The sequence below is a fragment of the Meriones unguiculatus genome, chromosome 7, assembly GCF_030254825.1.
Source record: "Meriones unguiculatus strain TT.TT164.6M chromosome 7, Bangor_MerUng_6.1, whole genome shotgun sequence".
Classification (NCBI taxonomy): domain Eukaryota; kingdom Metazoa; phylum Chordata; class Mammalia; order Rodentia; family Muridae; genus Meriones; species Meriones unguiculatus.
Genome location: NC_083355.1, coordinates 5895643 through 6173678, shown reverse-complemented (window position 1 = coordinate 6173678; position 278036 = coordinate 5895643). Strand labels below are relative to the sequence as shown.

At 50.4% G+C, this 278036-nt stretch overlaps 11 protein-coding genes and 1 long non-coding RNA gene across 27 annotated transcripts; 5 read left to right on the top strand and 7 right to left on the bottom strand.

Annotated features, from left to right (window-relative positions):
- Window positions 1-1101: 1101 nt before the first annotated feature.
- Window positions 1102-25693, bottom strand: Acox1 (acyl-CoA oxidase 1). Of its 3 annotated transcripts, none has more exons than XM_021635975.2 (14): window positions 25559-25693; window positions 25180-25339; window positions 18451-18611; window positions 9656-9763; window positions 8408-8527; window positions 7930-8045; window positions 7011-7180; window positions 6173-6335; window positions 5603-5793; window positions 3761-3940; window positions 3538-3643; window positions 3148-3291; window positions 2792-2998; window positions 1102-2115 (listed from the first exon to the last, which is right to left on the bottom strand). In XM_021635975.2, the coding sequence occupies exons 1-14, from the start codon at window positions 25665-25667 to the stop codon at window positions 2065-2067; spliced, it is 1986 nt and encodes a 661-aa protein (XP_021491650.1). In that variant the 5' UTR covers window positions 25668-25693; the 3' UTR covers window positions 1102-2064. The 3 variants fall into 3 exon arrangements, with proteins under 3 accessions (XP_021491650.1, XP_021491656.1, XP_060242349.1); XM_021635981.2 differs by lacking the exon at window positions 18451-18611 and adding an exon at window positions 11791-11951; XM_060386366.1 differs by lacking the exon at window positions 25559-25693 and adding an exon at window positions 11791-11951 and having other exon boundaries at window positions 25180-25319.
- Window positions 25694-25794: 101 nt separating this feature from the next.
- Ten1 (TEN1 subunit of CST complex) lies at window positions 25795-41424 on the top strand. The gene is made up of 4 exons (XM_021635992.2): window positions 25795-25932; window positions 31586-31729; window positions 32846-33003; window positions 40939-41424. Exons 2-4 carry the CDS (start codon window positions 31641-31643, stop codon window positions 41118-41120), a joined length of 429 nt encoding a protein of 142 aa, XP_021491667.1. The 5' UTR covers window positions 25795-25932; window positions 31586-31640; the 3' UTR covers window positions 41121-41424.
- A 29-nt stretch (window positions 41425-41453) lies between these two features.
- On the top strand, window positions 41454-46487 carry Cdk3 (cyclin dependent kinase 3). 3 transcript variants are annotated; one of them, XM_060386370.1, is made up of 8 exons: window positions 41454-41548; window positions 42083-42208; window positions 42513-42590; window positions 42665-42785; window positions 42875-43045; window positions 43136-43237; window positions 44189-44392; window positions 45842-46487. In XM_060386370.1, exons 2-8 carry the CDS (start codon window positions 42093-42095, stop codon window positions 45962-45964), a joined length of 915 nt encoding a protein of 304 aa, XP_060242353.1. In that variant the 5' UTR covers window positions 41454-41548; window positions 42083-42092; the 3' UTR covers window positions 45965-46487. The 3 variants fall into 3 exon arrangements, with proteins under 3 accessions (XP_060242353.1, XP_060242352.1, XP_060242351.1); XM_060386369.1 differs by having other exon boundaries at window positions 42078-42208; XM_060386368.1 differs by lacking the exon at window positions 41454-41548 and having other exon boundaries at window positions 41560-42208.
- Window positions 46488-46731: 244 nt separating this feature from the next.
- Window positions 46732-63804, bottom strand: Evpl (envoplakin). Of its 2 annotated transcripts, none has more exons than XM_021636011.2 (22): window positions 63542-63804; window positions 60502-60601; window positions 59969-60123; window positions 59755-59881; window positions 58971-59096; window positions 58762-58800; window positions 58467-58628; window positions 58277-58384; window positions 58065-58160; window positions 56604-56729; window positions 56139-56285; window positions 55714-55868; window positions 55504-55601; window positions 55150-55313; window positions 53871-54049; window positions 53657-53795; window positions 53359-53552; window positions 52937-53087; window positions 51452-51535; window positions 51232-51342; window positions 51031-51123; window positions 46732-50378 (listed from the first exon to the last, which is right to left on the bottom strand). In XM_021636011.2, the coding sequence occupies exons 1-22, from the start codon at window positions 63637-63639 to the stop codon at window positions 46932-46934; spliced, it is 6099 nt and encodes a 2032-aa protein (XP_021491686.2). In that variant the 5' UTR covers window positions 63640-63804; the 3' UTR covers window positions 46732-46931. The 2 variants fall into 2 exon arrangements, with proteins under 2 accessions (XP_021491686.2, XP_021491680.2); XM_021636005.2 differs by having other exon boundaries at window positions 55150-55316; window positions 63542-63803.
- Window positions 63805-69677: 5873 nt separating this feature from the next.
- On the bottom strand, window positions 69678-99516 carry Srp68 (signal recognition particle 68). The gene is made up of 16 exons (XM_021636024.2): window positions 99227-99516; window positions 97226-97292; window positions 93733-93846; window positions 91190-91385; window positions 88669-88751; window positions 88327-88436; window positions 87563-87645; window positions 86501-86641; window positions 78890-78988; window positions 77576-77640; window positions 75093-75249; window positions 74097-74191; window positions 72651-72780; window positions 71415-71490; window positions 70992-71044; window positions 69678-70444 (listed from the first exon to the last, which is right to left on the bottom strand). The coding sequence occupies exons 1-16, from the start codon at window positions 99408-99410 to the stop codon at window positions 70217-70219; spliced, it is 1881 nt and encodes a 626-aa protein (XP_021491699.1). The 5' UTR covers window positions 99411-99516; the 3' UTR covers window positions 69678-70216.
- Window positions 99517-99551: 35 nt separating this feature from the next.
- Window positions 99552-102622, top strand: LOC132655093 (uncharacterized). The gene is made up of 2 exons (XR_009592724.1): window positions 99552-99765; window positions 102232-102622. It is a non-coding gene; the product is annotated as an uncharacterized LOC132655093 (long non-coding RNA).
- Window positions 102623-106830: 4208 nt separating this feature from the next.
- Galr2 (galanin receptor 2) lies at window positions 106831-109533 on the top strand. The gene is made up of 2 exons (XM_021636202.2): window positions 106831-107195; window positions 108400-109533. Exons 1-2 carry the CDS (start codon window positions 106831-106833, stop codon window positions 109133-109135), a joined length of 1101 nt encoding a protein of 366 aa, XP_021491877.1. The 3' UTR covers window positions 109136-109533.
- Window positions 109534-114298: 4765 nt separating this feature from the next.
- On the bottom strand, window positions 114299-131677 carry Exoc7 (exocyst complex component 7). Of its 8 annotated transcripts, XM_021636036.2 has the most exons (21): window positions 131542-131677; window positions 131325-131390; window positions 129970-130154; window positions 129699-129804; window positions 125438-125660; window positions 124443-124610; window positions 121757-121849; window positions 120889-120957; window positions 119655-119800; window positions 119266-119418; window positions 118903-119001; window positions 118612-118674; window positions 118232-118298; window positions 117477-117515; window positions 116730-116795; window positions 116388-116508; window positions 116070-116165; window positions 115179-115242; window positions 114938-114979; window positions 114696-114829; window positions 114299-114471 (listed from the first exon to the last, which is right to left on the bottom strand). In XM_021636036.2, exons 1-21 carry the CDS (start codon window positions 131599-131601, stop codon window positions 114369-114371), a joined length of 2163 nt encoding a protein of 720 aa, XP_021491711.1. In that variant the 5' UTR covers window positions 131602-131677; the 3' UTR covers window positions 114299-114368. The 8 variants fall into 8 exon arrangements, with proteins under 8 accessions (XP_021491711.1, XP_021491719.1, XP_021491729.1 ...); XM_021636044.2 differs by lacking the exon at window positions 117477-117515; XM_021636054.2 differs by lacking the exon at window positions 120889-120957.
- A 19209-nt stretch (window positions 131678-150886) lies between these two features.
- On the bottom strand, window positions 150887-156469 carry Foxj1 (forkhead box J1). The gene is made up of 3 exons (XM_021662181.2): window positions 155464-156469; window positions 154304-154969; window positions 150887-152698 (listed from the first exon to the last, which is right to left on the bottom strand). The coding sequence occupies exons 2-3, from the start codon at window positions 154799-154801 to the stop codon at window positions 151931-151933; spliced, it is 1266 nt and encodes a 421-aa protein (XP_021517856.1). The 5' UTR covers window positions 154802-154969; window positions 155464-156469; the 3' UTR covers window positions 150887-151930.
- Window positions 156470-156604: 135 nt separating this feature from the next.
- On the bottom strand, window positions 156605-222927 carry Rnf157 (ring finger protein 157). 3 transcript variants are annotated; one of them, XM_021662180.2, is made up of 20 exons: window positions 222796-222927; window positions 205422-205540; window positions 182608-182696; window positions 180926-181072; window positions 180469-180586; window positions 179518-179584; window positions 179200-179243; window positions 178853-178900; window positions 175649-175720; window positions 174809-174968; window positions 174521-174633; window positions 170439-170677; window positions 169735-169843; window positions 168210-168321; window positions 167697-167866; window positions 167401-167466; window positions 166402-166450; window positions 164709-164819; window positions 160605-160645; window positions 158909-159046 (listed from the first exon to the last, which is right to left on the bottom strand). In XM_021662180.2, exons 1-19 carry the CDS (start codon window positions 222881-222883, stop codon window positions 160605-160607), a joined length of 1962 nt encoding a protein of 653 aa, XP_021517855.1. In that variant the 5' UTR covers window positions 222884-222927; the 3' UTR covers window positions 158909-159046. The 3 variants fall into 3 exon arrangements, with proteins under 3 accessions (XP_021517854.2, XP_021517855.1, XP_060242344.1); XM_021662179.2 differs by lacking the exon at window positions 160605-160645 and having other exon boundaries at window positions 156605-159046; XM_060386361.1 differs by lacking the exon at window positions 164709-164819.
- Window positions 222928-243661: 20734 nt separating this feature from the next.
- Window positions 243662-248266, top strand: Ubald2 (UBA like domain containing 2). Of its 2 annotated transcripts, XM_021662183.2 has the most exons (3): window positions 243677-243996; window positions 244128-244190; window positions 247180-248266. In XM_021662183.2, the coding sequence occupies exons 1-3, from the start codon at window positions 243877-243879 to the stop codon at window positions 247489-247491; spliced, it is 495 nt and encodes a 164-aa protein (XP_021517858.1). In that variant the 5' UTR covers window positions 243677-243876; the 3' UTR covers window positions 247492-248266. The 2 variants fall into 2 exon arrangements, with proteins under 2 accessions (XP_060242343.1, XP_021517858.1); XM_060386360.1 differs by lacking the exon at window positions 244128-244190 and having other exon boundaries at window positions 243662-243996.
- Window positions 248267-250549: 2283 nt separating this feature from the next.
- Qrich2 (glutamine rich 2) lies at window positions 250550-277441 on the bottom strand. Its single transcript, XM_060386199.1, has 23 exons — window positions 277194-277441; window positions 276806-277133; window positions 276551-276643; window positions 273857-273916; window positions 273211-273459; window positions 267005-269459; window positions 266195-266527; window positions 263681-265954; window positions 263101-263186; window positions 262642-262739; window positions 262199-262313; window positions 257795-258049; window positions 256626-256748; window positions 256458-256532; window positions 256126-256290; window positions 255855-255976; window positions 255185-255250; window positions 254853-254954; window positions 254252-254452; window positions 253811-253946; window positions 253096-253183; window positions 252284-252421; window positions 250550-250737 (listed from the first exon to the last, which is right to left on the bottom strand). The coding sequence occupies exons 1-23, from the start codon at window positions 277439-277441 to the stop codon at window positions 250550-250552; spliced, it is 7998 nt and encodes a 2665-aa protein (XP_060242182.1).
- Between the last annotated feature and the right edge of the window lie 595 nt (window positions 277442-278036).

The window sequence follows — 278036 nt, the reverse complement described above, 5'->3', positions numbered from 1 at the left end:
ACCTGTCTCAAGTTTGTGTAAATATGCTACCATTTGCCAATAAAACAACCAGCCAATGCTGAGCAATGGAGAGAATAGGGTGCGATATCCTGGTCTGGAGGGGAGGAGAAAAGAAGCAAGTGGAGGAGGATCGGAGAAGAGAGATCTGAGAGGAGAAGACCTGGAAACATCAGGAGAAATGAACCAGACATTGGCTACAATGTCCTCAAAATTTATTATGCCATTCTTTTAAATGACATAGATAAAATTGGTTTACAGTTTAGTTTTACCCTGCACATCTCATATTTATAATTTTAAGACTGTATAATGATATGAGTAAAAGCAAGTATAATGTGGGAAATCTGAATGGGAGGAAGGTATGCAGGCTTGGAGTAAGTTTAGGATAGAGTAACTATTGCCCAGCATTGTGTTCTAGGTTAATTAAATCCTAGTCTCTGTGTGGTGATTTGGGAATACAGCTGGTTTAAGAATAACCGCTGTTTCACTAAAACATAAATCAATAATAAATATTAATAATCATCAACACCATTCTAAAAGAAGTTTCCATAATGCAAATGCCACAGAGTCAATAGGTTACAATGTTCTCTCCACTGTGATTTTTAAGAACAAAGAGTTCCTATTAGCCAGGCATGGTGGCACACACCTGTAATTCCAGCACTCGGGAGGCTGAAGAGTTCAAGGCTACTCTGGGCTGTCTCAAGACACACACACACACACAAAAAAAAAAAAAAAAAACACACACACACAAAAAAAAAAATATGCACGCACACACACACACAAAAAAAAAAAAACACACAAAAAAATATGCACACACACACATACCACAAAAAGCCCATATTCTACCTTTAAGCACAGAGTGATTGTACAGACTGGACTGCAACTGAAAAGGCCATTTCACCACCCAGGTAAGGCTGCTGGCAACCTACCACAAAGCAGGTACTCAGAAGAAACTACTGGCAGCTTCCACTCATCCTTCAGCCAGCTTTAATGATTACATCTTGTGAAGTATAAATCACAGCACTTGGCTTGTGGCAAAGGGCTTTTCTGTTATTTCTAGGTATAAAAGGTGACCTGGGTGATTTATTTCTTTATACCAAATACTTGGTGAACACCGTGCATTTTAATGGGTTATGACAAGGAGACAGAACCATTCAAATCCAGACTGTTCGAGAACATTTACTTAATAAACTCACCAAAATACAGCGATATCATAGCTGAGGGCTCTCCCTGTACTTAATCTGTGAGGAAGAATAGTAATTGCCTTTAGTATCTCTTTCAGAAGACAAGCAAGACAGGGAAGAAGGTCAGCCACCATGATTGAAGTCCAGGCAACGGCCGAAAGCCTGAAGTAAAGATAGCTAAACTTAACCATGTCAGGAAGTGGGGATACAAAGATAAAAAGTGCCATGGTGCTACTACCAGGAAAGCGACAGCCTGGAACCAATGACTGCTCCCATCGTGAAGCTATGCTTCCTTGTGGTGGGTGTGGCAGGAGCCCTCTTGTTGGCTATGTCAGTGTGACAGTTAACAGGGGTGACACATCCACAGAGCAGGCAGCACAGAGTATGTGCTGGCCACACCCCCCACGAGGTTTCTATTAGTTTCTGGGCCCCAAACTCCTGATCTAGTGGTGGATCAGAAAGTGGTAGGCAAGAAAGCCTGGAAAGTTCTACCTTACATAACACCTTTGCTTTAAAAAACATTTATCCAGTGATTAGCAGTAAAACTGTGAAAATAACCAAGTATTTAGTAGTTAAACTCTGTTAATTACTCAAAGTCATGGCCTACTGAGATTAGCAGCAGTACAAATGGATTTCAGACAACAGCCCTGAAGCTTTCTGAGTTCCTAAGGAGTCTCTCTGTGTTACTGCACTTAAAACATACTTATTTCTCATTTAATCTCTAAGGTCTGCTCAATTCTCTTTACTTATAGAGAGGAAGAAGGTTGCCCTGTCATTTGCAATATAGCTACACAAATCTGATGAAGACGTCACAAGGATTAGTCAATCAAGGGGGAGAGATTTTCTGTTGCTCTCTGAAGCTTAGACTTGTCCTCAGGAAACTTCAAAGCTTGGACTGCAGAGGCTTCAAGTGCTTGTAGTAAGACTCGTGGACCTGCAGGTAACGTAGAGACTGTGAGTAAGGGTTTTCTATGTAAATTAGCATCTTCTCTTTAAAACAAAACAAAAACAACTTTCGAGAAATTATGTCAGCCTTATACAGACACAAATTCAAGTATTTTTGTTTTTTGTTTTTCTGAGACAGGGTTGCTCTGTGTAGTCCTGGTTATCCTAGAACTCAAGAGAACCACATACCTCTGCCTCTGCCTAAGTGATGGGGATTCAAGGCATGCGCCACCAAGCCCAGCTTGTCTTGTTTTCTGAGCCAGGTCTCTCTATGTAGCCCTGACTGGCCTTAAACACCCAGATACTAGAATTAAAGGTATAGATCACTATGTCTGCCTTCATTTTAAAAATAGTAAAGTCGGACAGTGGTGGTGCATAGCTTTAATCCCAGTACTTGGGAAACAGAGGCAGATCTCTGTGAGTTTGAGGTCAGCGTGGTCTACAAAGTTCCAGGATGGCCACGACCACACAGAGAAACCCTATTCCGAATGTGTGTGTGTGTGTGTGTGTGTGTACATGTATCTGTATATTATTATGCTCCTTTGGGTGCCCTTGGAAGTTCAGAAAGGGTGTTGGCTCCCCTGTAGCTGGAGTTACAGATAGTCCCTTGCCTAGCACCTGCCAGGGCACCCCTGGGACCTGTGCCTAGCACTGCACAAAATTACCTCTGTTTTGTTGAGTGGGGATTTCTTGGCCCATTCAAACAAGTTTTCATACACATTCCCATCATAGCGGCCAAGAACAGAGCCGAGCGCCATGTCCTTAAAGTCAAAGGCATCCACCAAGGCAACAGCATTGGGGCGGATAAGTGTGAGCAACTCCAGTATACGACTGTTCACTTGTGACATCTGAGGCCCTGCGATGATGTTTCCCTAAGAGAAAACAAAATGAATGAACAAAAACATGTACAGACTAGACATTTACACACAGAGAGCTATAAAACAGACAACTGTTTAAAACACACACACACACACACACACACACACACACACACACAGAGTTCTGCTTCAAAAATACTGACCTCAAGAAAATCTCCTCCTTTCTGGCTGATCCCATAGAGAGAATATAAGAGACACAGATTCCTCAAGACAGCTTGGACGGCTTTGTCTTGAATCTTGGCGAGTTTATCTGAAAAGAGCTTAACTGCCACATAGTGGCAATGTGCCTAGAGGAAAAGGAAACAGGAGTGTGGGGCCCTTGAAAAGGAAGGTGTGGTGGCTTTATGCCTCCAATTCCAACACTTGGATTGCTGAAGCAGGAGGACTGCCATGACCTGGAGGTCAGTTTTAGCTAGCTGCTAAGTTCCAGACCAGTCTAGGTTAGTGAGAGCCTGTCTCAAAGAGAGCCACCACAGTGACCGGTACTAAGGAAGGGGCCGCCAAGCAGGGTGAGGGGGAAAGCCACCACTGACCTCACTTGCCCGAACAAGGTCAACAGAAGTTAAGTTCCATGCTACTTCCTTGCTCTTCCTGTGACTCATATGAGTCTGAAGGTTTTTTGCAGCAATTTCTACTAATCTGTTAAGCAAGACGGGAGAGTAGAGAGCTGAGGAGATCATCATGGGTCTCACCCCTCTACTTGGCCCCAGCCCGGAAGGCCCCACAGCAAGCCTCTTACCCAGGAAGGGAACTCACCTGGCTGCACGAAGTTTGTAGGCTTCAGTCAGGCTGTCCACGCTGTTGATGTCCACCACAGTTGGCCAGACTGCCACCTGCTGTGGCTGGATGCGCTGACTGGGCAGGTCATTCAGGTAGGACACTGTGCCACCCACCAACTTCCCCGCCTGCACCTGGTCATAGATTTTCATCAAGAACCTAGAAATCACCAGAGCACTTGCTTTTAGTAACTCTACCAAATGACTTCACATCTTGTGACAAGCATTCAGTACTCACTAAGCTGACCATGTGCTGGCTAAAATATGTCAATTTGAGAGAGGCTAGAATCACCTGAGAGGAGAGATGTTGCAGGGTATGTGATCACACTGTGAACCCTGGGAGTGTGTTTACTGGAAAAACCTGTTTTTAGTTGTGGTGTGGCTCAACCCTAGCACACACCTTTAATCCAAGAGCTTTCTGCTTGAATAAAATAAACCATAGGTCAAGACGCAGAGAAAGCAACCAGTTGATAGGGAGTGAACATAGGAATAAAAACAAGAGTAAGAGGAAGTCAGGAGGATGGATAGATACAACAGGAAATAGATCACAGCAATATTAACCCTAACTAGAAGAGAAGCTGGTACCACAATAATGGGGTATTGCTGTGAAAGACCTGGTCATGTTGTTCTGGGGAAGACTATGGAAGGAAGAGCCACTGAATGCTGAGAACTCGATGAGCTGTTCTGTAGGATCTTGGAAGATGAGAATGTTGGGAGCAGTGCAGACGATGCTGCACTGGCTTGTGGAGTTTCAGAGGGATGCAAAGACTCTACCCGGTGTTTTATGTGAAGAATCTGTGGTGTTTGGTCAGCTGGAGTTTGACTGACAAGAGACCAGAACCACTTATCGACAACAGGGACACTGGATGCTGGTCAGCTGGGGCTGGAGAGTCAGCTGTGATTAAGAAGAGGCCAGTGTCATTGAGGTGAGGTGTTCTGGGAAGGTCTTCAGGGTCAGCACACAGAAGGTATGGTCCAGAGGTGGCCAAGGCTGTACTTTGTGCTGGCAATTTAACTTGGTCATGTAAGAGCCACCAGGTGGGGCTGCTTCTGAAGGAATGAAGGGCTCATGGAGAGCAGCTGAGGTAGGGCACTGTGTGACGTGGCTGGAGTCCCTGAAAAGGACCCAGGAGAGGCAATAGTGAAGTGCATCCCAGGTGCAGCAAGAGACCCCAGCAGTTTGGAGATGCCAGTACCACGGCAAGGCCACCAAGAAGAGCAGCGTGAGTGGAGGCAGCCAGAGCCTAGAGGACAAGCTGCGAATGCTGCGGAGGGCAGAGCTGAAGGGACCCAGGCTCTGGAGGGTCCAGAAGATGTGACTGAGCCTGAGATACTGGACATTAAATTATTTATCTGCTGGGAGTTTGGATTTGCTATGTTCAGACTGTGACTATGACCTGGTTCTTCCTTCTTCAAGTAAGAAAGTATTTAGCTTATTTTTGATTTTATATGAGCCCACCGTTGAAAGATTTTGAATTTTTAAAAGAGATTTTGGATTTTTACAGAGAATGAACTTTAAAATTGTTTGAACTGGTAAAGACTGTGGGACTTTCAAATTGTAGTATGTTTTATATTTACGGTGTTTACTAATCTCAGATCTTGGGGATGAATCAGAAAAAGGGCAGGCTGTGTCTTTAAAAAAACCCTTTTCCGCCTGAGTTGCTTTGGTCATGGTGTTCCATCACAACAACAGTGACCCCGACTTAGACAAACCACAAGCTAAGTGAGTCAGGACGGAAGCAGAACCACGCCTTCCCTCTATGATGGAGAAAGCTAGGCAGCTACTGTCTGTGACAGGAGAAACCAGGGACATGACTCTCACCGTGCTGTCTGTAGCATCATGACAGTGTTCTCTCCCTCGAAGGTGCAGGCTGGGGTAAAAGTGACGTAAATATTTGGAATTCCGCTGCAGTGAGAATAGCCATGCCCACCACATGCCATTCGACACTCCTCAATACCAGCATTGGCTGTCCAGGTAGTAAAAGCCTTCAGCCCAGCGGTGAGGGCATGCAGCTAGGGAGCAAGCACAGGCCGTGAGAACCCTGGCTTAAACCCACCTTCTAATAGGGAAAAAACCACCCTCTTCTAAGTGTGCTGGTCAGTGCCAGAACATGCTGCGTGCATGCCAGCAGAGGAGGCAGTCACCTGACTAGTGTGAACTAGTCATGTTCTCACACTCTCTCTGGACTGTTGCACTTGCCCCATCACCTCTCTCTCTTTAAATTCTATTCATAAAAATTATATCTTGACATCTGGCCCGCTTTTAATGAAAAAAGTCCCAAGATTATAATTCCTTTCAAGAAATTTCAGCACGAAGCTTCTGGATGTCTGCCAACAGGCAAACACGAAACCCAAAGGTATCTGTGGAGGAGTGAGAAAAGCTGGTCCGTACCTCAGGCAGCTCACTCAGGTCCCCTTGGCCAATGCTCTCATTAATTCGAAGGTAGGTCTCCTTCATGTACCTTCCTACAAAATGGAAGGCATAGGCAGTGGCCAGGAGTGGGAAGAGTTTATACTGCTGGGTTTGAAAATCCAAAATTTGTGGTTCTGGGTCACTAAATAATAGAAAGAAAGAAAGAAAGAAAAAAACAAAACAAAACAAGGTAAGTAAATGTTTACTTGTATCATCCCAGGTTTCAGTCCGCGCACTCGGATGTAGCAACTGAATTCATCCTTACATAGGTCCTCCCGTAAAGACAGTGGCTGTCACTACTGCCATTTTACAAACGGGGAAACTGAGAGGTTAGGGAATCTGTCTGAGGTCACACAGCTCAAAATGGCAGTTCTTTGGCTTCATCCATAAGGTTATATTCCCTCTCTCCCTTCCTTTTTCCTTTCCCACCCCCTTCCTTTCTTTTTCAAAACAGGGCCTCTCTACATAGCCCTGGCTGTCTTAGAATTCACTGCGTTGACCAGGTTAGCCTCATTCACAGAGATCCGCCTATCTCTGCCTCCCTAGTACGGGAACTGCAGGTGTGTGCTGCCATGCTGGCTTTTTAAGTTTTGAAGGCAGAAGCAGCCTGTCTACTGTTACTTCCTCTCTCTAATGCATGCTAGGTAGCCGCTATACTCTTGGAAGGCCTCGCATGTGTGAGGCCCAGGATTAACACCAAGCACCATGGGGCTGGGGCAGGGGAGAAAGGTGGCTAAGCGGTTATTCTGCTCTTTCCTCTGAAGCACAGGGTTGGAGAAAGACTTCAGCACTGAGCCATCTCATACCCCAGCCTCACCCTGGCTTGATCTCCGACTGGCGCCTCACGGCGCTGTACCGGATGGCAATGGTGCACGCCTTGGACAGACATCTAGCTGCATCCCCCACGAGGAAGGACCTGACGAACACCATGGTCCCGTACGTCAGCTTGTTACTCAGGGGCTTCACATACGTGCCATCAGGCTTCACCTGGAAAAACAAGCATGCCCACAGTGTCTTTCTGTGAGGCCAAGGAACCTCGTACTGATTCTTCAAATGTGTTTCCTGGAACTGCAGGGAAGCTGGCACCGTCAGGACCTGGCAATGCACCTGAAATACTAAATTTCGCTCCTCACTCTGACCTTTTGAACCAGAGATTATGGGAGCGAAGGCTTGATTTTTAGATATGGGTTTGCTATGAAACTCAGGCTGACTCTGAATTCACTTCCACCTGCCTCTCAAGTGCACACCCTCCCTGGCTTACAATCTGGGTTCTAACTGGCCTTACAGTAGAGTCTAAGTTATTTAAAGACCCGAGAACCAAGTAGGTGATATTCTTTTTCTTTTTTTTTTTTTTTTTTTTTTAAGATTTATTTATTATTTATTCAGTGTTCTGCCTGCATGTGTGCCTCAGGACAGCAGAGGGCATCGGATCTTACTACAGATGGTTGTGAGCCACCATGTGGTTGCTGGGAATTGAACTCAGGACCTTTGGAAGAGCAGACAGTGCTCTTAACCTCTGAGCCGTCTCTCCAGCCCATAGGTGATATTCTTGACACCCTCCCCAACTGCTCCGAAGTCTCTGTAGAATAAAATAAGTTCAGAAGTAAAAGCAACCAACATTTAGAGCCTGTGCCAGGAGGATCAGTCTGAACCTTAGCTTAGTCTGGGGTACATAGCGAAAACCTGCTTCAACAACAGCAACCGAACAGCAAATAAAATTAAACAAACAAACAAACCTGGGCATATTTCATCAGCATGTTCTCTCGAGGAATACGGTAATTGTCCATCTTCAGGTAGCCATTATCCATCTCTTCATAACCAAATTTGGGGCCGATATCCCCAACAGTAATACCTACCACCGACAACAGGAAACACATGACATATTTATGATCTTGATTCCTTGCCTCCTTGCATTCTGTTTCATTGTGCCTTACACTCTTCGTAGCTTACTTCCTTTAATTATTTTATGTGTGTGGATATTTTCCAGGCACCTATGCCCACATACCACATGCACGCCTGGTGCCCCGGGAGGTCAGAAGAGGGTGTTGGATCCTCTGGAACCTGTGTTACAGCTGGTTGTGAGCCACCATGAAGGTGCTGGAACTAAACCTTGCTCCTCTGGAAGATCAGCCAGTGCTCTTCACTGCTGAGCCATCTCTCTAGCCCCTTGCAGTTTTAATTTTTATACGTTGACACCAGAAGAACAGTTCTTACCTGGCAAAGGTTTGTGGGTCCCAATTTCACGGATAGGGACAACAAAGGCATGTAGCCCGTAGCACTCCCCTTTTGTGATGAGCTGGGCGAGAACTATTGCATGATTGGAGGTCTTCCCAACTGCAACATCAAGAACGAGGAGAAGGAAGTGTGTCGTCTTGCTCTTTATTTTACCTTTTTTGTTTTTTTTTTTTAAGGTAGGGTCTCATGGATTCCGATCCTCCTAGCTCTATGTCCCGAGTGCTGTGATTACAAGCATGTACCATCATTCTCGGCTGTGTTCTTATATTTTTATTTTTACTGCTCTCTGGTGTAATACAGGCTTTTGATCTGGGACCTGTCCTCACTCTTTAACCCACTTCCTGTCTTGGGAATGCCTTTCTTCTCTTTAATAAACTGCCTCTACTTCTATCACACAAAAAAGATCTAGTCAGGTGTATAGCTCATTCTAGGAATGAGGCAGGTAGACCTCTGTGAGCTCCAGGCCAGTCAGGGCTACGCTGAGAAATCCTCTCCCAAAAAAACCTTAAAAAAAAAAAAAAAAAAGACCAATGTGAGACACTTAAGAGTCTGAGATCAGGCTGGGTTACGCAGCAAGACCTTGTTTCCCAAAACAAAAGTGAACAAAAAGAGAGAATGTAAATAATAAACTACATCAGCTACTGACTACACCAAGATATACATTCCATGGCCATAACTCAGGATGAAAGACACTAAACCCAAACTTCATATCACGGCTATGTACAATAAAAAATCTGAGAGTAACTCAAATTTTTGACAGAAATAACAAATAGGCAAGTTTATTTTTTGATCCAGGATCTCAACTATGTAGCCCTGACTGGCCTAGAACGTACTCTGTAGGCCAGGCTGGCTTTGAACACATAGAGACCTGCCTGCCTCTGACTCTGGGATTAAAGGAGTGCACCAACATGCCTGGCTAAGAATTTTACTTTAATGTTGACCATGGGAGGTAATTCCTGGGGATATTCAGATGAAAAATCAAGCGAAGTGTTAGAAGACGGCCATTACGGCCATGCTTTTTCAGAGGATAAAGAGATGCAGCATGTACCACAAGAGAATGTAAAGCATCTTATAATAGTTTAAGACTATTTGTTTTCTATACTTCACAGTTATATTCTCATATGAGGGCTACATTCCACATACAATCTCCTAAGTTCTCAAAATGTTCAACAACAACAACAACAAAACATTCAAACATGTTTAAAGAAAAAAAAAAAATCAACTTACGCCCCCCAGGCCACCACTTAATGGAAGTCACAGTAGGGCTGTTGAGAATGAACTCTTGGGTTTTGGGGTCGTATGTTGCTGTGGTTTCCAAGCCTCGAAGGTGAGTTCCTAAGGAAAGAGATCACACAGGCTCAGGTACAGCACAGAAGGGAAAGACCAAGAACACAGACCCAATCAGGCCTCAGAGGCAGCTAAGTCTCAGCAACGAGTCTGCAGATGAGCAGGGTGATGGGCGCAGCGCGCAGGTACTGTTCCAACAGACAGTCTGGCATGAGGCCCCAAGCGGAAGTGTCATGAGCATTCCGCTTCTAACTGTAGCTCAGCAGACGGGAGACTAATGCAAAGACAATGTAAAGAAAGGCAGCTGTGCTCCTCTGTATAACACAGATGTCTACTTCCCTTTAAACCCAGTTCTACATTTTTGAAAAATTGTATTTACACTGGGCAGTGGTGGCAGATGCCTTTAATCCCAGGAGTCAGAGGCAGACAGATCTCTGTGAGTTCACTGCCAGCCTGGTCTACTTGAAAAACAAAAATAAACAAACATGCAAACAAATAAACAAAAAGTACAGTTATTCTGTGTGCATAGATGCCATGTGTTGGTATACATGAACCATAGCACTCAATCTGTGGGAGACAGCTTTCTCCTGCCAAGTGGGTTCTGGGAACTGAACCTGGGTCATCAGGCTTGGCATCAAGTACCTATGCCACTGGGCCACCTTGCCAACCTGGGTCCCATTTCTAAGTTGTAGCGTGACAACTTCAACTCCAGTGAGCTACTTCCGTGTGTCCTGGGACGGGGAGGCACCCTGTGGCAGGAACAGCCTTCAGGCAGGCCGTCCGCACATTCAGAACTTACTTTAGAATGATCAATAAGACGGAAACTAAGAACTTGAAAACCTTCATTTATTATGAAAAAGGTGACTTCCTCTAATTTTTCTGTAGGTCCAACAACGCCTAGGTTTCCTCTGTGGCACTCTAGGGCCGGGCTCCACCTCCACTGCTCCTGAGACTGAGAAGGCTTGTGTTCCAGCCTCGTGTACAGCCGGAGAAGGACAGAAGCTTCCACTCCGATCCTGGTTGTATACATCCCAATTCTTTTTAGTTATTTATTACAATTTGTTTACCTTGTATCCGGCTGCAGTGCTCCATCTCCGCCTAGTCCCACCCACCCTCACATCCCAATTCTTTGAAAAGAATTACAAAAAAATGTGGGTGGCACCCGAGCAGTAGTACTACCCAACAAAAGCTGAGGACCTTTTGAGCAACTACTTTGAGAATGTCAGGCTTCACTAAACATTTTGAAACATCTAGACATTTCCAAATCGCGCCCACAGAAATGGAGTCTGTGAGCCATGGTCTTCAAAGCACAAGTCAAGAAACCAGGCGCTCAGTACACTCTGCTGCCAGGGAAGCCTTTGGGGCCGTATTAGACAGAGCGGTAAAGACATCCTCACATATGCAGCCAAACTCAGCGGGACGGCATGCTGCATCCTGTGAGGAGCCTAGAGGGTGCTATACAGCATCCAGGGGGCTGGGAGGGTAGGGCATACACTTTTTGTGACTCCTCAGGACAGGGAGAAAAGCAGGCAGATGCGAATGAGTGGCAAACAGATGCCAATTAAGAAAACACGAGAAAAACTAGCAGCTCTAGCCCCACCTAGGTTCAGGAGCGCAGGTGAGGCGCAGCACATATAGTTTGATGTCAGTGGCCGGGAACCATGGCTTAACTTTTCTAGCCTCTGGTCAAACCTTCAGAACGTTTCTGAATGCATTCCATCAAGGTACAGGCAACTTCAAGGCCTTGTGATTACGGGAATATAATAATCTCCCCGTAAGAAGCCAAAGGGCACTCCAACCATCAGTGTGTCCTTCCGAGGAAGCCTGAAAACACCGTTTGGGAAGTGTGCCTGGGCAGTCCTTCCTGATCCTCTGAGGAGAGTCAAGAACCACCAGCAAGCACTGTGATAAAAATCACTCAATGTCCAATGGCCAAGCCTACGCTCAGAGCCGGACTCCACAGAGGCCAAGAAACAGAGCGGAGCGTCTTGCTGTGCTGAGCTCATGGTGGGTGCTCTGTACAGGTCTGGATGGCAGGGCCCACCCACCCAAGAGGTAGACTAAATACACTGTACCATGACCCATCTCTGTCTGGGCATAAGTGCCCGTGATCTCCAAATTCCAGGCTGGCATGAAGAAGCGCTCCTGCTGCTCTGCGGTGGCCTGGTGAAGCAAGGTGGGCAGGAACATGCCCAAGTGAAGGTCCAAAGGCTCAGGACGCCCTCGGTGTACAAAGCTTCGAAGAAATACCAAGGATGGGCATTTGAGGGAAGCATCATCGGGTGTGTGAGAATCAATAAAGTGGACAGATAGAGCAGGGAAGAAGAAGAAGAAAAAAAAAAGAACTGTGAGTATGAATCAACCACATGCATTTCATCACGGACGGGAGCACTGCCCTTTTCTGCATTACTTTATGCCTCTCAACAATGCTCATCTTTCTTCATTTGGCAGAGCGTGCAGCAGGTATGGGTGATGGAGACCCAGATCCATGTAGCACAAAAAAATATGAGCAAGGCAGGACTTCAGCCTGGCAATTAAGTGAAAGGAAATGACAATTTTGAAAAGGGGCTGGAAGGGCAACAAGGGCGTCCTCAGGTGGTACAGAACAGGAGGACACGGCAGTTCTCTCAGCGAGAAAACCAACCTCGGCTAAGGTTTCCTGCATGCAATTTCAGTGAAGTGTCTACACTGGGACTTACAGACGCACAGTCTGTAACTGATTTCATTCAAGTTCATCATATCAAATCTTTGGCTAGGATGCAAATGAACACAAAAACTGACAGTGCTCTACGTCCAAACAATTTCAGTAATCAAAGACAGGCAATTTCTAGTGAGACCATTACAATCGCAGATCACAGGCTTGTGCATAACAGGTTGCGTTATAGTATTATGCTACTTAATTATTTTAGACATGAGCCTAAACCACACCTGGCAGCCCTCTCAGCTTGTTCCAGCGAAGCTGGGGAGGAGACAGCAGGCCGAATGCTTAGCAAGAGCTTCCCAGGACTTCTGCAAGGCAAGTGGCTGTGCTTTCCGCTAACCACTCACAAGAGACACGGTGAATTCCCACTTCACAGAGAAGAGGACGGGTGGCATGTGCCACATTTGCATCAAAATGATGGTGGCACACCAGGACAAGGATTTTGCAACCTAGTCTGTCTCTGGTTGGCCAGCTTAATGTTCAAGTCCAACGCGGGCTAAGAATGTCTGAAATCTAGAGCTGTCCTTAAAAACATCAAAACTGGAAATCTCAAAAGGCCAGCCCCTGGCGGAGCGGGTGAAAGGTCAGTGGGGCTCTTGGTGCTACTTCCGAAACAGCCTATGAATTTGTAATCATTTTAAAACTAGACAAAATTGAAACCAATTAGTGGAGCTGGTTGTGATGGTGCACATCTGTAACCCTGGCACATAGAGGCTGAGGCAGGATTCAAGTTCGAGGTTGGCTTGAGCCACATGGAGGGATCCTACCTTAAAAAGCCAAAACAAACCAACCAAATCAATCTAAATTGCATTCTTGAGATACCTTTTTCATTCATGAGCTCTCCAAGCTTTTAAAACGCCAGTGTTGGAAATATCAGTACAGCTCAGTGGTAAAACTATTTGCCTTGGGTTTGTTCTGTCACAGACAAATTAACCACTGTTAATCCCACACACCCAAACTGGAATTCACACAGGAGGCCCTGGGTTTAAACGGGAGTTGGGGGAGCAGCAGGCTGGGGGTGACACTCAGGGCAGAGTTCAGGCCTAGCGTGCCTCGGCCCTGGTTTAATGCCAGCACTCCTTTCCCAAAAGGCTAGTACCGAGTAGGAAAAAGAAATGCTTGCCAGGTCCCCAGAGTAGCAACCCTGACCCAGCCCTGCACCCGCGCCGGGAGCAGCCGCCTTCTGCTTTCAGGAAAGCTGCTCTGTGTTGCTAATCAGAGGCTGCTGGTGAAGGAGGAGCCTGGAAGCTGGGCCCCTTCAGACTGGAAGGTTTGTGTCTGTGTGGGGGTGCTACAGAAAGAACAACTGTTATCAAACACACAGGAAGGCAGGGCAAGCGCTATAGTCAAACACTGTTTCTTGTAGCTAATGTAAGTACTAGTCACGTGGATAAAATTGAGGAAAGCGAGAAAGTGACAGTTTCTCTACTTGTAGTTGATCATGCCAGGTATACATACTGTGAGGTAATTTATCATAAAACAAGGTGTTAAAGTTAGTTCTTTTAAAGCTGTTATGGGGCAAGGTCCCCTCAGGGTCTTCCTCACAGAGCTGGAAAGGCTGGCAGCTTAAGCAGGGGACGTGATTTGACTGGGCTGCTGTGTGGCTGGAAGTACAGCTTAGTTGTCCATACAATGGTCACAGACGAGTGATGCACACCTATGGTCCCCAACAGAGGCCGGGAGATCCCCACAAATGTGGGCTAGCCCGGGATGCCCATAGCCCTGGCTCCTACCAACACCCTCCCCACAAAGAAGATCTCACTAACAGGAAAAAACTAGCTAGTTTCTGCCTAAGAGGATCATGAATGAAATATTTCCCAAGGAAAAAAGTTCTGCTGGGACATTAGCTCAAATTCCTGCAATGTTTTTTGAAACTTGACAAACTGAGATGAGAATTCTTTTCTCTCTCTCTCTCCAGTTTTTTGAAACAGGGTTTCTCTGTGTAACAGATGTAGACCAGGCTGGCCTCAAACTCCTGAGTGCTGAAATGAAAGGTGTGTGCCACCATGCCGGGTGGAAGCAGAATTCTCAAGTTAGTAGCTGGTGCTGGCACCCCCAAGTAGGCAAATGCTGAAGGTAAGAGAGGATGGTGGCACGTTTGAGGCTAGCCTGGGTTATACCTTTGTGAGGTACATTTGGGCTTGCCTATAATCCCCACACTGCAGAGGCAGAGATGCGAGGACTGATGAGAATTCCAGACCAACCTGGTCTACAAAAGTTGCAAACTAGTTAGACCCCTGTCTCAAAACAAAACAAAAAGCAAAGGAGCGGCTGAAGAGATGCAGAGAGTGCTTTTTGCTTTCCCAAAAGACCTAAGTCCAGGTCTCAGTACCCATGCAGAGCAGCTCATAATTCCTGCTCTGCTTTTCTGACCTCTGAGGGCACATGTACACACAGGTGGTAATCACACACAAAATAAAAATGAATCTAGTAGGTCTGCTTTGTTTTGTCTTGTTTTTGAGAAAGGGTCTCATTGTATAGCCTTGATCAGCCTGGAACTTACTATGGAGACCAGGGTGGTCTCCAACGCAGAGAGATCTGCCTGCTTCTGATTTTCAAGTGCAGATGTGCACCACCATACCTGGCCACAAATAAACCCAAAACAACAACAAAAATAAAACCACCACAAAAAGAAAAAAAGGAAACAAAACTACCAAACACATAACCCTATTGTTTAGGGGCTTAGTACTAGAGGTTGAGCCCAGGGCCCTGCACATCCCAGGCAAGCCCCCAACCTGAGCTCCAGCCCCAGCCTCCAAAAAGACACACACCTCTAGAGTATAGTTAAGATTCCAGAAATAAATTCATACCATTACAAAACTCTAAAGGAAGCCAGAAAGAATCAACAGGGAACAAGCCTCTAGCTGAGAACATACAAATGTAGGAAGCTGACTAGAGTCACTCTCTCAGTCAGTGTTAGAGACGAGCTAAACAAAACCACCACTCTAAGGACATGTGGAGTATGTAGAATAAAATGTTTAACACACAAGCCAGGAACAGAAAAACTATTAGATGGACACAATATTGTGAGAAGGTTGATGTGCAGATTCTATTTTAAACAATATTCAAAGGAGAAAAAAATCCCTTCAGCTTACAGAAGAAAATGCAAACAGCAAACAAGAATGTGTAGCTGCATCCAGGCTAGCAACAGAAAACCACAGCTTGAACTCTCAGGTGGGTAACACAGTGAAGCCAAGTGACCACCTGGACAAGGCTGTAGAGACAATCATATTCTGAAGTCACTAAAGGTGGGGCATGGGTAACTATAATCCCAGCACTGGGAAGGTTGAGGCAGGAGGATTACAAGTTCAAGGCAAGTAAATATGAACTATCTATAACAAAACTTGCATTTTAAAAAGCTGTTAAAGATACTAGAAGCTGGTTCTTTACCTCAGAGTCTCAGACTATGCAGTAAAAACTATGAAATGGCTGGGCATGATAACATGTGTATAGCCCTGATGTCTGGGATGTGAGGCAGGAGGACCAAGAGTTCAAGTCTGTCCTTGGTTGCACACTGAGCTCCAGTATGCACTGGTCTGAAAAAGCTACATGAGTCTCAAAACACGGTGATGCATGCCTTTAATCCCAATCCTAGCATTCGGGAGGCAGAGAAAGGGAGAGCTAACCCTGAGTTTAAGGCTAACCTGGACTACAGAGCGAGTTCCAGGACAGTCAGGGCTACACAAGAAACCCTATCTCAAAAAAAAAAAAAAAAAAAAAAGGTGAATGGTATAAACCTCAATAATATGTATGTTTATTATAGAGTTATTCCCCCTTCTCCACTGCAGTGCTGGGAGGTGAACTGAGCACCTCTTGTGCTAGGCAAACATCGTTCTGATTATAGCATCAAGGAGGGACTTACAGATTCCACTCTGTAGAACACTTGTCTAACAGGCAAAAGACTTCCTTCCCATCCCAGCACCAAAGGAGAAAGACAGACAGACTGACAGACTAAAGTTGAAAAAAGTACAATAGCCCAAACCCAAGAAACAAATCTCATGGTACCCACAGGGTCCAGTCAGCTGGGAAGAAGCAGGACCAGCACAGGGGGCCAGCAATGAAGTGGCAATGCAGGATGACTCATGAAACCAACTGCTATCTTTCAAGTTCTGAAAGAAGAAAAGGACCCTTCTTCAGTGAGAGAAATCTGCCAGTGCTGTCTCCCAGGTTAGGGCCTGGATTATAGAAGCTCAACCTTCCTAGACAAAGTGGTAATGTGAAACAAGCAAAAGACACAGTACATATCAAGTGGCAAGATCTTCAATTTGTCACCTGTTTTGTGACCCAAAGAAATGTGAGGCTGATTTCCACACTGTTCCTACAACACTAGAGCCCTGTAGAGGGCCCTTCCTCAGCCTTGCTTGAGGATCACAGACCCACAGAACAGGTCTGTCTAGATTTCCTGGTATGTCTGAAGGGGAGGGAAGACACTGCAGTGAGAAAAGTTAGAGCTGGCAGGGCTCTGCAGAAAGCTGCCTTTTTCTTGATGGGGAAGGATGGTTTTAACCTGTCCTCTGTCAGGTAATACTGTCATTTTGCGGATTAACCAGCAGACCTGACCTGATACTGCAGGACAGTACCAGGGTGGGGCGGGGCAGGGAAGATGACCAAAATGTATGAACAAAACACCAAGAAGCAAAACTTATCCTCTACCACGTGCCCTTACAGTGCTCTACAGAGATCCCAACTGGACTGACTCAGATACAAGAAGATATCCCAAATTAGAAGCCTGCAAACTTGCCCAGAGAAATCAGGATGAGTCCAGCTTCTGATCTCAAGACAAAAAAGTTCAAGTCTTCATTCTGTCCTCTCTCTGAGCTTTAAGGCAGAAACATTAGGCCAACAAGAGAGGACTAAAAGGCATACACTTAGATAAAGGTCTCCTGTGAAGGATGTAGGTCGATACATCCAGAAAGGAAGACATAACAGCTTTTTCTCCTCAGGAAATGTTTCCCTGGGCTTGTCACTTCAGAGTTGGCACACCAAGGAAAGCCCTGGGTGTCTGCAAAACAGTTCACACTCACAACCTACAGTCCCCTGGAGACTATGCCGTAGATTTGTTCAGTCCACTCCACCCTGCTAGATGAGAGGGTCTCACTTCGCAGCCCAGGTTCATTTTAAACTTGCAATCTTCTGCATTCCGCCTCCTAAGTGCTGGGTTGTAAGACTGCTCTACCATGCCCAACTTCCATCTCTTTCACACACCTTCCATCTTAGTGGGCAGTGAAACATGAGGCCAAGGATCTAAAATTTAAAACATCCATACCTGCTGGGCAGATGGTGCAAACTCACCATCGAAGCCTGTGGGAGGCAAAGGGAGGACAACTGTACATTCACCCAGCCCAGGCTAACAAGACCAACCTTGTCGCAAACAACAAAAGCTAAAACGCACACTTACCATGGGCGTTGTCTCCAAAAACAATCCTATTCCACAAAGCTGACACCAACTTGCTGAATACACGCAAACAATCAGGAAGGATTTAACCAAAAACTACTGGTAGTGACAGATCCACAAACATCTGTGGGGACAAATGTATGACAAGCAGCCGGGGAGAACCACAGGCCTCATTTCTCAAGCTTTGGAGCAGTGAGCAGGGAACGAGAGAGCAGGGGCTGTCCTGCCTTCACCGTGTTATTACAACGCGGCCTTCTCACTTCAGCTCTAGACACTGCTGAGGCATTAACACTCCAGGAACTTCAACAGAGTCCTTCTGAATCATAGCCAACATTGCTGCATGCTTTGATACCTTCAAATGCCATCTCTCCAAGCTGCTCAGCGACTGTTAACAGTGGGTATGCGTGACAAGGACAAAGGCTTAAGAAGTAGCACACTGAAGAGTGCCCATCAGAGCCCTGGACCCATCTTATGGGGAAATAAACTCAGAAAAGAGGAAAAGGGTTTTGATGCAACAGTTTAAAAACAAAATCCCAAACACATGTCAGCAGGGAGGAGGGAGAAATAAAACCAATGGCAGGAGTCACTTTTCTTGACCTCATAAAGTGGTCTCCCCAGGACCCTCAGATGTGGACTAACCGTGGCCCATCTCCGTCTGGGCGTAGGTGCCAATTATCTGGAGTTCTTGGGACGGGCGCATCCATTTCTCTTGCTGAGCAGTGGTGCCCTGATTCAGCAAGGTAGGAATAAACATGGAGTAATTGAGGCCCACAGGTTCCACAAAATTGACCAAATGTAGTCTACAGGAGAGAAAAGAAAAGCGTCTCAGCCTCACGCTACAAACTGTCCACCATTCTCTTATTAGTTTGTTATTAGTGTGTGTGTGCATGGCATGGGGGAAGAAGGCATGGGTGCCACACGTATGGAGACCAGAGGACAACTGTGTGGAATAATTCTTTCACCTTTAGGTTCCAGAAATCAAACTCTACTTGTCAAGCCTGGGGGCAAGCACCCTGAACCTCACATTCTTGAAAAAGATCTTGACCCTCAGGATGAAGAATGGAAAACTGAAGACCCCTTTTATTAAATGAAATGAAAAACTTACCACTTTACTACCTAAAGAGCCAGGAGCAGGCTCTTCTGCAGCATCTCTTTCCCCTCATCACCTCAGGGCCAGAGTCCTTTGGGTTTTGTCTGGTGTTAGGGATGGACCTGGCCCCTCAGGCAGGCTGTCTAGTTCTCTAGTTCTATCACCTCACCAATGCACCCTGCAGTCTTTAGACTTCTTGTTTTGTTTTTATAAAAGAAGCCCTGTATAAACCCTACACCTGATCTAAAACAGCGGACCCTGTGGTTACCTCTGTGACTGGCTGGGTGTTTTAGACTCGATGTGAGTACTTTTGTGTTACTTTCAGGTTTAACTTGCTTTTAAAGATCAAAAGGAACTTCACACAACATTCTTTACAGAGTTGTTTAAAACTGAGGATAATCTATTTTAAAAATTTTTGTGGAGACATAACCCTGGCTGACCTAAGAGTGAACACGTGGCTCACTGTAGTCTCACACTCCTTCCAATCCTCATCCATTAGGCCCAAGTGCTGGGATTACAGGCGTTTGCCACGGTGCCTGGTGTCAAGGAGGAGGACAGCCTCTGCCTGGAATGACCTAGGCACATACCCTCATGTACTTCAGGCTGTGGTCTTCATGGGTCTCCAGGGCATCTAATGTGAGCAGTTTAAAGATCACCCCCAGCGGCTAAGCGAGCATTGCTTCAGATTAAGGGAACTGCACATGACACTGAAATCCAGCTCTCAACCACCTTTTCAGAAAACAGAATGCAGGAATCACAGAGAACACAGACTGAGCGCTGCAGTCGGGGCTGCGCCTCCTGTGGGTTTCCTAAGGGCTGTTTTCCATTCTGGCCCAGTGTGCACCAAAAGAACTTGAAATACTACTGATGAGTCACCTGAGTGACTTTGATGATTTTCCAGGGTGACTACAACAGGTGTCACCCAGGAGACCTTGGGCTTCACAAGGAGCAGAGCATGAACTCCAGTAGGAAGAGGAGACTGTTACTCTATGGCGGGGCTACCACCTCAAGAGCAGCAGCAGCAGCAGCAGCAGCAAACACCACAACTGCCTCCTGTTCCATTTCCCAAGTAAACACCACACAAAGCAGCTCAGACTCCTCTGCTTTTTAATCACAGCCACTTTGAGCCAGTCTCCTCAGGGATGGTCTGAGAGACTGACACTGGTAATCAACGCAAATGAGCTGACGTGATTTCAGAGTCCACCAGAGGGGCCGACTTTGGCCAGTCCTGGGGAATGCTAACAGAAGCTGCTCAGCGAACATCGGTTGAAACCCCGTCAATGGTTTTAGCTGTGTGCTTAGAGCAGAAAGGTCGCTTTTCAGCTGCAGTTGATGCCTTGTCTAGCATGCAGAAGGCACAATGTTCACTGCCCAGAAAAATAAATCCCTATTGGGGACGCTAGGAAAAAAAAAAAACGCCCAAATGTCTGTGAGATAACTGACCAGCCAGCAAAAGTACATAGATGAGCCAGACAGTGGTAGCACAAGCCTTTAATCTCAGCACTTGGAAGGCAGAGGCGGGCAGATTGCTATGAGTTCGAGGCCAGGCTAGTCTACAGAGTGAGTTCCAGGACAGCCAGAGCTACACAGACAAACCCTGTCTTGAAAAACAAAAAACAAAACAAGAGAATATGTAGATGATAAAAAGCCCGAAATAATGAAATGCCTTTTGTCTCTGATTTCTGTAACATAATATTCATCAATTGTCATTTTAAACTGGGTGGAAGCTGGAGCGGCATCTGCCGGTAACTTCAGAAAAGCAGGAGGCTGAGGCAGGAGGACCTTCAGTTTAAAGGCAGTCTGGGCTATAAGGCAAAAACCAGATATGAAATTGGAGAGAGAGGAATGTGAATGGAAGAGGAAGTTAAGCACCAAAAGCCTGATGAGGGTCAAATGCATAAGTCATCTTCCAGGGCAAGACTGGCACAACTTCCCAACAGGCGTTCTGAGCCTCACTAAAACTGGCAGTAATTACACACTTCCTTCCCATTTCCTTGAGGACGTATGTATGGAAAGGGGAAACGGGACAGTCTGAGAAATAAGATGTTACTGAGGAGCCAAAAATGGCGAATGTATGATGTAGCCACACTTCCATGAGGGAACTGAAAAGGCCGAGCAAGTTAGTAAAATACTTTGAAAACTGAAAAATGTAGTTATAAGGATGGTAACACGAAAGCCGTTCTAGGAAATGCGAGGAGCTGGGTATGTTGGCAGTATCTTATGAGCCTAGAATTCAGAAGGCAGAGGCAGACAAGACATCGGAGAGTTCAAAGACGGCTTAGTCTACATAGTGAGTTCCAGGCTAGCCAGGTGTACAACAGTGAGGTCCTGGCTCAAAGGAGGAGGAAGCAAATGGGACACAAATGCTCCTGTAATCCCTGTGTTCAGGGAGGCAGAAACAAGTGGATCTCTGTGAGTTTGAGGCCAGCCTGGTGTACAAAATGAGTCTAGGACGACCAAGGCTACACAGAGAAAACCCTGTCTCAAAAAACCAAAAAATTAAAAATTTTGTTGTTTCTTCCTTCCCCAGATCACTTGAAATTCTGCTGAAGAACAAAATTTGTAGCAGCGAGTGGTGGTGAAAATCCATTTAGAGCTGGGGCTAGGGGTGGGGAAGGGGACAGGGAATGAATGCCTGGGTTACACAGGGAGACACTGTCCCTACCAAAACAAAACAAAGAACAAAATCTGAGACCTTGTATTTGAATGATGTTTAGTCCCTCTTGCAGATGCTTGTCAAGGAATCAGATTTAATGAATATGGGGGGTGGGGATAGAGTCCAGGACCTCAAACACACTAAGCACTCTATCAACTTGAGCTGTACCAGACATAAGAGAGCCTGTCTTAGTAGTAGTAGGCCAGGCTCAGTGATGTACGCCTGTAATCCAGCAGTCAGGAGGCAGAGGCAGGCAGATCACTGAGTCAGAAGGCAGCCTGGTCTACAGAATGAGTTCCAGGACAGCCAGGGCTACACAGAGAAACCAGCTCTTGGGAAAAAGAAAGAAAAACAGTAATAAATACATAACAAAGAGACCAGTAAATGCTGTAAACCCAGAAATACCACCCCCTTCATCAATTTAGCACTTCTCCCTCATTTAGCATATCACACAACTAATGGTAAGGTGTTTTGTTGTTTTTTTTTTTTTCTAAATTTTTATTACTAGGTTAAACAGACTTGCAACACAGTCTACATAAATACAAACTAAACCATCTACAGCAAGTAATAAGAAAAGTAGACAAGGTCTGGCATGGAGGAGCAGGCCTTTAATCCCAGCAGTTGGGAGGCAGAAGCAGGCAGATCTCTGTGAGTTCAACGCCAACCTGGTCTATAGGACAGCCAAGGCTACCCAGAGAAACCCTGTCTCCAAAAACCAAAAAGAAAAAGAAAAAAAGCAAGCAAGCAAGCAAGCAAGAAAGAAAGAAACAAAGAAAGAGTAAAGAAAAAAAAAAAACCAAAAAAACAGAAACTGGGCAAAAGAAATAATGTTTTTCCTGGCAGCACATAATATTCTGATGCTGAGTTACAGCCAGAGTTCAAGAGACAGATGGGACTATATGCTCACAGACGGTCTCAACAGAAGGACTACCAAAACTAACTTCCAGGCTCCTCCTCCAACCTAAACTGATCTCCCTTACATCCCAGAAACACTGAACAGTGTCAAAGGGCACTAAAACTTATCAATACTCTTTCACGTGAAAAGGAGGCACAGCCCATGGGAAGGACTTTGGTCTCTGTGACCTCACTTGAGTCTGGTTGCATATTGTGTAGTAACACGGGTTACGAAACATGCTGCATCATCCACTCTACGGAACAAAACTGTAACCCTTCTCTGTGGTGTACTGAGAAGGTCTACAAAAATCTTAGCAATTTTTAAGTTTCTAAACCCAACTCAGTCCATTCTGTGTTACTTTCCTAGGATTTACTCTACTTCAAAATCCCACCTATTACAACCTTTAGGAACAGAAATGAGTATTTGAAAGCTGGTGAGTATTCTGATTTGGGCTGCCAAAACTACACAAGAGAAAATTTAAGTGTAGCTCAGACAAGGCAAATGACATTGATCTTCCTCCATCTCCCATGTGCTAGGATTACAGGTACATGTCACCATGCACTACACAAGGATTTCTGATTAGCAAGATTGAGTGGAGTCCTGAGGAAGGCCTAAGGGGCAAAGCAAACCATTTCATCATCCTAGTAATGATTAAATCAAGTCACAAGCAGACTTCGGATGTATTGCATCCATAGTTCAGAGGAAGGAGGAATAACTATGACCACATAAGGGTAGGGCTTGTAATCATTTATATTAGTTCTTGGAAACATACTCTTAGTAATAATATTCAGTCTTTTTAGGCCAAGCCGGGTGGCTCACACCTGTAACCCTAGCTTAGAAGGCTGAGGCAGGGGGAGCACAGTGAGTCTCAGACCAACCCATCTCAAAGAGCAAAACCTCAAAAGAAAACAAAAACAAACTCTCCTGTAGCTATTAAAGTGCTACGGATTTAATCCAGGGCCTGGAGCACACCCAGCAAAAGCGGGCTATACTTCTGGTCTGAATATTCATTTCAGTTTTTAAAAAATTATTTATTTATATATATGAGTGCTCTGTCTGCAAGTATACCTGCATGCCAGGAGGAGGCATCAGGTCTAATTATAGACATTGGTTGGCCACCAAGTGGGTGTTTGAGAATCAAACTCAGGACCTCTGTACTCTTAACCATCTCTCCAGCCCCCTTTACTTCATCTTTCTTTATTCATTTGGTAATGCTGGGGATTGAACCCAGTTATGTAACTGTTCATGCTAGGCAAAGACTTGAACCTAGGACTGTGCATGCTAGGCAAAGGCTCTACCACTGAGGTTTATCTCCAGCCTCCCAATTTCACCTTTATTAATGAAAACACCAAAAGAGTCCCTCTATAATATAAAAACCCAGAAGTGATGCTCCGAATTAAAGGAGAAGCTGCAGACACAAAATCTGCTAGAATGACTATTAAGGCTGGGGGCGGTGGAATCTTTATATGTAATTTTTAAAAGGTTTTCTTTTTAATGATTTATTTATCCTATATACATTGGTGTTTTGCCTGCATGCATGTCTGTGTGGTGGTGTCAGTTCCCCTGAAGCTGGAGTTAAAGACAGTTGTAAGCTGCCCTGTGGGTGCTGGCAATTGAATCCCAGGTTCCCTGGAAGATCAGACAGAGCTCTTAACCACTGAGCTATCTCTAAAGCTCCTTTAGATATAACTGAAAAGCAAAGTACAACAGAATGAGTGTCTGGGAAAAAGCTACTTTCCCCAACAACAGGACTAAGGCAGGTTTTATGCACAGGACAAATACTAATAAACGCTGTCCTTACATTCAACAATGCTGGATTCTTAGAATGTAGCTCTTAGAACACGAGATTCGCTCTAAGGGCTGACATGTTCTTCACCTACTCTCACATTTCCTATTATTTAATAATCAAAATACACTTTATATAAAAAGAAAATCTGCTATTGTTCCAAAATATTCAAATGTCTGGTCTTGCAACTTCAAAGTTTCTCAGAAAATCAGGAGGCCTCTTCCCTTTTTTTGTCTTCAGTGCTGGGACTCAAACCCAGGGCCTTGTGTATAGTAGGCAACCTGTGCCCCACTGAACTGCACTCCTGGCATCAGGAAGCTTTCTCACAAAGTTCAAGTCCACTTTGCACTTAAATAACTCTATTTGGGGTGTTTGGAACAAAAGGATTTCTAGTTTGCTTTTCTCCTTCCAGACAGGGTTTCTCTGTGTACCCGTCTGTCCTGGAACTAACTGGCTCTGCCCTCAAAATAAGAGATCAGCCTGCCTCGGCTTCCCAGTGCTGGGATTAAAGGCATGTGCCACCATCGCCCAACTCCAAAAATTTTTATAAATTACACTTTAAATTTAGTTTTATTATGTGTGTGGGTACACAACAGACACCATTAGCAAACAGAGGTCAGAGGACAATATGGGGGATGACTCTCTTTCCACAATGTGGGTCCTAGGAATTGAATTCAGATTATTACCAAAAGCCTTTACCCACCTCACCAGCCCTTAAATTTTTAAAAAATTGAGATACAAATTTGGGCATAACCATTCATCATTAGCATTTTATAAATAAGTCACATTATCCCACTAAAAGGTTTAGATGCAAAAGTAATATTTTTCACACATAAAACTGAACCATGCAATGTTCAATTTAAGCCTTCAAATGCCATGCAAAGATCTCAAAGACTGCAGCCGTAGTCTGGGCTTGCACTACTGTGTTAACATACACCTACTTTTTAAACCACATGATTTCTTCAGGGTCCGAGATGCCAAATTCCCTCATCTTCTTCACCATGCTGGCACTCTTCCTAACAGCCACCTCATAACGCTGGCTGCGAGTGAGGAAGTTATAGTCCTCATGCTGGAAGTCTGGGTCGTTCAGAATCAAGTTCTCTGCAAGGGAGTTAAATGTCATCAAGAGAAACAGGCAGTCACCCTCCCTAATCCCTGTAGATGAGAACGGAGGGCGATACCCTCCCAATCCTGCCACCGGACGCCCACCGAAGTCAGGGGTCCCGGCTCCCCCTAAGCTCCAGAGACCCCAAGTCCTCATTCACGGGGGTTCTTTCGCCTCATCTGGGAGAAGAGAGAGGCCCGGCCCTCCGGCCTCACCGATTTCTCGGCGGCGCCGGGTGTTCTCCGGGCTGCCATCCAAGATGTGCGTGATCAACTCGGGGTTGAAGGTGGCGGCGGCCCGCTCCTTGCGCAGGTCGGGGTTCATGACGGCGGCCAGGGTTGGCAGAGGACGCGGCGACACAAGTGACAGACAGCAGAACGACGCCCGTGTCCGCGGCCCCAGCGCCGACCCGGTCCTAAGAGCTGAGCCGCGACAGCCCTCGGCCCCGCCCCGCCCACTCCGGCCCGCCCCGTCGCCACTCCGCGTGACCGGCCGCGATCCCGGACGCCGGGACCGCCCGCCGGACGGACGAATCCGCTGCTGCGGGCCAGGGGAGGTCCCTAAGCGGCGCCTCGCCAAGGAGACCAAGGTAGAAGGTCAAGAAACCGCGGGGGCGCCAGAAGGGGAGTGGGGCGCTCGCGGGACGTCACTTTTCCAGGTTCACGTGATCTCCCCGGGCGGAAAGAAGCCCAGGAGACGCGCGCAACGGATTGGCCAGGGCCGTGAGGGGCGGGATTGCGCCTGCGCCGTGGGACTCCGCTACGGTGGGGGGAGGCGGGGGGGGCGATGGGTCCTCTCGCTTCCCGGAAACCACTAGGGGGAATGAGTGTTGAGGGTCTGGGGGTTGAGGGAAGTAGAGGAAAGCCATTGGTTTTGCTGGAACCCACCCAAATCGGAGCAAAAGGGGACCGGGACAAAGGTCACGTTCATTGCCATCGGCTAAAAATATTGCCGACTTGACTGACCTCAGAGGCATGGGATGCGAGGGCCTGGTCTGGCGAAGTTTCCCCGTTTATGCAGTGGACATGGATTTAGAGCGAGAGGGAACAGTTCCAGTTTCTCTACATTTTATGATCGAAGGCTTTTCCCTCCTAAACCGGCAGGTCCTAGAACATTTGCGATAACAGACTTTGGTCTGCGTTATCATTGTCGTGGTGGAAAACAGACGTACACGAGCGGAAGAAGCTCTAGCGTAGCATTTGCGAGGAGTTCCCTAGCCTCTCGGGCAACCCGCTGTCGCCAGTTGGTTTTTTAGTGCTTATTCCTTACAAAGTGCAAGGTGGCGGGCTGGAGATGTGGCCCAGCAGAGCGTGTGTTTAGCGTGCTCTCAGGCCAAGGTTTGATCCCGAAGTACAGCAAACTGGGCACGGTGGCACAGGCCTGCAACGCTAAGTGCAGGTCTGAAGATCTAGAAGTCCAAGGTCATTCTCGGCTGTGCTGTATAGAGAGTTTCAGGGCAGCCTGCCTGGGCTGTGTAATGCCTTGTTTCTAAGAGTCTTTAAGTGCTAAGTAAAATGCACTCGTTCTTCGTTTGACTTAACGGTCTTTTGACTTCATACCACAAAGGAGACCTACACTTTTTCATTACCTCTTAACCGGCCCTTCTAACAACATAGGTGAGACTTTCACATAAACAGTACAGAGGCTGGGTAAAATGAATGAAGGCTTTATCTTGAGTACAAAAATTAAGGGAGCCCACAAAATTCAGCGTTTTAATGTACTGTTTTTTTCTGGGTGCAGGAGATGGACCTCTGAGCTCTCACCATTCCCAGCCTCACAATATTTATAAATTCAAAAGAGAAAATAAGCAAAATACTGAAAAGTGAAATAAGGACTATATCATTGTTGCTGACCGTACCTTTGGCTCGGGTTCCAATAAGCCTGAGCAAGACTGTTTCCAAGGACACTCCCCAGGGCACTGACACATTGTTTAGTTTGGTTATTGGGAAATGTATTCCTCTTATCAAAAGCTTATATCCCAAATACAATTAACACAAGCTATTGATGAGATCAAACCCAGGTTATTGCTTGATGGGGTAAAGGGGAAAACACCACACAAGCAGACTCTTGGCAGGGAAAGGGAAAGGTCTGGTCAGACCTTCTGACAATTGCAAATTTGACCTGGCCTGTTGGCATAGGTCTGGGATCTCAGCCACTCAGGAGGCTGAGGCAGGAAGATCACAAATTCAAGACCAACCTGGATTGCAGAGAACTGATAATTGGTTTAAGGCAGCTCTTTCAACTATCGGTCTTAATTAGAATTATATAAGAATCACAGTACAGGTTTGGTGTGGCGGTGACACCTTTAATCCCACCACTCAGGAAGTAGAGGCAGGTAGATCTCTGAGTTCCAAGCTATCCTGGTCTACACAGTGCATTCCAAGCCAATCAAAGTTATATAGTGAAGCCCTGTCTCAAAAGAACAAGAGCAACAAAGAATTCGTTTACATTTACAAAACTGTAAATGGCAAGATGAGATTCAGAAAGCCTCTAAGAACTGATTGGCAGTTAATGTTGACACCATTAACCTGGGTGGATGGTCTAGAAAGAGCTACAGATGCTGATGAAGGCAGAATTCTGGCGGATTAACATTCATGTGGCTAGTGAGGTATGGCTTTAGCTCAGGGCCCAGCAAGTGTGGGCCCCGATTTTCATGTGGGTTTTGATTTTCATTCTCTTCATGCATCTCTTCATCCATTCATACTTAATATTGCCCTCAGAACTGGTAGGTGCAAAGGACACTGTCCTCAGAATCCCTGCCCTCATAGGGATGATAATTTGGTAAGAAAAATAGACTAAAAAGAGAAAACAGATCACACTATTTGAAATCTGATTATTCAGTCAGCTGCAATGAGTGAAATAAATCAGTGTGGAGGTGCACAGTGAGCAGGGCAATAGAGGATGCTATGTTAGAGGTAGAGGGGGAAGACCCTGCTGTCAGAGAGAGAATTAAAACATCTGAAATAGAAGGGACCTGGAAGAGAAGAAACAGTCATGGAATGGCTGGGGAGAAAAACTGTTCACATTTGGGTTGGCGAGATGGCTCAGTGGATAAAGGCACCTCTCTCCTGAAGATGCAAGCCCACAGGCCTGAGATCAGTTCCCAGAACCCACATAAAGGGTTTAAAAGAAGAGACCCAACTCCATGAGGTTGTCTTCTGACCTCCACTTGTGTGCTATAACATGCATTTGCATATACCGAGATAATAAATGCAATCATTTATCTTTTTGAAAAGATAGATAAATCATTTATCTTTTTGTCAGACGGCAGAGGCAGGGAGATCTCTGTAAGTTTAAGGGCCAGCCTGGTCTGCTACATCATTTTGTGAGTTGCAGGCCAGCTAGAGCTACATGGTTGATTCTTTTGTTTGTTTCAAGACAGGGTGTCTCTATGTAGCCCAGGCTTTCCTGGAACTCACTCTGTAGACCAGGCTGGCCTCAAACTCAAGAGATTCACCTGCCTCTGCTTCCCAAGTGCTGGGATTAAGGCGTACGCCACCACCGCCTGCCTGCTACATGGTTTTTGTCTAAAACTAACATACTAAAACCTGTTTGAATATCAGGATAAGCCTAGGTACAGGTCCTGAGTTGATTGTGAGCAGAGGAAGGGGGAAGGGAAATAGAGGCTAAAGCTAGGCCCCTTCATACCCCGTGTGGCACCAAGGGCCAAGCTAAGACTGAGTTCTGTTGGTTATAGAGAGAGGTCACCTTTTGTACCGTGCATAGGTAGTCCTGTAGTCTGACCAGCAGTTATGTGTTTTTCTTTTTGACCCAATCACAGTAAGAGAGTAAAGAAGCAGTTCACCTTTCACCCATATTCTCTAGTTAACATTTTATTATAGTTGCTTTATCTGTCATCTGCAGGTCAGCCTTATTTATTCAATCTCTGTTTTGGAGCTGTTTGAGGAAACTTTGTGGAAATCCTCCTTTATTTACAAATATGTAAGGTTTTCCTGAAAATAAGGACATTTACAGAATGATTATGGTTGAGATAACTTAATGTTCATGCAACACCCCTGTCTAATCTACATTCCTTTCTATGGCTTTACTGGTGCCCAGTTCTGTCCTTTACCAGATGTTTTATTCATCTGGAATCTAATCTAGCATCATAGGTGATATTATGTTACCTGTCAGGGGCTGTTGCAAAAGCCGCAGAGTGACTTAAATAAAGGACATTTACAGGCTCATTTCAGAAAGCAGGAAATCCCAAGTCAGAATATCCACAGAGTGTCATATAATAATGTATACTGTAAACACAGCAGTTGGGAGGCTGAGCTAGGAGGAGAAGGAGAGTTAGAAGCCAGCCGGATAAAAGAAACTGTTCAAGGACTGCAGAGATGGCTCAGCGGTTAAGAGCACTTGCTGCTCTTGCAGAGGACCTGAGTTCAGTTCCCACCTCCCATATCAGTTGGCTCACAGCTGCCTGACACTCTGGTCCCAGAAGACTGACACCCTCTTCTACCCTCCATAGGCATGCACTCCTGTGCATACATATACATAAAGAAAAATAAAATCTTTTTTTTTTTAAGTAAAGTTAAGGGGTAGAGAGAGAGCTCAGTGGTTAAGAACCCTTACTGTTCTTGAAGAGGGCCCAGATTCCCAGCACCCAATGTAGAGCCTCATAGACAGCCCTAACTCCAGTTCCAAGGGATCTGATGCCTTCTGACTGCCATAGGCACCAGGCATAAAAGTGCTACACAGATGTACATGCAAGTAAAACACCAATAACTTTAAAACGGAGTTCTGGGGCTGGAGAGATGGCTCAGTGGTTAAGAGCATTGTCTGCTCTTTCAAAGGATCCAGGTTCAATTCCCAGCACCCACATGGCAGCTCATAACTTCCATGGCAATTCCATGGGATCTGTAATGGCAATTCCAAGGGAGCTGACACCTTCACACTAATGCACATAAAATAAAATTAAATAAATTATTTTAAAAAAATCTTAAAAAAAAAGGAGTTCTGGGATGGATTACTGTTAATGTAACTTTTATTTACCTGTTTTAAATGTCATCTTGGAGGCTTACTGCCCCCATCTGCTAACCTAGACCTAGTCCTCGCCTGTGCACAATCTAATATAGACCTAGAATGTTTCAGCCTCTGAGACTCACTGCTGAATAAGCTCACCCTTTCTTGGTCTTTCTGAACTCTGGCTGTCTGGTTCAACTCAGCTGCTCAGTTGGGCTCAAACTTCCCTCCAAGCTGACTGATTCAATCTGGCTTCTCTCAGCTTCTGACTTTTGCTCTGCTTGGCCTCAAACTAACTCTAGCAGTCTGTTCTAATCTGGCTCCTTCTCATATCCTGTCTTCACCTGTGTCTAGCAGCCGTGTTCTGCATTAAAATTCCCTACAGATGACATCAGTTTCTGCAGTTCTGGGGACCCAAAGCATGCTGGACAGCGCTATACCAGCTGAGCTCCGTCCCCAGCTGCCAGCTGCAGGCAGGATACCCTGGGACCAAAGCCTGTAGCCAGTGTTTAATGAGAGCAAGTCGGCTCCTTTATTTCTGTTTTATCTATAGCCATTCTCAAATGGCTGGGGCTGGAGAGATGGCTCCGCAGTTAAGAGCTCTGGCTGCTCTTCCAGAGGACCTGGGTTGGATTTCCAGCACCCACATTGTGACTCACAAATGTCTGTAACTTGAGTCCCAGGGGATCCTTCACCCGTTCTGGAATTCTTCGGGCCTTTGCTCAAACTTGGTGCACAAATATACATGCAGGTAAAATGCACATACACATATAATTAAATTAAATTTAAAAAAGTCAGATGGCAGATGTGAGTGGTACTAGAGCCCCTCCGGTCCACAAAGATGGAACACATATATGCATCTTTTTGTTTTGTTTTGTTTTCTGAGACAGGATTTCTCTGTGTAGTCCTGGTTGACCTGGACTCAATTTGTAGACCAGACTGGCCTTGAACTCAAAGGTCACCTGCTTCTGCCTTCTGAGTGCTGGGATTCAAGGCGTCGTGTGCCACCATCACCCTGCTAACATGTGCCTCTTCACAGACCTTTGCTTTGTGACATTGACGGAGAGTGGAGATCACAGTGGGAACAGTACTCCTCCTTGTAGCTTTTATTTATGTATAATGTATATGTGTGTCAGCGTGTGGTGAAGGGTTGTATATTAGCATGTGAGCTCATAACCTATAAAAAGAAACCTTTCACTTTCATAGTCCTTCCTGCTGGGGCTACTCCTCCAGGTGTGGCTGGTCTCTCATGTCTTGTGGTTGGCTTGGTTTACTAGGAATCTTCAAAAAAAAAAAAAATCCATCCCAACTATTTGGTTCCTGGTGCCAAGGATGCTGCCTAAGCCTGGGATCTATTACTTTCCCTGGGAAGTCAGTGATGGCCAAGTCCCTGAAGGAGGCACACTACGAACGTTCGGCAGGTAAGGTTCATCTCCTCACGTGGCAGGGGATGGCTAAATAGCTCCCCCCAAAAAACACTCAAATAAAATGTTTTTTTAATAGAATTTTGTCTGATATATATATATATATATATGAAAAGGGGGGATGTGACAAGGCCTTACTGTGTAGCCCTAGCTGGCCTGGAATGAGCCACGTAGTCCAGGCTGACTTCAAACTCAAAAAGATCCTTCTGCCTCTGCTTTTTGAGTGCTGGGATTAAAAGTATGCACTACAGGCCTGGCTGTGTGTGTGTTTTAATACAAATAACCCAGAAAGAGTAAAGAAAGTAAAATCACATATCATCGTCCAGACAACCGCTGATAACTTTTATGACCTTTCTGTACTTTCTCATGTGTATATGGTGAGTGATCATCTGGCTAGATGTGGGTACCCACGTACATACATATATCCTGTGTTAGTTGTATATTGTTATGTCACAAATCACCTGAGAGTAAAGTGGCACCAGGCATGGTGACACACATCTGTAATCCTAGCTTGGGTGGCTGGTGTAGGAGGATCTCAGGTTCAAGGGCTGCTTGGGCAGCTTGGCAATGTATTGTCTCAAAAGAGAAAAAAATAAGCTGGGCATGGTGGATCATGCCTTTAATTCCAGCACTTGGAAAGCAAAGGCAGGTGAGTTCAAGGCCAGCTTGCTCTACATATTGAGTTCCAAACCATCCAGGGATTCATAGTGAGGCTGTCTCTAAAATAATTTACGAAGTGCAAAGCAAGAGTAAGAGCTTAAGAGGCAGAGCTGGACATGGTGGTGAACACCTGTAATTCCAGCACTCGGGGAGGCAGAGGCAGGAAGATCTCTGTGAGTTCCAGGCCACCCTGGTCTACAAAGTGAGTCCAGGACAGCCAAGTCTACACAGAGAAAACCTATCTCAAAAGACAAGAGCAAAACCAACAAACTTAAGAACTTGAAAGGCAGTCACCTCTCCATCTGGAGGACAGTGGGAACAATTGTTCTCATCTATTGCCTGTGTTTTATTTCTCGGGTCAGATTGAGGCTGATCATGGCCTCCTCAAACCTTTCTTGAGTGGTGGTGGGCTTGTCTGTGATTAGAACTGATTGCACTTCCTGTGTCCTCCAGGTTGTGCCTCTATGACATGACACGCTCCCTCGTGACCCTGACAGCACCGTACAAAAATGACCAGTGTCAGCTGCTTGTCTGTACCAAGCTGGTGGAGCCTTTTGAGGCGCATGTGGACTTCCTGTACATGGTTCTTGGGGAGCTGGAGCATGAAGACGGTAAGTTGTGGTCCCTGAAGCCTGCTTCGCTTGGGCTCCTGAGCTGGGGTGTGTTTTCTGTAAATCGAGGGTGGACTGGACATGGGGCATGTGCATTTAATCTCAGCACTCGAAAGGTAGAAGCAGGTAGATCTCTGTGAGTTCAAGGCCAGCCAGGTCTACAGAGCAGGTTTCAGGACAACCAGGGATACACAGAGAGACCTTGTCTAAAACAGAAATGAAACAAAAGAACCAGAGAGATGTGGGGCTGGGGAAAAGGCTCAGTGTTTAAAGTTCTTGTCATACAAAAGTCAGGACCTGAGTTTGGATTCCCAGAACACCCTGAAATGCAATAGTTATCTGATTCCAGTGTCCCTACAAAGAGATAGGAAGCAGAGACAAGAGCCCAGACTGCTGTACACAGTGGTGAGCAAGAGACCTCCCCTCTGGGTGGAAGGCAAGGCTGGACTCCAAGGTTAGCCTCTGTCGTCCACACATGGCATGCACAAGCCCACACACAAAGAATAAAAAAAAGAAGCAGGCCATGTCAGAAACAACCCTCACTCCCCTAAAAAAAAAAAAAAAAAAAAAAAAAAGAAGCAGGAATGGATTGTTCCTGTCCTGTGACCTCGTGGCATTACCATTGCTTATAGATCAAGTGGAGGACTCTTGTCAAACAGGTTTGACTAGACTGGAAGGGACCAGCCCTGTGATGCCAAATCAGAAGGAGGGACCGTGAAGAGGTGTCACCCTGGGGAAGTGATGAAAGAGAAGTCACAGTTTTCTGAGGGTCTCTGTGTGAGGTAGTTTGCTTAGGCATTTCCTAGTATGCCCACCACCCTGTAATCTAAATCTCATGGCTACTTCATGGAAACCAAGGCTCAAAAGAACATGGGTCTGTAAGAACAGGCCAGGAAGTTAAGTTAAGAGAAATAAAATGCAAGGGGAGGAATAAAAACGGTCTGCCATAAAGCACTGAAGGCAAGACTGACCTGTGACCAAGGTGACAGATGCCTGGCATGCATCAGTCCTGGGTTCCATCCACCCTTTAATAATAAAATAAAAATAAAAATAAAAATTAAAAAAAAAAAAGCCCAAATCATACGGGCTATGAGAGGGACCAGTGACTTTTCTCTCCTCCTGGGGCTTATATGGCAGTGTGTATAAGTGTGGGGGGGGTTATTCTTCTCTTTCTTTCAGCATTTGCTTCCCTAACCCTTTATCACATAAAGTATGTTCACTGTAGAGAATGTAAAGAGTAAAAAGAAGCAGGGCAGGGGCCTGGGGATGCAGCTCGGTAGTAGAGCACTTGCCTGGCACGGGCAAGGCCCTGTGAGTCTCCAACAGTGCCGAGATGGAGGGAGAGAAAAAGGGAAGAAACAGGAAGCAGTCCTCTTTCATCCTACCTAGAGGCAATTACTGTTACCAACTTCCTTTCCAGTTTTGCTTCTTAGAGAAAATGCCTCATTCTGTTGTCCTGTCCGGTTCACCCTGATCAACTGATCCTCTGGCCTCAGGCTTCTGGGTAATCGGCACCACAGGTGCCTGACGCCGGACCTGGCTCCAGCAGTCTGTCCATTCTCTCAGCAAGCAGCAAGAAGTCTTATTTAAATGGACAGGACAGAGGGCTGGAGAGATGGCTGGCTCATCAGTTGAGAGCACTTGTTGCTCTTGCACAGGAAGAACCCCAGTTCAGTTCCCAGCACCCACATGAGGCCTGACACCCATCCATAACGCCAGGCTCAGCGCATCCGACACCCTCCTCTGGCCTCCACGGGTAATGCATACACATAAAATAATAAAGTAAGTAAGTCTTTAAAAAATAATTCAAAAGAGACAGTCCAGGATCCGCTGCCAGGGAGCAGTAGACACCTTGAGCTTGAGTGTTCAGAGGCCTCCAGGTAGATAACCCTGGGTGACCATTCAGCCACAGTAATGACACCAAGACCTTTAACATTCCAAAGCTCAAGCCTTAGCCAGGCAGTCTTTCCTCTATGTCTCCCGGCAAAAAGCCTTCCCCTTTCTGCCTCCCTAGTGCTGGGACCAAAGGCGTGTGCCACTGTGCCCAGCTTTTGTTTTAACAATTTTTAATAATGTTTTAAAAATACGTATTCTTTTTATTTTATTTACATTGGTGTTCTGCCTGAGTGTAGGCCTGTATGAGGGTGCCAGATCCTCTGGAACTGGAATTACAGACAGTTATGAGCTGCCATGTGGTGCTGGGAATTGAACCTGGGTCCTTTGGAAGAAGAGCCTGTGCTCTTAACCACTGAGCCATCTCTCCAGCCCCCAGCTTTTGTTTTTAAGTTTAAAAAAATTAAAATTGTTATTTATTTATTTAATGTGTGTATGTGTTCAAATTAGCTGTATAGCTAAGGCTGGCCTTAAACTTGTGATTAGAGCTGGAGAGATGGCTCAGCAGTTAAGAGCATTTGTTGTTCTTACGGATGACCATGGCTGCTATGATACATATTTCTAGTACCCACATGGCAGCTCACAACTGTCCCTAACTCCAGTTTCAAAGGATGTGACATGCTTGTCTGGTCTTACATGTGGTGAACAGACATACGTGTAAACACATGTAGATAAATATCTTCTAAAAATATCCTAAAAACGTGTGGTCCTCCTGAGTGCTGGGATGACATGCATGTGCCACCAGGCCCAGCTGTGACATGCCTCCCCCTCCCCATTTTCTTGCTTTGGGACAGAATCTCTCACTATATAGCCCAGGCCAGCCTGGAATTTGTGATCCTCCTGCCTCTAACTCCTGAGCACTAAGAGTTCACATATGTGTACCCTCAGCCGGCTAAAATTTTAGACTTCTCTTAGCATTTTAAAAATGAATTAAGCAAGCCGGACGTACACACCTTTAATTCTAGCACTTAGAGAGGCAGAGGCAGGCAGATCACTGTGAGTTCAAGGCTAGCCTGGTCTACAGAGTGAGTCCAGGACAGCCAAGTCTACACAGAGAAACCCTGTCTCAAAAACAAACAAAGGCCATGATAGGTTGTAATTCTGGATGAATGACATTAATTAAATTAATTAATTAAATAGGGAAATTAATTAAATAGTAATGATTTTAATTATATTGGATTTAATAAAAGTCCCTTTTACTTAAATTTAAGATTTGAAGGTCAGAGTTCCTGCCCTCATAATTGATTTGGGGGAGATATGAGAGGCAGTACAAAGGGCCTTTTATCTTTAAAAACAAAAGCAAAAAACCTTATGTATCATGTATCCACACACTCTTTTGTTTGCCTTGGCATACATAATGTGCTTGCATGGTGTTCTTTAAGGCCAGCCTCCTGTTTGATTTTTTTTTTCCTTGACCTTTTTCTGCATTTTCTGAGTACTTCATACATGCCACTCTGATCTGGAGTGAAGAATTAAAGACAGAGCAATAGGTGGAGTCCTGTGTTGCCTGAGCGCGGCCATACCTTTCCTGACCTCTCACCTGGGCAGAGGATACACTGTGTGGCTGCTGTCAGCCTTCCTGGGCTTGGTCTTGCATCCTGTTGGGATACAAAGGTCCGTGGAGCATGGGTTGTGCCCCATGTCTAGGTTGAGAGGTTTGAGGACAAAGGAGAGTCGTTAGAGGAACCTTTCTAACAGTTTTGCATCTAGAGCCAGCCGGGAGACTGGTGTGAGACTACGCCAGCTATGTGATCAACAACTCGGACCTGACACCTCCTGGCACCATCCAAGGCCCCATGGGTTCCTGTCTGGACATGGGGTGTTACCTTCCTGCAGTCTGAGAGCTCCCTATTTTGTCATTACCAAATAATCAATAATCACACTTTGTATAAGCCTCACTGGCTATAACAACTGGCACTTTACAAATCTCATTTTGTCTATTGTAAGCTGCATGGCGGTGGCTCACGCCTTTAAACCCAGTGCTTGCCAGGCAGAGGCAGGTAGATTTCTGCGAGTTTGAGGCCAGCCTGGTCTACAGAGTGAGTTCCAGGACAGCTAGAGCTATACAGAGAAACCCTGTCTAGAAAATTAAAAACAAACAAAAAATGTAAAAAAATGTTGACACAGGGTGATTGTAAGTACAAATTATGGGGCACAAGTTGACATTTCAGTCCATGGTAGGTGGTGAACATCTCTGTAGATGTGGGTGTGATGCTCGAAAAATTCTCTCCGCTAGCCATTTTGAAATATGCAGCTAGTTGGCAACATGTAGGCCTGTTGGTACAGGGCTGTCATCCTAGCTACGGGAATTTCAAGGCCAGCCTGGGTATCTTGGCAAGGCCATGCCTCAACAAGTCAAGAGCAAAAAAAAAGAAAAAGAAAGCTGGGGGACCCAGGTCACAGTTGAGTGGTAGTAACACAAAGGTAAAGCAATTTTCCCCGGAGAGATGGCAGCGAGGAGGAAGGCCTTACATGTTACATGTCCAATAAACAAACGCCTGAATGATTTCACAGGGAAGAATTTCTAGGCAGATAAGGGAAACTACTCAATGAGATAAGACTTTGAAGTCATTGTATTCTGTGGACCAGGGAGGATGGAGGCAAAGGCTGATCCCTACAATCCCAGAAAAGGTGGCTGAGAGTCACTTTGGGTCCGCTGAGGGGACAGAGAAGCTGAGAGAACAATGCAGGGTCCCAAGGTCCTGACAGGGCTGAAGAAGGCTGCAGTGGGAGTGAAAGGGCAAGAAGATGCTGAGAACAGAGTTTTACAGCAGGGTGGAAGATTCTAGAACAACCAGTCCAAGGTGCAAGATGGGTGTGGGAGGCAGAACTGGAGCAGAGGTGAACAGTGGTTTCAGCGGTTATCAGTGGCAAAGGGACAGGCGTGTAATGTAAAACCTGAGCAGCTGGTGAACTCTGGACCTACCTCCTGCTCAGTGGGGTGTGGGGGTCACCCGGTGGGGGTGGGGGGAACCTGTTGGTCTGGATATAGTCCGTCCCAGAGAAAAGTTGGAGTATTAGATGGACAGTGGAAGAGAGGGCCAGTATACCAGAGGGCATAACAGGAAGGACACAGGACACAGGAGTGTGGGCAGGGATGAGAACAGGGTGACCCTGCAAGGGCAACCTCTGATGTAGTCAAGTAAAAGGAGAGCAGGGCAAGTGTTCTGCATACAGCAGGTGACACCTGTGTGTGTGCTGGTGCTTGAACGTGGGCCCCGGTGTCCTCGGCAAGTGGTCATGTTTTCACTACTGTCAGATGGTCTCTCGTGTACAGTCGACTGCCCTCAAACTGCCTATGCATTGGAGGATGAACTTGAACTCCTGACCCTCTACCTCCTGGATGCTGGGATTACAGATGTGTGCTACCATGCCCATCTTACGTGCTGCTGGAGGGAACGCAAACCTGAGTGGGTGCTGGGCAAGTGCTGGGCAAGAGCTGCATCCCCAACCTTTTCCTGTCTTTTAACGATTTAAGTGTGTGTGTCTTTCTGTCTGTCTGTATCTGTCTGTCTGTGCAGATGTATAGAGGTACCCACAGAAGCTAGAGGCCTCAAATCCCCCTGGAGCTGGAGTCAAATGGTTGTGAGCAACTGGACGTGGGTGTTGAGAGCTGAACTCAGGTCCTCTGCTCTTAACCACTAACCCATCCCCCAGCCCCTCGTTTTTGTTTTTAAGGTAAGTTTTGTGGCAGGGCCAAAGGTCAAACCCAGGGCCTTGCTCCCAATAGACAATGGGATTTTTTTCTCTCTGCCACACCCTTCCAAGAACTAGAATTCTAGGCAAGCTCCTTCCTGCCCAGTTTGCCTCACACCTTCTCCCCCTGTTAAAGCTGAGGTCACAGCTGTCTTCAAATGATCCACACCCGTCTTCACGCCTTCCCTCCAGAACCGGCTGAAGCACCTGGACTGCCAGCTGCCATCTGGTTGTACCAGCGAGAAGCCATCTATTCTGTAGACACTTACTCTGTTAAAAAGATAAAGCCAACTAAGATTGTCGAACTTAGAAATAAAAGTAGTGGAGCTGGATAACTGGTTCAAAGTTGAGAGTGCTCACCGTGCTTCCTGAGGATCCAAGGCTGCTTCCCAGCACCCACACAGAGAGCTCACAGCCACCTGTCACTCAACTGCAGGGGAGCCAATATTCTCTTGGGGCCTTCATAGGTGCCCGCAACTGACCTTTGCTACTTTGTGGGTCCTTTTTTCCCCCACCCTTTATTCCCCTGGTTTCAACCCCTATCTCTAGATAGGAGAAAGATAGAAGAGAAAGAGAAAGATCTTTCAATCTAATTTCTTTCTTCTTGTTGCCTGTTTGAGCACAACTACTAACAAACCGAAACCAACCTCCCACTCCTTCCAGCGGGGCTTTAGCATTTATAAACCCTCTGAAAAGCTCCCAGAATTCCAGACATCACACAACTGCAGAAACTATCTGCAGCTGGCAAAACCACGCCTCTGCTAGAGCACGAGGCAAATCTTAGTCAGCTGCTGGGAAATAACCCCATGTCCCCACAGCTGGGATTAAAACAAAAACATACTCTTACATTTCTGTGTTTTTTAAAGAAATCCAAATTCCAGAACTCACACCAGGCACCTGCATTCATGTGTGCATACCCATGTACAGAGACACACATATGTGCCTAATCTTCTAAAAGAATGTAAGCAAACATTTTGAAATTTAAGCAAATTTCTAAGAAAATATTCACACCAGCAGTTTGGAAACATTTAACATAGCATCATGTTTTGAGTTCCGTATCTTCTGCTTCTCATTCAGGAACTCCCCCCCCTTCCTGCCCCCAGCACTGGCATTCACAATCAAATCGGGGCTTCCTTCATGCTTAGCAAGGGCTCTCAACAAACTCACCACGCTCTCTATTTTTGTTTCAGTTCATGTTGTTTTGGGCCAGGGTGTCTCTATTGATGTCATTCTGGCTGTCCTGTAACTTGCTATGTAGACAAGACTGGCCTTGAACTCACGAGATACTCCAGCCTGGGACTCCTGAGTGCACCATCATGCCTGGCTTCCCCTCCCCCCATTTTTCTGGTTGTGTCTTTGCTTGGTTTTTGTGGTGGTGGTTGTTTCTAATTGTTTATTATTGTGTGTATATGTGTCTGAGTACAGGTTTCCACAGGGGCTAGACCCGGAGTTACAGACGGTTATGACCACCTGACATGGGGGCTAGGAGTCAAACTCAGATCCTCCAGAAGAGCAAGCGCTCTTAGCCTCTGAGCCATCTCTCCAGCCCCCAGCCCTCTCTTTTGATGTTGTGACCACCTGATTCTGTTCTTGCAGCTCTTATAAACCGTTTAGAGCCAAGTGTCCCCAGACTTCTCAGGGTAGTATAAATGTTTGATTAACGTGTATACATAACCCTGTCCAGAGGCCCAAGTGGTGATAATCAGCATCCAACACCCATCAGACACAGAGAGGGCTACACGCTGAGGCCTCTGAAGCAACTTCATCTCTGCAACTTGGCTCCAAGAAACTGAGGCTCAAATAAGGCCATTTTTCATGGGTGACTTGAAGTTCCTGGGAAGCAGTGAGAACTCAAGGGGAAAGCTTTTCTTTTCTCTTTTTTTCCTTTCTTTTTTCTTTCTTTATTGTTTTTGTTTTTCGAGACACGGTTTCTCTGTGTAGCCCTGGCTGTCCTAGACTTGCTTTGTAGACCAGGCTGACCTCAAACTCACAGGGATCCACCTGCCCTGCCTCCCAGAGTGCTGGGATTACAGGCGTGTGTCACCATGCCCGGCTCTTCACTCCAGTTTTCAATGGCACTGATCCCAGAGTGCCAAGGAGGGCTTTCCCTGAGGACAGAGAGTATTTCCTCAGCCCTGGGCTTTTGGAAGACAAAGGCATACTAGCAGAGGTGCAATATGGAGGTCAGCTTCCTGCTCCCTGCAAGAAACAGGCCCAGGTCCTGAGCCTCCTGGAGACAGATTGCCTGCTTTCTTAGTGCCTCAGGAGTGAACACCCAGAAGCATCTGTGGAGAGTCAAAGATGCTCTAAGGAGTCACTGCTAATGCCTCAGTGTCTGTCTTTCAGATGGAGGTTCTGTGATAAAGGCCCGTCTGCTCACCTGTGTGGAGGGCATGGATCTGTCCTTGTTGGAAAAAGCCATCTTGGAACAGAGGCTCCACTTGCAAAAGAGGCAGCAACCAAGAGACTTTACAAGCCCCTCCACCTGCTCCTCATCACCTCCAGACGGGAGAGGCTCCTCCCAGTGACAGCCTTCATCTAGAACCAGAGAGCAGGGGGCAGGGAGACCCTTCCCCAAACTCTGGACTGACCTGTTAATGAAAGCGTACCCCAAGCTGGCCATGGTGTCCCCTGCCAGCAATCACAGTGCTAAGGAGGTAGAGTCAGGAGAATCTAGAGTTTAAAGTCAATCTGAGATATTAGAACCTTCCTCTCTCTCAGAAAAAAAAAATGTATCTGCTATCCCACCCCAGAGCCCTGGAGCTGTGGCTTGTGAGGGACATGAAGAGTTCCTGAATGTCCTCCTGAATATGAATAAAGAGTATGAGCCTATAGTGTGTGTACTGATGCAGAGCCGGCTGCAGCCAGCAGGGGGCGCCGCAAGCAGACAACTTGCCTGACAGAGAAGCTGCAGCCTGCTGGGAGCTTCTGGTGAATTCTGGGCTAGGAGGCTGAGGTAGGGGACCAGGGTCAGTACTGGGGGGCCCAGGACTCAGAGTGGTTCCTCTTGCTGAGGTTCTGACCTCAGTGAAGGCTAAAAATCACCAAATGGGTAAAGCTGAGTCCCTGGCTCCTCATGTGTGACCAGGGCAGGATTGTGGCTTCAGGAGCCTCCTAACCTCTGCCTCATGCTGTCACCCTCCCCTGTACAGTGCTTCTAGGTAGATTCTTGTGGCCCCAGGGTACGGGTTTGCCTGGACTGAGGCATGGGCTGAGGTAGAAGTTTGGGCCCTCCTGTATTCCGTAGCCAGGCAATGGAGAAGAAGCCTGGCTTCTTTTGGGTTGGGGTGAGCTGGGCAAGAAGCAGCCCCCAGCCTTGAGCCATCTTCCCAAGCAATATGGGTAGCAGGCAGTGCATGGGGAGAGCTGGGCCGGGGAGAGCCGGGCCTGGGAGAGCTGGGCTGTGCAGGGTGCTGCGTGCAGCCTGGAGTCCGGCAGAGGGGGTTCTTCCTGTGGGTTTAACTGCAGGTGCAGTCTGTTTCCAGCACAGCTCTACAGACATGGATGCGTTCCAGAAGATCGAGAAGATCGGAGAGGGCACCTATGGCGTGGTCTATAAGGCCAAGAACAAAGTGACTGGGCAGCTTGTGGCCCTCAAGAAGATCAGGCTGGACCTGTGAGTGTTGGGACTCTCCCCAATACCCCGTCTGTCCCCCCAGGAGAATTCCCAAACCTGTCATTGTCTCAGGGGCTTACACCCAAGCTCTAGGGTAGCCACAAAGATGCAGCCCCTCCTCCCTGCCGTCTGAATGACTTTTGTCCTGTCTGGGTCCAGCTCTGTGGAGCTTGGTGGGTGTAAAAGTCCCGCTCTTGGACAGGCCTTCTGTGGAGAAACGGGGAACCCAGCAGTGAAACACACAGGCACATACCCGGGCCAGAAGTGACTCCTCGGCCCGTTGCCCTTTTGTCTTTTCCTGCAGGGAGACTGAGGGGGTTCCCAGCACTGCCATCAGGGAGATCTCCTTGCTGAAAGAACTGAAGCACCCCAATATTGTCAAGTGAGCTGGGAAAGAAAGTGTTGGGGGGTTGGGATCCTAAGTGCTATGTCCTGAGACTGAGCCCTCCCTGCCAGACTGCTGGAGGTGATCCACAGAGAGAAGAAGCTGTACCTGGTGTTCGAGTTCCTCTCCCGGGACCTGAAGAAGCACATGGAGTCCACCCCCACCCCAGAGCTCCCTCTGCCCGTAGTCAAGGTGCCCAGGGGAGATGGGGAGGGCAAGCCACACCCACACGTGGCCGCCGCCCTCCGCATCACAGCTCTTTCTCTCGGTGGTCCCCACAGAGCTACCTCTCCCAGCTACTTCAAGGGGTGAATTTCTGCCACTCCCACCGGGTCATCCACCGGGACCTGAAGCCTCAGAATCTGCTCATCAATGAGTTTGGAGCCATCAAGCTGGCTGACTTTGGACTGGCCCGGGCCTTCGGGGTCCCCCTGCGCACCTACACCCACGAGGTAGTGCAGGGCAGGGGATGAGAGGGACAGCCAGATGGTGCCCCCAGTGGACTCAGCCGCCACAGATGGTGCCGCCTCTCGTCCCTGCAGGTGGTGACACTGTGGTACCGTGCCCCTGAGATCCTCTTGGGCAGCAAGTTTTATTCAACAGCCGTGGACATCTGGAGCGTCGGCTGCATCTTTGCCGAGATGGTAGGGAGGGACAGACGGGCTGTGTGTGGGTGTGTGGGTGTGTGGGTGTGTGGGGGTGGGTAGGTGGGTGAGTGTCAGTGGTAGAGTGATCACCTGAGCTGGGGAAGGCCACGGCTTCAGTTCCCAAGGCCTAGACAGAAAACAAAACAAAACCTCTTGAGCTGGTTTCCGGAGGGATGGCTTAGAGGGTAAAAGTACTTGCTGCCCAGCCTGACAGCCTGAGATTGATCCCTGGAACCCTCATGGTGGAAGGTGAGAACCAAAGTTGTCCTTTGACGGCCACACATGCTCTGTGACACATGTGTTCTGTGTGTGTGTGTGTGTTTGTCTGTCCCTCTCACATACATACAACATAAATCAATAAATGTAAAACAAAAAATAAATTTAAACCAACAAATTTGATCTGGGCATTGTAGCACATGTGTGTCGTTCTAGCACTCGGAAAACAAGGGCTAAGAATGCAGCTCAGTGCTTGAGCAGTTGCCTAACATTAAAAAAAAAACAAAAAACAAAACAAAATACAGGAGTTAAGGGGGAAATGGGTACACTGACAGGAGATTTCCTGTAGTTCAAGGCTAGCCTGGGCTACACAGAACCAGGGCAGCTAGGAGCCCGCTGTGCTTAATACTCCTAGTAAGGTGTGTTGAAGGGGGAGGGTGTGGCTGGGGAAGTGAGTCTTGTTTTGGAAAAGATCAGAATTTTAACATAGCCCTGGTAAAGATGCCTTTTTCATTTATTTTGAGACAAGGCTTCACTGTGTAATGTAGACCAGGCTGGCCTCAAACTCATAGAGATCCACCTGCCTCTCCCTCCCTAGCCCTGGGACTAAAGGTGTGTAGACACCACACCCATCTTGTGAAAAAACCGTCCCTTCCCCATCTTGCCACTTTCCCATGGGGTTCTGTGCCATCACAAGTGTCTTACAGGACACACACTTCTCCCCCGCTCCAGGTGACTGGCAAAGCCCTGTTTCCGGGAGACTCAGAGATCGACCAGCTCTTCCGGATCTTTCGCACGCTGGGGACCCCCAGTGAAGCCACATGGCCCGGAGTCTCCCAGCTGCCTGACTATAAGAGCACCTTCCCGAAATGGAACAGGAAGGGGCTGGACAAGATTGTACCTAGCCTGGGACCGGAAGGCAAGGACCTGCTCCTGGTAGGTCCCAGTGGGCAAGGAACGCACCCCAGCAGCAACTGCTGCCTCAGAGCGTCCCCTGTTTCAGCCTGTTACATAACTCGACTAGACTGGGCCTCTCTGGCCTTTGTACACACTTGGCTGGTCCTTGCATGTGTTCGGTAGGAGCCTCCCCCATAAACCCAATGTTCGTCTTCCCTTTTGTAACTTCTCTGAAGAAGTTAGCTTTGTCTGTGCACAGTGGCTTGCTGTCCTTTTCCTAGCTGTCTGTGTCTGACTCTCCCTTGTGGGCTTTGTGCACCACCTAGCCGGGGCTCTTCCCTGGGCAGAGGCCACCCTCCTCCAGTCTCACTGTCCTCCATAGTATCTCTCTCAGAGCTTAGTCTTTGCAGAGGACTGGCTGTGCAGAAGCGCCTGGACTCCTGCTGCCTTATGATACCTCAGCTGCCCCCTGGGCAGCAAACAGAGTCAACCCTGTTTGCCCACAAGCCTGCAGTCTCCGTGTCTGTCTTTACCCTGGGCCAGGGAAGGAAGGACAGGGTCTCCATCCCACGGCCAGCTTACCAGAAGCCTGTTGTCTACCAACCTAGTGCCAGCAGGATGGCATGCACTTCTGCCAAGAGCCCTGCCCTTCACGTGCTATCCGTGGCATCCTGCCTGGGTTATGCACTGAGGGCAGGGAGCAGGACACACCTGGCCTCTGGCTGTATTAGCGCCTCCTTCCCTTGCTCGCGGTCTGTCCTGCTCTACCCCAAACGTACACTCTTTGGACGGGGTTAGGGACTGCTGCCTAACATGAACCATACCTGTTCTCAACCAGGAGTAGGTGGGACCCGGAGGAGTCATAGGCCTGGAATCAAAACTAATGGTTTAACCTCAGTTCTGGGGGTGTCCAGACCTGGCCTAAAGGCTGGGACACATGGGCTAAGAAGATGGTTCAGTTGGTAAAGTGCTTGCTATGCAAACATAAGGACCTCACTTCCCATCTCCAAAACCACGCAAAGCTGGGGTGGGCCGGGATGAGGGCTTGGCTGGCTCCCTGGGGGAAGCTCTTGAGCGCCTAAAGCAGGACACAGTAGCAGGAACCTATAACCCCACTGTTCCTGGTGCAAGCTGGGGGCCTGGGACGGGAACCCCTGGCGCTCATGAGCCAGCTAGCCTGGCTTATGCAGGCAAACCAAGAGCAGCCATCTCTCCTGCACTGGGGCTGGAGAGATGGCTGCTCTTGCAGAGTTCAGTTCCCAGCACCCACACCAGGCATCACATGGACACCCAGCTCCAGTTCCAGGAGCCCTGATGTCTCTGGCCTCCGTAACCCACGTGCATAGACACACAGACGGCTAAAGGGCACTGGCTTCACGAAATTCTAGGGTGGGGTCGCCTCTCAGAAATGCGGCTCTCCCTGTTGAAGGGAATTTCTCTCCCTACCCTGGTTTCACCTGGCTCCAATCTCTTGCCTTTTCTCCCCAGAAACTCCTGCAGTATGACCCCAGTCAGCGCATCTCGGCCAAGACCGCCCTGGCTCATCCTTACTTCTCTACTGAGCACTCCCCAGCTCCCTGCCATTGCATGGTGGAGCATTGCCACCACTGAGAGCATTTATGTGGGGCCCACCCCTCACCCCCTGTCCAGCTGTCCCCCCCTCCCCATTTAAGAAAATGCATCTGAGAATACAGCTCTGAGAGATCTTACAGCAGCCACCAGAGGGCTGGGCTCACCTTTGTCTTGCCGGCAGGTTGGAGAGTTCTTGTGTTGTTGGATTTAACAGTGCACTTGCAAAAGGCCTGCAGGTGCTCCAGGCTTGGGGGTGGGTCGTGGTGCCATGCATACCTCCCCTGGCACCGGGACCGCTCTTGTCAGGCTAAGAGACCCCAGCCCTCCTCCCTCACTGCCTGGCTGCAGAGCCAGGCCCCAAGGAGAGGGTGCCCTCTGCTGGTCTTGATTTAGGTTTAAGTGCTGGAAGAGTTGAGTTCCAGGTGGGAGGACATAGTTAAACAGGAGGTGGGGGAGGGTGGTTCTCAGATCCTGGGAGTGGGCAGGGCACCTGAGGGTGTTCTAAGTTGTCACATCATCGAAGATAATGTCTGTGTGACAAATGGGAAATAAATGCAACTTGTTCCTGAGTTTTCTGCAGTCATTCTGCCTATAGGGGACACGGCCTGCCAACAAAGGGGAGGTTAACAGAGGGTTGGAGACAGTTCTGACAGGGGCTGAGGGTTGGGGGAGGGGTCTTCCATGGTCTTGTTTCCTGACCACCTGTTTGTCGGGCAGGTGAGTTGGGCATGTCCACTTTGGGGAAAAATTCCCAAGCCATGGTGCTTCTGGCCTCAACATCCCAGACACACGGAGAACACACAGCACCAAGATAATTCATTTATTAGAAGCGTGGGGTGGGGGGAGGGAGGAACAATGGAGCGCCTCAAGCTTGGGGACAGAGCCCAACACCACAAACGATTGAGTAGTAAGGGATGGATGGACAGAGGGAGGACCCACGGCCTGGAATTACGCCGCTCCAGGGCGAGGCGTGCAGGCCTCCTCCCGGCCCCTCGGCCGTGCCCCGTCAACGCACGCAGGAGCGCGGCAGGGTCGGGGAGGCCGCGCGGTAGCAGCGGTAGCCTTCCAGCGCGGCTGGCAGGAGCAGCAGGCCGCTCAGGGGGTCCCTGCGGCAGCGCGCCATGGCCTCCTTGTAGCTCAGCCGCTCCTTGGTGATGGGGTCTGTCAGATCCCTCTCGTAGCCGGACTCATCTTGCAGGAGCCGGCCCAGGTCTGCGCTGATCATGCCGCAGAGCACGGCCTGAGGGACCGGGGTGCGCCCCGTCCTCTTGGGGTCGATGAGGCCGCCGGTCAGGTGCTGTGCCAGCAGGTGGGGAAGCACGCTCTCCTGGGGCATCCAGCCCTTCTGGACGGCCTCGCCCACCGACAGCCTCTTCTTGCTGACCGGGTCCTCGATGCCGGTGAAGGCCTTCTGGGCATTGAGCAGCCGCTGCGTGGAGGTGTCCTCCACGAGCCCCCGCTCCAGCGCCTTGTGCACGGAGTACCGCTCCCGGCTGAGGAGGTCCACAATGCCCCCGGTGGCCGCCTGGGCCTCCAACAGCTTCTGCCCAGTGATGGGGTCCAGCATACTCTTGGCCACAGCCGCCTTGACGCTGCACTTGCTGCCGGTGCTTGTGTCGTAAACCCCGGCGATGGGGAAGCAGTCGTCGGTGGGCCCAAAGGAGAAGGCCGGGGGGCAGAACCCGCCACTCTGGGGGCCTGGGGAGCAGTGTGGGGACTTGGAGATGATGGACCCGATGGAGAGTGAGGCACTGGGCTTGGTCTCCCCGGCAACGAGCAGCGCAAACTCGGAGATGGGGAGCCGGCCGTCCTTGTACCTGTGGTACTCCTCCTTGGAGATGCGGAGGCAGCGGAGGGCGGCCTCTATGGAGTACTGCTTCCCGCTCTTGCGGTCCAGGAGCACCGACTCCTCCCCGCAGGGGCCCGAGGTGGTGATCTCCTCCCAGTCACACTCGAGTGCTTGCAGCTTGAGGTACTGGTCCCTCTCAATGACCCCCCTCTTGTAGGCCTCGTAGGGAGACATGTCGTTCCCAGTCTCCGGCTCCAGGATGCAGATCTTGGTGGAAAGGTTGGTCTCCCGAGTCTGGGTTTCCTGGCTGAGCTCCTCCCGGCTCACCCTGGTGTGCAGGTCCCTGAGGGTCCTCTCCTTCTCGTAGATCTTGTCCTTCTCGTGGAGAATGGCCGCCTCCAGCTGCGAGACGGCCTGGCCGCGCTGGGCTGCCTTCTGGCGCTCGTCCTCTGTCTTCCGGCTGAGCAGCCTGCCCTCCTCCTGGAGCTGCTGGGCTCTCTGCTGCTTCTGCCGCTCCAGCCCTCGGAGCTCTTGCTGCACCCGGCTGACGTCCTGGCTTGCCTGGTCCCGGGCCTTCTGGAGCTCAGCTTCCTCACGGGCCCAGGACCTCCTCAGAGCCTCAGCCCGGTCAATCCGCTCCCACAAGCTCCGGACCTCCTCCTCCCGGGCCTGGCGGGCCGCCCGCTCCCGACTCAGGGTCTCCCACGCTCGGGCCCTCTCGCCCTCCAGGACGGGGTCCTTCTCCACCCTGATCACCTCCTTGTAGATGGTCTTCTCCTGCGACTTGGCCTCCTGAAGGAGGTCGAGCTGGACCTGCAGGCCCTGGCACTCCTGGTGCAGCTCCATCACCCGGCCCTTCTCCTGGTCCAGCTCTCGCCTCAGGGCTTCCGTAGACCTCTCCAGGTCCGGATCCTTCTCCAACTTGACCACTTCCTCCAAGATGATCTTCTCCTGCAGGGCAGGGGGCCGCTTCTCCAGCTCCTGGATCTTCAGAGTCAGCTGCCGGAGCTCCCTCTCGGCAGCCAGCTTCCTGCTGCGGTCCTCCTCGAAGCTGAGCGTGGCCTCCTGCTCCTCCACGCCGGCGCTCAGCTGCCGCACCTCCAGCTCCAGCTGCCGCCGCCGCCCCACCTCCTCGTCCAAGCTCCGGCTCAGCCGGCTGTGCTCCTCACGCAGCTTTGGGTCCTTCTGGGTGACCACGACCTCCTGCACCACAATCTGCTCCTCGGGACGCCTCCTCTCCAGCAGCAGGTACCTGTTCCGCAGCTCAAAGACAGCGTCCTCGGCCGCTCTCCTCCTCTGGACAGCCTCCCGCACCTCCTGCCGGAGCCGCTCCGCCTCCTTCTCCAGCACCGGATCCTTTTCGTGCCTCACCACTTCCTTGCTCACCGTCTTGGTCTCCACCTTGGCCCTTTCCCGCCTCCACTCATCACGTTCCCCCTGCAGCCGGATGAGCTGCTCCTGACAGCGCCCGCTGGTGTTGACCAGCTCGTTGAGCTGAGCCTTGAGCCGGTCGGTCTCCCGGAGCACCTCGGGGCTCTGCTCGTGCCTCACCACCTCCTGGGTCACTTCCTTGTACTCCACCACCGGCTTCTGGGCCCGCAGGACCTCCAGCTCGGCCAGCAGCTTCTCCACCTCCTGTTCCACGCCGCCCCTCCGGCTGCCCATCTCCCGCAGCTGGGCCTGGAGCCGAGCAATCTCGCGCTCCGTCTCGGGGTGCACCTGGAAGACCTCGTGCACGCTCTCCTGCAGCTGCACCTTGGGCTTCTGCTTCTCCACCACCCTGTACTTGTCCTGAAGGTCCTGCAGTTCCCTGGCCAAGGTGACGTTCCTGTTCTTCTCCTCCTCCAGGAGGCTTCTCAGCCGGGAGGCTTCCTTGAGTAGGCCAGGGTCCTGCTCCACCCTCCTCACCTCCTTCACAATGACCTTGGGCTCCACGGAGCTGATCATCCGCTCCAGGTCTTTGATGCGAGCCTGTATCTTGGCGGCTGCCTCCTTTGCCCCCTTCCTCCGTGCAGCGTCTTCCTCGATCTGTAGGCGAAGAGTCTGGGCCGCCTTCACCATTTCCAGATCCTTCTCCACCTTGACCACCTCCTTCACCACAACCTTCTCCTTCACGTTCACCTCCTTCCGCTCCAGGGCCAGCAGTTCTTCCTTTAGTTTCTCCAGCCGGCCGGCGAGGCCACTGTTCTCCCCGTGCAGCCGCTGCAGCTCATTGCGCAGCTGGGTGGCCTGGCTCTCCAGGCCAGGGTCCCTCTCAATCTGGGTGACCTCTTTGGTCAGCAGGTGAGGCTGCACGGTTTTCCTCTTGCCCTCCAGGTGGCTGACCTTCTGGGCCACCATCTCTAGCTCGGCCTGTAGGCGGGCACGCCTCTTGCCCTCCTCCTCCACCTGGGACGACACCTGACGCACGCCTCGTTCCAGCTGGGGGTCCCGGTAGAACTGCACCACTTCCCTCTCCTCCAGCCTCGCCACGGGCTCCTGGGTCCTCAGCTGCAGCAGCTGCCGCCTCTGCTCCTCCAGCTCCCGCTGCACCTCAGCCACCCGCTTCCTCTCTTCCCCTAGCTGCGTCTTCAGGACCTCAGACTCCTCCGGCCCTATGTGGGCCGGCCTCCCAGATCCCTGGGTTGTGCTGTGGATGGCTTGGATGTCTTCGTTAAGCTCCTTCTGCAGTGACAGGAGAGAGAGAGAGACAGTCCTGGGGTGAGCAAAGACTGGAGCCCTGTTTTTCTACACTCCCACCCCCACCCCTGCAGAGGAGGTCGGAGATCCCTCCCTGCTTTCTGAGACCTCCTGGTAGATCCTGGGCAGTGAGGCTGAAGACTCGGGGTGCTTGGACACCGGGCTTTGAGAAGCTCAGTTAGATGCTGTTAGAGTACAGGGCAGGCTCCAAGCCAAGCCTGTAGTAGATAGTGCACACAAGATCCTTCCAAGTGCCCCGCCCCACCACTCTCGGGCCCAGCCTTCTCCAGTAGATGCTGAAATGTGGCTCAGGAAAAGCTGGCAAGCTACAGGAGCCATAGAGAGCTCCTGGCTTCTGCTCTACCTAGAGACCTAGGTGGCCTATTGCCAGCGTGACTGGGTCCTAAGGCTGATGACTATGGGGCATTTCTTGGCTCTCTGGGACTAAAGGACATGTCCCCATCAGAGGCAATTCGAGTGCCTGCCTGGAATAGTCACAAGCCTGTATGAACTTCTGGAGAAAGCTTCATGAGCAGGCCTATCCAGGGGCTGAGGCTGCTGAGAAGGAAGGATGACATCCCGGCCAGCCCCAGGCTGGGTTGGCTGTTGACCGCAGGGTGGCTACTGCCCTCTGTACCTTCTCCAGCATCTTTTTAGCAAACTCCAGCTGGCGCAGCTGCTGCTGCTCGGCTGCAGTGACCTCCGTGTAGGCCTTGGCAAGGTTCTTCTCCTGGGGGCAAAGCGAGGACAGGGACAGCAGAGTCAGCCCCTGGATAGGCCTGCTTAGAAGAACCCAGGAGCCGTAGAGCTGCAGCTGGAAGCCCCTCAGCCGCCTCACCTGAGCCTGGATGCTCTCCAGCAGGGAAACCACTCGGAGTCTCTTAGGGGCTGACACTGCCAGGGTGGGCTCCAGGGAGCAGCGGTAGGTATCCACCTGCAGCTCATAATCCTGAACAGGGAGAAAAGTCACTCACAGGGAGTGGGCGTGGACGGCTGGGCCTGGAGGAGGCAGGGAGGCTGGTGGGACGGGAGGGGGAAGCCGAGGTAAAGGAACCCACCTGGAGCGCTCCCTGCAGGTCCTGGGTGAGGCGGGACACTGTGGCCTGGTCCTGCCCATGGCCCAGGATTTCTTGCATCAGCCTCTGCCAAGGAGGAAGCAAGAGTCACAGGGGCCGGGAAAGCCCCTCTCCTTCAGCTGGTGGCCCTGGGGTTACCATCAGCCAGCACGCACAGGCAAAGGGGGCTCAGAGATGCCTGCTTTCTTTGACATCCTTCTCTTCGACCTTCCTGTCTGATGGCCCTAGAATTGTCTTGGCCCAGGGGCTCTTGCACTGTAGCTTTAGCGCCATTAGGCCCCAACTGCCCACTGAGACTCTGCAACTCTGGGGTTCCACCTGAGAAGGAGCATTTTGAACAAGCTTCCAGGGGCCAGGCTCGGAAAGCAGAGCTCATCCAGTCAGTCTGAACCCCGGGCATGCCCTTGATTCATCTAGAATCGGAATCAGGAAGAATGAATAAGGAAAAGGAGGAGGCGCAGAAGAAAAAGGAAAAGAAGGCAGTGCCAGGCAGTGGTGGCGTAGAGGCAGGCAGACCTCTACATCTGAGGCCAGCCTGCTCTCCAGGGTGAGTTCCAGAGCCAGACAGTGGTGGCGCACACCTTTAGTCCCAGGCAGAGGCCAGCCTGGTCTACAGAGAAAGTTCCATAACAGCCAAGGCTACACAGAGAAACCCTCTGTTTAAAAACCAAGAGAGAAGGGAAGGAGGAGGAGAAGGAGGAAAAAGAAGGAAAGGAGGAAAGAAAGGAGAAGAAGAAAGTGCCAAATGCTCTAAGAATTCCAACTTCATTTTTCTGGGAAGGGTCCTGCACCCCTCCCCCTGGCTTCTGCCCTGGCTCCTCAGAGGCCTCCAGGGACAACTTTCAAACTACCTGAGGCTGATCCTCTTCCCCCAGCGCTCCCAATGCTGTAATGTCAAGTCCAGATTCCTTCCTGTGCTTAGAAGAACCCGGATGATCTACCCTGCCCCACTTCTTTCCCTAGAGAGTCCTCTGGAGTGGGACATTGCTCCTCTCCCTGACTCCCTGGCTTTTTTCTCTCAGCTCACTTGCCCTCAGTTCCATAAGTGTCCACCAGGGGGTGCTCACACACCAAGCTGGCGGCTTGTTTATCGGGCCTGGGATGGATTTGCCCAGCAGGAGGAGAGCCTGAGAGAGTGGGTCGGTACCTTCTACTCCTGGCTTATCACCTACAGCCTTAAGGAATGCAGAAGAGGGTACAAGAGTGGCTGGAATCCCACCAGAGGAAAGTTGTGCTGAGCAAGCTGTGGAGGGAGAAGGGCCAACCCCCCCCCCCACCACCTTCCGGTCTGGTCTGTGCTACGAAGCCTCTTGCTTTTGAGCACTGGCTTCATGAATACAAGTAGTGGTCCCTGCTAGGGAGGTGGTTGGAATGGGACAGGTAGCTAGAGGCCCCAGTTCTAGGCTAGGCCCCCTTTTCCCCTGTCCCTGTCCCCCCCCCCCCCACCTCATAGACCCAGCTCCTCACCTTCTGTGCTTGTAGCTTGTAGGCAACCTGGCTGGGCCCATCGCTGGGCTGCACCTGGTGGTGGGGCAGCTGCTCCAGCCAGGAGCTCAGGTTGTCCCTGCCGTTCTTGAACTGCTGGTAGGTGAGGCTGGCGTCTTGTAGCATCTTCTCCCTGACGGAGGACAAGGTCCCATACAGGAGTGAGAGCTGACCACCAGGGATGGGTGGCAGGTGGTTCACAGAGGCGGCTGGGACAGCACAGAAGGCCTAAGCGGCAGCCCGAGCAGGTCTTCCTCCTCTCTGGGACACAGCGACTGCTGTGTCTGAGACCCAGCAAGCAGTGCCCGCCCGGCGCCCATGAGGAAGGGAAGTGAGTATTGTCCCATCTCAGGGGCAGGGAAATCCGGCTCGGCGGCGGCAGTGCCCGCCTACGTTCTGCTCACCTCAAATCCAGCTGGTCCCCCACGGTGTGGTAGCGGTCGGTGAGGGCGCGCACCTGGCGCTGCTGGCGCGGCAGGTCTTGGCAGAACTCTTGGAAGTTGTTCTGCAGCGCACCGCACGCATGCTCAGCGGCCTTCAGCTGCCGGTGCAGCCCCAGCACGCAGGCCTGCTGCTGGAGGAGCTCTTTCCGCTGGCGCTGTGGGGCAAAGGGGTCAGAATGGCGCATGTTCTGGGCTCCTTCGGATGATCAGACCACTCGTTATCCGCCCCTCCTACCGGCCAGCTGCCACCTAGCCGTACCTGCAGTTCGCCGACCCTTTCCTGCAGTGCCCCAGAGCCTTCAGGGATGGGACCCTCCTGTGCCAGGGTGACCTCAAAGCCTTGGATGACCCTGTCTGCCTCCTGGATCTGCTGCTCCAGGCCCAGGGCAGCCTTGGCTCTGCAGAGGAAGCAGCAGTCAGATGCCCGGCACCCACTCCGATGCCCTCCAGATGGCGCTCTCCTGAACACTCACTTCTCCCCGTAGAGGTGGCACAGGCTCCGCACGTCATTATACTTATTTTTGACGCTGTTGAGGACCACGGGCAGCTGCAGGGCAGCTGGGCCCACAGGCTGAGTAGACAGAAAGGTCTCACACTCCTGTTGGGATGCCTCCTTCTCGGCTCCCAGGCTCTGAAGGCGTTGTGCTGTGCCCTGGGTCAGGGGTGGAGCAGGCAGAGAACACAGAGATCTCTGGGTCACTTATCCCTATGTCTATGAAGGCACGGTACAAGTTTGGGTCTAGGCCTGCCTCTTCCCCAGGAAGATAGGCTGGGAGAGGATCACCTTTCTCACCCCTCTGGTCTCTTCTTTGGCAGAATGATGGATGGGGGGGGGGATGAAATGAGATCCTTGTTGCTTAGCAACAAGAATCAGGCACACCGGTGGCCTGTTACCTGTACTGTCACTCTCCTGCTCACCATCAGGCCAACTACCTTCAGGCTGAGCTGGCAGAGCCCTAGCTCAGTTCACGTGGGGCTGCTGCCCTCTGTCTCTCATCAGAATTAATTCACCTACGTTACTCTGTGGCCTCTGGCATTCTGTTCCCATGCCCCCTCCTTCCACTGATGTCCCATCTGTGATACCCTCCAATGTGCACCCAGCTCCCTCCCCCTATGCCAGAGTGGACACAGCCCCTGACTTCACATCCCCTGCCCTTGGGAAGCCTGTCTCCTCCTCCCTGGCTAGGTTGGGCTGCTGCCTCCCACTGTCCACACCACGTGGTACATAGACCGGAAAAGGTTATACAACAATGTAAATGAACATGGTTCACATTTTTTAAAAAAATATCAAACACCGATTGTATGCTGTATTTGAACAGAAACCGGTTTGGAAGGCTGACTAGAATGCTTGGCCTTCCCCCTGGGGAGCTTTCAAGTTGCTGGGTTCACGTGTCAGAGAAGGTCATCACTGACCGACAGTGACAGTGTTTCTGTCCCTCCAGGTAGGCTTTCTCTATAGAGCTGTGAAAGCTCCCCTACGGGATATCCCAGGCTCCCTTGCTGTTCCCACGACTCTCATCAGAAAGACCCCCACGTGTGGGGTCTCTACTCTGGGCTAGGAATTGCCACACTTTGACCTTCAGGCTGCCCAAAAGCTGTGGGTACCACCAGAGAGGTGAGGAAACCAAAGCTCAGAAAACGTGGCTTGTCCACGGTGACAGAGCCTGTCCATGACGAACCAGGACGGGAGCCACATTTTCTAAGTCCGTGGCCCCAGGGCAGGGCCTAAGGTTCTCGAAGCTGCTCACTTACCTCATGGCTGTGGATACGGTCCTCTAAATCCTTCAGTGGAGCACAGCGGTTCAGGGGTGTCCGAGCCCAGGTCAGTACCTGCCTCTCCATCTGTCCCAGATCTCCAGCCAGCTGGGTCATCTGTGTCAGGAGCTTCTGGGCCTGTGGGTCATCTGAGGCTGAGCCTGCTGGAGCCAGGGCAGAAGTGCTAGTGAGGGCCCAGGACTACCTATGTCTACCTGAACTGGGCCCTCCCTGCCGTGCTGTAGAGTGTGAAGGCCCTGGAGGATGCGCGGGGCTTAACTGAAGGAAAGATAGTCCCAGAGATGGAGCACTGCCCTCCCATCGGCTCCCTCCCTAGCTATCCCCCGGTACCCTGCTGGCCAGGTTGTAAGGGCTCTGCCACGGCAGCTTTAAGGCGGCTCTTCTCTGTAGCCAGTTTCTGCTTCAGGGTCTGCAGCTCCATGGCCAGCCTGGAATGAGGCGGTGAGAGAAGGCTGTCTCTCTGCCTAGCCAGCCCTAGCACCCACTGGCCCAGAGGGAAGCACCAGCCTTGGTGTTTGTGGGCATCTTGGGGTGAGCCACCTGGAGGCTTTGGCTACAGCTTCAGGGTCTGGAGCTGGGATGCAGAGGCAGGCAGCTGGGGCACTCTTGGTCTCTCCCCCGGGACCCTGAATCACCCATGTGTATGGGTCAGCATTGTCCTTGAGCGTGTACTGCTCTCCCCGAAGCAGCTGTACCTGAGGGGCAGATGGGGAGAGGCTCACCGGGGGCCAAGGGCAGGGGCTGGAGAGGTGACTAGGGGTCAAGATGGGTTGGAGCTGGGGACAAGGATGGGTGATGGGTGGAGACAGTAGCTGGAGAAGAGGTGGGAGGGGCTGGGGTAAGGACAAGGGCAGATCAGAGGTAAGACAGATTGGACAGGGGGAGAGCTGGGTCAGGGAAGGAGGGGGAGGGGCAGGAGGGGGAGGGGGCAGAGAGTGGGTGAGGAGAGCAGGTGGGGTTTGTACTTCTCCTGAGTCCCAGTCACAGATGCTGTTCACTCGAAGGGGCTGCTTGGGCCGGTTCCTGCGCTGAGGCAGGGGGGCCACCTCCTGGCTACGCCGCTGTAGCTCCCCAACGGATCTCTCTGCTAGGGCCAGCTGCTTCTCCTCCGCCTGTTGGGGACCCAGGCAGCAGGCGCTCAGGCCAGGCTGCAGTGGAAGCCACCTGTCCCCTTTCCATCTCCCGAGAGGAATATCAGTCAGACTGGCCATGGATGGATGGAGGGTAACCATGCTGGCTGGTACCACAGGCGCCTCCAGAGTGGGAGCTGTGGGGACCTTGGAAGTCGCCCAGGCTTCTCTGGTCACACTACAGAGAGCCACTGAAGTGTAGGAGGGCAAGGTTTCTGCTGAGCAGCCCTTCTCCTGGGGCTTGGGGTGTACTGGGGACGAACAGGATGCAGATCAGATGGCCCAGCGGGGCTGCCTCACCTCCAGCTGCAGCAGAAGTTCCGTGGGGGAGCAGGAGGAGTTCCCAGCGCCAAGGCCGGACTTGGTGTCCAGGTTGGAGTTGAGCTTTGCCAGGGTCTGGCTGACTGAGTCCGCCTCTTCCTGGAACTAAGGTCACTGGGTGGTCAAGGGCAGAGGCAGAGCCGAGGGAAACCTGCTACCCACTGACCCTGAAAAAAGCTGGACACCGACCAGGCTAAACTCATACTAGGGTAGAATTCAAGCCAGGCAAAACCCAGGCCAGCCACACTCAAACCAGCGTAAAACAAAAACAATCAAAACAAAACAAATCTCAACCAGCTAAACAAAGACCAACTACATCTCCCCAGAGAGCGGGACCTTTTTAAGAGAGAGTGTCCATCAAAGGGATACTTTTGGTTCACTGAAAATAGTGTGTTGTAAGACGATATAATATGCTGGGTTTTTTGTACTTAAGGGTCTGGTGGCTGCCAGTCAAATCTTCTGTCACTGAGCTACGTCCCTAGCTATTTCATCTTCTTTTTTTGAGATTGGGTCTCACTAAGTATCCCAGGCTAGCCCCAAGCTTGTCATCCTTCTGCTTTCAGTTCCCTGAGTGCCAGGATATGTGTGTGCCCTTTCAGCCATGGCTACCACACTAGACGCCATCTGTTACTTTTATTATTAGTTTTTTCTGAGAAAGGTCTTTCTATGTGGTCTTGGAGGGCCTCGAATTCGCTAGGTAGACCAAGCTGTCCTTGAACTCATAGAGGTCCCTCTGCCTCTGGCCTCCGCAGGGACCTGTACTCATATGCATATATTCACATACAGACATACAAGCATACACATAGTTTAAAATAATAATTTAAAAAAAATTAAAAGGAGAAACAGCCAGGTGTGTTGGCGCCACACGCCTAATATCCCAGCACTCTGGGAGGCAGCGGCAGGCAGATCTCTGTGTGTTCAAGGCCAGCCTGGTCTATAAAGTGAGTCCAGGCCAGCCAAGGCCACACAGAGGAACCCTGTCTCAAAAAGAAACAAAGAGAAGGAGAAGGAGAGAAAGAGAAAGAGAAAGAGAGAGAGAGAGAGAGAGAGAGAGAGAGAGAGAGAGAGAGAGAGGGGAATAACTCAGGGGCAGGAGATAACACTTGGTTTGTAGAGGCCCTAGGTTCAATTCCCGGCACCACATAAAAAGGCGTGGTGCCACAGGCCTTGATGGCAGCCCTCAGGAGCATTACAAGTTCATACATCCTTAGACGTATAGTGGGTTTGAAGTCAACCTGGGTTGCATGAGGCTCTGCCTCGAAATTAACTAATTTTTAAAAATTAGAACATAAACTCACCCACTAGGGATGAAATCACGCTGCTGAGAACCTACTCCGGATTATCATTCCTCCAAGGGGACCCAGGCACCAGGCCACAGCTGTCTTTTTCAGTGACCCCTGAGCGCCCCACCCCTGCGTGCCTCCCCAGCCCCAGGCTCACCTTGCGGTAGTCCTCCACCTGCTGCAGCTGGCTCTCCTGGCAGATGCAGAGGTTGAGGAAATTCTGCCACTCCATCTTGAGGGCCTCCTGGTGGACCTGGAGCACAGCGGGGTCAGCACTGGAATCTCGCCACACCCACCAGCCCTCTATCCTGTCTGGGGAGCACAGGGTGTGGGGAGGAACGGGTGGAGGCATGGGAAGGCCCCCCGCACCTGGATGGGCCCAACGGCCGGGTGCCCCAGCTCCAGCATGCGCTCTGAGTCATCCTCCAGCTGGTTTATACTGTGCTCCTGGGCCAGCAGTTCATGCTGCTTGAAGTGCTAGGGGTGAGTTGAAGGGGAGACAGCCGTGAGCAATAAGATGGCCCCGGACACCCCCCTGCCCAGGCCTGTCCCCACAGACCTCATACTCTCGCCTCACACCGGAAGGGTCAGGCATGAGGTCACTCCAATCCTGCTGCAGGATGCGGCCTTGCTGATCTGCCAGGGCGCTCAGCTGCCGCGTGCAGCCCTGCAGGTGTGTGTACAAGCTGCCCAGACTCTGCCGGCGCCACGAGGCTGCCTTCTGTGCTCAGGAGAGAAGGAGGTGGCAAGAGGTGGCGTCAGCGGCCTCAGCAACAGTGACCCCAGGCAGGAAGGGTCGAGGCAAAGAGCTCCCACCAACCGTGGCACCCAGTCCCAGCCATCTTCCGGCTCACCAGTAGGTCGCGGTATTGGTTCCTGATGGTGGCTGCATCCTGCCTCAACCAAGGAGAGAAACGAGGCCAGTGAGAGGCAGGGTGCAGTGTGATGGCCCCTACATATGGGCTGCTCCCACCAACACCTGTCTCTCGAAGGCCAGTGATCTAGTCTGGCTGTGACGGGAGGATGGGGGACCCCACACCGGCCTGGACAGGGCTGCGCTCACCGGTCCCACCAGGATCCGCAGCTGTTGCCCATAAGCCTCGATTTCCCTCTGCAGGATGTTGTGCTCAGCCACCTGCTGTTCCAGCTCTGCCATCCCAGGCCCGTACTGGCCCTCACAGACCAGCTTCTGCAGAGGAACCAGGTCCTCAGCCCTACCAGGAAGGTCTGGGTCTGCAGCCCCGAGAACCCGTCCCACCCCACCCCCATGGCCACCTGTGCCCTCTCCACTTCAGGGGAAGTTAGTCATAGAGGTGAGAAAGAGCGGACAGGCCGGGCGAGCAGCCTGGTGGATGGCAGCTGTCCCCCGTAGCAGGGACATGCCGTTCCCATGCGGCCATCAGGACCAAGGCCCTGAATCCCACTGGTTCTCAGGATTCAGGCCTCACCCTCTGCACTTGTGCTATCTGTAGCCCAAGCCTCAAAAACTGCTGCCTGGACATGTCCTGCCAGACCCAGGACTCATCCTTCCCCACTGTCCCTGGTTATCATCCCAGTGCACCAAACATGGCCGCTCAGCACCTGTGCCTCAGCGTGCCCACTGTCCGTCCTATCCCAGCCCTTCCAACAGGAGCCTTCCTGGGGGTCCTCCATCACTACATGGTGACCCAGCCAAGCCCTTCCACCTCTTAGTGCCTTCAGCAGGAAGCCCTCCCTCTGGGATCCCTGAGCTAGCCCAGGTTCAAAGACAAAGCCCCACCAGGCACCATTTTGTCTTGCTCTCTGGACTGCACGGGTATGGCTCTGAGCTCCTTGAGAACGTGTTGGTGTACGGGGTGGTCTCTGACCTGTTTCTGCTCCAACACACGCGCCCAGTCCACCCTAGGTCCCACATCCGGCGGCAGCACCATCTTCTCATACAGGGCTCGGTACTCTGCACACTCCTGGGTCACCCGCTCGTGCAGCTGCTTGATGCTGCCAGGGAGGTAGCCGTCAGGTCAGAGCTGGGCAGGGTCCTCTGGGGATCCCCACAGCTCCCCTCAGGAGCTCCAGCTCACTCACTCTTTCTCAATCTCCTCAGCCTGTGGGTGCTTGAGCCGACGAGCCTTGTCCACATCCAGGAAGAGATCTTTGAGCAGCACCTCAGCCTCCTTCAGGCTGCGGCCAGTTTCCTGCTGGTGCTGCAAGGCCTGGTTCTGCTCGCTGTTCTGCCGGTCCTGGAGTGAGACACGAACACATTCGCAGGGCTCAAAGCCTCACAACTTCTCCCATGTTCTTGATACCTGGCCTTGCTAGACTGACCACCCCCACCACCGCACTCCACTCCCTGAGACTGGTTATAGCAGCCTGCTTTGGAGACCACCAAGCAGAGGGTTAGGACATCCGTGTGGCAGGTCAGATAGCAAAAGGTCTCTCTATTTGACCCCCAAGGTAGGGAGCATGAGGCGGAAGGAAAGCTGGGTCCTCCCTGCAGCTGGACTAGGCTGGACAGTTGAGGACTAGGTTGTCTCTCTCTTCTCAGAAGGCCCTCTGGGGACTCTGGGCCCCCCTGCCCCGACCTCACACACTCACACACACCATGCCAGGGACCTTACTTGCTGCAGCCTCTTTTGAGTCTCCAAAATGTCCCTCTCCACCTGGTCAGCGTTGGCTTGCATGCGAGAGATGAGCAGGGCCAGTTCCTGGGTTGCAGCCCTGTCAGGGACAGGGGACATTATGGTCTGAGCTCTGAGATGCTCAGCCCTGGGTGGGGGGTGAGGGTACTGTCCCCTGCAGAGGGTTTGGAAAGTGAGAGTCCAGGGCTGTGTGCTGCCACAAAGAAAGTGTGTATACCCCAAGTACTCCAAGCCCTGCCCAGCTGCCTGCCTGCTGCCTGGGGTGGAGAGAGGTGGCCCAGGGAGAAAGGAAATTACCTAAGGCAGCCTGGCTGGCTTCAGGAGAGGCAGTTGTGCTGACTGGGGGCAGGGGATAGGGGCACATCCCCTCCCCAACTTCTCCCTACTCCAGCCTTATCTGCCCCCATCATCCTTCTTACCCAAGGGGCCTCAGCAGTATGGAGACTTTAGCTCCTGGGGGAACCAGTGTTGGGGCTGGGAGAGGCCAAAGACACTTGGGGTGCCCCAATATCCTCCTGCTGGCTCAGGGACCCAAGAGCCTTGCATCCGACCTGCCTTGCTCTGTAGCCCAGCAGCAGGAAGCCTGTTGCTCAGCCCCCATGCTTCCTTCCCAAGCCCTCATTCAGCATCCTCCACAGAGCTCTGCAGAGCTCCTACTGTGTGCAGTCAGGCAGCCTTGTACAGCCATCCCGAGAGTGCAGCATGCTGCAGGAGTCACCGGCCAGGCCACGGGAAGTGTTAGCTGAGCTGTGGCGGGACCCCAGAGGGCAGTGCCAGTGGAGACAGCTGTCTGAAGAAGTCTGTGACCCAGAAGGCCTGGGTTTGGGCTTTCTGACTAGTACTCAGTATGCAGCCAAGGTCAGCTTGATCGTCCTGCCTCCACCTCCTGAGGGCCTAGGCCACAGCCGTCGCCACCTCATCTGGATTTACTTGTTTTATGCTCTCTCTCTTAAAACCACAAGGAACAGCAGAGCCGTGATGGTGCACACCTTTAATCCCAGCACTAGGGAGGCAGAGGCAGGTAGATCTCTGTGAGTTTGAGGCCAGCCTGGACTACAGAGCTAGCTCTTGGACAGCCAAGACTACACAGAGAAACCCTGTCTCAAAATAAACCTCCACCAGCACCACCAACAAAACCCACAAACAACAATAAGAATCCATAACAACCAAATCTTATCTATAGCCCAGGCTGGCCTCCCAAGTTCTGGAATTACTGGTGTGAGCCACCATCCTGGCTAAAATGGGGTTCTAATATTTTCAGCACAGGTGTTTTCTTTTTTAAGATTTATTTGTCATTTATACAACATTCTGCCTGCACATCTTACTATAGATGGTTGTGAGCCACCATGTTGGTTGCTGGGAATTGAACTCAGGACTTTTGGAAGAGCAGCCAGTGTTTTTAACCTCTGAACCATCTCTCCAGCCCCAGCACAGGTTTTGTTTTGTTTTCGTATTCCCTTGGCTAGCCCGAACTCACTCTATAGACCCAGGCTAGCCTCGAATTCATAGATTCCCTGCCTTTGACTTTGAGTGTCACCATGCCTGGCCCTGAACACTGAGGTCTCACAGGCATTTGAAGAATTAAGCCATAGAAAGCACCCAATTCAGGGCTGTGCAGTCAGCACCCGCTACATATGATTTTATGTGTATGACTACAGATGTTTTGCCTACATGTGTGTCTGTGACCAGGTGTATGCCTGGTGCCCAAGAGACAAGGAGATGATATACTGGACATGAAGTTACAGACAGTTGTGAATGTGAAAACTGGGAATTGAACCAAGGTCCTCTGGAAGAGCAGCCAGTGCTCTTAACCACTGAGCCATCTCTCCAGTGACTCCCCCTCCCCCATTTTTGTTTTGTTGAGACAGGATCTTACTGTGTAGCCCTAGCTGGTTTAGCGTCCAACTCATAGTTCTGCTTGTCTCTGCCTCTTGAGTGCTGAGTTAAAGGCAACATGTTAATTTTATTGTACTGACGTGAGCACCTTGAAGGGAGGGACATCACTGTTTTGCTTGCAAGGTATCCCCAGCGCCTAGGGCAGTCCTGGTATGCCACAGGTGCTCAGTAAAGAAGAGCTGAGGAAGGATGCTAGTTTGTCTCTTGTTCCTCTGAAGGGAACAAGGAGCGCCCACCAGGACATGCCAGTGAAACTGCAGGAGTCAGAGACTCAAGGCCAGGAGGCTTCTGGGACTGCGGGGAGAGCCCAGCTCAGGTTGGGCCTCCTGGCAGAGATGCTTGCACTGAGACTGTGCACTCCACCCTGGGCTGGGCTCCGTGCCTCAGGGGGACAGGCCACTCCAGTGAGAGTCTCCATCATTGTCTTTCCTGTCGGCCCAGATGCCCAGCCTCTGGGCTGGCACCCTGATTCCTATCGAGGTAATGGGTACCCCACTCACAGCCTTTCATCTATGCTCTTATCTTGACACCTCTGCACCCCAACACCTGGCTCCACGCAGGCTGCCACCTCCTCCTACTTGAGCCCGGCAAGCGGGAAGAACATGGCCAAGTCTCTGCAGAGAGCTAGTGACTAGAACATGGTACCGCCTCTTCTCATTCCAATGGAAAAGGCCTCCTGACTCCTTGAAGACCCAGGAGGAAAGCTGTGTGTTAGGTGGGATGCAGTCCACCCCAGAGACCCTTCTCCTGAGTCTCTTACTCCTGCCCACCCGGTACCCACGCTCCAGGACTTCTCCAGTCCAAGGAGACCATCAGGGTGGAGGGGCAAGCAGGGAGCCAGATTCTGCTGCTCCGAGTCGCCTTGTCCAGCACCTCCACAATGCCACCCTTCACCTGTGGCCCCATATCCCCACCTCAGGAGAATGTGGGCAGCAGCAGGCTATCCATCCCTTGCTTAACCTGGGCTAGAGGCACGAGAGAGCCACGCTTCGGCCCTTGTCCTCAGGACACCAAATGCCAAAACTGGACTCCTAGCTGCCACCAACAGGTAGCTGGAACTCATTTGAGCCTTGCACCACCCTCCGCCCAGCACCGCTACCCACGGCCTCCCGCTCCGGCTCACCGACTGTGTTTGTTGGGGGACCCCTTGGGTGACCCCTTGGCTGGGGAGCCCTTGGGGGACCCCTTCCCCTGGGAGCCTTTGCTCAGCCCCTTGAACATGGTGGTGAAGCAGGTGCCGGCTCAGGCTGGCACTCCTGGGAGGAGGGCGGGAAGGCGACGCGCGTCCTCGCGGGGCGCCAGGCGGGCTCTGGAGAGGTGGGGCGGCGGTCAGGGAAGGCAGTTTCTGGGAGGCCCCTCCCTGCAGGTGCGGTGTCTCCGCCAGGCCCGGCCCGCGCATGCCCCGGCGCCCGACCCGACAGCTCCTGCACAACCAGTCTGGGAGGAGAGGGTACAGCCCAGGGGCGGGGCGCCCGCGCGACTCCCACGGAGGTTTGGACTTGTCACACCTACACGCCCAGCTAGAGAGCAGCGATCACACCCAGGTCGGGAAGTGGCCAAGCGGGAGCAAGGCGAGATGGACCGACGGAGGCACACTTGCCTGCTTAGCGTGGGGTTCGCCAACTCCTAGGACCCCTGCGTAGAGGTGCAGAGGTCCGCTGTCAGCTGGGCCCCCACCCACAGTTCGGCTGCCAGGAGAGGTGGGGCCACCCAGGGCCCAGCTCTGTCTTCCACGGGGCAGCTGGGAGACATTCACTCCAAGCAGCCTTTTTTTTTTTTTTTCTTTTCTTTTAAATTTGAGACAGGTTTTTGCTATGTAGCCCAAGCTGGCAATCAACCTTTCTGCCTCACACTCCTAAGTACTGATTACAGGTGTGACCACCATAACTGCTCACACCTGCTATTTTTAAAATGTGGGTGCCACCCAGCTGGTGCCCCGTGCACGTCCAGGACCCTCAGAAGATTCTCAGGCGAGCTTCAGAGAGGCCGGGCTATCAGGCACATCTTACCAGAAGGGATCAACCTGCAGCTAAGCCCCAAGGCGGGGGGTGTGTGTGTGTGTGTGTCACTGAAAAGTCCATGTCACCCTGCTTGTTCCTCTGTCCCGTCTCCTGGTAGAACACTGAATTGGTGGCTTTTTCCTCATATCAGGTGACGAGTGAACTATTTCCGGCAGGGCCTCAGGGCAACAGATGAGGCCCAGCCATCTTTTGGCTGCATCTCACCAAGAAGCTGCTGAATTTGGCCACAGAACTAGAAAGGAGATTCAGTTTTGTGTCCTGAAAGAGGTTGATAGTGGTGATGGGGGGAGGGGAAGGGACGGGGTGTAGGGGTGAACAAGGCCACAGGAGGCCTTGCCAGAGCAAACAGCCACAGGAAACGAGGAGACCTCTGGCCCAGGCACAACATTAGTGAGGCGGCAGTGGGGATGCAAGTCAGCCTTCCTCCCGGTCCTCCTTCACTTTAGTCCCTAGACAATTTCCTCCTAAACACAAATATCGCACCCGCAATCGGCTCGCGAAGGGCTTGGCTCACGAAGGGCTTTAAGTGACCACATGGCCCGGAGGTCGGAACTAACTACCACCTTTCTCCCAGACCGGGTCCTCTAAGACAAGGCACATCCCAGGAGGTAGTGGCTGGAGGAGGAGGGGTCAGGTGGTGGTGCCCCAGCTGGCAGCTGGTCTGTGCCACAGAGCTTCACTCTTTAGAAGGTCTCCAGGCAGCTGATGAGCACTTTGGGAGCCCATGAGTGCCTCAAGGCTCAAGGACTAATTGACACACTGCAAGAAAAATGAGCGCTGACTTCCTGGTGTGCTGTCCACCGTAAGATCAAATCAAATCGACTCCCAGCTGAGGGCTGGCCATAGGCAGGCAGGAAGACTCATCACAGCGGGGGGTTCCTACTCAGAGGGCAGCCACCTTGGTGCCAAGGATGAATCATAGGAGAAAGCCATGGCCGTTCCTGTCTCTACTGAGACCTGCAATGTTGGCATGGCAGCCACTACCCTGTGGCTCCTGGGCATTTGAACACGCCTAAACCAAACTGAGTGTATTCCGTGTACAAAATTTGTATTGGATCTCAAACACTTTCTGTGGAAAAGGACAAAATGTCTCACTCCTTTTCAACATTAGTGACACATTGCAATGGCATTTTGAGTATATTGAGTTAAATATGATAACTCCCCCATGACCTCCCACTTTTAATTTGGCTTTTACTGCTGGGGCTGGAGTTCAGTTGGTAGAATACCAGCCTAGCATTCTTGAGGCCCTGGCTTCAATATTCAGCACTACATATCCCCAGGAACACTTGACATTCAAGCTTTGGAGGGACAGAGGCACAAAGATCAGTAGTTCAAGGTTATCTCTGGCTACGGGGCCTGAGACTAGCTGGAGCTACAGGAGTCCCTGTCTTAAAAATAAATAAATAGGGGCTGGAGAAACGGCTCAGGTGTTAAGGGCTCTGGCTGCACTTCCAGAGGACCCTAGCACCCACAAGGTGGATCATCGCTATTTGTCACTCCAGTTCCAAGGCATCTGATATCCTCTTCCACCCTGAGGATTGCATGCATGTTCTGCACATGAAAGCATGTAGTAGGCAAAACACACAGAATTTTAAAATAAAATTTAAAATAAAAAAAATCTGTGCCTTCTAACAAACTTGTTAATACAGGGGAGGCTTGCATTCATAGCTCAGCTCGTATTCTCTGAGACATAGGTGGGTGTTTTGACAAGTTGTTACCCCAGCACTTAAAAGGAAGGATCAGGAGTTCAAGGTCATCTTCAGATCTGCAACAATTTCAAAGCCAGCCGGAACTCCACCAGACTGTCTCAAAGCAAAAAATTTTATGGTGCAGAGGCAGGAGGATTGATGCTGAGTTTGAGACCATGCCAAGACCCTGTCTAAAACAGAGAAACAAAAACAAAAAACTTAGTAGCATAACTCTGACCTACCAGTTGAACAGGGTGGACCCCAGGGCACACCTCCAGCCCTGTGGGACATGGTTTCTGGTCCTCCCTGTCCCTTACCCTGCTTCCTCCTCTGTGGATCCAGAGGTTTGAAACCAGCTGAGCACTCCAGTCCCTCTCACCCTATACCTTCAGTGTTCCTGGTCTGCAACTGCAGCCTGAGGTGCAGCTCATGTGAAACCAGAGGGCTTTGGGGCCTGAGGAGAGCTGAGCAGACAGGGAACCGCTCAGCACAGCTAAGTACAAGTACAGCTGTGTGCAGGGCCACTTGGCAAAAATGCCAGGCCTCAAGCCTCCCTAGCTCAGGAGCCCCTCCGGAGGTCCTTGTCCCCTGCAAGAAGCAGATGGTGGTAATTAGTTTTCTTTTCCCTGCAAGCAGGAAATTGCCCTTGGTTTGCACAGAATCTGCCATCCGACCCTTGGACAACCTGAATGACTTCCGTCCCTTATGCTCTTTGCCCCAGCTAGGAACAGAGGACCCATCCACCAACTAGGCCGAGAGAGGACAGCGGGGTGGGAAGTTAGAAGCCTCCTTCCTGTCAGGCACAGATTCTGGGTTGAGCCCCAGAATCTGAGGAGCTGTCTGGGGGAGGTTCTTTTTGGCAGTGTGCCTGATTAAATGGAGTGCCAGAGGAAGGTCTGCCCAGAGAGGAACAAAAGGAGGCACAGCCCACCTCTCGGGGCAGCAAGGGCTGTTGCTCTTCCTCCAGGGCCTTCTACACCAAGGAACTAGGAGCAGCATTACTTAAGGCTGCCAAGAGAGCACTCAGGAGAGGAAGAATGACCTCCACGCCCACACCACAGCACTCAAGCACACCTCTCCCCAGTAAGAGTAAATTAAATGTGTCATTTGAGCTCTCACTCCCCCCCCCCCTTTTTTTTTTGAACCTACAGGAAATTAAGGATCCTCTGCGGGCATTTGCAGAGCCCTTCCTGCAGAGAGGAAGTCAGCATGCACGCACACACATACACAGCAGACAGCCGGGTTTCAGCCTGCCCAGGAGCACCCCTGACCACTGCCCAGGCTCTGCAGAGGCCCGGCAGCCATTGTGCCGGTATGGCTAAGGCTAAAAGAACAGCAGGTTAGATTGTTCCAATTGGTGCTGTCAAGGTGCAGGCAGCTTCCAATTTATTCTCTCAAGCTTCGGAGCATCAATAAATTCTACAGCTAAATCTGCTTTCCATCTCCTTTGTAGCAACAGCTGTCTTCAAAGGAAAAAAACTAAATAAATCAGAAGCAGCACATATCTTTGCTATCTTTGGGTATTTTCTTATCCCTCTGAATGTTCAGGGAATGCAGGCACCAAGGGGCTGCTTTGAATCCTGCGATCAGCTAGTTTTTCTGTGTAATTAACGGTGTATGGTCACAGCACAGGAGAGGGAGCAGGGCCCTTCTCTCCTGGAGAGGGTGAAGCCAGCACCCCAGCTTTCAGCTGCTGCCTGTGGTCCAAGACCACTGTGGGACAAGGGTTGCTCTCTCATTGTCGTAGGCTGTCAGCTCAGCCTGGTTAAAAACTTGAGTTGCTACAAGGGAAGACCGCAGTTGAGGCTGGCAATGTCCTGCTGCAAGCAGGGGTTTCAAAATTCCACTCTTGACATAAAGCAGCAGGGAAGGGATGTACATTGAGGGAGGAGGGCACGATGGAAAAAATACCCAGGAGTTTCTCAAGGCCTCCCCCCTGTCACCTTTCTCAGCAGAACTCTGCCTCCCGCAGTGTCCCACCCAATGGACCCGATCAGGCAGGGAAGCCAGTGATGAGTGCCTTCTCCCTATAGTCCCCTCAATCCAGGGAGAAAGAAGACAGACAAGAACAGGGATTCCTTCTAGGAAGGGACATGAGCTTCAACAGAACAGGGCCCACCTCCTGGGCCCGAGGACTGTGATACAGGTTGCTAGAATGCCCATGAGTCCTGTCTTGTATGAAAGAATTTGTGAGCTGATTAGAGACCTCAGCCCTGACCCCTGCCAGGTCCATTTTCTTATGTACATACATCATGTGTGTGACCCAAATGCAGTGTTCTACATCGTCATGTCACAGTCAGCAAGCATGAGGCTGACAATGCCAGTGCCTCTCAGGGTGCTAATGGCAGAGACCCTGGGAGGAATAGATAGCTACAAGGAAGAAACAAACAAAACAAAAAAACCACTGAACAATCTTGTAATGAAGAGCAGTCTGAACGATGCGTGGTATCCATGAGGCTACGCTGTGGAGGGGCTGTAGGGTAAGAGGAGATAGAGACCTCCTTCCTAAGATGAGGCAAACTGAGCCACAGCTGAAAAGAGCCTCTCCAACCCGGACTCCCTACACAGCAGAGCCCCAGGGTAGAGAACAAGCCAGAGGGACAGAATGTGTGCAGAGGCGCAGAGCCTCAGCCAGTGGCCTGGGGCTGTAAGGGCAGAGGAGGCGGAGGGTAGGAATTAAGGACTGGGCTTCAGTGACCCCAACGGCCAATGTACCCACCCAGCATGTGCAAGACCTGGGTTCAGTCACCAGTTCCAAAGGAAAATGAGATGACCCCAGCACCGGCTCAGGCCCATCCTGACACTGACCAGAGCCTTCAGGACTAAATGCAGCAGCTGTTAATCTGTAGTCATTCATCTTGCTGTATCTTCATAGGGAGGGAGGAACGGAGGGAAGGAGCGAAGCAGAGGGGAAAGGAAACTCTTAAATTACAGGCAGATGGTCAAACTTCAAAACGAAAATAATCTGAACCCCAGGACAGCCAAGATCATACGCAGTAAACAGCTTTATGGCTCCTTGATGCCTAAGCACTTCCCAATGGAGAAGGCGGCCACCCGAGTCTCCAGGCCAGCACAGCATGTCTCCCATAACCCTTCCACCCCTGGTATGCGTGCCTGCCGGGACCCCCCTCCAGGCCCTCAGCCTTCAGCCTGCCCTTACACCATCCAGCCTGTTCCGGTCTGAACTTCGTGTAGCCAACATTTCACTCATCTGGTAGACCTTTGCTTTCCAAAGGGACTGAGAATTACTGGTGAATTTCAGGCTTACGCCAGGTTTATTCTTTCTTACATTTTTTTTTTTTTTTTGTGATGTCTGTTACTGATGCTGTAACAGAAAATAAGGAAAAGTATGTCCAAAGAAAACAACAGGGTAAGGAGGGAAGAGGATGATGTGGCGGCATCTAAATTTATAGACGGGGACTCTGAAAGCCGTACCTCCAACACATGTGGCTGCCAGCACGGCAGGATGCCCTCGCCTTCGCGGCCATTCGACCAAGTCCCTGGGAGAGCTGGCAGGGAGTGAGGAAGGGCATGTAAGGAACAGGCACAGTCTCCGTCATCTTTGCCTTTTAATAGAAGATTTGGTTTCATCATTTACGAGTGTAACATAGTTAAAAATAGAGCGCTCTGCTTGTTCTCGAGGAGGAGGTAAGGCTGACCATAACTCTGGGTGACGCTGCCCACGTTTCAGTCATTGACAAACTTCAGGGGATTCTGGACGCTCACAGCAAGGAGTTCATTTCAAATCCATGGGACTGAGGACACATGACAAACACTCCCAAGCCCCCCAAGCCTGGTGTGGACCCCCAAACTCATACTGACCAAAACTGATCAGCCATGGCTTACAAGGACCAGGACAGCAGCAGTCCCCAGGAGGCACAGGGGACAGAGAGACCCCAATTCTGGGCCCAGAAGATGACAGGTTACAAAAGTAAGTCACAAACACACAAGATGTAAGGACAGAGGGCTGAGGGTGCTGAGCTCTGTCCCCAGCCAATGCAGACCTGGATTTAATGCCATGGAACGTGCCCGGCCTGTCTCACAATACAGAGTAAGTCAGGACCTCCCTGCCCCTGAGGAAGAGCCTGGTTAGCTCCTGAATCCAAAAATGCCCTTGATATAGCCTGTGAGGCCACTCTTGGTCTTCTGCTCCAACTTGTCCTCAAGGGGTGGGAAGGCCACATGGTTGAGGGCCAGGTCAAAGAACAAAGGCTTGCAAGGGATGGGCTGGAACCCTGGTGGAAAGTGCACGAGGTTGGCTTGCTTGGTGACGAGGGAAGGATCCAGGCAAAAGGTCTCAAACCTTTCAACCAGAGGCTGGAAGACAGATTAAAACGTCAGTCGAAGGCCCACGCGGGATGCTGCTGTGCTGTGCTGTGCTCACAGCCTGCTCGTGCTCGCTCTTCCAGCTCTCGGTTTGTGTGTGCGCATGTTGTGAATACAGGCCTGATTCTTACACAGCATGTTCCTAAGCTACTTTCTTACGTTACTTTTACTTCTCTGTGTGTATGACTGTTTTGCCTGAATACACACATGTGCACCACCTGCATGCGTAGTGGCTGCACGAGTCAGAGGACGGCACTGGCTCTCCTAGAAGTGAGGGATGGCTATGGGCCAGTGGCTGCTTCAAGTCAAGCCTGCAAGAGTAGCAAGTGCTCTGAACTGCTGAGCCATCTCTTCAGCCTCACGTGTCCCCAGCTTTATTAGTTACTGACACTGGACGTGAGACCTTCCTCCACTTCCCTAGGGGACATGACAATTAACAAGCCATTTGAGTAGCTTCTGGGTGTCTGGGCAAGGAAAGGGGTTCCTAGAAGCAGGGCAGAGTGTTCCCTTATTCCCGGAAGGCCACAGACAGTCTTACCGTAGTGTCTTTGACTTGGGAGGAGGTCTCTGTTTGGTGGGAGTCGTTTGCATCTGAAAATTCACAGGGATTCAGTAAGAACAGGGGCTTTGCACATTCTTGCCACGATAAGGCTTTTCACCAGCATGGTAAGCATAGCTCTAAATCCCGAGTAAAGCTGGTCAGTAGGAACAGAGTCCGATATCACTGCGGTCACCCCACAGAGGCAGCGGGGTTTGGAAGATGCTGAGAAGGGATAGTATGACAGGGTTTTCAAATCCCTCTACACAGTGCAGTGCCTAGTGAGGCAGAAAGGGCTAGGAAATGGCAGTCTTAAGAGACCAACCCAAACAGCGCTTTTTACAGTAAAACAGTAGTGGAGGGTGCGGAAGAAAAGTAGCAGAGGGAGTCTGGGGCACAGCCGAGACCAGGGAGGCGGCTTACCCAGGATGGCTGCAGCCTGCAGCGAACACTTCTCTGACCGTACTTGAGTGATGAGCTCTTGCACATCAGGCAGGTCCTGCAGTAACAGAACACACACTGAGCAGCAGGCCAGGCGGAGCGGCAAGCCACGCAGGCCTGGGGTAGGTGATGATTCCATTGGGATTTCAGATTTTTTAGACTTAAAAAGAAAAAAACCACAGAAGGCAGAAGGAGACAGATCTCTGAGTTCAAGGCCTAGTCTACAAAGTGAGTTCCAGACAGCTAGGGCTACACAGAGTAAATCCTGACTTGGGGGGTGGGGGTAAAGTCTCCATTTTGAAAAAAACAAAACAAAACAAAACAAAACAAAACAAAACAAAACAAACAAAAACCAAAACTCAACACATGCTGGGCCTGGTAGATAATGCAAGCACTTGGGAGGTAAGTGTTCAAGGCCAGCCTCGGCCACACAGTGAATGTGAGGTCAACCTGAAGAGCACATCCTCCTAAAACACCAGAAACCAATACCAGCACCACCCTGGCTGCTTCTACGTGGGAAAGGCTGACACAGCTTAAGGAACAGCCCCCAAAAGAGCAGCACTGCTTGCCCAGCTCTGAGTGTAGCCCACGCCCACACCGGGTACACACACCTGCTAATTTCATCTTCACGAGCACCCAGGGTGGCCACTCTGAACTTTTATTTGGCAAATGAGAGACCGGAAGCATGGTGAGGGTAAAGGCTGGGACAGTCACACTCCCAAGAACAAAGGTGGGATGGAGAGTGCATTGAAAACCCCAGTGTCCACTCCAGATCCCACATCTGGCAGAACCACTCTGACGGGGACACAGCGTTTGAAATTTTTCCAGGTGGTTTCAATGAGTAGCCAATCTGAGAACAACACATGGGGCTTGTGTCTCCATAGCCAGAGAAACGGCTTTTCCCCACCCTATCTCTCAGACAGGCTTCTTCTCTGTGGTCACGGCTGACTCTGAGCTTGCTCTGCAGCCTAGACTGGCTTCACCTGACCCTGCAGCCTCAGCCTTTGCAGGGCAAAGGTTACAGGCATGCCTACCCCCAGCTGGAGGAAATAGCTTCCTTTCCTAGCTAAGCCCTCTTCAGGCCTGGAGCAGGGTGGGTTACAGAGATAATGACTCAGGATGCTGGGAGAAGGGCTGCTCAGAGGCTGCCAGCTGGGGTGCCCACAGGCACCCCACACCTCACTAGCACTTGGAAACAAGGGGAGGTCCCCAGCTCACCTTCAGGCTGTTCTTGAAGGCCTCCCCATCAGAACTAACTTCATTTGCATATTTCAGAACTCTGTCATAGAGGACGAGGGCTTCACTCCACTTCTTCACCAGCACATAGGACTGAGCAATGAAAAAACACCTGATGGAGAAAGAGTCACAGCATTCTAAAGCAACAGTTGCCTAACAACAAGGCGGCAGTCCTTGCTGTCAGGCTTAATGTTCAATCTGGAAACAGAGCCAGGCATATGCCTTTAATCCCTTCACTCAGGGAGGCAGGGGCAGGCGGATCTCTGTGAGATTGAGGCCAGGCCAGTCTGGTCTACACAGCATGTAGCATGTGCAGGACAGCCAGGGGTACACAGAGAAACCCTGTCTCAAACAAAACAAAACAAAACACAACAACAACCCAAAAAAAATCCAAAACAACAACAAAAAACAATCAAAAAAACCCCAAAAATAAAACAAAGATAAAAACAAAAAAGGACTCTTTGGTTTTTGTCTTTTTTGGAGACAGGGTTTCTCTGTGTAGCCCTAGTTGTCTTGGACTCCCTTTGTAGACCAGGCTGGCCTTGAACTCACAGAGATCTGCCTGCCTCTGCCTCCTGTGTGCTCGGATTACAAGCATGTGCCCCTGAGTCCAGCAAAAACAGGGTTCTTAACTCTGGATTACTGTCTTGGAAACCCCACCCCTGACCCTCTGCTGGAAAACTTCCAAATATGCCCCAGCAATTTCAGATGGCTCTTACGCAGGTCCAGTACAAACCACTGTCTTTAACTGGCTGACTGCAGAGGAGGCATTCCCAAGGATGGTGGCAACTAGAGGCAGCAGGAGAGGAATGCCAACTAGTTAAAACATAGCTCACCACTGTCTACATGTCTGAGCCATAACTGTCTATTTCCCTCCAAGCATCTCTTTTCAGAAAACCAAACCAAAGTTCTATAGGCCAACTGAACCGTGGTGCTGCCCTTGACATAACAGACAGGGCTATGAGGGAACCTAGAGAGGAGGGCCAATGAAAGGTGGCTCGCACTCTCTCCTCTGCACCCGCCCTGATCCCTGCCCTTGCCGAGCACTTTCGAGTGAGCCACACCAGGACCCAGCTCAGCCGCTGAGATCTCTGTTTCAGCCCAGGTCAGCTCGGGCTCCCTGAACTGGCTGCTCTAGTTTGCCAACGCCCTCGCCAATGCTTGCTCTTTCAGTGCTTTCACTGGGAGAGAAGAAAGAGAAGGAAGCTAAGGTTAAGCACAAGGTCTGTCAGAAATGTAGATGAAGAACTCTGGAACTCCTGGCTGCTGTTTTGGCTGAGGGTTTCCTTTAGATACACAGGTGTGCACAATCTCTCATAGCTAGGCAGCCACGTTAACTCCGACGACCGTGCCTCCACAGGGCAGGCCATGCCACGAAGCTTATTGGTGGGGGGCAGAGCTGAGCCCTCTCCTCCTAAAGGACATTACCTGTAAGCTTTGAACACCAGGGTCTTGAGGCCTATCTCTTTCTGGAAGGTTCTGTCCTCTTCTAAGCCTGGAAGCTGCAGCAATTCCACGAGATTCTACACAGACACAACAAGAAAATTCGTGAGAACCCCAGTCTGATCTTATCAGAAGACCTTTCAGGAGCAGACGGGGCGGAGAAAAATGGAGTCCACACTCAAAAGTCACGGGAAGTCAATGAGGCGTGGCCCGGCAGCAGCTGCGCCTGGCATCCCCTCCCTGCCCACACGGAGAGCGCATTTGTCCCTCACCAACCTTCAGAGACTTCTTGACCATTCAGAGTGGAAAACCTACACTTCAGATTAGCCTACTCATTTGACGGTGACAGGCAGCATGTATGCACACATGTGCGCCCATGCACACGGAGGCCAGAGGTCAACATCACCTGACTTGTGTGAGACTCCCTCTCACCCACTCTGCTAGACTGTCTGGCCACCAAGCCCCAGGACCTTCCTGTCCTTAACTCCCTAGTGCTGGGATTACGGGTGCTCGCTGCTGGGCCTGGCCTTTGATGTGGATTCTGAATGAGGCTCCAGCCTAGGTCCTTTCCTGAGCCACCTCCCCAGCCCCATGGTCTTCATTTTTCTGGAGGTGACGTAGCCCAGCTGACCTTGAACCCACTACAAGCTTGCTTGGTGTACCCACACTATGGTTAGGATTACAGGCGACACCCATCCTGCCTGGCTTACAAGCATCAAGCTTACTAACCAACCAACTTCCGGCAGGCTGACAGAATGGTTCGGGTCTGCGGATGCCCTTGGTGAATGCCTGTGGGTACACGAGTATCTACACCTCAAAATGTCTGAAACATGGAGCACTAGGCTTCTGAATTCCTGTAAGACTGCTCTTTATCTTCCACTAGCTACTAGTCGATCAGGCTCTCAACAGTCCTTCACTATCCAAATCAGTTTGTGTTCAACACAGCAGAGGGGAGGTTGCCTTTCCAGTCCCCAGCGTTACCTGCAGGATGATGTCATAGAGCCTGATCAGGTCCTGAGGCCTGGGAGAGCGCTTGCTATCATCTTCCGGCTGCTGCTGCAGCAGGGCCCTATGTAGGCCTTTAGCCATGTTCTCATTTCGCCTGATGGCCGTGGACAGCTTGATGTAGGTCAGGTAGCTGCAATGCACACGCCGGCTCAGGTTACTGAAGGAAGCTCAGGTTCTGGACAGAGCACTGACTCGGGGCTGACCGAGGGCGGGGGGATGTGGAGCTTCCCACAGCAGGGCTATCTGGCCCTCACTCCCTCTCCCGGAGGCACGGGGCTCCCAGCTTTAGAGGACACTGCTAGTCCTCAGAATGCATTAGCTGGTTTCTGGAGGAGGACTGGTCAGCTGCCAAGCACACGGCACAGGACACTGTGCTGTCACCATGTGGCCTCACTCACATTAGCCACAGGGGCTACTCTGAGAGGCTACACATGGATGAGGAGTGAGAGAGCATGGCGGGGACACAGCGCAGTGGAGTGTGTGTGGAGCAGGGGAAACTACATTAGGCATAAATGTGACCAAGTCAAGAGGAGCAACACTTTGAGAGCTAAAAGGAGTATGTAAGGAATGCTAAAATAACTGAAAAAGTTAATTTTGAGAAACAGGTGAAAAGGTTATGAGAGGGTTTCCTAAAAGTAGCTACGATACACGAGCAGATATAGGTTTACAAAGTTCACCAAAACACAAAAGCTACCTGATTCCTGACTCACCATTTTGGTCCAAAGCTGCCCTCTCAACCATGAAGATCTTAGGAGAGTGGAAACTCACACCCTGCCCAGCCACCCCCGAAGGTGAGAAGGTGGCCTCAGAGGCCCTGGTCCCGGTCAGAGGATGGGCTCAACTCTGCCTCTGGGGTTCCACACTACCCAGACGTGGATGCAAAGCTCTCCAGGAGCCTCCTCAGGCTGACTAAACACATAACATCTATGGGCGAACCCAGTTCGATATGCCAAGGGCCTGAGTCATCTGACAGTCAATTTGACATTCACAAACACCAAACCCCCAAGAGCGGAGATCAAATGTGACAAGGGAGGAATGTGTGTTATGTGTGTGTGTGTGTGTGTGTGTGTGCATGCGTTTGGTGGCTGGGAGTCTTAGGCATATACGCTAGGCAAGCGCCCTGCCTGCCACTGAGCCACACCCTCCTATGACCTTCCTGTAGGCTTTGTATTTATGAGAATCATCCATTCCTTTCAACAAACAAAAACCAAAAACGGGCAGGAAGGGCTGAAGATGGAGGAATACTTTACCATGCAAGTTGTAAGCAGTGGGCAAGAAATTAACATTTCAAAGTCAAATGCAAAGGAAAGTTGGGTGGGAAGTGGAATTGTCAATATATTCTTCTTCAGTGTGCTAAAAAATATACTTTCTGTGAGATGAAATGCCAAGGCTTCATGTGCTCCGCTACTAGCAGGTTGTGAGGACTTAACCCATCTTTAAGGGGATTTAAACATGTATGTGAAAGAGCACACGGGGCCAACAAGACAGCTCAGGCCTGCAATCCCAGAACTTGAGAGGCTCAGACAGAGGTATTGCTGGGAGTTAGAGACTGCACAGAAGTTCCAGGCTAGGCTGGGTTACATACTAAGATTCTGTCTCTAAAACTCCATAAATAAAGAGCAAATGAGAAGCAGCAAGCAGGCACGCAAAAGGGCACTGCAAAGACCCTGCCCAAGCAGCAGCAGTGACACACACACAGTGAACAAAGCACATGGCGGTCAATGACTGCACAGGAGCAAGCCGGGCAGGCTCGCGCCTCACACATGGTTGCAGGCGGAATTAACATGTGAAAGTGACATAAAGTGCAGAACTAGGGAGAAGGAAGGAAGCGGGCTCTAAGTCACAGCAGCTCCAAAGTTACTGGCTGAGGCTGGGTGTGGTGATTCACATCTGAAATTCCACCATGCTTAAAACTGAGGCAGGAGGATTCCCAAGAGTTTGAGGCCAAATTAGGTTACAAGTGAGATCCTGCACAAAAACAAAAAACAAAAAACAAAGCCAAGGGACAGAGTGACGGACTAGCTGGTGAGGGAGGGGCTAGCTGGAGAAGACGCATGCTGTGCTAGCCGGAACGATTCGTTTGGGAGAGGCCAGAGACAGCTGGAAGCCTATGAATTTGAAGATAGCTTGGTCCACACAGTGAGTTCTTGGATAGCCAGGGCTACGTAAAGAGACTGTCTCAAACAAGCAAGCAGGAGGCTAAGGGGCTCAAGAGACAGACTGGGGCTTAGGAGCACTGGTCCTGCAGAGGACCAGGGTTGGTCTCTCAGCATCCACATGCCACCTCACAACCACCTGTTATGCTAGTTCCTGGGGAGCCAACGCCCTCTTCTGGCCTCCATGGCTACCAGGGACATATGTGACGCACAGATATACATGCAGGCGCCCATATATATAAAATTAAACTAAAAACCTTAAATGTATATAAGCACACACAAAAGAAAGTTAACCCTCACCTGTGCAGGTACTGGAGATTAGAAACCTTCCCCGGCTCTCCATCAATGGTATAATCTCTCTGTTTCTGAAAAGGTCAAAAAGGTAAAAAGTAACTCGTGCCTTGGCTCTCAATACCCTTCAACCACTGTGGTCCATAAAGTTCTCCCCACAGAGCCACAAACTCTATCAGGTGTCATGCCCTCAGGAGCCAGCACCTATCAACATTACAGAATGACGATCACTCAGTTGCCACTGACATCCGAAGCCTGGCCTTGAAGGACAGAATGCTGAGCCACAGCCTTCTGCTGAAGCTGCAGGTGAGGCTTCCTGCCCTCTGGTCCCAGGGTCTTACCCCAGTCACTACAATCAGACAGCCCTGCTGGGTGTGGGGACACACACCTGTAACCCTAGCTCTTCATGAGACCAAGAAAGAAGAACCTAGGTTTGATTATAGCCTGGGAACTTAAGGAGATCTTGGCTCAAACGATTTTTAAAAAACCCACAAGACTTGCCTAGCATGCACAAGGCCCTGTGTTCAAGGAGTAGAACTACAAAACAAAAAAAGTAGTCAGACCATGGTAGTACCTAGCGTTTGCTTTGGACCTGGTGTACCCTGTGCTGTCACACCTGAGTGAGGCTGAGGACCAGGCCCTAAACCTTGACCTCCACCCCTGACCTCCAGCAGCCGTGGTGATGTTCCTGCACCTGGTAGAAGAGCCTGCGGGTGTGACTATTTAAGTGTTTCAGTTCTAAACTGGTGGTCCTCCTGCCTCAGTCTGCAGAATGTTACAGTCACAGGTGTGCACCTCACCTTTATAGCCATCTCTGGGCACGTTAAAATGCCGTTTAAGAACAGGCAGAAACCAGTCATGGCTACCAACCTCGGCAAGTCTGGCCCTCCCTGAGGCAGGAGCAAGAGTTAAAGTCCATCTTGGGCTATACAGTTAAGATTCTGCTTCAACAAAACACCAGCGGGGACCATCACCAGGGAAGGGACATTACAAGGAAGAAAGTAGGGTGTGGTGACACAGAAGGTATAAAACGGTTTTAGGCTTTCAGTCCAGGTGCCTGAAAGGCCCACAATATGGACAGCATTAGAAAAGGGAGGCACCAGACACCAGGGCGCTCCTGGAGACAGGAAGCTGTGACCCCAGGATGACTATGAAGCCATAAGAACGAAGTTGTAAACCTGGCGGAGCCCTGAGGCCTCCGCGGCTTATAAGCTGATCAATCTACAAACACCCCAAGGCCAAGCGATGCACAGTGACCCGCACCTCCCCTCCCGAGGACAGGACAGGAGGGGAGGGCCTGGAACCGGGCAGGAGATGTCTGACCTGATCAGGCTTCAGCTCTTCCCTTACGGCCTGAAGGGCGTCTCGGCACTCACTGAGCACGGACTCGAACAGGCGCTCCTTTGTCTCTTCACTTTCAGCCTAGACAGTGGCAAAACGCAAAAGACTGTTGAGCAAACTGGAGGAGGGCACAGGAGTAACTGATCCTCCTGCCACACCTGCCCCAGGAGAGCCTGTAAAGTATGTAAATGTGTGCATGTGTGTGTGCCCATGAAGGCCAAAAGAGGGCATGGGGTCCCGGAACTAGACTTGTGAGCCAGCCAATAGTGTGCTGGGAACTGAACCTGGGTCCTCTGAAGGAGCAGCTGACCTTAACTCCAGCCCTCATGGTGCCTTTACACAGCATTGTGCATATGATGCTCTTATCCAGCATTCACACTGCAATGGGAACTATACTGAAAAAGCGAGCACAGCCCCGCAACTGCCAGGGCACCGGTGCTCTGAGCGCCTCCCTACCCTAGACCTCACACCTCTGCTAGGTGCCAACACCCCGCACCCCTGGAGAAGTGACCAACAGAAGTACAGCTTCACCAAAGTTTACTCTGGACAACAGTGAGTTTATCAGGCTTACTTACAGGGCAGCGGGTGAGGGCCTACAGGCAGCAAGGTGTGACCTTAAAGCTGCCACCCCAGAAGGCCTGCACCCAATAGGGATAATGGCTCCTCCAAGCCTGAGCAGACAGAGTCCCCTTCTCTGCCTTTCCCCAACGCCCCGTGCTGTTAGGGCAGAACTGCACACGGCCTGCATACAACTGGTTGGGAGAGGAGGCTGGATACTCAGGTGACCGTCCTATGACCCTCTGGGTGCCCTCCCTCAATGAGGAAATGTGAACAGCCAGCAAGCCCAGTCATTACAATCTTCTGTGAGGAGTCCCGGCCAAACTCCTGAGATGGCATCAGTTTGGCTCAGAGGATGTCTGCAAACCTTTACAAATGTGAGCCGATCTGCAGCTTCTGATTTCTTCTAGATTCGAGCGACAGACAGACAGTGCTAATCAAAAGCCAACCAGAGCGATATTTCTCTTAAGTGTCAGAATAAGTTGTCTTCTCTAGACATTCTGTGTCCAATGTGGCCAACGTGTCATACGTGGCCAACTCTGAGAACAACTTTTGGGCAGAAATGGTTGCCAAGGATGAGGTGACAGCCTTTGTACGGTACTAGGCATCGCCCTCTGCCACTCCACTCGGACAAATGCCAAAGTGATTCATTAACTGAATGCCTGCTTATCCGGCCTGAAGAATCCAGCTGAGCAGGGGAGCGACAGAAGGCAGAGAGCAGATGGCCCTGTGCCCCTGGCAGCCCCACTGAAATGAAAACACCAGCATTCCACAGTTATGTTTGACTTTCCACAGAGCCAACAGCCAACCTGAGAACATCAGCATCCAATCCGCCTCCGAGGAAGCTCAGAGGCCTGCCCAGAACTCCCACTCCTGTCAGAGGTGAAGGAGCTCGGAGAACACTTTCTGAAGCACACTTGTGTTTTTCCTACTTTTTAGTGTAAAGAAATCTCTGTAGACTGCACAATCTAAACCAAACAGAGCCTTCCACTTATGGGTCATCTGACTTTCCTGTCCCTCACTAATTTGGGAACAGATCGGGGCCCTGGCCTCCTGTAACTTGAAGGCAAACAGGACTCCTGAGCTCACTCCACACAACAGCAGAGCCTGATATGCAACAGGTGTGCAGAACAGGCATGCGCTCTAGCTACGCTCTGAAAAGCAGCGGGCATCAGCGTGCCCAGCAGCTGGGACTACATTATAATCTGTGGCGATTTAAATAGAACAACAGAAACAAGGCAAGGCACAGTATTGTCTGCTATGACTCCAGAGAAGATTGCTCATAATCTTGCAATTAACTCTGACAATTTTTCAAAGTAAGATTTCAGTGGAACTGTGACAACTGAGTAAGGTACGTGAGCACCCTGGCACCACTGAAGGATCCAAACAGTCACCACAGAAGGGGTCAGCCCTAGAGCCCACATTATCTCACAAACACAGCACACGGTGGGATGGGTGGGGTCAGGCTGTCCGGCAACGGGTCATGAATGAGGATCTGTCTTCTTTCCTACTGGTAGGAAGCGTTCACACTAAAAAAGTCAAAGCATGCCAGGACACTAAGCCGCTTTGTGCCTTCACCTGCAGTCACCTTGGCATCAGAGTCAAGCTTCCGATGCCCCCACATCTGCCCAGCCTCAATGAGGACTCTATGCAGATATTCCACAACAACAAGGAAAAGGCATGTCTGAAGGGAAGGACTTCGTCTGTTTTCCATGTGCCGCCCACAAAGCGCCGTGACTCAGAGCCCACCCTTATCTGAGAACTTGTCCCGAGTCTTCCTGCCCAGGGCAGTGCCTCCAAACAGGAAGTCTTTCTATAGTCACTGCTCACATTTACTCTAAAGCCTATACTTGATGCCAAGATGACGCCCGAGAGCAGACACGCCTTTCCACAAGCAGGGGCAAGACTCCTCTCTCCACGGCCCAGCCCGCCACATCTGCTACCGAGACAGCAGGGATGTGATCTGAAAACAAATGGCAAACTCCTTGCATAAAAATGTGTGGTCTTTCTCCCAGGCAGTGTCTGAAGCCTAGAAATGATGAGCTACCTACTAGTCTCAATCAATAGAGTCTAGATCCATCTTATGAAACTCCCAGTGTTCAGGTGTGCCTCAGGCCAGCCAGTACGGACACTTGGCTACAGTGTCTCCTGCTATTAAAGAGATTCCTGGGTTGTTTTCACTTGTTGGTAGAAATTGCTGGGAGATGGTGGTGTGTGACTAAGAGGCAGACAAGGCAAGCCTGGCCACATTCCCCACCACACCCACAGGAGAACCATGGGGACAGGAACCAAGCCTCATTCAGCCCTGAGAGAGCGGTCCAGATGAAAGAAACACAAGGAAATATGGCAAAGAAAGGTTTGATTTTTGTTGTTGGTGTGTCTTCTTTAAAAAAAAAAAAAAAAAAAAAAAAAGATAAATGCTCTCCACTCTATGAAGACATCAGAAAGCCAGAGCTATCTCACCAGGGAAAGGGAGAGCCTCCCAACTGAGCTCAGCACTGGGACTCAAGGTGAAGGAGGGAGCTGACTTTTCTCAAGTTGTCCTGCCACCATCTGTGTGCTGGGGCATGCAAGTCTTCCCCATCCCCACAGAAAGTACACTTAAAACGTAACCATAAATAAATAAAACAAAATGAAAGCAGGTCTTTCCCCCAGAACTGAAGGGGATAAAAATCATGAAGCTTGCAAATATTTAAAATTCTCAAAATGAGTTGCCTCAAAATAACCTCACCCCATAACTGCCAGTGATCACTCGGGATTGAGCAAGTGTTAAGAATATAAAATGGAGTGAGTGGTACAATCCCTTAAATCTCAGCATTTAGGAGGAGGAGGCAACTCAGCAAATTCCCGGATGGCCAAGGTCACAGAGAAAACCTCCTCAAGACACAAAACAAAACACACATACACATACCCCACACACTATATATGAACACACACACACACACACACACACACACACAGCACAGAAGTCAGTATAAAGGATGGTGTATGTTATCTCCTCAGGTACTTCTCCCTTCTATGCTTTCCAACTGCCGCTTCAGTATTTTAACGTCATGAAGGGAAGAAATCAGCTTGGGCTACCAAAACGGCATTCTATTTCCTAGACAGCAAAGGGGACCAATGCCAACTGGGATACTGAACACTGAGATTAAGTAGCCTGAATTTCAAAGACATAGACAGCACTTATTCCAGAATAGAAAATAATAAAAATCACCTGTCCACTATTGCCGGTGTATCTGGATCTCATTTTTACCTGTGCAGGAAAAACACTTTATGTGTTTGGTAACATCCAATTTGCTGGCGAGCAGCAACACATGAGTAGTGAAAGCCTCAGGTGCACGAAATGCTGGCTACAATCTAGACCCCCTCAACACAGAACCACTGACGAACTCCCACAGATGGGCACCAATAATGCTCAGTAAGGGAGGAGGGAGGGGCTGGGCCTGGTGGCACTTTAATCCCAGAGTTAGAAGCCAGCCTTGTCTACACAGGGTTCCAGGCCAGCAACACTATACAGTAAAGAGAGTCCAGTGAGAAGATCACTCAATTCTGTCTGAAGAAGCACTTATATAATTTCAAGATTAAAAAGCAAAGCAGGAAGCCCGTCATGGTGGCACACGCCTGTAATCCCAGCACTCAAGGAGGCAGAGGCAGGTGAATCTTTGTGAGTTTGAGGCCAGCCTGGTCTACCAAGGGAGTCCAGGACAGCCAAGACTACACAGAGAAACCCTGTTTCAAAAACAAAAAACAAAGAAACAAAATAAAGTAGGGCTGACAAGATGGCTCTGGGGTAAAGGAGCTTACCACCCAACAATGCAAACCTGACATCCTGAGGTCAATCTCTAGAACCCACATAAAGGTGAAAGGAAAACAACTCCACAGAGTCGTCCTCTGACCTCCACACAGTGGCATACACCACAGTACTCAAGCACAGAGTGTGCACACTCACGTATACACAGTCCAGGACTTAGGTAGACAGAGCGCTGCCTCCACTACAGAGCTTGAACTACTGTAAAGTTATGTGTTGACTGTAGTGGAAATTTTGGTTTCTTTAAAAACTCAGTTATGTAAGTATGTTCTTGTTTTAATCTCAAGTGTGATATGGAGTAGCTTTTAGTTTGTCTGCAGCTGATAACAGGCTCATGAGGCTCAGAGAGGGGTGTGGTCTTTGCCAGCTGCAGTCAGTTTAATTCTGAAAACTCTGAGAGGGTATAAATACCAGAGCGCAGAGAAAGAGACAGACAGACACTCTGAGAGAGAGAAGGTCGCTTCAAAAGACACTCTGAGAATAAAGAAGATTGCTGCGTTTGCTGGCTAGCTGGACTGCTGGACACCCTGACTACAAACACTGGAACTGCCCCCAAGGAACTAAGTCTAAAGAGGTCCACGCCCCCTGTCCCTTCCAACCTTCTTTCTCTCCTACCTGGGATGGGGGAGAGGCTTGGAAGAGAGGTAGAGGCATAAGGAACCCCAGAGAAAATAAGAGTTAAAGAGTTAAAAAGTATACCAACAGCTTGTTTTCTTCTTGAAAAGCAACTTTACAGAAGAAACCAGCATGTGCAGAAAAGCCTGAGTGGTCATCACTGCACTGCTCTGCTCCATGCAGAGCAGGAGGCCGAGCAGAAAACATTCACCATTCAGAAAACACCAATATTTACTTCATTTTACTTTGAGACAGGCCCTGGGTGGGCTTGAACTCACAGAAACCTGCCTGCTTCTGCCACCCTAGTGACAGGATTAGAGGGTGCCTGCCACCAAGCTTATAGAGCTGAGTTCAATCCCTTGCAAGCACAGGGTGGAAGGAGAAAACTGACTCCTTTGAAGCCGTCCTCTGACTTCCACACACACACATGACACCACATGCGGTAAAATAAATAAATAAAAATTTAGAAGATATAAGACAGTGTCGTTAGTTTGAGAAATATATTCTCAATAGTAATTAAAAACATGGAAGAAGGCCTTTAATCCCAGCAGTTGGGAGGCAAAGACAGGTGGCTCTCTGAGTTAAGAGGCCAGGACAGTCAGGGATGTTACACAGAGAAATCCTGTCTTGAAAAGTCAAAAAGCTAAAAAGCCAAAAAAAAAAAAAAAAGCACAGAGAAAGCCAGGTATGACGACACACATGCCTTTAATGCCAGCACTCAGAAGGCACAGGCAGGGAGATTTCTCTGAGTTTTAGGCTAGTCTGGTCTGTTCTATGAGAAAGTTCCATGGGGCTGGAGAGATGGCTCAGAGGTTAAGAGCACTGCTTCCTCTTCCAGAGGTCCTGAGTTCAATTCCCAGCAACCACATGGTGGCTCACAACCATCTGTAATGGACTCTCGTGTTCAGGTGTACATGCAGGCAGAACGTTGTATACATAATAAATAAATCTTTAAAAAAAGAAAGTTCCAGACCTCAGAATGAGAACCTACTTCAAACAGAAAAGGACTGCGGTGCAGCTCCATGGCAGAGCGATTGCCTAGCATGCTTTAGGGCCTGGGTCTGATCTCAGCCCTGCAAAACCAGAACCAGACAAACAAAACTACTTCATGTACCAAAGCTTTACTGCATCATCACTTAGGGTGCCACAAGCCACACGCAATGCAAGTGTGCTAACACACAGGCTTTGGGGGGACAGCTGCTATCATCTGTGTGAGGAGAAGGATAGCAAGGAATGTATTCGTTCAATACTATAAACACACACACTTAAACTCGTGACTAGATTAGCTGACACGGTTGACTGGATTTTGTTTACTCAAGTTTAGAATATGGTCACTTTATTTATTTATTTATTTTCTTCCCAGTATCATCAAAACTTTGATTGATCTTGAACTACCTTTTCCCTCCTGGTGCTAGGGACTGAACTGAGGTCTCCGGCATGAGTACTCACTACCCCTGAGCTACACCCCAGCCCCTGAACAGCATGCTTTAGGAGTGTCTACCCCGATGTTAGCCCTTAGTCACAAAAACCCAAACATGTATTTATGTATGTGTCCCACTCACAAACAAATAAATATAAAAAACTAAAATAAAATTAGTTCTCCAGTCTTGCATAAGAAAAATGAACTTTGTGGAACTATTGTTCTGCTTTAAGTAAAGAAAAGGAAAGTGGCAGAGCCATGTACAACACAGACTCCTTCAGCTGCTCAACAGCTACCCCTGACCCGCAGCAGCCACTGAGTTTTAGGCCAGCCTGGTCTGTTCTGTTAGAAAGTTCCAGGCTTCAGGTTGAGAACCTACTTCAAACAGAACAAACCATGGAAAAGGACTGAGGTATGGCTCCATGGCAGAGGGATTACCTAGCATGCTTTAGGGTCTGGGTCTGATCTCAGCCCTGCAAAACCAGAACCAGAAAGTGGCTGGAATGTTTGGATGCTCAGTATACTCATCAACACAGGTTGCAATGCAGCCTCCGTGTCCCATCCGTGACCTTGGGGTACACGCGCAACTTCAGGGCCCTAGAAACTCTTGACCTGAGAGGCCACAGCAGCTCACTGTTTTGAAAGGTGCCCTACGCCTCCTGCGGAGGAATCGCTGCTGCCTTGGGAGTTCTCCAGGATCTCTATCTTCGGGGCTACATCTGCTTGCTCACAGCCACAGCAGGTAATTATGTCAGTAAGTGGCTTCAAGTACATGATCATTACACGACACACAGAACAAGACATTCTGGCTCACCCAGGCACTCCTGAATGGTCCAGGAATGAGAGGAGGCCCTGAGGGCAAGGAGGTGAGGGCAGCAGGTCACACTCCGGGAACCTAGGAGCCGCTGCACCACCTGCTGGCCTGAGTGTGCCCCTCTTCACTGAGCCAGCCTCTTAGAGCACCTTTCTCCCCTGTCACTGTAAATCTACCCAATAAGCCTAATTCCCTGTTATTTGACTCCGCAATGATTTTATTAAAACAAAACAAAAAAAGACATCCCTAGATTTACCAACTCCTAAACAGCTTTAAGATAATCTGTATTTTGGGGGAACACCCAAGTGACAACATGGTGAATTCTAGATGACCTTCAGATAACACACAGACGCAAACACCCTGGTCCGCCCTCCTCACCTGGGCAATAGCAGCTTCGTTGTCGGCCAATCCCAGTAGAAAGATCCTCACTTTGTCAATCTTCACCGGGACAGTCCTCCCTCTCCACTCCACTTCACTCATGGTAGCTGCCTGCTTGGCTCGAGTCTGAGTGATCAAGGCCTGCAAAGTCGTTGTGAGAGGGGAAAGCTTTCACTGTGGCCTGTGACAGGTGAGGAGAGTGGGGCCTGTCAGCTGTCTATCCAACCAACACAGTACACCCCGAGAGCACACAGAATTTCCACTTGTTTTATATTTTCCCTGGCATCATGAATTTTAGTTTATGGAAAGTCAAAATTCTTCCCTGTAGTTTTCACATTTATACTTTTTCTATGAATCTGCTACTTGCTCAGGAAGAAAAAAAAGACTGCCATATATAATGGCTCTTATCTGTAATCCTAATACTTATGGCTGAGGCAAGAGGACTCTCATGAGTTCAAGATCAGTACAAGTTACAGAATCAGCCTGAAAACACACACACACACAGACACATTACATGTGTAAAATATTTAGGGAAAAGGTTTGCAGGAATGGTGGCGCACAACTTAATCCCAGCACTCCAGAGGCAGAGGCAGGTGGATGTCTATGAATTCAAGGCCAACCTGGTCTACAGAGTAAGATCCAAACAAAGCAGAGATACATTATAATTAAGTGTACTGATATATGCCTTTGATCCTGGCACTCAGCAAGCAGAGCTAGGCAGATCTCTGTGATTTTCAGGCCAACTAGAATTACAAAAAGATTGTGTGTATGTATGTGTACGAATATGTAGATAGCTAGATATACGATACAGATATTTATAGATAATAAATATCCCCAGGGACTGAATTAGACATTATGTGTAGACTTTTTTTTTTTTTTGAGACAGGGTTTCTCTGTGTAGCCTTGGCTGTTCTGGAACTTGTGCTATAGAACAGGCTGGCCTCGAACTCAAGCGATCTGTGCCTCTGCCTTTAATCTGCTGGGATTACAGGCATGCACTACCACCGCCCAGCATATCTAGACTGTTTCAAATCACCTTTTACAATGTATATTTCAGATTACCTCTAGTTTTTCAGCAAGGAGCCCCTCTGTGCCCCCAGACCTCAGTCTCATTTGCATGAGCTCATTGATGGCCGACTGGTCCCCTGACAGACAAAGAGAGAGAGAAGGAAACCTTTTAGGGTTTTGTGTGTTTCCTTGACAACCACTCACCTCAGTTCAGTCCCTTCCCCTCCAGTGAGGCAGACCACACCGCAGTGAGCACTCAACACCATCTGTTCTGAAGATGAGTCTTCTCAGAATGAACCTGACCGGGGCCTTGAAAGCACTGGTAACAGTGGTGGCTACCTGGCTGCACGTCATTACACACTGGTCTAAACTCTCAAGTGCTCGATGCCAGGCTGAGCCCTGACACTGATTACAGACTTTGGGAAATTATAGTCTGTTAACGTAGGTCAATAGCACTAACCTGCTGGGGCTGGGTGGCTCAGCTCCCAGCACAGCGTTCTCATGTCACAGAGACCATGAAAGCTCTCTGATTTTTCACTTAATCTCACCGTTTACCTGAAACTGCTCCAAGCAGTCAGATTCCACTGACTGGAAACACTAACTGTTCTTGGGCGTAGAGAAGCTACAGGGCCAACAGAAGCCAGAGCGGAGGCCTACAGACTGTAGTGGGACCGACACAGACAGCTCACCATTGTCATGTGTGTCAAACAAACCAACAAACACCCTCAGGCCACGGTGGACATTAAAATCCAGGGAAGGTCACACAAGCCTCCCAGCAAGCCCAGACAGGCGAGGAGCAGTGTGCGTGGCCTGCTCACCAATGTTATATGCACAGTAGCGGATGTTGGGCGAGATCTCCTCTACGCGCTGGTTATACAGCACAGCCTGCTCCTCCGTGAACGCACTGGCAAGCTTCTCATAGATAGTTCTGCAAGCACAGGAACGGCAGACATTATAGCAGCCACATTTTAAGAAAACAAACTCACAAGAACCATGTGGCCAAAACCAAAGCACAACACTCTGAGGGCATTTACTGCCAGCGTGATGTATCATAAGGATAAATAAAGTGCCCTAAGTTCCAGGGAGACAGTTGTAGGGCTCTGCAGCCTCACTGCGGCTGTAACTGAAGCCAGACACTGCTTCGGGACCGGAGGACTTACTTGCATTTGTTAAAAGCCTCGATGGCAGCCTTCCATTCTTGATGTTCAAAGCGCAACATTCCTGAGAGGTAAGCTGTGTAGGCCTGTAAGAGGACAGAGAGGAGAGCTAAGCACGGCACTTTCAGGTTTGCTTTCTGTTGTTGCTGCTTTCGGGTGCTACGGAAGGAACACACTAGGCGGTGCTCACCACTGTACTTCATGCTTAGCCCACAAAGAACTGCTTCAGCACAAATGAACGATGTTCTCGCCCCATGCCCTGATGGCTTCTAACTCTGACAGCACCTGTGTGGTGACTGATCTCTCTCTTCCCTCTCTCTTCCCTCTCTCTTCCGGAGATAGTGTCTCACTAAGTAGCCTCGGCTGGCCTGGAACTCACTATGAAAACCAAGCTGCCCTTGACCTCAGAGTTGTGCCTACCTCTGCTTCCTGAGTGCTGGGACTAAAGACGTGAACCAGCATGCCTTGGTATCAGGTTGACTTTTCTTTCTTATTCAGATGTGGGTGCTTTGCCTGCATATATGTCTGTGTACCATGTGTGCCTGGTTCCCATGCAGCCCAGAGAGGGCATTAGAGCCCCTGAAACTGGAGTTACAGACAGCTGTGATCTGCCATGCAGGTGCTAGAAATGGAAGAGGATCCCTAGGAGAGCAGCCAATGCTCTAGACCCATCAAGTTGATTTTTTGTTTTGTTTTGTTTGAGACGTTTCTCTGTGTAGCCCTGGCTGTCCTGGAACTCCTTTGAGGACCAGCCTGGCCTCAACTCAGAGATCCCCATGACTCCCAAGTGCTGGGATTAAAGGCATGGGCCACCACCACCTGGCTCAAGTAGACTTTTAAAGAGAAAAACTTATTAAGATTATAAAGTGTGATACATAGGTAATTTTTATGGTTCATTTCTCTCCTTGGAGAGAACTTCAAAACAAACTTCAAAACCCAAAGCATAGCTCAGGACAGAGTACCTTACCCCCAAGGACATCTGGTCAGTTCATTTCACTTAATAACCAATTTCTAGACTGTTACATAAACACCACAGGTTCCATACTGGGCCTTGGAGATGCTCAGCAGATTTAACTGTTTCTGTGAAAGCCTCAGTTTGATCTCAGGAGCCCAAATCCCAAGTTTTTTTTAACATAATTTATTTTTATTTTAGGTACATTGGTGTTTTGCCTGCATGTACGCCTGTGTGAGGGTGTCAGATCCCCTGGAACAGGAGTTATAGACAGTTGTGAGGGACCATATGGGTGCTGGGAATTGAACTCAGGTCCTCTGGAAGATCAGCCAGTGCTCTTAACTGCCGAGCCATCTCTCCAGCCCCCAAGTTGTTTTTTTCCTTTTCCTTACTTACACAAACGTGTCACTGCACGTGTGCATGTGTGCACACATGCAGACAAGACACACTAATAATCTTTCTTTTTTTGGTTAAAGTTCAATACTGCCAGGCATGATGGTGCACACCTTAAAATCCTAGAGAGCTCAAGAGTGAGGCAGGAGTGTGTATGTGATGCCAACCTGGAAGAAAAGCCTGGCACTCTCCCGCTCCCCAAACAAAACAACTGAGCACGTGATTACAATCTTGGTGCTTGTTCAGAAGTCTTGGCTAAAAGGTAAGTCCAAGTTAAGCCTGGACTACATAAGGCCCTACTTAAAAAAAACTAAAAAAAAAAAAAAAAAACAAAAAAACAAAGGCAGGGCTGGAGAGATGGCTCAGTGGTCAAGAGCACTGGCTGCTCTTCCAGAGAACCGAGGTTCAACTCCTAAACCTACAGGGCTGCTTAGAACTGGCTGGTACTCAGAACCAACATTCTCTTCTGGCCTTTGTGGAGCACACGTGCTGCGTACAGACATACATGCAAGTGGAATATCAACGCATAAGATAATAAAAAAACAAAACCAAGTTGAATCTAATCCTTAGCGTCTATCACCTTCAGCACAGAGTGCGGACGAGCAGGCAGAAAGCCACACACAAAAGTAACTTAAAAAATACTGAGTATAACCTTTATTATCTATCATCTCTAAACAAACTCACTGCCCAAAATACTCGGATCTTTCCCAGACATAAAATATAAACTTTCTACCTATACACTAAAAGAAGCCTAATTTTAATCAAACGATTAGAGCTAATTATAAAAAACCAAGAACTGAAAAATAAGTGACACCAACTCATCTGTTGAAAGACAAATCAGAGCTCTAGTTCAGTGGCAGAGCATATGCCTAGCCACAGGAGTCCTGTTGAAGCATAATGTCAGAAACTCTACTGTTTAGCTGCAGTTTTTTTTTTTAAGTCATGTGTCAAATCTCCACAGTGAAATGAAACTGGATGTTAAGACAGTGACCTGAGGTTAGGATGGCTCAGTAGGTAAGGGCACCGGCTGTTGTCTCCTGAGTTCAGTTCCCAGCACCCCACACATAGCTCACAAGCAGCTATAGTGGGAATTGGTGCCCTCTTCTGGCATGCAGGTTTATATGCAGATAGAGTATGCATACATAATAAATAAATAAATCTTAAAGAAAAGACAGTGACCTGGGCCTCTAGCTTGGTCTTGGCATCCACGCGAGTGCTCTCACACAAGCGTTCCAGCTCCTCGGCATGCTTCACAGCTTTGCGAAGGCGAGACAGCAAGTGAAACCGCTTTCGGGGTTCCGTGTTGGCCTCCTGTTTGAGCTGCATGGCGTAGCTCCAGGCTCTTTCAGCATCCATCAGAACCAGCAGCAAGTACCTACACCAGAAAGCTGGGAGAGTGAACAACAAAGGCCGGAGACCAGACCCCATGCAGTCTCTGAGGCACAATACCTGTCTCTCAGCTTTTCTTCTCCCTCCTGCCCCTCCCTCAAGACCCCACACAGAGCAAGTCCCAAGTCAGCATCCCAACTAGAGCTCCAACTCACCTCTCTAGTGTCTACTGAGTTTATCTCACTGAAAAGTCTCTACCAGCTCAGATTAGGCCAGCCTAGCATGGGACCCAGTTAGAAAGCAAGCACTGAAGTGGCATGTATTGTGCTGGGTATGGAGGTGCTCACTGGTAATCCCAGCACTTCAGAGGCTAAGGCAAAAGGATTCTAAGTTCAGGAAAGACTGGAGTGTTGAACCTGCACTAGGGCCTGCAGGAAGAACCAGGGCCTTCACTCCCTAGCCGTGTGCCTGTGGGGATACTCCCCTTTCTGCATGTCACTCTGCACTAATATCCCTAACACAGACGACAGCAGGCACTTCCTGAGGGCTCAGTAACCTAAGGCTGCCATGATCCTCAGCAATCTTTAAATTGCAGTCTGATTATTTTTTCCTTCTTTCTTTTAATAGAAATTAGACTTAGAGCCAGCCTCATGGATAATGGCAAAGTGTTCTCTTTACTTCTGAGCTGTGTTCCCAGCCCCCCAAGCCCCCCCCCCACTTTTGAGGCAGGGGCTCACTAAGCAGAACCCTCGGCCTCGGCTTCCCAAATAGCTGGGCTCCACCGCATAATCTTTTTAAAACTCTGTTGAATCAAAACAAAGGACTCTGGGGCTAAAGTTTTGGCTCACTGGCAGAATCGCCCTGGGTCTAACCTCTGATATTAAAAAATAAATAATCAAGAACCTTTACCAGAAGCAAATCTAATTTTCTTTCATTTCGGACTCTTAACTAGACCTCCTCAGATTCCACCATTCTGTCCTGTTCCCTTCCGTCATGGTCTTCATGTTCTAGCTTCCTGACCACACAGCTGTCACCAGGCTCCCACTGCGCAAGCACAGGTCACCTGTCCAGAGCTTCAGTTCCTTCTGTGCTCTCAGACTCGCCAAGAAGCTCTCTCCTGAAAAGCATTCAAGCCCCCTCCACGCATGCGCACTTGCTCCCCTATCAAGTACGCCCAGCTCAGTTCTCCCCTCCAAGCCTGCAGATGCTCAGCGCTGTCCCCTGGTTTTCTGTCGCACCAAGAGCTCTCAACAAGAGCCGTGCCTTGCCTCCTGTCCCATTTCTGTGTCCAGCATGGGATAGGTCAGCCCCGCCTATACTCTGGACCAGACTTGGTTTTTTGTCTTGTTTTTAGGGGACAGGGATCAGGACAGGGTTCCTCTGTGTAGCCCTGGCTGAGCTGGAACTCATTCTGTAAACTAGGCTGGCCTCAAACTCAGAGATCCTGATACCTCTGCCTACCACCCTAGGATGAAAGGAATGCGCCACCTGGCTATATGACTTTTTTTTTTTTTTGTAGAGAACACATATTTTAAACTCTGAAGACCTCACCTATCATACTTCCCTTAACACAAAATGTAAACAATACTTAAATTAATTAAATGTGTGTGTATACACCTGTGTGTGCATGTCTATGCACGTGCTTGGAGGTCAGGGGTCAACACCATCGTCCTCTCTATTGTCTGTCTCCATTTTATTCTTTGAGAGCGCTCTCTTGCCGAGGCTGGAGCTCACTGCCTTGGCTAGACTGGCTGGCCAGCAAACCGCAGGGACTGTCCTTTCTAGTGCTGGGTTCCTATCCAGCTTCTTTAATGCGGTCCAGGGATCCACATTCAAGTTCACAAGCTTGCATGGAAACTACCTCTCCAGCCAAACCCAATCTATACACACAGGCAGCAGGAAAGCCACCTGGTCCAAACTGAAGTTAAAGGAACTCATCCCTGGAGACACTCAATACACATTACTCCACAGACTGACCTTTTCTTGGGAAGAGTGGAGGCGGTGTGAGATAGGATCTCATACAGTTCATGCTGTCCTCAAATTCACTAAGTAGCAAAGGACGAGCCTGAGTTCTTGATCCTCCAGCCTCTACTTTCCAAGCAACGGGATCAAGGGTGTGTATGCTACTCATCCTTTTTTGTGCTGCTGGGGATCACAGCCAGAGTTCTGTGTATGCTAGCCAGACCCTGCACCAACTGAACCACAGCTCCTGGCCCCCAGCACAGCTCTCGAGCAAGCTGCTGAATGTCTCTTCACCTCCAAGTGTAGGAGGGTAAAGCACAGCCACCCACAGAGCCGCTCTGCTCAGCGACACTTGACAGAACTCAAGGGCTGGCTGCGCTGCTTGGTACGGCTGAGTCCCGGCGACGGCAGGACCAACTCGAGCCTGGTACCTGTTATCAGTCAGGAGCTCCTCGGTCACTTTCTTCCCAGTGAATTTGTGTCTGTTCCCCATCTTAAAATTGAGTGTTTTCCGGAGACGTCTTTGTCTTCGAGAACAGTAGCCCCTGCAATGAAACACAAAACAAGATCCATTCAGCCAAGCGGGAGGACTTTGGACAGAAGAGTCTATAATAAAGTAAGGGCAAACAGTTTATGGTGACTACTGACATCGTGTCACCTGTTCAACAGCTGAACAACTAACACACGCCGGCCATTATGACTGCTGTCACAGGAAACAGTGAAATGTCACAGACCCATGAATTAAAACCTAATTTACAATAAAAAAAAAAAAAAGATTATATTTTCCCCACTTGGGCTTTTTTTTTTTTAGTCTTTTTTCTCATTTATTTATTTGATGCATATGAGTGTTCTGTTTTCATGCACACCAGAAGAGGGAATCAGATTTCATCACAGACGGTTGTGAGCCACCACATGGGTGCTGGGAATTGAACTCAAGGCCTCTGGAAGAGTAGCCAGTGCTCTTAACCACTGGGCCATCTCTCTAGCCACCCTCCCCAAACATACACACTTGAGTTTCTGAGATAGGGTCTAACACTGCAGCATAAGCAGGCCTGGAATTCTCAAGATAACCCGGGCCGACCTCAGATTCCAAGGCAGTCCTCCTGCCTCCATTGACCACGTACTAAGATTACACGTGTGAGACACAGGTCTTGCTTAAAACATTTAAATATTGTCCCATCACACTTTTTTTTAAAGATTTAAAAAAAAAGGTTTATGTGTATGGGTGTTTTATCTACACGTATGTTCTGCCTACAGGTACTTGTGTGCCTGGTACCCTCAGAAGCCAAAACAGGGTGTTGAATCCCTCAGAGTTACAGTCAGTTGTGAGCCACCAACTCAAACCTGAGTCCTCTGGAAGAGCAGTCAGTCTCTTAACTGCTGAGCCACCTCTCTGGCCCCAGAATCAGTCTTAAAAGCTTCCAGGACAGACTAGTAAACACAAGCGGCAGCATGGCGGCGCACACACAGTCCCCAGAGGTGAAGGCAGGAGGAGCACACACCATGCTCAGGGATGAAGGCAGGAGGAGCAGGGGTTCAAAGCAGATCTTGTCTACAGTCAGACTGAGCTATATAAGACCCCATCTCAAAAAGGTCCAAACAAATAAGTACTAAAGTCTAAACCTGAAATCTACCAAAACGTCCATTATACTTGCTTATCTCTGGTCATTCATTTTAGTTCCCTGTTGTAACAGTTTATAAATTCATATGATATGTGGAACTCAAAAGAAAAAAAAAAAGGGGCTGGTCCTGTGCCCTGGATTGGGAGGGATACCAAATAAAGGGTATGTAACTACAATCTCTGCCTAAAGAGTGAAGAAATGGACAAGTGTTAGATCAGGTAACACAACAGAGCACAGTTCAACCTTTTTTTAAATTTTTTATTTTTATTATTAGTTACATTTTATTAACTCTGTATCCCAGCTGTATACAGTTCAACTTTTGCTCCTGGAAGAAGAAAAAAAAAAAAAAGAAAGAAAAGAAAAAAAAGGAAGGAGAGACAGCCTCTGTGGAAGTGTGGCCTGCTGTAGAGCGGACGACAGTTCAGAGCCACTCGAGGACAGCAATAACCGGTATTGCTTACTGGCAGCCTGGTGAGGCATTTTCACGAGAGTCTGCTGCATGAGAAAACTGTGGGGTAGAGCTGCTCCCGACTGTCAGCAAGCAGCACCTAATCAAACAGCTACGATGCTCAAGTCACGTGATCAGACAATGAACAAGTGCAACTTAACATGGAAAGAGTGCTTTAAGAATTTCCTGCTAGGGCTGGAGAGATGGCTCAGTGGTTAAGAGCACTGTCTGCTCTTCCTGAGGACCTGGGTTCTATTCCCAGCATCCACACGGCAGCTCACAACTGCCTGTAACCTCAATTCCAAGGGATCTGACACCTTCACACTAATGCACATAAATTAAAATTAAATAAATTGTTAAACAGAAAAAAGAATTTCCTGCAGTGAGGGAGCAGCTTGACACACTGACATCTCACAGCTTATGCTGCTGCAGGAGACCTGAGCTACCCACGGTCTGGACTGTGGGAAGGGACAGGGTGCACCATGCGCACACAGGCAAACTCCTCCTGCGACTGCAGATCGACTGTAGAGCTGTCGCGATAAGGGATTCTGTAACTACAGAGAAGAACTCCCTGACCTCCTTGTTCTCTGCCTCCTCACTTTACTCCACATGGCCTCTAACCATAGTAAGTCTTCCTAGGAGGTCATCAATAAGGCCAGAATAGGGGCCAGGGAGATGGCACCGTGCTACCAAGCCAGTGAGCTGAGTTCTACCCTTGAGACTCACATGGTGGAAGGAGGGAACCTATTTCCTCACGCTGTCTCTACAGGTGCACCTCGGCACACACATACCCACATACAAACACACGTGAACACAAAATAAATAAAAACATTCCAAAAAAGAAGGGACTGGAGACCTGGCTCTGTGACTAAGATCACTTCCCGCTCCTCCAAAGGAACCATGTTCAGTTCCCATTAGTTTAGGTGGTTCATAACCACCTCCAGCAGAAACTCCCGCTCCAGGGGACCCAACACCCTCTTCTGTACTCCCTGGTTTAAAACAACTAACCCAAACTCCATACCCAAAATGGATGGGCTGAGATGGGGCTGTAGCTTAGTTATAAAGTTTTTGCAACAGCCCTGGGCTCTATTCCAATAAAAATGAAATAAAGCTGCATCTGAAAAGGGTGTGTTCTGTTATATGCAAGAATAAGCCTATAGTATGCCTGGCTTAGAGAGGAGAGACTGAGGTCAGTTATGTCAAAGAGCCCCCCTTAAAGGGTTTCTGCTGACCAAGCCCGACTCAATTCAAGCATCAAAATAACATTAGCTTATGTCATAAAATCAACTGAATAACTATGAGTGCACACAAAACACACTTGAACACACTTTGAGCCTAACAAGAAAGCACATTCACCAAATTTCAAAGTTTTTCTCATAAAATACTTAATATTTTACAAAGTGAAAAAGAGTAACTTTGCTGGGAGAATCTCCCAGCCTCCTTAATCAAAGACCACAACAGACCTCAGCATGCACACAAAGCATAACAAATCAGTTTTACTTCATATGCGTACGAGCGAGCACTCCTCGCCTGAATGACATCTGTGCACTGGACACATGCAGTGCTGGCAGGGGCCAATGGGGGCCATCACCGCCCTGAGACTGGACTCTACAGACAGCGTGTGCTATCTGGGGCTGGGAACCAAGCCCAGGTCCTCTGGTGCTTTCAACCGTGTAGCCACCCCTCCAGCCCCCATACAAGTTTAAACTTGGGATACATACCCTTTGAAGACTCAGCATCATGCCAGACTCTGTAGCCACACTTTCCAGTATAGCAGGGAAAGCAGGCAATTAGTGGAAGCAGCTATACTAGGAAATGCCAGTTATTGCCACACACCATGAGCAGGACACTGACCTGTACCGCTGGAAGTCTCCGTGCCGTAAGCCATGCTGCTGCTGGGACTCCTTAATGATCTGAAGAACTAGAGCCGGGATCAAGGAAAAGCTCACAGTAGTAAGAATCCAACAGGTCAAAGGCACACTACAGCCCTGTAGGAGCCCGCGCACGTTAACTGCGGGATTCTGGTGCGATCATTTTTCAACAGTTGTCTTGTCAAAGAACAAAGCTAAGTTTACAAAAAAAGTGAATGGTCCCAACTGTCATTATTTTCAGACAAGGGAGGACAGTGCTGATAGGGAGTCTGAAAGCCAGCAGGCTGAACAAAGCTGCTGTGCTCTAAACGCTGCCTCTGAGGTGTCCACCTGGACCTCCCACATCACTCACTCAAACAGACTCTGGTTATAAATGTCAGGTGCCAACTACACATCTATATGCCATCAGTGCTTGCCAAATTTAACTTTCCTTAAGAGCTGCAATGCTTCCAAAACCTGTAATCAGCACTTGCCAACCAAGATGAGACAACCTCCAGAAAAGATATTCAAGCTTTTCCTCTTCCTGGAGTTTAGAACAAAACTAGGGCATTCTAACATGTATTAAGAATGATACCACCAGAGCAAAAAGCAAAGCTACAAATCCACGAGATTTTTACACAAAAAGATGAATGTTTTATTTCAGGAATTCCTCTAACTCATCTCCATCTGATCTGTATCCCCGAAAGCCACAAGGGACTCCAGTAATGGGTGTATGCCTAAAATTTCAGCACTCAGAACGTACAGAGAGGAGGCGCAGAGTTCAAGGCTAGGCTGAGATAATACACAGCAAAATTTTGTCTCAAAAACACAAAAAATGGGCTGGAGAGATGGTTCAGTGATCAAGAGCACTTGCTGCTCTTCCAGAGGACCCAGGTTTGACTCCTACCACCCACATGCAGGCACACAACCATCTACAACTCTGAAGAGGGGGGATCCAGCCCTCTTCAGACCTCTGTGAACATCAGGCACACATGTGGTGCACATGTATACACGGAGGCAAACACATAATTTTTTTTTAAATTAAATATTTAAAAGAACACACAAAAACAAAAAAGGCACATACTACTATTGAAAACACGAATGATATATAAATAAAAGCTAGAGAATGATTCCTGAGGGCCGGGGAGATTGCTTAGGCGGTACAGGAATTTGCTATTCTAGCTTGAGGACACGAGTTGGGATTCCCCAGAACCCATGGTCATATCCTGTGTATTTGGAATCCCACACTTGAGGAGGCAGAGACAGAAAGATCCCTGGGGTCTACTGGTCATCCACTCTAGCCCAGGTAGTGAGCTCCAGTTTTAATGAGAAACTCCGCTCAAGAAGGTTTAAACCAGGAAGGCGAGTTGAGCTCTGACCTGCGCACACAGCACCGGCGCCTGCACCCACACCACTACGCGGACTCGCACACCCGAAAGAGTAATTCCTCCAGCTCCAACAAGATAAAATGCCTACCAGATCCACTTTGAAAACTACACACATGATATTAACAAATTAAAGTAATTTATATTCAAAACAGACAAGCAGCTTTTCCGGGGAGCACTCTACCTCCACTTTCAAAGCATCTAGCTGTTTTATTCACCAGTTCCCGACAGCTGTCCGGCAAGAGCCCTACACTGAAATGTTAAGACCGCAATTTTCCTCTCCACAGTCCAGTGGCTCACTGTACCAATCAGGAGCTCCGCGGGGTGGCTAGAGTGTCAATCCTGGCTCAGCCCTCAACTGGACATCTGAGGGGCAACAGAGGGAAGCTGCCCAACATCTCTACAACCACTTGGGGGGAAAGCTCGGAAGGAGAGGGGCTTGCAAGGAAAGAGCGGGCGAGAGGCCAGCCCTGGACCCGTGAATGCCAAAAGTGAAGAAGCAAGAGAAACTGCACGCCTCGACCTCCGCAGCCCGGGTGCCAGCACCCGCTGCCTCTCCCGCCCCCAGCCCTCCAGATCGACACGTAGTCATTGCGAGTTAGGCCACTGTTCCAGGATACTCTCCAAACTCAGGCTGTCCCCCAGTTCTTTGTTTGCCTTCGATCCGGCTGAAGGGCGTTCGTTTTCTTTATTCTCGTCTCCTCCGGCAGCGCGTCCACCGCTCCCTCCACCGCCGCCGCCGCCGCCGCCGCCGCTGCTGCCACTGCCACCACCACCGCCCGGGACTTGCTTCTCAGCAGCCATCTTGCCCCTGCGCCGCAAAGCAGGACGGGATGGAGGAGGCGAGACGAACAGCGGTGGGAGAGAGCGGCACCTTGCCGGCCGGGCCGACGGTACACTGATGGACTCGGCCGCGGACCAGGTCTTCCAAAGCCTGGCGAGGGTTGGCGTGCGCCTGCGCGTCCCGGGCTGAGCCGGTGGCTTGTAGCTAGGTCCCGGAGTTCCTGAGGATTAGCCCACCTCCTAGTCCGCCAACCGTAGGAGGACTAGAGAAAGACGCCCGCGCACATCATGGTTTCCTGCACCCAGGAGGTGGTAGCGGGCGCCTTTAATCCCAGTACTGGGGAGGGTGAGGCTGGAGGATTGCCTCAAATTCGAGGTCAGTCTGGGCTGCACAGACCGTATTTCAGAAAAATGGAGGTGGAGGGGGAGCGAAAGCCTAAACACTTTGGAGTCCTAATTGTAAATCATTTTCAACCAGGGGGAAAAGAGGTTTCCCATTCTAGGGAGCGCTTGGTTTGTATGTAATCGCTCCTACACATTTTTCCCCCCTGAGGTTGGTGGTGAGAAGCATGGCCCTTACTCGTAAGGACCTTGAAACCCGTGGCTTTGTCTAGATTGTGTGACCATCTGGTCAGTCTAAGGGTGACGTGTAGGAATCTTTGTGGTTGGGCGCTCCAGGAGTCTCAATCCTGAGGCTTTGGGACTTATGCCAATCATTGTGGGTGCAGAGATCCCTGGGCAAGTAACTCAGTGTCACTCTGAACCCGTTTCCTCATCTGTGACATGAGGAAAATCACTTACAGTGGATACTAGAATGGGCATGGTAGATCATACGTATAACACCAGTATTTAGGAGACCGAGGAGGACGGTGTTGAGTTCAAGGCCAGTTTTGGCTCCATACTTACATTTGAGGCCAACCTAGGTAAAAAGAGGTCCTGTCTCGAAAAGGCAAACCTGACAGGGGTGTATTGGAAGTTTTGATGTTTTTAAAAACTCAGTTTTGTGCCGGGCAGTGATGGTGCACGCCTTTAATCCCAGTACTCAGGAAGAGGCAGGTGGACCGATGTGAGTTCGAGGTCAGGCTGGTCTACAGAATGAGTTCCAAGATTGCCAAGGCCACACAGAGAAACCCTATCTCAAAAACAAAACCAAACCAAACAAACTCATTTATGTAAACGTGTTTTTGTTTTAATCCCAGGTGTGGGGTATGGGCTACTTTACATTGTCCATAACAGCAGATTATTTGCCTTGTGCAGGTTCTGAGAAGGGCATGGTCTTTGCTAGTTTAATTCTGAGGATTCTAGAGAGGGAATAAATGCCAGAACCAAGAAAGAGATGGGGGCGGGGGGTTCTGAGAAAGAAGAAGGAGGCTGCTTCTCCCCACTGCTGCTCCTGGTTGCTGTTGATGCAGTTTGATGAGAACTTGGAGATACCTGAAACGATTGGACTTTCCCAAGGAACTATGTCCCTAACCATCAGGAAGTAGTAAAGAGACCTACGCTGCCCCTCTCCCCTCTATCCTTCTTTCTCTCCCTCCTAGTGTTAGGGGCTTGGAAAGTATTAGGCTGGATAAAGGTTGGAAGGGACGTAGAGGTAAGAACCCCAGTAAAATAGATATTAAAAAATATACACAACAGGGGAGATGGATCAGTGGGCAAAGCAATTGTTGCATCAGCCAGGTTCAAGTTAAGACTGAACCCATGCAAAAACCCAGACACAGGTGTGTGCGTCTGGAACCCCAGCACTGCTTTGGTGAGATGTGGAAACAGGAGAACCTCACCTCAAAGTTCAGAGGCCGACTCCTGTAGAGTATGTAGCTCAGGAGCAAAAGGAACAAGAGAGACTGGGCCTGTGGTTAAGAGAATACTGGTCGCTCTTTCGAGAGGATCTGGGTTGTTTTCAGCATCCACCTAGAGGCTCACAGCCATCTGGGACTCCAGTCTCAGGGGCTCCAACCCTCTTCTGCTGTCCTAGAGCACTACACATATGTGGTACACAGACACACATGCAGGCAGAACACTCATTTACATAAAAATGAAAATGAAGGTTAGAATTTTTGAAAACATCCTAGTAAGGGAAACAGGAACTGTCTCTGACATGAATTCAATGGCTGGCTCTTTGACACCCTCCCTCCCCTCTCCCCCCCCAGGGAGGAGCAGCCTTGCTAGGCCACAGAGGACATGGCAGCCAGTCCTGAAGAGGCCTGAAAATCTAGGATCAGATAGAAGGGGATGCCCTCCCCTATCAGTGGACTTAGAGAGGGGCAGGGAAGAAATGAGGGAGGGAGGGTGGGGTTGGGAGGGAATGAGGGAGCGGGATACAGCTGGGATACGAAGTAAATAAACTGTATCTAATATAAAAAAATAAAAATTTAATTAAAAAAAAAAAGAATTTTTGAAAACAAAAAGAGAGCCGGACTCTGACTCAAGAAGGTGGAAGGCAAAAACTAGCTTCCAAAAAGTTATCCTCTGCCTCCCACCCACATGCTGAGTGGTGGAGCATGAGCCTGAATGTACACACACACACACACACACACACACACACACACACACGAGTGCTCTCACGCATAAAACTAAACAACAGTCCATCGAGATGGGTCAGCAGGTAAAAGGACTTTCCAGGTAAGGACTTTCCAGGTAAGTGTAATGGCCTGAGTTGAACCCCCAGAACCCAAGGACAAAGGAAAAGAACCAACTTTCAAAGTTGTCCTCTGACTTCCACAGGAATCTCGTGTTACACTTTTAAAAAGCACATGTAAATAATGTCTTAGAGTTAACTGATGTGATAAAGCATCACGACCAAAAGCAACTTGGAGATGAAAGGGTTTGTTTCACCTCACAGCTCTCAGATAACAAATAGCCTGTCACTGAGAGAAGCCAGGACAGGAGCTCAAGGCAGAACCTGGAGGCAAGAACTCAAGCAGAAGCCATGGAAGAGCACCGGTCCCTGGCTCGATCATCTCTTCTACAATCCAGGACCGGGACCACCTCCAGTGACCTGGTCCCTCCTGCATCAGTCATTAATCAAGAAAAATATCCTGCCAGGCTCGGTGGCGCACGCCTTTGATTCCAGCACTTGGGAGCAGAGGCAGGCGGATCTCTGTGAGTTTGAGGCCAGCCTGGCCTACAAAGCGAGTCCAAGACAGCGAAGGCTACACAGAGAAAAACCCTGTCTCAAAAAACAAAACAAAACCCAAATAAATAAAAACATTGTCTTCCAAGCTTGCCCATAAGCTAGTCTTCGGAGGCATTTTCTTAATTAAAGTTCCCTTTATCTACATATATCTAGGTTTGTGTCAAGTTGACAAAAATCAACCTTCATACATAATAATAAATGTAAGTATATATATTAAAAACAAGCAAATTGGGTGGTAGTTGGGCATGTCTTTAATCTCAACACCCAGGAGACAGAGGCAGGCAGATCTCTGAGTTTGAGGCCAGCCTGGTCTACAGAGTGAGTTCCGGGACAGCCAGGACTATATAGAGAAACCCTGTCTCCCAAAAAAAAAAAAAAAAAAAATTCTCTTAAATATCCATCACAGTTAGATGGAAAATGGTACCCTGTATAAGCTTGTGCTGTGATATTACTTGGCCATAAAAAGAAAAGGAATACTGATTATGCTGTAGCATGGGTGAGCCTTGAAGATACTGTAGTAAATAGTAGTGGAAAGGAGGCAGGTGCAAAAGGGCTCGTATTTTATGATTCTGTTTGTTTGAAATGCCTGGATTTGGAAAATACATAAATCAGAAAGAAGAAGAGTTGCCAGAGGCTAAGGATGAAGTGGCTGGATTTAGTAAAGTGGAGAGAGAAACGTTTAAAACATGAGGCATTCCATCACACACGCCACACATCAGGGTGGCTTCTTTCCCAAAACAAGAGAGGAACGTATGGGTGAGTGTGATGATTGTCACCCAGCTCCCAAGAATATACCAAAAAACAAGCAAGCACTTTCAGTGAGTATGGGGTGAGCCTGTGAACTGTAGTTAAAAAGAGAGGTCGGAGAAAGAAAGAACAATTATGTTAGTATTCTAAGGAAAGCCCTTCAGAACCCCTCATTGTACTAGGCTACACGCCACTGCCCTTATGGAAAACACAGGGCCAGGGATGCTGCTCAGTTGAAGTGCTTCTCTGGCATGTATGAAGTCTTGGGTTCAAGCCCCAGCAACACATAAAGCAGCCTGAAATCCTAGCATTTGGGAAGTAGAGGCAGAAGATCAAAAGCTTCAAGGTCTTTGGCCACATAGTAAGTTCCAGGCCAGCCTGGCTACATGAGACCCTGTCTTAAGAAACAAAGGTAGGGCTAGAGAGATGGCTTGAAGTTTAAGCGTACTTGTTGCTCTTGCAAAGGACCCAGGTTCAATTCCCAGTACCCACCTGATGGCTCACAACCACCAGTTCTAGAGAACCCAGTGCCTTCTCTGCCCACCACGGGCAGTAGGTATGTGGTGCACACACCTACTCAGGCAAAACCCTCACACATAAAATGATTAAAAAACTCTAAAAAATAAAAAGCGTGGCTGAAGCTATGGCTCAGCAGTTTGGAGCACTGCTGCTCTTGCAAAAGACCTGGGTTCAATTCCCAGAACCCACATGACAGCTCACAACTGTAACTCCAGCTTTAGAGGATCTGACACCCTCACACAGACATACATGCAGGCAAAACACCAATGCACATAGAAATAAAAATAAAATTCTAATTTATAAATAAAAGGTGGCCAAGGTTAAAAATATCAGGCTAGGCATAGTGGTACAGGCCTTTCGTTTTAGAACTTGGGAAGCAGAGTTTTTTTTTTTTTTTTTCAGGTGTGTGGTAGAGACACAAGCCTTCAGTCCCAGCACTCGGGAGGCAGAGGCAGGTGGATCTTTGTGAATTCAAGGCCAGCCTGGCCTACACAGTGAGCTCCAGGACAGGCAGGTTTACACAGACAAACCCTGTCTTAGAAAAACAAAAACAGGGGCTGGAGAGATGGCTCAGAGGTTAAGAGCATTGGCTGCTCTTCCAGAGTTCAATTCCCAGCAACCACATGGTGGTTCACAACCATCTGAAATGAAATTTGGTGCCCTCTTCTGGAGTGCAGGTGTACATGCAGACACACATTGTATACATAATAAATAAGAAAAAAACATTTTTTTCAGATTTTTTTCATGAACATGAGTGTTTGTGTGTCTGGGCACCAAGTGTGTGCAGCACCCTCAGAAGTCAGAGAGAGCATCAGATCCCCTGAAACTGGGGTTCCAGATGGTTGGGAGTCACTCTGTGGGTGCCGGAAGCTGAACCCAGGACCTCTGCGAGAGCAAGTGCTCTTAACCACTGAGGCGTCTCTCCAGCCTCATGATTTTTTTAAAGGAAGTCTTGCCCTCCCCTCTTGTTACTTTTCTTGCTTATTCAACTCGGCCATCCCAGCCGTGGCTTAGGGACACAACCACACTGCCCCATTATGGCATTTTTACTCCTGTTCCCTCGCTATGTGTCGTCTCCACCAACCCTCAAGTTCAGGCCGGCTCTGAACTTCTGGACTCAAATGGTCCTTCTGCCTTGGACTCCTAAGTAGCTAAGACCATAGACGTATGTTGCTACATCCACCTAATTTTTTTTTTCTGCTCTAAGGATATGGCTCGACGGTAGAGTGCTTTCCCAGCATGCCTGGGGCCCTGGATTCAACACCCAGGGGACACACACATATTGACAACTAATGTTACATTCTTTTTTCTTTCTTTTCCCCCTCTCTCTCCCTTTCTTATTCTTTGACAAGGTCTTTCTTTGTAGCCCAGGCTGGCCTCTAACTCACAGACAGGGGTCCACCTGCCCCTGTGTCTGGGGTGCTGGGATTAAAGGTGTGCACCACCACACCTGTACATCCCCAGCCCTCTTAAGACAGGGTTTCACTGAGTGGCTCTGGCTGGTCTCGAACTCACTCTGCAGCCCAGGCTGGCTTTGAACTTGCAGTCCTCCCAATTCAGCCTCCAGAGTGCTGGCATTGCAAGTCTGAATCAACAAGCCCAGTTTTAGGAAAAGAGTATTCATGGCTCGGATCTGAATAGGTTAGTAGATTTGACCCATTGATAAACATGTTGTTACACCTCCCTCTATTTGGTGTGTGTGTGTGTGTGTGTGTGTGTGTGTGTGTGTCTGTGCCTTTGGGGGTGTTGCGCACCTTATTTATGCAGGAGCCCATGTTGCAGAAGAGGGTGTCAGGTCTCCGGGAACTGGGGTTATGGGGAGTTGTGAGTGCTGACGTGCCGGTGCTGGAAACCTGTCCTGGGTCCTCTGCTAGAGCAAGTGCTCTTAATGGCTGAGGCTTGTTCCAACCCTTTTAGTATTTCTTATGTCATACTGCTTGAAGGCAGTTTTTCCATGCTGTTCCATCCCAGACAAGGGGGGTTGGGGTCACAAACAGGCGGACAATAGTACTTATTCAGTGAACTTCTGGGTTAAAATGGAGGAAAAACATGTAGTGGATGAAGAAAAGGGGGGTTGGAGAGATGGCTCAGAGGTTAAGAGCCCTGGCTATTCTTCGAAAGGTCCTGAGTTCAATTTCCCAGCAACCATATGGTGGGTCACAACCATCTATGATGAGATCTGGTGCCCTCTTCTGGCGTGCAGGCACACATGCAGACAGAATATTGTACAGATAATAAATAATCTGAAAAAGAAAGAAAGAAAGAAAGAAAGAAAGAAAGAAAGAAAGAAAGAAAGAAAGAAAGAAAGAAAGAAAGAAAGAAAGAAAGAAAGGGAGTAAGATGAAAATTTCCATTTTGGCTTGGCGTGGTGGTGCATGGCTATAATCCTGGCACATGGCTATAATCCTGGCACCACGGAGCCTGATGTAGAAGGGTTGTGAGTTCAAGGCCAAGTTGAGCTTGACAGACACCCCGTCTTCAAACAAACAAAAAACCAAAACAACAACCAAAGCACGCTCGCCTTTCTTCCCTCTTACGTTGGCTCTCTGGAGTTTAGGTGTGGAAGGTTGCGGTGTTCCAAGGAATTAGAGCTGGGAAGAGGCGTAGAAAGAACAGCCGACTGTCCTACTTTGCTACTTGTGTGTTTTGGCGGGGGAGAACCAACCGTGGCACCTGTCCCCGGTGTCAGCCCCCTCATTCCGGGTAGTGAGGTGGACCTCTCAAAGGCGCCCCGCGTCCCGCGGGCACCCGGGGCCCTCCATCACTCCGGGGACAGTGTGACAAGCCAGCGAGCGGACTCGGTTTAAAGTCGTCTCGTTCCAGGACGAGAGGAGCCAGGGTCACCCGACAGCACCTCTGCAGGCAGGCCGCAGCGGGGAACCGTCCCTCGCTCCTCCTCCCGTCCCCCGCGCGCCCCTGCTCTGGCTCCTGGGGCTCTGCAGAGTCTCGCCCGGGCGCTGCAGCGAGAGAGCTGCTCGCTCACCAGGACCGGGACGGCCGGCTGCGGGAGCCGGGGCAGCGTCCGCTTTGCTTGACATCATGAACGGATCGGGCGGCCAGGGGGTGGGGGACACGAACCAGGAAGGCGACGGCGGCTGGCAGCCCGAGGCGGTCCTCGTCCCCCTGCTGTTCGCGCTCATTTTTTTCGTGGGCATCGTGGGCAACGCTCTGGTGCTGGCGGTGCTGTTGCGCGGCGGCCAGGCGGTCAGCACCACCAACCTGTTCATCCTCAACCTGGGCGTGGCCGACCTGTGCTTCATCCTGTGCTGCGTGCCTTTCCAGGCCACCATCTACACCCTGGACGGCTGGGTGTTCGGCTCGCTGCTCTGCAAGGCCGTTCATTTCCTCATCTTCCTCACCATGCACGCCAGCAGCTTCACGCTGGCCGCCGTCTCCCTGGACAGGTGAGCGAACCTTCTCTTGTGTTTGAGAACTGGGTTCCAAGGCAGGGGCTTGGGCTGGAGCCGCAACGCAGAGACCCAGGAGGGATGCGCAGAGTGGGTGAGGACAGCGAAATCCCAAAGGGTCCCGAGGCCCTGAAACGCAAGCGGGAGCGAGAAGGAAAGGGATTAAGAGTCGGGGACTAAGAGTCCCCACATTAACTAGGTCCTTGGACCTCGACGGCTGGAGAGAGCAGCTCCCCGGGGTCTTCACGTTATTATTGCTTGAGCCAAATGCCTCCTCTATGAAACATTACCGTGCTCCACCGAGGCGCTCGAGCTGGAGTAGCAGATGGCAACTGAGCGCAGGGAAGCGCCTGCTTCTCGGTGCCAAGCTCAGGACCCGCACGGTTGTCTGGCGCCTTAGGCTTAGCACTGGGCTGTGCTTCGGGAAGATCCCTGCTGAAGTCCAGGAGAGAGTGAGGGAGGGCTCCTGGCTGCCCCAGAGCTCTCCAAGCCAAAGCTGCCAGGCCAGAGAAGCCAGCGTTTGATGCGCCCCTCCCTAGCTAAGCAACGGAGAAAGAGAAACTTCCAGAAAGCTCCGGAGGGATCTTGGCGGAAAACGACACCAGGACAGGTCCAGGGGAGGACAGCCTTGCCCAGCTTCATTATTTCCCTCCCCTTTCCACAGCACCAGGACTTCCCCACAGAAGAGCAGTGGAGAGAGGGCGAGCTTCATTCTCCCCGCTTCCCGCTGAGTGCAGGTCCCCATTCTGCTGGGGACGCAGGGAACTTCAGTTTTCTTTTCTTTAGGAATTTCCTCGCCATACCTTGACTCAAGTCTTCTCCAGGTTGTCTGTTAGAGCCTCGGGCACTGGGGACCTGCCTCCCCCGGGTGTCCCTCGAGGATAATAATCACTGACCCCAGAAATCCAGGCAGATTTTCCAACTTTCCGCCTTCGGTGGTTTCGGGGTGCCCTTCTGCCTGGAGTAGGTTGGTGGCCACATTCCCAGGGACAGCAGAAGAATGGCCTAGATTTTCGCCATTACTGGGGCCGGATCCTGTCTCCATTCTTGGATCAGATGATCAAGCATCACGCACCGGCACTGCCCTCCAGACATGGGCCATATATCCTTTTGTTAGAGGCCCTTCTGGAGAGCCAGAGGAGGCTTGGTGGTGGGTAGCGGTGAAGACTCTCTTTCCTGACGCGCCCCACTGTCCCCGCAGGTATCTGGCCATCCGCTACCCGCTGCACTCCCGCGAGCTGCGCACACCTCGAAACGCGCTGGCGGCCATCGGGCTCATCTGGGGGCTAGCCCTGCTCTTCTCCGGGCCCTACCTGAGCTACTACCGTCAGTCGCAGCTGGCCAACCTGACGGTGTGCCACCCGGCGTGGAGCGCTCCTCGACGCCGCGCGATGGACCTCTGCACCTTCGTCTTCAGCTACCTGCTGCCGGTGCTGGTCCTCAGCCTAACCTACGCGTGCACCCTGCGCTACCTGTGGCGCACAGTCGACCCCGTGGCTGCGCCGGGCTCCCGGCGCGCCAAGCGCAAGGTGACGCGGATGATCGTCATCGTGGCCGCGCTCTTCTGCCTCTGTTGGATGCCCCACCACGCGCTCATCCTCTGCGTGTGGTTCGGCCGCTTCCCGCTCACGCGCGCCACTTACGCGCTGCGCATCCTTTCACACCTAGTTTCTTACGCCAACTCCTGTGTCAACCCCATCGTCTACGCGCTGGTCTCCAAGCATTTCCGCAAAGGTTTCCGCAAGATCTGCGCCGGCCTGCTGTGCCGTGCCCCGAGGCGGGCCTCAGGCCGAGTGTGTGTCCTGGCGCCTGGTAACCACAGCGTGACGGAACGCGAGTCCACAGACCTGACACACGTGAGCGAGGCAGCGGGGCCCCTTGTCGCGGCATCTGCGCTTCTTAGTGCAGAGCCTCCAGTAGAGCCCTCGGCCTGCTAAAGGCTCAAAGGGCAGCTGGGCAGTGTGAACTGAGGACACCCGGGCTATGTCTGAATGTTAAAGAGTTGCAGCCAAGGACTGAGGATTGTGGGGCATGTCCTCGAGCCGACTGCTAGAGTGGTGACATATGCCTTCAATCCCAGCACCTGGGAAGGGGAAGCAGGAGGAGCCAGAGCTAAGTCAGCCATGGAGTTTGAGGCCTGCTTCAACTACCAGAGATCCATTTTGAACAGTAATAAAAAAAAAAAAAAAGTTATAAGGCTTAAACCATTTCATATGCTGTGATGCATGTGGGGTTTCTGCCAGGAAGCCCCAAACCCCAGGGTTAAAAGCCTGGGGTTTGCAGGGCCTGGGAGGCTTCTCACAGCCTCTCCTAGCAGCTATGGGGTCCGTGATGTCCGCTAACCATCAGCCACCTTGGGTGACCAAGAGAAGCAACTCATTTGAGTGGGTTGAAGCTGACTCATGGGCAAGAGGCGTTACCGGCGTGTGTTTCCGGTTTACCCATGCACAGGCCCAGGAGGGCTCTCATCGCCTTCCTGCCCCTGGGGCCTCTTTAAGTCTGAGCAGCCTCATTAGCACTTCACTCTTGGCCTCGCAATTGCTTCCCTGCCTGCAGCTGGGCAGGGTCAAGCACCCAGCATTTTAGTTCTTGCTTGGGGTCAAAAAGTCACCTTCCAGCAGGTTACAGTCCTCATACACGGCAGAGATTGCTTCCCTAAGCGCCTCTGGGTTGGGGCTAGCTAATTTGGCAGAACAGGAATGCCCCAGGTTTCACTAAGGAGCTGGTCTCTTATCTATACCTGAGTTTTTGAGCCAAGGCACTTTACATAAAATCATGACAGAGTTTAAAGAGTAGCAAGGACAAAGATGTCCATAACTCACATCATGGAGTGGCCTGACTTTGGCCAAAGACACCGCTAAAGCACAGGGCCTGCACCCCATCCCCAATTATAGCCATGCAGAAGAGACGAAGCTGGGCTGGAGAGATGGCTCAAGGGTTAAGAGCATGGCTGCTTTTTCAGAGGCCCTGAGTTCAACGCTCAGCAAACACAGGGTGGCTCACAACCATCTATAGTGGGATCTGACGTCCTCTTCTGGCCTGCACCATAGTGCACACAGAACACTCATAAATACATACATAAAATTTGAAGAAAGAGAAAAACAAAGGCTTGCCTCACAGCGCAGCGTTTCAGGTGCTGAAGCGAGCAAGCAAGGACATGTAGGCAGGTTCGGTGGCTGGGGATAGCCCTGAGCTTTGCTTCTGGGTGTTCATGGAACGGAGTGGGAGGGGGCATGGAGTGGGAGGGGGCATGAAGGGTCGAGGGTGGAGTCCCTGCACAGAGCAGCTGCCTCCATGCCGTGGCTGGGTGGGCACTGAGTGGGCTGAGGGGCGGTTGTAGTTTAGGCCCTGCTGCTCTGCGCAGGCCCTCCAGGCAGACCCTGATGATGTGGAGCTCACTCCATGTACCCTTCCTCCAGCTCAGCACCAACAGCCCTGGTCCCAAGCTCCCAGCTACCCAGGGTTCAGCCATTGGTAGAGGGCTTAAGGTTTTAAGCAGTGGGATTTGGGCCCTGCAAGAAACCCGACCCCATCCATCAGCCTGGCCATCCTGCTTCGACCTCAGCTCACCCCTGGAATTTCGGGACCTCATCCGGACTCTGAAAAATGGGAGTGCAGCATGGCTTGTGCGCACGCAGGGCAGGTGTTTGTGTCCACTATGCTTAATGTGGTGAGCGCCCTGATGACGCAGGAAGGCAAAGGGCTCAGTGCTGAACTGGGGAGGGGGCAGGGAGGCCTTGGCTAGTGCCTGGGTTTCCTGCTGCCTATGACAGTGGTGCTCCCCTCCCTGAGGACATCCTGAGGTCACTGTGTCCTCTGTGTTGATGCTAAGGCTGGCGTGTACCTGTGGGAGGTGGGGAGGGAACACACTCAGGCGTCAGCCCTTACCGACATGCTGAGTTTAAGGACACACACATGTGGAGGACGAAGCCTCATTTGTGTCCAGCCCTGGCTGGATGCTTGTCTAGCCTGAAATGCTAGTGTGCACCCCTGGCAAATAGTCACACTGCCCTGGGAGCCACTCTGGACACCCAGCTCTTCCCACAATCCACTGGCGGTCCAGGAAGTGTGCCGCGGGAATTTCAGGAGCACTCTGTACACAGCCCTCCGCCCCATCTCCAGATGCCTTCTTAGGCAGTATTTCCCCCCGGTGGCTACCACAGTTGCATGTGCAAGAATCTCTCTACCAGAACCCTGGTGGGGCTGGCAAACATCGGGGTGGGTCTCCCTGTCCCGGTACAAGAATTGCCTGGGCTCTGCCCATGGCACCTCTCCCTGGGTGGACCAGAAGGACCAGGATGGCCACATGGAGTTAACCTGGTCCTAACCTCAGAGACCAACTGCGACTTCGAGCTGCTCCTTTTCCCCGGGGACTGTAGCGACTGTAGCCTCAGTCTCTCCTCTTCAGCAACACTGGTGCTCAGAGCCTGGGTGGGATGTCAGAGAGGAGCCTGGTCTCCAGCCAGTCCAGCATAGGGGTCTGTAGGCTATGAGGCCAGTATGCGCCCCTCCGCCACAGCCCGCTCTTAGGGCAGCTGAATGGAGCACAGAGCAGCACAGACTCCTTCTCCTGCCACGTCAGTCCATCTCCAGTCTCCCTAGGAGGATCTTCACAGTCCCCCTCCAGTGACACAGCTGCTCCATAGCAGCTGGCTCCGGTCACTTCAGTCTTTCCTCCCAGAGGAACTGCTCTCCACAGCTGGGCCAGGGGTGACAGACCCAGAGGCTCATTCCCAAAGGCAGCCGCTTCTGAACAAACCCACCAGAGGCTGAACTGGCAAAGCGCCCCAGGAAGCCTGCAGGGCACCTCATGGACCCTGATGTTTCTAGTGTGAGAGTGCACAGAGATGAACCTGCAGTTATTTCCCTGCCATGAAACTGCCAAGTGCATTTATTGCCACAAGGAAAATTCACCTCTAAGACCCCTCTTTACCTGGAGGCCATCTGATGTGCTTCCAGAGGCCGGGAACCCATGGATTAGCTCCCCTCCCAGCTGCCCCAGAGGCCATCAGAACCCAGCAGCTGCCTAGTTTACCCTTTTGCAGCCCCTCCCTTTCAGTCCCCTGTGTGGACTCACGAGAATGTGAGTGTCAAGAGAGGATGCCCAGCTCATGACTTGGAGGCTCAGGTCCCACTCCAGCAGCCCATGCCCTGTTTCTAGGAGCCAGGGTCTACCTGGGAAGAGCTGACAGGGTCTGGCGGAGGGAGGGGCATGATATACACCCAGAGGCACTGCGATCTCTCTGCTGCCTGCTCCCTCCACATCCCAGGAAATGCCTCTTTTTCCTTCTGGCTCAAGTCCATCCTGGCACTGTTGGTTCCCAGGTAGGCACTGCTGTGAGCTGATGTGTATGAGGGTCTCTTGCCCCTTCGAACCTCTGAGTGCATTGTCTACGTTGGTCACCTTGTCTCCCACTCCTCCCCAGTGCAGGCTCTGCTCAGTTCTTCTTCCCATAATCCACTGCTCAGGAAGCCCTGTTCCCCCTCCCCCTCCACAGGTCAAGCCCAGCCCAACCCCCTTCCAGTTTACTTCTTCACCTGCTGCTGCTCTTCCTGAGCACCGAGGCTGCTGTCCAGACACAGCCCCATGCCCAGAGGGAGAACCCTAGACCTGGTAAGGAAGGTAGGCAAGGGCGAGGCCCATCCTGGTAGTGGAGGGCCACGAGGAGTGGAGCATCGGAGCAGACTTTACACAGCAGAGGGATAAACTGCAGCCACAGCTGCGTTAGACTTGGGTGGTGAGGTGCTTAGGCACTCAGCGTTTACTTGAGCTCTGGGCCTCACTTGCCCTTCACAGGTAGAAGCAGCTCTGAAGCACCTACATGGCCCTGGGGAGAAGCTCATGCCTGACAAAGTTCTCTCAGGGGTGTTTCCTCCACTGAGGGAAGCGCAGGCTGTGAGAGCCCCTGGGCTAAGAACCCCTGTCTTTCACCATTCTGCTCTGGGAGAACATTCTGGGGCAGCCAAAAACAGGTCCTTTCCCTGCCCGCAGCTCCCGGAGGGGGGAAGAGTTCAAGGAGGGACTGGGCCACAGCCGCTGACCACACCTTCTTGCTCACGCATGTGGCCAGCATAACCTGCAGTCCACTGGTGTACGTGGCCAGTCTGGATGTGAGCACGTGTGAGTCTCACATCCCAGCCCCCGGCAAGGGAGCCTCACATGAGGGACAGCCTGGTCTGTAACAGGGTGGGGCACAGGCCCCATAGCTACGTGAGAGCTAGGACAGTGTCGCCAGAGAGAAGGGTCAGCTCCATTCTCTAACGGGAGGCTCGTGCGTCCTGAGCGCGCCCCTCTGTGTATGAAGACAAAACAAACCATCACCCGAGGGCATCAAAAGGGTCTGCCCTTCTCGAACACAGTCGTTCACTGTCATCCTAAGTAGTAGGGCCCAATTTTACACGCATGAGCCCCCTGTTTGCTCCTGAATTGTTCTCCTTTGTCCCCTAGTTCCCTGTCCCGCATGACTCAGCCTAAAGCTCCTGCAACCACTACTGCATGGCCTGGGCCAGCGAGCCCTGAAGCTGGTGGCCAGGAAACAGGTGCCCGAGCAGCTGGCACCTGGAGCAGCTGGCGGGTCAGCATTCCTCCAAACACTTCTCGAAGTGCGCGAGAGCCAAAGCGGCCAGGAACAGAGCACTCGTGCCTCCTGACACCCGGGGACTCCTGGGTGTGAGGACATGCCAGGGCCCAGGGCTGTGAACGCACTAAATCCAAGAGCAGGTCAGCCCTGAAGCCTCTGCTCCAGCTCTGCTGGCTGCAGTTCGGCCTCTTTTCTTGCGCCCATTCATATCTGGGCGGAAGGGAGCCCAGGGTGGAGCCTGCCACCCCATTCTTGGTAGCCACGTGGCAGCTGGGTCACCAGTCTCTGTCTTCTTCATCATCTCTTGCCTCAGAAGCCACCGCTGGCCCCTGCTGGACGCAATTCCTCGTGAAACCCAAGGCGGGAAAGGACCCTACACTCTGGGTGAGCGCTGTGTGACTGCAGATTGGGCTGCAGGGAAGATGCAAACACCAGGACTAGAGTATCTGGGGACAGCGCTCCCGGCTGGGGCACAAAGGTCTCTGTTCCAAAGGACTTCAAACTCACCCGGCTCGGAGGTATGTTAACACTGGTTTATCAGTCCAATGACATGTTAGTCCGGTGGAACTAGGCAGGAAGACTGGTGGGCTTACGCAGAGGTGTCGAAAAGGCGGTCGATCATGTCACCCACCTGCTCCACACGGTACTTGATATACTTCTCTGGGTTCTTGGTGAAGGGCACGCTGCCATACCTGACCAGGTACCGTGGTAAGAGGTCAAGGGGGAGGTCATCTCCACCCTCTACCTAAGGCTCCTCTGACATCGTGTTAAGGTGACACGGGTGCCCTGGATGAAGCCTCAAAGCCTGGGGCACCAAATGCTCTGTCCTACCCCATCACCCCTTTGCCTTCTTCCCTGAGGAAAAGAGCGTGAAGCCACCTGGGCAATGGAGGGCCCAGGAAGGGGACAGGCTCACCTGTGCAGAAAGGCCCCATAGGTCTCCTTGACGATGTTTTTCTGAGCCTGTCGAATCTTGTCCCTCTGCTCTGTGTCTGGAATGGCCCAGGCCTTCTGAATCTTGCACAGTTCTTCAAGACCATCATTGAATCCCTGGCCACCAAACGGTTAGGAAGAAGGAAAAAGAGACAAAAGCTTTGTGCCTCTGTTGCTGCCACTGCAGCAGCAGCAGCAATCAGGGGAGGGGAGGATGACACTCACCTTGAAACGTTCCTTAATCATTTGCCGCTCCTTGTCCCGGAGCTGGGGGTCCAGAGAGCAGAGGGAGGCAGCAGAGGAAGCTTTGCTTAGAGCAGAACCACCCGGTCCTCTCCTGCCCCAAGCACTGTGTGCCCTGCCCTCCTCTGCTGCCCTCGTGCCCTCACACATCTCTGTCCCAGAGAGGTCTTGCCCATCTTTCCTATGATGAAAGTATCACATCTGCCACAGGCCTTGGCTTTACCTTGACTCCAGGCTGGAACACAGGCAGATTCTTCTCTGTGATGTATTCGGTTACCTTTAACCAGCTGCCAGACAGCAAGCAGGGTGAGGGGACAGAGAGAGGGGCAGCTTCAGAGAGCTGCTTCTTCCCTAACGTCAGATAGCTTTGTTTTCAAACTCTCAGTCTGCTGAAGGTGGGGGCAGGAGGGATTCTCTGGGTCAGGAGTAAGCAAAACAACAGAGTCGCTCTCCTTGGGAACAGAAGATGTTTAAGCTGCTCGCTTTGACAATTAAGAACAGGAAGCAGAAGGCGCTCAATAAACTGAACAAATGCTGTCGACCGCAGTTCACATCAATATTGTGGCAAATTAAGACAGAGAAACAGATGGGGAAAGAGGGAGCAGAGGACAGAAAAACAGGACGGAAGTGGGAGACACTGAGAAAGGAATAGGCTGAGGAAAGCAGAGGCCAGAGAAATGCCCAGACCCTTTCCAAGCTCAAGGGCTCTCACAACCCCACTGCTCTCTAGGGTAAACATTGTTCACATCTTTGACAGTTCGCTCTTCAGCTATTCTTAGCCATGACACTTGGCAGACCACTCTGAGGAGGTTACATGGTCCCTGGGGGAACGGCTAACAAAGAAGAGGGAGCTTCTCCCTCCTCCCCATGACTCAGAGTTTAAAAACAAGCAGAGAGGGAAAATGCTAGGGGCTTAGGTCAGTGGCAGACCCCATACTGCCCTGGCTTTAAGCCTTAGCACAAAAAAACAATCCCCAAGGCAGGAAAACAGATGGCGAGATGGTGAACTGCCATCTTTAATGTCAGCCAGTAGCTGCGGACCTCACTCTGCAGGCCTGAGAAGGAAGTGGGGGGGGCTTCGGTGGGGAGCAGCAGGAGGCTGCCCGCTGCTTACCTGCGCTGGTAGGTCTGGATCTGCTGTTCAATGTGCTCCCGGTAGGAACGCTCAGCAGTCTTCTGGGTCACAGCCACTAGCTGGATCAGCTCCGACCTGAGGGAAAGGGGGAAGAGAAAAGGAACTCCTGGGACCCAGAAGGCATTGGCTTTGGAAGCAACACAGGAAAGGAGGCCTCCTATCCCAAACCTTCCTGAGCAGTGAAGTAGGTGCTGACCAAAGACACTGAGGCACACAGTTTAGGAGGCTGTAGATGGTACCTCTGGCCCTGGAGGGCAAAGGCTGCCGCGACTGCCCGGCCGAGGTGAGGCCACTTACTTCTCCAGGGACTTGAGGATGTAGTTGTAGTTGTTGTGCAGGAAGATGGCACTCAGCGCTGGGTCCTCATACACCTTGGACTTGCTCAGCAAGTTCAGCTGCAGGTTGCCCAAGACTTTGCCTATGCAGAAAGATGGGGTCACTTCCACCAAAGGGAGTGGTTAGCTAGGGCCTGCTAACCAACTCTTGACAACTGTTCCTCGTTCTTCTGACTTCCAGGTCTCTGAGCCCCCTTGGGTCCTGAACTGGAACGTAGGTTGCTATTCCAAGGCCAGGAAAGGGACCAGGAGTAGCTGGACAAGGGACGGGGAAGGGGGAGTAGGTTCTGCCAGTGAGACTCACAGATATAGGTGCTCAGCAGGCGCTTGCTGAACTCAGAGCTGTAGCTGGTGGCCGAAGAGCTGGTTTCTGAGAGAAAATGTGCTATTACTGCGGCAGCAATGGCCAAAGCCCTTCGATGGCCATCCCCACACCCCAGGGGCAGAGAAGGGAATGTTGGGACAGGCCCTGGACCTCGTTGGGCAAGGAGGACTGAAGGAAGAGCTCGAGCAAAGATGGCTGCCTGCTGAGCCGCAGGAAGCCCCGCTCTTGGACTCTCTGAATCTCAGGGCTGTCCTCTACAGCAATGGGTTAAGGAACCAGCCCATGAGAGCAGGTGGGCAGGTAGGGGAGCTGTGGGGTAGTAACACTTCCCAACCTTCCCAGGCTGGTCCCCAACATAGGATGGGTGGTATCAATTTCCCAACAGCAAGGTGTCTGGATGGGGTCACCCCGTATTTCCACCTGCTCCTCACAACCCCCCGTTACCCCCTGCCCCAGCACAGGGACTTGCTGATATATAACAGAAGGCCGAGGGGAGGGGCTAGACTGGCCCCTGGGTGTTCCTAAAGTGCTGGACCCATCAGGATGCTGCCTGGATAGGCTTAGAGACAAAAGGTAGCTATGAAGGGAGGAGGGGGAGAAGAGGGCACCCTTAATGAACTCATGCCCCTCTGCCCTGCCCCCAGTGGGTCCTGAGAGCTGGTCCCCTGGGAACCTCACCCACCGGGCTCTGGAGGGGAGGATGGGCTGGGGAGCCGCACTGCTTACCTCGGGGGTCTAAAGGAATATTGTATGTGTCCCCAAGAACTACGGAGTGACAGGCAGTGCACACAGAGGGGGAGGAGGGAGACAGAGGAGGGAGAAAGATGCACAGTGCAAAAAACAGGTTAGAAATGGCTGTGTCACCCCAAGCCAAGCAGACCTCTCCCCCATGACAGCAAGACACAGATAGCAGAACATACCAAGCCAAACTAACTCACGACCAAAGAACACAGTGCAAAGTGCAGCCCAAGAGCCCTCGCAGCTCCTTGGCTTCTTTTTCCCCAAATAAAAGCATATGGGAGGGCCTGAGGATCCCAGGGCTTAGAATGACCCAGAAGAGCACCCTTCCCTACATGCCAACCTCCCGAGCTCCAGACCCACCAAGGGGCAGTGAGGAGATGGAGTAACAGAACAGGCAGATGACACAGGAGCGAGTAAAGAATGCAGAAGTGGGGCCCAGCAGAAAGAGCCCCTGAGACCTGCGGTGCCCACCCCAGGTACTGCAGCCAAAGGAGTGAACACAGGGTTAGCATCCATGAGAATGCTAACAACCCGGCCCTCCTGATGTCCACTCTTGCAGAGTCCATGGGGCTTAGGCTGTCCCACAGGCCAGTCTTAATGCTGCTCCAGGGGCTGGAGAAGACCCCTCACCACACTCTACCCTCATCCAGAGCAAGTCAGTGCCCCCTGGAGGCCTAACTCCATGCCCCCGGCGGGAGGGAACAGCAGGCACGAGCAAGCCCAGCGCGGGAGCTGTGTACCTTGGGAGGCCAGCATGGCACCCGCTGTCTCCTGGAAGTCCAGAAGCTGCTGTAGGAAAAGGATAGCCTGGTGGAGAGAACACACACACACACACACACACACGCACACACACACGGGTCAGGGAAAGGCAATGGCTTCCCACACTTACCCCTCCCAACCAGCAGGGGAGTCTTATGCCAGGGGTCTGCACAGTGACAAGAGCAACTGGGAGTTTCAGGTGGCATCTCTGGACTCTGGCTGTCTGCGAAGCCAGCTCTTTCCCACCCACACTGCACAGAGGAGCTCTGGGCCAGGCTGGGCTCCCACTGCTGCTATACCCCCAGAGCCTGAGCTGGCATGCTCCTTCCCACCTCTCCAGCACTGTTTGCGTGGCACCTACATTGCTTGTGAGCTCATGAACAGTGCCATCCTTAGGCATGTTGTATTCCTTGTCTGGATCATTCTGTGGAAGGAAAAAATACAGCCTCTGGTTCACCCTGAGCCTTGGTCAGCCTGTTTATGGCGCCACCTGCTGACACAAGGGTGCCAGGATGCCCCTCAGCCTCAGAAGCAAGCAAGCCCTTAGAGGGCTTCAGTGCCTGGGGAAAGTGAAGGGAAAGGGGAGCAAGCCGGGCCTGGTGACGGGGAAGGGGAACAAGTCAGGCCTGGAGAGGGGAAGGGGAGCAAGTACCTTGATGTTGTCAGCAAAGTCTTCTAGAGCTTTGGCCCCAATGGTCTCCATGGAGGTGATAAGGCCAGGCAGCTTGTTCTTGGTACTAGCTGCTGTGCCCTGAGGAAGAACATGGCTGACACACTCATCAGAGTCCGGTCACTGCCTCTCCAGTAAGCCCTAAGTGTAACTCCTAGCTCCTCCCCAACACTCACTGTGGAGACTGCATCCTCCAGGTCAAGATCATAGCTCTTGTCACCATGATTTGTCTAAAGCCCCTTGGGAGGCACTCAGAAGAGAGGTAAAAGAGCATGGAGTGTTTCCCAGAACGGAGTAACGGGAAGCCGTGTGAGAAAGGCACTCAGGGCCTCCCAGCCCACATACCTGGAGCACCTGGTCAAACTCAGGCTTGGTCTGTTTGAGGTGCCGCAGTATGGGGAAGACTGTGAGCACCGTGGAGAAATCATGGCGGATGATGGCTTTCCTGGCAGCAGACACAATGTTCTCTCCCTCAAGCATCAGCCCATCCAGTGCATCCTGGAAGAGGGACAAGGACCCTGCTCAGGCAGGGGCAGAGCAGAGTTGGTTCCTAGGGACAGTGGGGGCACCCTGTGGGGCATGAAGGGGAGCCAGTATGGTGTGAAGGGTTGGGGAGGGGACTACACCAAATAGAGCTGAGGGCTTAAGGCAGCAGGCCCGCCCCCAACCTCTCGGTTCTGCGGTGAGTGACAAGGGTCAGTGCTCGGAGCTGTAGGGTGTGGGAGGGCCAAGACCTGGATCAAGGAGTCAAAGGTTTTCTTCTGATGGTGCTCAGGGATGATGCCTGTCAGCAGCTGGTATTCACTCTGGGCCAGCTTGACAAAGGCGCTGACACAGTGTATGTAGGCGTCAGTCTCCACATCCAGCATGTCATCTCTCCCTAGGGGACAGCGGTGCCCCTGAGTGGCTGGTCTGGGAGAAACCACTCACTCTGCTGGGGGTACAAGTCTCCCCAGCCCCTGGGCTGAGCCCAGACGGGCAGTAAATGGGAAGAAGAGGACCATACTGGTGGGAAGGCACACCTGGGAGATCAGGTGCAAACATTGTCCTGGCATCATTTTCAACTTAGCACAGGCAGTAGTTATGTCCTCAGATCAAACACTGGAGGTGGTGGGAGAAAGCTTGAAGGAAGGAAAATTCCTAAACCAACTTTCTGCGTAAGCTTGTCTGACCCCAGGTCTGAGGACTCTGAACTGCTTGGAAGATGGAGGTCTAGGATGGGCAGGTGGCAGTGTCCACTTTAAGGAAAGAGTCACTGTAGTTCTCAGTCTGGGAGATGTGGTTCCTATGAAGGTCATTAGCAGTGTCATCGGGCCCTGAAAGTGTAAGGGAGTGGTGGGCAGTGTCATCGGGCCCTGAAAGTGTAAGGGAGTGGTGGGCTATGGTCTGTGAGGATAGCTGGTGTGTGTATGTGTGTGTGGAGAGGGCTAATTCCAGGAAGAGGCCAAGTGTAATGTACAACTATGATTCTACCAGCACTCAAGCGCCTGGGGTGGGAACACTGAGTTCAAGGCCAGGTTGGGATACACAGTGAGACTTTATCTCAACAAAAAGAAACACTCTGAGAAGAGCTGAGTGAGTCCCAGAGAGGGAGGGCTCCTTGTTGACTGTGCCAGGGGGACACTGCATCTCACTACTGGAAGATGGGCAGGCATGTCAGGACAGAATAGTCTGGTTTTATATGTTATGGATTGGCTCCAAGAAGTGCGGTATCCAGGCTCCTTGACCTCAGAGGAGCCACCTGCCCTCCTGCCTGTCTTCCAAGCTCAAGCTGCAGCTGCTCCTCTGGCCAGGCCCCAAGAGCAAGCAGGCACTCCCACCTCATAAGCGGCAAGGAGACCTAGGGCCCAAAGGAGACTGGCGTGGGAGCCAGGCCACAGGCTGGCTCCCTAGAGCAGAACAGGCTGTCCGGGCACTGCTTGGAAGGCAGTGTCAGCGGCTGCCATGGGGCTAAGCTATGGTACTCACCGGCCACTGGCCTGTGCTTGTCATTCAGGGCCTCGGACAGGTGCTTAATTCGGAAATCATACTCGTGACCTAGCAAGATGTTGGCCGCACAGACACAAGCAGTGTTTATCCAAGGGCCAGGCAGCTGCCCCTTAGGGTACAGGGAAGAAGCCCTTGATCTCCAGGAGCGGAGTGTGAGATGGGGCACAGGGAGGGGGCGTTGAGGAGGGCTCTAAGCCCCTCTGCTGCCTCTGACCCCACTGGGAACAGCCGTTTCAAGCCTGACTCTCAGGGAGTGTTCAGGACCACCCCTGGCTGTTTGTTTTCTGACCCAGGGAGGACAAGAGAAGGTGCATGGCCCCAGGGAGACTCAGAGAGAAGTATCACTGCTGAGTGAAGAGGACAGTTTTCCTTTGGGTCCCAGGGTGATTCTTTTCAGGAGGGTTGGGTCCGCCAGGACAGCTGATCTGGCTGCCTCTGCCCTGACAACAGAGGAGGGACGTCCTCCAGGCATCCCCTCCGCCTAGCTACATGAAGTCTCCTCTCTACATAGGCAGGTAGCCAGGAGGCCCTGGCCAACTTGGTCCTGCCCTGCTGATCTGGGCGTGAAAGGGCTGCCCCACGACAGTTTACTCTGAGTTTACACAGGACACAATGACAGAGACAGGGAGGAGGAGCCTAAGGAAGGGCAGAGCCAGGCAGGACCAGGCTAGGGCCACGAAGCTTGTCCTTGGGCCCGCTGAACCCTGAGAAGCACCAGGGGTTTGCCACTCCCACCCAGTCCCTCAGGATTTGCCCCAAGGCCCTCCTGGGGGAGGCTCTGCCCTGCCAAATGAGTGAGTGGACACACAGTGGAAGAGGGATGACGAAAAGGAGCACAGGGGATTACCTTCCAGAGGAATGAGGTTAGAGCCCCCCTTTTTCCCATCTAGACCATGCTGGGAATACTGTTTCAGAAGGTTCTGAGCCTTACGGATCGTCCCTGTCACCAGAGCCACACAGAGAGGAGAGAGGAGGACCTAGGAAATGAGTGAGAGAAAACAGCAGCGGCCCTCCACCTGCCCACCCGCGCCCGCCCCAACAGCGAGCACGCCCCTCGACACCTTTGCCAGCAGGCCCTGCCAGGGTCACCAGAGGATGGAGAGAAGAAAAGGTATCCAAACAACCCCGGGCTCTACACTGTCCCTCAGTTCTGGATCAGAGTTCACTTTAAGAGGGACAGAGGGTGACAAAAATAAGATGCACAAAGATCCATCGGGAAAAGTAAAAAGTTCTACTGAGTGGCATTTTAACAAAGTGGGTAGAGGAGCTAGTGGCAAAGCTCTGACACTTAAGGGCAGGACAGGGCAACCTGGGGGTGCCTGGAAGCCAGCCTATCAGGCTGAGTTCCCTGAGCATGCTCAGTGTTAGGATATAAGCCAAACAGCAGTCCAGGGCAAGCAGGCCCTCAGAGTTGGGAAAAAAAAGGCCTCAGCTTCCTGGGGAGCTGTAACCAAGATGGAGGTCCCCACACCCAGAGGCAGAGGCCCCCACACCCTGGAAGTCACTCAGCCAACACAGCCCTGCTAACAAACTGTAAAGTTAGGAAAGGGTCAACAGGGTTGGGTTGGGACTGGAAAAGGAGGGTATGAACTCTGCTCAAGGCCTGTTAAGAGGGCCTGTCCCCTAACCACCCCTGAGCAGCACCCCTGAGTAAGGCATGAAGACAACATGCTCTTGAAGTGGGGGAGAAAGAACAGTCAGTAAGTATCACACGTGAGAACAAATGAAATCATAGCAGCCCGGCCTTGGGGGCATCCAGCTCCTGGGATAAGACATCCTGGAACCCACAGAGTGGGGGACATGAGCAGCACTTCAGCTAGCAGGCACTATCCTAGTTAGCAAATGTGCCAGGCGCTGAGCCATCAGGAGCCCAACTGTACCGCCTTCCCTGAGACTCCCTCCACCACACCTGAACCTAGCGAGGCAGCCTCGCGTCCTCAGGGTATCCACCAGGCTGGGGTGGGGAGGCTGGGCTCAGCTGGATCAGCTCTCTTTGTTTGTACCGCATGGAATTAGCTACTGGTAACTCTCCCTGGCAGGCCAGCTCACATCTGCTTCCTTCTGCGTTCCCTCCAGAGTGAGCGCCCTAGTAATGAGTCCATCAAATTCCTACCCTACAAGCTGCGCAGGAGCAGATGGGCTGTGGGCTCAACAGGGACCTAACCAGCATGCTGGCTGCAAGGAAAAGGAGATGTTGACCTGGCAGAACCTGGTCCATCAGGTACCCAACCAAAAGGGCAGATGCTGAGGTCAGTGTCTCATTACCAATGATGAATAGCTCTTCTGTCCTCAGAGTGGGAACAGATGTCCCAAGAGCCTGACCTCACCTCAGCCTTGAACCCACTCGCTCCTGCCAACTCCTAAAACCCTACAAAACTATGGGGACCTCCAGTAAGCTTTGCATCTCCATGACAAGGACAGATTAAGTTTGTGGTGAGCGCTGAGGTCACATCCCTCCTCCTGAAAGGCTAGGAACTGCACGCCCACTGGATACTGAGGCAGGACAAACAGGGTTCTGGAGCCACCAGCAGGCTTGTCAAAGCACCAGGAAGACGAGGAAGCAAGCGAGCACAGGGCAGCGGAGGCCCTGGCGGCTTTTTGCACACAGCTCCCCCTCCACTGGGAAGGCACACAGCCATGCAGGCAGCTGCGGCCTGGTGGTTTAATAGAGCCGCCGTAGCAAGTTCTCTGTGGAGCAGCCAGGACACTCACTGACGCCCAGGGGGCAAGGCAGCTCCTGCTGAGGCCACCAAGCCCTGAAGGCAGCCTCCCTCGGCCGTGTCTCCAGACCCTAAGCGAAGGCCTGAGCAGCAGTGGGTGACTTGGCTGCTTTCTGAAGGGCTTGGGTGGGTTGGGACTGGAAAAGGAGGGTATGAGCTCTGCTCAAGGCCTGTTAGGAGAGCCTGTCCCCTAACCACCCCTGAGCAGCAGCAGGAAGCCCACTGGCTCTCTCTCTTGGTGCTACTGCGGTAGCCCCCTCCTAGAACATCCTGTCTCTCCTGGAGCTGAGGTCAGACTCTCCTGAGGCAGAGGCCTGCCAGGCTGACAGCGTGGAGCTCAACTATGCAGACGTGAGATCTGAGAGCGGCGGAGTGAACAGTGGGCTGCTTCCAGGACAGTGGAGTCTCACTGCCGTGCCACACCCACTTTCCAGCTAGGTAGCACTTTCTGCGGCTCTGGCTTTCCGGAAGGCTGGAGTGCCTCTTTTCTCACACCAACAAGACCATGCAGAACGGGAAGGAGACCTGGCAAGTCACTCTGACCTATGACCTCTGCCACCCTCAGAGACAGTTAAGCACACTGGTGGCTCTGCCCCTCCCACCCCCTTTTCAAAGGGAGTCACCCAGCTGCTGGGTGTAAGAACCTCTCTACAGGGCCTTGGGGACATTTGCTCTCTATCCTGTGTCCCTGTGAGCAGGGCTGCCAGAGATGAGCTCCAGAAGGCTGACGCTGCTCACACCAGAGTGGCCCAGGGCGATCCAGCCTCTGGGGCTCCCTTTGCCAGTTACTGAAACGGTCAGGGTGGGGCTCACCTGGCCGCTTGATAGGCTTCTTGGTAGGCGTGTCTTTCCTCTTGTTGGGGATGGCAGGGGAGTAGGGAACCCCAGAGGAAGAACTGCTTTTTCGAAAATGCTCCTTCAGGCCCTTGATGGAGCGGTCCAGCTGGCTAGAGCGAATCTGGTAGTAGACGTTCATGAAATCTGGAGAGAGAGCAACAGAGGTATGCTCGCAGGACCCCTTCTCCTCCCCTTCTGCACAGAGACAGCAGAGTCAAGACGCTACTGGCCAATCTCTTCCTGGCACCTGCTCTGGCTTCTAGCTGCTCGTGTGGCCTCAGCTCAAATCAGGTGAAATCTCAGAGGGCAGAACTGTCCTCCAACTGAGCAATTACGGGTTTTTGCTGTTTTGTCAGGCCAGGTGCAAAGTGGAGACCTCCTGTATACCAGGCAAGCACTCTTCCACTGAGCTGTACCACACAGCCTCCAACTTACAATTTTTGTTGTTTTCTTTGCTGTTTTGAATTTTGTTGTTCTGTGGGGGAGGGTGTGTGTGTGTGAGGTGTATGTGCTGCTTTCAGGGACCTGAGTTGAGTTCCCAGTCCCTATGGCTCACAACCAGGGGTGTGACTCTCCCTCATCTGGCCTCTATGGACAAGTGCATTCATGTGACATGTACTTACACAGACATACAACATACATGTAAATTAAAAAAATAAATCTAATACACTGTAATTAATAAAAATAAAATAAAAAAAGAATTAAATAAAAACTAAATCTAAAGAACCAAACCAAACAAACAGAGGCGATATCCAGGGTTAACCTCGCCAAAGGGTGTGAGCAATGGTTGGGTGTAGCAGTGAATCCCGCAATCCAGCACTCAGGAGGCAGAGATAGGTAGACCACTTTGAGTCTGAGGCTAGCCTGGTCTACAGAGTGCGTTCCAGGACAACCAGAGATTTATAGTGAGGTCCTGTCTCAAAGAAAAGAAACCAGGTTGTGGGGGAGGGAAGCTGCCATTCTTCTCTCACCTTGGTTCCGGCCATAGTCCACCAGCCATCGAGAGATGCGGACTACATCCTGGAGCACGCTCTCAGGCAGGTGCTCCAGGACCACATCTTCCTGGACCTCCAGTTCATCATCACCACTGATGATATCCAGGATGAGCATCGGAGAGACGACCTTACTGTGCCGGGTCATCAGGCTGCGGAACTCAGACTCCAGAGAGTCCTTCCCCCTCTCAGACAGCAGCTTCTGCAAAGACACCAGGAGGAAGCAGGTTGCAGGTTGCGGCTGCTGAGGCTTGCTCTGCAGGCCCCTGCCCTCTCCTCCATGACCCTAGCTGCTCCTCCCTTAACCCTTCCAGGAAACACTGGAAAGCCTGACTTAGAGAGTTCTTCCCCTTCTGTTTCTCAAAACTGGCAGCCACCCCAGGTATGCAGCAGGTAGGTATATCTCAAGGAGCAGACAGGTATATCTCTGAGTTTGAGGCCTGCCAGGACAACACTGTGAGGTCCTGTCTAAAAACAAACAGGAGGGCTGGAGAGATGGCTCAGTGGTTAAGAGCACTGTTTGCTCTTCCAGAGGTCCTGAGTTCAATTCCCAGCAACCACATGGTGTCTCACAACCATCTATAAAGTGATCTGGTGCCCTTATCTGTCACTTATATACATAAAATAAAAAAATAAATCTTAAAAACAAACAGAAAATACTTGATGTTCACAGGTCAAACTCTGCGTTTGCAAGAATCAGTTTATTAGTTTCTCATTTACACTGTTAATTTCTCTTCTTGATAGAAAGGAATTTGTAAAGGAAAAAGTAGATGAGCTGGAGTGTGGGCTGGTTTTATGCCAACTTGATACAAACGAGAGATATCTGACAAAAGGGAACCCCCTCTGAGAAAACATCTCCATAAGATCCGGCTGCAGACAGGCAGTATGGCATTTTCTTTTCTTTTTCTTTCCTTCTTCTTTTTTTTTTTTTTTTTTTTTTTTGGCATTTTCTTAGTTAGTGATTGACAGGGAGGGTCCAGCCCTTTGTGGGTGGGGCCACCCCTGGGTTGGTGATTCTGGGCAGGCTGAGCAAGCCATGAGGAGCAAACCAGTAAGCAGCATCCTTCCAAGGCTTCTGCACCAGCTCCTACCTCCAGGGTTCTACACTGCTTGAGTCCTGTCCTGACTTCAGTGATGAACAGTGATGTAAAAGTGTAATCCAGGGGCTAGAAAGATGGCTCAGAGGTTAAGAGCACTGGCTGCTCTTCCAAAGGTCCTAAGTTCAATTCCCAGCAACTATATGGTGGCTCACAAACATTTATAATATCTGGTGTCACCTTCTGTCGTGCAGGCATACATGCAGGCAGAACACTGTATACATGATAAATAAATAAATAAATTTTAAAAGAGGTGTAATCCAAATAAACCCTTTCTTTCCCAGGTTGCTTTGGTCCTGGCATTTCACCGCAGCCATAGAAACCTAACTAAAACATCTGGATTATCTCAAGTTAGTGTCAAGTGTTATCAACAAGAAAATGAGAAAATGACTTATAGAATATTTACAAATCAAGTATTTAAAACACAGAAGGGACTTCAAAACACATGTCCATACAAAAATATGGACACAAAGGTTCATACAGCATTGTTCGCAATGGATAAAAAGTAGAAACAACCCAAGTTGTTCCCACCAGGTGATAAATGGCTAAACAAGCCAAGATGGTCAATGGCTCAGTGGCTTTGGCATCTGCTGCCAGGCCTGAGGAACTGACTTTGATCTCAGAGAATGATTAACATGGTGGAAAAGAGGCAACTTTAAGTTGGTTTCCACATACACCATAACACATGTGTGCCGTGTACGCAAATGGAATGAGTATGTGTCACGCCTGATTACTTGGCAATAAAAACGTACTGTACCAAAATAGTATGCTGTGAACTGATGAACCTTAAAAACATGCTAGCCAGGTGCACGCCTGTGATCCCAGCACTCAGGGAGGCAGAGGTGGAGCTCTGTGAGTTTGAGGCCAGCCTGGTCTACAAAGTGAGTCCAGGACAGCCAAGGCTACACAGAAAAACCCTGTCTCAGAAAAAAAAAAAAATCCATCATGCTAAGCTGGGTGTGGGGCACACACCTTTAATCCCAGCATTCAGGAGGCTGAGGTAGGTAGATTTTTTGAGTTTGAAGTCAGTCTGGTCTACAGAGCGAGCTTCAGAACATCCAGGACTACACAGAGAAACGTCTTGAAAAAAACAAAACAAACAACTCCAAAATAGAAAAAAAAAAAAAAAAAAAACACAAAAACCAAAAAATCATTATGCTAAAACAAAGCAGCCAAGGCCTAGGAACACAGGTCGGAAGGTAATTTGTCGGCCATGTAAGCATGAATCTACATTCCCTTCCCAGCACCCACCTGACCTCATAGCAAGTTACAAGAGACCATGTATTGTGTGACACAGGTTTACAACTGAGGGGCTGCAGCACAGTGGTCACTGGTGGAACAAATATAGACCTCTAATGCCGTCAGAGCCTGGACAGCAGACCGCTGGCTCGTTGCCAGCTCACGCCACAGTAGCACATAAACACCCTCATTTCTGACACATGCCATGACAGAAGGAAAAGAGGAGGGTCTGTTCCTAAGCAAAGGCCTCTGGGGCTGGGGCTGGTGCTCTGGGGTAGGACCACTTGCTTACTATATAGGAGTCCCTAGGTTCAATCTCCAGCACCATGTATACATACTTAAAATGAAACAAGAAAAGAGCCAGGGGCGATTCCCAGCACACTGGGGTGGCTGACGACTACCTGAAGCTCTAGTTCCAGGGGGTGATCCGAAGCCCCATTCTAGCCTGTGAGGGCACATGCAGCATATGCACATGAATATATAATATCCACAAATTATTATTGTTTGTTTGAGACCCCGTCTCTCTGTGTAGCCCTGGCTGTCCTGGAACTCACTCTGTAGACCAGGCTGGCCTCAAACTCACATTGATCTGAATGACTCTGCTTCCCGAGTGCTGGAATCAAAGGTGCCTGGCCAAAGAGATTATTATTTTTAAAGGTTTTTTAAAAAGTGGCTAGGAAGATAGCTCAATGGTAGAGCATTTGCCTAGCACGTATAATGCATTTGACACTTAATGCCCCCAACCTCTAAAAGACAGGGTGAAGGTGCAGGTTAGCCCTCCCCAAGCAACCCTTAATCCTTCAGATATGGCCTCTGCCCCCACCTTTGCCCTATGTACCTCTTCATTCCTCACTCCCAGAGCTCCCCATCTTTCTACGGTGATCTAATGACTTCAAAATTTAAACATACATGACACAACAGCACATAGGTGCAGGGTTCTAGAACTGTCAAATCCATAGACTGGAAGTAGAGCAGCTCAGATGCCGGAGGGAAGGCAGAATGGGCACTTGGTGTTAAATGGGTACAGGGCCTGAGTTTGGAAAGATGAAGAGGTTCTAGAGATGGACCGGGGGGAATGGTGGAAAAACAATGGGATGTCCTGCACCTGTGCCACCAAGCTCTGACTCACAAAGGGTCACAATGACAACAACTTCTGTTTGTTTTTGTTTTCCAGCCCTTGCTGGACTGAAATATGATATGTGGACCAGGCTGGCCTCACATTTGCAGCAATCCTCCTGCCTCTGCCTCTCAAGTGCCAAGAGGACAGGTACTCACCATCATGCCTGGATGAAATGGTCAATCCTATGTGATTTATTTGCTTGTTTGGCTGTACAGCTTTGAGACAGGGTTTTGCTTTGTATCTCTGGCCATCCTGGAACTCACTATGTACCCTAACCTGGACTTGCAGCAGTCCTCCTGCCTGAGTCTCCTGAGGGCCAGAATTACAGGTATGAGGCACCATGCCTAGGTAAAGGATTTATTTTTTACCATAATGAAGAAACCACCAATGCATACATAAAAAGCAAATTTTAAACTTACATTTGAAATATAATTTAACTACTATAAAAGTACGATTAAAAGTTATGTCTATAATTCCAGAAGCACATGCCTACATTTTGAATGCTATATATCTTATTCTTTTATAGTTTTCTTTCTTTCTTTCTTTCTTTCTTTCTTTCTTTCTTTCTTTCTTTCTTTTTCTTTTAACAACATTCTGAGATCTGGTTTCACTACGTAACCCCGGCTGGCCTGGAATACTGGATATCTCAGGCTGGCCTTGAACTCATGACCCCTCTAGGCAGGAGCACTATGCTTGGTTTCTGCACACTTCTTTAAACTGGGCATATGTCCCCCATGAGACCAGGACAGGGACTAATGCCCCATCTTTCTCACGGATTCCTTACCACTTTGTTGAGCTCTGGGCTATCTGGGCTATTGTCCTGAAAATACTCCACAGCCTTCTGGATTTTGGCCATGCTTCCCAGGTATTCTTCCAGCCTACCTGTGGGGCTGGGAAGAAAAAAAAAAAAAGAAAAGAAAAAAGCTGGATCAGCCTGGGAAGACTGGGATTATATAGGTTCTAAGGACACAGTATACAGGAAAAGATCCATACCAGGGGTTCTAAGCTCAAACGTTTTACTCCCCTTCTGAGGGCGAGGGCCACTGGTAACTCACCCCTCTCTGATGATCTTCTCAGTGTCGCTGGCTACATGGTAATAGCTGATGACATGGTCCAGACAGGATAACGTCTTTTCAACATTCTCCTGTAGCCTCTGCAGGTTCTCTGTCTGCTTGTGCACGGGGATGATGGAGTTCTCCAGCTTCATGAGACGGCTCTCAAAGGATGACAGGATGGACACCTGTGGGAGCAAAGTCTCTGTTCTTGGAAAACCATCAAACTAATTTTTCCTAGGATAATCATCCCAGGGAGCACTTGCTGCTCTTGCAGAGGACCTGGATTCAGTTTCCAGTACCCACATCAGCCAGCTTACAATAATTGCCTGTAACTCCAGTTGCAGCAATCTACTGCCCTCTTCTGGCCTCTGCAGGCACTGCACACTCTTGGTGCACATACACACATGCAAACATACTCATGAAATAAAAATAAACTTTGAAAAAAAAGATAGCAGGGCAGTTGTGGCACATGCTTTTAACCCTACCACTCGGGAGGCAGAAGCAGGTGGATCTCTGAGCTTGAGGCCAGCCTGGTCTATAGAGGGAGCTCCAGGACAGCCAGGGCTACACAAAAAATCCCTATCTACACCCTCCCCAAAATAATAATATCCTCAGGATACCTTTCCTTCTAACTTTAAAGCCAAATCTCAATTTCTGTTCTCTAGAAGTTTTCCTAGACTTAACAGGAAGTAGCTGCACACAGAATAGAGGCAAATACATCACTGTTACCTTAAAAACAAACAAAACCCCTCTTTCCCTAAGGGTGAATCTCATGAAATAAGTATTACAATTTTATTATTGTATGTCTAACTGAGATCGTGTCCCAGTTTCCTCTAAGAATAAAAACCCACCTATTGTAGATCACACAGTGTGAAACCTGCATTGCCTCATATGCCCCTTTCACAGGCACACTGGGAGGCTGGATTGCCTGTTTTAGCAGACAGTTTAACCCTATCTCAAGCCTTGTCCGCCAAGAGCCACCTAAGTAAGCTGTGGGACAAGGGCTAGATATAAGACTCATGTGCTCTCCAAAATGGTCCTGTCTCTAAAGCCCTTCTGCCTGGACAATCTCACTGGACCAACCTTCCTGGCAGGCATCCATCACTTGAACCAGATAATGACATAAATCCAGTACCAGACTATAACAGAAGGGCAGACAGGAAGAGCTTCTGGCCGGCGGTGTCCTCAGTGAGGAGGCGGAGACTAGGGAGCAGACATGCCCACCGCCGCAAGAGAAGCCCACACATACCACCTCCGCTGGAACCCCTGAACTCAGGCGTGGAAACCCTCCCTCACGCTTCTCACCCCTGGGGCCTGAGGGCTTGCTGCGGCCTCCCAGCTGAGGGGCTACTCACCATGTTCTTCGTGAGCTGGTCGCTCTTCTCCAGGCTGTCCCTGATGAAGGACAGCGTCTCTTCCTCCTGCGAGGAGTGGGGAGGGGACATTACCCCAGGCCGGTGGCGAAACCAGACCACCACCGCCCAGCCCCACGGCCTACCCGCAACCGCATCTCCCCTTCCACCCCTGGAGTCGATGCCTCGGTGTCCTTCCTTCACTTTCTCCCAGCTTCACCTGCTTTAGCTTGTCCTCGATCTCCCGCCGCCGGGCGGAAGCCTCCTGCGGGGGAATCATCGCAGCGGACAGCGCAGTTTCCCACTCGCAGCGGTCTTAGCTCAGAGACCTGTTCGGCTTCCGTCCCTGTCATACTCACTTCCGCCCTCGGCCCCGCCCCGGACGCGCTGGTGTCGCCATTTTGGGAGTGGTAGACGGAAATGCGTGTCTGCCGCAGCTCGCCATCTTGAGTGTGGCTGCTCACGTGCAGCGGAAAGCTTTCCTGGTTGGCCAGCTTCCTCGAAAGACAGACCCTCGCTGGGAGTGCTGGCTCCCATCTTCACGCTCCCGACACTGCGAGACTGACGCCATTCACTAATTCGAAGACAGTAAATTTACATAGTAAATTTCAGGGTAGCCTAGACCACAGTCAGCCCTCAAACCAAAAGACAAGCGAACAAAAATATGCACCTGATTTTTTTTTTTTTTTTTAAATGTAGCTGGCCTGGATTTGGCTATGCAGACCAGGCTGACCTCTGCCTCCTGAGTGCTGAATTAAAGGTGTGCACCACCAAACCCAGCTCTCCTGATTAAAACAAACAAACAAACAAACAAACAAACAAACAAAAGCAGTCGTCCTAAGCCCTTAATCCTAGCATTCTGAAGGCAGGAGGATCTCTGTGAGTTCGAGGACAGCCTGGTCTACAGAGCAAGTTCCAGGACAGCCAAGGCTACACAGAGAAACCCTTTCAGAGAGAGAGAGAGAGAGATGAAGAGGAGGGAGAAGAAAAGGAGGAGAAGGAAAGAAGGAAGAAAAAAGTTTAAGTACATTTGTGTGTGTGTGTACGCGCGCGCCCACCTGTCATGGAGCACAGAGGGATATACAGGTTGAGGTCAGTTCTCTCCTTTTCCTATGTTGGTTCCAGAGGGATTGAATTCAGGTATCAGGCTTAGTGGAGAGAGCCCTAGACTGCTGAGCTATCTCAGCAGCTCACGATTTATTTATGTTTTTTATTAGACACGGGGTTTTGCCTGCATTATGTCTGTACTGTCACTTGCATGTCTGGTTCCCTGGAAGGCCGGAAGAGGGTGTCTGATCGCCTTGGAACTGGAGTTAACAGACAGTTGTGAGCTGTCATGTGGGTTCTGGGAACTGAACCCAGACCTCCTGGAGGAGCAGTAAGTACTTTCAACTACTGGGCCCTCTTTCTAGCTCCCCAGCCCCTGATTTGTAATGAAAAGCTCTGAATGAGGTGACATATTTGTTTCCTCAGATCACATCCTAAGGTTCAAGTCTGGAGATTGGATTCCACGCCGAGTGGCTCGCAATGGTACCTGCCTAACACGGGGCTCCTTTGAAGAGCCAGCAATTTGTGGATCTGCTCCGTGGTTCTCGAGACTGAGCTGGTCTGTGTGCCTGCAGGGCTAATGCTCTCCTCTCCAGAGCTGCTGGTCTTTGGAGCTTCAAGGAAAAACCAGCAGCTCAAGACCCCGTGGAGCTGGACCAGCTCTTGTAAAACCCACCATTACTCCTCCCTTTTCTGGCTGCATTCTATTGGGGGTGGGGGGCAGGACATAAATAACCAACTCTTTTTGTTGGTGTTCACAAGGTAGTCATCCAGGCCTGGCAAAGTAATCACTAAGACCTGTGCTAAGGCGAGAAGGTTCTCAAGACTGCAGCTCCCTAACGAAAAACAAAGAGGGTAGGCCACCAGACTGGCAAGGGCATGTCTTCTACTGGGACAGGAAGACAATTTTAGGCCTTCTAAATCACCACTGGGAAGGTGAGCTATCCAGGAGGCATAGCCCATGGCAGCGGGAGGAATAAAGACAGTCTGTTACTGTGTGAGGACGCCCAGGACAATTTCAGTCAGATGGACCTTAGGCAGTCTGAGAGCCAAGTGTGTGTGTGGGGGGGGGCGGATAATAAACTTAGGAGCAGAGAAAGAGAATGGGATGGAGGGCTAGTGGTCCACTGGGGGCCTGGTCTAGCACTTACTCTCTGAATCTCTGAAGAGAAATTGTGGAAAAATACAGATGACATTGCCCTATGGGGTCATAGAAAGGAATCCTTTATATTTCAACAAATGTTATAATCCAACAAATGTTTCAAACTTTATACAATATCATTGGCTTTCTTTTGTGTGTGTAAAAAAAACCCAAAAAACTGGGGGTGTGGCTCAGTTTTAGAGTGCTTTTGGAGTATAAACAAAGCCCTGGGTTTGGTCCCCATCCCTGCCTGGACTCCTAGTGGTGGGAACAACCAAAGAAAACTTATTCTGAGTACTGCCATTTCGTTTTCAGACTCCACTCAATCACAAGGAGAAACCAAATTCAAGGTCCCAGGCCCTAGGGAAGCTGGGGACTTTCCAATGGCTGAACAGCCTCTGTTGTAAAGAAACAGTTGCCCAAGTCCAGCCATCTCAGGGACAACTTCTCCATCTTGCTGGCAGGGTCAAACTAAGTTCATGTTCCTTATGTCAAAACATGATTGGGCAATGCTACAGCTCCCCTTCCCCGCTCTCCCTCACTTTACGTTTTCGTCACTTAAGTGTGCTGTACAATGTCCCTTCAGGGTCGCAGTTCAGCTCCAAGTCTGTTCTGCAGCCCTGATGGATCAGCAGCAGCTTGATTACCATACATTTCTGTCATCTGCACTCATTAGTGTTTGAGTTATGTTGGATTTAAGTGGACCCTGAAACACTAGTGCTTGAGAGGAGGAGGCAGGAGGATCAGAAGTTCAAGGTCAGGGCCTGGGAGCTCCCCCAGCTCAGCTGGCAAAGTGTTTGCCACTCAAAGTCTGACGACCTGAGTTTCATGCCCAGAACCCACATAATAAGCTGGGCATGGTAGCGAAAGGGTTTAAAATGCCATGATGCTGGGGGCATGGAGACAGGGGCTACTTAGCCAGCCAGGGCAGCACAATCAGTGAGCCTGAGATACCAGTGACCAGTGAGAGAAACAGTGGGGGCGCGCACACACACACACACCAGGAAGTTCAAGGTCATCCTTGTCAACACAGCCTGGGACATAAGAGATCCTACTTCAAATTAAATAAATATTCACTTTAAACCTAACTTTTTAAAAAGACTTTTTTTTTTGCATGTTTTTCAAATGCGTTCAGTGTCTGAGTGTAATTTGGCAGCTAACTACCAAACACTGAGCTTCTGTTTGCACATCCGTGCTGCAAACGCCATCTTTGCATTATCTCTTGTAATCCTCACAGCAAACTAGGAGTCAGGCTCAGCTGTTGTCTCCCTTCTGAGGCAGAGAAAGCAACGGTTCCTTCAGTTGTGCTAGGTCAACACAGCTGGCTGGGGGTGGGCGTGCAGCTGAGGCTCACCCTCTACCTTAGACAGTGAGATAGCTCCGGAATTTGTTCGCTGGCACGCGGAGCTGCCAACCTGACTTTGGAGAAAGTCCTTCGTGAAAAGCAGGTTATGTTTATGGCAACTGTAGCTACTGAAAAGTGGACAGAATCGGGGGAGAGAAGGTTAAAGGTTAAAGTGCTCTCACGCCGATGCCTGGCATGTATTCACAAGTAATCATTAATTCGGTAAAACTTGTAAATCTCCAATTATATTTAACCCACAGCGAGCTTTGCAAAGATGCCGGTCATGGTCCAGTGCCCTGCTGGCCATTGACAGACAGTCTCTTCAAAGAGAAAGGATGGGCAGAATAAGAGAGAAAGAAGGGGTGGGGGGTTCCTCCCCCAAAGGTGCGTTCCTTAATTTAACTTCCTAATTCAAGGTTTGTGTCTCTCCTGGGGGATCAGTTGCACAGTTTCTCCAAATCAATGTTTCCTTGCCCTGTAGCAAAAATGAGAATGCTTATGCGTTTAAATAAGTAACGGGAGTCTCACTTCGTAGCTCTGGGTGTCCTGGAATTCATTATGTAGACCAGGCTGGCCCAAAAACCTTTTTAAAAAGCCTGTAAATAAGTCACTTAAATGCCATGTCCTGTTTGTTTTTCTTCATTTAAAAACAAGTCTGCTCATCTTGTTTATTGCTCTTATTTTTTTTTTATTAAAATAATGTCCTTTGTCCCTATTCCTGTAATGCCATTTACATTTCTTGTTGCTTTTCGGAATTCTTTAGATATTAAAGTCACCACTTATATGAAAACTTTTTTTTCCATTTATGTGGTTTTCTTTGTCGTTGGTATTTCTCGCTGCCTGAGTTTTAACTTTTTAAGATTTGTTTGTGTGTGTGTGGACGGAGTGCAGCAGCAGAGGCTAGAGAGGGGGTCTAGAGAAGTGTCCCCTCGACCACTGTCTGCTAGCCTTTTGATGTTGGTTTGTTTGTCCGTTTGAGACAGGCCTTCACTGTGCAGTCCTGGCTGGCCTAAACCCACTGTGAACACCAGGCTGGTTTGAAACTCACAGAGACCCGCTGCCCCTGCCTCCGGGTGCTGGGACTAAAAGCGTGCACCACCGCCACCTGCAGCTTTGCCCATCTCTTTGAGGAAGAGTTTTATCCAGTATCTGAAGCTTGCATTTTCTTGGCTAGGCTGGAAGTCAGCAGGCCCCAGTGCTCTGTGTCTGATCCTCCCTGGATCTGGGATTACAGATGTGTGCAGTGATGCCCAGCTTGCTAGCTGCTTGCTGGGACCTGAACTCTGCTCTTAATGCTCGCACAGCAGTACTCTTAGACCCTGAGCCATCTCCTCAGCGCTTCACTCTTTGTTTACCAGTATCTGTGAGAACGTCACGTAGCCCAGGCTGAAGCTCCCACTCACTGTGCAGCTGAGGATGATCTCGAGGTCCTTTTCCTCCTGCCTCACCTCCCATGTGCTGGGATTACAGGTGAGATACCATTCCCGTTTCTAGTACGTTCTTTTTAAACGAAGAATTGAAACCTGAATGTTTTTGAGCCTGAATCATTGTACTATTTCCTCAGGAATTCACAATTACCTGTGATTCAAAATGTTACCTGCAGCAGGAGCTAAGTCCCCAAAGGCATTTGGATCTTTTTGTGGGGTTGCTTTTGCACTCAGCAAAGAGCCAGCAGGAAACCTGTTAGAGTCTCACAGCTTGAGAACTGAGTTATACATCCAATATTAGCGGGGACACTCTCCCTTGAACTTTTGTTTTCCAAAATACAACTTCCTAGATTTTATTCTTCTTCTTCTTCTTCTTCCTTTTTTTTTTTTTTTTGGTGCATTTTCTTTTATATTGTGTTTTCTTTTGGGGACAGCAGACACGTAGCCCAGGCTGGCCTCAAACTAGAGATCCTCCTGCCTTAGATCTGAGACTGCTGGGATTATAGGTGTACACTGGCTTGTCAGGTGAACTTTAAGCTTGTGCTTATGGCCAGCAAGATGATTTAGCCGGTAATGGTGCCTGCTGTCAGCCAGAGGACCTGAGTCTGAGTCCCAGAATCCACAAAGTTTGGGGAAGGAGAAAATCAACTCCTGTAAATTGTCCTCTGACCTCCACACACATGGTGGCACACGTACATACACAAAGAATAAGCAACTATAATTAAATCCTTTAAATTTGTCTTTACAACTATAAATTGAATTCTCTGAGCAAAGTGGTTTGAATTCAGGTCCTCCTCCGAGTGTCCGGGACCCTGTTATAGGAACCACGCCTCCTTAGGGATGGAGTTCGAATCCTAACCTGCACATGGGAGGACTGAGGGGCCTGGCCACAGTCCTGGTGCTGATCGGTATGGAGGTAGAGTGGGGCTCAAAGCCAGGAAGAAGTCCCCTGGGCTTCGCAGGCAGGGGCTGGAGGAGGAGGGGGCGGGCCAGTGGGATGCCACTGGACAGGAAAGCAAGCGAAGGGCCACTGTCTTCACAGCTGGCTGACACAAGGAGCAGGTCAGCCAGGCCACAGGGCTGATGGAGTCACCATGGTAAGCAAAAAAGGCCAGATTGCCTTCTCAACTGCTGACCTTGACCCTACATCGTAGGTATTTAGGATAGTCAATAAATCTACGGCAAATGAGGGAATTTGTGCCGAAGAAGCTATCACAGGGACAGTCTCTGTGTCCCAGAGACAGAAAGCAAAGGAGGCTGGGTTCCCTTGAGGCATCCATGAGTCTTTCTGACATGAGAACCAACCTCAAGCCCACAACACACACAACAACAACAACCACAATAGCAAAGCAACACCTTATCATGGAAGCTGAAGTGTGTTACCGTGTGTCCCACATCTGTCCACCCCTCTTCACCTGCACATGTTCACCGCAATGAGTCATTGGTCTGCTTGGAGATCTCTGGCTTCTGGGACCCCATCAATATTGGATCCTCATCGGGACTCCTCCCCATTTTCCTGCTGCTGTCCTGTGTCGTGGAGGTCCTGCAGCTCTGGCTCAGCAGGGCTGGCCCTTTCAAGTATCCTAACAGATGCTATAGATTTGGGGGTGGGCAGACTCAGAGCTCTGGATCTGGGCCTGGACGGTAGCCGAGCTGGTCAGCCCACCCACTCTCCCTTGCCTGCACCATCAGAGTGAGCTCTCCAGCACGGCTCTGGCTAGGGCAACCAATGCCGAAACTGGTGACACACTCCTTTAACTGGCTAACCTGCTTAGCCAGGGAACCCCAGGATCCTCCTGTCTGGGGTTATAAACACATTCTACGTTTGGCCTTTATCTGAACTTCGTGACCCGTTTTCGGTGTGGATTTCTTGCCCACTGACCGCTAATTGGGAAAATGCCCGACAGCTGGATCTCAGGGAGCCATTTCCTCACCTGGAGCTCCTTCCTCGGATGACTCTAAGTTTGGTAAAGTTGACACATAAAGCCAGCCAGTACAGGTTTCAAGACCAGGCTACATGGGTTCAAGGTCATAGACCCTAGATGAGAACGTATTTCAGCCATTTTCCTAAACCAGCATAATGTCTAACTATATTCTAAACGTGCAGGCCAGGGGCTGGAGGGATGGTTCCGTGGTTGAGAGCGCCGGCTGCTCTTCCGGAGGACCCAGGCTCTAATCTGAGCACCCACATGGCTGTTAACGACCACGTGTGGCACCAGTTCCGGGGGATCCAATGCTCTCTTCTGACCCCCATGCACTGCCCACACGTGATGCACAGACATACACATGTGACACCCGTACATAAAATAATAACTCATATAGTTAGGCCAGCAGATGATTGCAGCTACCAGTTTTCATCAAAGGTTTTTGTTGTTGTTGTTTCTTTTTTTGTTGTTTTGTTTTGGGCAGATGGAGACGGTAACGGAGGTCCACAACTGGCCAGCATGCAGAGAATAAGCGGCTGTGGGGGGCCCAGCCCACAAGGCCGCAGAACGGGGCGTGGAACGGTTGGAAGAACCAGAGGACCAGGAAGGCTGCTCCTAAATAGCGTCCTGAGACAGGGAAAATTATACCCATGAACTCTCGACAATATGGCTGCCTGAACAAGACCTGTGGGTGTGAGAAATTTCATAAGGTCTCACCCCTGGGGAGGGGTGGGCGTGATGTAAATACAGTACCCGTGGATGAAAGGATTTTCAAACATAAATAGAGAAGAAGTTAAAAGAAGAGCCTCCTGTGGGGGCAAACATCTAGGCTGCCTTGGTCCACAAAGCAAGTCCCAGGCCAGCCAAGGCTTCATGATGGTTTCAGGAAAAGAAAAAAAAAGTTCAAAAGAGAGTGGTGCTTGGTTTAATCCCCAGATCATCACAAAAGAGGGCATTTAACGGTTTACCCCACACTCAATGGACACCGAGGCCCCTAGACATACACCCCAGGAGAGGAGACTGCGAGCTGGACGGCGACCACCAGGGGGCGCGCCCGGCTTGCCTTCCCGTGGGCTACGCTTGAACCGGGGATAGCGAACGGAGGGAGGAGACCGGCGTCTGGGAGGGGAGTGCTGTCACAACCTAGGCAATGAGAGAAACGTCTTAGGGACCCTGTGCGGCGCACGCGGGACCCAGCAGCTTGGTGGGTGCTCTGTGCGCCCCCGGATCCCGTGCTCGCTCCGGGCTTTCCTAGTCCGGCCGGTGCTGCTAGCCCGGGCCTCGACGGCGGCGCACCGACAACCCTGGTCCCGCAGCCCGGTTGCAGCCCCCGGAACTCTCCCGCAGCCCAGCTGCACCTCCAGGCCTGCTCCCGCAACATAAACGCGCACCACACGCTCAAGGACAGGATGCCCTGGGCTCCTGCTCCCAGAACGTGACTCAGCGCTTTCGCGTGCAGGGCAGCGTGCGGATTTGCAGGTTTCGGCGGCGGCCGGTTCAACCCACGCATGAGGATGGGAGACCCCTGGCCCCTGGGCAGGTTCACGAACCCAGCTGGGCCTTTCAAATAAGGAGGACAGGGGAAAGCCTGCTAGGGAGGGTACAGGACCCTAGGTTACAGAAAAGAAAAATCCCTTTGAGAATCCGGGTTCACAGCAGGTCTATGTGATGCCAGTCACAGGAGGGGCAGGGATGGTGGGGGCTAGACAGAGGAAGAACAGCCACAGCCGTGGTGGATCAGAAAGGCACAGGTGTGGCGTGGATTTTGAAGGATGGGAAGATGGTTCCCGGGAAGACATGCACTCTGGGAAATAAGGCAGAAAGAGATATGGCTGTCTCCAGAGAACTGAGAACAGGCTAAGTTCAGCTAAGACTGGCACCTCAGAGGGGCAGACCGAGGCACGAGTGTGGCTGGGACACAAGTGAAGAGGTCTGGATAGGGGTAGGGTGCAGGGAAGGCTTGACCGAGGGAGGAGTCAACTGTGGGCCAGGCTTTCTCCTCCCCACGGGGGACTTGCTGCTTCTGTCATTGTAGCGGGAAATGAGAGGCCTTATTCCCTTGATGGAGAACCACCCTGAGGCAGGGCTGACTCTTGGGACCAAGGCTGGTTTTACTGAGCGTGTGCCCTGTGTCCCGCAGAAGAGCCTTCCAGGCTGAGGTTTGTCGAATGAAAGAATGAACGAAGGATCAGAGAGGCCAAAGAAAGGTGTGTACAGCTGTCAGTGTAGGTGACCTCAAAAGACATCACACACAGCGGTTGTCTCTAATAAAGGCTGTGTTATTATTTTATGGTTGTTTGGGGTTGTCTCTGCATGTAGCCCAGGTTGGCCTAACTCATAATCTTCCTCAGCTTCCAGAGAGCACCAGGCCCAACTACTAGGACCTTTAAAGTATGGACAGGAAAGAGAGCTAGCTTGGGAGGTGAGGCATGGGATCCTGGGGTAGGGACAAGCCTGAACTGTGCATTTCCTTGGTCCCCCATTGCCTGGCCCCCTGAAATCTCTGGTTCCAATCCAGCTTTGCTGATAGGTCACTGAATCTTGCATTGAGGCCCCCAGTGCTATGTTCTCTGTGCTACTCCTGGCAGGTATCACATGAAACCCGGCACTGCCCCTGCCCCCTTGTACTTCCCATGGAACGGGGCTGGTGCTGGGGGTCATGCAGCCTGCCACTGTAGTGGAAGTGAGGCAGATGTCCATACAGTGCCGGCGTGCCCAGCCTCACGGTGCTGACGGCATCCCCATGTCCACACCTGTAGGCCACACCAGAAGGTTCCTGGGCCCCAGACTCCTTGCTTCTACAGTGCTATCTTGCCATTACAGTCCAGCATGGCCCCCTGTCTAGAGATCTGAGCCTGCAGCTCACCACAACCAGATTTTGAGCCTGAGGTCTGCCGGGGCCTGGCCAGCTAGTGTGGTGACCTCTGCAGCTTAGGATTCAGGCTGAGACTGAGAAGTGTGAGCTGCAGACTGTAGTCAGGAGCCCCAAGGAGGGGGCGGGGGGCTTTGTGCTTCAGTACAGGAAGGCGAGTGTCCTGGTTAGGCAGAAGGGAGACAGTCTCCGACACTTGTCCTATGACCTTGAGGAGTAGGGCCGACTTTGAGGAAGAAGTGGGAAAGGTAAGGATCAGCCCCCAAACTGAGCTATAGACCCCCAGATGAAGGCTCAGGACCTTGGGTGGACCAGGGCCTCCATGAGACCAAAGAAGGAAAAGAAAGGGGAAGGGAGGGGAGGTGAAGAGGGGCAGGCCGGTGTGGCCCATGGTGGTACATGCCTATAATGGCAGCACTGAGGAGGCAGAGGCTGGGCAACGCACCTATGGGACTGGTCAGTGTGGCGGGGTGGGGTGGGGAAAGCTGAGGAGTATTTTGCAGTGTTCTTGCCTGAGCTGTATTTGACAAGGCTCTTTACCCCGTATGGAGTAGCTGGGCTGTCCACCTCCATGCCTTCCCTTGCTCGGCTTTTCTTTTTGAATTTCTGCTGAATTTCCATGCCTGCTCTTTTAAGGCCACCTTGGTGTGGCCCACTTAAACATGGCAGATAGCCCACATGTGTAGGTCTTCCCCCAAACCCTGCAAAATAAAAGGCAAAGGAATGAAAGAGAGGGAAGGGGAGAGAGAGAGAGAGAGAGAGAGAGAGAGAGAGAGAGAGCTATACTACAAAAGCCTTGTTCAAGAATGTTCAGTAAGGTAGATGGAGAGATGGCTCAGAGGTTGAGAACACTGGCTGTTCTTCCAAAAGTCCTGAGATCAATTCTCAGCAACCACATGGTGGCTCACAACCATCTATAGTGAGATCTGGGCCCTCTTCTGTCGTGCAGGCAGAACACTGTATAAATAATAAATAAACAAATCTTGAAGAAGAAGAAGAAGAAGAAGAAGAAGAAGAAGGTTCATAAAAGCTTGTATATAGCCCCAAACTGGAGGTAACCCAGAAATCCATCAAGAAGAGAATGGCTAAACAAACCGAATACTGCTCAGCCATAAAAAGGAACAAACTAGGGCTGGTTAAGGATGGCCCCATGGGTAAAGGAGTTTGGAGCATAACTCTGGCAACCTGAGGTCAAAATCTGGAAGGAGAGAACAGACATGGAACTGTGGCCTACACACACACACACACACACACATGCTTCGCCTCCTCTAGTAAACAAACAAAAGCCCCCGGTAGACTTCGTATCTGAGCATTTGTTTAGATGACTTTTACTTCAGAGAAGAATGAAGTGGGGGAGGGGAGAGAAGGGGAGAGGAGATGGCAGCAGACCAAATCTGAGCTGAGAGTGAGTGAGGAAGGGGATGCACAGCGACACACAGCACAAGGAATGGACCCCTGCAGCCTTCAGCAGGGGAGACAGAGGTCACGTGGTGTTCTTTCCAGACTCTGCAGAAGGCCACAGCACAGAGCAGTAGCGGGGTGCTGGTCTGTACCCCACATCTTCCCACTCTGTGCCCACACAGCCAGCTCTATTCATAGACAGCTCATTCCCTGGAGCAATTGAACCAGGCTCTGCACCCGCAGCACTGCGCACTGTGGGCGGGGCGGGGATCACACACACTGTCTGAAAACAAGGCTGTTAAGGGCATCCAGACACAGGATGGAGAGATGGCTCAGAGGTTAGGCGCACTGGCTGCTCTTCTCCTGAGTTCAGTTCCCAACAACCACGCGGTGGTTCCCATCCATCTATACTGGGATCTGGTTCCCTCTTCTGGCGTGCAGGTGTACATGCAGATAGAGCACTCATATACATAAAATAAATAAATGGATCTAAAAAAAAAATCCAGACAGCCCAGCATGGTGGTGCACACCTTTAATCCTATCATTCGGGAGACAGAGGCAGGCAGATCACTGTGAGTTTGAAACCAGCCTGGTCTACAAAGTCCAGGACAGCCAAGGCTACACAGAGAAACCATGGCTCTGAAACAAAACAAAGTTAAAAAGATAAACGAGTCGTGTTATAGTCTTATAATCTCAGCAGGAGGTGGAGGCAGGAGAATGGGGATCACGGCCCTCTTTTGCCATATCATGGAAAGAAAGAACCAGCTCTGTAAACACAAAATTGTCCTCTGACCTCCACATACACACTGTCACATGTTGGTGGGCCCTGCCCATCTCTCTCTCTCTCTCTCACACACACACACACACACAAAACAACAACAACAATGAAAATTAAAATTCAAAAAGCAGAAAGAGTTACAATGAGTCGAAAGGCCGGGAATGCAGGCAAAAAGTGGAGTGCTTAGTAGCATGTGTGAATCCCTAGATTAAATCCCCTGCAGTATAAAAACAAATAAATAAACAAGCAAATAAATACATGGGAAAAAAAGGCTTACTACCTACAGGAGGAAGGCATACTGGAACAAGGACAGTGGTCAAGGAGACTGGGTAGCCAGTGGTGTCAAGCTGGGCACGTGAATTTCAGGTGCTGTGGCATGCTTGAGGGGTGCCTGGGCTGCTTCTGGGTAAGAAAGGGGCTCCTAGGCTCCCACAACGGGGTCCTACTTCATTCACAGAGCCCCAAGAATCTGGTTTCTGCTTGCAAATTATCCTGTACTGCCACAGGCTCCCAGCACTGGTGAAAGGGAAGGGTCTGTGTAGACCCCCTTCGGGAACCCAAATGTGTAAGGAAACAGCTGACCTGCTGAGCGGCTGAGCCCTGTGTCCAGCACCCAGGATCCTGGCCTGACCTGCTACCCACCTAAGTCTGGGCAGCTGGAAATGGGAGGTACCCAGGGTTTGTCATGCCTCCTGGTGCCCTGTTCTCCTCCTCGTGCCCTGTTCTCCTCCTCATACCCCTTCCCACCTCACACTAGACTTTCCCCAGCCCTCACACTCAGGTCCTCCCCTTCAAAAGGCTGCCCTCAGGCCTCTCCCCATTATAGCCACTCTGCAGCTGCTGCTCCCTTCCTGCTTGCTTGGACATCTGACCTGGTGACGGGTACTCAGTCTCCTCCCCCCTCTACTTCTGTGAAAAGGAAACTGTCCTGTGGAAGGGGCCCCCAGAGCAAAGCTGGCTCCAGCCACCCAGCACTGCTGGCCTCAATGACTCGCCCTGCAGTCAGGGCAGAGAAGGGATGCCAGGGCTCCTGCAGCCTGGACTGTTGCATTCTCCTGGGTTCATCAGTTCTGGTCCTTTACCATACAGTGACCCTCACGGAAGTTCCAGCCTGCTCCCCGAGCTCTTCCCTGGTCTCAATTCTGGAAGAATCTCTGCTTTTTACCATTGTGGTCCCTATGACTTGTCTGGGCCCTGGATCTGTCTCCTTCAGGTTTCTGGTCATTACCCGCTAACGCTTTCTCCTCTGAATAACCTGAGGGGCACTTACAGGGAGAGGCAGAGTCAGCACCATCTCTCCCCCTGCCTCACCTGGATCCATCTTACTCATTCATATAAGCTTTGTTTAGAAAGAAAGAAAGAAAGAAAGAAAGAAAGAAAGAAAGAAAGAAAGAAAGAAAGAAAGAAAGAGAAAGAAAAAGTTTTGCTTTCTTTTGAGACAGGGTCTCGTGAAGCCTAAGCTGGCCTCTGACACACGATCTTGAACTCTTGATCCTCCTACCTCTGCCTCCAGAGTGTCGGGAAGACAGGCCCACCACCACACCAGGTTTGTGAGGCGCTGGAATTGGAGCACGGTAAGCCCCCCCCCCCCTGGCCCCAGCATTAACTATTCATTTTTCCAAGGCCGGATTTCATTTTGTAGCTACACCTTCCCAGGTCCTATTGAGTTGCAATCTAATGGGAGGGGCTTTTGGGAGAGCCACAGAGGCAAGCCGAGCGGAGGACAGAGCCTTGTGTTAGTCGGCGTCAGTCAGCTATGACCCACCGGCTCACAACTGTCTGTAACTCCAGTTCCAGGGGACCCATTGCACCAGGCAGGCAGGAACACGGCGCACATATCTGTGCATGCAGGCAAAATACCCACTCACATCAAATAAAAATAAAGAAATCTTTATAGGCTGGACGAGGCAACCCAGTAGGAGGAAAAGGGTCCCAAGAGCAGGTAAGAGGGTCAGGGACGGCCTCTGTTCCCACTGTTCACAGTCCCACCAGAATGCCCAGCTAAACAACCAGAGCGTATCTGCAGAGGACCTAGGTCAAACCCATGAGGTCAGCCTGCCTTCTTATACACTCCGGGACCAGCTGCCGAGGGATGGCTCCACCCACTAGGCCAGCGGGTCTCACCTTCTCTAATTCTGTGCTTCTTGAACACAGTTCCTCCTGTTGTGATGACCCCCAACCAGAAAATTATTTTTGCTGCTACTTCATCACTGTTCTAAATTGTAATTATCTACAATCTACCATGTAAATGTCTCCAGTGTTCTGAGGGATCCCTGCGAAAGGGTTACTCAGCTCTCAAAGGGATCGTGACCCACAGGTTGAGAACCACTGTGCTATGAGCTGGCCCCTCCTGCATCGACTGATCGATCAAGAAAATGAGCTACAGACCAGCCTGGTGGGAGCAGCTTCTAATTTTGTGGTTGGGGGTCACCACAACAGGAGGAACTGACCCTAGACCCTGCCAGGTTGATATAAAACTACCCAGCAGACCCACACCAATGAGGTCAGACCCAGGAGGCCCGGGCTCTGTTCTGTCCTGGTATACAGTGGAGTGGGGATAGGTGAGGACAGCTGAGCTGGGCACGGCTCTGTCCTGGTGACCTCGGGGCCAGGGTTACAAATGGGGCGAATGGCCCACATGCTGACCTATGGGTTTGGGTTGAGGGGACCTGGTGCTTCCTCCCTGCTTAGCCCTGCCCTCCCGGCTCCTGCTCCCTCCCAAGATGGCTGCATCCAGGCCCTAGGAAATTGGAGACCAGGAGGACCAGGTCTTCCCTTTCACATTTCCTCCTTTTCCATCTGGCTCACGGCTTCCACAGATTCTGGGCAGGGTAGCCTCAGCCAACATTCAAGGCCTCCACTGCCTCTTCCACAACTAAGGAACTCAAACATTCGGGGTCAACAAATGGCTCTCTTCCTTCCACACGACAAGGCAGGGTGGGCAAGCCCACCCTGCCTTGTCGTGTGGAAGGAAGACTGGGTGCTCTGGCCCCAGACTCTGTGCACACCCTTGGATCAAGCCACAGCTTCAGGAGTTTGGGGGATGTCCTCAGTCTGTGACCCTGGGAACCGGATAGCATTACCAAAAGTATCTTGCAAAGGTTACTTTGCTGTTTTTCACCCCAACAATCCATCGTTTATACGATCACTATTCAGCACACTGGCTTCTGTGTTTAATGCTTTCAGTGCAGGCCTGGGCAGGACAGAGAGGTTGTCCACCCACAGGACTCTGGTGACAGAGGAACGGGGACATGAGACTAATAACTGAGACAGGGTTTAAACCAACTTTGCCCTTACTCAGTTAAGCTCTGGCGCTATTAGCTTAGGGCAAGTTAGAAGGAACCTTGACACTGTATGGAGAAAGGGTAGGGGGGGGCAGGGCCATGGGCAGAGCCCATGGGTAGAGCCTGGTGAGGAGAGAACATTTGGCTCCGGCTTAATTTCATGGACAAACAGCAGCCCTGGGAGGGCAGCCAGTGGTTTAGGTTTGTTCTGTTGTTTTGTTTGATGTTCGGTTGGTTTTGAGACAGGGTCTCTCTACACAGTTCTGGCTGTCCTGGAGTTCACTATGTAGACCAGGCTGGCCTCAAACTCACAGAGATCCTCCGGCCTCAGGTGTTGTACCATCCTGCCTGGGTAAGCCTACAGCATCTGGTATTCCCAGACAGTCCCCTATCCAAGTACCAACCCTGCTTAGCTTCCAAGATGAGGCAGGATCGAGTGCCTTCAGGGTGGAGGCCTTAGCAGAGGTGTGTACAGACAGGGTGGGCCGGCGTGGGGGGCAGGGGCAGGCCCTGTCTGGTTCCTTGGGGGCTTGCTTTCCTAGGAGCTCAGCAGCGCTGCCCAGAACCTGGGGGGCTCCAGAACTGAGGCTCCCACTCTGCCTCAGACAGAGGTGCCGTGACCTGGTGGGACCCTGGGACCATCCATTTAGGCCAGCAGGGAAGGCCCTCCGTTGTCCCTCTCTGATTACCGCCGTGTCTGAGGCTGACCTTGCCAGGCTAGTTCAGGCTCCTTGGCTTCTGCGGACATCGTCCTTTGAGGTGTCTTGCCCTGCTCCTGCCACACAGCTCGCAGGGAACATTCAGGCCCCAGCTTGCCCGCCTGTCCCGGTGGCTCTGACCTGTCTCACCTGAGAGAAGCACAGGGAGATGGGCACATGTCCCCTGGGAGGAAGGCAGGTGTCCTGCCCCCCTCCCCCTCCCCCCCTCCCCCCACCGAGGGCTTCTGTGTACTTCATCTCCTACTGAGCTGCAGCTCACACTACTTAGCAAAGTCCCCTCCCCTTCCCAACAGCTTCCCCTCCCATGTCACCTGTGTTTTCCTTCTCCTCACACAAGAATGTGTCTGCAGGACCTGGGCCACTGTCCCATCCCATTGTTAACAATGCTGCCCTTCCACTCCCCACAGGACAGGCCCGGGCCTGCCCCAGGGGCCAGCCCATTACCCCCTGCCAGAGTCCATATACACCTGTTTACCTTTGGGCTTCAGCCAAGGATGGGGCAGGAGCTGCACCTGACTCCCTTCCTGTCCCTTGCCCTCCTTGCTGCCCAGGGGTGGGGGGTGGGATCCATCCCCATTCTGGGGCCTCTCGGGCCTAGTTCAGCTTTGAAGGGGGCCTAGCTCTGTTGCTGTGGAGCACTAGAAATGGCAAGGGAATCTCCATTTATAGGGGACATTCAGATGACAGTTGCTGGACCCTAAGGTATCCTGTCCTAGAGAACTCCGAGCCAAGAGTGGGAGGACACCCCCCTCAAGCTCCAAGCTTGTAGCCTCTTTATCTGTCTCTCTCTGTCGGTCTGTCTCTCTTTCTCTCTCTTGAGACAGGGTTTTTCTGTGTAGCCGTGGCTGTCCTAGAACTCTCTTTGTAGATCAGGCTGGCCTTGAACTTACAGAGATCCACCTGCCTCTGCCTCCCAAGTGCTGGGATTACAGGCGTGCGCAACCATGCCTAGCTGCTTGTACCCTTTCTTATGGCTGCCTCCTGTCACATTCCCAGGGGGTAGTGGAGAGGATACCTGGATGAAGGGTCGAAGTCTGGGGGCAGGAAGGGTGGCTCCTTGCTTTGGGAAAGGGCTGTTCTCCAATATTGAAAAAACCGAGGGGTTCAGGAGCTGGTGGCTGCAAAAGTAGGTTTGAAGCCTACAATCGAAGACCAGGCGTCTGGGCTGGTGGTACAGGCCCAGAGTCATTGACACTTGGGAGGTTGCCGACAGCAGGAAGGTGGAAGAACAAGGCCTGTGTGGAGCAGAGTGAGTCCAGGGCCAGAGCAAGCAACTTCGAAAGACCCGGTCTCAAACATGACAACCACAAAAGGAGCTGGGATCTAGCTTAGTGGTGGAATGTTTGCCTAATGCGTGTGAAGTCCTAGGTCCAAACCCCTACACAACAACAACAGGCAAATCAAAAAATACGAAACAAACCTGTAAGTGTTGTGAAAAAACTGGATTCTTCATGTATGGCTGAGGGAAATATACATGGACCAGCTGCCACGAAAAACAGTGCCTCAAATAAGCCAATAAGTAAGTAAAAGACCAGACACAAAACTGCCATGTGTCTAGCAATCCAAACCCTGAATGTATGTGGGCGAAGTAGAGCCTGTCTGGAGAGCAGGAGTCCTGACCCCAAAGCCACACAGCTCAGAGGTCAAAAAAGTGAGCGAGCTGATTTGTAGGCTGGTAATGCTGGTGCATCGAGGCATCCCCGGGCAGACCTGCATGGTTTGGGGAGCTCTCTGGCCTGGGTAGGCATGAAGGCCTCCTAGTTTTAGGGAAGTACACACTGAAGTGTTTAACTGTGACGGGCAGCATGTTTGTCAGTTAGTGCTTATTTTGGTTGGAATTACACTGAACCTATAAGCGAAATGAGAGGCAGAGGTTTGGGGGATGGCTCAGGGGTAAGAGGGCTTGACCTCGTAAGTGCCAGGTCGTGAGCATGTGTCCCCAGCACCCGTGTCAAAAGCTCGGCATTGGCGCAGTGTGCCTGCCACTCCAGCGTGGCGGATGGAGACAGATCATTGCAAAAGAACTTGATGGCTACTGGCCTAGGTGAAACCGTGAGCTGTGGTTCCGTGGGAGTCTGTCTCAAGGCAGTAAGGCAGAGAGCAATGGAGGAAGACACCCTCTGTCCTGCTCTGGAGAAGACAGGTGCCCACCCCAAACCCCAGTGCAAACCCTCACAGTGGAAGTACGTGGGGACTTAAAGGAAAATCTACACTGGGCCCCATTAGAGACTCTGATCTGATTGGCCCAAGGTTAGGCCTGGGCACCAGAATTTTCAGGAATTCCGAGTGAATGCCAGCTGTAGCCAAGGGCACGCCTCGCTCTGCTCTGCATCTTTAATCTTTGCCCTTCTATTCATCCAAGGGGCAGTTCTGCTTGCCCCAGACATTGCCTCTCTTCTTCCCAGCATAAGGCCTGGGGCAGGCAGTAACTCGCCCCACTGTCAACCCAGGGTGTGCCCACCTTGGCCTGGGCAGAAGGCTGCTCCTGGAGGCTTATGGAGAAGGCGGGAGCTGCTTTTGTTCTTTCAGGGTTGTGGTCTGTAGAGATGAGGCGGTGGGGTGGGGGAGGTGAGGCAAGGAGGCACAGGGAGCTGAAAGAGCAGAGGCTTTGGTTGGGGGCAGCCCCTCCTGTGTGCTGGGCGAAGGGGATGGGCTCTGAGGCCCCAGCCAGCCTGCCCTGCTGTGTGTGAGCCCTTCTGGAATATTTGGAATAATTAGCAAATGAAAGCAGCATGTTGGGCAGCGGAATGCCAGGCTGGCCTCAGGCCAGACTCAAGGACTGAGGAAGGAAGAAAGGGATGAAAGGAAGGAAGGAGGAGGGGTCTGTGGAGGCTGGGCAGGATTGCTCTGGAAGGTACTGGGCAATGCTGTTCTGTGTGTGCTGTATGCATGTGAGCCTCACAAGCTCCTCACAGGGAGGGGCTGGGCACAGGAGGCTGTGTAGGGTTGAATTGGCCGGTGGTTGTAGGGCAATCGGTCTCAAGCAAACAATCCTAAAAGGAGGGGGTTAAAAGGTATGGCCTCAGGGCCATCCATCCACCCACAGACAGACAGACAGACAGACACATATACATTTTACCGTCAGAACCCTGGCAGCCTGGACATTCCCAGCTGAGAGGGCAAGTCTCAGCACTGAGCCTTATTTTAAAGTGGCCTTCCTCCTCTCCAAGCCTGAACCAGGCTGGGCCTGGTAAACACAGTCAGAGCAGGATGTGGGGTGTGGGGCTCCTCTGACCTCACACCCTGCCCCTCCAGGAAAGGACTGAGGAGGGGAGTGCTGGAAGGAGTCCCGGGACTTGGACAGGCAAGCCTGGGCAGGTCCTCATGGCAGGGGATGGCCCGAGCCAGGGCACACGGGCTTTTTTTAGTCCTTGGTGTGAGTCCTCTGGGCCTGCAGGCCCAACTCTCCCATTGTGCAGAAGGAGGCACTGAAGTGTGGGATGCGGGCCCCTGAGAGAGCCATCCTTTGGCCCTTCCTTCCCTAGGGACCTTCTAGAAACCCTCTCTGTCCCATTTTCCTGGCCATTTCCCTCCTGACACTGAAGAGCAATGTATGGCCCTTTCCCCCCAAATCCACCACCCGTGGCTCTTGCCTTTCCCGAAGAAAGATGGAGAGATGACTGTGCTCAGACTTATTTTCATTTTATTTTGAAAAAAAAAATATTGTAAAGAACTTTACATGAAAAAGGTTAAATTGCCCCATGTGGAGGGTGGATAAGGGTCCCAGCCCCAGTGGTCAGGGTGCAGCAAGACCTGGTCCCCCCAGTGCAGACAGGGGCATGGTGCTCCCCCTTCCTGGTCTCAGTGTTTCCAGCAAGCTGGCCATCCCTCCCAGTTAAGTCTCAGCTCTAACTAAACTCCCTATATTAGTTCCTCCCTCCCTCTACCTAGCAGCTTGGCTGCCCCTGCCCCAAGCACCCCGAACCCCACCTGCCTGTTGCTCTCAGCCTCAAGTCAGCCTCCTTTCTGCAGGTGATAGGCCAGGAGAAGGTCCCAGAGGGCTCAGAGACCATCTTGCTCCACCTTGCTGCCCCCACCTTATTTCTGCCTCCTCTCTCTGTTTCCCCTTCTCACTCTCCTTTCCCCAGTCTCCTGCCACTACTCTCCCTAGCCAAGGCTGCCGGGAGGTGGTGGCGGGGGTCCCCCATGGGGGAGAGCTCTGCCGGGAGGGGCCTCTAGGGAGTGAAGTTGTTGCCATCTAATTAGCCCTTGTTGTACCTGGGAACTTTCTCTGGGTAGAGACCCGGGGAAGCAGCAGGAGTGGGTGAGGTGAAGAGCGTCCATGAGGGCCCTGTTCAGTTCCTCCCTGGCCTGGCAGGTCCCCTCCAGGCTTCAGCTCTCATAGTGCAGGGGGCAGGGAGCCAGGCAGGGGTGTGTGTGTGTGATTTTGACAATTCTTGGGCTTGGGGGAACATGGGCCGATGAAACACTGTGTGGGGGTTGCTGGTGAGGGGGAGGCAGCTGTTTGGATCCTGGGCCCTCAGTTCCCAGTCTTCTGGGCTTGGATATGAGGACATCCCCAGCTGGCAGCAGTGTGGCCTGATGGAGCCAGCCTTCAGAGACCTGGCCCAGTCCCTGCCAGGGTGCTGAGATGTCCGCTGGCCTGTCTTGGGAGGCAGTTCTGGGCCCTGACTTGGGCACTGTCCGGAGATGGGGTGGGGCCTGACCTTTTACAAGAAGGCACCCACACTGGCCCAGTCCTGCAGGTCAGCGGCCAGGGTGGCATCCCCTGCTTCAAAGAGGGGCTCTGGGGGCAGGCAGCCACTGCCACTCTCATCCCAGGGATGCTGGAGGAAGGATGTGGCCAGGAAGGTCTCGTCAAAGTCTAGGCTGTCGGCAGCCTGTTCCGCTGGAGGTCCCCAGGTAGCGGGGCAGTCGATGTGGCGGCCGTGGACGGTAAGATCCACATCTCCATGTGAGGCGGGGCTCAGCGGAGGGCTTAGCTCTAGGCCCTCCAGAGAGCTCAGCTCCTCACCCAGAGTGCCAGCCTCGAAGATGGCCTCCCAGTCGAAGTTGCCTTTGAGGGGTTCCAGCTCACCCTGCTCCTCCTGGGTCAGCAGCAGCGTGCTGGGCGGCCGCAGGACCTTGGCCACCCTCTTGGGCAGCGGCTGCTTCCGCTTATGCCCCAGCCTGCCCTCTCCTGTGCCCCAGCCCCCCTCCCCTGTGGCCTCCTCAAACTCCTGCAGCAGCTGCTGGGCCTCGGTGTTCACGGTCAGAGGCCCACCCCAGGAGGCAGCGCTGGGTTCCTGGGAGGCCTGCCGGGCAAAGGCAGGGTGGATGTGGACTGGGGGCAGCCTCCGCTTCTTGAAGGCCCCGCTGAGCAGGCGCTCCGCATACTGAGGGTCGATGCGCCAGAAGCCGCCCTTGCCAGGCTCGTCCTTCTCTCGAGGCACCTTGATGAAGCACTTGTTCAGGGACAGGTTGTGGCGAATGGAATTCTGCATACAGTGAGAGAACAAGGGAACAAAACACGGGGGGGGGGGAGGGGGCGTTCAGTGGAATGGCCGTGGAATGGCACCCGGTGCTCCTGCATGCTCCCTGTGTCTTTCCTCTGGCGGGGGAGGGGTGGATCAACCCGATGCCCTGACCAGGCAGCTGTAGCTCTGGGACTCTGGGACACCAGCCACAGGGCATGAGGAGCCTGGAGTGCATTGGGGGGTGGGGGTGGGGGCTTTTGTTCTCTGTTGCCGGGATATCTGCCTGCTCAGTCATCCGAGCTCTGAGCCACAGGGTGGCTCTCAGTGCCACCCTCTGTCATCCTCCCTCCCTCCCTCACCCTGCTGCTCGCAGGTCCTGGCCAAGGCCCACAGCTCCCCCACGGCCTGGACTGCCATCTCCCTCTGCCTGGCTGTTTCCCTCTGTTTGTGAAGTGGGTGGGTTAAGGGAGGGGGCTGGGTGACCAAGGATTGTGTGTGTGTGTGTGTGTGTGTGTGTGTGTGTCTGTGGTGGGAGATTTAGTGACTCCTTGTTTGTTGAGCCAGCTGCTAGCCTAGGCCTTCACCCCCCACAGCCTTCTCTTCTCACCCGAACTCAGTTGATTATTACCCAGCCAAGTGCAGAAGGCTCATTCCTGAGACCTGAGTTGAGTAGGGAGAGGATGGGGATCTTCTGACCCAGGGTTAGGGCCATTTGGAATGGCCCAGGACAGTGATCCCGTCCCCTGCCTTCTTGGGTGCCTCAGGGAAGGGTGGGCAACCTTAGGCCTCTGTCTCCACCACCTGGAGCCTGCCTGATATTGGAAGATGTTCAAAGCACTATCTTGCCTGGTCGACACTCGGCTGCTCACTTGATTCACACCGTACGGGTGTCGGGGCCCAGGCTAGGCTAGCAAGGCAGGTGGGTGGAGAGTGAGCAGCCTTTTGGCCAGCAGGGCTGAGATGTTTACAGGGCAGCCTGGGCCCACTGGCTGCCTGCGCCAGCCAGGTTCGGGAGGCTCAGAGTCCGGGGCCATTGCAGCAGTGCCCCTGTGGAAAGCACCTGGCTCAGGTAATTGCCCCCCTAGGGAGGCTGGCTTAGCAGCTTGGGGGCGGGGAGGACTGGGGAGGAGTTGAGGTAGGAGGCTGGGCCAGTGGCATTAGGATGACCTCCTGACCCCTCTACCTGGGCGACTGATCTCGGCACCCATAGGGCTCTTCTCTCTCCTACTCTTTGGACCAAACACAAAAGGCAAGGGGTAGAACCGGGCAGGGAGGCCACCTGGCTTCCATTTCAGAGTCCAGTTCTGACAAACTATCCTTGGGCAAAACATTGTCCAGGAATTCTGGGACACGGGACAAGACTATGCCTTAGTGTTAAATCCTCACAGGAGGCTACGCTGGGCCTGCAGGGTGACTGCCCTACTGCGCTCTTCTCCTAGAGCTTCAACACCTGTACCCACGAGGCCCCTTCTCCAAAAGGAGGGAGTGTTTCCAGAACTTGGTTGGGTCCCTCCCGTGAGAGGCCTGACCTCACAGCCAGGTGCCTCCTTGGCCTTTGCAGATCTGGTATGTGAGTCTGGCCAAGAGCCAGAAGGAGGGAGTGGCCGCCACCCTCTCCTCCCCTACCTGCCAGGTGGGATCCGCATGGCGGAAGTAGCAGAAGTTGTCCGTGATCCACTTGTAGATGGCCGACAGAGTGATCTTGGTGGCCTTGCTGGCCTGCATGGCCATGCAGATGAGGGTGGCGTACGAGTAGGGCGGCTTTACGTGTGGGTTGGTGGCATAGTCCACGTCGTCAGGGGGCGGGGCCTGCAGCCCCGGGGGCGCGCTTCGAGATGTGCAGGAGGAGGTGGGCTTGCCTGGTGTGTGAGGCTGCCCAAAGCAGGCAGGGTCTGCCGCCAGGGGTGACCCGGGCGCCACCGAGCCCGGCACTTGGTGGTAGCCGTGGGGGTCGGTGCCCCCCGGGGGCAGAGTGGGGGCCTTGGCATTGAGAATGGAGAATTCCTGCAGCCATTGCAGGCTGGTCAGGCTGTCATCCAGGGCGTCCGGCTCCTCCACGCTGCCCTCTGGCCCGGCCTCGTCCCCAGGCCCTGCTCCGCAGAGGCGCAGCCAGCTCTCCGCCATGTCTGCGGGGAACCTCCGATGGGGCGGTCAACATCCACAGGCTGAGCCGGGTGGCCAGCCGCGGTCTCCGGCCCGCTGTTACCTGAGGCTCCAGTTACACAGCCTCCAGAACCCTCACTTCCATTCCGCGACCCGCGGGGTCGCCTCCTCCGAACACGAATGTGGGGCCTGCGGGAACACCACGGAGCTGAGCACTCTTTCCCGAGGGGAAAGGGTGCGCCTTACGAGGGAACCCCTTACATTCATCCCCACAGCCTATGGCGAGGTCAGGAAAACACAGAACCCTGGTCTGACTCGGCGTCTCCACCTCTCTCCATCCGTCCTTCGAGGGTTCATTGGCCACAAAGAGGGAAGTGGGTAGGGAGGCCCGATCTAACTCTTTTCCCCAAAGAGTGGGAAACTAGGATCACACCCCAATAGTCCAGGAGGGCAGTGCGACACGGCTGGGGCAAAGGAGGTCATCTGACCCTTGGAAAGAGGTATTAGAAGGAAGAGTCCCGGGAAAGAAAGGTCGCAGGACCGAGTTATGGAGGGCAGGAAGCGAAACTCCTCAGATTTCACTCCCTGGCCCCACTACTCCTGTGGGCGACCGATGGAATGGTCAGCTGGCAGGTCCCGACGCCCTCCCAACCCCGTGGCCCACGGCCCTCCCAGGCCCTTACCTGGCTCAGAGCGCAGCCGCGCCTGAGGAAGGTTCTGGAAGAAGTTCCTCCCACCTCCCGCCGCTCTCCGTCCCCAGCTCGAGGGTTCTGCTGGCGCCCCTCGTCGCCCCCCCCTTCGCCCGACGGCGCTTCTGTGAGCGCCGACGGCCCGGGGACCGGCATTAAGTAGACGCTCGGAAGGCTTCTTCTGCTGCCATGGCGACGCTCCGCCCCCATAAACAGCTTCCGCTGCTTTCATTGGCCAGCACGTCTCCAAGGAGACCGCGGGCCCTTGCTGCTCCTCTGGCGGCAACTCTCTGGAACTCCCTCGTTCTGCCGCCCTCTCCCGCGCCACCCAGCCCCCTACCCGCCACCGAGATCCGGCTCTGTGCATTCCCGCCGAGGGCCCCGCGCTGCGTCGCGCGGCGGGCGCTCGCGGCCCCGGGAACCCCTCCCCCACGCGTCGGGTTTGACCGCTGCAGGGGACCCAGCCCCGGATTCTGCATGCCCTTGGAGTCTTTCCCCTCACTGGGCTGCCGGTGGCCTAAGTCTGGTTTCTGGGGGCCTTTCCCTGGTCCCTGAGTGTCTTCTCTGGTGCCCGCAGGCAAGTCTGACTCTCTGATGCCACCTGTCGCTTATATCCGCAGAAACGGCCACCCTGCTCGCAGACACTCCGAGGCGGGTAGGGTAAAGCAGCGGCTCCCGGTAAGCAGTTCCCCCACTCACCCTGCTCAAGTTCCTGGAAGCTGGCATTTCAGGGGCACCTGCAGAAGCGCTTCTCCTTCCAGACAGTCTAGGAGGCAGAGCCAGTGGGTGAAAACAAAGCCACGGGCCTGCCAGACCTTCTCATCTTCTCAGAGGTTATTCTGCTAATTTAGTCAGTTACCGGTTAAGTGACAAGAACTAATAAGTGCAGGGACTCTGCCCCCCGCCATCAGCCTTGGGGTTCTTTAATTATTGAGGAGCTGCAGGATTGGAAGTTCTCCGGTTTAAGGCAGCTGCAGAAGCAGGTAGGTAGGGCTCAGCTGGGCTTGGAGCTGGGGGAGAGGCCTTGTACCCAGACCTGTAGAAATTTCTGCCTCACCCACTCCTCCACACCTAGATCCTCGGGTGAAAACCCTAACGAAGCCACTCTGACCGAAACGTTCACAAATGAATCCACTTTGTAGTTGACGGATCCCCTGCCCCTGTAAACAGTTTTATTCACTTTTAAGAATCATGCAGCAATCAATCCATAAATATTGCATCTTTATGTTCCCACTGTAGTGTGCCCACAAGTGTCCTCCAGGGAGTGTGGAGGGTACACAGACGGCACGAACAGCACACACACGCACACTTGCACACACCAGGTGTGCAGTCCCTAAAACAGTGAGCAACCAGCATGCCAACACCAGGTGGACAGAACTAGCTCTCCAGGGAGATGGCTTAGTGTCTGGGTCTGTGGCCAGGAGATGCCACAGGGGGTAGCAACTCTGGTGGGGTGAGATCGGGTGAAGCAAAAAGGCTCTTTGAGGAAACCAAGATGCAGATGTAGCGTGGTGAGGAGCCAAAGGCAGCAGGAGAAGGTGCCCCGCCCTACTCTCGATAAATCCTGACTAAGGGACTGTTTCCAAATGACGGGGCTGGGTTGAAGGGGCAACTTAGGGAGTTTAGCCCTGCGAATGGGCTGTTTAGCCTGCCAAGAACAAGAGGGACAGAGTGAGGGGGTAGAGCTGAGCGAGGCAGAGCAAACAGTGCTCTAACCGAGGCTGCTCTAACCTAGGCGTCTGGATGTGGGGCTTAGGCTGAGCGCTTGCTGTGAGGAAGAGGGAAGGGCTGATTATAATGGCTTTTCTCGAGGGCTTCTGGCCACTGTGGCTACTGTTTACCTGAATCTCCTTCATCTCTGCTACTTCCCCCCTCCTCCCAGCTCACACCACTCTGTGAATGCTCTTACCTACTGCCTGCCAGGAGAGGAGGCGGGGCTGTGTGCCCTCGGTCCAGGCTAAGGGAACTACCCTGTGGCTTCTGCTTCATTCTTTGAGGAAGCGCGGTTATTGCCCAGCTTATACTGCAGGAAGGAAAGGGCCTCAAGTAGGGCTTGAAATGGCAGAGTCCACAGATGTTCAAAAAGGGTGCATATGGGATCTCGAACCCAGCCTACCACACCTCAGGCTGCAACTACACAAAAGGTGCCAAGGAGAGCTACACAGTGGTGCAAGCCTGTAATCCTAATGCCTGGGCAGTACAGGCAGGAAAATCACAAGTTTAAGGTCATCCCCAGCTACAAAGCAAGTTGGAGGCCAGACTCTCAATCTTCCAAACTCCCTTCCCAAGGATCCTGGGCACCGGTGTTTTTGGAACGCTTTTCTGGGACCACACTTGGAAGTTTAAAGCTCTTCACATCTCATCATAAATGACTTTCTGATCTTGATCCCAAACCATCTCACATTCCACTAAACAACTACCTTTTCCAAAACAGGCATCTACTTAAGAGCCATGTGAAATCTGCTGCGCTGGAAAAGGTGTGACACCCAACAATTTCCTGTCAGCCTGCTGCCATAGCTTTGTCTGAGTGCTGACTGAACGGCACCTCCAAGCACTGGTGGCCCGTGGACACACCTCTCATCATCAGATCGGAAAGGCAGGGGAGGAGTACACTCGGGCAGGGAGGTCTTCCAATGCTCTGGTCCCCAGGTGACTGCAGCTGGCCCCAGAGCCTTGGATCTGAGAACCACTGGTCCACAGCTCCTAGCCTGGTTCTTCAGTTGTTAGAAAGGGGGAAGAGAAAGGGTAGTGGGTTTGACACTCCCCCTCAATGGCTGTAATAGATTAGATATGGTGAGAGTCAGCCTTAGCACTGCAGGATGGCCCAGCAGGCCTTCCTGACTGCACCTGAGGAGAACAGGCCTTGCAACAGTGATCATCCTAATGGGACACAGGAGGTGCAGGAGACTGGCTGTTAGCAGACCTGGCTTCCAACCAACCCTTTGGCTGCCACTGTCTCCCTTAGGCTTGAGTAAGGAACTCCTGGTGTTCTCAGAGGCCAGAGTGAAGGTGGCCTCCCTCAGGGAGCCCATTCCTGACCACCTCATTAGGTTTCTAATTGCTTATGAGGTGACAGAGACCAAAATATGTCCATGGGTGTCTGTAACAAAGCTGCCAAATTCTTCAGTCTTCTTGGTCTCCCCTCAGAGGAGAAAAGGCTACAGAAACAGCCAGCCCTGACCCTCAGCCCAATCAGCCCACTGGGTTTGGCTGGCAGGCTGCAGTTCACTGAGCAGCGTCAGCCCACAGGGAGGGACGGCTTCAGGTTCTTCTGAGAGGGTAAGAATCATGGTTACAGGAGATGAGGTTGGCGGAGGGCTGCACACCATCCTCCCTAGTGTGAGCATGGAGTTCACGTGTTTTGTTGAAGATGCCCAGAAGGCCTGTGGTCCAGCAAGGACAGATGGAATGCAAGGATAGGAGGGGAACGCAGGTACAGGTGCAGGATCCCCTCAGACAGCCAGGGGATCCCATACACAAGGCCTGTCCTCCTCAGGGTCCTCCAGGCTGCTAGATGATAAACGCCGGCACTGGGGACTGCGACAGCTGACGATGTTGTCATCATGCTGCCAGGAGCCTGGGGAAGAAAAAAAAATGAAGGTTATGGGAGCCATACCTTAGGCCAAGTAGATATGGTGTCTCCAGCAGGGCTGCTCAGCAGTCAACACAGAATCTAGCAGGATGTGTGTGACCGGAAACTGATGAGAGGAAGAGTGGGGAGAAGCAGGGGCTGACAAGACCACGGCTGCTCCTCCCTAACTAGGTAGTCCTTGCCTGTGGCCAGGGCAGACAGGGACACTGCAGATGCTCTTTGGTCATGAACTTACCTAGCATCCACTCTGCATGTTAAGTACTTGGTTCTGGACTTTGGGTGTGTTAGAAGGCAGAGCTGAGCAAAGAGCACACTTCTGACCTACAGCCTCTGTGTTTGCTGTGGGAGCCAGAGGGTGGGAAGGGGCTGGCAGCAGAGCAGGGGCCAGGGGAGGGAGATGCTCTGAGCCCTTCCCCTGTATCTCGACTTCTCATCTCTTCCTCACCTCACCACCCTGTGACTCCAGACTCTGTTTAGCACACTTACCTCTGTCCTAGCCCCTGGCTGCCTCTGTGCCCAGAGTGGAGAATCATCCCCAACACCTCTCTGCTTCATGCTCTGATGCAACCTACCAAACCCTCATGTTGCCATCCACATATGCATGGCACCTGCCTAGGCTTCATCCCTAATTGATAGGTACCAGTGGTCTGACCTTTGGGCAGGTCACCTTACTTAGTGCTTTGGCTTTCTCACATGTCCAATGAGGTGAGTGTGGCACTCACAGACTTGCTATGAGTCCTGCATCATGCCACATGTACGTGTGCCCAGCAGCACACCTGATCAGAATGTGTTCTGTGACCAGTGCCATGCCAGCTTGGCTTGGGGGGACCATTGTATTCCCTGTGACCCTTTGGCTGTCCTCTAGCTGGCAAGTCAGCTCTCTGTTTCATTCTTTCCAGGAGAGCTAGTGTGTTTTATGCAATGACAGGCAGGGTCTTACTACTCCTTCCAAGGCTTGGGATGTTTAGGGAAGGTACTTCATCCTGTTGACTCTGCTAGGCAAGCTACTGCAGGAACCACAGTTGTATACACCTCTGCACCCTGGCACTCAGAAAGATGTGTGGCCTGAGGAGTGGGGTGGGGGTGGGCTGTTCTAGAAGCTGAGGCCAGCTAACTATAGTGTGGTCCTGAGACCAACCTACAAGTGGCCAAAGTCAGCCTGGGATCCACTGAGCCACAACATGAACACCGCCCTCGGTGGCATATGTGTGAGGGTGCAGCAGGTAGCGCCCTTGGTGGCATACGCGCGAGGGTGCAGCAGGGATCGTTTGCTTATATCCTATAGCAGTCTGGTTAGGAATCTATCCCGAGGCTGTGGCAGGTTAACAGGACGTGGTGGAGCCTGGGAAAGGAAGGGAGCAGGGTCTTTCACACCTCAGCTGCCCAGGGACTCCATGCCTCAGAGCAGGAGGCAAAGGTCCTGCTTCCCTCTGCAGGTGGCGCTCTGAGCGGTGGGAAGAGTTGCAGACAAAAGGATGTTCAGTTAGGAACCCCAGATAACGTGAGTGGTTTGTTCAGTTATATAATTTGGTAGATGTCATACCTATTCCTCAATGTCTATAGGGCAGGACTCCGGAGCTGCAGCTGTTCGGTAGGAGAGACCAAAAGCAGATGGTAAACAGGAGAGAAGACACACACACACACACACGTAAAACAGCAGCAGCCACATCACTACCCCATGGTCACTGGTGCCAGTACCCACGACGCTGGGCCTGAGGCTGCCTTGGCCAAGTTCACACAAGTCCTTATGCAGTATCTGCCACCCCAGGAGCCCCGGTCAGGGCTGCAGATCATTCCGTGGAGAACAGTCTAGGGTGCGGATGGCCCATGCATGGTGAAGGGACATGGTGTGAGAAGGAGGCACCCTTTGTCCTGGAGGGTCCCACAGGGTTCACGGCAGCCCTGATGTGGCTTGCCTCTCTGCGGTCTACTCAGAAGGCCTGATTCAAGGAAAGGTCCCTAGTGAGCGTGCCATCCAGTTGGCTGAACCCAGGCCTTCTGGCAAGAACATGGAGCTTGTAGACTTGAACTCCCTCCAGGGGGAGGACAATGGTGCCCTTTGGGGTATCAGAAATAAAAGGAGGAAGAGATCTCCAGAGGCTGATTTAGGGACACTTGGTATATCTCTCTGCTGTTTTTACTAATGTATTGATTAAATTTAAGGACTGTAATAGTTAAAACATTCATATCCTGTAATTTGGATTTCTTCCCCAGAGCCTGCCACTGCAGACATCACAAAGCATTTTTTTTTTTTTTAAAGGATCTCACTTTGTAGCCCCACTGGCCTGGAACTTGATATGTAGACCAGGCTGGCCTCAAACTTATAGAAAATTTGCCTGGCTCTGCCTCCTGAGTGCTGGGGCCAAAGGTGTGCTCAACCATATCTTAACCTTACATGAGGCTTGAAGAGAGGAGTAGATTGCACTTCAGGTCTGTGTGGTAAATATATATATAAGATTGTATTGAGCAGGTCTACTCCTGTGTTACTCAGTTATGTAAACATTGTTTATATTTCCAGGAAAAGCCTGTCATCTTTTCCTTTCTCCATCATATACATCACCAGTGCCTTCTGAGAATGCTCACTGCCCCATCACTCTCCCACCGGCCATGCAAAATTCCTGGAAGCTACACTGACCTCACATAGCTGTGTGGTTCTAGGTCTTATCCCCTCCTGTCAAGTTAGGTTAACCCTGTGGGCAACCATCTCTAACATACGGAACCAGAACTCTGCCCTGTCTTAGGCCTTGGAGCTCTGGAAGCTTCTGAAAGGCTTTTTATTTCATTTCATTTTATTTTTTTCGAGACAAGGTTTCTGTGTGTAATAGTCCTTGCTGTCCTGGACTAGCTTTGTAGACCAGGCTGACCTTGAACTCACAAAGGTCCACCTGCCTCTGCCTCCGGCGTGCTGGGGTTAAAGGCATGGGCCACCACACCCACCTCTGCTCTGGAAGCTTCTTAGAGAGGAGTTATTCATGCACAGGCCCTCTAGGGCCCTCACATGTGTGATGGTGGTAAAATGGATTTTTTGGCAGAGTATGGCACACATGATCCAGGGAAGCACCCTATGGCCTTCTTGGCCTTCCCCTGACTGTGCTCTCCAGGTATCCTCCACGAAGGGGGTGGCAGCTATTTGAAGAGGCAAACAGACTGAAGAAGGGGCAGGATCTGTGGTGAGCATTATGGGAAAGAAGAACATTTGAGAACAGTGAGGCACAAGCCCGCCTGTGGCTTGCAGGGTGGGGTAGAGTGAGTGCACTGTTGAGTGTAAAGTGGGCACAGAGGCCTGCACGCTGACGGGTGCCTCAGAGCACCCGGCCTCTTTGCCACCAGTGTGATTCTAACAGATGCAGTGGGGGTGACACCTCTGCTCTGCAGAGCCCTTGGACTTTTGCTCCAGATACACTTAGGAATCTGTATACTTAAGTGCTATTTATACGGAGTCTCCCTCCTGACACTGCCACAGGTGACTGATTCCATGTTTGGCCAAACTGGGAAGCCCATTTACTCTCAAAAGTGCTGGCTCTAGATTGCTATAAGGCGGCCATGACTACCTGTCCCCTTTTCGACTCTGCTGGCCCCTCCTCAGAAGGGAAGATGTGTCGACAAGCAGGTTGTTGGGAGCGAGGCTTGGAGAGGAAGAAGCAGAAAGAACAAGCTTGGTCTCCATGGCACCGTGGGCTCCAACAGTGGCAGCAACTCCCTCTGCCAAAAAGCAGGGCTTGGCCTAGAAGCCCTTGAGGAGAGGATGGCCGGCAAACACAGGCAGATGGAGGCACGGGCACCATCCTCACCCTATGAGAAACCCAAAATGCCTATCCCATAGTCCTTGCCAAAGAAGCATGCCAGGTTCTGTTGAATAGAGATGCATATATTCCCACAGAACTTTTTCCTTTGAAACTTGGTGTATTAACATAGGCCCTTGCCAATCAGGAACTGGAAGCTTGTCTAGCGCCCTAAGCGAGAGCCTTCAAGTGCACACACCATAGCCTGGTGTCAGGCTGAGCAGAGGCAGGACAGAGCTGGCACAGAGTGAACATGAACTTTCACACAAGTCAGAGAACATAAATAAGTTTAAAAAAATGAGCAAACCAGACAGACTTACACTTGGCATAAAGACATGGAACATAAATGGACAGATGGAAGCAAGGCCAGGAAGGGGAAGGCAGGGTGAGCGTGCCTGGTCTCCAGCAGCTCCCGTCCAGGCTTAGCTGGGCAGGAGGTGGCCTTACAGATCAACGCCCTCCACCATGCTTGGGTGGGAAGGGAGTGTGCCTGCGGCCTACGTGGGAGAAATGAGTGATCTGACGCTGTCTCTCAGTTCGTGCTGAAGGCTGGGGCCTGGGCAGTATCTCCAGGACAGACTACACGGAGAATGAATGAAGCGCCCTTGGAAAGACTGGAGAAACTTTCTCCTGAGCAACTGGCTTCCCTTGCCACAGGCTTGCATGGGGCCAGGGCCTGCTGGGACCATGTCTGGCACAGGCTGAAGGACAGTGGCAAGCACAGAAGGTCCTGTTGCTTAACACCTTCAGCTACTTCGCTGAGCGAGTAAAGCACTGGACCCAGGAGTGGCTGCTCTGAAGCTGAAGCAGGTCTTCTTGGGGAGCACCAGGGGAATTACAAAGGGCAGAGTGAAGGGAATCTGTGCTGGGGCCAGGAGGGAACATCTGGCCCAGGCAAGGCTCTTAGGAAGTAGTTCTTGATGCTGCTGAAGGGGCACTCTGAGGCCAGTGCTCAATTGTGACTTCTTTATTTTTTTGGGTTTTCAAGACAGTTTCTCTGTGTAGCCCTGGCTGTCATGGAACTCTGGAGATTAGGATGGCATCAAACTCAGAGATCTGCCTGCCTCTGCCTCAGGGTGCTGGGATTAAAGGTGTGTGCCACCACTCCCAGCTTTTATCATTTTGGGGTGGGGACTAGGTCTTGCTATGTAGCTCCTGGCTAACAGCTTACAGTGATCCAGGTGCCTCTGTTTCACAAGTGTGAGACCATAGGCATGTGCTAGCGTGCCTGGACTTGAATGTATAATTAACATGGCTGCTTTGCAGATTCAGTTTGAAGTCATGAAAAGCAACTGGGACAGGATTAGAAGTTGGGGCCTTAGAGAATCAAGTCATCCCTGCCTTCTGGCTTCTCCTTTGGGACCCAAGTCTTGCATGTGTGATCACTGGTGACCTAAAGCTCATTGGATTAGAAAGCCATTCATTGGCTTAAAGATGCTTTTAGATTTTTTGCGATCCTCAAACATATGTCCCTTGAAGAGCTACGATTCCAGTTCTAAAAGCTCAAGCTTCATTGCCAAGGCCTCCATGGGAGGTGTCGACTGCTCACACTCCTGAGGATGACCACAGGACAGTCCACCTGACATGGTGCTGTAAACTGTATTGGAAGTGTCTGACCAGATAGCAAGGCTGGGGTTGGGGGGTAGAGATGTTGCCTTTTTTCCTGTGGGATACTGTCAGAGCAGGAGCTGCTCTTTGGGTAAAGCCCAAGGCTTCCTAGGGCCTCTTGGCTTCCTCTCAGCAGCTAAGCATACCCTGGCCTTCCTAGCCAGAAATGCAGCACAGGAGGTAGGTATACCACGGGGAGCAGGGGAGGAGCGGAGGGATGCCTCCCATCAGTTCATGTTCAGCAGACTGCCACTCACCGGGTAAGCAGACCTCAGAGCACAGCTTATTGTCCAGTGCTTTCACGCTTGCGATGTCAAAGTCATTGTTATTGTCACACTCCATGCCTAGAAATGCGCATGTCCTCTGGCCTGTAACGGAGTTAATGCAGTTAGACAGGGGCTGGCTATGTTTTCTCTACTTTGCTGTACTCAAAACAAAAGTCTTAAGGATGGAGACAAAAAGCAAAAAATCAAATCATGTGTCCAAAAAAAAAAGACGATAAATAAGTGAGTAAAGTAAAGAAAGAATGGACAAAAGAACCGAGTTGTGTGGGCATGTCCGGGTTCTCGCATTTTGCTGGTGTTTCCTTAGCTGGCCCCTTTCTAGCTGTTTCCTAATGAGTCTGATCCCTGCGGAGGGCTGCCAGATGACGGTCAGACTAACCGCGATGGAAGGCAGCTGCAACCAGGCCAGCCGGAGAACACGGGGGCTGGCCGAAGCTGGAGAAAGCCGAGACACAGTGCCCTGTTCGGGCCTGCGACTCTCAGGCATGAGTGCGGTGTGCTCATGACTACAGTCCTACAGTCACACGCACAGACGACTCACGGCCTCGGGGTCCATAATTTTGTACACTGCATCAGAATAACTGTTCACAAAATTATGTTTCCTCTCTCAGGAGACTGAAGTTGTTACTTTGAGTATGTTTCAGTAACTGTCCAGAAAACTGTAGACATGTGAGAGGGCAAGGGAAAGCTGCCGAAGTGATTGTCTTTTAAAGCTCCCCTTTCTTTCTCAGTGAAAGGAGAGGAGGAAACCCTCCGTACAGAGGAAGAGCTGAGAGCCAACAGCCTGGCCACCATGTGCATCTTAGAAGAAAATGTTCTTTAAGGAAGCCACTCAGCTGCAGGGCTTTGGGCTCTGAAATGTTTTCAGAGCAGGGAAGCTTCAAGCCCTGGGCAGAGGTACAGCAGTGGGAGAGGCCAGCCTTGAGGCTCTTATCTTTGAGCCTCTTGCCAGTGGGAGCTGCCAAGTCTCCGTGCACCCCTGACACCCCCGAAGCAATGGCCAGCGCTAAAGCAGGAGCAATTAGGATGACATCTGCTGGAGCAAACTGCATCCAGGCCATGACACACATATCATATGCCCAGGAGAAGAGAGGGAAGGGAGCCTGGCTTCTGGGATAGGCGAGGCAACTTCCCTAACGACCCCTCCTCCTCCATGAGGGCATGCTTGCTCTTCCAGCCTCACTGGAAACAACCTCTTGACTGAAGACTAAGCCACAGCCTACAGTGCTGCCTAGGCAAGGCCTGCAGGGTGCCGTGCTTCCTCAGCCACACCCTCAACACGTAAGCTGCTTGCATCCTCTTAAATGTTCTCCATTAAAGCAACCCAGACAAGCGACCAGAGTCCTGCCTCTCATGGGGAAGAAACTGCTGCCGCTCTGCTTAGGGGTGCCGGGCAGCCCAAGAGCTCTGCCACAGGAGGCAGGTGTGGGTACAAGAAGAGACATAGTCTCTTTTGCAGCATCCTCCCCTCTGATCCTGGGGATTCCGAGTCTCGGGAGTTGAAAATGTTACTAAGGTCACTGACATCAGGTTTGCCTGGCATGCTGTCAAGATAACCATCCCCCACAGCCACACAGCTGAGCACTGCCACTATGTCACAGTAGTCCCCCTTTCTTTACAAATACCCAAGAAAGCAACAAGAGAGAGCAAGGACCAGGTCTTTTACCATCTTCTTGCACAGGCGATCTATCCTCTTCCTCTATGATATCATTTCCCTAGGACAGAAGAAAAGCCCCATGAAGTCAGAGGACCCAAGCAAAGACAGGACAAATCATGCTTGTAGTAGTTATTCCCATGGTCTACACCCACAGCACATACTTCCCACTATGGCCAGGGTTGCTTGATCAACTGCTTAGGATGGGCTGTCAGGAGCACCCTTATAGCTTAGCGGACACTACAGTAAAACCAAGAGATAAATAAACAGCAAATAAAAGCCAGCTGTGGGCACATGCCTGTAATCCCAGAATTTAGGATACAGAGGTAGGAAGGTCACTGGTAAGTAAAATGGCCAGCTTGGTCTACTACAGCAACTCTACGCCTGCCTAGAATATGGAGGTAAACCCTGTCTCAAACCAGCACATGAGACACAATGTAGAAGAAAGTCATGAGGTCATAAAGCTTTCTGAAACCCTTTAGGGCCAGTTAGTACCCAAACATCCTGAAAGGACCCATCAACAAAAACAAGGCCTGGACTGCATAGCATTGGGAACACAGCACACTTGGCATCTTCACCCACAGCCCCAACTCTGTCTGCCTCCCTATAGGGCTCCTGGACAGGGTGTGGAGATTAGAGGCAAGAAATCTCACTCAGGCATCTGGGTGTGCCAGGGCTGGGGAGCACCTGAGACCCAGTGGCCCCAGCAAACAGACAAACTGCATGACAGCCAGCACATTCCCCAGGCCTGTCAGGGTCTGGCATAGGAAGGTGCCTCTTGAACTCACTCGCTATGGATCGTACATGGAACCAGTGTCTCCTGGTAACAAGACAGTGACCCAGCCTGAGTTCAAGGCTACTGTCACCTCTCCCTGCACTCCTAAATGATCTAGACATGCTACTCAGGAAGGCCTTTCCAGTGCTGCTTCGCCACAGTCATTGCCAGGGAACATCCACAGTTAAGAGAAACTGGCTGTGGGCAAGGGTACTGCTGTCTGCCATTTACGTTACCTCTGCATCCTGCTCTCCAGCTGGAAGGCCAGCAAAATTGCTGTCTGGGGACTCTGCTGGTGTCCCCTGAAAAAGAGCAATAGAAGCCAAGGGTAGTCATCACAGGCTTTCTAGTTAAGCTCTTAGCAGACCCAAGCCAAAGCTCTCCTCATCACAAAGCCGGTGGCATACAGAAACCAGATCTACGGGAGTGCCATGATCCCTGAAGCATCCCAGCAGCACCTGGGCCTTTCTGGAGCTGCCTGGAACCCATATGTGAAGCAGAGAGCAAAGCGAATCAAGGGCTCTTTCCTTACCTCCCCTTCTGAAGGGGCTCTGCTGGCAGCCTCGGGGGAAGGCAGGGCCTCTCCCTCTTCTTCTGTGCCAGGGGCTATATAGGAGCCAGACATAGAGGACACCGTGTCTGTGCTGATCTGGGAGGAAGCCATGGACATGACTGACTGGGCCAGGCTGCTGCTGGCAGGGTCTGTGGAGACAGAAGTCAGGGAAGGGGACAGAACTGTGATTACTGAGCAGCTGTGTGCACTTTTTATACTAGGCGATAAAGGGCCGTGGACAGAGGCCTCGTATTGAACTCTCCTGAGAAAGGTTTGGACTGAAGGTCTTCCAAGATTCTGCTCTGAAACTCAAGGAGCAAACGTGCTCCTGCCGTTACAGTGGAGAGGGAAGCTGCTCATGCAGGAAGGCGAATAGGAGCCCTCCCTTCTGCTGAGTCACCAGCTTCAATGCTCCCATCTCCAGAGGAAGCCACAGCACAGCTGCGGACCAGGTGAGGGAGGTACATGCACACTCCCTGATCCTTTAGGTACCTTCTGGGGAGGAGATGGTAGAAGAGAGCGGAGTCCCTGTGCAAGACGACTGGTCAATAGCTCCTGAAGATGACAGGGTAAGGTTCTCACTCTCTGGAGTCACATCACGTCCCTGGGGGTGAAGGACACAGTGGGACATGAAACCAGCACAAGCCCAGCATATGGGCAGAAGGGTCAGAGCAGAGCTGGGTAGGAACATGGAGGGAAGGGACACCATGAGGGACAAGGTCTTCTCTTCTTGTGGGCATGAGTGACAGGAGAGGCAGTGCTGCCTTTTGTCAGCACTCCTTTTCAGCCAGGGCCTGGAGTGACTCTGTCCCAGGGGAGGGCACACATCAGTCAGCACCTCCTGCTTGAGGCCCAGCATCTGCTAGGGCATACAAAGGCTGCAGCTCCAGTGACACAGGTCACCCAGCAGCTGTCACAGAGGGATATCCCTTGTTTCCCCAGGATTATGAACAGCTTTCCTTTAGAAGGAAAAGAACACAACACCAACAGGGCCCTCACTGCCTACAGGACCCCTCCACATGTATGTCAGGAGTTCCTGCTCAGTGGATCTGAAACAGACACCTCCTCTGCCCTCCACCCACCAGTCCCCCGGACTCAGCCTTGTCATCCTGAGTGGATGCAAAGGTGCAAGGCAGCTCTCCAGCTCCCAGGCAGGCTTCTTCCATCTTAGGTCAGGCCTACACTACTGAGGCTTTCCCTGGCTTCACTGGCTTCCCACACATGACTGTCAGGAGACCTTCATAAGACAGAGATCTCACTGTATCCCTCAGCCGGCTCCAAGCTTCCTCTGAACGTTTCTTTGCCTTTCATGTCTAAAAACTGTCAAGATCCAGCCCCAAACAGCCAAGACCCCCTCCAACAGTGTTTCTGATTCACTAAAGGAAACTGGACATCATACTATGATTATGGTTTCTTCTGAGTACTCTGTCTGCCCTCTTTCTTGAGGTAGCGTCAATAGGCTGGTACTGAACTTGGTATGTAGCCTAGGCTGGCCCCAAACTTAGGATCCTTTGCTTTAGTCTCCAGAGCTGAGACTACAGGCAGCCTGTAATGCTACCTAGCACTTGGGAGGTGAGGCAGGAGGACCAGGAATTCAGGGTCATCTTTGGCTCTATGGTGAGTTCATGACAAGCCGGAACTACATAGAGGACCTATCTCAAGCAGTCATTCAAGAAGCACTTTCCGGGCAGCAGCAACGAGCCACATTCAGTGCTGGAGGTTGAGGACGATGTTAGCCCTACTAGGCATGAACTCCTGATGCTGGGACCCTTTCCCGCCTCTGAATGCCTTTTGCACCTAGCTTGTTGGCTTAGACAGTAAGGGCTCGTAAGGTCTGTGAGGTCTAGGTAAGGTCTGTCTGTGTGAGGGATGTACAGGGTGGAGAACTCCTGCTCTCTACTTCTGCAGCCACCACCTTGTAAAGGATTGGAAGGTCTGAGGAGCAGATAAAAGCAGAGGACAATGTAGTCATGCAGGCAGATGCCAGTACCCAGGGAAGGAGAAGAAAGCCAGTTACCTCCTCAGGATGCTGGGCTGACAGTCTCTGAGAGAGCTGAGTCTCCGACTCGCTGCAAGAGCGCTCATCTTCCTCTTCATGTAGCACAGAAGAATTCTGGGAAATGGATCTGTAAAAGCCCAGAGGAAAAGCAGCCAAATACTCTACTGTCCTGACTCTCCTTGCTCAGACCGCACCAGCAGACTGGAGAAGCCAGATCAGCTCTCAGGAGCAGGGTGTGAGGTTTACTGGAGTCAGGTAGAGCCTCTGTCTCTAGCTCCCGAACTTTGAGAAAACACTAGCACCACCTCCCTCTCCCACCTCTCAATACCTTAAGATCCTCTTATAATTGTGTCCTACGAATTTAAATGCTCAGGACATGGTGCCATTTGGTTCCTCTGACTTCAGATTAAGCCAGGGCCCCAAAGGATTCTGTCTATACTGCTCAATGTCCTTTTCCTTTTCCTTCTTTCCTCAGCACCACCCATCCCTGGCAAACCCTGCCAGAGAACACATGACGCTAGGTACACATGCACATTTGACTTCTCTCTCTGGGGAAATTAACCCTCTGTCACCGCTGCACAGGCACCACGCAGCTTTTGTGGGAGTGGGCAGCATTGGGAAGCTTTTTCCCTGGGACATGATTATCACAATATTGAGCAGGGAAAGGTGGTCTTGAGCTCTGAGATGCCCAAGAGCAACACTGGCGGGCAGCAACTACTCACTTGGATAGACTCTTTTTGAGTTTGAGTCCTTGGCTGCTGCAATCAGACAGGCGGTCAAGGGGGGACAGTGTCCTGACTGGGGGCAGGTGGCTATCACTGCCATATGACGGTAGCATTCCTGAGAGGTGGCCATCTCCAAGAACATGAAGTGGAGGAACTGCTGGGGATGGGGTGAGAGGCCCGTTGAGGGCCTCCAGGAGAGACACCACTTCGTAGCCTGGTGGAATATTCTCTGACGACTACAAGAATCAGAGACAGGCCAAAAATTAGGTAGGTACTTTTTGTTTTACGGCATGATCATGTTTCCTGCTGGACACAGAAAGACGCATTTTGTTTTTAACCACCCACTCTGCCAAGAAAAGCTTCTGTGCTAAACATAAGGAAAAGGAAAGTGCTGAGGAGCCACGGCACCTATATGATTCTTCATAAATGATTCTCTGATGATAACAGAAGTAAATGCTCACTACTGGAAATTTGTAAAATACACCAAAGAAGAAAAAAATTAGCAATAGCCAATCACCCAAAGTGACTTTTGTTGGCAATCTAGTACATTTTTCCAATTATTTTATTTATATTGTTTATGATTTATGATTAATATGTAAATGACAGTTCTAGGGTTCAATAGTAAAGTGACTTGCTGCTCTTGCAGAGGACCTGAGTTCAGATCCCAGCACCCACAGCTGTAGCTCACCATCACCTGTACCTATGGCCAATGGGGCTTAATGTTGCCTTCTGACCTCCAGGGGTATTCACGCAGAAACAGACACACAAGCATAGATAAAATCAATAACAATTCTGTATCTTGTTTAATTAAACATAAAACTGCTGTTTTGAGACAGGGTTTCTCTGTGTAGTCCTGGCTGTCCTGGAACTCACTCTGCAGTCCAGGCTGGCCTTGAACTCACAGAACTGCCTGGCTCTGCTGGGATTAAAGGAGTGCCCCACCACTACCTAGTTCCTTTTTTCTATTTATTTCATATTTATTTTAATTTTTATTAATTATACTTTATTCACTTTGTATCCCCCCATAAACCCCTCCCTCCTCCTTTTTTCTTAAGATGGGCTTTCATGGGCTGGAGTGATGGCTCAGAGGTTAAGAACACTCACTGTTTTTCCAAAGGTCCTGAGTTCAATTCCCAGCAACCACATGGTGGCTCATAACCACCAATGGTAAGATCTGGTGTGAAGGCAGAATGTTGTATAAATAATAAATAAATCTTAAAAAAAAAGATGGGCTTTCATGAAGCCTAGTGTGACCTCAAACTCCCTGTGTACCTTTAGGCGCTGGTGTTACAGGCACACGCCCACATCCTACAATCTTCCCAATGGCTGGAAACTTCAGAGTCATCCTTTTATAGACGTTGAACTTCCTGACTCTGCCCCCAGAGCGCTGGGATTAATGGCATGCACCACCATGCCTGACTGTAGAAAGAACTCTCAACTGCTGAACCATCTCTCCAGTTCTCCCTCTCTCTCTTCTCTCTCTCTCTCTCTCTCTCTCTCTCTCTCTCTCTCTCTCTCTCTGTGTGTGTGTGTGTGTGTGTGATGTGCAGGTGACTGCAGAGGCCAGAAGATGGCATTGGATCCTCCTGGAGTTACTGTTGGTTGTGTTACCTGATGTGGATCCTCTGCAAGAACAGGACATGCTCTTAATTGATCCGTCTCTCCAGCCTCTGTATATTTTTATTTTCTTGAAGTGCTAGAGAACCCAGGGCCATTCACTATCACAGATGGACACATTCTAGATAAGTACTCTACCATTAACCCACACCTCTAGCTTAGATTTAATCTTAAAAATGTTATTTACTTGAAAGAATTTAGAGCACTGGAGTTGGTTTGAGGTAGCCATGTAGCCCAGGATTGTCTGGAATTCACCATGTAATTAATCTGTTTGTCTTTGGCTCACGATCCTTGGGCTTCAGCCCGAGTGCTGGGTACTCGTGTGTGCTATCATGCCGAGTTTAAGTTTTGCTGGTGGCAGATTTTTGTTTGTTGTTGTTTTAGAGACAAGATCTGACTATGTAGTCCAGGCTGCCCCGGAATTTATTCACTCTGGGGTCTAGGTTGGCCTTGAACCTGGCATTCTCCTTCTCAGCCCCTTGGCTGAACTTTTTTCCTGTGACAGGAGGCTCACTAGTTTGTGAAGGTTGGTTGGCTAGTTCCAGTCCCCCCCCCTCCCCGCCTCTGCCTCTTCTTGGACTTACAGGCGCTCACTCCATTTATATGGGTGAGACAATGCAAAACCAGGTCCTCAGGCTCCTGCAGCAACCACTCCACCAGCTGGACCACCTCCTCCCTTTCCCCTCTCTTGTTTGTGGGTTGTTTTTGTTTAGGTTTGGTGGTTTTTTTTTAAACGGAATTTCTCTATGTAACAGTTCTAGCTGTCCTGGAACTCTCTGTAGATCAGGCTGGCCTCCAGCTCACACAGGTCCACCTGCTTCTGCCTCCAGAGCTGGAATTAAAGGTGTGTGCCACCACTGCCCAGCTTTTTCTGTAATTATTATTGCTTGAGTATTGAACAATCCACATTCAACTGAATAACCATGTATAGTTTATTCTAGGGTTTTAACATTTTATTTAATTTGTTAGTTTGGGTTTTGTTTTTGCTTTTGAGACAAGGTCTCTCTACACAGCCCTGGCTGCCCAGGAACTATATGTAGACCAGGACGGCCTTGAACTCACAAGATTTCTGCCTGCCTCTGTCTCCCAAGTGCTGGAATTAAACTGATGCACTGATGTGGCTGCTGGTTTGTTTGTTTTTTTAATAGCTAACTAATTATTTCATCTGCAATCTATTCCATAAAGATTGACTTGATAAAATGGGGCTGCAGAGATGGCTCAGCAAGTAAAGGTGCTTACCACTAAGCCTCATGACTTGAATTTGATTTCTGGGACCCACATGGTAAAAGGAGAACCAGTTCCCAAAAGTTCTCCCTTACCACACACTCCTCCCCACCACACACACACACACACACTCTCTCTCTCTCTAAATAAAAATAAACGTAGTTTAAAATGCCAAAATGACTTCTTCCCTATAAATAACTAACCAATTTTTCCTACACTGTTAACTGAACAGTAAATGCCTGTTTAACACCGCTGGGTTAATCAAGGGAAGACAGTAGTTGTTTCTCTGGGGAGGGCTGTTTTACAGTGCTAGTGCCTAGGCTCATGCTCTATCCCTGAGCTACACTCCCACCCATTTTTGACCGTTTTACCCTGATAGAGCTTTCAGGTTTACTCTGAGAGTCTCTTTACTATGACTCTAAGGTCAGTTATCTGCTTGGCTTCTAAGGGCTGAAGCCACAAAGAAAGGATGAAGAAAGACAGCAACTTTCTTCAAGGATTCAAGACCATAAATTTGGTTCAAACCCCAAAGTCATCCTGTTTCTGCTTGGAGGAGTTCCCTAGTTGGATCCCACTGGGGTAAACCTCCATTAGATGGCTCCAGGAATGTAAATACAAACTGGACTTCAAGTTCCAGACGAGGAAAAGGAACTTTCGGAGATCAGAACTGAGCTTTCAGTTGCAATATTAGTAAGTTGTTTAAGAATTTTTATTTTATGTCTATGAATTCTAGCCTGTATGTATGTCTGTGCACCATATACATGCCTTGTGCCTTTGGAGGTCAGAAAAGGGTGTCAGATCCCTTAAAACTGGAGTGACGGACAATTGTGAGCTGTCATGTGGGTACTGGGAATTGAACCAGGTCCTCTCCAGGGGTAGCCAGTGCTCTTAACTGCTAAGCCATCTCTCCAGCCCCCACATTAGTATGCTTAACTATAACATGATCTCAGAGAGTCTAAAAAAATCCTTCAGCATGTCAGGTTTAATTTCTTGATGTGATATCATCAAAAAGAAGGACAAAGCCTGGTGTGCTGGCTCACACTTCTAAGCCTAGTTCTTAGGAGGAAACATCTGAAGACCACTCTGAGTTTGAGACCTGGTCTGGTCTACATAGCAAGCTCCAAACCAGCCAGGGTCACACAGCCAAACCCTGTCTCAAAAACAAAACCTACAGAAAAAAACAGGATACAAGAGTAAGTATCTGCTTCAGAGGGGCCGTGCTTCTGAGCCCAGCTTACTGAATGCTCTTCAGAGTCAGATGTCTGGGATGAGATGATGGGGTTAAAGCTGGTTGGAGACAAAGGGCCCAGTTTTTTCCTCATGGCTCGGATCTGAAGCAGTGCCCGGAATGCTGTGAAGAAGAAAACAGGCTATCAGGACATCCTGTTTCGGGATTAAGGGTGAGCAAGGGCTCAGACAGAAACCCTGCGCCCTCCAGCATTCATCCATTTGCTATGCGGCAACAGTGTTCTGATGTTCCGTGCCCACCTTTCCAGCCCTCACTGTCATGTTAGCCCAGGACTCACGCAGCCGGCAGATGGGGCAGTTGTTGGCCTGGTAGCGCAGGGTGTCTGCACAGGTGTTGCAGAGGCAGAGGTGGCGGCAGGGCAGGATCAGGGTATCACGGACATCTGAGAGACACACCACACACTCGGCACTGTTATCACTTACTTCATCCTCAGCCACCTGGCCAGAAAGAGACTTAGCTAATCATACAAAGCCTTCCATCTCCCACAATTTATTTACAATGGAGTCTGGCTGAAGAGCAGACACATACAACAGCATCTATAATAACATTGGACTTAATACAATTTTTAAAAATTAGTTTGTTTTGTTTTAATTTTATGTGCATGGATGCTTTGCCTTTTGCATGCCTGGTGCTTGCAGAGGCCAGAAGAGGGTGCCAGATCCCCTGGAAGTGGAGTTAGACAGTTGTGAACTGCCATGAGGGTACTGGGAATTGAACCCCAGTCTTCTAGAAGAGCCAGTGCTCTTAATTGCTGAGCCATCTCTCCAGCCCTGTGCAGTGCTTTTGCTATTTGGTCTCCTGCCTCCTGAATCTAAGAGACTGGACTAACCCCCAGCACTCATTCTCATTCTAAGGTCTGAACAGATGGGGCCTAGGAGAGCACAGAGATGAAGATGAAGGAAAAATGCAAGACCCTCCTGGGAAGCAGAGCTCAACTGACTCCAGAGGAGAAGGGCAGCCTGTTTTGTTCATTCCCAAAGTGGCAAAAGCGGAAAACCTAAAATAAGGATCTTCTCCTAGGACCCGGCTGGCTCACTAGACCCTCATCCTTGGCTGAAGCCCAGATTTTCACTTTGCCTCTAGAAAGAGCAAACCCTGAACTTTGACCAGAACTCACCTTAGAATCTTGTGTGTTATACTTGTTTTCAATCCCGTAGATCTCCTGAAGAAGGTAGCTGACCCCATCTACCTGAATAGTGAACAGTGACGTCCAAGAATAGGCTTATTACTGAGAGGCAAGAGCAGAAGCCTTGTCCCTCCGCGTGGCAACCCAGGACTACCGATTCACAATGAGAAACTCAGGGCCTTAGACAGATAAAGGATGCCTTTATTATGTTTGCTTTTGAGAGGGGAAGGAAAACAAAGTGTTTTGCTCACCCACTATTACATCCAACCGGGAACATAAAATTTTGCAAACTGACAGTCTGTGTATTGCAGCTCACTATTACAGACACTGGCAAACAGCACTGACTAAAAGATGGAGGGATGTCTGTCAAGTGAAGCATTCATTGTGTAAGAAGATTTCAGTTTAAATGCTATAAAAATAATGGCAAAGATGGGCTGAAGTGTGTGGCTCAGCTGGGAGAGCGTGTGCCTAGAATGCATGAAGCCTAGCACCACATGAAGTTGGTGTGGTAGTGCATGCCTATAACCCCAGCAATGGAAAGATGGAGGCCAGAAAATCAGAAGTTCAATGTCATCTGTGGCTCCATACTTAAAGGCTAGTCTGGGATACGAGAGTAAAAAAAAAAAAAAAAAAAAGATAAAAGAATGGGGAAGGAAAAAGTGAAAGAGGAAAAAGAAAAGCTATAAGCCAGGTGTGGTGGCACAAACCTGCATCCCAACACTTGGGAAGCTAAGGCAAGAGGACTGCATGAACTTCAGGCCAGCCTGGACTACACAAATAATGGGCCAGCTGGGGTTACATAGCCAGACTCCATGCAAGAAGAAAAGATAAAGAAAGGGAAGTGCAGCAGGACCTGGCAAAAGACACCCACAGCACACGGCCATACATGAGCCACCCTCATCATATCCACAGGGCACCACATATTTTTCTATTTTATAATAAAAGATTTATTCATTTTTGTTTTATGTGTTTGTGTGTGTATTTGAGTTTACATATGTGCAACATCTATGCGCAGGTAGGTGCTCATGGTGGCCCCAGAAAGGTGTCAGATTCCCTGAAAAGGCAGTTACAAGCAGTTGTGAGTTGCCTGATGTGGGTGCTGGGAACTGAAGGCCCTTGGGAAGAGCAGCAAGTGCTCTTAACCGCTGAGCCATCTCTCCAGCCTCTCCCTCCCATTTCTTTTTACATTTTTAATTATCATTATGTGCATGTGTGAATATGGGTAAAGACATGTGGAGATCCAATGGACAGCTTGCAGGAACAGGTTCTTTCCTTTCCACCATAGGATCAAACTCAGGTCACCAGACTTTATGGCAAGAGCCTTTATCTGCCGAGCGATTGTGCTCCATACACCCTCCCCATTTCTAATTACAGCAGAAATTGCCCTCTGGTTCTGTTCCTTTTCTGTTTTGATTTTTGTTTGTTTTTGAGATGGGATCTTGTTCTGTTGTTCCAGTGGCCCCAACATCCAGAACCAGAAGAGTTTCCTGCCCCTCCCCCGGGCATCTTGCATGTCAGGCAAGAGTTCTACCACTGAGCTCCGGCTCTAGCCATAAGGAACTGTTTTTGCAACAGTCTCTGTATAGCACAGGCTGGCCTCCAAACTTAAGATCTCCATGCTGCAGCCTCCCACTGCAACACCACATCCAGCAAAGGACTGAATTCTTGTTAGTTTCTTTGTGTGCTGGTGACTGAACCTAGGAACTTGTACATGCCAGGCAAATGGTCTATCACCAGACTACAACCCCATTTCATTCTTCGATTTTTCATATGGCTTCTCTCGTCCTGAGTAGCTGAGATCACAGGCATTAGTATCCACATTCAGCTTAGTCCTATTTCTTTTCTCCTTTGAAAAAATTTAAATCTTCCCTTCCCTCTTTTTGTTTTTTTTTTTTGTTTGTTTGTTTGTTTGGTTTTTGGTTTTTGGTTTTTTTTTTTTTATGATTCAAGGTTTTTCTGCATAGCCCTGGCTGTCCTGGAACTTGTTCTGCAGACCAGGGTAGCCTAGAACTCAGGGATCCATTTGTCTCTGCCTCCCAGTGCCAGGATTAAAGGTATAATCACCATACTCAGCTCTATTTCTCCCATCTTTCTCCTCCTCCTTCCTTTTTTTTTAGATTTATTTATTTATTATGTATACAATGTTCTGCCTGCATGTATGCCAGTGCACCAGAGGAGGGCATCAGATCCCACTATAGATGGTTATAAGCCACCATGTGGTTGCTGGGAATTGAACTCAGGACCTCTGGAAGAGCAGACAGTGCTCTTAACCTCTGAGCCATCTCTCCAGCCCCTCCTTCCTTTTTATTGAGATAAGGTTTCTCTATGTAACAGCCCTGGCTGTCCTAGAACTCACTTTGTAGACCATGCTCAAACTCACAGAGAGTGAGTTCACCTGGCCCTGCCTCCTGAGTGCTAGGATTAAAGACATGTGTCACCCGGCTTGGTCACCACTTTTTTCAAACCATCTTTTTTTTTTTTTTTTTTAAGCTCAGGTTGGCCTGGAACTTACTGTAGCTAAAGCCAGTCTAGAGCTCCAGGTACTCTTCTTGCCTCTGCCTCCCTAGTGCTAAAATGACAGGTATAAGCCACCACACCTAGCATCTCCTCCCCTCCTTGCCAATGCCACTGGCTCTGCTTGGTCCCCTAACCCTCCATGACATCTCCTCCTACTATCGTAAAGGTGCTAAGTGTTGGCACATGGTGGAGGCAAGGCCTCCCAGCAGACTGCAGATCCTGATGATCGTTTGGGGGGTGGGGATGGCAATAAGCTGAAGTTTGGAAGAGGAATGCTAGGATAAATTATGCTACGGGCTCTAACTGGCCCTGAATTAGACCCAATCCTTTATTCTTTAGTTTGAAATGTTTCTCATCATGGCATTTTAAGCAAAAAGAGTTCTCCTTCACCCTAATGTCAGGAGACAAAACTTCTTCTGTCACTTCTAAAGATAACTGTGGCCTAGGAGGCACCAACAATTCCAAAACAATAAAGGCACTAAAAGTCAGTGTTCCTTTCGGACCACCCAAGTAGTTTCTAACAGACAGAAGTGATCCCCTTCCAAAAACCTTCTTCTTTGATTAAAAGAAAGAACAGGGAAAGGAAACAAGAGTACATAGTTTTAAAAAGTTTAAAAAATCATGAAAAAAGAAAAAGAAAGGGCAAATGCCAAGCGTTGCTGGCCCTCAAAAACTTACCACTTGCTTCTGCTTGAGGGGCTTGACACAGAAGGTCCCGTCTGTGTGCTGGGATAAAAGCACGATGTTACAACCAGGAGGGAGGGCAGAGCGCATTTTGTATGCTGTGGCTACTTATCACACGTGCTTGGGCTTTCACAGGAGCTAGAGACTCAGAAGGTAGTTACAGACTCAAGGGTAGAATGGTGATCAGCTAAACCCAGTCATTTGGTAAAGGGGACACTAAGGTCTAGGGTCTGAAGGGCATGGCAATGGGGTAGCCTAGCTGACACTCCCTGAACGCAACCCCAGTGTGACACTCAGCAGAGGGGCAACATGAGAGAGAAGAGCAAAACAAAGTTGCCTACCTTCTCAAACGTGCCCAGAAGTACATGGCAATGGCCGAAATACTCTGAAAGAAGCAGGCACATGGTCAAAGAAGGCCAAACAACACAGCCCTAGCCCTCTCCAGACCCACAGTTTGGTAGGTCAGTGGTGCTGGGCTGTCACCAGCAAGGGCATGTTATAAATTACCATTATAAGCCCCACTCCTCAGAGCAGGGTGGGAAGGGAAGAGCAGAGACCTGGCTGACTGAGACCCACAGAGGTGTGTGGCTCTGGGCCACAGCTTCTGCTGGATGGAATCACAAGAGGGGAGCGGGCACAGCAAGCAGAAGTCTCCTTACCGTCTCCTTCATCTACCACAGCGTGCACCACCAAAGGGTACACCTCTCGGTCCATGTCAAAGCCAAGCTGTGGGAAGAAAAGGAAGCACAGACAGTACACTCATCGTCTGCCAGAGGGTGCTGCTCACAGCATCATCTGCACCTGTCCATCAAACCTGCAACTGCCCAGGTCTGTTTAACCGAAGGCTATTTCCTCAGAAAACAAAAATTCATGAAGATAAAGTTCCCTGTAGCCTGTTTTTCTTTAAGATTCTCATAGTATTCTCACTAACTGGCTACTTTGGAATAGGAAAATGAACAAGGATAGGTATATATATATATATATATATATATATATATATATATATTTTTTTTTTTTCCAAGACAGGGTTTCTCTGTGTAGCCTTGGCTATCCTGAACTCGCTTTGTAGACCTGGCTGGCCTTGAACTCACAGTGATCGCCTGCCTCTGCCTCCTGGAGTACTGGGATTACAGGTGTGCACCACTGCACCTGGTTAGGTATACTTTTTTTTTTAATTTAATTGGGGTTGGGGATTTAGCTTGGTGGTAGAGCGCTTGCCTAGCAAGCACTAAGGTCCTGGGTTCAGTCCTCAGCTCTGGAAAAAAAAAAGATAAATTTATTTAATTTAATTTTATGTACATTAGTGTGAAGGTGTCAGATCCCTTGGAATTGCTTTATAGACAGTTGTGAGCTGCCATGTGGTTGCTGGGAATTGAACTCAGGTCCTTCAGAAGAGCAGACAGTGCTCTTAAGCACTGAGCCATGTCTCCATTCCCTGGTTAGGTATATTCTTAATGTGAACTATTAGACCCTATTAGAACATGAAGGGGCCACCAGGCTTAACAGTTGAGCATGGTACTCCAGCATCTGGACAGAGTCCCTGCCCCTGGTGCAGGTCTAGGGAAGTGCCTGGACCCCCCTGCAGTGATTGGAGGGCCAAGGCAGCTGACCTCCTCTTCTGTCCACTCCGAGGGGTCCACCGTATGGGAGGGCAGGCAGAACTGCTGGCACACGCCTCTCTTGAAGTGCGCGGTTTCCGACTGCAGGCTGGTGTCTTTTGGAATGTAGCTATAGATAAAGTGGGAAGTAGAGCTAACGTTAGAATCCAGCCCAGACAGTCTGACAATTCCTACTGCCCCATGCCTGTTCTCAATTTCCAACACACTAGCACAGGGAAGAAAGACCTTTATGCTGACCTATCTCTTTTCCTCTAGCCTGGTACTATTACTATTACTGGGTTTACATATTTAATCCACACATCCACAGGAAGGGAGCAAAAAAAAAAGATTGAAAAAGAAATCTGAATTCAAGGTCCAGATCCCCCATGGTTGTAGAAACAGAATGCTTTTCTTCCTGGTGGGCACAGAAGGCGGGGAAGCAAGTAGCTCACCTGCTATGCTCTCTTACCTGGCAATACCATTCTGGAATTCTTCAGTGGCCTGATAGTAGATCGTGATGGCTACTCGGGCATCCGTGTCAAAGGTGAACTCGACGTTGTAATAGACCTTAGCTTTCCCTGCCTCCTCTCCATGGCTCTTCACTTCCTCAGCACATCTGGGAAATCACAAAGACAGCCTTTGGGGGCAATGGACCAGGATTTTGTTGGTTTCTTTTGTTTTTTGTTTGTTTGTTTGTTTGTTGAGACAGGTCTTTCTGTATAGCCCTGGCTGTCCTGGAACTCACTCTATATACCAGGCTGGCCTTGAACTCAGAGATCAGCTTGCCTGTGCCTCCTGCTGGGATTTAAGGCTTCTGCCACCATTGCCAGGCATGGATCAGGACTGTCAGATGTACTCTTTGGGGCTGGAGAGTTGGCTCAGCAGTCAAGAACACAGGAAGAGCACCCCGAGGACTGGGGTTCAGTTCCAAGAACTCATATGGCAGCCGACAACCCTCTGTAGCTCTAGTTCTATGGGTCTGGCACTCTCACACGGACACACATGCGTACAAAACAGCAAAACAAACAAACGAATAACAACAAACCCACCCTACTTTTCTTTAGCCCCCCCAAACAACATTACATACTTCTCTGTGTGGTCATTAACATGTTTGTGTCTACACTATAACTATCACAGGGTCATCTTTGGGGGCATTTAGGAAATTTACTAAATCTCACAATTTGTGTGAGTGCTTATGCCAGAACCTTGCTATTTTTTTACTTTAATCAGGGTTATTAACCACATGGCTGAGTTTCCACTTGTTAGAAACCAGAAAGCCTTCCTCCTCTGCACTACAACCTCTTCTGGACATACATATGGCCATCTGACCGCATTTCTAAATAGCAAGCCCAGTTATTGGGTCTTGGTTTGTCAGTCTTGGGACACCATCTACTTCCTATTATAGACACAGTTTGTCTTGTCTTCTTCCTCACTCTCTCCACTGAGTTCTGCAGTCCCCACACTGTACTATACCTAGAGGCTTTGTAAACTGTGATTTCAGAAATGCTATTCACAGCCTGACAGAGCAAGCTATGGTTGGGGTTCTTTTCCTGCCTAACTCCCTGCAAGCAGGACTCACCATGGCCTTCTTAGTCTTTTGGTTTTTCATAACTTGAATTTCACATCCAGATGCATAGCTGGTTTACTTAATGTTCTCTCTCTCTCTCTCTCTCTCGTCATCTCATCTTATGAGATGACTGTTTTCTGTAAAGGCTTTGCCACACTCGTTACATTCATAAGGTTTCTCTCCATTGTGTGTTCTTTTATGGCTTATGAGCCCAGGATGGCCTCAAACTCTATTCTCCTGCCTTCAGCTCCTGACTGCTGAGACTATAAGTGTACATGAGTTTATATTCCTAAGTCAAACATCTCATCACTGCATAAGCCTGGGGTATCTGCAAACTTCCTTTGTTTTCAGAGCCACAGAACAGAGATAACATTTAAATGCCAGGGCAGGTAAAAGTTCTTTCTGTACAGAACAGTGCCCGTGTTCCAGAGAACACAAGCATGATAAGGACTCCTCTTAGGGCCCAGTGCCTCAGCAGCACCTGGCAGCTGGCAGCCTTCATCCCGGGCAGGAGACTATGGGCCTGGCAGGAGCTGCTCTTCGACTCCCATGGAGTAGCTGTTGCCTGAGCCCTGGGAACGTACTTGACAAGCCTCAGCGTGTCCTTTCGGATGTTGATCAGGCTTCTCAGAGTCTTCACAGGTTCTTGGGGAGGTGGGGCAGCATAGGGAAACTGTCAGAAACAAAGTGGGAGAGGCGGTGTGTTCATAAATGCTGTAACTCTCCCCACACGGAACAGCGCTCCTGGGTGGGTAAAAACAGCCCTGTGAGGAGAGGCAGGGAGGAGGAGTCACATGGCTACCTGAGGAGGCAGTGTGTCTAACACAGCAAGTCAGCTTGCTCAAGGTCAGGGCTAGCGGGAAAATCAGGTTCAGTATGGTGTCAAAAAAGCACAATTTGTCTGCTTTCTCCACTTTAAATAAAGCTTATTTGGGTTAGTGTTCAACACTCAAAGAATCAATTAAAAAAAAAAAACTTTCAATGAAACTCTAAATGCCAAAGGACTTGCTGTGGCCAAGTTAACCACAAATAGCTTTTCCATTTGGCCTCAGACGACAGGGAGGAACTACAAGCCCTTTCCTTCAGAGAAGATACCCCACATCTCAACACTTTAGGGAACAAGAATAAGACAGTATCCCATCAGGTATGCAGGGCAGACGCTTTCAGACACTGAAGAACAAATCCCCTCAGCTCAGCACATAAAGAAACTTGTTAACCCTGAGCTAGAAGGGGGTTTGGGGGTCATGGAGGCTGATGGCGCCATCATTCACACACACTTAGTGTTGGCTTCATCATTCACACACGCGCACACGCACACACACACAGTATTGGCTTCACCATTCACACACACATTTAGTGCTGGCTTCTCCATTCACACACACAGTCCTGGCTTCATCACTTACACACTTTCCCCGTCTGGATGTCTGGATTCAGAGTTCTGAGATAGCAATAAAGGAGAAACAGAAAACTTTCCCTGCAGATGCCTAAAAATGTTCCCAGTACCCTGTTCTTTGGGCAGTATGTTCAAGGATCTACCAACATGCACTGCCTAATGGCACAAGACTTCCCAGAGCGGGGAGGCACTCTGCACTGCCGGGACATCACAGAGTGCCCTCGCACACTGAGACGGCTCTGAGTAGGCCAGGCAGATTGTCTTACAGCCCCCACCACTATGCCAGCTGTCCCCGAGGGAACCGTCATTGGGCTGACTGTGGTTCACAGGGAGCCTACTGGTCTCAGCAGTTCTGCAGTATACCTTGGGTCTCCACAGCGCTGGTTCAAAACACAGGACATCATACGTTCTAATCCTGCTTTCACAGACATTGCCTGCATGTGGTCATTTTACTGGGAAACAACCTAGTAATATAAAGTAAAGTACATCTGACTTTCAGTGCTGTCGGTGTGATTGCTGATAACTCACATATTCAAACAGGACCCTAAGAAAATACATTCAAGTGCTGGTGGTGGTGGCATATGCCTTTAACCCCAGTACTAGAGAGGCAGAGGCATGCAGATCCTGAGTTTGAGACCAGTCTATACACAGAACAAGTTCTAGGACAGCCAGGGCTACACAGAGAAACCCTACCTCGAAAAAAAAAAAAGTGTCAAGCTAGGTGTACTAGTATCAAGCTAGTCTTAAATAGTCAGTTGGATGTGGTGGTACATTCCTGAAATACCTACACAGGGGAGGTAGAGCAGAAGAAGATGAAGATTATCTATTTTAAGGTACATGGTGAGTTCCAGGCCAGATTGGCCTATAAGAACTTCAGCTCAGAAAGAAAAACGGGGCCAGGCATGGTGGCACACGCCTTTAGTCCCAGCACTTGAGAGTTAGAGGCAAGAGAATCTTAGAGAGTTCAAGCCCAGCCTATATCCTCAGCTCCAGGATAGCCAGGACTACAAAGAAAGACCTTATCAAAAACAAAGAAAGAAAGAAATAGAGAAGAAAGGAGGAAAAGGCAGGAGTAATTTTCTTCAATGATATGAATGCTAGTTAGCTGCCAATGCTCCAGTAAATACCATCCACCAAGTTGATGTACTTAACTCTAAACTCAGTAATCAAAAGAGAGGAGGAGAGAGGGGAGGAGGAGAGGAGAGGAGGAGACGGGAGAAGGAGAGGGGAGTAGAGGAAGAGGAGAGGAAAGGAGAGGGGGGAGGAGAGGGGAGAAGGAGAGAGGAGGAGAGGGGAAAGAAGGAATGCAGGCAGAAGGAAAGGTTGCTGGGAAGAAGAGATTCAGAGGAATGGGAATGGGATGAATATGATCAAACACAGAATGCATATGTATGAAACTGGGTAAATGTTTACACCCCCTCAAAACCCTCCAAAACCATCTATCTAAATTTGCATTCAAACTCTTCTCTCTGTAGGCATTACACACCAAAATTTTACTTTGTAGTTGTTTTTGTTTTGTGTGAAACGGTATCTGTTCTTTTGGCTTAGCCTCTTATATAGCTTAGATTACAGATATGCACCACAATACCTGGCCTGTAACTTTGTACTCATTTTATTTTGTTTTTGGTCTTTCAGGACAGGTTTCTCTGTGTAGCCTTGGCTGTCCTAGACCAGGCTGGCCTGAAACTCAGAGATCTGCCTGCCTCTGCCTCCTGATACTGGGATTAAAGGCGTGCACCACCAGTGCTCGGCTGCAAGCAGAAACCTTTAAAAACAAAATGTACACACTCAGTCATAATTTTATCACTCACAATATCAAAGTTAGTAGAAATGTTTTGCTTTTTCCAGAATGTACTCCTGCCCCTTCTTTACTGCGAGGTTTCAGTGTGTATGTGACCAGAGGGCCTCTTCTTCATTTTAAAGACACGGCAAACGTTTCTAAAGTCCACAATTTGGACGCCATGTAGAGATAACTGCAGGCTTTATTTAATCAGTTGGTTTTCCTTCTGGCTGATATGTGTTGTACATGCCCTGTCCCTGAATTCTGCATGCTTGTTTGATTACTTCTTTGGGAAAAATTCCTAGTAGCGGAATTACCGGATCAAAAAGTAAGCATATTTTTTAAGACTTTAAAAGCCATTTTGTCAAACTACTCTGTGAGCAGTGTAACAGGAGGCTTTAATACAGGGAAACGGAAATTCTAGCCCAGCTCCCATCTGTGGCCCATTTCTTCACCCCCTACTTTCTAGACTGCCATACTAAAGGAATTTAAAACAATTTTAAAATAAGCTTAAGCAAAAAGTAATTAGGCAGAAAAATTTGACACAAATGCTAAATCTGTTCTAAAGCCAAAATAAATGACTCTGGGGATTAAAATTTTTTTCTGGAGTAGCAAAGTAATCATTTCATTTGTGCAGGTATTGGGCCCTTTCACTCTTTTGGAGAAAACAGAGCCCTGATATAAAGGGCCTTATTTATTTATTTATTTATTTAAAAAAAAAAAAGATTTCTTTATTTTACATGAGTGCTCTATCTGCATGTTCACCTGCATGCCAGAAGAGGGCAGCAGATCTCAGTAAAGATGGGAGCCACCAGGTGGTTGCTGGGAATTGAACTCAGGCCCTCTGGAAGAGCAGACGGTGCTCCAAGCCATTTCTCCAGCTCCCTTTATTTATTTTTTTGAGACAGGGTCTCTGTGTAGTCCTGGCTGCCCTGGACCCGCTATGTAGACACACACAGACCCCTGACTCTGCTTCCCAGGATTATTAGAGGTGTGAGCCACCACCACGCAGTTTGTACTAAATTGTTATTTGTTTGTTTTTGTTGTTGTCTTCAAGACAGGGATTTTCAGCCCAGAGTGGTAGTGAGTTCGAGGCTGCCAGCCTGGCCTACAAAGTGAGTCCAGGACGGCCAAGGCTATAGACATAGAGAAACCCTGTCTTGAAAAACTAAAAAAATAAATAAATAAAAAGACAAGGCTTCTCTGTGTAGCCTGGCTGCCCTGGACTCGATTTGTAGAACAGGCTGGCTTTGAACTTACAGAGATCTGCATGCCTCTACTTCCTGAGTCCTGGGATTAAAGGCATGTGCTACCACCTCCTGGCTTTATGTAGTAAAATCATAATGGGCTTATGAAGGTCCCTAAATACAGGATAAGGAAATGAGGCTCAGGTATCCTCAATTTAACTTTTTAAACAAAATGCTTTGGTAAAAGCAAATCCTCCTAGTGGGATCAAGTGTGGATAATTTTCACACAACAAAAAAAGATACAAGTAAATATTTAACTGAGCATCTACTATGTGCCATATAATTTGGATACATTCTCCTCCCACTTGACTTCCATATGTATGTATATATTCATGTGTGTGCAGGTGCATGTGGGGGGGTGTTTGTGTATATGTGTGTGTGCATGCAGTAGAGGCCAAGGGGGACCTTCAGCTGTTACTCCCCAGGAGCCATCCACATGTTTTTTTTACAGGCTCTCTCACTGGCCTGGAGCTCACTGACTTGATTAGTCAAGCTGGCCAGGGATCCCTGGGGCCCACATGTCTGCACCTCCCATCGCTGGGACTTCCAGCGTGTGCTATCATGCCTAACTTTTGCATGTGGGTTCTTAGAACTAGGCTCAGGCCCTTAGCGCATTACCAACGGAGCCCTCTTCCCATCCTTGCTCTCCTTTAGTCTTTTACATTATGGTAAAATACATGTAACACGACATTATGTGTTAACTACATCCATGCACACAGTTCAGCGGCATGAATTACATCCTCATGTCTGTTGTCCAGCCAGAGCCACCATCCCATCCAGCCCTAGGTCAATATACCCTTATTTCCTAGTGCTAAGATGAGGCAAGTCCCCTCCCAGAGCAGCCTGTGAGCTCCTGGAGGAGCGACCAATAAAGGAGAGAAGCTCAGAATCAGATGACCGACTGAGCGAATGCAGAACGTCAATATTAACAGCCTCCTCTGGCAGATAAACCAGCCAAGACTGGGCGAAAGGCTCAGTGAGGGAGCACTTGTCTAGCTTGTACAAGGCTTCCATTTAGTCCCTGATGCCATAAAAAAGGGAAAAGCAGCGGAGACGCAAAAGGTCCTGAAGCTAAAGAACAGTAGGTGCAACGATGATTGAAACTGATGAGCACATGGGAAAAAAATCAAATCCTTTCAAAGAGTTCCAAGCTCCATGCAGGTTCTGAAAGCTCCTCTAAACACCCTAGACCACACCATTATGCTCAGACAGCAGCACGTACAGAAGAACATGGAATGCTCCTTCCTTCTACACTGCCACAGGAGTACTGTGGGTCTCCTCCACACAGTTTTCTTAGAGCACGGCGTGGCAAAACGTCCTTGTCTATAAGATTTTTTTTTTTTAATTTGTTTTTGCTTTTTGAGACAGGGTTTCTCTGTGTAGCTCTGGCTGTCCTAGAACAGAAGCTGCAGAAGACAGCAACTCCCATTTGGGGCTTGGCGACGCTGGAGGACACTGCAGCTTGCCCCGGATGCAGGAAGCCGTGTTCCTGGTGGAAAGAGCAAGGGCATTCACACATCTGGTCAGCATTCTGTCTACAGCAGAGCACTGAGCGTGGCCGGGCACAGACTGCTGGGTCAAGCAAACTGAATCTGAGATGACTGAAGTCCCAAAGATTGCGAACCCAGTACCAGAGCACAATTCCAGTTCGCCCACTGACCTCAGGTAGTGGATCCAGGGTCCTGCCAATCCGCCTGTGTCTGCAGAGCAAACATCCCTTTAGCCTTCTATCCTGGTGTGATTTCCTTGTACAAGCTTCTTTCTTACACCAGGAAGGCGCCACCTGGTGCTTAAAGACAGAACTGCCGCCTTAGGCCTTCATCTGAGCAGGTGTGCAATGCCTGTGCTTTCACATCAACGTAAACAATCACACACTTTGAATCTTGTTTATATCCTGGTGATTTCAAACATCTCTCTAACCTTCCTTAAATATGAATGAAAAAAATTCACTTTTGTCATTGAAAATATGGTCATAATACAAGTTAGATAAGAACAAAATTGGCTGGGTACAGTAGCACATGGTTCTAATTGCTGTATTTCAGAGGTGGAGGCGGGAGAATCAGAGTGCAAGGTCAACCTCAGCTAAACAAAAAGTCTGAGGCAAAGCTGGCCTCAAAAAAAAAAAAAAAGAAAAAGAAAAAAGGAAAAAAAAAAAGACAAAACCAAAAGCCAGTATTTTACTCCATTTGTAAAGTATTGAGCAATTCCCAGTTGTCTATAAAGGAAAACTATGACTCATTCATAAAATAAATAATTAACTTCAATAAAAACTTTTTCTGTAAGGTTTATTTGTGTGTGTGTGGAGGTGTCCTTGGCAGCCAGAAGCAGGCTTCGTGTGCCTGAGAGCGGAGTTCCAGGCAGTGAGAGCAGTCTAGTGAGTGCTGGGAATCGACCGCCAGGCCTGTGGAAGAACAGCAGGTGCTCTCAGAGGCTGGGCTCTTTCTCCAGCCCCAGCAGCTCGCGACTCTCTGTGCTTCCGAGGCAGGTCTGCTCACACACATGCAGCAGTGTGAGCTGTGGACTGTCCCTGTAGCTCCTCAGAAAAACTTAAGTGTGCAGGCTGTCTTTCTTTCTTTTTTTTTTTTTTTTTTTTTTTTTTTTTCCATCTGACTGCTTCATTGATCAGAATGCTCTGGCCTTTCTCTACTTCATAGAAACCATTTACATTTTGTGGCCAATGTGGAACAGGAACATCAGCAAAAGGAGGGGAACGAGAGGGCTGGCTCGGCAGTTAAGAATACTTGTTCCTCTTAAAGAGGAGCTGGGTTCAATTCCCTGTACCACACAGTGTCTCAGAATTAACTGTAACTCCAGTCCCAAGAGATCCAACATGCTCCTCTGACACCCATGTGCAGACAACACACCCACACACATAAAATAATAAAAATAAATTGTAAAATCTAAAAGATAAACAGTTGAGCAAGTGTATTCTAACTGAAACTTAAGTGAATTTCAGTTCAATCCCTAGTGTCTAAAAAAAGAGGAAGGAAGGGTGGAAGGAAGGAAGGCAGAGAATTATCACTTTGAACACTCTAGAAACGAAGGAGGGTGTCAAGATGCATCAGTGAGAAGCATGTGGGGCATGCTCCTGAGCACAGAGCTGCAGCCAGCAGGCGTGTGCGTGTGCCCCTGCTCTGCTTCCCACTTCATGCTGATTCTGAAGCTCTGGCTGAGGCCCACCTGGGGTCACTGAAGTGCCACCTCAGAGCTCTGCAGCTCGACTGTGATACAGATGCTCTGGGATGGGGACAAGGGAGCCGTACTTTGTTAAACATACCAGCTGATTCTACAGCACACAGGACAGGGGCCACGCCGGAGGGACAAACCCACTACATTCTGCATCACTGTGTTTCATTACGGGAGAAGATACACGCGTGTGCGGTTCTTTTTTAAAAAATGTTTCCTTACCTAAAAAAGCAAGAAATGTTTATTAGGAAAAGATGTAGATCTTGTCAAAATAGAGACAGTACAAAATGAAGCTGTCCACACCCTCTCCTAAGCATATCACAACACACACAATTTTATGTTTAGAGCCAGACAGGCCCCAACTCATGATCCTCTGCTTCAACCTCCCAAATGCTGTGAAAATAGAGCACACAACCAAGGCCACTTTACATGTATTCTTTTAGATTTCTTTATGTGTATGGATGTTTTTTTTTTTTTTTTTTTTTTTTTGTTTTCTGCAAGTATGTGTTCCATGCCTGGGGCCTGCAGAGGCCAGAACATGTTTTATTGTGGTTGTTTTGCCTGCATGTGTATCTGTGCATCACATGTGTACCTGGTGCCCACAGAGACCAGAAAGGGTATCAGCTCCCCTGGAACTGGAGTTACAGACAGTTGTGAGCTACCATTTGGATGCTGGAAATAGAACTTGTGTCCTCTGGAAAAGCAGCTAATGCGCTAAACCACTAAGCCAAATCTCTAACCCTGAGTTTATTTTTCAATATTTTTTCAAAGATAGATCATCCAGTTTACACTCTGCTCTGCTTTGCGCTTAATGATGCGTATTTCCTACAACTGCTTCCTTCTTTCTTTCTTTTTTCTTTCTTTCTTTCTTTCTTTCTTTCTTTCTTTCTTTCTTTCTTCCTTCCTTCCTTTCTTTCTTTCCTTCCTTCCTCTTTCTTTCTCTCTTTCTCTCTCTCTCTCTCTCTCTCTCTCTCTCTCTCTCTCTCTCTCTCTTTCTTCTTTGAGACAGGGTCTCCATTGTGTAGTGCTGGCTGTCCTGGAACTCACTATGTAGATCTGTAGACCAGGCTGACCTGGAATCCACACAGATCCACCTGTCATGCAGCTTTAACTTTATTGTTTGTTTCCATGTGGTTTTCTTGCTTGGTTGGTTTTGGGGTTTTTTTGGCAGGGGTTGAGGGAAGGGAAGTGGGGGAGCACAGATCTCACTATGTGGCCTTAGGTGTCCTGGAACTTACAATGTAGCCCTAGCTGCCCTCAAACTCACATCCTCAAACTCATATCCGTGAGACAGACTATCCTGCCTGCTTTAGACCAGAATAAATGTTCTGTGTTAGCTGCTTATAATAAACCCCCCTTTTCACTCATTTTTCACTGGATCAGCAGTTTAAGATATAGTCACCAAAGCAACAAGATGCAAAAACTTCCAACACTATGAAGACGACCCCAGCAGAATGTCACAGAATGCCTTTGAACACAAAAATGCTGTATTTGGATTTGGCTACCAAAGAAATTCACCACGAAAGCAATCTCTGTGTTAGTTACTAACTAGGCTGCACTGTCCCCTGGCAGTGAGCACAGGACCAGTGTCATAGCCACACGACATCACACCTAATGCTGACCTTTCCCAAAATACTTAATTAAGCAACTCTCTGTTAACATACTAAGTGACAAGAATGTGAAACAGCCTATCTCAGAGCAAGGCAAACATAAATTATGCACATCTTGTTTGATGACATCCAGGCACACTTTCTCTCTTCTCAGGGTTTGCCTTTTGACTCATCACCACTCTGACTCTACACAGCTTTGTGGATTGCTTAGTGACAAACAAAACTCACTGGATTCCAGGTCCCTCTAAGAAGACCCCTCCCTTCTTCCTTCTTCTCGGCAAATTAAAACAGTACCTCGTCATACAGGCTCTCAAGGACTGCCCTCAGAAGATGGGCTGCTGCTAGTTACAACGGCATCTTGACTAAGAGCAACTAATTTTAGGTGGAGATAAATGGGGAAAGCAGACACAGTCATGTCTTCCGTCCAGTGACGGGTAAGTGATGACTCATGGCTAGAACCTCTCCTCTCAGAAAGGCTACCCTTCCTCCACATACTTCCTGACTCTCAGCAGGAGCCTGGTAGTAACACAGCTCACAAACAAAAATCTCTTTTCAAAGAGAAGACTCTGAAATGCCTGACAGTGTGCGTGAAGCATGTGCTCAGAGAGACTTCTTTTGAGTTACTCTTTGCATGCCATTAGGATCCTGAGCTTTAGCTGCGCATCGTGGCTCCTGCCTGGAATCCCAGTACTTCTGAGGCAGAAGCAGGAAAATTGACAATTTGAGACCAGCCTGGTCTATGGAGACCTGGTCTCATACAAACAGACGATCAGACAAACAGACAGAACAAAGGGCCATGCTCCAAATTTAAACAAACTTAAAGCAAAGACAGTACAACAGGTAAGTCATTCTTTAAGATGGCTCTGTGGGGGGAGGCACTTGCCGCCAAGCCTGACAGCTGCACTGTCTCCCAAGTGCCCGCACAAGAGGAGAGAGAACATCTCCTGTGAGCTGCCCTCTGACCTCCATGTGAGTGTGGTGGCACCCCCAACCCCACCACATATACCACACACACATTAAAATCCCTAATCAGCAGAGGTAAGAAAAACAGGTCATTTATAATACTTATCCCCAATATCATCCGTGTAAGTTAAGTTTCTAATTCTCTGCCTGGCCATTTACAAAGATTCTTTTATGCTAGGTAATAACCTTAAAGAGTGCACAGCTCCATAATTAAGTAGGAAATCAAGAGTTCAGCAAGAGGACTTAGTGACTGGCCTCCAGCAAAGTATGGAGAGTGGCGATTTTCAGTAAATAAACCTGTACTGTCTGGACCAACTGAGCAAGAGTGATCAATAGTGGGTTAAGGAATACTAGGTACCATATAATACAATAACCCAAGGAATGCCTCTGAAATGGCAGCGTAAGAAGGGTATCACAGCATTCCTTAAAACCTGCAACTCTGCAGGTGTGGTAGGACACACCTCTTTTGCCAGCTTTCAGGAAGCAGAGGCAGGCTGATCTCTGTGAGTTCTAGGTCAGCCTAGTCTAGAGAGTGAGACTGAGTTTAAAAACCTTTTTTAAATTAAAAAAAAATTAACTCAAACTTTGAAATAGAAAAACAGTTGTGTGTGGGTTTAGACAAGTTGTTTTACCCTACCAAGCCTCCATTTCCTTATGAATAAAACATATAGTAGGATGTTACCTGATAATTTATGAGATTAAAATTTGTACTGATCAAGATCTAGTAAGAGGGGCCAGTGAGAAGGCACAGTTCGTAAAGTCAGCAAATGCCTAAGCTGATGACTCAGTGAGTTCACCTCATGGAACCCACATGGAAGGAGACAACTCCCAAAGGTTATCCCTGACCGTCTCCTTGAAAAGCGTGCATGTGTGCACACAAAGTAAATTAACACATTTTATTTAAAATTATTTTTAAAAACACTTAAGTTTTCCCCACTGGAAATGCCGGGGAGTAGAGAAATATCTGCATTTCAACATCAGATGAGGAAGAGCCCACTCTCAATTTTGCGATATAGTTCATTTGCTGTGCTGTTTTTATGCAGTGAATCTACAACTTTGCTGCAAAGTAAACGCCAATTCATAAAAATATTTTCTTAGGGGCTGGAGAGATGGTGCAGCAGTTAAGAGACCTTACCACTCTTGCAAAGAACCAGGGTTCAGCTGACAGAACCACATGGCAGCTCACATCTGCCTGTAACTCCAGTCCCAGGAGAGCTATACCCTCTTCTGGTGTCCATGGACTCCTGCACACAAGTGGTGCACATAAACTCACACAGGCAAAAACACATTCACATACAAAAATTAAAATTAATTTTTAAAAATTATAGTAACTAGAAAATATGACTGAGGACTATTTTTTTACAGTTCATATATTAGTTCTGCCCTCTAAGAAAAAAGAAGCATATAACTAATTTCTGTATAATCGGAGCTCCTATTTCAGCTGCTTGAGAACAGGCTAGAAAATTAAATATGTATGCCACTTAGCAATGCTGTAAAGACTTTTTGGCTCAGAAGCCTTAGCCTTTCTTTATAGCCTTCAGCAGAACTGTTTCATTAAAATTGATTATATCTTTAAAAGCAGAAGAATTGCTGGGTGTGCTGGTACATGCAATCCTAGCATTCAGAAGGCAGAGGCAGAGGGATCACAAGTTCAAGGCCTGAGTAGTCCCCCTTCCCCCCCAAAAAAGGCAGAAAGATTAACCAAAATTTTCTTTGAAATGTAACATCAGTAAGTACAGTTTCCCGTAAAGGACCACAATGGCAACAGGAAATGGGTGAGCGTGTGTACTCCATTTCAGCATTTTCAAAGGCATTTCGAGGAAATTCCTACCGCCAGATGCTTTAGAGCGTGTCTGCTGAACAGCACAGCTGTTCCCTGCTCTCAGCACCGATTTCCAGGCAGAGACTAACCCCACACGACTTTACCTGTGCTTCTGTCAGGGTCTGCACTTGGCTTCCTACTTTCCCCTGTGCACCACAAGTCTGTGTGTGAGAGCGTGTGTGTGTGTGTGTGCGCGCGCGCGCACGCGCGTGTGCTTCTGTGGGACATTATGAGGGGAAAATCCATTTTGATCCCACCTTTGTGCCACCAAGTGATGAGATCAGCACATGCAGAAATACATGTTGGAAGAACCACTGTGTGAGAGACAAGATCTCCAGAAGAGTACAGTGTGTGCCCCAGTGTGACTCACTAGACTGTGAATCCTCGCCTCGGACCACAGGGTGCAAGTGCACAGTTAACCCTCAAATATAACTGGGCAGAAAAAGATTACCAAGGAGTTTTATTTTGTGTGTCAAGGCCGAACTGCACAGCCTGGCTGGAACTCACTGCTGGAGAGCAAGGTGGTCTTGGACTTTTAGCATCCTCCCACCTCTGCCCCTTGGGTTCTGAGTGTGCCACAATCCTGGACCTGAGGGACAATATTTACTGTTTCTTTGGTATTTGGTATTTCTTATATTTTTGGTTGTGAGCCTCACCTTTAATGGCTGAACCATTTCTTCAGCCCAAATACTTGGTATTTCTTAAGCTAAATGATTTAATAACCCACGAGTGATACCAGCAGCCACATCAGGGCCTTGTCTGTGTTCCCCCACTGACTGGATAGAGGACACTCAGACAAGTCATTATAAATGTCTCCATGCCCCCATCTGGAGAAGAAGATTTATTGCCCCTGTCTATCTTATAGGGAGACTTGGATCAAATAAAAATGCTTTGAGCTACAAGCCAGAAAAATACAACAGTGATGACATTATCCTCAATAATTGAGTTCTACTTGGAATGCCTGGTTTGTTTTTTAATTGTTTTTTTCTTTCATAATGCCACTCTGAAGGTGCCTGCCCACAAATGTGAATACTCACACATATTCACATGATTAAAAACAACAAAAATAGCTGGGCGGTGATGGCACATGACTTTTAATCTCAGAACTCAGGGAGACAAAGGCAGCAGATCTCTGAATTCAAGGCCAGCCTGGTCTATAAAGTGAGTCTGGGACAGCTAGGGCTACACAGAAAAACTCTGTCTCGAAAAACCTAAATAAATAAATCAATCTTTAAAAAGAATATGTAAATGAAATATAAGCAACTAAGTAAAATATAAGCAGTTAAGTATTTCCTACCTACAAATCCCAGAGCACTTAGAGAAAATGCAATCAGAATATAGTTTATTTTACTAGGACCCTGGAGAGATTGTGTTTGTCCCAGAATATTGGAATTTAGCCTTTGGAATTGGGAAGCAAACCTCCAACAGTGATGTAAATTCCAACCTTTGTCAGGTGTGCTGACAAACAGCCAAAGGCCCCATGTGGTTGGCACAGAGCACTGTGCATTGAGTAGCCAGGGGTAGAAGAGATGTCCAATGGCTGAGAAGGGAGAGAATTCCCTACAGCCTGGAATCACTCTGCAGGCCACTGAACACAGGACACTTCCAGTGAGATGGAAGCAGCTAAGTACAAAGACAAAAACCGTCTCTGCAAGTGACAGCTTGCTGTCTTCTTGACATGACTAAGCTTCCTGTCCTTTGAGATGAACTTTGGCATTGACATAATCCTAGCCCTATGTAGTGAATTCTGGTTTCTTTAGAAACCAGTTATGTAATGTGAATATGTTTTTATTTTAACCCCAGGTATGGGATATAGAGCTGTTTTAGACTGTCCACAGCAGCTAACGATAATGCATCTCATGCTCTGGCAGGGATGTGATTTTTTGCCAGCTGCAGATAGTTTAATTCTGGGAACACTTCAGAAGGTATAAATGGGAGAGCACCAATAGGGCCTGTGGCAGCTGCTGCTCCCTCTGCTGCTGCAGGTTCCTGCTGCTACTTTTGGTATTGCTGGACTGATGGATTTCTGGTTGCTGGTATTCTGAAGACTGGACTTTCCCCAAGGCATTCAATGCCCTAATCAGGAAGAAGTAGTCTACAGAGGTCTATACCTGCTTTCCCCTTTCCCTTTCTCACCTACCTAGTGTTTGGGGGTTGGAAATGATTGGGGTAAAGTAGTAGATATAGGAAACCAAATAAAATAGCCAAAAAGCCCTGGTACAGCCCTAGGGAGGTTGAGGCAGATCAGCAGATGGAGGTAAGTAAGCCTTGACATGAGATCCTTTCTTTTTTTAAAAAAGATATATTTATTTATTATGTATATGAGTGCTCTGTTTTCATGCACACAAGAAGAGGAAATATGATTCGGAAATCAGATTACATTACAGATGATGGTGAGCCACCATGTGGTTGCTGGGAATTGAACTTAGGCCCCCTAGAAGAGCAGTCAGTGCTCTTAACCTCTGAGCCATCTCTCTAGCCCTGATATGGATCCTTTCACCAAACAAAACCTTGAAGAAAACATCAATTACTATAGCTAGCTAGAAGTTAACACAGATTAAAAAGAATTTTTTTTGCCTCCCTAGTCCTAGAACTAAAGACATTCGACACACGAAGATTAAATTTCTGCTACATGAAGAAGCCTGAGTTTCTGTGGAGCACTCTCCCCCGTGAGACCTGGTGTGATGCCCCTCCGCCTTATCTTGGGCTAATGAAATACTAAATCTCAGCAAACTCAGCAAAAACCACCTGAGTTAATCCTGGGCTAAAGCAACTGAAGCTCAAAAAGCCTAAGAACGTGAAAGAGAGGCGAGGAAGCAACTTATGGCAAGACTGAACCCTCTTTTGGAAGGATCTTTGTACTGTACTTTGGAGGCCTTAACTGTACTGTTCATTCATTCCCCAATACAGGTAATAAACTATGTTCAGTTTACATCTTTTGTTTGTTTTTGAGACAGGGTTTCTCTGTGTAGCCTTGGCTGTCCTGGACTTGCTTTAGAGCAGGCTGGCCTAAAACTCACAGAGATCCACCTGCCTCTGCCTCCCCGAGGGCTGAGATTACAAGCGTATGCCACTGTACCTGGCTATAATTTACATTTTAAATTAGATATCTATGGGGTTAACTCTCATTTTTGAAGTGTAGCTTGGAGAAGCAGTTGAAAATGTGAGGTTAAGCAATGCTTCTGCACTCCCAACCACACAATCTGAAATGTGAAGAACTGAGCCTGAAGAAGGCCTTGCCAGTCGCCGCTGCAGCTCACCCCTGCATGCGTTTGTGCCTAGGAAGGCTCAGCACTCAGGAGAGACTGGGAGAGGAAGTGATCACAGATCTGTAAGGAGAAGAGACTAAGTGAGACTCTAGCTGGCAGAAACTAGCTGTAGTAAGATTCAGAAGTTGCCTGAGACATTCTGCCTGAACGTGGTGGCATAAGACTATAATCCTAGCACTTGGGAGTCTGAGATCTGAGAAGCAACAAGCTCAGGGCTAGCCAGTCTGTAGACCAGGATTGTCTCAGAGCAAAACAAAACACCAGTGGTTTCTGCAGATGGACCTTGCAGATGTATTACCCATCAGCCAGACAGCAAAGAGGATCCACTGTGGGGGACGGGTGTGATAGATGGTCCTCAGCAATCTGTGAATTTTCCTGCAAGGTGAAGGGGGACAGAAGCCATGACATTTAATGCACTGGTTGGTTTGCTGTCTCTGGAACAAAAAGTATAGGAGAGATGGTTACAACAAGACCAGACTGGATGGTGGTTATTGAAGCCACCTAGGCATCAAAACAGAAAATGACCCCCTCAGATATGGCAATCAACAATGTAAAGCCAACTCTAACAGCCAGGAAACCTTCTCTAGCAACAAGGAATCATAACCACCTCCTGCAGGGACAAGGCAGTATTGAAGAGCTGCAGAATTTAGGCTGCACACCTGTAATCCCAGATCCTGGGAGGCTAAGCCACCTAAGCTATACAAGGAGAGCCCGCCTCAAAACAAAGCAAAAACAAGAACAAAAAGAGAGGCTGAGGATGTAGCTCAGTTAATGGGATCTAGCCCACATTGCATGCAAGACACAGAATAAAATTACAGATGTGGTGGTGCATGCCTGTAATCTCAGCTCTTGGGAGGTTGAAGCAGGAAGATGAGGAGTTCAAGTGAGTTGCAGGCCAGCCTGAGATACAGACAGATGGGGAGCAGGAAGGAAAGAAGAAAGGCTGCAGAATTAAGCACAGGCTGGCCTCTCAGTGAAGACAAGTCTGCTGTGTAAAGGGTCTCAGTGGGAAGGAGTGAACTCTATGACCCAAGATGGAAATGTCTGGGCATATTTACTGGAAAACCATAAAGGCCAGATCCCCAGATTCATTGGGCCTGTGAAGGGACCACTCCCTCCCTCTCCCTGAAAATGGAGGAACCTGCCCTTACCCTTCTCTCCTTTGCTTATACTATACAAGTGTAGCACCCGATACGGCAATACTTGCCCCACAGACTTGTCCCCATTTGCCCTCCTGGCCACCCCACCATAACTAGGCTCAAATATCAGTAAGAGAGGAGGGTTTTTTGTTTTTTTGTTTTTAATGTCAGGCGTTGAGGGACCTGAATAATACATCCCCTGGCAGGCCTTGAAGGACTGGGAAATGTGATGAGTCTTTGGAGAAAACATTCAAAAGTCTCTACAAAGAGGAGCAACCCACTAGAACAGGCCTGACAGACAAGCCAGGGAAATGCACCCCTGACAGACAAGCCAGGGAAACGCACCCCTGACATACACGCCAGGAAAACGCACCAGCTAGCTATATCCTTTGGGAGGGCCCAGGAGATGCGCTAGTTGCTACAGCTTGGCCTGCTCTCCTATTGGTTCTCAGCATAGGTCTGCCTCTCTATGGCAGTGCACCCTTCATTCCTACTGATACTTGGGGTCTTATAGCAATAACTGGCCATCCGTACCCATCCTCACATCCCACAATTCACTTATTTCACCAGAACGTGTATGTGTAGGTGCTAATTTAAACTTCCACTCTGTGTTGGTTATTCCCCAGTTAAATACCTGTTTGGTGAGGAACTGAAGAGATGGCTCAGCTGTTAAGATCATTTGTTCTTGCAGAGGGCCTGGGTCCAGTTCCCAGCCCTCACATGATGGCTCAAGGCTGTCTGTGACCCCGTGCCTGGTAACCCCCCACCCGCTGTCTTTCGACTTCTGAGGGCACGGTATGTATATGTGCATGGTACACACACATACATGCACACGAAACATTCACACATATAAAATAAAAATATCTTAAAAGAAAAAATATCGAGTGAACTTTCCAGGCCCACAGGATAGAAGTCCAGAACTCCCAGGAGAGTGTAGAAGGCTCCTTGTACCTGGCTAGACAGCCTCCTCCCACTGCTGTCCTCCTAAACACTGTGCTGAGTCACCTGGAATAGTTGCCTTCAGTTGCCTGGATGAGTCCCCAGTGCATCTGTCTGACCCTCCGCTAGGGTGGTCATGTCCTACCTGCATGGACAAGTTGCCTGTGGCAGGGACTGTATTATGTCTCTAGAGCCTAGAGTACCAGGGAGTTTCAACAGAATACTAAAGGAATAAGGGAGTGGATGAGGCCACTGGGTCAGTGATTTGTCTAACAGAGGGCCAAAGGATTGACAGTTGGCTAAGTATGATGATTATGAAAGGAGATTATCTTCTTAACCAGTAAAAAAGTAAGAAAAGAACAGAAGGGCTGGAAAGATGGCTCAGCAATTAAGAGGGCTTACTGTCCTTCTAGAGGACCTGAGCCCTGCTTCCAGCACACACAGAAGCAGCTCACAGCTGTCTGTAACTCCAGCTGCAAGGGATCTGATGCTCACTTCTGTCCTCCTTGGCCATCTGCACTCATATGCATACACCTGTACAGACATACACATATACAAAATTAAGAGTAATAAAAGTGAATGTTAAAGAAAGGAACAGAGAAGGCAAAAAATGTGTATGTGGGGGGGTGGTTTTGGTTTTTGTTTGTTTTTAGGCAAGGTCTCACTCTGTAGCTCATGCTTGCCTCAAACTCACAGCCACCTTTCTGCCTTCTGTGTGTGCTTGGATTACAGGAGTGAGCCACCTTCAGATGTCCAACAAATATGTGGGTCTTTGGTTCATGTTTTGCCAGTAAATATACCAAGACATCTTCATCTGAAGTCTACGATTAGTGTGTCACCGTGTCTGGCTTAAAAACAAAACACCTAATATAAATTATTTCCTGCCTTTCTGAGGCCTGGTGACTGACCATCACCTTCATCTGCTCACAAAGCCTGTCAGTGGCAAAGCATACCTGGTACAGTATTCACGGCCCTTCAAACATGGGCTATTTGTATTTTCAGCTTCACCTCTAAGCAGCATGCCATAACCCAATCCTTATGGACCACTCTGATCTGGAAGCCTCAAGGCACTGCTACTGCTCTGTGCTTCTTCCTGATGCTATTATTTCACCTCAGTGCTTCCCCAGCTCGCCCTCCCTGGACATCCTGCCCGAGCCCCTGGATAGAAGCCTCCGGGATGCCCTAGCTCTAGAAAACAGGCACCCAGTCTGTGCCGGGGCACTCGGCCTTCTCCCCACAGCACTGACTCAGCACAGCTGAGTGAGGGTGAGTCTGCTTACTCAGCCCTGCTTTCTGCAGGAATATCAAATGGCACCATGGCTGACAGAAAAACCCTCCTCTTTCCCTGCCTCCCAACCTTACTCCCACAATGTTATTACGTTCAAAACCCTACTTCACAAATTAATACACTAGTAAGTTCCTTTCACCAACTTGGTCTGAAATGGACACTGTGATAAAATCCAAGGTTTTACCTCCTTAGAAAACTGAGGCAGGAATCACTTGAGTTCAAAGGCAGAAGACCAGCCTAGGCAACATAGCAAGACCACATGTACAAGCCTGATGATCGGAATTTGATCCCTGGAACCCACAGTGGAAGGAGAAATCCAATTCCTGAAAATTATCCCCTGACCTTCATATGTGTGCATGGCATGCAGGCAGAAAAGGTTTTTAAAAGGAGGAAGGAAGGAAGGAAGGAAGGAAGGAAGGAAGGAAGGAAGGAAGGAAGGAAGGAAGGAAGGAATCTGGCTATGGTGGCACACCGATAAAACCAGCACTTGAAAGACAGAAGCAAGGATCTCAAGTTCAAGGTCAGTCTCCACTACATAGCAAGTTTGAAGCCAGCCTGGGCAACATGAGACTGTCTGTGGAAACAGTATTAATAGCCTCGTTCTTATTCTGGGGTGCAGCTCAGTGGCAGGATACTTGCTTGGCAGGGTATGGTCCTAGGTTCTACCCCTGGCACTATAAAACTAGATTGCATTCATTCCCCTGCACACATGATAATAAGAGCATACAATTTGCAGACTCTACATTTAGTACAAGTCTGGGGCACATCTCTAAAAGAAAGGAAAGCAGCACACACATGCTCCTTAGTTCTTAGCCCTTGCTGCAGAGAGCAGGAGGAGGAAGTTAGAGCACACATGATGTGAAATGTCAGGACTGGAAATGCAGCAGCTTCTCCACGAACAAGAGGGATATTATGTGGACTCCTGGCCACAAGCAGAGGAGAGAAGGAAGGCATTGCAGAGACGACAATCTGACTAAGTGACTTAGAGCTTACAGTTTTCCTCACCTCAGCAAACAAAACCTGACCAAGGCAACAAGGAGCAGCACTTGCTCTGCCTGCTTTTCCAGGGCAGCTTGCTCTTCACTGTGCATTTCTCCACTTGGTTCCAGAGGCCTTCAGAAGGCCAACGCTTCACTTCATACAGCACTGAGGAAGCAGGGAGTGGGGTGCACACTTAAACCCCAGCTCTTTGGAGATAACGCAGGAGTTTGAGGCCAGCCTGGGCTACATGGGAAAACCCTGCTAAAAACAAACAAAAATAAAAAACCCAACCAGGACCTCAAACCCAGTGTACATGCTAAGGATGTACCTCAGTGGGAGATGACTTGCCTCACATGCATGAGGCCATATGTTTAACATGGAGCACTGTAAACATAAGCCAATAAACAATAAGGTAAAAATACAGCGGATGGTCCATCCACCCACAATGAGCAGCAGCTAAGAAATAACTGGCTGGAAGATTGGCAGATGTAGCTGTCACCATTCCAGGCTGCCTTCCATCCAGCAGTCTGAAGGCGTCTTCCAGCTCGACATTCCTCTAAAGTCAGAACTGTCCCCACTTTCTAAGTGGGTAACCTGAGACCTGCCAAGGTCACAGAGGCTAATGGCAAGATAAAATAAGACGTCAAACCCTGATCCCCGCTCTCTCCAGCCAACTGACATCCACTCATCCAAATCCAGCCCTGCAGATCTGAGGAACAACGTGCCTTCATGGAGTATACTAAGTGCTACCACTTGGTCTACAGCCCAGCACTCCAGGAAAGGCAAAAAGGGAAGGCTTTCCAGCTGCCCGCTCAGAAATGCGAGGAAATACCTGTTAAATCCTACAGACCCCAGGAGCAGGAGGTCTGTGGCAATTACATTTCAATTTGACAAGTCATCTCTCTGCCTCTCTCTCTCCCTCCCTCTCTCTCTCCCTCTCTCTCTCTCTCTCTCTCTCTCTCTCTCTCTCTCTCTCAGGAGGAGGAGGAGTGACCCTCCCCCCTGCTCCTGAATGGCTTTAAAAGGCTGTCTTCTCTGCTCTGTAACCTGATGCTCACTAGCTGATGCCCAGCTCTGTCACTTGAGAGACAAGTCAGTTCTTCAGAACTAAAGCTTCAGTTTCAGGATGTCCCCAATCAAACATAAAGAGCATCCATGGCAAAGCCCAGAGGGCAGTTCAGGGGATGGAATTACATACCACATGGCTTGCTCTCTGAGGGAATGCTCCAAGAGGCACTCCAGGAGGGCACAGCAATTCCTGGGCCCTTTTAGGTCTCAACCAAACCCACAAATGCTCTTGGTCAAAAATGGTTCATGGCCAGGATGTGGAAAAGATTGGGTACGCCTGACCTTATGACTGAAACAGCAGAGCCCTGAGGCTCTGAAGTAGACAGTGAGGTTCTAATTCTGACTGGCTCTTACAGACTTGGCAGTCTTTTTTTTTTTTTTTAATTTATTTAATTTTATTTTTATGTGCATTGGTGTGAGGGTGTCAGACCACCTGGAACTGGAATTACAGACAGCAAGCTGCCATGTAGGAGTTCAACGCGGGTCCTTCCAAAAAGCACACAGTGCTCTTCACTACTGAGCCATCTCTCCAGCCCCCAGGCTTGGCATCTTGGCATCTTAAGCTCTGTGCCTGTGTTCACCTGTTACATGATTGCCTTTCTCATTAGGCTGAAGACAAACTCAGATAACACAAAGTAGTGCTTAAGACAACCAAGCTAGGAAGGGTTCAATACATGTGCGCCATTATTAGCAAATACCATGCAGAGAGAGATAGAAGACACATGCTACATTTATCCTCTATACTGCTTTTTTAAAAAATTTTAGATATAGTATCTTATATTATAGCCCAGTCTGGCCTCACAATTGTCCTGCCTCAGCATCTCAAGAGCTGGAGTTACTTACTATTTGTTTGTTTGTTTCTTTGTGTAACCCTGGTTGTCCTTTAACTCACTCTGTATACCAGGCTAGACTTCAACCACAGACATCTGCCTGCCTCTACCTCCCGAGTGCTGGGATTAGAGGTTAGTGCCAGCATCACTGGGCCCAAGTGCTGGAGTTATAGGAGCGAGCCACCACAGCTGGCCTGTTTGTTTTTTGAAACAGTAACCCAGACTGGCCTCAAACATGACATCCTCCCACCTCAGCCTTTTAAGTGCCAGATTACAGGCATAAAGCCCCATATCCAACTCAGTATGATTAAAAAGTATGTCTCTGTTCAGCATTAAACATACTAATGACTGCTACAAAAACATACCAACAAGAACACCAATGTCAATACTCCCTGGGGAAAAGCCTCATACTTAAAGTCAAGGGTGCTACCTAGAAATTCAGGAAGAGCTCAGTCATTCAGCGCCTCCACAGAGGTGTAAACACGGTGACTCACCTTTGGGAAAGTAGCCATCATGAAAGTCATCTTTACAGCCAGAAGAGGCCATGTAAACACCACACACACACACACACACACACACACAACCACACACACACAACCACACCTCACAGCAGAGAAGAAAAGACATCAATTCCATTCGCTAAGCTGTCTTGGTAAAGAGAACTGATTCTCAGCAAGGTAGATCTACTTATAAGACAGTGAGAAAAATTTATGTAAAACACCTGGAAAGGTGCCCCGGCCCAAGGATGTAGTTCCTGTATGCTAGCTGCTACCATTACTCATCTTTCACAACCTTAGTTCTGTCCCTGAAAACATGAGAGTGACAGGAAGTCCTGAGACAGGCAGACATGGAGCTCAGGCTTGCAATCCTGCATTCAGGAAGCCGAGGCAGAAAAATTGCCGAGTTCTAGGCTACATAGTGAGTTCCAGGAAAGTCTGATCTATCAAGTGAAACGATTAAAAAGAATAAATAAACTATTAAAAAAATAAAAAATAAACAATTAAAAAAAATAAAAGCTGGGCATGGTAGTCCACACCTTTAATCCCAGCACTTGGGAAGCAGAGGCAGGTAGAGTTCTGTGAGTTCAAGACCAACCTGGTCTACGTAAAGAATTCCACACAGCCAAAACTACATAATAAAGACCCCATCTCAAAAAACCAATAAAATAAAATGGTCCTCTGAGGCCTGGAGATGTATTACAGCACTTATCTATCATTCATAAGGCCCTAGATTCAATTTCTGACCCTCAAAGCCAGCAATTCCTCTTTCAGGTAGGTCTTCATGTGGAGAACAGTGTCTGGACCTTAGCACAGCAACCACTCAACAGCCACATGGCAGCTGCTCTTACAAAGCCCCGTGCCAGTGCAGAGATGGTACTCTAGTTTAACGAACCTAAAAGTTTACTATGTAACCTAAAATGGCCTTTAACTCACAACAATTCTCTTGCCACAGCCTCCCAAGTGCTGGCATTACTTGTGATCAACTCAAAAACCAGGGAAACCTCATTCGGTCACTCGACAAATATTTACCAAGGCTTATCGCGTTGTGCCAGGCTGTGTGCTAGGTGTAGCACACAGCAGAAAGCACAGTTCTTGCTTTCTAAATGAGGAAGTACTATACAGAGAACGCAACAAATAAACAGGGACTGGGTGCTAAGTGCCAGGAAGGAAGAATGCAAGTGAGGGCAAGCAAGGGTTCTGGTTAGGGCTGTTTGGAGAAGTGTAAACCCTCAGGAAAGCTCCAAGCTCCAGAGCCTTGTGACATCAAGACACCTGGCTCCTGGAGACCCCTGTTGCACCAGCAAACCTGTTTCTCACAAGGCTGTTTGAACTGGTCACTTGAGCCCTGAGCCCCACAGCCGGTTAAAAAGATTATACCCCTACCGCCACTGGCCTGTTTCCCAAGAAGTTCAGGTCACTGTTCTCGCCAAACAGGTAACCTTCCGGATGCGTGGAGTCAAACTTCTCTCCTCCCATGATGAAGTGGCTGGCAAAATAGCTGCCTGAAGAGTGACAAACAAAAAGCATCAGACATCAGACTGGACAGAGCAAAACATGCTGCAAGAAAAGAAGAGGTTAAGACTTTCATCAAGAATCAGATACATTTCTTCCGATCTCAGACGCTGGCACAAAATCAGCAGAATCGCATCATACAACCCCAAACAGCAAAGAGACCACTGTTGTTCTCGTAACATAACAAGCTTGAGTCCTTATCTTGATCTAAAATGTCACTAACCAAAGGGCAATAAAATCCACTAATGAACTTGTTTGTATTTTGTTACTGATCATTTGTTTAGGTGGGTATACTCTCTCTTCTCTCTCTTGTGCTCTCTCATGCTCTCTCTCTCTCTCTCGGGTTCTCTTATGTTCTCTCTCTCTCTCTCTCTGTGTTTGTGTATGTGTGTATGTGTATGTGCATAAGCTGACTGGCCAGTGAGCCCAGCAATCTACCTGTTTCTACCTCTCCGTCACTGGGTCTACAAGCAAATCACACTCAAGGTTTCTCAAATGGGTTCAAGAGATAAGGGTCCTCATGGTTACATAGCAAGCACTTTAACAACTAAGTCATCTCCCTGGCCCCTGCTTGCCTTTGTTTTTTGAGACAGAGTCTCCTCTATATAGTGCATGAGGAGCTGGAACTTGCTATTCAGAGCAGGCTAGTCTTGGACTCACAGAGATATGCCTGCATGTACCTCCTAAATATTGGGACTAAAAGCATGCACTACCACCACAATCCCCCTGTTTGTTTTTTGAGGCAGAGCTCCACTCTGTGGAGCCCATGCATGCCTAGAACTCATGAGCCTCCTGCCTCAGCCTTCCAAGCTAGGATTATAGGCATATATCACCAGGCTCGGTCTGGTCCTGATTTGTCCACCTCACCTGGAGGTGGTTCCTGAGCATTTGCAAGTCTTAACTAGAGGTATGAGCAGATTTATACACACAAATCCTCTTCGCCTGTCTTTTTAAATGTAACTCATACCCACACACAGAAGTCTATTGGCATTCTGTGCCTCCATAATCCTGCCAAAGAAGCCTCTTCACACTAACCTGCTGTAGAGCCAGTATGATGGTGTATACCTGGAATCCTAGCATAAGGGTCCAGCGTTCAAGGCCAGCTTGGACTACAAAGTGAGATCATCTCCACAGTCGACAAAACAAGAGGCTTAGGGGCACTGGCAAACATCTAGTGCAGAGGTTCTCAACATGTGGGCAGAACCCATCCAAGGGTTGAACAACTTTTTCACTGGGGTCACCTAAGGCCATTTTGCATATCAGATATTTACATCATGATTCATAACAGTAGCAAAATTATGAGTATGAAGTACCAATGAAAATCAGTTTATGGCTGGGGGCTACCAGAACATAAGGAACTATATTATAGGGTTGCAACATTAGGAAGGTTGAGAACTGCTGATCTAGTGGTATAGTTTAACTTGATAGGGACACAAATTTCTCTTACTCCAAATCTCTTGGTTGGTTGGTTGGTTGGTTGGTTGGTTGTTGGTTTGCTTGGTTTGGGGGTTATTTTTGAGACAGGGTCTCATGGAGTACAGGCTGACCTCAAATTTGCTTACTTAGCTGAGGCTGGCCTTCAACCCCTGCCTCTACTTCCCAAGGGCTAAGGTTATAGACATGTGGTACCATGCGGTACACCCTGAAATTTCTCTAGTCTGACTCTAAGCTAGACTATCCACAGAAAAAACTCAATACTCTCATTTTGTCATTACTCTCATACACCCCAACTCTCAAATTAACACAAAGAACTTCTACAGCCACAAAGCCTTTTGCGTAATACATTGAGGATGAATCTAAATTCCCAGTCAGCTATGATTTTTGAGATTTTTTTTTCAGCAAGCTGAAAAACTAAGTTTTAATTTGGCTACAGGGAAGCCACAGGAAGAGACGGAGAAGACAGCCGTAACAGAAAAAAGGAACTGGAAATTCAGATCTTACTTTCTAGACATGGTGCTTTAGTCCAGAAACACTATCAAACTTGACCACGTGGCTACGATCACTCACCAAAGAGTGCAGTTCTTAAGCTAACGATCAGGAAAAGATTTGCAGAGAGTAGCGGTGCCCAGATCAAAGTAACAGTGAGCTTCTTGAAGAAGCCTGCTGAACCCAGAGGCACAGCAGCATCCAATGCGCCCCGGGTCAGCATCACTGTCCATTATTCAGGCCACACACTTGCTGGCCCTATTTTCCAAGCGCATAATTAATAGAGAGGAGGTGCCTGGCTGCCTTCCGTAGAAAGCAGTCTTCTCAAATAAACTGAGCCATTACTGTTGACTCTATACATCAGGAATTACATGTTTCTTAGACATTAGGCAACATTAGAATAAAAGATTTTGGCTGGATGTGGTGCTGTGTGCTTGCAGTTGTATAGCCTGGGATCCAGTCTTGAAAACCAAAACAAACAAAGAAACAAAACCCTAAAAGCTGAGATGTAGCTCAGTGGTAAAGCATTTGCCTAACATCTCTGCAAGGTCCTGGGTCCACCCTCAGCACTTCGAAGACAAGACAAGCTCTTTATTTGTTTTTTTGCTTGCTTGCTTGCTTTCTTACTTTCTTACTTAGTTCTTAGCATGTAGTGTGGCTGGTCCCAGTAGGGACTGTTAGGAAGCCATTTTGGTAACTGCAGTTATCCGGCATGAGCTCAGTTGGGGACCTGGCAGCAGTCAGGCAGGAATGTGGGGCAGGAGGTCACTGGGATTGATTGGTTTACAGAGGGCAGTGACCCAACCCAGCAGGCAAAGAGCACTAACGAGGCACCAGGGTAAGCAGACGGCAGGGCTCTACTAGAAAGGCCTTTGCTTTTCTTTCTTTTGAGGCAGGCTCTCATTAGACATGCTGCACTCAAATTCATTAGGTAGCTGAGGATGACCTTGAACTGCTCTCTACCTCCCTCTACCTCCCAAGTGCTGAGATGACATGTCTTGTCACCAGGCCTGGGCAATCTCATCAGTTTTATGAGAGAAAGGACTGAGCATGGTGGTGGCATGCTGTTAATCCCAGCGCTCAGGAGGCAGAAGCAGGTGGATCTCTGTGAGCTTGAGGGCAGCCTCAGCTACACAGGGAGTTCCAGGGTAGCAAGACTATATAGTAAGAACCTGTCTCAAAAAGATACATAAGGCTAAATGCAGTTTTTGTCCTGTATTAAAATTAAGGGCTCCTGGTGTGGTGTACTGTAACCCCAGCACTCAGGAGACAGAGGGAGATGGATTGTCAGGTCAAGGCCAGTTCAGCCTACAAATTAAAATCCCATAAAACAACAACAACCCCCCCCCAAGGAAAAAAAAAAACAGCAAACCATCTAGCACAGCAGTGTGCGACTGTAGTCACAGACACACAGGAAGCTGCGGGAGCGGGGGGTCACTTGCATCCAGGAGCTCAAGGACAGCCTGCCCTCCTCCTACTCTCAACTCAAGTTTTGTTACACAAAATTTAAAACCAGTGCCAAATAATACAGATTTAAAAAACGATTTTCCAGGGCATAGTGGGGTAGGCACGCCTTTAATCCCAAACACAAAGGCAGGCAGATCTTTGTGAGTTCCAGGAAAGCCAGGGCTGCCCAGAGAAACTTGTCTTGGAAAAAAAAAAAAGAGAGAAATATATATATATATATATATATATATATATATATATTTTTTTTTTTTTTTTTTTGGTGGAGATACTCATCAACCAAAAAATGGAACTCAATATTATCTGCAATACAGCACCTCGGCCTTTGGCCCAGTGAGAGCTCTGTGGATCAAAGAGCTCAGAGACTGAAGACCATGGCTGAGAAACAGCAGAAGCAAAGAGACAATGTGCAAACCCAAATCCCTGTCCCAAACACAACTCCATTTGACAATCAGAGAGAGGCGGATTCTCATAGAGTGAGCTCTGCATAAATACATGCGCACACACACACGTTAGCTGTGCTGTTTCAAGGGTGCATATGGAAGAGAGGCCAGTGCCTGAAGGCAGTCTTAGGACATGAACCTATCTGGCTGTTCCTTTTCCTGTCCCGAGCTACAGAAAAGAGGGACAGGGCCTGGGATGATAAAATGCTCACACTGATAAAGCTCAGGGAAGGTTTCCTTTCTGACAGAAGCAAACAAGAATTGTAAATCAGACTCTGTAGTCTCAAAAACATTTTGTTTCCTACACCAACCTGCAGTCTTTTGTTTTACTTACCTAGAGGAAGAACCAGTAAGTTCAATAACCCTCTCCTGTCCAGAGTAAAACAGGAAATAAAACAGAAGACTGCACTGCCATTTAAAATTTCACAAACGAAAGCCTAAGACTTCTGAACCTAAACAGAAAATTTAGACCACTGAGGTTTTCAACACATAATTATTATGCAGCATGTCAAAGAGCAGAACACAACCCCACACAATATGTTTAGACCCCAATAAGCAATAAGCACATTCCAAACCCAAATCTTCACAGTTTTCAAGTAATAAGAACTTTATATTGTATAGGACAGACATGCAAATAATTTTAGATTTTAGCAGTGGCTATCTCATGTTAATTGTTCTTGCTAGGAAGCCTTCTCTTTGCATTCTTTTCCCTTATTAAGGTCACAGTATAAGCAAATACCCGGCCGGTGAGTGGAAAATATTAATCTTGCACTATTTACTTTCAGAGTAATGGAGCTGTATACTTGATTATTGCAAAAAAAATGGAACTGTATTTAAAAATAACTTTTTATTTAATGTAGCTCAAGAACAAAGCTCAGTAAATTTAATTTGGCCACACAGCTGGCAGTTGCCAGCGTTGGGATAAAATCTAGCTCTGTTTTAAGCTGAAGCCTGTATTCTGAAGACCTTATCGCAAAACAAATAAATAATACCAAACAAAAAATGAAAGAGGGCAGTTGTTAGCTGCGGCAGCACCTGGATCACCCAACTAGTCACGCACTAAATGTTCTTCATTTTGATAAAAAGAAGAACAGTTGATGGGGAGGTCTCAGAGGCAATGGAAGTGGCTGGACATGAGAAGGGAAGGGACTGGTCCTATGAGAGTGTGAGGACCTGAGTTGGACTCCCAGAACCCATGTAATGAGCTGAAAATAGTGGTGCATGCTTGCAGTCCCAGCACTGGGAAAGCAAAGGCAGGTGGATTGTTGGCGCACACTGACCCACCAGCCACTTCAGGTTCAGCGAGAGACCCTGTCTCTAAAACTAAGGTTGGGCTCACAAGAAAGCAGACATGTGTACATGCACATGCATGAACACACATAGCTCATATATATGGAAACATGTAAAAATGAAAATACATGTATTCTCAAAAACATGCAGATGTTCATAGTGTCATTATGTTTGTTTTTTGTTTGTTTGTTTGTTTTGGTTTTTCGAGACAGGGTTTCTCTGTGTAGCCTTGGCTGTGCTGGACTCACTTTGTAGACCAGGCTGGCCTCGAACTCACAGAGAGGCACCTGCCTCTGCCTCACCAAGTGCTGGGATTACAGGCATGTGCTGCTGTGCCCAGCTTGTACCATTGTGTTTAAAAAAATTTTTACATTTAAAAATTTTAATTTTATGTGTATAAATGTCTTCATGTATGTATGGGGACCACATGTGTGCCTAGTACCTAAGGAGACCAGATGAGGGCATTGAGACTCCTGAAACTAGAATTACAGACAATTGTAAACTACAATGTAGATTAGTCTCTTTATCTCACCCCCCCCCAAAAAAAAACAGGGTTTCTTTGTGTAGCCCTGGGTGTCCTGGACTCACTTTGTAGAACAGTCTGGCCTTGAACTCACAGTGACCCACTGCCTCTGTCTCCATGAGTGCTGGGATATAGCCACCACGTCTGGTTAAAACTTACCGTGGGATTAGAACACAGGTCCTTTGGAAGGGCAGCAAGAGCTCCTAACCACTAAGACATCTCTCTAGCCCTGCACTGTTGCTTTTAATAGTAAGTTACACTCGAATAGTCCAATGCCCATCAATCAGTCAATGGATAAACAAACATGGTAGGTTTTTCTTTATGAACATTTATTAGGTTTGCTACGCTGAGAAACAAGCTTAGTGCCCCACAGACGTTGGGGAAGCAGTCTACACTGAACTGCTTTTCCAGCTCTAATTTTTAAATTTTTGAAATGTTATGTTCCTACAATACAACATGTTCAGTGACTTACAGGAATGAACTTCTGACACATGCCAAAGAACACAACTAACCTTTCCAAACAAGCTCAGAGAAAAGGCAGACACGAGGCTGTGCCCTGCGCTTCTGAGACGCGGAGAAGAAGCAAAAATACAGAGACAGAGAACAGGAGGGGGTGTAGTGCTGAGGACAGTGTGCAGGGGTGTGTGTGGGGGGGTGTTTTGTTTTCTGAGACAAGATCTGCTAGAAAGTCCTGATGACCTGGTACTTACTAGATGCCCCAAGCTAGCCTTGAAATTGGAGCAATCCTCCTGCCTCAGCCTCCCGAAAGCTGGAATTACTGGTTGTGGTGGTTTGAATGAAAATGAGCCCCACAGGCTCATATATTTGACTGTTTAGTCAATCAGTTGGTGGACTGTTTGAGAAGGACCAGGAGGTGTGGCTTGGTTGGAGGTGTGTCACTGGGGATGTGAGGTTTAAAAAGCCCATGCCAGGCCCAGCGTCCCACTCTGCTCACTGTCTGGGTCAGGATGCAAAGCTCTCAGCTATTGCCCCCGGCGCCATGCCTGCCTGTTTCTCACCATGATGATAATGGACTTGCCCTCTGCAATTGTAGGCAAGCCTTGGGTTAAATGTCCTTTTTATAAGGACGGCCATGGTGTCTCTCCACAACAATAAAACAGTAAGACAGAGGTGTTAGCCACCATGCCTAGTGAGGCAGTGGGGATTAACTGTGCCAGGCACAGTGGAACACAGTAGAACATTCAGAAGGCTGGAAATGTTCTCAGTTGGATTCTTGGTAATGGTCACCAATGTCACCAAGTTGTGCAAGGCAGGAATCTGTGTTGGGTATACTACTCCTCAGGAAGGCTTAGTCTTCTTGAGTAAAATAAAGACCCTGCTCTCTGAAAGGATGGGAGCATAAGGAGCAAATGCACTGAGGGCAGACTTTACAGGCCAGCTAGTCTCAAGGAGGCCAGTGCAGAGAGCAGCACGCATATGGCGGGAGACCGAGAAGGTCTTTGAGAGATCAGAGACTAACAGCTAGTCAGCTGGCATAAAGTTCTCCTAGACTGGTCCTGAGAAGTGAAGTTTGGCAGATGGGCCAGGCGCAGAGTGTGGATGGGTGCCTAGGCCTGTCATTCCAGCACTTAAAGGTGGTCATTGGAGGATGGGGAGTTTGAGGCTGGCCTAGGTCACTTACCAAGTTCACAGCCAACGTGTATACACAGTGACATCATAAACAAACAACAAGGAAATGGCATACACGAAAGGCCAAACATGAGAGGAACCAAGCTGTATTGATTTATTTTTGATTGAAATCATCTTAAAGCTGAGCAGTGGTGGTACACACCTTTAATCCCAGCACTGGGGAGGCAGAGGCAGGTGGGTCTCTGAGAGTTCATAGCCAGCCAGGTCTACAGAGTGAGTTCTAGGTCAGTCAAAGCTACAAAGGGAAACCGTTTCAAAAAAACAACAAAAAAAAAATCTTATTAAGATCAAATCCTCACAGAGATCCAATGATGGGATTAAAGGTCTGCATCACCATGCCCGGGTAAGATTAAATCTTCTATATGTATGTTGAGGGTGGAGTGTGTGTGTGCGCGCGCGCATGTGTGTGTGTGTGTGTGCGCGCACATGGGTGTGTATGTGGCCAGAAGTCAGAGGTAAATCTGAGATGATACAACTGAGGAACCATTGCATCAATCTTCCTATTTGTTTTTCTCAACAGAAATCTTCAGATAAAAAAGTTAAAGATTTATTCAATCTAAACAACAACCAGAATATGGCCTTGTTTTTTGAGATTAGGTCACGTTAGTGCAACTCTCCAAGTATGGTAGGCAGGTTGGTCACTGAGTCCCAGGGGTATACCCACCTATCTCTGCCTCTGAAGGGCTGGGATCACACATACTCTCGTGCCTGGCTTTTTACATGGGTACTGGGCATCTGGACTGGGTCCTTAGGCTTGCTTGGTAAGTACTTTAACAACTAAGCCATCTCCCCAATCCCTATTTTTATTTCTTTTGGACTGATTTGCAGGAACAGAATTGGTAGGTCAAAAGCCAAATTTATCTTCAACATTTAATTACATTTAAATTTTCATTTATGTGCACAAACACATATGTACCATAGTTCATGTGTGGATATCAAAAGACAATTGCTGGGAGTCAGTTCTTTTTTTCTACACTGTGGTCCCCAGGCTTGAACTCAAAATATCAGTCATCTTTATCCACTGGGACATCTTACTATCCCATATTTAACATTTAAGGGCTAATTTAAAAAACTGCCAAATTCTTTCCAGAGTACAGAGTGACTGTACCGTTTTCCCTTAGCAACTCATAAGGGTTATTTCTTTGCATCAACACTTGATAGTGCCTGCGTTTTTATTTTAGGCATTTTTTTTTTTATTTTAGGGTATAAAGTGGCATCTCACTGAAATTGAGGGGTTTTGTTTGGTTTGCGGGGGGAGGTGTTTGAGACAGGATCTTGCATAGTCCAGGCTGGCCTCCAACCTGCCTTGTAGACAAGGATGACCTTGCTGACCCTCTTGTGTTCACCACCCAAGTGCTGGGATTACAGGCAAGCACCACCAAGCCTGACTTTTTTCTCATGGACGTTTTCCACAGGATTTCTATCACTATACTTCTCAGTGATCACCACTACAGGCTGTCAGAAGCATTTCCATAGTAATTTCATCTCTCTATGCCTTGTTTTTTCATCTCCTCAATGTTCTTTTTAAAAGTTATTTTTGTAGACCAGACTGGCCTTGAACTCACAGAGCTCCCCCTACCTCTGAGATTAAAGGTGTATGCTACCCCTGGCAGGCTCCAGTGTCTTACATTCTAAAAATTTATAGTACTATTTTAAGCGATATGTATGTGGGAATCTATGTGTGGGTATGTTCATGTCATGCTAGAGCCCAGAAAGGCCAGAAGAGGGCGCTGGCTCCCCCAGGGCTAGAGTTAGAGAGCAGGGAGTTGCCTGGTGTGAGTGCTGGGTATTTAACGTGGGTCCTCCAGAAGTGCAGTGTGCTCTCACCCACCAAGCCATTTCTCTAGCTGTTTCTTTTGTTTGTTTGGTTTAGTTTACTTTTTGAGACAGGGTTTTTCTGTGTAGTGCTGACTGTTCTGGAACTCACTCTATAGACCAGGCTGGCCTAGAAATCACAGAGATCAGCCTGCCTCTGCCTCCCCAAGTGCTGGGATTAAAAGTATGTGCTATTACTAAAAGGCTCTCTTCCCGCCTCTCTTAATGCCTTTTGAAATGCATGGGGGGGTTGTTTTTTAATTTTGAAGGAATCCATTTTATTGGTGTCTTACATATGTAGGTTATGCTTTTGAGAGCTGGGAATATAGCTCAGTGGCAGAGCACTTTCTTAGCATTTGTGAGGTTTGAGTTAAATTCCCAGTATTGAGACAACAAAAAGATGTCACCGGATTGTGCTTTTGGTATCATTTCTAACTTTTTGTATAATCCAAATCAAAGTTTCTCCTATATCTTCTATGACTTTGCATCCAACTATTACCTTTAGGTTTGAAATGTAACTGCCATGCCATATATTTAACCTAATTTAAACTGTATAATCCAGGTATAGTGACACATGTTTATAAGCCCAGCACTTAGGAGGTGGAAGCAAGATCAACCCTTACTGGAGTTGGAGAGATCGCTCAGGCGTTGAGAGCACTGGCTGCTCTTCCAGAGGACCCAGGTTCAATTCCCAGCAGCCACACAGCAGCTCTCAATTGTCTATCTGTAACGTCAGTTTCATGTGATCTGACACCCTCACATAGAAATACACACAGGCAAAACACCAATGTACATAAAATAAAAATCAAATCCTAGCTGGTGGTGGCACATATCTTTGATCCCAGCATGCAGGAATGCAGGAGGCAGAGGCAGAGGCAGAAGCAGGGGGATATCTTTGAGTTCAAGGCCAGTCTGGTCAATAGAGAAAGTTCCAGGACATCCTAGGGCTACACAGAGAAACCCTGTCTTGAAAAACCCTAAACAAATAAATAGATAAATAAATAGCCTAATTTGAAAATCAATATTATTTTTTAAAAAAAGATAGAAAAAGATCTATCTTCACCTGCAAAGTAAGTTCAAGGCCAGCCTGAGCTACATGGGCCCTTAACCCCCCCCAAAAAATATAAATATATATATGACTTGAATATGTATGTGTGTGTGTCAAATATAGAGCATGTGATTTGTAGTATATTCGGGGGGGTGCTGAGCACAACTCTTATCTAATTTTAGAACATTTTTTAAAAAAATTTATTGGGCTAGAGAGATGGCTCAGAGGTTAAGAGCACTGCCTGCTCTTCCTGAGGTCTTGAGTTCAATTCCCAGCAACCACATGGTGGCTCACAGTCATCTATAATACATCTGGTGCCCTCTTCTGGCGTGCAGGTGTATATTGTAAGCATAATAAATAAATAAAATAAAAAAAGATTTTATTTATTTATTTTTGTGTATGAGTGCTCTATCTGCATGTGCACCTGCATGCCAGAAGAGGGCAGCAAAGGGTAGAGATGTTTGTGAGCCACCATGTGGTTGCTGGGAATTGAACCCAGGACCTCAGGAAGAGCAAACAGTACTCTTAACCACTGAGTCATCTCTCCTGCCCTAGAACACTTTTAACACTCTAAGAGAAACCCATTAACAGTCATTCTTCCCTTCTACTCCTCAGCTTCTGGTCAATCTTTCTGTCTCTGGAAACTTTCCCTTTTGACATTTCATATAGTAAATAATGTGTGACCCTTTGAATATTGTATCTTTCACTTAGCAAGGGTTTGCAAGGGTAATTCATGCTGAAGCAACTATCATAGTGTTCCACTCCTTTCACTGCCTAGTAATATTCTACTGTCTGTACTCACCATGTTTACTCACTTGTTCCGTTCATCATCTGAGTAATTTCTGCCTTTCACTATTATGAAAGAAATGGTATGTACATTTTGTGTGAATTTATTCTTTTTGGTCTTGGGCATACACAAGAAGTGGTATGACTGCTGAGTCATACAATAACTAGCCTCTTGAGAAATTCTAAAATAGCTTAAAACTGTTTTTCTTTTGTTGTTTGGTTTTGATGCTGGGTCTCATACTAGCCCAGGCTAACCTGGAACTTATTCTGTAGCCCAGGCTGTCCATCAACATTGAAGTGTTCCTCCTATCTTCAATGCTAAGGTTACTATGTGAGCCTCCATGTCTTGTGGGAAGGGTTCCAGGTTTCCTTCTCTCCACATCGTTACCAACACTGGTTAGTTACCACTCTGTGTTTCAGTTAACAGCTAGCCTACTGGATGGGACTTATTTTCTAGTTGCACCTTACTTTTGGGAGGGGGCAAGATAGATTTCTGTAACCCAGGCTAGTCTTAGACTTTTCCTGCATTGGCCTCCTGAGAACTGGGATTACAGGCATGAGTCACAGTACCCAGCTTTAGCCTAAGGGTAAATACTGTATCCTTATACGTGTTTATCAGACACTGTTTATCTTTTCTTTTCTTTCTTTCTTTTTTTTTTTTTTTTTTTTTGAGAACTGTCTATTAGGTACTTCTTTTTTCTTTTTTAAGACAGGGTCTCACCATACACACCTTTAATCCCAGCACTCGGGAGGCAGAAGCAGGTGGATGTCTGTGAGTTTAAGGCCGGCCTGGTCTACAGAGGGAGCTCCATGACAGCCATGGCTACACAGAGAAACCCTGCCTCAAAAAACCAAAAACAAAACCAAACCAACAACGAAAAGAAGAAAGGAGTCTGACTATTTGGTCCTGGTTGGCCTTGAATTCACTGAGGTTCGTCTGCATGTGCCTCCCGAGTACCAGTAGCATGAGCCATCACGTCCAGGTATGTGGGCTGTTGTTCTATTCCCAGGTTGTAAAGTTCTTCCTGTATTCTAGATGAAAACCCTTTACTATATGCATGACTTGAAATGCTCGCTTCCATTCTCTGACTTGTCTTCTTACTTTTTTTTGTTTGTTTTTGTTTTCTTACAGTATAGTCCATTTTGAGTTACATTTTTGGTGATGTAAAGAAAACATCTTAAGTCCCCAGCCCTGCTGGTGTCAGTGCCTGCGTATCCAAAGCAAGTACTCTGCCACTGAGCTACCTTCCAGCTTATAAAGGGCCTGAGACCACTTCATTATTTGTTAACATAAAAGAATCCCAGCACTGTTCGTTGAAAAGACTTTCTCCACTGCAATGTTTTTCCTCCCCACAAATGGTTTTCAACAGATTCAGTAATCCCAATGCTTCACAGGTAGCATGTAAAAAATCAGGAGTCCAAAGCCAGTATGGACTACATGAATCCATGAGGCTTTCTCTCTCAAAAAACAGGTCAACTGATAATAAATGTATTTATTCCTGGCTCAGAATTTTCTCCCATTGATCTAAAATATGCCTTTGTTGCACCAATACCATACTGTCTTTTAAAATATCTTTTTAAAAGATTTAATTTTTAAAAATGTGTGTCTGTGTTTTGCCTGTGTGGGTATGTCTGTGTGGGTATGCCTGTGTGGGTGCATATGAGAGGATGCCCAAGGAGTTCAAAAAAGGGTATTAGAGTCTCTGGCGCCGAGGCTACAGGTGGTAGTGAGCCACCTCATATGGGTGCTGGGGACTGAGGTTCGGTCCTCTGTGAGAGCACCGTGAGCGCTTAACTGTTGAGCTTTTCCTCCAGCTTGTCTTAAGGGCATTTGTAATTGCACTGGGAATTGCACCCAGGGCCTTGGGCAAGCACTCTACTGTTCAACTGTATTCCCATCCCTCCTGTTGTATTGCTTTCTCTATCTTTGGGTTATTTTTGAGGTTTTAAAGGGTTTTGTTGTTGTTTTGGTTTTTTAATGTGTATGGGTCTTTTGCTTGCATGTATGTCTGTATACCACGTTTATACCTGGTGCCTAAGGAGGCCAGAAGAGTTTATTGGTTGCCCTGAAGATGGAGTCAAGAATGGTTGTGAGCCACCATCTAGGTACTAGGAATTGAACAGTGTCTTCAAAACAGCAAGCATCTAGTGCTATTCACTGTTGAGGCAGCTTTCCTGTCCTTTATATTATTTATTTTTAAATCAAGAATTCCAGGTCATCCTTAGCTGCATCCCAGGCCAGCCTGGGCTACAGAAGACTTTCCCAGAAAGGCAAGTATGGTGTGTATGTGTGTGCGTGTGTGTGTGTGTATGACTGTAGATGCATCCTAGTTGGTCGAATGCTTGCCTCCCATCTCCCATACAAATGGAGCCCTGGATTTACTCTCATGCCTGTAATCCTAATACTTGGGGTGTGTGCAGGACGTCAAGGAGTTCAGTCTTCCTCAGCCACATAGTAGGTTCAAGGCCAGCCTAGGAGACATAAAACCCTGTCTTGGAAAAAAAAGAAAAACTGAATGTCAAAAGCAGCATTCTTTCCTTGTTCTTGGTATTAGCAGGGAAGTGTTCACTATCGCCAGATACATGATGTCTATTGCCTGTGGGTGTCCTTCATTAGCTTGAGAAGTTCCTTTCTGGGTCTAACTTGACAAGTGTCATTTGCTTTTTAATCACAGATGGGTGGGGGTTCTAGCAAATGTGTTGTCTGAGTCCACTGATAAAATCTGTGTAGCTTAAAGACAGGTGCAGTGGCGCAAGCCTGTAATCCCAGCACTCAGGAGGCAGAGGTAGGCAGAGCTCTGTGAGTTTGAGGATGGCCTGGTCTCCAGGACTGCCAAGGCTACGCAGAGAAACCTTGTCTCAAAAAAAAAAGGGAAGGAAGGAAGGAAGGAAGGAGGGAGGGAGGGAGGGAGGGAGGGAGGGAGGGAAGGAAGGAAGGAAAGAAAAGAAAGACATCATGTAGCTTTTGCAGCTTATTCCATTGGTACGGTATATTAGATGTCATCTATTAAATAGAACTCACACTAAAAGAATAGAACCTGCTTGGTTACCCAATATTCATTCGTTTGTTTGTTTGTTTGTTTTGGAGCAGGGTTTCTCTGGGTATGTCCTGGACTCACTTTATAGATCCAGCTGTCTTGGAACTCACAGTGATCCACCTGCCTCTCCCTCCCTGGCCACTAGGATTACAGGCATGTGCCACCACAGCTGGCTTAGTTATTAATTTTTTTTTAATGTGTTCCAGCACTCTTGAAACAACTAAAAATTCTAGCTTAGCAAGAAAAATTGAAACAGCCAAGAACAAGTATTCACCATAATCCCTCACTACTCTAGACCCTGAGGCAGGGGTATTAACAGTTCCTGATTGATATGGTAAAATCTTGAATCAAAGAGATAGAGAGAGAGAGAGAGAGAGAGAGAGAGAGAGAGAGAGAGAGGGAGAGGGGATTAAGAGAGAAAGCCCATACTGCTCTTGCAGAGGACCCAAATCCAGTTCCCAGCACCCACACTGGGGAGCTCACAATTGACTGTAGGCCTGTAACTCCAGCTCCAAGGATCCAGTGCCTCTGCAGACATCCATATTCACATACGCATGCCCTCACACATGCACATAATGCAAAATAAAACAAATTTTTGTTTGGTTTTTTGCTTTTTCAAAAAAGGGTTTTTCAGTGTAGCCTGGGCTGTCCTGGACTTGCTTTAGACCAGGCTGGCCCTGAACTCACAAAGATCTGCCTCACAAAGATCTGGATTACTGGGATTACAGGTGTTTGCCAACTCACCCAGCATCGATTTTTTTGTTTTTTAAGAAGCCACCATGTTTACATTGTTTATGTCAACTTGCCTAGGTGATAATATCCTACGGTCTGTCCAAACACCAGTCTCATTACTGCTGTGAAGGATTTGGGGATGTGAAGTCAAACCCAAGGACACAGTGGACATTCAAGTCAAGTGGACCAAAGCTGTCAGACAACCTAACTCACTTTCGGAGCACCTAGCTACCATGCAGAAGAAGGTCCTGGGTTTGCTCACCATCACAAGCAAAAAGAAACCAAAACCAACCAAGAGTCTAAAATCAGAGGTGTGGTGCTTCACGCCTGTAGTCCCAGCACCTAGGACACCGAGAAAGGAGATAGGATTAATGGTACATGCCCTGAGAGGCAGAGGCAAGAGAATCACAAGTTCAAGGTTATTTGGCTACATCATGTGTTTATGGCCAGCCTGGGCTATATAAGCCGCTATCTCAAAGGGGAAAAAAATAGATTTTTGTTTTAAGTTTAAGACCAAGCAAGGAAAAAGGAAAAACTAGTGAATGTCTATCCCAGCACTTGATACAGAGACACACAGGTCTCTGAGTTCCAGACCATCTTGGACTACATAGTGTGTTCCAGGCCAGCTAGGGCTGTATACTGATCCCTATTTAAACAAAAGGAAAGGAGGAACAAAGAAAACAGAAAAATTAATGCCAACAGAAAGACTTTTTCAAACAAACAAACATTTCGATGTTCCTAGCTGCAGGTATAGCTTAGTTGGTAAGAGTGTTTGCCTCAGCATATAAGAAACATATAATCAAACAGATTATACTCAGCTTGGTGGTACTCAGTACTTGAGAGGATCAGAAGTTCAAGGTCACTCTTGGTTACAAAAATTAGTCTGAGGTCAGCCTGTGCTAAGTAAGACTCTTTCAAAATAAGCAAAAGGAAAAGGTAAAAATGAATTGAAATTAGGTAAGACTTTTCAAAGGCTGGCAGAGTGGGGAGCATTATTCTGACTGTTGAATACTGAATGTGTTAGTTAAGAAAGGCTTTGGAGATGGATGTTGTGGCTCATGCTTATAATCCTAGTGTTGGATTGCCTCAAGTTTATGGCTCACCAAGGCTACATAGTGAGTTTCAGGACAGCCTGACCTACAGTGTGAGACCCTGTCTCAAAAACTGGTCTCATCCTCCCCCCACCCCCCAAAAAGTTGTAGTTTGGCCCATCATTCTCTTATTGTCCACAATTTGTATTTCTCCTACCTCCCTTTGGGAAGAACCTTTCAGATATCTACCATTATTAGTCCCCATTTTATCTTGAGTCAGTCCCGCTGACCCCAAATTTAACAATCCTCCTGCCTCAGCCTCCAAGGTGCTAAGATGCATTTTTTAATAAAAGTAACCTTACAATCATAATTAGCAAGAGGTTTATTAATTAAAACACTAACGACGTGAACGATGCGCAGCTTTTTCTCAGCCCTTTCTAAAGCAGTCCTTACTCATTTCTGCAAGGGCTCATTTCTTTGGCACAAAGGCGGCGAGAGGCAGAGCTGCCGGCACACGCGCCGCAGGGAGGCAGGTTCATTGTCTGGTCCCAGCTTCCACCTGGCAGAAACTGGATGTACCGCTGAGAAATCAGCTCGACTCATTAGCATGTCTTTATTCTACCCAACGGAGAATGGGATCCTCTCCAATGCTGACACCTCGCTCACTCTGCCACCCTCAAAATCCCCATCAGGTCCTCAAGCCACAGGGAAAGTGGTGGACATGGGGCCTTGAGGACAGCAAGTCAAATAATAATAATAATAATAATAATAATAATAATAATAATAAAAGGCCAGAGAGAGCTGTCATTCGGCAGCAGCTCAGGCGGCTGTCCCCACTCAACTGAACTCGCCTCTGCTGTCAAAACTCTCCTGCACTGCGAATGCTGACGCTGGGGAAGGAGGCATCTACCTTTTCAAGTGAAGGTACGCGTCTGAAAAATACTTTTGCCCGGTCTCCAGCCATCCCCTTACCGGAAACTAGGAGAAGGGGCAATCCAGGCGATCCTGTCAGGTTCCCCACATTTCTGTGAACTTAGTTTTCCTCCTGACGGCCCCTGGAAAAGCTAAGGACGGCCTAAGCAGGCTCGTCCTCCCCCGTCCTCACGCCCGCAGGAACCCACTTCTAACCGTCCCAGGGGCCTGGATGCGGCCCCCAGGACAACCCCTGGCACCGGCGCCTGGCAGGGATGCCTCTCCGACCCCGCAGCTGCTGCGCCGCGGCATCGCCCGCGGCGCGCGTCCCTGTCGCAGAGCAGATCACCACCGAGGCCGCTCGCGCCCCCGGTGGAGGGTGACCTCGGTGACCCCGCGGCACCTGCAGTCCTGCGCGCGGCGTCGCGGGGGTCCGGGACGGGGGACTCCCCGCCCGGCCCCGCATCCCGAAGCCCTCCCCCGCTCCGAGACCGGCTCGGGGCCGCCCGGGCCACCGCGTCGCCCGCCCGCAGCACCGGCGTGCGGCCTCCCCTCCGCCCGGCCCGCGGCGCGCGCCCGGCCCTCACCGGACTTGGGCGGGTAGCGGTACACGGAATTGGATGGGATGTCCACCTCCTCCACGCCCGCGTGCTGCCGGCTCGTCAGGGCCCCCATGGCCGCTGCGATCGCGGCGTCGCCCGGCACCGCTGTCCGAGCCTCAGCGCGCCGGCTGGCCGCACGCCCGTTGCGGGGGTCGGCCGCCCGCCGCGGCCCGCTCGGCTGAGGCGCTGCGGCTGAGGCTGCGGGGAGCGGCCTGCGCGGCGCGCACCATTCTCCGCCGGGCACCGCCGCGGCGCCTCCCGCCTGGAGGGGGCTGCGGGGCTGAGCCGGGGGAGGGGGAGTCGCGGGGGGGGGGGCGCCGCCGCCTCGGGCCCCGTGATGTCAGCGGCGGCTGGCGAGGGGGGGGGGGGAATCCGCGGCGGCCTCAGCCAATGGGGAGGCGGGGCGGGGCGTCCGCGGGCCGGCCAGCCAATGGGAAGCGAGCTGCGGTGGGAGCCGGCGGCGCGTGCTTCGCGCGGAGGCTGCGGCGCGGACGCGACCCGGGGCCGAACGGCAGCGACGGGCGAGGGTCCGCGTCTCCCGGAGCTGCCCGGCCGTGGCCGGGAGACCCCGGCTGCGACAGGCGGAAGAAGCGTGGTCCCCTCCGCGCCCGAGGAGTGTCCCCGTTGGACTGTCGTGCTGGCTGCGCCTCCCCCGCGGCCCCGGGAGGCCTGCCTCGAGCCCGCGCGCCTTTGTCCCTGAGTCCCAGAGCGAGCCGGGGCGCCCCGCCCTGGCAGCCAGGGCCCCACCTCCTCCGCAGCCGTCGAGGTCAGACCCCCGACGGGAGACATCCACATCTCTCCCGCCCCCACCGCCTGAACCCCGAGTGCTCTGCCAACCTCATGTCCCAAATGTCAGCAAGACTGCATAGAGGATGCCGGGGTGACCCGCTAGGGTTTGGGTTGGTAGGCATCCAATAGTCACTTTCAGGCTGTCCCTTTTGAACCGTTCTCTAGAGACTCTGGAAAGGTCTATGTGTGACGTGACCGATAGTTGAAGAGTCCAAAGAGGGACTCGGCAGGGCACACCTAAGGCTTCCCTAATACAGACACTCACAAAACTGGGAAGCTTGAGCTGGCAGAAGACGTCATTACTCAGTTAATTACAGATGTTTCTGTAGTTGTGGGTTTGATGAGGCTTGAGGGTTTTTTTGTTGTTGTTTTGTTTGGGGTTTTTTTTTTTTGGGGGGGGGGGGGTTGGTTTCCCTGGAGGGAATACTGATCAACAAGAATTTGAACTGTTTGGGCATGACTTCAACTTTCAACAACATACACGGTGGTTTGGGGTGACTTCCCTTGTTTAGGTTACAGATCTGGCTGTCTCCTGGTTGTACCGTGTGTGTGGTTTCCAGGGGGAGTATGGTTTAAGTTTTTGGTGGTTTTGTTTTTGTTTCGTTGTTGTTGTCACATTTGTGTGTTGGGGGCGTCTCCTGTGCCACTGGGTGATTTCAGAGGTCAAAGAACAGCTTGCAGAAGTCTCTCTCCTTTAGTTGTGTGGGTTCTGGGACTATAACTCAGTTCATCAGGCCCGCAGGCACCCCCACCCGCACCTCCACACCCCGAGACCAGATCTCCTGTAACTCATGCTGACCCAGAACTTCTTGTTACTGAGGCTGGCCTTGAATTTCTGATTCTCTTACCTCTGCCTCCCAAGAGTATTTTGCATTTTCATTCCCCTTCATTTTATTAGTAGCCAACTGACAAAGTTACTTCTGCCAAAACTGCTTTGGTTTTCTCTAAGGCCCTCTGCATGACAGGAACCCATTCCTATCATTCATACTGGCTGATACTGAGGGAGGCCAAGTCCCTGCTCCAGACACCCTCATCCACAGGCCAGGGCCTCCTGGCTGAGTTCAGAGCTCTTCCTGCAGCCCCTGGCTGGCCCTAACCACTAGGCCTCCAGGTATACCTTAGGGAAGAAGCTGGAGCCTCCCTCCATATTCCTTCTCTGCACACAGAACCTTCCTTTGCTTAGTGCCAGGTGACAGTAAAATACCAGGGCCTGAGGATCTAGAACCAAACTGGCTGTAATTCCAGCCTTTCGGAGGTGGGGAGAGGCTCAGGAACTTGAGACAGCCTAATGAGGTCAAGGTTAGCTTGGGCTACACGACACCTTGACACATACAAAACAACAAAACCTGCAAATCCACAGATAGACAAAAAATGACGCCCACCTCAATGCTGTTGATTACAAGATCCCCTCTGTCTAGGTTCTAGACAGATGATTCAGCAGTTCAGAGCTCTTGTTCTTGTAAAGGACCTAGGTTTGACCCCCAGCACCCACATGGTGGCTCCCAGCCACCTGTAACTCTACTTCCAGGGGATCTGATGCCCTCTTCTGACCTTGGGCACAAGGTACTGTACATTGTGCACAGACATACTTTCAAGCAAAACACTCATACACAGCCAGCTGTGGTGGTGAACGCCGTTCATCCCAGCGCTTGGGAGGCAGAGGCAGTGGATCTCCGTGAGTGCGAGACCAACCTGGTCAGCAAAATAAGTTCCAGGACAGCCGGGGTATAGAGAGACACCCTGTCTCAAACAAACAAACGAACAGTGGATGCCGTGGCACATGCCTTTATTCCCAGCACTCAGGAGGCAGAGGCAGTCCAATCTCTTGAGTTCAAGGCCAGCCTAGTCTACAGAGTGAGTTCCAGGACAGCCAGGGTTACACAGAGAAGCCCTGTCTCTAAAAACAAACAAAAACCCACATAAAAATGAAAACAACAATACTCATAAATAAATTTTTTTAATGTTCTAGTTCCTACCTCAGCCTGCTTGGAACCTGATATGGATTCATTCTCATCTCCTGTAACAGCTCCCATCCTAGAAGGGCATCCCTTCTCTCATGGAGAAATCATAGCCACAGGCTTGGACGAGTAAAGACGCCTAAGACACGACAAGCACAACAGGGAAGCTCTGTGCCAGGCTGATTTTCTGTCAGCTTATTTATAACGAAAAGCAAGTTTATTCAGATTGCAGTTCAGGATCCTAGCAGTTCACGTGGAATTCTGTAGACTCTTGTGAGGTCCTGGCCCGTATTGCCACAGGGGCAAACAGGTAGCTTCCCCATACCCTATTTTAACTTTTCACACATCTGAAAATCCAATGGATGCATTTCAGTGTCTTTGCCTACAAATACCCACAGCCTATGGTGGTTCATGCCTGTAATCCCAGCACTTGGCAGGCAGAGGCAGGGAGATTCTGTTTGAAGGCTAAGGTCTCGTGCAGTCTCAGCTGGCCTCTGACTCTTCTGTAGCTCAGGATGAGTTTGAACTTCTGATCCTCCTGCCTCCATTTCCCAAGTGCTAAGTTTGTACGCATGCACATCCATGTCCAGTTTATTCAGTGCTGATGATGCTGGGATTGCACCCAGGCCTTCATGGTAGGCAAGCACTCTACCCCCTGAGCTACATCTCCAGCTCCAAAAGACTTGGTTTTTGGTTTTTGTTTTTGTTTTTAATGATGAGCAGAGACAGAGAGAAAGGGGTAATGCTACTTTAGAGAAAGTTCTGAGTCAACAAGACTTTCTGCAAATTGAGTTTGAATTCCAGTGACAGTATAGTCACACTGATACAGTTTTGGAGCTTCACTGGGACAAAGGTAAGGAAATCAGATAGTCTCACCGCAGAGCCTGGGCTGGAGCCTCAGAGGCCCACATTCCTCCCTGCATCTTCCTCAGTTCTGTTCACTCACTGGAGATCTGGCCTAGGGAGAATGCCTGAGGGAGAACAGGGCTCAGGAAAGGAAGAGCCCAGAAGTGGCTGTTATCCAGAGAGCCGTAAAAATGCTTTTAACTTAAAAACCTGGTCCAGGGAGGGTCACACAAGGCGTAAGGAAAGCAAGTGTGAACATCAAGTATGTTGCCTCATTTGTGTAAATACCTGATCTGCACCCTCGGAGAACGCCACCTTCCAGGGTCTCCTGGAAGACAGGAATAAAAGCCTAAAATTCAGGTCCAAGCCCTTCTCAACCACGGTCTAGGGAAGTAAATAATAGGAGGACACACAAGTGAATTCTAGGACAGCTAGTTCCGTTAAGCTTTCCATTTTGTTCTTTTGGCTGCCCTGGTTTCGGCACAGATGTGAGTTTTCCATGCTCACAACATGTGCTCATTTCAACAGTTCCCCCAGCAGGAAGAACTGGGAGCCTGCAATCAAGGGCTGACAGATACTACCCTGGAGCACAGCATTCCCTAGGCAGCAGGGCCAGGGAGGCAACTGATGCCTCGGGTGACCTGTAAGAGGTCACATAGGCCCCTGCCACTGGGCCAGGACACTAAAGGCCTGGTCTGGATAAATACACATCTCTCCCAAAGCCAGGGACTGTCCAGCAACACACTTGCTCTGATCCCTTTCTTGGTGACTGGCTTCCGTGGGTTAAAGCCACCATCTGGCTGGGGAGATAGTGTAGTTAGTAGAATGCTTGCCTCCAAAGCATGGGACATAAATTTGATGCCCAGAACCCACATAAAAATCCCCAATATGGTGGCAAGTGCTCGTCTGAGTTTTGAGGAGGCAGTGACCCTAACCCACATGAGGAGCTCCAGGCCAATGAGAGATACTGTTTCAAAGGAGGTGGACAGTGTTCTTGAGGAATCCACTGGGGTCTTCTGGCCTACGCACAGGCGTGCACACACACCTGTACTCCCATGAACACACAGCTCACACTTGTAGTGTCACCCGCATCTATATATCTTGCTTGCGTCAGTAGCCTATGCTAACACTGGCAACAGGATCTGGTCCTAGGCTTTGGGATGAAGGTACAGAGTTTCAGGATAGTAGGTCTTTATTATTATGGTGCTGTTTGTTTAACTGGTTTTGAGACAGGACCTCACCCTGCAGCTCAGGCGGGCCTTGTACTGCAGAAATCAGCCTCAGCCTTTCAAGTGTTGGGATTACAGATGTGCATACTACACCTGGATTCCATTTTGTCTCCTGTCAGAGACTAATTCATTTTGGGTTTCTTTTTTTGTTTTGTTCTGTTCTTTACAAATTTGTTTTTGTTAATGTCGCTGTCAGGGTGGTCCTCCAACACAAAACCATTCCGATGGCACTAAGCCTCAGTTCGATCTGTTGGGTCCATAACTGAACTCACTTTTCCAGTCAGGAGCAAAGTGAGCAATGGTGTTTGTATGGGCGTAGGCAGCAGGGACTGGTGAGAGGTTAGTGAGGCTCCCGCCCAAGGTGGACAGCCAGGGCAGATCTCACTCTTAGCGTCGGGGTCCCCAGGAAGCCCCTTTCCTTGCGGTGGGTCTGGCCTGTTGCCCAGGAACCTGGCATTGGAAGACTGAGGTCCTCAGACACTGTCTCTGCTCAGGGATTACTTTGAAGAAATTAGGGATGAATCTAATTAAATGCATCTATGAAAACATCACGGTAAAGCCGGACATGGTAGTCTGTGTCTATAATCCAGCACTTGGGAGTCTGAAGCAAGATTTCTGTGGAATTCAAGGAGAGCCTGAGTTAAATAGAGCGTTTCAGGCCAGCCTGGTCTACCAACTAAAACCCTGTATCAACCAAAAAGTGTGTGTGTGTGTGTGTGTGTGTGTGTGTGTGTGTGTGTAGGGGGTGTGGACATAGAGATGGCTCAGCTGGTAAAGCCTAACCACCTAAGTCTGCGCTCCGGAACCAACATGGTAGAAAGAGAATTTCAACTCCTAAAAATTATTCTCTGACCGCCACATGTATGCTCTGGACATAGGCACATGCACACGAGTGCACACGCACGCACACACACACACATAAAAATATAAAACGGAAGAGAAGCAAAGAGAAGTGAGGAGGCGAGTTCTGCTTTGCTTTACTGGCGTGACAGATGGTTTCAATCAAGTACCAGACCTTGAAAGCTTGTTTCTGTACTCCATGTCCACTTCTGTCTCGGCTTCCCTCCCTGCTGGCGCGGTCTTCCTTCCGTTTGGGGCTTACCCCACCTGGAGCTGCACATTCTGCACGAAAAAGCCGACGAGCAAAGAATGTGCCACTAAAGTTTCAATTTAGTACCCACACAGCTGCCTCCACACTCTTCAAGCCGACCAGCCAGGCCTGGAGACCAGCATCTGTTTCTCCTTACCAAAAGAAGCCAGAGTCTGGGGGAGGCGATGCGGTCACAGCCCGGACCTCTAACAAAATAAATACTCAAGTGCGGTTGCTTAGAAGATCAAAGGGGGAAAGTGAGAACAAATTCTCTTCCTTCTCCCAGGGTGTTTCCGTGTTTCTCTCCCCCGCCCCTGTTCCCTCCCTTGCTCCCCCCCACACCCCCAGCCTCTCAGAGCTCCTTCAAAATGCCTGTCCTGGCTGAATCACCTAACTGGGAAGGAACCCTGGAGAGACAGTCCAGACGGAGCAGCCCTGCAGCCATGTGTCAGCGGCGCCTCGGGACCCAGGAACCTCCCTGTGTTCTATGCCTGTACGTGTGGCTTCCTTCCTTCCTCTCGCTGTGCTCTTCAGGCTGACCTACGAGGACCAGTCCACAGGAGAGGAGCTCAGAAACCCAGCAAATGTGTGTCGGTGCCCAGCTGCCCCAGCACAGTGCAGCAAGCGGAGAATTCCACTCCCACGAACTTCCCCATGCCCGCGCTCAAATGGAAACAAGAAAACCACTGCTGGGGCTGAAGAGATGGCTTAGCACCAAGAGCGCCTGGGGCTCTAGCAGAGGAGTTTGGTCCCCAGCACCCACAAAAGGGCAGCTCACAGCCACCCATGATTGACCCTCCGGAAGATCTGCCTGCATGGACACCTGCATTCATGTGGTTCACACACACACACACAAACATAAATAAATATATTTTTTAAAAAGAAAGACATATTTGCTTCAAGGTGTGGTGGTTCATACTTGTAATCCCAGCCTTTAGGAGGTTGCACAAGGAGGACGATTATGAGTTCAAGGCCAACCTGGGCTAGATTCTGTCTAAAAGAAGAAAAAAAAAATGGAGGAAGAAGAGGAGGAGAAAAAAATTGATTCAGAAATGGAGGCAGCAGGATCAGGAGTTCAAGGTCATCCTTGGCTATAAAGTTTCAGACCTAGGCTGTATCATGAAACTCAGTCTTTAAATAAATAAATAAAAATGGTCTACAGCCATACCACCCTGAACCTGCCTGATCTCATCTCATCTGGAAGCTAAGCAGGGTAGGACCTGGTTAGTACTTGGATGGAAGACCTCTGGGGAATACTGGGTTTTGTAGGCATAAAAAAAGGGGGGGGGGGGGAGGCATGGAATAGTTCAGTTGGTAAAATCTATAAGCGTGAGGTCCTGACTCTGATCACCAGAGTCCACGTTAAAAAGCCAGACATGGTAGTACAGGATTGGAATCCCAATGCCAGGGAGGCAAATCCTGGCTATGCAGCCAGCCAGACTGGCCTGATCAGCCAGAGGCAGGTCCCGGTGAGAGACTGCCTCAAAAACCAGGGTGGGTAGCCTCAGAGAAATGACAATTAGCTTACAGGCTCACCTGCATGCACACGCAAGCATGCACCCTCTCTCTTGTGAACTCAGGAGATATGAGGACAGAGAGAGAGCTCACAGCTTTCCTCTGAAATTGGAGTGGAAGCCAGGACTCATTAACTCATCAACTGAACCCCACGGTCTTCTAACCCCTCCCAGGCATAGAGACCAAAGAGCAAAACAGAAAAAGGAGAGGCAACCCTGAGGGTGAGCGTGGAGTAGCTGGCAGTCTGTCCCAGGAGAGTCCACTGCTGACCCACCGGCAGTTCATTGCAATGACACCTTTACTCCTGAGCTAATTGCTTGTTTATGTAAGTGATAGCTGCTGTCCGGTTAGGGCCCTTCAAAGACTGCAGAGCCGGGCCAGACAATGAACACTGCTAGTGTTTACCATCTAGGTGCTATTGGAAGCCTTGGGCCCCTCCTACGCACCGTGAGGTGTGTGTTTGTTATTTGCTTAGTCATCTGTGGTTATCTTTTATAGTCGAGATGAAATCTGCGCATGAAAAGAAGTCTGAGCAAGACCCAGCCCACACCTGTTATTCCTGCACACAGGAGGCTGAGGCAGAGAGTGGGAGGATTCGGGGTCATGCTCGGCTGCATAGGGACCCCCAGTCCAGCATGGGCTATGTGAGACCCCTTCTCAAAAATGAATCCCCCAAAGCCAGGCACGGTGACACATGCTTTACTCCTAGGATGCACCCTCTACAAAGTAAATTAAAACGTAATAAAAAATGTTTCCAAAGGGTCTTCCTAGGATGGTTTTACCAACACGCAACCGGCATCTTTACCCAACAGCTTTGGTGGTTCTCTTACTTTGTGGAAGACACTTACCCCCAGGCAAGTTCCTCCCTCTGAGTCCCCTGAACCTCCAAATCAGCCTGCTGTTACTGCTTTCATCGTATTGCTGGGGGAATATCCTTTCGAGTGTGTGTGCCCTTCCTACACCTGTCTGTCAAGGTGAATTTCACCTCAGGTCAAATCCCACCTGTTCCATGAGACCACACAGCCCACAGCTGGCTTTTCTTCCTCAGAAGGCCTAGTGTAGGAATTATGTTCTGTATAATCCATGTGATGCTTTCACACACACACACACACACACACACACATATATATATATATATATATTTGTTTATTTCCCACAGGAAGATTCTGTAGCTCACCCAGGCACAGGAAGCAGGACCTCCCTTAGGTTCCCATGAGTCCACAGCCAGTTTCCCTCATCCGTGGCCATTCCCACCGGCCTCAGATGGAAAGACTATTCTAGCACAGTGACTGTTGGTTGCTGAAGCACGCTTCTCTTTGGGGTGGCACACCAGTGACTCAGGCCAGCTCACTGTTACCTCACCATCCTGTGACCGTTACCTTGCCTCCCCGAGTTCGCTGTTCCTCCTCCTTCTTGAGGCAGGGTCTGAAGGGACTCTGGCCAGCTCTAGGGGGCAGGCATAACTCTGGCAGGCCTTCCCCTTTTCCCCCATTCTCCCTGCCTTGCTAAAAACCCTTAGATTACATTCCTAAAGCCAGCCGCCAAGGACTATTCCCTTATATGGCCGCTTCCTCCTGAGGCTGACTACCATCTATCAAAGTATTGAAGTCCAGCAATCAAAAGCCCCCTGTGGCTCACCTAATTAACATGCCCAATTAAAATGAAACACCTCATCCTAACATGGGTTTTTTCCATCTTTACCTTTATAAACTGCCATTGGCCTATGGGCCACATCTGTGTCCTCTACATCCAGAGGCAGTTCTTTGTCCTACTCCTAGGCAAATCACCCTTAGCCCGATCTCTTACCCCATTCCTCCCCTCTGCCTTTTTCCCTTCCCTTTCTCCCTCTTCCTCTTTCTCCAGTCTTTGTTCCTATCCCTGTCCTCTATTCCTCAGGAGAAAATAAAACCCCTCTGTGCTGATAATTTGAACTTGAGGTGTCTTGATACTACTTCTAGTTCCCTACTGGGTCTGTTTTTGTTTTAAGAATTACTTTTATAGCCAGTTGTGGTGATGCACACCATTAATCCCAGCACTGGGAAGGCTGAGGCAGGCAGATCTCTGTGAGTTTGAGGCCAGCTTGGTCTACAAAGCAAGTCCAAGACAGCCAGGACTGTTACACAGAGAAACCCTGTCTTGAAAACCAAAAAAAAAAAAAAAAAAAAAAAATTTTAGTTTTTTTAGTTTTTTTTAAATTTATATGTGTGTGGGTATGTGCCCATGAGTACAGTACCCACAGAGGATCCCCTGGAATTATGGGGGATTGTGAGCTGCCCAAAATAGGTGCTAGGAACTGAATTTGGCTTTTCTGGAAGAACAGCAAACTCTCCTAACCACCGAGCCATCTCTCTAGCCCCTGAGATAGGCTCTTTCTAGGCAGCTTAGGCGGGCTTCAAGCTCCTGTCAAATGTTCCTTCAGCCTCAGCTTCCTCAGTCAGTAGGATGGCACCAATACATCAAGCTTGTTGTTTGTTTTATTTTCTTTGTCTAGTTTTCAGAGTCTCATGTTGTAGCCTGCACTGACCTTGAACTCACAACGCTCCTGAATCAACCTCGTTAGTGCTGGGATTGTAGGCTATACAGCATGCCTTGCTCTTCTCTTTTCTTATCCCACCTACTTGGGCTATCTTTTTTTTTTTTAATTTTATTTATATTTATTTTATGTACATGTTATGGTGTTTGCTGCATGTATGTCTAGTGAGGGTGTCAGATCCCCTGGAAGAAGAGTTTCAGACAATTGTGAGCTGCCATGTGGGTGCTGGGAATTGAACCCAGGTCCTTTAGGAAGAGCAGTTGGTGCTCCTAACCACTGAGCCAAATCTTCAGCCCCCCTACTTGGGCTATCTTGTTTCTCTATTTGAGTTTAGATGCCTCCTCCTCCCACTCACCCCCCCCCCTTTTTTTTTAACAAGTCCTGGATCAAGCACAGTATGTCACACCTGAAATCCCAGCATTTTGGAAGCTGAGGTAGAATAAAGACCAGTTGGGGTACATGGTGAGTTTCAGTCCAGCCAGGGGTACAGAATGAGACCCCCTTCTCAAAAATAACGAGAACAACAACGTGAGTACACAAATCAGAAAACAGTGACAACAGAAAGCTCTGGAAACTTGGTCCTGCTTTTTCCAGTTTTGTTTTTCTGAGAGAGAGCTTTGATGCAGTCCAGGCTGTCCTCAAACTCACAGAGATCCGTCTGCCACTGTCTCCTGAGTGCTGGGAATTAAAGGCAAGCGCCACCCCTCAGGAGTCTTTTGAGACAGGGCCTCCTGTAGCCCAGTGTTCTAGTTTGGTTTCTGTTTCTGTGTTAAACACCATGACTATAAACAACTTGAAGAAGAAAAGATACGTTTCAGTCAAGCTCACAGTCCATCATGAAAGGATGCCAGGACAGGAGCTCAAGGCAGGAAGCTGGAGGCAGGAACTGAAGCAGGGGTCATGGAGGAACACTGCTTACAGGCTTGGTCCCCATGGCTTATTCAGTCTGCTTTCCTAGAAAGTCCAGGGTGACATCCCTCACAGTGGTCTGGGCCCTCTCACGTAAATCATCAGTTAAGAAAGTGTCCCACAGGCTTCCTACAAGCTGACATGATGGGAACATTTTTCTCAATCGAGGGTCCTCTTCTCAGCCGACTCTAGCTTGCGTCAAGTTGACAGAAAAACCAACCAACATGCCAGGCCTGGTTTCCAACCAGCTGTGTGGTAGAGCTGGCCTTGAACGCCTGACCTTCCTGCCTCCACCTCCCAGGTTCTTGGCTTCATGGAAGGCCCCAAGGGCCGGGAAGGAGAACACACATCACCTCTTCTGGCTTCATGAAAGGCTTTGTTGGTTTGGTTTTGTTCGTGACAGAGTCTCATTCTGCCTGGAACTTAAAATCCTCTTGCCTCAGTTTATCACGTGGTAGAATTCCAGGTCTCCACCATCACACAGACCCCTCTGATCTAAACCTTCCTCCAAGAGCTGTGGCAGAGAAGTAATGGAAAGCCTGAGAAATGCTATTTTGAACCCCGTGCTTTTGAAACCATTTGCCTGCCCTGTCTCATTGCTCAGTTCTTTCCATTTTGGTTTGGCTTGGAGTTGGTTTTGCTCTGGTCCTTCTGAGGCTTGGGCTCTGTTCTGATCTAGAAGCTGCTGGAAGGCAGGACATACAGTTTTCTCTAGCTGCCCCTAGGTTTCAGAGCGTAGCAGAGCTGCCCGAGCCTGGCACACATGTTGAACTGACAAGGCACATCCTGGGGGTTTCCCAGTTCTGACGTGCACAACCCAATGCTCTTGAGCACACTGAGCACTTCCTTCCTCTTTTGGCCAAACAGTAGCCCTGTGTCCAGGAGCAGCCTCACGCCGGGTCTGGAGAGGAATCATTGTGGCCTGCTCTCTGGGAGTCAGCAAACAACACTCTGCCCTTAGTTCATCTTGGAGGTTCCTGGTTCTTGAAGACAAGAAGGATCTATCACTCTCAAACTATAAAACAACTGGGGGCTTTATTTTAAATAAGCCTCTGGGTTTTTTTTTTGTTTTGTTTTGTTGGGGTTTTTTTGGGGGAGGGAGATTTTGAGGCAAGGTTTCTCTTAATAGCCCTGACTGTCCTGGAGATTTGTTAGACCAGGTTGGTATCCAACTCACAGCAATCTGCCTGCCTCTGCCTCCTGAGCACTGGGATTAAAGGTGTGAGCCACCAGGCCTGGCTGGGCCAGAGCTTTGTTTTCTTTTCCTTGTTTGGAGACATAGTTTACTCTGTTGTCTAGGCTGGCCTGGAACATGCTGTAGAACCCAAGCTAGCCTTGAACTACTGGCAATCCTCCTGCTTCATCCTTCTGAGTGCTAGAATTGCAGATGTGAGCCACTGTGCCTGACTTCCAAGATCAGTCTCTCTTTCTCTTCCCCCCTCCTCCCCCCCTTACCACGTGATTACTTCTGTCCTTGAAAGTTACTGAAACCTTATTGTCTTATGAGAAACTTCATGTCTCCTTTAACATTTCTCTCTTTTCTGCTGGATCCTGCTCAGTTTAAATTCCCTTCATGGACTTGGCTGGCCCGTTCTCCAGGGCCTCTTCCCTAGGGGTGACGTCACCCGTAGTGGTACTCCGGAGACAGTGGCAAGAAGACCACTGAAAGTTTGAGAACAGCCAGGATTATATAGGGAGACTTTGCAAGACAAAAGAAAAACCTTTGATATGCATGTGTACACACGAGCCCACACATGATTATGTATGAATACATAATGGGACAATAACAAAACATGTAATTAAAAAAAAGTCTCTCCATGGTAGCTCAACGAGAGAGTGATCATCTGTCATGAACTAGCCTGGCATTCTACCCCTGGTGTGGTGGTTTGAATGGGAATGGTCCCTGTAGGCTCATGTATTTGAATGTTTAGTTCCTAGTTGGTAGACTGTTTAGAAAGAATTAGGTGGTATAGCCTTGTTTGAGGAGTTGCGTCACTGTGGTATGCTTTGAGCCCGTGCCAGGCCCAGGCACAATTTCTTTTTGCTTCCATCTTTCAGATGAGACGTAAACTCTCAGCCTCTGCTCCAGCCTCACACTTTCCTGCCTGCTGCCGTTATGACTGTGGACCTACACTCTGAAGCTGAAAGCAAGCCCCAACCAAATGCTTTCTTTTCCAAGCTGCCTCGGCTGCCGTGTCCCCTCACAGGAATAGAACAATAGCTAAGACACCTAGCATTGCAAAAAATAAATAAATAAAATGGAGAAATAAACCTAGACTGGAGCTCAGAGGTTAAGAGCACTGGCTGTTCTTCCAAAGGTCCTGAGTTCAATTCCTAGCAACCACATGATGGCTCACAACCACCTATAAAGAGATCTGGTGCCCTCTTCTGGCCTGCAGAGCACTGTATAAATAATAAATAAATCTTTAATAAAAATAAATCTTATGACTAATCCCAGAACTGTGAGACTGGGGCAGGAGGATTGCCAAGAGTTCAAGGCCAGTTTGATCTACATAATGAGCTCCAGACCAGACTGGTCTAGAGACTCAGACTGTGTAAATACCTAAATAAATAAAAACAAATGAGTTTGCAGCTGGCTGCAGAGGCACATACCAGCAACACCACCACTTGAGAGTCAGAAACAGGAGGGTCAGAGGTTCAAAACCACCCTCGGCTACACAGCAAAGTTCAGAGCAGGCCTAGACAACATAAGAAACTATCTTAAAATAAACAGACTTGCCGGCTAACTAAGTAGCTAAATAAATAAATAATAAACTCCCAGGTTCAGAGACCAGGGAGCAAGCACCCAACAGCCTCGTTGTCTGTGAAATCGGTGGCAGCTTTGATAATGTGTTCCCCTGTTTCCTCCCCGACTTCTGAGTATGGGGGAAAGTGTGGACTTCAGAGAAGTCATGTGACTCTTCTGGACCCTAAGCCAGGAACAGAACGGAGGAGTATTTGAGCTACTTCTGAGCGACAACACTTAGTTGCCAGCATTCAGCTCCCAGCCTTCTCCCTGTCTGTTGGTGTGGTTCATACTGAAAGCATCATAGGCTTTCGAGGTCTGTGGAGCACCTGCTTAAACTCAGCCTTAGCACCACGAAGATGGGATGACAAACAAATCAGGCCAGCTGTGTGTCAATAAAACTTTATTTACAAAAACAGGCCCCAGGGGTTTAGCTTGCCAGCTTGGAAACCGCCCCATGATGGAAGATTCCACGGTCTAGAAAATGATGTCATTGCCCCCAGGGTAGTTTTTCTTTATCCCCTGAACTTAGCCTGGGTGAGAAGTAAAACTGTAGAACCGAGTTACTGCAACCTAGCTTAGTCTAATCAGGTGAGTCTGAGGTTGCCTGGGGCCAATTTGACAGCACTGGAGCTTTTTTTCCCAGAGAGAGGAAGGATCACCCCTCCACGCACTGAGCAGGGCATGCTAGCCCTGATCTGTGCCAGCTCAGTCCTGCCTTCCCACCACCTTCCCCAACACATGCTTCAAATGTATCTTTCTTGAACACCATCCCCATTTGGGTTTTTGTTGTTGTTGTTGTTGTTTTTCTGTAGACCAGACTGGCCTTGAACTCACAGAGATGTGCCTGCCTCTCTCTGCCTCTGCTTCCTCAGTGCTGGGATTAAAGGGGTGCACCACCACCTGCTTTGTTTTGTGAGGGCTGGGGCTCAAACTCAGGGCCTTCAGGTCAAGCACTTTACAAAGTGAGCCTTCTCCCAAGGTTTGTACAGCTGTATACTGTTCCCCTCTCCTACCCTCACTTCACACCTGGAACCTCCACATGCTCACCCTCCCTTTTCTCGCTCCCCCTCCTAGCAGTACCCTTGGTTTCCCCTGGACAATTTCACTTCTACTTTCATTTCTGCGATTTCATGTGTATGTAAAAGTCTAGGAACCACAAAATAGTCGACAACACACAGTGCTCTGTCTTTCTGAGTTATTCCACTTCCTGTGACTATCTCCAGTTTCCTACAAATGATATAACTTTGTCCTTTATGGCTTAACAAAACTCCTCTGTACAGAGCTGGTGACATGATATCAGAGGTTAGGACCACTTGTTGCTCTTGCTGGGGACCTAGGTTCTAGTCTCAGTACCCAAATAGTAGCTCACAACCACCCGCACCTCCAGTTTTGGGGGATCCAGCACCGTTTTCTGGCCTTTCTGGGACCCAGGCACACACGTGGTGCCCAGACTACATGCAGGTAAACACTCATACACATAGAATAATAAATAGAAAAATATTTAACTCCAGCCGGAAGGTGGTGGGACCAGCTCAGCAGGGAGATCTCTGAGAGGTTGAGGCCAGCTGGATCTACAGAGCGAGTTCCAGGACAGAGAGAAGCCCTGTCTCAGTAAACCAAACCAACCAACCAAAGACATACAGTACATCTTCCTCCACTTTCGAACATCAAGGTGGTTCCATAGCTCAGCTGTTGTGAACAGTGCCGCAGTCAACCTGGATGTGCGGGCGTCTGTGACGTGTTGTCTTGAGCTTCATGGGGATTTGAGATGGAGTCTTGCTTTGCGCCCTTGGCTAGCTACTAAATTCATAGTAACCCTCCTGCCTCAGGCTCTTCTTCACCATGCTCAGCTCCTTGGTGTGGCCTTGCTGCGGTTTGTGCTGTCCCTTCTAGTAACCCAGCTCCCTTATTTACCCAAAAGCCTCCCTGTTTCAGCTCTCCATGCTGTGATGAGCCTCTTCAGACTATTTCCTTATGATCTATAAGGGCTAGCCTAATAGGAACTGCCTCATGGAGTCATGGAAAAGAGGAAAAGCCAGCTCTTTCAGAGAGGCGCTCACATGCTCCAGGGGCCCCCACTAAGCTCACCCACCGGGTAGATAGGAGAAAAGAACTGGGTCTCACAAAGGTAGGCAGACAGACCCACCTTCATTCCTGGAAGGTGTACGCAGGGAACCGAGACGAGCGAAGAAAGCAGGGTGTTTGGAAAGGGTCATTCCAGGAGCTACAAAGGTACTGACCCCAGCACTTGGGGAGGCAGAGGGAGGTGGATCTCTGTGAGTTCAAGGCCAGCCCGATCTTCAAACCGAGACCAGGACAGCTAAGTCCATAGAGAAAAACCCTGTCTGGAAGAGAGAGAGTGAGAGGAAAAGAAAAAAAAATGTTCAGTACAAAAGTAACAAAAATGACTGCATGGTTCCTTATAGTGTGTGGGTGTGTTACAAAGGCTTTGGGTCTCAGTAGGCATATGTCCTCAGTAGGAAGTTGGACTGGCTAGCTCCAGGCCTCTCCATTCCTTTCCCAAGGACAGTGTGTGGCTGAGCGGGAAGCAAGCGTCCCCACCCACACGAGAAGGAGGAGACTGCTCCTGAGGCTGTGGCTGTTCCTCAAACCTCCTTTGGTCTCCCCTCCCCTGTAGATTGCTGAACACACCTGGCAACCAGAGGTGGGGCTAGCTTATCACCTGGCCGCCAGGTACAGCACACAGTGTCCAGAGCAGAGAGCTGCTTTTGGGGAATGCCTTTAACTGTGCTGGGAGCGGCCTGGCCTTTGTCCCTCGTGAGGCACGTGACAGTCTGCGGAAAAGATAATCTGGTATAAACCTGCATGTCCTCATCGCTGGGGATCAGCCTTGGCTTTTCTGTCTCCAACAACACGGAGGAAAGGCGTTTCCTGTCTTGTCAGTACTATCTAGGCCCTAGATTCTAGGGAGATTCCTGCAGGCAGGCTGGACTTGAAAATAGAATGTGGTATTTTAAAAATGTGTACACCTGTCCACATTGTAAGTTCCAGGACAGCCAGGACTATGTAGAGAAACCATATTAAAAAAAAAAAATCCAGGAGCTGTGGCACACGCCTTTAATCAGGGAGGCAGAGGTAGACAGATCATTGTGAGGCCAGCCCTGTCTACAAAGTTAGTCCAGGACAGCCAAGACTACACAGAGAAGCCTGTCTCTAAAAAAACAAAAACAAAAGAGTATGCACGTTTGTACTCTCAGAACTGGGGAGGCTGAAGCCGGAGATTCGAGGCCAGCCTGGGCTACAGATGAAGAACTTGAGCCTACAGCAAACAAGCAGAAGAACACAGCCTCTGATCAAAGACACTGCTGTGTGGCCTCAAACCTCAGTCCTGCCCTGAAGTTAGGAAGTTCCAGGCCAAACAGGGCTACATAGGAAGACCCAGCCTAAAAAAGGGGGGTATATCAGAGGAAGACAGGCAAGCAGGAGAAGAGGGAGGTTGGGAAGGAAATGAGCTTGCCGATGCACCCAACCTTAATCTTGCTCGTTGCTACCTGGCCTTGGTGGGTTCTGAGTGTCCTCCAACCTTTAGGCTCATTAGGAATCTGGTGACCTCAAATTTTCTCTCTGTTTTGTTGGAGCTGCTTGAGTCCAGGGCATCAGAGGTAGAAAAGAGGGAGAGCCTGGAATTTTCTGTCCGAGTATTTTTATCACAGGTTGGTTGAATGCAGAGATGTGGGTATACAGGCTAGGAAGCCCCTGCTGGGTTTCCATCCCCCCTTCTCCCAGGTGAGGGTAAGGTGAGAATAAAAGGGAACAGCAGCCTGCACTGCCAGGGATCTCAGGCCAAGAGCTGCCCCAGAACAAGGCAGCACTGTCATTGTGGGCTCCGGGTTTTAACAAGTACACACAGGTGTTCAGCGTGCCAGGGCCACGAGTAGCAAGGCCTACCTTGAGTAGAGACATTTTAAGAAAACATGCCTATAAGCCTCAGGGTCTTAATTAAGAAGTTCTCACACCCACCTTGGTGGTGCAAAGAAGGCCTGTTATCCTGGGAAGGCTGAGGCAGGATGATCAGGGGTTGGAAGCTAGCCTGGGCTATGTATAAAATTATCCAGCTCTCAAGGAAGACAAAAGTTGAAAGCTTCAAAACCTGTTGTTTCCTGGACACCAAGGGGCTTATCCCTAAGGATCATCTAATGTTTACCCTGTGTAGGACACAGTTGTGGATTGCTGGGACAAGCGTAGGAGCATGCCTCCTAAGCCAGAGGGACCTCTGTGGTGAAGGCCACCCCAGGAGGAAGCAGGAATCGCTGTAGAGCTTTGCCTGTGATCTGTGGACCTGACTGGTAGAAGGGCTTAATCAATACTTAGGCTTCTGGGAACCTGGTTGAAGTTGAATGTCTGGGAGCGGAAGGAGTGCCAGGCTCCTGGGAGCAGGGAAGAACGGATGAGGTCATGTTTGCAGAGGACTTTGAGCTGTTGAGATGAAAGCAGACCAAGTGCAAGGTATTATTAACTGAAGGTGTTATTATCTTAATCTGAGGGGACAATACAAGGCCAGCGAAACACTGCAATAAAAACATGCCCATTAATAACAAATGAAACAGCAGTGGCCAGGGAGGACAAAATCCTTGTTGCCTCAGTGGCTATGGAGGGAGTGATGATACAGCAACTGAGAAAGAGAAACAGCCTGGGTCTGTAGATCACTGAGAGTGAGCCCCAAGGCAGGCTCACAGTTCCTGGACCTTAATGCATAGTCCCCTTGTGCTGAGGACTTCCTGACTAACGCAGTACTAACGCAGGTATGTTAGTGGTGTTTACATTCTGTTAGGTATTAAAGGGTACTTTAGAGATTATTTAAAATACATGGGAGGCTGTGTAGGGGTTATTACAAACCCTATGCTATGTATTCTAGCTACATAAAAGGAGTTGAGCATCCACAGATTCTGGTAGCTTTAAGGGACCCTGAAACATGGTTTTCCAGTCACACTTGCGGCCTCAGCCCGTGGACATTTTGGGGTATCCAAGAATAATTATAGTACTCCTACCCCTTTAAAACAAACAAATAAACAAGCAAACCAGAAGACAGATGAAACAAGATTAACTCATTCTAGCACCCAAAGCTGTTTTGTTGTCTTCTTGTGTAGCTGGGGAGAGGCCAGGGCTTCCTGCAGGCTAGGCAGGCTCTCTGACACACTAACTGTGCTTTCATTGGTATGCAAACATTGGCTGTAATTTTATTCACACACACACACACACACACACACACACACACACACACTTTTCAAAAGTGGTCAGATTCTCTTGAATGGAAATTTTAGTTCTTAAAGGTAAAATAAAAATAGGGTTGTGGGGCAGTAGTGGTGTATGCCTTCATTCCCAGCACTCTGGAGGCAGAGGCAGGAGGACTTGAGTTCAAGTCCAGCCTGGTCTACAGAATGAGTTCCAGGGCAGCCAAGGCTAGGTAAAGAAACCCGTGGAGAAAACAAAAACAACGAGGTTGCAGACCCACACCAGGCAGAGAGAGCACCCTCCCTGCAGCCACCTCCCCCAGGTAAACAAACAGAAGCAGGGCTTGCTTTCTTCCCGTGGTCCTGTCCAGCACACCCATAACTACTGAAAATATACTCTGTGATTAGTTCTGATGAAAAAGAGTGTACCTCTTCCTGAAACCAAAGCCCTAACAGTAAATCCCTGTTCCAGTCCTCCAGATCAGGGCGGGAACAGCCCCAGGGCCTCTCCCAACAGTATGAAAATCCTCTTGCAATATTTACCTATAAGGCAAGTTCATCGTCCCATTACCTAAGTCCTCTTTAATATCCAATACAATAAATTCTAAGTGAATACAAGTATCCGATATACTGTTGATCAGGTAATAACAACAAGGAAAAAAATAAGTCCTCATGCTGAAACCAGATACTTTTAAATTTAAATTACTTATTTTGCCTTATGAGTAGTTTTCCTGTGTACTAGGTGCATGCCTGGTGCCCACAGAGGCTGGAGGAGGAATCAGATCTCCTGGAACTGAGTTACAGACAGTTGTGACCCAACCTGTGGATGCTGAGACTCCAACCTGGTTTCTTTGGAAGAGCAGCCGATGCTTGTAGCTGCAGCTGGTGCTCTTAGCCGCTGAGCTATCTCTCCTGTGGCCAGATACATTCTTTTTTTAAGCAGTGGATTTTTAAACCTTGAGGTTGGTTTATGCAAAATATGCCCTGCCGCTGACCAACTCTGCGCCGTCTCTCACTCTGTGTGTGTGTGTGTGTGTGTTTGGCTATTTTGAGACAGAGTTTCTCTGTGTAGCCCTGGTTGTCCTGAAACTAACTCACTATGTAGGCCAGGCTGGCCTTCAAACTCAGAGGAGTCTGCCTGACCCTGCCTCCCACTGAGCGCTGGAATTAAAAGCACGTGTTACTATGCCCACCGCCCTGGCTGTCTGGGAACTCCCTTCCTAGAGCACGTTGGCCTCCAAGTCAGAGATCTGCCTGCCCTCTGCCTCCCAAGTGCTGGGATTAAAGGCCAGCAAACTAGGCTTGTTTTGTTTTGTTTTAGACAGGGTTTCTCTGTGTAATCCTGGCTGTCCAGAACTCACTCTGTAGACCAGGTCCTCGAACTCAGAGACCCGCCTACCTCAGCCTCCAGAGTGCTGGGACTGAGGGTGCGTGCCACCACCACCACTCTGGTTTCTTTTTGTTGTTGTTGTTTTGTTTTGCTTTTCCTTTTTTGGTACTAGGAATTGAACCCTGGACCTGAGGCTGTGCGTTGTGTTTCAAAAGTTTTCTTTTTTAAAGTGAGACTCTTTAGAAGCTATTTAAAATTTAAATGCTCTTGGGAGTTGAGGAGCTGCAAAGGTTCTGCGTGTTTTCTATTTTGATCAGTCTGTTTCTCGAGATGACCACATCTTTCAGAGGAAATGAGTCAAAGCCACTCAGTCTTGCTTTTCCAGCTGAGCATGTTCGGTTTCAATGAAGTAATGAATGAACTTGGCCAGCACCACCCCCAACGCCTACAACAGCAAACACAGGGGACCTCCACCAATCAGCGCGCACTCAGGGTTTTTTGAGTTGAGTTCGAACGGGCCTACGGTAGGCCAATCAGCGCCCCAGGACCCGCCCCCGGGGGCCGGCCCCAGCCAACCACCAATCAGGAGGAGCCAAAACACGGCGGCTGGCCAATGCCGGGGCGGCCCCGCGGCGCCGGCTCCGCCAATGGGCGCGGCCGGGCGAGAAGAGCAACAGAGCGGCTGGGCCCGCCGCAGGATTCGAATCGAACGTCCGTGCAGGAGCCGGCGGCCGGCCGGGCGGAGCGTGGGCCAATCAGCGGCGGCGGCTCGCGGCCCCCGAACGTTGGGCCCGGCGGCCCCGCCCCGCGCTGTTGTTTGCGGCGTCGGCGCGGCCGCGCGAGCCGGACCACAACATTCGCCGGGCGGCGGCGGTGGCGGCGGCGGCGGAGCGGCGAGCGCGAGCCCGGGGCGGCCGCCCAGCGCCATGTCGGTGAACACGGACGAGCTGCGGCACCAGGTCATGATCAACCAGTTCGTGCTGGCCGCGGGCTGCGCGGCCGACCAGGCGCAGCAGCTGCTGCAGGCGGCGCACTGGCAGTTCGAGGTGTGCGCGGGGGGCCCGGGCGGGGGGCGCGTGGGGGCGCGGGGAGCGCGGCGGGGGCCCGGGGCCGCGGGGGGAGGCCGGGGCGGCCGGGCCCCGCTCACGCCGCCGCCGCCGCCCGTGTTTGTCCGCAGACCGCCCTAAGCGCGTTCTTCCAGGAGAGCAACATTCCCAACAGCCACCACCACCCGCAGATGGTAAGTGGCCCCCGGGGCCGGGCCGGGCGCCCGGGGCGGCGGGGTCGCTGACAGGCGGCCGGTGACAGCCATGTTGCCGGGGAGCGCCGCGCCGCGAATGTAAACAAAGAGCCAAAATGTCTTCCAGGAAAGAGCTCCCGGGCCGGCGCGGGCTCGCCCAACTTCGGGGCCCGCCTCCGGGCTCCTGGAGGCCGGCCTGAAGCCCTGCGCCGCGCGCGCGGCCTTGGGCGTGGGGAGGGGGGGTGGAGGGCAGGAGGGAGGCCCCCAGCACCAGCAGGCCCCTGGAAGTCCGGTAGCAGCGGGTGTTGGGGGCCCGATGGTAACCAGGCCTCGGGAGAGCTCGGAGGGGGGCTGAGGTGGGGATTGTGTGTTGATGCAGCGCGCAGGGACACACAAGCCACCCACCCAGTGCTGCAGGAAGCAGGGAAAGGGATAGATCCACCCCAGCTCCCGGAAGCCCGGTTCTACCCACAGAGGTAGGCTGGCCCTACCGAAGCCAGGTCGGACACAGATTTACACTCTCAAGATAAAAAAGCAAAAATTTTCTTTTAATCTCAGTATGTTAAGAAACAAAAACAGCCCAGGAAACAAGTTCCTGAAGCCTGGATTTGTCTTCTCCTTCCAACTTGGCTCCCAGCTGGAGCCTTTGCCCTCCTGGCCAGTGCTCTGCCTTCTTGAGGCCCGGGACATCCCTTCTCCCCTCCAGCCCCTAGTTACCTATTAGCTCCAACCTCGTAGGAGGGCCTGAAGGGTGGTAAAACATTATTCCCTGGAAGATCTGTTGTTGGACATTTTTGGCATTTTTTACTTGGGTGTCCTTGTCCCAGGCTCTCTCCAGGGGACAGACTACACACACAGCTCCTCCACTGTGTCTTGTTCTTGGCACTGTTTTCTTCCAACCAATGAGGGAGGAAAGGGAGAGAAGTCTGTCTTGACGTAAACCAGCTTTTAGCGTTTGGAGTAAGATGGGAAAATGAATGGTGCTGGCTCTAGGTCCTGGCCACTGCGGCCAAGCTCTTAGGAGAATGAGGAGGGCTTTGTCATGTCTGAGACCCCTCTCCTGCATCCAGCCACCCAGGGCTCTGCTTCCATCCCTACTCAAAACTTCTTCCTCCCCACAAGACCACTCAGAAACGCACGGCCATGCTGAAGGGCCTGGAACAAGGAAGCCTGCAGGCCCCAGCTTGACCTGCAGTCCTGTTTGGTTCCTTTCCCCTCCCCCACCTTTGCAAATCTGAGTGTGTGTGTGTGTGTCTGTCTGTCTGTCTGTCTGTCTGTGTGTGTTCCCCTTTGGAAGCTTCCCTTGGGGAGACAGCTGGCTTTGTAACGCAGACATTGTAATCAGGGCCATGTGCCAAGTGCTCCTCCAGCACTGTTGGGGACAGCAGCCCTAGATGTAAACAAAATTTTGGAACCCAGCACTTGGGAGGTTGAGGCAGGAGGATTGCTGTGAACTCCAGGTCTGCCTAGGCTCTCTATTTGAATACTAGTCACCACAAAGTAGCTTTAACTGGTAAGTGATTGTCCTGTAGCTTGCCAGCCACTGTTGGAGGAATACCACATAAATGGTGAGGGTCCCCAGTTGTATGAGGGGGAGGGACAAGAAAGGCCTTTGCAGAGGGGAAACAGGAAGGTCTTAATCATGACATGGAGGCAGAATTACTTGAGGTTACAGGAAGGGCTTCTAGAAAATGTAGTTCAAGCCCTGCTTTCCCCGAAGCAGAGAGGCTGGTGACCTTCCTGAGCTCACCAGAGCAGATAGGCACAGGCCCCGTGAACTATCCAAACTATCCAGGCTGTCCCCTGGAAAAGAGACCTAGCCTCTGGCTCAGTTGACGGGGGGAAGTCAGTCACGATGCTGTGATGCAACTGCCCTCCACCCACAACCCCCCATTCATTGTTTCCTGCTGCCCAGAAGTCATGGGGGTGGGCAGGGAATATTGCTGGGCGGAGGGAAGTGTCTGGGTGGGGCCAGACCTGGCTGAGGCCTTTGGCCTTCCCTTGGGGCCTTGGAGTGGTCAGAGTCCCCTAGAAGCCGGTGCAGCACAGCCTCCTTGAACAGGGTGAGGCGGGGTCTTTGCCCTAGTTCCTGGCTTCCCTTTAACTGGAGTGATAAAGCTCCAGCATCCTGTTGTGTGTCTCCCCACCCCCAATGCCCTGTGCCTTGGGGAGGAGCCAGTGCTGCTAAAATTAGGAGAAGCTGACGGGACTCCCTGGCTTCCTGGGAGGGAGAAGAGACTTTGAGGTCAGAACCAGCTCGTGTGGGTCTTGGGCTCTGACCTGCCTGTTCCAGCCCACGGGCTGCGCAGTGTCCCTTGCTGCTCCCTAGGAGTGTGCTGCCTGCATCTGGGGCTGGCAGGGCTGGCTGCATGTCTGTACTAGCAGTCCAGACCTCAAGTGGCAGTTAGCCCTGAGTGCAGAGTGCGAGCGGCTGGGCAGAGGCCTCAGCACAGGGACCTGTGCACCTGAAATCCCGCAAGCTCTAACCTGCACAGTTCGCACCTGCTTTGAGTGAATGTTCAGCTGTGACTTGACCCTTGGGCCTCAGTTTCTTCATATGTAATTCAAAAAAATAATTGAGCTAACCAGGTCTGCATGTAGGAAATAATGAGTGAGGGGCCCAGGGTCCAAGACCTGTTGGCTGAACAGATGGAAGGTATGGAAACTCCAAGAAAGTGCAGCTTCTCAGTGGCTGGTGCCTAACACCCAGGGAATGTCTGAGGTGGCCTGTGGAGAGAGCCAGCTGGCTCCTCAAAGCAGGAAAGGCACTGGACCTGGGCAGCAGTGTCCTGGGCTGCTCCTTGTCCTTTCACATTGACACCTTAGTTTGGAATTAACCATTGACATCGCATGCCCCAGGCAGCTCTTTCTTGTCCTTTATTGTCTCTGGGAAGATGACAAGTGGCCTGTCCTAAAGTTGCCTGTGGCTTGAAGGTGCCAGGACCATGCCCTGCAGGCGGCCTCACCCCACCTCTTCTTTCTTCCACAGATGTGTACTCCCAGCAACACCCCTGCCACGCCGCCCAACTTCCCTGATGCGCTGGCCATGTTCTCCAAGCTTCGAGCCTCTGAGGGCCTGCAGAGCAGTAGCAGCCCCATGTCAGCTGTGGCCTGCTCCCCCCCTGCAAACTTCAGCCCCTTCTGGGCCGCATCCCCACCCAACCACCAGACGCCCTGGATCCCGCCCTCTTCCCCTAACTCCTTCCATCACCTCCACTGCCCACAGCCCACGTGGCCCCCTGGAGCGTCACAAGGGGGTACCCAGCAGAAAGCCATGGCAGCAATGGATGGCCAGAGATGAGACTGGACGCCACTGGGCTGGAGCAGGGGGCAGTCCAGGGTTGTGGGGACACAGAGGAGGGCTGGGGAGGGGGGAAATGCAAGAGGGTGGGGGGATTTCTTGAAGATCGCACTGGAAGATTTTATAAGAGAATTTTTGTGGGTGGGGGCAGTAAACGTCCTGAGCCACTTGGGTTCTTCAGGAGTTTCTCTTCGGGAAAGTTTTTTTTTTCCTCTTTTTAATATATAACTATAATATATATATGAATATAAATTTAGTTAATGTATGTGAGAGTGGGGCCTGCCCACGTGGCATGTTGGGGTCAGAGGGGAAGGCTCACGGTCTTGGGCAGCATCCCTTCATCTGCCCAGGTGAGAGGAGTGGGCGCTCACAGGTGCAGCGAGTGTGCCGCCTGCTGGCTGTGCTGCCTCCATTAGAAGGCACACCAACCGTTAGGAGCCCTCCTTCCTCCGCCAAGAGAGGCGCTCCCAGAGGGGCCCGTCGGGCCACAGACTTTCCTATCCATTGGTGGGCGGTTTTCATCCCTGCTGGGGGTAGCCTCGGGGAGAGTGGCCCTGAACCTGTCACCAGCTAGGTGTGCAGAGCTGAAGAGTTAGCTGGCCTCTGATGAGCGGATTCTTGACTGTCCCACAGGTCCCCAACCTCTTTGTGTCTGTCCAGGGTCAGAGGAGGACAACTCAGGAGAGCCTGCCTTTGGATTGAGTTCCCAGATTAAAGTCACATGTCACCAGGGTGCAATTTTAATTTAAAAACTTAAAAAGACTTTTCTAACTTCCCTGGTTTGCTGTGCTTTTGTTTGCTTTGGTGGGAAAGGCCAGTGGGAGCCCTGGTATGGGTGGCAAGGCATTGTCATTTTCTATGGTATTTCCTCATGAGGCTACGTGGCCTGGGGTGTTGGGTGGCTCAGGCAGGGTACGTCCTGACCTGGTTCTTCCTGTCCCTTATGGATGCAGCCTGGGAACCCATCTCTGCTATAAGCTGTGCGGTTTCCCAGTATCTGTTGCCTTCAGGTCCACCTCTACTATTGCCCTGCAGAGTGGATTCTTGGGGCCAGTTGAATATACAGCCATGACCCAGATGTCAGCCAAGGCTGTGCCGGTGTCACAGAAGGCTGGATTCCCGAAGGGGCCTGGGGGTAGGGATGGTAGCAGAACCTGCTCACCTGGCTGTAGTGAGTGACCACCGTGGGCAGGGGTGGTTATGCTGCCTCAGTGGATGCAAACCCTTCCTGCCCCTCCTTCTGGGGGATCCAAGAGCTAGGATGCGAAACTTGAGTGGGAGGACGGGCCCAAAGTGAAGTGAAACCACCCTTATAGAGCAGAGCGATGGCCCAGCTCCCCTCCTGTGCATGTGACACATGGCTGGACTTGAAAACTGGGTTTGTCCTTTCAGTTTTGTTTCCTGGTTGGAGCCCCCTGGGCCTCCTCCCAGGCTCACCCCTGCCCCTGCCCACCTGTGCTTTCCCAGACTGGAAGGGGAAACCCCTGACAGGCCTGTGGGCGGCCATGCAGGGGCTGCTGGGACCTGGGCCAGGGACCATGCAGATGTACCTAGGTATGGACGGGTGAGGGCCAGTCACCTTAGGGAATGTGCCGCCTGTCCCTTTTATATCTGTGGGCCAAGGCCTGGGTAAGGAGAGGTCATGCCTGCCTGTGAATTTTGTGAATTTGGCCTCTACACCAGGGAGACTGAGCCGGCCTTCTGACATTTCACTGCCTGGGAGGGACCAGAGTGAGAGAAACAGGAGCTGAGGAGAGTGGTGCCACCCCAGGGTGCCCACAGGCAGGGGGTGCTCATTGGCCAGGCCACGCCTCTGCCATCCAGTGACAAGCATGATCGCATTGCTGATGGGAGAGGGGCGCCCTCCACCACATGGCACCCCTTGCCAAGCCCATCAGCGTCTGTCGTGAGAAACCCATTTCTTGGCTGTTTCCTGCCACACTTTCCTGTGTGATTTTTGTCGCCGCCTCTTCTCACACCTCAGAGTGAACATCTTGCCCCAGATGCTTTCCCGTGTGAGAGGGAGTGATGGAAACTGGTGCGGGGGTGCCCCATCTCCCACTCTGCACACCCCAGTCTGAGGTGGGAATAGACAGGGTTTCACAGTGTAGCCCAGGCTGGCCTTGAGCATTGGATCCTCCTCGAGTCTCCAGAGCGCTGGACTGAGGTGTGAAGCCAGAAAACTGCTTTGATGACTGAGGTTTTCTTGGGCCCCAAGTTGGGTCAGTCTCTCTTGTGGCCCGCTAAGATGTCAGGGCACCAGCTCAGGATGGAGCTGGGGGTGGGGAGCACAGTGGGCTGAGTGGCCATCAGGACAGAAAGAGGAATCAGCCTCACGGGCTGAGGGGCCTGCTCCTTCCTCCCGTGCTCTGAGTCTTCCCATCTTGGCCAATGCAGCCGTGCACGGAGTCCCTCCAGCGGGGCTGGCTTTTGAGCTGTCAGCAGCAGTGGCTCATCCAAGGGGACTGCAGGACATGGCTGATAGATCCTCCCAGCAGCGTGTGTGTGTGTGTGTGTGTGTGTGTGTGTGTGTGTGTGTGTGTATGAATGCGTGCGTGTGTGCACATGCTTTTGGGTGGAAGTTGTATGGGTAGCAGGAGCTATGCTGAGCCCGAGGCAGGGGAGCAGGTGGCAGCAAGATCTCACCTCCCAGAGTGCAGACATCATGGATCCCACCTTCCCAGAGTGCCCCAGGCCAGGCCTTTGGACTAGAAGTCAGTACTGTCAGAGAAACACTGCTGTGACCAGGCCCAGCCTGTCCCCTGGCTCCCAGAACCACATCTGGAGTCTTGTCCCGGCTGGCTTCCCCGAGCACCTGCACGCTCAGAACGGCTCAGTCGTACTTGATTTCTTGCTCCGACCATAAACCAGACCTGCTGCCCAGGGAGAGCTTCTGCCCTTCAGACATGGGGGAGGCCTGAAAGCCCAGGGCTGCTTGGCCAATATTGGGTATTGACTGTTCTTGAGGTTCACTCCATCTCCAGGGAGGGCACCAGAGAAGTCCCTTGGCACCCAACTCCTTTTTTTTTTTTTTTTTAAACATTTATTTATATCTCGTTCATTGAGCAGTGGGGGATCTCGGTCCCCGGGTGGGCTCCTCCAGCCCCTCCCTGAGGGGCTCCTCCATGCTCACATCAATCCGAGGTGGGTTGCCCGGCAGGTGTGGCATGTCTGTGGGGATGAAGGAGGTGTGGGAATGATAGCTCTCAGAGGAGACTGGTCTCTCTTTCTTCTGCCCTGTAGAAACTTCAAGACAAAAGCTTGCTCTGCCTGGTCCCCTATACTGACATTCTAGCTTGCCCAAGGCCCAAGCAAGTTGTGAACCCCAATTGCCAAGCTGCTGGGCTGGGCCACGCAGTGCAGGCATCCATGGGTATTCTTGAGCAAGTGCTGAAAGCCGGTCTGTGATCCCTGTGTGTGAGCATTTGGTAAAAACAGCCCTGTGCGGGATTGCAGAAAGAACCCGCCTCTTTGGTGACACCTCCTGTTCTTTTAGCGGCTGTATGGGCAACACTTCCACAAGCCCAGGATTTTTCTACTTCACTCTCTCCAGCTTCTTATATGGTAAGTATTTCTGAGTAGAAAGGGGAATGCCTGAGATAAGGAAGCCAAGTACCCAGCAGAAATCCAGAAACATGCTCTCGTAGCCCATTCTTCTTGGTTACCCTGGCTGGCCCTTGAATTCCAGCTCAGCTACTTCCTGTCCGACCTCTCAGTGTCCCTGTTTCTCTAGTTGTTCCTAGGGCTATTGTTGGTCTCTGCCTGGTAGTGTAGGTGTGCGAATTAAAACTGGATTCACAGACAAAACCACCTAGCAGCCTGGCAGCAAGAAACCCTTAGAGGTGGTACAACACCAGGCCACAGGCCTGGTACAGTGTTCCGCCCCCATCTCTGCCTCAGGCTCTCCCAGTCAGGGCTGGGATGGAGGTGTATTACAGAGCTCAGAGGTCTTAGCTGGGGAGCAGGGTTACTGTAGGGATGTCAGGGTCCTTGAGCCTCCTGCAAAGGTGTGGGGGCTGCTGCTGGGTACCCCTGCCTATGGCGAGCACCCATCCTGCACGCATGCATATCCGTGACAGATGAAGGGAGAGATTGCTCTAGTCGCCCGGTAGTGTGGGTGCCAGCCTCACTTTCTAGCAAGGACCACAGGCCTGGTGTGGGAGAACCTAGAGGCCCCCTAGCCCCTTGGCCTTCCCTCTGATCTAGCCTCTCCAGGGGGAGACCAGGAACTTTAAGGGCTTTCTAGGCCTAGAGGCTGAGGGACACCTAAAAGCTAGGGTCAGAGTGGTGGCGGTGGTGAGGTCATCATGCCCTGGGCCCACAGCCTGGCTCTTTTAGAGCATTTATGTGTTTGAGCAGGGAAGACCGTGGACCTGGCCCCAGAGAGCTGGGAGCATGTGTCCTCTCGTGTGGAGTAGGAAGCAGCAGTATTCACCTCACAGGCCCACCTTGGCATGTACCAAGTGGCCAGCTACTTGGTTTTCTTGAATCTCCCTCCCATCCCATCCTTTAGCTCCCTGGCCCTTGTCCCCAGCCCAGGCTGGAAAAAAGTGGGAGGGCCACCAGGAAGGGAGGAAAGGCTTGGGGATAGTATTCAGGTGGAGGAGAGTGGGAGGGCCACCAGGAAGGGAGGGAAGGCTTGGGGACGGTATGCAGGTGGAGGAGAGTGAGAGGGCCACCAGGAAGGAAGGGAAGGCTTGGGGACAGTGTGCAGGTGGAGGAGAGTGGGAGGGCCACCAGGAAGGGAGGGAAGGCTTGGGGACAGTGTGCAGGCTGCCCAGGAGGAAGCTACCTGAAGTGCCGTCAGCCAACATGTGTATGCTCTGAGGCTGAGTGGTGTTGCCCAGGGCTGGCTGGCTGTGCATCTGGAGCCGGGTATGCTGGAGCTGCTGGAGCTGCTGCAGCGGTTTAGCTTTATGCTTTGGCATTCCTGAGGTTGAGAAGGGCAGAAGGAGCGTCAGCACCAAGTAGAGATGGCGGTGAGAAGCCAGCTGGGGTGGGATCCTTTACTGGCCAATTTTGTGGCTGTGTCCCTTAGAAACACTTCATCCATCTACAGGACTACCCATCAGTCTGTCCGCCCATAGCCACCCATCCACTCATTCTCTGAAGACCTGTACACATCGGCCTTGTGTGGGGCCTGAGTGAGTTCTGGCCTCGGCTTGTGGTTCAGGAAAGAGACAAGGAAGGCACAAGGCATGATGGGAAAATGATGAGCCATCCACTTCCTATATGTCCTGGAAGTGGGCCTTCAAGAGCCTGGGAGATTGTTTGATGTTGGAATCAGATAACGGCCCTTTGCTGGGTTTTGAAAAGCCAGTCAGCTGCATTGTTATACTGCACTGAGGCGGAGGCAGGAATGCTCAGCTGTGGATTTGTAAGGATGAAGGCCAGCAAGAAAGGACAGAGCCACCCCTGGGCGATTGGCCCAGGCCCATCTGCTGCTCTCCTCCAGAAAACAGCTCAGCCACCCAGCTTCAGGAGGAGAGAGAAAGTACCTGAGGCCCAGTGGTCCAAGACAAGCCCAGACCAGGAGACAGACAAGTGTTCTCTGCAACCCAAGCCAGAACTCCCGAAGGAACCCAACGCTGTCTGGACACTCACCATCTTTCCCTAGGATGCCTGGCAACCTCGTATCCATCCGTCCCTTGTAGATGTGTCCATCGAGCCCCAAGATATCAACCTCGTCATGCTAGAGAGACATGTACATGTCCATCTCCTCTGTAACATCCTGAGCATCCTCCAGGGAGGCCTAGGGTGCAGGCACTCTCTGCAGGTAGGGCTCAGAACGACCCCCAGGGAACTGAGGCCTGGGGCCACTTGTCTGGCTCTGAGGAGTCTGAGGCAGCAGGCTTCCCACTGACTTCAAGGCCAGTGTGGGAGATCTAGCTAGTACCAGTCCAGCCAGGACTGTGAATAGCAAGCCCCACTCTCAAGAGAAAAGACCCTTGAGTGGTGTTCTGAGGCATTAGTGGAAGGCAGCAGCGGAGTGCCTGGGAGACATATGGAGGAATGGCATTTCACCCAGCAGAAAGCCCAGGCTTTGATTTGAGCCAGACCTGTACATCCCAGCTACTTTGGGAGGCCAAGGCAGAAGGATCACAAGTTCGAGGCCTGCCTGAGCAACTTTGTAAAAAAGACCATGCCTCAAAAATGAGAGGTGAAGAGAGGCCGGGGAGATAGAGCTCAGTGCTAAGGGCCTGCCTAGCAGTTCCCTAGGACGGCAAGGAAGAAAAAGAAGGTGGAGGGGTCTTGAGGCAGAGGGCCCAGAGGGGCCATGGCAGGGCTATGCCCCCCTCCCCCACGGCTCCTGCCAGACCTTCATGGCAATCTGGATCTCCTCCAGCGGGGACAGGTGCTGCAGGCGGTTTCGCCGGTAGGGGTAGGTGAGGGTGTGGCTGCCCCCACATCGACGGGGTACAGTTGAATAGGTGTAGTCAGCCGTCTCTGGCCCCCTGGGGACAGACAGACACGGGGGAATCACAGGCAGTCGAGTGAGCCGAGGCCACCCCCACCACCCACTGGGCACTGGGTGGTGCGCGGCTCTTACACACACACACACACACACACACACACACACACACACACACTCTCTCTCTCTCTCTCTCTGTCTCGCACCTTCCTTACATACCTTACACACACTCTCACCCCTCATATCCACCCCCAACCCCAGGCACCCGCAGCAGTGGAGGGAGGCGTTTGCTCTTAACATGCTGGCCGAGTGGAAGCCAGGCTTGGTCACCAGGGCCCTCCTACCTACCGCTTGTAGCACGGGTGGGTGAGGCACTGGGCGCGGAGCAGCTCTCGGATCATCTGGCTGCTGGCCTTCACGGAGCCTCCAAAGTGGATCTGCACCTTCTCGATGTCCATCAGCATCTTGGAGTGCATGCTGCGCAGGCGCCCCACGCTCTTCTCCATCTGGGACAGGTCACCCCGAGAGAAGCTGCCGCCCAGCTTCAGGCTGTGAGATCCAGGCAGAGGGAGAAGTCAGCCCAGGACCAGGCAGGCAGAACTCTTCTCCTGCTCACACTCCCTTCGGCTCCAGGCCCCTGTTCTGCGGGACCCTGTCTGAACTGAGCCGGCACTTGTAAAGGGCTAGAGGCCCATGACTGAGGGCTGAGGGTCTCTGGGCAGCTCAGACCCACCTCGGAGGGACCAGACTTGCTGGGGAAAGTTTTCTCTAGACACAAAATCCTCCTTCCCCAATCAATGCTTAAAATGTAATTAAAACAAAACAAAAAAGGAAGTCAGTCTAGTGTCCTCCGTCCTCATCCTGGGCAGACCTTCTGCAGCGCCCTCTAGAGCCATCGCCCTCCCCTCCCCCCCTTCCAGGCCTGCCCAGAGATGATGTTCTCCCGTACCTGCGGCTCTGCTGTCGGACCTGCTCCAGCTCAAACACAGTGTAAGGCCGGATAGAACGGTGCCCTGGCATGCCGGGAATCATGGGGGTCACGGAGATGACTCTGGGCAGCAACAGAAAGAAGGGGAGGGTGTGAGAGATCCCACCACTCAGCAACAGTGGGCACCGCTGCTGCAGGTTCTGGAGGTCCTAGCTGCCCAGCGTGAAGGTCCAGGGACCAGGGACAGAAATGGACACGAGGTTAGGTGAGTGGTTAGGTATGGGGAGACACGCCCCTGGTCTGATGCCTTCCTCCTGCTGACGGAGGCTGTGGGAGAGGTGTGGGCCACTCACTGTCCAGTCACAGTTGTCTCCAAGGGACGGTCACACGACAAGCAGTGGAAATGAGCCAAGAGCTGCCTGTTAGGAAAGGGACACAGCTGGTGAGATCCAGAGAGCTTGATCCCCGGCAGGACAGGCTGCTGGCAGCCCAGTCCACAAGGTGGCAAGTGCTGCCCTACTTCCTGGGAATTCACCTGGTCCTAACCATCCCTTCCAGGGCACACATCCAGGAGCAACCGTCCAACTGGGTACCTTGTATGTGCCTCTGGCGCCCCCTTGTGGCCAAGGTGGGATTTCCCTAGCCAAGTGACCAAGGAGCATCTTGGACATCTCTGTGCTCCAGAAATCCAGTGTACAACAATCCAACCCTAGGGCCGGGTACCGGTAGCACACACCTTTAATCCCAGCACTCTGGAGGCAGAGGCAGGTAGATCTCTGAGTTCGAGGCCAGCCTGGTCTACAGAGTCAGTTCCAGGACAGCCAGGGCTGCACAGAGAAACCCTGTCTCGAAAAACTAAATACAACCCAACCCCAAGAGCCTTGCACACACCTTCCTACTGCCTCACTGTTGTCTGAAGGATCTGGCCAAGTAATTCACCTCTAAAATGCAGCCCCTCTACCGGACTGACAGTTCTGGGGCTGCCCAGCTCTCCCGCCTGCCTGCCTGCCTTCCCGGCCTCACCTCCGCATGGCTGCTGCCTCGTCTGCCTGGTACAGTGGAGAACGCTCTTTTAGCTGCTGCCGGAGTGATTTCCAGCGGTCCTCCAGCATCTGCTTCAACGGGTCCAGCTCCAGGCGGTCCAGCTGGGGGGTGGGGTGGGCACCAGGTGAGTTTAGGGAGGCAGGTAGGTGGGGGGAGGGATCTAGCGTCGGGGAAAGCGGTGGCGCCCTGCTGGCAGGGCCACGGGCGCGCGCCCGCGGGCGGGGAGCAGCCCTGCTTCTCCTGCCCTCACCTTGCTGTCCATCTCTGCCAGGAGCTTGTCCAGAAGTTTCTGCCAGTCTTGCTCCTGCCCACTCATCTTGGCCACCAGATCCTTCATCATGTGGTTCAGCTGCTCTGTGGTGGCGTCGAACTGGATCCGGCTGACTTTCGACGCAAGAGCGCTTTTGTCGGCTTTCTGCGTAAGAGAGTGGCGTGGGGTGAGCGCGTGCCTCCAGCGGCCTGTACCGTTTTCACCTGCTGCCTCCCTGTCCCCTGCCCTCCTCAGCCCTCCCCAGCCCCGGGCCCTCCCGACCCCCGCAGTGGCAGGGGAGGAGCCAGAGGCCCCCGGGGTCTGGCGCTCACCACATCAATCTCCATCTCCAAATGATCTCTGTTGGCCTTCTCCTTCTCCAGCCTCTCTATCCCCTGGTACAGGACCTGGGGAGCCATGGAAGAGTGAGCCACGCTGGGCGGCGGGGCCGGCCGGGCCGGGGCGCCTCACCTCCCCGCCAGGCGCCCGCGGCGGCTCACTTCAATGTCTTTCTGCTTCTGCCGATGGTCCTCGATGAGGTTGCTCGTGGTGATGTTGAGTTTCTCGCAGTCGCCCTGGACCTGCAGGATGGCGCTCTGCACGTGGCCCAGCAGCTCCTCATCCTACAGCAGTGACGGGATGGGGGGGGGGGGAGGTGGCTTTTGGAGGCCTGCTGGGCCAACTCATACTCAGCGGCTGCCTTTTGAACTTAGAACGCAACGCAAGCCAAGTGTGGTGGTGCCAGTTTGAAATCCCAGTGCTCGGGATGAACTGAGATGGAAGTTCCAGTGAAATCTGGGCTACCCAGTAAGACTGGAGTGGGGGGGGGGGAGGCGCAGCTCTCCATGTAAAGGTACTTGTTGCTAAGCCTAGTGACCTGACTCTAACCCCCAGGGCCTACATACTGGAAAGAGCTGGCTCTGGCAAGTAGTCCTCTGACTTGTGAAAGTACACCATGAAGTGTGTATGTGGACACGCACACATGTGCACTACCCCCACACAGACACAAGTAAACACATACATGTTTACAAAAACCGATGCCATCAACCAACACTTAAGCTCACTCCAAACCCGTCCCGGCTTCCCTCGGCATCCACGGCAGTGGTGTCCCTCCGCTGCAGGCAGCCACCAGTCCCTCACAGCTGACGGGCTGGCCTCAGCGGCAGTCGGCAGAGAGCTGACTGCGGCTCAGATGTACCAGGCTGCCCCATGTTCCCTGAGAGGTGAGGTATGGCCAACAGTCTGAACCAAATCTTAATTTTCTGCATCCGAGAGTAGAAGTTGAGATCCGGTGGTGACCACCCTCCCCCCCCCAACACCATCCCCACCCCCTCAGCAAGCCTTCTGCCCAGGCAAAGTCCAGTAAGTGTTGGGGACATTGGGAGCTGCGTCCTGCTGCTGTACCCTTGTCCCTGCATTCCATAGTGGGCCTGTTCCACCCACCCCCACCCTTCCCAAAGTCTCCTATCTCCAAAGTGGCTGCCACTGTGGACTGTGTAAGGACCAGGGCCGTATGTGGGCTCTGACTAGAAGGGCTCTACCATGGAAACCTGACCCTCACGCTCTGGGCACCCCTCCCTGTAGATAGAGTACTGTCAACCATGGCTTCTGTGGACATCTGGGAAGGCCGCCTCTAGCTGCCCTGTGAGGGAGCAGAGCAGGGACTCACCTGACCCTGCAGCTTGGCCTTCTTGGAGGGCCTGGAGGCTGCCAGGCTGCTCACCATGTCCTGCAGCTGCTCGTAGCGCTGTACCAGCAGGCTGACTTGATGGCCCACATCCAGACTGCAGGCTGGACAGGTGGCCTCGGGATCAAGCTGGCCGGGCACCATGCTGGCTGGGAACTTGTGTGAGCTTATGCTCATGGATAGCAGCGTGGAGGAGGAGCTCAGCATGCTCTCGATGATGGTTCTGAGCTTGTCCAACTGGATGCAGACAGAAGGGAAGGGCGAGGAGGTAGGTCACGGTCACTCCTAACCACCAGTGGCTGCGTGCTCTGCCCCTCCCCAGCTGTGAGACAGGACAGTAGCTGCCTCCTCACACCGCATGGAGAATGCTGTGCGCAGTAGACAGCTGATCTCTACCCAGCAAATGGTTTCCAGATACCCTCTCTGCCAGCAGGCAGTGCTAATGACGAAGCACTTGCGGGAGTTTTTCTGCAGCCGGCCTGTGGGTCCAGTGCCTCTGTAGCTAAAGCCTAGAGGGGTGTTCTCACAGGGCTCTGACGATGCAAGGCTCTTGCAAGCGCTCGGGGTATGAACGGTGGGCTTGCGCATGCTCTCTCTCTCTCTCACCCAGGATGTACACTCTTAACAATAAAGGAATGTGAGAAATGCAGACAAAGCTACAGGGGTCTCTCCCAATAGGAGGTAAAAGTCCCCTCCGGGGAGAGTTGCGCTCAGGCTGGCTTTCCGGCTTCCCCTCTTCTCCCTGCCGGCTCAGCCTGTCACCACCAGTGCTTGGTCCTGGGTGGCCATGTGGATTCAAGAACAACCAGCCTAGATTTGCTTAGGATGCTGCCCAAGAAGGGGCACTCTGTCCTTCCTAGTGGGCAGTGACACCAAACACTCTACTACAGAGCTCAGGGAGGATATCTGAAGCTGTGTGAGTGTGGCCAGAGGACGGAATGCGGGAGTCTGTGTAAAACAGAGTGAGGCCCAGGTGGTTGGTGAGAGGGCGAAGTCTGCTTCAGACTGCCCCCGACTGGGAGTTCTCTTTCCAGCTCTTTGCAGGCCCACACACAACACATTTCCCCTGTGTTCCGGGCTCTCATTCAATCAGCAGCTTGCTGAGGAAGGGTCTTGAGCTAAGGCCAGAGCAGCTGATGGCTGCTAGGGTAGAGAAAGGCACGCCTCAGAAAAGCTTGCCAGTCGGGTCTCAGTAGAACCATCAAGAATAAAAAGCAGACCCCCGGGAAAATTAGGATTCAGAAAGAACAGCATAAGAAGGCGTATAAGAGGGCTGGAAGAAAGGCAGGGAGGGCAGGGAGGTGGGGGCCTGGAGGGCAGGTGGTGCAGAGGGTGGGACCTGCTGGCAAGGATGCCAGGGTACCCGGAGCCTGGTTCCAGCCCAGCACTGCAAAGAGAAGACAAACAAAAGCAAACAAAAGACCACAAAGGAGCTAGGGGTGGGGGTGGGGTTCTCTACAGATTCAGCGTGGTCCTGGGAGACCCCTGAAGGCTGCCAGGCTCAGGTATAAACTGGCAAGTGACCTTTGACTCTCTGAACCTCCTCCTGCCCTCGCAGGACGATCAGCTGCAGTGGTGAAGGAGCCTGGGAAAGGGAGAGGTTGCCAGGGTAACATAGCAAAGATGCTGTCTGGTGTGTAAGGCTCCAGCACCTCAAGTGTGCAAGTGCACACACAGAAAGCACACAATGGCCAGGAGGCAAAGGAGAATGTCTCAACATCACTAGTTAGTTACTGAGCAAATGCAAATCCAAATCCCAGTAACACTTTACACCCACGACAATGCTTGTAGCTTTCAAAGAGGAGAAAAGAGGGCTGGAGAGACCAAACCCAGAACCTTACATGCCAGACAATGTCTTCACTGTGCTACACCCACATACATAGCCACAACACACACACATACACAACACACACACACAGGTACACACACATACACAACACACACACCACACACAAACACAGGTACACACACATACACAACACACACAAACATATACACACACATACACAACACACACAAACATATACACACACCATACACAAACACAGGTAAACACACACATACACAACACACACACACAGGTACACACACACACACCACACACAGATACACACACACACACACCACACACACACACAGGTACACACACACACACCACACACACACAGGTACACACACACACACAGGTACACACACACACACCACACACAAACACACACACAGGTACACACACACACCACACACACACAGGTACACACACACACACACCACACACACACAGGTACACACACACATACACAACACACACACAGGTACACACATGCATATACAACATACATAAACCTACATACACATGCATACACAATATACACACATGCAAATATAACACAAATAGACAAACATCCACACAAAAATGCAAACACATAAACACACACATACGCTTGCATAATTAATTGAAGACAAATAGAACACACCTACAAGGAGAACAGGATAAGTTGTTGATGAAGTGGAAAACTGCGGCCTTCATCCACTGCCGGTGGGAATGGTACGGTTGCCCGGGAGCATAGGCCCTGAGCCTCCACTGATAAAGTCACTGTGCCACGCAGACCTTCTGCTCCAGGGTCCATGCCCAAGAGCAAAGGAGACACACTCCCACAGACTTGTGCACGAGGTGTTCACAACAGCAAGAATCCTGATAGCTGGAGGATGGGAACAACCCGGCCGTTCACCTGATGGATGGGCTGGGAAACTGAGCTGTTGCCACAATAAAAGTGAATGCCAGAGCCAGGTGGCGGTGCATTCCCTCCCAGCGCTCAGGGAGGCAGAGGCAGGAGGATCTCTCTGAGTTTGAGTCCAGCCTGGTCTACAAAGCGAGTCCAGGACAGCCAGGGCTGCCCAGAGAAACCCTGTCTCAAAAAAAAGGGGATGGCAGGTGTGGACAGATGACAGTGCTCAGTGGCTAGGAGCACTCATGGCTCTGGCAGAGGACCAGCCCCCCCCACGTGGTGGCTCCCAACCATCTCTCACCCCGGCTCCACCCCTGATGCCCTTCTGTGGCCTCTGAGGGGACTGCCTGCGCGGGGCGACTTACAGACAGGAGGAGAGAAGACCCGAAACATGAAAGGTCAATCTAGAAACATTAAGAAGCCAACCAAAGGGCTGAAGGCACAGCCCAGGATTCAGGGTACCCATCGCTCGTCCCGTGGACCTGGGTTCGGTTCCCGGCGGGCGCCCACGTCAGGTGGCTGAGCCCCGTGCCTCCATGCTCCGTGAGCAGGGGCCCTCCCTGCACACATGGCATGCACACGTTACTGAGAATAGCACCGGTACACAAGCTGCCGAGGGAAAGGACGGGAAGTGCCTTGGGGCCTCGGCCTTCCACAGAGATTTACAGGCAACCAAGAAATACTGAGAACAGAAGGGAGAGTCTGCTCCAGGAGAACCATGCCAGGACCAAATGCTCAGCCCCGAAAACGCCCGTACAAAGGGCATCCCACGGACTGAGCAGGTTGTATGTTTATATTTAGGAATACACACACACACACACACACACACACACATTTGAAAGAGAACAAAGGGCATGCTGGAGGGATGGCTCAGAGGTTAAGAGCACTGGCTGCTCTTCCAAAGGTCCCAACTTCAATTCCCAGCAACCACCTATAGTGAGATCTGGCGCCCTCTTCTGGCCTGCAGGCACACATGCAGGCAAAATGTTGTATAAATAAATAAATAAGAAAGTGAACAATGGGAGGGCATACGCCAGGGCCTCAGAGGAGAAAGGGTGTTGTTTGTTCTGCTCTTTTCTTTGTGGGGGGAGGGGTTGCGACAGCGTTTCTCTGTGTAGCCCTGGCTGTCCTGGAACTTGCTCTGTATGTAGAACAGGCTGGCCTGGAACTCAGACTCTGCCTGCCTCTGCCTCCCCAGGGCTGGGATTAACACTGTGTTTTATGATATGTGGATTAAGGGAAATACACACTAGAAAACAGACAGTGGGGGAGCCTGTGTCTAAACGCCTGCACTAGTGGCCTGGAACTTGTGACCTCAGACACAGCTGAGCCCCAGGCCTCTAAGCCTCCTGTCCTACAGACTTTGGGTGAAGAGCGCCCCCGAGAGGCCCATGTATTTGATCACGCGGTCCACAGTGGTTGCTTCCTTTGTGTAGCCGGAGATGGAATCTTCCAGCTGGGCTGCCTGCTACCGGCCATCCCCACCTCAACGCACCCTACTCTTCTCCGAGTTGCTTTTGGTGACAGCGTTTTATCATAGCAAGGGAAAAGTGACTCCACACCGCCCCCCAGAGGCTGATCTCCAGGTGGGGAGGGCTGGGCTGCCGACCCTCCGCGCTATGCTGGGAGGGGCCCCGGACCCCGGCCACAGACTGTTCACCTGCTCCTGCAGGTAAAGAGAGGCCTCCGACACTGAATTCTCCATGGCGGCCTTGCCTCGCTCCTGGCTCTCTCTCAGCTCCAACAGCTCTTTCTCGATGTCACTCACCGTGATTCTGCAATGTTCAAAGGACAGCTGGTTCCACCTCCGGCCCAAAGCCCATTGTTTACTAGTGCAGAGGCCTGGCCGCGGGAGATGCAGCAGAATGAGAACATCTGGGGCCTCTGTCTAGGGGGTTCCAAGTGGGGGCCTGTGGGGACACGTAGCCCGAAGACAGAGACTTAGCGAAGCCTGTGGTGCTGACACGTCTACCGGGTCTTGAAAAGACCAGGACAAAACTGAATAGTCAGGACAGTCCAGATGAGAGACAGAGGCCCAGAGCAGGGTGTGGGGAGACAGAGCGATGCCAGCCAGGGCCCCCAGCTGTGGAGTGAGGGTGTCACCTAAGGATGCCCAGCTGCAAGCTCAGCTGGTTGGATTTCGTGTCCTTCTCCACAGCGGTGCTCTCCTCCATGTCCAGAAGCCTCTGTATCTTCTCCAGCTGCAAGCACAGAGGAAGCCAAGTGTCAGGCCGGCCTCGAGCGTCCGCTCCCCTCGGGAGACGGGCATATATCCAGCCCTCTTCTAGCTCACGGATGAGGCTGCTGGCAGCGGAGACCCGACAGCTTTTTGCAGTGGCCTCCACCTCTAGAGAGTCTGTAGTAGGGCCCAAGAGCCCTGTCTACTGGACCCCTGAGGCTCTGAAGTGTCCATCTGCAGGACTGACACCGGGTTCTGTTTTCTGTCTAGGGAGTGAGGACCAGCAAGGCTACCATGCAGTGTGAGGGGCTGTGGCATCCAGCCGAGCGGAAGTGCATGACCCTCTTTCAACTTGGCGCTGACCTCTCCCCCGCAATGCACACCTTTGCCTTGTCCTGCCGAACTTCTTTATTCAGGGCCTTCACGTGCTTCAGCTGCTCCGACAGGTCCTGTGGCAAGTTCTTCTTGACTATGGAATACAGAGGGGTAAGATCCCCACGGCTCCCTGACCCGTTTCCAGTCCCTCAATAATGAGTTGACCACAGAGGTCGAGTTGCCAGATTATTTCACCCTGTCTTCCCCGGGTCACTAGGCAAGAAGCTAGGAGAAGAAGGAGAGGGCAAAAATCTCTCCCTCGGCCTCTGCCAGTTCCGTCTGCTATTGAGTTGTGATTGGGCAAATGGTCAGCTTCATTCTGCAACTGTCCCTGCCTCCACTCACCTCCATGCTCTTCCATCCCTTGGTACACACTCACACCCTGCTGCCCTGACAAAGTCCTGAGAGCCCAACTTCATGCTTCTTCCCACCCCTCAGCCCTCTGCCCCCTCCCTCCCCCACCCCCATCTGCCCCCATCCTGCTGGCTTAGTTTCACACCTTGCTATCATTCCTCCCCGCCCCCTGCCCCCTCCCCCGCCTCCCCTCAGGCTGCCGGGTGCCTCCCCTCTGTGCCGAATGATACTCACTCATTGTTGTCAGCAGGTACTGCAATTTCTCAAAATCGGTCTGGCCAGCCAGTTCCTCGTCCAGATCCTTCATGTGTTCCTTCAGTTCCAGATAAATAGCAATGATCTCACCCATCAGGCGGAAAGTCTCCACTGCCGTGGGGAAGGTTGGAGACAGTTTTTCCAGCGAGTCCTGCCTCTCACTTCCTGACGGGAGTCGTTCTTCACGTTGTTCACCTTGCTCACGCTCTTCATGGCTCAAGGGAATTCCGGTGTCACTGCTCTCTCCTTCTGGGGCTGGTTCAGGTTGGATTTTCACTGAGGAAGGTTCCCTGCTTAGATCCCAAGGTATGCCAACTTGGCGTTCTTGGCGAGGGTAGTACCGTGTTTGACCATACGGAACCCCACCTCGGACCGCCTGGCCATACAGGTCCACTCCAGGAAACATAACCGACCTCATTTGTTCTTGGCTATACTGTGCCTGGGGCAGTCTCAGGCGAGAGTCAGCCTGTGGTAGCTGAAAGCGAAGATCAGCTGAGGGCCAGCCTATCTGGGATTCTCTGCCAATAGGTGGATATGCACCAGTTTGAAACAAGCCGGAAGGATAGGGGCTAAGTGGACCCTGGCCAGGGATGGTTTCCCTAGACTGAACCAAACCTTGAGGGCCTGTGCCAGGCCTAACCAAACCTTGAGGGCCTGTGCCAGGCTTAACCAAACCTTGAGGGCCTGTGCCAGGCTTAACCAAACCTTGAGGGCCTGCGCCAGGCTGACCGATCCCAGGCTGTTCCATGCCGAGGCCAGATGTCGCAGGCTGTAGCAAACTAGGCTGATCTTCCTCAGGTGGCATTGGAGAGCCGCGCCGATCCACATCAGGCTGCACCAAACCCAGCTGAGCTGTACCTGACTGCACCGGCCTGGGCTGGACTGCTTCAGGCTGCATGGGGCCACGCTGCGCGCCTGCCACAGGCTGCTGCATTAAACCGCGCTGATCTGTGAGAGGCTGCACCAGCCTGGGCTGAACTACTCCAGGCTGCAGTGGGGCACGCTGAAGTCCTGCAACAGGCTGCTGCATTAAGCCGCGCTGATCCGTGACAGGCTGCATCAGCCTAGGCTGGACTGCCCCAGGCTGCGGTGGGCCACGCGGCTGCTGTGTTATGTCACGATGATCCATGAGCGGCTGCATCAGCCTAGGCTGAACTGCCCCAGGCTGCAGCAGGAGAGGCTGAGCTCCTGCTGCAGGCTGCTGCATTAAGCCGCGCTGATCCGTGAGAGGCTGCACCGGCCTAGGCTGGACTGCCCCAGGCTGCGGTGGGCCACGCTGAGCTCCTGCCACAGGCTGCTGCATTAAGCCACGCTGGTCCATGCCAGGCTGCACCAGCCTAGGCTGGACTGCTCCAGGCTGCACAAGGCCACGCTGGTCTACTCCAGGCTGTGCCAAGCCAGGTTGCATCAAGCCACGCTGATCCATGCCAGGCTGTGCCAAACCCCGCTGACCCATGCCAGGTTGGACTAAGCCACTTTCATCCACACCGGGTTGTACTGAACCCTGCAGATCCATGCCCTGTTGTATCCAATCAAGTTGACCCCTTCCGGGTTGTATCAAACCACGTTGATCTCTACCAGGTTGGAGCAAAACACGTTGTGCTATACCAGACTGATCAGCTATTGGCTGCATTAAACCAAATTGAACTGTACCAGGTTGGACCATACCAGGTGAATATGCATCAGGCTGCATCCAACCACTAGGAAATGCACCAGGTTGCACCAGGCCACTCTGATCTATAGCTGGTTGCAACGCACTAGGCTGAGCTGCTCCTGGCTGCACCAAGCCAGCCTGAGCTGCACCTGGTTGCACCAAACCAGGCTGAGCTGCACCTGGTTGCACCAAGCCAGGCTGAGCTGCTCCTGGTTGCATCAAGCCAGGCTGAGCTGCACCTGGTTGCATCAAGCCAGGCTGAGCTGCTCCTGGTTGCATCAAGCCAGGCTGAGCTGCTCCTGGTTGCATCAAGCCAGGCTGAGCTGCTCCTGGTTGCATCAAGCCAGGCTGAGCTGCTCCTGGTTGCACCAAGCCAGGCTGAGCTGCTCCTGGTTGCATCAAGCCAGGCTGAGGTACTCCTGGTTGCACTAAGCCAGGCTGAGCTGCACCTGGTTGCACCAAGCCAGGCTGAGCTGCTCCTGGTTGCATCAAGCCAGGCTGAGCTGCTCCTGGTTGCACCAAGCCAGGCTGAGCTGCACCTGGTTGCACCAAGCCAGGCTGAGGTACTCCTGGTTGCACCAAGCCAGGCTGAGCTGCACCTGGTTGCATCAAGCCAGGCTGAGGTACTCCTGGTTGCACCAAGCCAGGCTGAGCTGCTCCTGCTTGCACCAAGCCAGGATGTGCTGCTCCTGCTTGCACCAAGCCAGGCTGAGGTATTCCTGGTTGCACCAAGCCTGGCTGAGCTGCTCCTGGTTGCATCAAGCCAGGCTGTGCTGCTCCTGGCTGCACCAAGCCAGGATGTGCTGCTCGTGCTTGCACCAAGCCAGGCTGTGCTGCACCTGGTTGCACCAAGCCAGGCTGAGCTGCTCCTGGTTGCACCAAGCCAGGCTGAGCTGCTCCTGGTTGCACCAAGCCAGGCTGAGCTGCTCCTGGTTGCACCAAGCCAGGCTGAGCTGCACCTGGTTGCACCAAGCCAGGCTGAGCTGCTCCTGGTTGCACCAAGCCAGGCTGAGCTGCTCCTGGTTGCATCAAGCCAGGCTGAGCTGCACCTGGTTGCATCAAGCCAGGCTGAGCTGCTCCTGGTTGCACCAAGCCTGGCTGAGCTGCACCTGGTTGCACCAAGCCAGGCTGAGCTGCTCCTGGTTGCATCAAGCCAGGCTGAGCTGCTCGCGCTTGCACCAAGCCTGGCTGAGCTGCACCTGGTTGCACCAAGCCAGGCTGAGCTGCTCCTGGTTGCATCAAGCCAGGCTGTGCTGCTCCTGGCTGCACCAAGCCAGGATGTGCTGCTCGTGCTTGCACCAAGCCTGGCTGAGCTGCTCCTGGTTGCATCAAGCCAAGCTGAGCTGCTCCTGGTTGCACCAAGCCAGGCTGAGCTGCTCCTGGTTGCACCAAGCCAGGCTGAGCTGCTCCTGGTTGCATCAAGCCAGGCTGAGCTGCTCCTGGTTGCATCAAGCCAGGCTGAGCTGCTCCTGGTTGCATCAAGCCAGGCTGTGCTGCTCCTGGCTGCACCAAGCCAGGATGTGCTGCTAGTGCTTGCACCAAGCCTGGCTGAGCTGCTCCTGGTTGCATCAAGCCAGGCTGAGCTGCTCCTGGTTGCATCAAGCCAGGCTGAGCTGCACCTGGTTGCATCAAGCCAGGCTGAGCTGCACCTGGTTGCATCAAGCCAGGCTGAGCTGCACCTGGTTGCATCAAGCCAGGCTGAGCTGCACCTGGTTGCATCAAGCCAGGCTGAGCTGCTCCTGGTTGCATCAAGCCAGGCTGAGCTGCTCCTGGTTGCACCAAGCCAGGCTGAGCTGCACCTGGTTGCACCAAGCCAGGCTGAGCTGCTCCTGGTTGCACCAAGCCAGGCTGAGCTGCACCTGGTTGCATCAAGCCAGGCTGAGCTGCACCTGGTTGCATCAAGCCAGGCTGAGCTGCACCTGGTTGCATCAAGCCAGGCTGAGCTGCTCCTGGTTGCATCAAGCCAGGCTGAGCTGCTCCTGGTTGCATCAAGCCAGGCTGAGCTGCTCCTGGTTGCATCAAGCCAAGCTGAGCTGCTCCTGCTTGCATCAAGCCAGGCTGTGCTGCACCTGGTTGCACCAAGCCTGGCTGAGCTGCTCCTGGTTGCACCAAGCCTGGCTGAGCTGCTCCTGGTTGCACCAAACCAGGCTGAGCTGCACCTGGTTGCACCAAGCCAGGCTGAGCTGCTCCTGGTTGCACCAAGCCTGGCTGAGCTGCTCCTGGTTGCACCAAGCCTGGCTGAGCTGCTCGTGCTTGCACCAAGCCTGGCTGAGCTGCTCCTGGTTGCATCAAGCCAGGCTGAGCTGCACCTGGTTGCTTCAAACCAGGCTGTGCTGCTCCTGGTTGCATCAAGCCAGGCTGTGTTGTGCCTGGCTGTGCCACTGCAAGCTGATCTACACCAGGCTGCTCCATACGCCAATCTGCAGCAGGTTGCACAAAAGCGCGCTGATCCATTTCAGGTTGTACCAAACCATCCTGAATTGCATCACGTTGTAACAACCTAGCTGCATACGTGCCTGGCTGTCCCACACCATGCTGAATGCCACCTGGTTGTACAAATCCATGATCCATTCCAAATTGTACCAGGCCCTGTTGCTCTATACTAGGTTGTACCAAACCAGGCATGTCTGCCCTAGGCTGTACCCAGCCTTGCTGATCTGTGCTTGGTTGAAACCAAACAGGCTGACCTGTGTCAGGCTGCACTAAACCTTGCTGACCTGCACCAAGTTGTGCCAAACTAGGTGGATATACACCAGGTTGAATCAAGCTAGGCTGGCCTGCACCAGGAGGTACCAAACGTTGGTCCATGCCAGGCTGTACCAAACCACCCCAATCTGTGCCAGGCTGTACCAAACCACGTTCATCTGCTCCTCGCTGAGCAGAACCCTGCTGATCAGCCCCTGGCTGCACCATCCGCCAGCCGCCTGCCCCAGGCTGAGCTGCACCTTCCTGGCCTGCCTGAGGCTGCAACCGGGTCTGCTGGTCTGCCCCAGGGGGCACTGACACCTGCCGATCGACAGCCGGCTGCAACAGGGTCTGCTGTTCTGCCCGAACAGGCATCGAAATACGCTGCTCTGCACCCGGCTGCATCACGCCTGGCTGCATGAAGACAGGCGGCACCGCACCGGGTGGCACAGCACCGGGCGGCACCGCACCGGGGGGCACCGCACCGGGCTGCACCAGACCGGGCTGCGCTGCAGCAGGCTGCGCCAAACTGGACTGCACCAAGCTGGGTGGCACCGCACCGGGCTGTGCCACACTGGCCTGATCTATACCAGGCTGTAGGAAACCAGGTGCCTCTAAGATGGGCTGTCCAAAATCGTATTGAACTGCACCAACTTGCGTCAAACCAGGCGCCGCCAAACCATATTGACGTCCCTCCATGCCAGGCCTCATCAATCCCTGCTGATCCATGCCAGGCGGAATCACTCCTTGCTGGCCTGTGCCTGCACCCATAAGTCCACGCTGATCTACGCCAGCTGGTGTCAAGCCTTGTTGATCCATAGCCCATGGTCCTGGCCCACGGCCATACATGGCAGCCTGTTCCATGCCCTGTTGGTCTGTTGCAGGTTTCATGGCTTGCTGATACATGCCGAATGGAGCTGGAGCAAGCTGGGGTGTGGTTGCCAATTGCTGGCTATCTATTTCTGGTGGTAATACACCAAGCTGAGTCGTAGTGATGGGCACCACAGTTTGAGGATAAGGGCCAGGGTAGCGCAATGCAGGCTGCTGATCCGGCCTTGGGTAAAGCTGAGCCTGACCAACGGGCACTCCGCCACGCTGGTCAACGGCTGGGGCTCCCTCCTGCTGAGTTGGTTCAGGTTTACTTTTTTTTCCACGTGTGGGAGGCACAGACTCCTTAGCCTTCTGTTGATCTGGTGTCACCTGGGTTGGCTCACGGGCAGGTTGAAGTTCAGCACCAGTGCCCTGATATCTGGCAGCGACCCTTTCATAAGGTTGTCTTACCCCACCGGCAAAGGGCTGTTCTGGAGCCATAGGGAAATCCAGACTGGGGCCAGGAGTTGAGGTCCGGGGAACTGCTCCACTTGGAAGGAAGTCAGGAGCTGTTCTGCGCCTGCCAGGTAGTCCTAAGGATTCTGAGCTCTAGATAAAGGGAAAGAGGGGAATTGATTACAACAAACAGGAAGCCACAGAAGCTGAAAGGAAGGCCATCTTAGGTATTTTACTGGGATGATTTAAGACCCTTGCAGAAAAGAAACCCTGTCTGAATATGTGTGTAAGTGTATTTGTGTGTGACGTTGTTGTATTTGTGAGTGTGTTATGTTGTGTGTGGGGTGTGTGTGTGTGTGTGTGAAAGAGAGACAGGGTGTGGATTAAACCTGGGCCTTGCAAAAGCTAGAATACCAGGCAAGTCCTCTACCACTGAAGCATATTTCCAGCCCTTCGTTTTACTCTTTATGTTGAGGCAGGAGTCTCCATAAATCATCTAGGCTGGCTTTAAACTCACTCAGCAGTCTAGGGCAAACCTTGAACTTTTGCTGTCTCTGCCTCAGGCCTGGGATTACAGGCCTGCTAGTTTTTGTTGTTGTTGTTTTCTTATTTGTTTTAAGACAAGGACTTGAACTCCTTATGAAGCAGACAATCACAACTTTCTGCTCTTCCTGCCTCCACTCTGGAGTGCTGGATTACACCTGTTACGCCACATCCAGTTTGTCAGCAATAGGGGACTAATCCTAACATTTTGTACAGGCTAAGTAAGTATTCTACCAAGTAAGCTACAGCCCCAACCCCTAGTTTGGCTTTTTATGACAACCCCCAGGTTGGCCTTGAATTTACAACCCTCCTTCCATACCTATTAGATTACATACCTGTTCTCAGTTTCATTGGCTCTATGTCTTATCTGCAAGATCCAGGGGACTCTCCCTCAAGATCCTTAACTTCATCAGACCTACAAAGTCTCTTTTGTCATTAAAAGGTAACAATGGAGGGATATAGATGTTTGTTACAGGATATGTGATCCCATTGTGAACCCATTATGAACTGTAAAAATCTGTTTCTAGTTGTAGAGTGGCTCAGCCCTAGCACACACCTTTAATCCAAAAGTGCCCTGTAAACAAGATCTAAATAAAGTTAACCCTAGGTCAAGAGGCAGAGCAAGAAATCAGCTGACAGGGATTAAGCAGAAAGAAGGGACTTTGAGAAAAGGGTATTTAAGAGAAGACAGAGCTTTTAGCTGTTGGGGCTTTTGGCTTTTTCTTCCCTGGGCTGTTGGGTGAACTAGTAAGCTTTTTGGCTTTTGGCTTTTTCCTTCCAAGCTGAGTAGGAAAGTCAGCTGGGTGCTTTCTCTGCCTCTCTGAGCTAGTAGGTTTTCACCCCAGCATCCGGCTTCTGAGTCTTGGTAAAAATCAAATGATTGGGATTTTCTTTCATTAAAACAGCAGAACATGGGCTGGAGAGCTGGCTCAGAGGTTAAGAGTACTCGCTGTTCTTTCAAGGGTCCTCAGTTCAATTCCCAGCAACCCCATGGTGGCTCATAACCATCTATAGTAATATCTGGTGAGCAGGCAGAATGTTGTATAAATAATAAATAAATCTTAAAAAAAAAACCAAAACAACACAGCAGAATGCTCTTAGCACATTGTATGAAATCCTACTACAGAAGTTGTGGGAAAATAGAGACCTGGAGGAGGGGCTGCTATTTTTCATTAATAAGGGAATCAGGTGACACCCATGTCTTTCAAAAGATGCCTAATGGGTGAACAGAGCAGTTCTTGCTTCAGAATATATTCAACAAGGGACTGGTGAGATTTCTCAGTTGGCAAATATGTCTGTGACTAAGCCTGACCTGAGTTCAACCCCCGGCCCTCATGGTGGAAAGAGGAACCTCCTCTTTAGGGTTATACCCTAACACCCACATAGGCATCCTGGAATGCACACAGCCATACATAGACACAGACACACAGAATAAATTAAAGGATACTTGGAAGTATATATTGTTACCCCAACCATAACAGTTTAAAGAATCCAGTGCCTCTCTAACTATATAATCTCAAAATATATATATCACACGGTTTTGTTCAAGATTTTGAGGCAAGTTCTGTGGGGATTTGGAATTTGGATGCCTTAGGATTATGAGGGACGACAAAATAATTTACTGGCCATTTCTTGTGTGTGTGTGTGTGTGTGTGTGTGTGTGTGTATACACACATTTTTGGAGGCCAGACATAGTCATGTGTCTTCCTCAGTCCCTCCTCTTTGGTCTTTTGAAGGCACCAGTTTGGTCATCTTTGAGCTCACCAGGTGAGCATGGATAGCTGGCTGGCATGCCTCAAAGATCCTCTTACATCTCTCTCCTCAGAACTTGGATTATAGACACACACCTGTACACCCGGCTTTACTGTGGTGCTGGGGACTAAGCTCGGGGCTTCGAATTGTACTGACATGTTGTCTCCCCAGCCTGCCCTGGATTGTTCTCTTCTGTAAAGGAATTTTAATTCAGAACTTGGATGTCCTGGGAAGAGCTCACATGCAAAGACCTTCTAGGTCTGGTATACAAACACGCCTTTAATTCAGGAAACAGAGGCAAACAGATCTGAGTTCAGGGCCAGCCTGGTATAGAGCAAATATCCGGTAAAGAAAAGCTTAGTTTCAGGCATGGAGGTACACTCCTTTAATCCCAAACAATGAAGGTAAAGACAGTTTGTAGAAGGAAGCACCCGTGTTTAAAAGTGATGTCTAATTGAACAGCAGAAAAAGTGACAAGTCAGAGAAAAATGTGACAGAATAGGACACACCCGACTCTCAGGAGAAGAGAGAAGAAAGAGAAGCTACTTAATAGGCAATTTCAGGAGGCAGTTTTACCAGGACAGGTTGCAGAAAAAGAACACAGTGAGGACAGAATGAGCTAGAGAATGAGAAGGAGCCAGAACATTAGGACAGATTGCTGGAGTTAAAGGTCAAGTAGAGCAATTCAGAGAGAGAAGCCAGACTGAATAAGTCAGCTGGGAGAGGAGTATGAGCCAGATCAGCCGAGTTGAACCAGCCAGCCCAGAACTCAGCAAGAGCTAGAATGGGTGAGCTTATTAAGCAGCGTGTCTCAGAACCTGAAAATATTCTTTGCCTGGTTAAATTGTACGGAGGCTAGAAGCTTCCAGGATGAGGCTTCAGTTAGCAGAGGCAACAAGCCTCCAAGACAACATCTAAACCAGACAAATGAAAGTTACTTTTATACTCTTCTTCTCAATGTGGCTCTCAACGCGGATTTTCAACCTAAGACTTTTGTCTTTTGCTTTAGCTTTATGTAGCCTGCCAGACCGCTGCCGCCGCCGCTCGGTGTATGTTAGGCATTTTTTGTTTGTTTGTCTGTTGTTTGCTTTTTAATTTTTTTTTTCTTTCTTTTTATTTTGTTTTTAGAGACAGGATTTCTCTTTGCCAGCCAGGTTTTTTTTGTTTTTGTTTTTTGTTTTTTTTTTTGCAATTATTAAGGTTTTTTTGCTTAGTTATTTTTGAAACAGGGTCTCACTAGTCATGGCTGGCCTAGAGCTCTTGACGTAGACCAGTGGAGCCTGCCTCTAAGGGTCACGTGACAATCACACAAGGGTTTGCTGAGGATGTGGTACCATCTCAAGATGGACAGACAAAGCTTGCTAGAGCACTGTTTCCGGTTTGGTCACCCTGGTCCATGGGTGTTAGGAGATGAAGGCTTCTTAGGGGAGACTATAAAGGAAGTCTGAAAAGCTACAGAAGCAAAGAAAACCACCCTTGGGCGTCGTTTTTCACCCAGTGAAAAACTGGCAAAGCTCAACTACGTGGGCCCTGGCGTACGTTCTGTATGGGAGGCTTGAAGAGTGACTCCTCTCTGTGTGGCTGCAGACCCTCAGCTGGGGCAGCAGACCAGTAATTGCGCTTCCCAAGCCGAGGGGGGGTGACATGCACTCATGCCCACGTCATCTTGGAAAAACATTTTAAATATCCACAGTCTGTTCCCTGGAACCCTACCCAAAGCCACTGCCCAGGATCCCTGTTTATTTACCCCTCTTGAGGCCCTTAAGCCATCACTGATCGCTTGTTCCAGCTCTTCCCAGGTGACCATGGTGACTTCTTCCTCACCCGGAGCAAGATTCAGCCTCCGACTTAATTGCTCCTGTCAGTAGCGGATCAAGACACAGACACAGACGCACACACACACGTTAAGCATGAATGTGTGTGCACGAGTGCACACACCCCCATACACACACCCACACACTGTAGATCGGGGCCAACAGGGTTGACTGGTTACTATAACAGCCCCAGCCCCAAGGAGATTCACCGGCCTTCAAGTGACTAGCCAGAAGTACGTGGGTGGATTCCCAATAGACCCAACAGGGCAGAGAGAGCAAGGACTCGCCCTTCTATCTAGTGCTGCCACCTAGTGTGTACCCCCTACCCCCAAAGGACACAGATAGGCAGGGGGAGTCGGGGCCAACCCTAGAGAGAAGCCAGGCTGAAGAGAAGCCCTCTCCCCCTCAGGGCCCTCGCCCTCCAGGGCTTGCCCGTGTTACCAGGTACTCTTCCCGGGTTCTGACTATCTTCTCCAGCTCATTCAGGCGATTAACGATTTCCTGGAAACAGAGTGTGGACATGGACCATCACTCAGCCCTCCTGTGCACACATGCACGCATGCGCACCCACACTGGCTTGGCGTAAAGGAGAAAAGGAAGTGAGATGCACATGTCGATTAATAAAGGGATTCTGGTTTCCGGTTTCTACCTAGTTTCCACATGGCAGATAAAACCAGGTACCCAGTTCTTTTCCTGGTCAACAGGGAAGCAGATTTCAGTGGTGACAGCAGTAATCCAGGGCAGTGTGCGCTGTCAGTGTTGGTGTAGGGGGGGAGAATGTCATCCCGACTTCATCTCACACTCCCAAAAGTTCCACAGCAAGGCCCACGCTGCCTCTCCAAACTCAAGTACCATGTACCTCAGCCAGGCCTGCTAGTCTGAACCTCGGAAGGAGAGAACCCCTTGAGGGGCCCAGCAAGTGACCAGAGCTTCAATTGTTCTTTACTGCTTGTGCTGACCTCCAGGGTCCAAGGTTAGATTCCAAACAGACTCTTCAAACTCAAGAGTTTGGGAAAGGCCAGGCATGGTGCTGCACGCACACCTGGTATCACCACCATTGAGAGATAGCTAGAAGGGTCAGGGGGTCAAGATCAGCCTTGGCTATGCAGTTAAGTACAAGGCCACCGAACTACAAGGAGACCCTGTTTCAAAACAAAAACAAAACCAAAAAACAGAAAATGAGGTCCACTTCCCAGGGCAAAGAGAGGTGCAAAGGGTCCTCAGGCCTGTGGGATGCTCTGGCTGCCCTAGGGGTAGAGTTCCCCAAGGGCTCGGCTCAGCCTCTGCTGGCCTGTCTTGCATCCATTTCTCTGTCGGGCCTCTCTCCATCCTTTCTTCCTGTAACCCCTCAGTGTGTGTGCTACAAGATGACCCTGTGTGTGTCCAGCCTGAGCTGGCTGGCTCTGTGTTTCCTCGTGCACAAAGTACATGAAGAAACATCTGGATAAACTTCTCCCTTGGGAAGATCCTACGCAAGGTGAAAGTGTCCCCAGCCTGCCACAGCTTTCCTCCGTCACCATGGGGCACTGGTGTCTGGTTTTCCATCCGTGGTCCCCCTCATGAAGACTGATCTATACACTGCCAGAGTTCTTTATTCTCCCCTGTAGCGGAGGAGGCTCTAAGTGATGTCTTGAGTAAGTGTGTGCTGTTGACATGGGCACAGCTCAGTCAGGGATCCCAGAACCTCAGAACCACGGAGGAATGGCAAAGCACCCTCCCCTACTCCCACCCTCACCCCCAACCCATGAGGCTCAGGGGAAATGACAAAGTCTTTTTCTGGTCCGTGTGTGGATGTTGACAGTGTGTGCAGAAAGCATCCATCATAGTGAGCATGTGCACATCACTCACACACACACACACACACTCACACACTGGATATTTACAGACTGAAGGCCGCTCCCCTCCTCTGGAGGCAGGCTAACCCTGTGTCCTTGATCACTGTGCATAACATCTCTGCCTCCCTGTTTACACTCCTCCAGTCTCCAGACTGGCCTAAAACTTACTTATTGGCTGGTGTGAATAAAAATGGCCCCCATCAGCTCATATGGTTAAATGTTTGGGGAGTGGCACTATTGAAAAGATCTTGGAGGAAACAGAACACTGGGGGTGGGGGGGGTGGCTTTGAGGTTTCAAAAGCCCAAGCCAGGCCCAGTGTCTTTTTTTTTTTTTAAATGTATTTATTATTTATATAGTGTTGTGCCTACAGGCCAGAAGAGGGCACCAGATCTCACTATAGAGTGTTGTGAGCCACCATGGTGTTGCTGGGAATTGAACTCAAGACCTTTGGAAGAACAGCCAGTGCTCTTAACCTCTGAGCCATCTCTCCAGCCCCTGGGCCTGGTGTCTTTCTCCTGCTGTCTGCGATCTGGTTGTAGAGCTCTCCGCAGCTTCTCCTGCACCGCGTCGGCCTGGGTGCTGCCATGCTCTTGGCTGGCCGAGACAATGGGCTAACCTCTGAGCTGCAAGAGAGCCCATTCTGTGTTTTGTTTTCTAAGAGTTATCTTGACCACGGTGCTTCTTCACAGTAGTAAAACAGTGGCTAAGATAATTTGCTTTGAGACAAGGTCTCACTATGTAGCTCCAGTTGGCCTGGAACTGGCCATGTAAACCAGGCTGGCCTCAAACTCGCAGAGATCCCTCCCCCTGCCTCTGCCTCCTGAGTGCTGAGATTAAAGGAACCACCACACCAGGATTGCCGCTATTTTCAAGAAGAATTCACGATTCTGCAACGTTGCCAGCTGCCCTCTAAGCCAGTTTAGATTTTATGGTTATCTCGATAAGTTATTAATGGCCCTAGGAAATAGGAGATGGTGCTGGAGTGATGGCTCAGCAGGCAAGGGCGCCGGCTGCTGGTGTTTCCGACCAGGTACGGTGTCCTGCACCCAAAGGGCCTCACTCTCTGTAACCTCAGTTCCAGGGATCTGATGCCCTCTTCCGGAGTCCTCAGGCACTGCATGCATGAGGTGCTCACATGAGCATGCACGCACGCACGCACGCACGCACGCACGCACGCACGCAAACACATACACAAAAAGATAAAAACAAACCAATCATAGAAAGAAAATGAAGTTAGGGAGGAGCGTTGTGGCTAAGGGTCACCCCACTGGTGAGGTGTGGTCCCAAGTGTGTCCTTACCTGGGGATGCAGCTCAGAGTACTCCCGCGCCTTCTGTTGAGTTTCTTTCAGGACTTTCACTTCGTCTATGAGGTCTTGGATCACATTGGTGGACTGCAAGGCAGAGGAGGAGCTGTGTGAAGCCAGGCCTGGCACCTCTTTTTTGTTTTTTGGCGGGGATGGGGTGAGATGGGGGGTGGGGTGGGGTGGAGGGGGAGCTTAGGGGCTGAAAAGTAGCCCGGCGGAGCGGAGGCCCTGTAAGGTCGGTGTACCCACCTTGGCTAGGGTGACAGGCGGTATAACCTTTGGTTGTGACACCCGGGGTTGCATCAGGCCTGTGGGCTCAGGCTTTTTCCCCTTGAGCTCTTCGGCTTCCGGTTTGGTGATCTTTATTGGGGGGGCCTTGGAGACCGGCTGTCGGGCCTGCGGAGCCGCCGCCGCCGCCACATCCTCCGGCTTGGAGAATTCCTGGAAGACCTCGGGGGCTGCAGCCATTTGGTCCATGTGTACCTCGATACCCTGCATTTTGTTTTCTATATTCTTCATCTTCTTGCTGAGGTCCTGTACCTGGCTGCTCAGGTCCTTCACCTGGGTTTCCAGGGTCCTCGGCTGCTGTGGCTGCTGTGCCTGCTGTGCCAGCTGTGGCTGCTGTGCCTGCTGTGGCTGTTGCGGTGTCTTGGCCACACTCCGGCGCTTCTCTTTGGCGGCTGACAAAACCGGGGAGCTGTAGGAGCTTCTCACCTCGTCCACTGAGGGGCGAGGCTCAGACGGGTAGCGGAAGTCGGTAAGGACGTCTTGGAGGTTGAGGTTCTTGAGCATGGCCACTATCAGTGTGTGCAGGGCCGTGAAGTTCACTGCCCCCACCTCCGGAGTGCCGATTGCCAGGTCGGCCAGCTCCCGGAGGGTGACCATGTTGGGTACCAATGAGGACCGCATCGTGTGCTCTGGTGGGAGACGGAGAACCAGGGGGGAAGGGCAACGAAGGCCCCTCCCCCCTTGCGCCTGGCAGGTCTATGGGGCCAGTAGGGGTCTCAGCGGGCGGCCCTGCTTATGGGTTTGTGGCTTCTAAGCCGGAGCCCTGGGCTCCGCTCTCCTCGCCAGCCCAGCCCGGCTCTCGGCCGGTGGACGTTTGGAACGAGGGCGGCACGGTTAGCGGGCTGCGGCTGCGGCGCGGGACCGCAGAGATTCTAAGAACACGCACTTAGGTCAGCTCTTATTGGGACTTAAAAAACGACAGCAGACGCTTTGGCCACACCCCAAGCGGTGCCACCAGTTTGTCAGTAATACTCCCAACGAAAGGGGGTAATGAGGCTGGTCCAGAGCGTTTGCATTAAGGACAGGTCAGTTTCGGAGAGGCTGAGGTGTTCCTGTGCGTGCGTTACATCCCCGCCCCTCAACACAGAAAGCCCGAGCCTCTAGCCTTTGCAGGCTCCCAGGGACATAATGACGTAAGGGGTAGCCCTGCAACCTGCATTTAGGCATGCAAGTCTAAGGGATACAGTGCCTG

What these genes read in the sequence shown, in the direction of transcription:
- Acox1 (XM_021635975.2), bottom strand. Translation starts at nt 25,667, where the DNA reads ATGAACCCCGACCTGCGCAAGGAGCGGGCCGCCGCCACCTTCAACCCC. An exon ending in CAGTCGGAGATCAAGCCAGG is followed by an intron (nt 6,336 to 7,010) that starts GTGAGGCTGGGG and finishes TCTATTATTTAG; the next exon opens with TGACCCAGAACCACAAATTT. An exon ending in ACCTTGTTCGGGCAAGTGAG is followed by an intron (nt 3,292 to 3,537) that starts GTCAGTGGTGGC and finishes CTTTTCCTCTAG; the next exon opens with GCACATTGCCACTATGTGGC.
- Ten1 (XM_021635992.2), top strand. Translation starts at nt 31,641, where the DNA reads ATGCTGCCTAAGCCTGGGATCTATTACTTTCCCTGGGAAGTCAGTGAT. An exon ending in ACACTACGAACGTTCGGCAG is followed by an intron (nt 31,730 to 32,845) that starts GTAAGGTTCATC and finishes TGTGTCCTCCAG; the next exon opens with GTTGTGCCTCTATGACATGA. An exon ending in GGAGCTGGAGCATGAAGACG is followed by an intron (nt 33,004 to 40,938) that starts GTAAGTTGTGGT and finishes TCTGTCTTTCAG; the next exon opens with ATGGAGGTTCTGTGATAAAG.
- Cdk3 (XM_060386368.1), top strand. Translation starts at nt 41,931, where the DNA reads ATGGGTAGCAGGCAGTGCATGGGGAGAGCTGGGCCGGGGAGAGCCGGG. An exon ending in AAGAAGATCAGGCTGGACCT is followed by an intron (nt 42,209 to 42,512) that starts GTGAGTGTTGGG and finishes CTTTTCCTGCAG; the next exon opens with GGAGACTGAGGGGGTTCCCA. An exon ending in AAGCACCCCAATATTGTCAA is followed by an intron (nt 42,591 to 42,664) that starts GTGAGCTGGGAA and finishes CCTCCCTGCCAG; the next exon opens with ACTGCTGGAGGTGATCCACA.
- Evpl (XM_021636005.2), bottom strand. Translation starts at nt 63,639, where the DNA reads ATGTTCAAGGGGCTGAGCAAAGGCTCCCAGGGGAAGGGGTCCCCCAAG. An exon ending in AACTTCTGCTGCAGCTGGAG is followed by an intron (nt 56,286 to 56,603) that starts GTGAGGCAGCCC and finishes GGTCCCCAACAG; the next exon opens with GCGGAGGAGAAGCAGCTGGC. An exon ending in ACAAGCTACAAGCACAGAAG is followed by an intron (nt 51,536 to 52,936) that starts GTGAGGAGCTGG and finishes CCTCCTTGGCAG; the next exon opens with AGGCTGATGCAAGAAATCCT.
- Srp68 (XM_021636024.2), bottom strand. Translation starts at nt 99,410, where the DNA reads ATGGCTGCTGAGAAGCAAGTCCCGGGCGGTGGTGGTGGCAGTGGCAGC. An exon ending in AATCTCCAGTACCTGCACAG is followed by an intron (nt 75,250 to 77,575) that starts GTGAGGGTTAAC and finishes TGTGCATTGCAG; the next exon opens with CTACCTGACCTACATCAAGC. An exon ending in TCTATGACATCATCCTGCAG is followed by an intron (nt 74,192 to 75,092) that starts GTAACGCTGGGG and finishes GTGTCTGTGTAG; the next exon opens with AATCTCGTGGAATTGCTGCA.
- Galr2 (XM_021636202.2), top strand. Translation starts at nt 106,831, where the DNA reads ATGAACGGATCGGGCGGCCAGGGGGTGGGGGACACGAACCAGGAAGGC. An exon ending in GCCGCCGTCTCCCTGGACAG is followed by an intron (nt 107,196 to 108,399) that starts GTGAGCGAACCT and finishes CTGTCCCCGCAG; the next exon opens with GTATCTGGCCATCCGCTACC.
- Exoc7 (XM_021636036.2), bottom strand. Translation starts at nt 131,601, where the DNA reads ATGATTCCCCCGCAGGAGGCTTCCGCCCGGCGGCGGGAGATCGAGGAC. An exon ending in GAGAAGATCATCAGAGAGGG is followed by an intron (nt 129,805 to 129,969) that starts GTGAGTTACCAG and finishes TTTTCTTCCCAG; the next exon opens with CCCCACAGGTAGGCTGGAAG. An exon ending in TGCCATGCTGGCCTCCCAAG is followed by an intron (nt 117,516 to 118,231) that starts GTACACAGCTCC and finishes GTCACTCCGTAG; the next exon opens with TTCTTGGGGACACATACAAT.
- Foxj1 (XM_021662181.2), bottom strand. Translation starts at nt 154,801, where the DNA reads ATGGCGGAGAGCTGGCTGCGCCTCTGCGGAGCAGGGCCTGGGGACGAG. An exon ending in ATGCGGATCCCACCTGGCAG is followed by an intron (nt 152,699 to 154,303) that starts GTAGGGGAGGAG and finishes CACTGTATGCAG; the next exon opens with AATTCCATTCGCCACAACCT.
- Rnf157 (XM_021662179.2), bottom strand. Translation starts at nt 222,883, where the DNA reads ATGGGGGCCCTGACGAGCCGGCAGCACGCGGGCGTGGAGGAGGTGGAC. An exon ending in TTCCAGAATGGTATTGCCAG is followed by an intron (nt 180,587 to 180,925) that starts GTAAGAGAGCAT and finishes CTTTATCTATAG; the next exon opens with CTACATTCCAAAAGACACCA. An exon ending in TTCTGGGCACGTTTGAGAAG is followed by an intron (nt 178,901 to 179,199) that starts GTAGGCAACTTT and finishes CTTTTATCCCAG; the next exon opens with CACACAGACGGGACCTTCTG.
- Ubald2 (XM_021662183.2), top strand. Translation starts at nt 243,877, where the DNA reads ATGTCGGTGAACACGGACGAGCTGCGGCACCAGGTCATGATCAACCAG. An exon ending in CGGCGCACTGGCAGTTCGAG is followed by an intron (nt 243,997 to 244,127) that starts GTGTGCGCGGGG and finishes GTTTGTCCGCAG; the next exon opens with ACCGCCCTAAGCGCGTTCTT. An exon ending in GCCACCACCACCCGCAGATG is followed by an intron (nt 244,191 to 247,179) that starts GTAAGTGGCCCC and finishes TTTCTTCCACAG; the next exon opens with ATGTGTACTCCCAGCAACAC.
- Qrich2 (XM_060386199.1), bottom strand. Translation starts at nt 277,441, where the DNA reads ATGGTCACCCTCCGGGAGCTGGCCGACCTGGCAATCGGCACTCCGGAG. An exon ending in GCCTGGCTTGGTGCAACCAG is followed by an intron (nt 265,955 to 266,194) that starts GTGCAGCACAGC and finishes TGATGCAACCAG; the next exon opens with GTGCAGCTCAGCCTGGCTTG. An exon ending in AGGCCAAGCTGCAGGGTCAG is followed by an intron (nt 256,749 to 257,794) that starts GTGAGTCCCTGC and finishes TCACTGCTGTAG; the next exon opens with GATGAGGAGCTGCTGGGCCA.